This window comes from Eubalaena glacialis, chromosome 14 (genome assembly GCF_028564815.1).
Source record: "Eubalaena glacialis isolate mEubGla1 chromosome 14, mEubGla1.1.hap2.+ XY, whole genome shotgun sequence".
Lineage (NCBI taxonomy): Eukaryota > Metazoa > Chordata > Mammalia > Artiodactyla > Balaenidae > Eubalaena > Eubalaena glacialis.
The window spans coordinates 8024924-8296483 of NC_083729.1; the positions used below are offsets into that span (position 1 = coordinate 8024924).

General features: G+C 39.9%; 3 protein-coding genes and 1 pseudogene across 4 annotated transcripts; 3 read left to right on the plus strand and 1 right to left on the minus strand.

Moving 5' to 3' along the window:
- The first annotated feature begins 54197 nt into the window (after window positions 1-54197).
- On the plus strand, window positions 54198-65702 carry SLC66A3 (solute carrier family 66 member 3). Of its 2 annotated transcripts, none has more exons than XM_061211131.1 (7): window positions 54198-54455; window positions 57012-57094; window positions 57170-57239; window positions 58311-58353; window positions 62052-62172; window positions 62909-62950; window positions 64658-65702. In XM_061211131.1, the coding sequence occupies exons 1-7, from the start codon at window positions 54313-54315 to the stop codon at window positions 64747-64749; spliced, it is 594 nt and encodes a 197-aa protein (XP_061067114.1). In that variant the 5' UTR covers window positions 54198-54312; the 3' UTR covers window positions 64750-65702. The 2 variants fall into 2 exon arrangements, with proteins under 2 accessions (XP_061067114.1, XP_061067113.1); XM_061211130.1 differs by lacking the exon at window positions 58311-58353 and adding an exon at window positions 59730-59787.
- Window positions 65703-68885: 3183 nt separating this feature from the next.
- On the minus strand, window positions 68886-205811 carry ROCK2 (Rho associated coiled-coil containing protein kinase 2). The gene is made up of 33 exons (XM_061210446.1): window positions 205212-205811; window positions 151618-151699; window positions 150491-150591; window positions 135147-135284; window positions 123684-123944; window positions 114954-115098; window positions 112126-112264; window positions 109634-109725; window positions 108648-108807; window positions 107036-107096; window positions 106433-106444; window positions 104222-104301; window positions 104006-104054; window positions 103290-103425; window positions 103112-103203; window positions 102650-102896; window positions 102155-102261; window positions 99313-99472; window positions 96570-96730; window positions 96021-96205; window positions 90618-90687; window positions 89785-89888; window positions 89432-89618; window positions 87354-87447; window positions 87165-87259; window positions 86181-86360; window positions 85500-85668; window positions 83231-83301; window positions 82130-82218; window positions 81615-81693; window positions 80304-80565; window positions 80003-80216; window positions 68886-70068 (listed from the first exon to the last, which is right to left on the minus strand). Exons 1-33 carry the CDS (start codon window positions 205350-205352, stop codon window positions 70065-70067), a joined length of 4167 nt encoding a protein of 1388 aa, XP_061066429.1. The 5' UTR covers window positions 205353-205811; the 3' UTR covers window positions 68886-70064.
- Window positions 70344-74163, plus strand: LOC133105294 (pantothenate kinase 3-like; annotated as a pseudogene).
- On the plus strand, window positions 117362-117940 carry LOC133105107 (large ribosomal subunit protein uL22-like). The gene has a single exon (XM_061211045.1). The coding sequence runs from the start codon at window positions 117377-117379 to the stop codon at window positions 117929-117931; it is 555 nt and encodes a 184-aa protein (XP_061067028.1). The 5' UTR covers window positions 117362-117376; the 3' UTR covers window positions 117932-117940.
- Window positions 205812-271560: the final 65749 nt, after the last annotated feature.

The window sequence follows — 271560 nt, forward strand, 5'->3', positions numbered from 1 at the left end:
GTGGGATCTTCCCAGACCAGGGCTGGAACCCGTGTCCCCTGCATTGGCAGGCAGATTCCCAACCACTACACCACCAGGGAAGTCCCAAAATATCTTAATTCTTTAAATACACACAATATCCTACGGTAGATACACTATTTGCATATCGTAGATGAGGAAACACACCCAGGGAGGTTAAGTAATTTTCCCAAAGTCACTCAGTTAGTAAAATGGCAGAGAAATGATTTGAACCCAGCTCTGTCTTACTCTAAAACTTATATTCTTTCAATTAAGTCGTCTGCCTGTGACAGCTGTAAATAAATGCTTGCAGGGCTGAAGAATCACCGATTTCCCTTTTGGAAAATCACACACCCTTTTACAGCCTTTACCCACAAAATGCATATGTACTGAGCATCTTCCTGTGTGAGGTGCCAGGGCTGCAGGTGCTGCAGGAGCCCCTGACCTCCACACCCTCCATCCAGTCAGGCTGGGGGAAGAGCCCTGACTCAGTCAACGTTGGAATCTTAGAGTTTAACAGGAAAACCATCAAATAAGATCGAGTTAAATTAGCACAAAAGCAAATTAGCAATTACCAAGCTGTCAAGTCACAGCAGAAGCCCAGGAATTTCAACAACTATCAAGACATCATTTAAAAATATTTAATTCCACTTAGATCATTCCAGCTGGGGGATCAGACTACTTCTGCTTGGTTAGAGGTATTCTTTGGGGGAAAGCATTAAAAGTGCCAATAGGTATTTTTTCCCCACATAATGGGCAGACCCATGGAGAGGTGTGTAGACATGGGGCAGTAGATTTTTGTGCAAGTGGATTTTGTAATGTTTGCTGAGTTACCTGGAGAAGCAGTATTGGTCCTTAATGTGTGAGTTTGAGGTTTTTCAGTGTGTGTTTGAGATTTAGATGGAATAACAAGGCATTTTTATCTGGCTATCCAAAAACAAGATGAACGTTAATTAAATAAGATTAAAAAATCCATCACACCTAAACTTTTCAGGTAATTAGCAACTTTTACTGTTTGTAGCATGTAATGCCATAACATCTTAGGATCTTCCCTTTTCACACTGAAATGTCTGAAAAAGGACTCCAAGGACAGGCAGTAACATGCAGTAACAGGCCCTGGTGCTCTGAGGGCGTGTGTGTGTGTGTGTGTGTGTGTGTGTGTGTCCCCATGTCCTTGTTCCCCAACGCCCTGCTCTCATTGGGTGTCAAGGAGACTCTGCTTGTGGTATCGGAGAAACCACTGGCTCAACAGCTGGAGGACCTGAGTTCAAACCATCACCCCGCCACCCACGAGCTACATGTCGTGGAACAAATACCTCCAATTTCCTCTTTTATAAACTGGAGAAGATAAGACCTATTTTGTAGGGTCGTTACGAGCACCCAGACACATAGCATACTTCAAAATGCTTTGCAAATTGTAAAATGCTTAAGAGATGTTGATTGCTAGTATTATTGAACTAATACTTTGTGAGGTACACATTACTGATAATGGCTCATATTCTGCTCTTTGTCACTGTGGGAGATAGAACAAACACGCCTCGGAGACATTGAGGTTTCGTTCCCGACCAGCACAACAAAGCAAATATTGCAATAAAAGGAGTCACATGAATTTTCTGGTTTCCCAGTGCATAGAAAATTTATGTTTACACTATACTGTAGTCTATTAAGTGCGCGATAGCGTTATGTCTGAAATAACAATGTACATCCGGTAATTAAAAACTACTTTATTGCTAAGAAAATTCTAACCAACACCTGAGCCTTCAGCAAGTCGTAATCTTTTTGCTGATGGAGGGTTTGAAATATTTCAAAAATTACCAAAATGTGACAGAGGGGCAGGAAGTGAGCAAATGCTTTTGGAAAAATGGCACCAATAGACTTGCTCGATGCAGGATTGCCACAAACCTTCAATTTGCAAAAAACACAGTATCTTCAAAGTGCAATAAAATGAGGTCTGCCTGTATAGTGTGGTGGTTAAGAGCAGAGGCTTGGAAAAAAGCAGACCTGACCCACATTCTGGATCCGCCTCTGCCCTAAGAGGACCCTGAGACCTTGTGTGAACGGTTTGGTCTTTTCGAGTGTTGGTTTCCTTATCTGTGAATGGGAATAAGAGAAAATCACAGGGTTGTAAGAATGAAATTAAGGGAGACCATGAAGCAAAACACATTAAAGAAGATAATTTACATAAAGTGCATGGAATATGTCATTCACTGTAACTTTTATTCTTAAAATTTAAAATGGAGTCTGAAAACCAAAAGCTGATCTTTCCTGGGTGGAATGGGTAGAGGAGGTATCCATCTGGGGAGAAGAAGTCGAGTAGAGATACAGATTAACTACAGGGCTCAGTCCTATAGGGTTTACCAAGGCAGCGTGAATATAGTAGAATATCAGTTTGCCAAATGAATGGATGAATACGAATTATATACCTAAAAGCCCACGTGGACAGGATGCAAAGCTTTTAGGAGAAGAATTTTTATTTTAATTTTTTACATTTATTTTTATTGAAGTATAGTTGATTTCCAATGTTAATTTCTACTATACAGCAAAGTGATTCAGTTATACATATTTCTATTCTTTTTCATATTCTTTTCCATTATGGTTTATTACAGGATATAGAATATAGTTCCCTGTGCTATAAGAATCGTTAAAATTGAAATCGGTAGAAACACTTTCACAATCAAAAGTACATTTAAAGCAAGGCTCTGACCCCTGCTGGATGAGTCGCAAACACCTTTGTCCCCACGTTAACCCCGCCTCCTGCTCTGAACTGTGTATAGACGTCCAAGGTGCTGGTGGTGGTGTTTTCCCGAAAGGCAGGGTCCGATCACCTGAAGTTCTCTCTCAACAGCTGCTCTCCCCGGTGCTGGTCTCCTGCGACCCGAGCTGAGCTATCCTCCTAGGTTTATCCATCCCATCCCTCCTGCCAGCTCTCTCATCGTGACTCATGCTGGTTTCAAGTGAAAAGCATCTGGAGGCAGCAGAAAGAGGCCTGAGGCTTAGATTCTTAGCTGTACCACTTTGCAGGTGTGGGACTTCAGACAAGTCACCTCTTGTCCTTCTACCTCCATTGCCTCATCTGTAAAATAGGTACTCATCTTTGGCAATTTGAAAGGAAGAAAGAGCCACACAGAGAAAGGCAGCCACATGGTCCTGGCTGAGCAAGGTAAAAAGAAATGGTGTCTCCAGTGTAACTTTGGCCAGGAAGTTTGTTGATCATCACCATTTAATTGAAATACGTCCTCATTTTCCCCCTAAAATCTAAAAAAGTTATCAATAACTGCTTTACCCAGGAAGCTCCGACAGCTTCCATTCAATCAAATAACATGAATGTCTTATTTCACTCATCCTTTTCAAACAGGGAAGATTCCTGTGAACAATCACAGGAAGAAACTTTGTGACAGAGACGTTTTTGTGATTATTCTATCGAATACCTGTCTGTCTCCTCTTCAGGTTCCAGCATAATCTACCTGCGGAGAACAAAGCCAACCGGCATGCTTCTTCCCACGCAGGGACTACACAGGCTCGGTCCCAAAGCTGGATCACCCACAGTCTCTCCAACAAACAAAAGCCTGACATTTGTGCCGGTGCTTTTTTTAAGGTCAAAATACGGGGAAAGATTGAAGAAATTTGCATTTAAAACATACAGATCCCTGATATTTTAGATCAGGATCTCTGCCCCGGACCATGAAAGAACATACAAGTCCTCAGACACACATCTGTACATGGGGTGGGTTCCCTCTACCCTCAAAAGTCCCTGTGGAAAGAGGTTCTGAGGAAGGCAAGCCCATTCATGTCCTGTGCATTGACTAGATTACGACAAAATCTCTTCAAAAATTTATTCATTCAAAAAAAGTGTCGAGTACCTACGATGTGCCAGGCCCTGAGCATGTGCCAACAGCCCAGTGCAGAACACAGGGACAGGGTGCTGCCAGCAGAGATGTGACGGTCCAGCCTGCCAGACTCAGACACAAATCAAATAATTGCACAAATGGTATTATTGCAAACTATGATGAAATCAGTGAACGAAGGGGCCAGGACTCGCATGAGGATGAAGGTGAGGATGGCAAGGGAGGATTCATGGCCACGAGCCCTGGGCCTTGCACATAGTACGTGCTCAATAAACACAACGGACTGAATGTTTGTGTCCCCCTCAAAAAAATTCATGTGTTGAAATCCTAACCCCAGTGTGATGCTATTAGGAGGCGGGGCCTTTGGGAGTTTCCACCCTCATGAATGGGATTAGTGTCCTTATAAAAGGGAACCCAGAGGGCTCTCTCGCCCTCTCTTTCCATCATGTGAGGCCAGGGTGAAAAGACAACCATCTATGAACCAGGAAGCAGGTCCTCACCAGACACCTAATTTGCCAGTACCTTGATCTTGGACCTCCCAGCCTCCAGAACTGTGTGAAAAAAGTGTTTGTTGTTTAAGCTCCAGTCTATGGTACTTTGTTATAGCAGCTCAAACTGACCAAGACAATAAATATTGAATGGATGGATGTTAGATCTGAGTTCTGAAACACAAGTGGGAGTTAACTGGGCTGGGGTATGTGGGGCAGAGAGAAGAGTGGTCCAGGAAGAGGCAAAGGCTTGTGCAAATGTCCTGAGGCAGAAGGGAGAATGACTATTTTGAGCTAAGGAAGAAAGCTCAGTGTGGCTGGTAGGCAGAGAGCAAGTGCAGACGATAGGGGAGATGAGGTGAGGAAGGCATCAGGGCATCAAGCTCTTTTCTCATTTCCAGAACCAAGAATTGACAGTGAACCCGTTCAGTTCCCCTCATTTTGATCAGTTCCTCTAGCACATATTTAATTCTTACAGTACAGGTGCTAGATATGAACAGAGATCAATCAATTTGGGCCTGCCCGCAAGGGTTTTGCGGCCTTTATTCAAAATGCTCAGGAAGTAGGAAATTCCTGTGTAAAGGTACCAGGCAGAATATTTGCACAGATAAATGAGAAAGACTAATACTAATGATAGTTTTGAGCACCACTCTATATACCTGCCATTATTTATACAGCACGTCTCAGCCCTCTTGAGTTTCTCAAGTCAGCATTACCTCAAACCCCCAGAAAGACACAGATTTAAAGTCCAAGGGAAGGGACTTCCCTGGTGGCGCAGTGGTTAAGAATCCGCCTGCCAATGCAGGGGACACGGGTTCGATCCCTAGTCTGGGAAGATCCCACTTGCCGCGGAGCAACTAAACCCGTGTGCCACAACTACTGAGCCTGTGCTCTAGAGCCCGTGAACCATAACTACTGAAGCCCGTGTGCCACAACTACTGAGCCTGTGCTCTAGAGCCCATGAACCGTAACTACTGAAGCCCGTGTGTCACAACTACTGAGCCTGTGCTCTAGAGCCCGCACACCACAACTACTGAAGCCCACGCGGCACAATTACTGAGCTCGCGCTCTAGATCCCGCAAGCCTACTGAGCCTGCGTGCTGCAACCACTGAAGCCTGCATGCCTAGAGCCTGTGCTCCGCAACAAGAGAAGCCACTCCAATGAGAAGCCCGCGCACTGCAACAAAGAGCAGCCCCCGCTCGCCGCAACTAGAGAAAACCCGCGCGCAGCAACAAAGACCCAACGCAGCCAAAAATTTAAAAATTTTTAAAAAATAAAATAAAATCCAAAGGATGAATGTCATTAGGACTTAATCCTGGTCCAACTATTCTAGGTCATGTGCCTCCATTAGCACAGCAACAAATAGAGGGGAGAAATCTGTCCCCGGCTCTAGAGGGGGCAGGTGATGCTGTCACACTCTCAGAAGACACAAGTGGGTAAAGGGTTCTAGAGTCACTGACTGTGAGAGCCAGAAGGGACCCCAGAGATAGCGTTATACAAACCTCTCTTTCTAAAAAGAGAAGACTGAGGCCCAGAGAAGGCAAAACACCCTTCACAAGATCACTCATAGAGCTAGTGAAAAGCAGAATCTAGAATTTAGTATTTGGACTTAAAGTCCAGTGCTATTTTTATATGAATGACCACTCTAGCTCCTGATATGAAGAATATAGGTATGTACATAAATATTATATTGGGTGAGACTATAAGCTATCTGAGCTGACCTCTCTTGCTTTTTTCAGTTGTCATTAGTTACAGAATTCCCCTTATCCTCTCTAAGGCAAAGACATCCACCAGTCTCCAAAGATCCCACCAGAACTTTCACGTTAATCTTATGAACTTACTACCTGCATAAAGATACAAGAAGAGAGATATGGGGAGATTAGAAGAGTTCATTTCCTTCTCTGTTGGTGAGGATGCTGTCAGTTGCAGGGGGAAAAAATGTATTATCTTACCTAATAAAGCTTTCCAAGGCAAGATGGGTCCAGGATTGTTTAATTCAGTGACTCGGTAACATCTTCAAAGACCCCAGTTCTTTGCACCTTCCCCTTTGTTGACCTATCTTTGGGCTAGTTCTGCTCATGGTTGCAAGATGGCTGCAGCTGTCTAGCCATCACATCCAAATCTAACAAGGGCTAGAAGAAGAGTTGTTTCTCAATTTCATACCTAAACCAGTCACAGAAAAGGAGAATGACCGTCCCTGAATCCCATGGGGTGAAGTGGATACCTAGACAAAATCAGCCAAGATGAAGGAGAGATGGATTTTGAATCAGGAGCCAGCTGCCCACTTTCCCCTACTGTGTTCCAAGCACCTCTTTTTGCCTTCTGTACCATTTCATTTTTAGTCACTATAAGCAAGGAGTGTGAATGCCAACAGCACAGCCATTACAGAGGAATTCTGCTGCACCAAGACAATAGGTGTGCCCTGTGGAGTTTATTATATTGGATTTAAATTCCATTTCATTTTGTTTGGTAGAAAAGTCATATTCACAACTCACATTTTCCTCCCCTCCAGTGGACTCCTCTGTTCAGATTCATTCCACCAATAAGCACTCCTAAAAGCCTGTTGAATAATATAAATGAAAATGAGAACAAGAAAGATTTCTGTGCTATTTGTTCTTAATATCCTGGGGCAGGACTTGGATTTACTTATTTGGAACAATATTGTGGCTTATGAAGCCTGTGAAAACTCCCAGTGCTATAAAATCTTCTAATAAACGCAGTTCTTGAAAACAAAATTCTTGCAGGAACAGTTTCTTTGTTATTCTGTAGCTTAAAAAAAAACACTAAAATAAAAATTAATGTGGTATCTAAACTTTGAGCATCAGATGGTTTTAGTATCCATGCTCGGGCATAAGATGCTGTTGCTTCACAGAATTTGCAAATACAGTGACAACTGCCCACGTTGTAAGAGCACTTTGTGTGTGTGTGAAAATATACATTACCCAAGGAGGCTCTGACCTCTTCTCCTGTTTCTCAGTGTTGCTTTTAATTCAGTGGTTCCCCGTCCCCTTCGTGGTGATGTCCACGAAGCGATCACTCCCCCTCCCCTCAACGGCCCACCCCAGCACACATCTTGTTCACAAGAATCAGATGTGGTTTCTCTGAACATTGTATATTTTCTCACACCTCCGTTCCTTTGAAGGAGGTTTTCCCTCTGTCTAAAATACCCTCCCCATCAACACTCCCTCTTGGCCTGGATGATCCTGACTCATCTTTGAAGCCCTCTTTCAAATCTTGCTTCTTACCTGCCAAGAACAGGTCCCTAATTCCCGCCCCCCGCCCCCCGCCATCGACTGTGTGTAGGGGCCCTTGGCAACCCCTCCACGTCCTGGATGACCCCTTATTGCACCTGAAGTCAGGTGAGCTTTGCCTGTGGACGCTGCCCTTGGCCCCATGTTTCAGAGGTGCCGCTCTGACCTTCACCATGGCTCAAGTCAATGCTGTGCCCACCTGGAGCCCGTGCCTCCCCTCTCCCAGACCAAGTGCCAGGTGCCCAGTGTCCCGGAATTCCCACCCAAATGACCCCAAGTCTGCTGCAGGCCCACCCTCCCGAAGGGGGCACTGGGCGTGCACACTGCCAGGCCCAGGGGAAGCTTAGTGGTGGCCCCTGGGAGGCTGTGACAACTGAGGCCTCTCATTCACAGGCTCTGGTCTCTCCAGATGCGGGGAGAGGAGAGAAGGGCAGACATCAGAGGGAGGTGAGGCCTGGGGCCAGCAGTCATAGCACAGCCACTTTTTCTCATGAAACCCGTGAGAATTGCCCAAGAAATATAAAAGCAAACCTTGCCTTCCAGGCACAGGTGTCAGGGAAGGAGACTCGGGTATGTTGTATTGAACAGTTGGTACGAGGCCAGGGACTGTGGGCCTCCACTCATGCTCCGGCCTAGGCGCAGGTCTGGGGACGGTCCAGTCGTGTGCGCGGTGCGCGGTGTCTGGTGTCCCGGAGTGGAGTTAGTGTGGGTCCCCCTCCAGACTTGGGGGGACTGGCCGGGGTAACCATTACCCCGTGGGGGCCGTCAGAGTAGGGACACCAAGCCTCCCCAGGAAGCTTTTCTGGAGAACTTCTTCACGTGTTGACAAGGTATTACAAAGCGTGAGTTCCAACCTGTCTGGTGTTTAACATAAATTGTTCCTGTTTGAATTTTACCTCCTGGGAATACCGATGTTTCTGTTTTTGAGATTATATTCCTTTTTGAGGAAATTTCTTCTGCCATGATAAATTCCACGGAGGCTTTTCTGGCAGTGCTGTGGCTAGGGGCTGAATATTGGCGTGGGGAATGTGCACAGTTGGAGACCTGTCTGGTGGTCACAGTTTTGTAACTTTAAACACTCTGGGCCCATGGATCTCAAACGCCAGTGCACGGAGAGATTGCACAGAAGCACGAGAATCAGTGCGGGGCAGGCACAGGGGCCTGTGCTGGTCAGGATTTTGTGTGTTTTTGTTTTGTTTTGAGTTTCCAAGATGATTCCACGGGTCTTTGTGTGGACACCTTTGCCCTAAACTAGAAATGGACACAGGACCTTTATCACCTGCCAAGCACTGTACCATTTAATTGTACATGTAATTTTGTTTTCAAACTTCCCAGCGGTCCTATGAGACAGGATGTGTATTCTCCTCTCCAACAGATGAACAAACTAAGATGAGAGGGTCGGGTGATTCACTCAAGTTCACAGAACAAGCTAATGGTGAATCCAGGGCTTGATAAAAAGACTTCCGGCTCCAAGCCCAGGGGCCTTCCACGGGAGCGCCAGCAAAATGGCAGGCCTAAGGAATTATTTCAGCTCTCACAGTGTTACCAGAAAGGCTTATGGCTTAGCTTTCTCTTCAAAGAAAGGATAATTTGTCAGGATAATTCCAAGCGGCTGTGCATTTTCAACATTTAAGAGAAAGTCTGGCAATAGCGCTTAGAAATTCAGGTGGCCCCATCAATGATGGAATCGGGGCTGGCAAAGAGAAACCATGGCATTTCTAAAGACGTGGGTTTCTGAAGCAATAATAGACCATTATTGGAGGAAAAAAAGCTCTCATTCCATTAACAACACTGTTTAAAGCAAGAGCATAAAAAAGCTTTCAAAGCTTCAAGAGCAAACACCTGACTTTTCTCTCTTTAAAAAGAAAAGTTCCCAAACAAAAGCTCTGCCCTTAGAATGGTCCCCAAATGATGGGGTTTTTTTTGCCATTAAGTCCGCAGTCATAAACACATCAGCTTGTTTTCCACAGTTCCTTCAGGAAAACGAGTGAGCAAACACCGTCTGTTCAAAGACAACTGGAGAGATGAAATCTGCTATAAGGGATTGCTATCATCCAATCTCAAGTCGCCTCTTCTTTTCAGCAGAAGGAACTCAGGACTCACCCCACTTCCGTCTCATCTCCTGGTCTCCTCTCCTGGGCAGAAGCCTGAAGCCTCTCCTCCCACCCTGAGAGCCCCTGTTCTGCAGTCTAAGCACAGAACACCTCTCTTCCTATTCTCCACAATTTTTCTTGGACCTCTTTTCTTCCTAGATGCCTGGATTTCCTGGTCACACTAATATTTCTGTGGGCCACAGGGAAAGGCTACCATGACTAGGTTTTAGCTCTAAAGCAGCAGTCCCCAACATTTTTGGCACCAGGGACCGGTTTCGTGGGAGACAATTTTTCCACGGACCGGTGGGGACATGGTTTCGGGATGATTCAAACGCATTACATTTATTGTGCATTTTATTATTATTACATGGTAATATACAATGAAATAATTACACAGCTCACCAAAATGCAGAATCAGCGGGAGCCCTGAGCTTGTTTTCCTGCAACTAGATGGTCCCATGTGGGGGGGATGGGGGACAGTGACACCCGAAGTGTGTTGCTTTATGTCCGTCTACCCAGTAATCTCGTTTTGGGTGCCGTCACTGCAGAAAACCCTGCTTCACAAAGATAGGATGTTGGAAACGGAAGCAGGCTTTTCAGTACTTTTGTGGCAATCTCAGGATATTCCGCCTTGACTTTAATCCAGAACACAAGGTGATTTGAAGTTGTCTCAAACATACTTTTGAGGGCACCGTCATTTGCGATCTCAAGCAGTGGATCCTCTTCTAATACAGACAAAGTCAATTCACCTGGCTTATTCACAAATGGGTAGTGGATCCATTCCTTCCCAGTTCGGGGGTCTTTTGTGGTTGGGAATTAATGCTCAAACTCTTTTGAAAGCTGAGATAGGTGATCATGCACCAGCTGGGAGAAAGAAGGCCCTGACTCAGTCTCTCTCAAAATCTCTACTAATGTTTGAAACATGACAAAAATCCCAATGTTCACCCGTGGCTCCCATAATTCCAGTTTGGCTTTGAATGCAGCCACTTTCTCTGCCGACTTGAATACAGTTGTCGTTCTCCCCTGAAGTGACAGACTGAGTTCCTTCAGCAGGTTGAATATGTCACACCAGCGAGCAAGTTCTGTGACCCATTCTGTGTCACTGAAATGTGCTGCCAGTGGTGACTGTTTTTCTAAAAAAATCTCTGGAGCAACTCTCGTAACTCAGAAACTCTGGCCAGTGATCTACCTTTAGAAAGCCATCTCACTTGTGTGTATCAGAGAAGACGTATGTGCTCTGCGTCCATCTCCTCACAGAGCTGCGCAAACAGATGTGAGTTAAGGGCATGTACTTTAATGCGGTTGATAATTTTAATCACATCCTGCAAAAAGTTGTTAAGTTCAGGTGACATTTTTTGGCTAGCCAGCATTTCTCTATAGATGTCACAATGCATAGACTCACATTCAGAAGCGACCTCTTTGACCCGAGTAGTGAAACCAGAAAGCCATCCAGTCATGGCAGCCGCTCCGTCTGTGCATATACCAACACAAAGTGACCAATTCAGTTTTCCTGATATGTAATCATTCAGAGACTTGAATAGTTCTGCAGCTGTGGTGTTGGTTGGCAACAAAAGTGCACATAACATATCCTCATGCACATCCTCCTGAAAAATATATCGAACATAAACAAGCATCGTTGCCTTGTTGTCAACATCAGTAGACTTGCCACCCTGGATTGCGTACCACGGTGCCTCATTAATCCTCTCTAACAATTGTGCCTCAGTATCCCCTGTTATTTCATCAATTCATCTAGTTATGGTGCTAGCCAAAAGAGGAACACATGCCACCTTTTGAACTGCAGTCTCTCCTAAAATTTCACAACAAATGTCCTTAGCAGCAGGCAGGATCAACTCTTCAGCAATAGTAAGGGGCTTCTTAGCTTTAGCAATGCAGTTAGCCACTAAGAATAAGGCTCTCAGTGCAGACACATTTGATGAAGTGGTGGCCTTCAATAATTGCTTCTGTTCTTCGTGTTTACTTTTTTTTCTCCTGACAAACTCCAAAGGCTTGTCTTTTAATGCAGGGTGCTTGGTCTCCATGTGGCGAAGTAGTTTTGAAGATTTCATGGCTTCATTGGCTAGCCAGTCGCCACATATTATACAAAGCGGGCTTGGAGAATGTGAATCACCTGTTGCAATGAACCCATAATTTAAGTAGGACTCTTGGTATTTTCTTTTAAATGCAGCTTTCTTTTGTTGGCAGTCTTAGAGTCTTCTGCTGTCTCATCATTGGGTCTTTCCCCCTTTTCACAGAAGCTCTCCAGCAACGTTCGTTGTTTACTCATTTTGCTAGGGTTAGCTTGTGGGCTTACCAAAACTGTGACTGAGACAAGTGTGCAGTGCGGGAAAGAGGCACGGATGGAAGTGGTGAATAAAATAATGGGCAGGCCACACGGGGACTAAAGTAAGTGTCGGATTCTGACTTAAAGCCTGCCACCAGATGCAGCTGTACAGTTGAAGTACATCAGCTCACTTGCCACTATAAAGCCTGCCACTAGTTGCAGCTTAATTGTCACTTGCCACTCACTGATAGGGTTTTGATATGAGTCTTCAATCAATTGATTTATTATGGTCTCTGTGCAGTCACACCTCTCTGCTAATGATAATCTGTATCTGCAGCCGCTCCCCAGCACTAGCATCACCGCCTCAGCTCCACCTCAGATCATCAGGCATTAGATTCTCATAAGGAGCATGCAACCTAGATCCCTCGCATGTGGAGTTCACAGTAGGGTTCGCGCTCCTATAAGAATCTAATGCCACTGCTGATGTGACAGGAGACGGAGCTCAGGCGGTAATTCGAGGGATGGGGAGCGGCTGTAAATACAGATGAAGCTTTGCTCGCTCACCCATCCCTCACCTCCTACTGTGTGGCCCGGTTCCTAACAGGACACCAACCGGTACCAGTCCGTGGCCTGGGGGTTGGGGACCCCTGCTCTAAATCAAACCCCATTTCTCCCCGCAGAAGCAACCAGTGGTTCCCCTTCTTGGGTGTCCCTCCAGAGAGAATCTTTGCATGGCTAAACATATCCGGTAGATGCATATTTTTTATACACAAATGTTTACAAACTATATAACTAGTCCTACACTATGTTTATATGTATATATTTGAAGGGTATTGATTTATATAGTTTTTTTGTTGGTTCTTTTGGGTTTTTCAGCTAAATAATGAAAACATCTCACAGTAGTGATAGTTTTACCGCTGCTTTTCTAATCTGTATGCTTCATTTTTCTTTCTCATCTAATAGGCATCAGCTATCCAACAATGATAAATAATAGTGTGATAGCACATTTATATAAATTAACTCTCTTAGGCCCCAAAGAAAATCTTAGTGAATCTCTCAGAATGGAAATTGTACAAACAACACCCTCTGATCATAACACAACAAGAGTTGTAACATTAGTAATAAAATAAACAAAAAAGCCCTGCTACCTGGAATTAAAATACATACTATTAAACAATTCTTAGGACAAATGGGAGCTACAAAAGGAGTTTACACAATATCTTGAAAATAATGGAATGAAAACATGATATATCAGAATCAATGGGATACTGCAAAAGCAATTGTCAGAACAAATGTATATATTAAATCATAATAATAATATAAATGGGGAAAATAAAGACAATGAATTAAATACAAATTCAAAAGGCTTGAAAACAGAGTAAACTAAAAGAAAACAGGAGAAATTGCTTAAAGATAAAACATGATTTAAAGAGTTAGAATAAAGCAGTAGTTATAATAATCAAAAATCTGGTATTTTAGGTAAAACATAGACAAGAAAATAGACAAACCACTGGGTAACATAATCAGGAAAGAAAATACAAATACGAAAAATCAGAAGTGACAAGAAGGATATAAACATCACAACAGATACAAAAGGTGAGACGACTTTGCAAAATTCTATGCAAATAAATTTGAAGACTTTTATAAAATGGATAATAGTCTACAAAAATTACAATTTACCAAAATTGATGGGAGTGGAGACAATTCTGAAAACACAAAGTAGTTCATAAGCCCCACACCACCTCCCCTTTCTCTCAAAACAAACCAGGCCCAGATGGTTTCACGGGCAAATTCTACCAAACCTCTTAACGCTCAGATAATCCCAATGTTACTTACATTATTCTAGAATATAGAAAAAGAAGGGATTATTCCAAATGATATAAAATGAGCATAATGTTAAGCCATACACCTGATGCACTTGTTTAAAAAAACCCCACACAGACCCATCTTGCTCATGAACACCAGTGTAAAAATCTTAACTAGAATATTAGCAGACAGAACCCAACAGCTTATTAAAAAATGATACATTGGGGCTTCCCTGGTGGCGCAGTGGTTAAGAATCTGCCTGCCAATGCAGGGGACACGGGTTCGAGCCCTGGTCTGGGAAGATCCCACATGCTGCGGAGCAACTAAGCCCCTGCGCTACAACTACTGAGCCTGCGCGTCTGGAGCCTGTGCTCCGCAACAAGAGAGGCCGCGATAGTGAGAGGCCCGTGCACCACGATGAAGAGTGGCCCCCGCTCGCCGCAACTACAGAAAGCCCTCGCACAGAAACGAAGACCCAACACAGCCAAAAATAAATATAAATAAATTAATTAATTAAAACTGGTGATTTGAAATTTCACTACACTATAACTTAAAAAAAAAAAGATACATTATGATCAAATGCAGTTTATCCCAGAAATGCAAGGTTGATTCAATATTAGGAAATTCATTAATGTAATCCATAATATTAATAGTGCTAAGAAGCAAAATTACTGAAGAGGCAGTTGGCAAAATCCAAAACCCATTCATGTTAAATAATCAGTAAAATACGAAATCAAGAATATTTTTCTTAATATGATTTCATATATACATATATATGGAAAATATATATACATGTAAAGTCTAACATTACGTTAAATGGAAAACACTAGAAGATTTTCGCTAAAGTTAAGAATAAGACAAGGATGCCTTTTACTACCATTACTATTTAACATTGTGTTGGAGTATTAGCCAATGCAATTAGGCAAGAGGAAACAAGAAGAGGCATAAGATTTAGAAAGGAAGAGGTAAAACTCTGTCCACTAATGATTTGTGTGTGCGTGTGTGTGTGTGGAAAAACCCCAAAACACCAATGGGAAAACTACACACAATAAGGATTTAGAAAAAGTAGGTTATAAAATGAATACTGTATAGAAAAATCAGTAACTTCCATATGTTAAAACAAAGTCCACTTTAAATGGTATTCCATTCACATAATAAAAAAGGAAAGAAGATATACTCAAGTGTAAACTTGAACATTTAAAAATAAATGTTCATTGCAGTGTGGGTTCTCTGGAAAGCAGATGCCAAGATATGAGTCAAGAGCAAAAAGCTGAAAGCAGACGAGGCAGGATGGGACAGGGAAAACGCTCAGACCCGGAGTTAGAGTTGTCCTGTGTTGGGCAGAAATGGCCAGGCTCTTATACTGGCCTTGCTCAGCTGATTGCCTCGGGGTGTCCTGAGAACACTGTAATTGGCACAAAAGCTGAGATGGATCCTGTGTGCTATTTTGTGATTTATAATAAGAAATATGTATTTGGTCTCGTCAGTTCCCCTTTCTGGAAGAGCTCCTAAAACCCTTGGAATTTCCTAAGTGATGAGAGCAACAAAGGTGTCTTTTGTTATGTCAACGAAGGCACTTTTGGAAAACACTCAAGGATGGGGCTGGTTGCCAGGAGAACGAATCTGTCATTAGAGGGTCTGGTCTTCCAGTCCTACACCACCTCCCATGAACCCCCCCAGGGAGAGGAAAGGGACTCAAGGTTGAATCAATTGCCAATGGCCAATAATTAAATCAATCATGCCTTTTTAATGAAGGCTCCATAAAATCCCGAAAGAACTGGGTTCAGAGAGCTTCTGGGTTGGTGAATACAGAGATGCAGGAAGAATGGTGCACCTGGAACGGGCATGGAAGCTCTGGGCTCTTTCCCTCACCCCGTGCATCTCTTCTATCTGGCTGTTCCTGCGTTATTTCCTTTTATAATAAACTGGTAATCTAGTAAGTAAAATGTGTCTCTTAGTTCTATGACCTGGTCTAGCAAATTAATCCAACCCTAGGAGAAGGTGGTTGGAACCTCCAATCTATAGCCATTCAAAAGCACAGGTGATAACCTGGACTCTCGCCTGGCATCTGTGTCCATGTTGAAGACGGGGGAGCAGTCTGCAGGACCGAGCCCTCAATCTATGGGATGGGACACTCTCTCCAGGAAGATAGTGTCAGAACTGGGTTGAATTATAGGACACCCAGCTGGTGTCGGAGAATTGCTCACTGGTGTGGGAAGACTCACACACACATTGGAATTGGGTACAGACTCTTACCCTGGGCAAAGCTACCTGCTGGAGGCTGTCGACTAACCACGTGTTCCTAACTGAAGATCTATCTGAGCAGCAGTTTCTCTGTCTTCATAAAGTCCAAAACCTGTATGAGAAAAAGACTAGAAAGTACCCTTGAGAAGACAAAGGGAAACATAAACAAACAGAAGGACAGCCTATGACCTTGACAGGGAAACTCAGCTTCATAAAGATGTTAGTTCTCCCTAAATTAAGTTATAGATGTAAATGCACGAGTTGATTCTGAAGTTCATTTGGAAGAAGAAGTAAGCGAGAGTAGCCAGGAAAATTTTTAAAAAAGAAGAACAACAAAAAAGAGTCACACCTGATCTTGAACAACACAGTTCGAACTGTGTGGGTCCACTTTATACGTGGATTTTTTTCAATATAGTACCCATATTTTCATTAGACAGATCTTTAAATTAAGTGTGGGGAGAAAACTTTGTGCTCGATTAGAGATCGCAATAAGTGGAATCAAAAGAACTGGAGTTTGAATCTTGATTCTATCCAAACTGTTTCAGCTTCCCGCCCTTGGGTGAGTCATTTATCAATCCCTCTGTTTTTGAGGCAGAAGAAGCAGGACTTGGAGTTTTGACTTTGAGAAAAGTCAGTGCCTTTAACCTCCAAGTTGTTCAAGGGTCACTATGTATGTACCAGTTATAATCTCTTCAACCAAAATAGTATGATATTAGTGAATGAAGATGGGCCAATGGAACAGAATAGAAAAATTAAATTATAGATCCAAACATGGTATAAAATAAAAGCAGCATCCCAAGTCAGTGGGGAAAAGATGAACTTTTTAACAAGAGGAATAACTGGGTAAACAAGAAAAAATGATAAAACTGGGTCCCTTTCTCATTAATCAACACCAGGATAGACACCAAATGGAAAAGAGACATAAATGCAAAACATAAAAACTTTCAAGTACTAGAAGAAAATATGGGTAAACTCCTCCCTACTCTGGGAGTGGGAAGAACTTTCTTAGCAATGACTCAAAAGCCAAAAGAAATAAAAGGAAGAAAGGATACGTTTCAGGCCTGCTTTGTTTCTCCTTCATACGCCACGTGGAGAGAAGCCCAAGCACGTTCAACATAAGACCCGTTTGATCATCTTGTGACTTTCTCTGAACAGCTGTTCAGCTCAGAGAGCACTCCCCCCAGCACCCCCTTCCCAAAACGAAAAACAAAGAAGAAACCAGAGCAAAAAAAGCCTAGTCAGATGCAGGCAGGTTTAATTATGTCACCCACTGTGCTCTTCACGCCAGTGGAAGTGTGTGGTGAGGCTGGTTTTTATTCAGAGGCCAGTATCGCTCTCGGCTATTGTCTGCAGCTGGCACGCTCTCTTTTCTAATAAATAGCCCAGCTGCTTTCCTTTCCATTTGTCTCACTCTGACCCGGTGTAAAATTTAAAATGGCAGCAATAATGGGTGATCGTGCCCCTGGAAGTATATAGTTTGGAGACAGCGTGGAGCCGTGGGAAGAATTCCCGCTATCTTATCCAGGAACAGAGGTGCCATGGCCACCTCTCTGCCTCGAGCTGGCCCATGGCCCTGCTGGGTCACTCAGCCCCTCGCGGCCTCACCTGTAGGACTTCTCACCTGTAAGAGGCCCACAGTGACCGGGGCTGGAGTCCCAGAACAGCTGCCAGCAGGGTGACTCGGGATAATGTCTTTGAGGATCCACCTCCCTTCTCCGAGGGACTGAGCTGGAGTGGGCAGGGTCACGCAGCCAGAAGAAGAAAGGGTGTGAAGGTTGGTGAGAGATGGCATCAGAGGTGGCCAGGTGAGAGCTCCAGGGGAACGGATGGGGCAGGCAAGTCCTGGGACGAACATGGAAGACAGAGGAAGGGAGAAGGATTGAAGGGAAAGCCAGAGCAGGTGGGGACGTGAAGGGCAGGAGGGGAAACCAATGCAGGGGGTTAAGTGCCGGGAGCAGCTGCCCAAAGGCAAGAAACAAAGCCCACCCTGCAGACCCCTTCACCGGGCCAGGGCGCCACTCGCCACAGCCTGAGTGACAGGTGGATGGACAAACAAAATGTGATCTATACATACAGTGGGACACTAGTCAGCCTTAAAAAGGAAGGAAATTCTGACCCATGCTACAACATGGACGAACCTTGAGGACACGACGCTAAGTGAAATAAATGAGTCACCAAAAGACAGATATTGCATGATTCCACTTACAAGAGGTCCTCGGAGCAGTCAAATCATAGAGACAGAGAGTCGAATGGTGGTTGCCAGAGGCTGGGAGGAAGGGGAAGGGAGAGTTATTGTTTGCTGGGCACAGAGTTCATGTTGGGATGATAAAGTTTGGGATGTAGATAATGTTGATGGTTGCATAGCACTGTGAATATATTCAATGCCACTGAATTGTGCCCTTGACACATGGTTAAACTGGTAACTATCATGCTATGTGTGTTGTACCACATTCAAAAACAAGAACTAAAACTGACCTAATGAGCCAGGAATGGGCTGGGTTTGGGCACCAGAAATGAGGAGAAGGGTGGGTGTGCTGGGGGAGGGGTGCCGGCGTGGGAAGGTCAAGTCTGGCCTGTCATACAACAGGGCTGGGCCAGGGTCTGGAGGAGACCTGGAGAGGCTGTGCCCTGGGTTTTGCCGTTTCCCAAACCTGGCCTCCAGGGGCCCCTGCCCCTCGGGAGCTTACGGCCACCCTGACCCAGGCATCTTTAGCAGATTAGGCAAATGAGCAGCCCCATCCGGACCCTCTGCCACCAGTGGGTGACAAGTGATTATGATCAAGGAGGAAAGCGTGGTCCCTTTGTCACTTTTGACGTTAGAAGCCCAGAAGGTCTTGGTGACCGTGGAGTTCCCTTCCTGTAGGATGTGACGGGCCATTTATCAGGCCGGCTCTGGGATCTTTTCTAGTCATTCAATTTACAAGGAGCGAGCCCAGCCTGGGGGATTGAAGCAATATAATTTTTTTTTTCAATTTAACGTAATTTAGTCTATCCATTTTATTTTATTGATTTATTTTTTTTAACATCTTTATTGGAGTATAATTGCTTTACAATGGTGTGTTAGCGCTTAATTACTTTGCTTCCTCCTTGACAAGACAGCTGCATCCAATGCAGTTTGTCATTTCATTAGGCAATAAATATTGAAAACAGTCAACAAACCACAGCGGGCAAGCAGAGCTGCAGCGAGGCGGCAGCAGCTCTCGGAGCTGCGAGGGCAGCGGGACCGCCTCGCCCCTCACTCTTCCTCGAAGTCAGATGAAACCACGTGTCTGTGTTGCATTCGCCGCCACCGTCAGCTCCAACCACAGGGACACAATAGCAGGTGAGGTCAACGCTCAACTGTCGGTGCTTTATCACAAAGACACGGAGCCACCGTTCAGAAGCAGAATTGTTTCCCTGCCTCCTGTTTGCAGGCTCGTGGTGATCCTCATCTGGAGGAGAGCATCTCCTGCGACGCGTGGAAGGCAAGATAGAGCTGCGAGGGAGGAAAGAGCATAGGAGATGCCGGACGAGGTGAGGCGGTGGTGCTGGCGGGGGCTGGGAAGGACAGCGTGGTGGGGGGGAGGAGTGTTGGGAGCCGGAAGGTCGGTCCAGACCCGGGGAACAGGGGCCAGGCAAGGAGAACCGTGGCCCGGCCCTGGGACAGGGAGGGGACCCGGGGCCAGACCAGAGGCGCTGCTGGGGGCCTGGTTGCTGAGAGAGGTGGGCTGATTACGCAGGGTCCTGAAGCTCTCCAGAGGACCTGCCTGTGGAGGAAAGCCTGCTGAGCCCCTCTCCAGACAGGTGGTGGGTCAAAGGGATGATCCAAATTCACTCCCCACTCCCAGACCCCTTCCAGCATCACCACCGTTACGATTATCAGTTACCACTCACTGGGCCCCTACCAGGGCTAAGCACTGTGGTGAGGGCTTCACAAGCATCCTCTCTCTCTCTCTCTCTCTCACACACACACACACACACTCTGATACTCAGCTCTGCTCGCCCTCTCCCAGCTGCTTGGGGTGTCTGAGGCAGAAACAGCACCAGACAGGCCCCCATCATGTTCCTGCAGGCTGAGGAAAGTGCGGCCAGCAAGTGATCAGATCTGCCAGTGAACCCCTGTCTGACTGTGGGTTCATCTAGAACGAGAAAGAGAAAGCTGCCATCGACTCTCAGAGCACCCGAACAGGAGGAACAGGAAAAACTCCTGCATGACACCAGCCAACACCTCCTCTGTGGTTGGACGACATATGTTATCACATTTAACTCTAAATGGCCATGTGAGGTAGGCACCTTTATCCCCAGAGAGGTTAAGTCACCTGCCCAAGGTTACTCAGCAAATAAGTGATGCAGTGAGACTTGAACCCAGATCGGTACTTGTTTTCCTTACTGCATGCAGCTGCCTCCCTTAGCAAAGCTGGCAAAGCCAGGAGTTTCTCTATAACCTCTCTTCTTGACCCTTCAACCCACTGAATGACAGACTCTCTTCTAAGCCTTTCATTCCCGGTGCTCTTTCCACTCCTCCACCCAAAATCAGTACACAGATCTGATAGTAGTCATGTACACCTTAGTCTAATTCAAGTCCCAGAGCTACTCTTCCAAGGAGTAATTTGCAGGTCCCACCTCAATTCTAATGGGAATGGGGGTGCAGGGAGGGACACAAACATGTGGTTCTTATCAGGAATAAAACAGGTATAAGTGAGCAGACACAGGAAGACTAAGCACTCTTGAACTCCTACCAGTAGGGAATCAAATATTCATCCTAGATATCCAGTTAGCCATTTCCAGTCTTTATCAAGCCATCGCCCATTTGTCTCAGCAATGACATAAATTAATCACGAGATGGGACAAGTGGTCCCAAAGTCCTTTTAAACCTATTTTTTAACTTTCTCTTTTGCATATATACACATCAAATTTTTACAAAAATGCTTAAGTGGGAACATATTAATCTATGAACCATACTGTTGTTTTACTGGTCTTTTTTTCTTTTTGGCTTATGGCTCCCCTCTCCCCCCACAACTGTATCCTCTTGGTCTCTTTCTCCGGAAAACCCAGACTAATACAGATTTGAGAACCCAGGCTAATACTATACCCACAAAGCCCAAATTAAGAATTTAGCATGTACACATTCATATTTTCCTCCATGCCCATATAATCCTTTACAGACCAACAAATACATGATGTCAGCATCTTTTCTAAAGGTAAATTATGGAATTTCCTAGAAAAAGGCTATAAAAAATTCTATCAATTCTACTTCCTAAATACCCTCATCCTTCCCTTTCTCTCCAATCCCGCTGTGTCTCCCCAGGCGAAAGCCCATCCTAACCCTCTTTCCTGTACCTAAACTGCTTCCTGACAGGCTCCTCTGAATCATCTGCCCAGCTTCTTCTCTTTTTATAATAAAAGGTAGGTTTCCCAAGGACAGGAATAAACAGAAAAAATGGTGAATAAACACCTGGGACTTGGCCTGTCACATAGTAGGTGCTCCCTAAATCTTTGTTGAATTAAAAACCTGACTGGGGAAGAATAAATACTTTATCTGTCAGTGGAGGAGAGTAACAGTTGGGTCTGTCTGGACAATGGAGTCAAGGCCAAGAGGAAATCAGTGCCATCTGGGAGCTGTAGCAGGATTATTCAGTCCTCTCTGCCACTGATCGCTGCACTTGGGGGGTCTGTGAGGGGCCTCCATCACCATTAGGAATGTCTGCAAAGAGGCAAAACTGATCTTAAGCCACTTTAAAGATAGATGTTATTCATAAATTTTATTAGAGGCAGTGTGGACATAAGGTGGAAAGTTCTTGTCAAACTAAACCTATGATTCAGTATCACATCAAGCAAGAATTTGGAAATCAGTGGCCTGGGTGATTACTTGAAAATATTAGAAACAGAAATGATTGATCTATGGCCAAAAATGCATCCAACACAGAACACAGAAGCCAAGTAGAAATCCATCTTTAATCCATAAACATCTTCTCCGTCAATAAGGAAGGAAGGACTGTCCATCATGACTTATTTACAGCCCCTGCTTGTAAAGCTCAGACACTGGCATGCAACTATGCTTAAAAGAGGAATTGACAGTAGTACTGCTTTCTTGGAGGCTAAGAGCCACAAAAAGATAAATCATGAAACAGCCTGAGAAGTAACTAAAATCATCAGGGCATTCAGACTAAGAAAAAGGATTGGGGAACATGGGTAATGCATCTTTTAGATTTGACAGATATGACTCATATGTGAAAAACTTTGAAATAGACTAAAATGATTACTGGGTGTCTTCAAGGGAAAAGTAAGCATTGTCTATCCTGGATTTTCTCATTCTGTGGGGTTTACACCTTTCATTTTATTTAAGCTGTTTTACAGTTCTGTAAGTTATAACTAACACTAGCAATCCAAATGTTTCTTGTCCATAGATATGCCAATTTACTCTATCTAGAAGGACAATGGCTTCCCCCCCTCCCTTTCCTGTAAAAAGGCAAGTTTGAATCTACCTATAAATTCTTTTTTAGCATTACTTGTTTGTGTTTGTCTCTGAATTTTCCTTTGAATTATTGTAACGTCTTGCTGGTTCCCCCATTAATAAATGAATTAAGTAAAATCTTTGACATAGTTTATTTCATATGTCTATGGCAAGTTTATTTCATATGTCTATGGCAGTTATTATCACACCCTCTTTTAAAACACATATCAGGGCTTCTCTGGTGGCGCAGTGGTCGAGAATCTGCCTGCCAATGCAGGGGACACGGGTTCGAGCCCTGGTCTGGGAAGACCCCACATGCCGCAGAGCAACTAGGCCCGTGAGCCACAACTACTGAGCCTGCGCGTCTGGAGCCTGTGCTCCGCAACAAGAGAGGCCGCGATAGTGAGAGGCCCGCGCACCGCGATGAAGAGTGGCCCCCGCTCGCCACAACTAGAGAAAGCCCTCGCACAGAAACTAAGACCCAACACAGCCATAAATAAATAAATAAATAAATAAATAAAAATTAAAAAAAAAAAAACACATATCAGTGCATCCCGATGTTCACTGCAGCACTATTTACAATAGCCAAGAGATGGAAGCAACCTAAGTGCCCATCAACAGATGAACGAATAAAGAAGATGTGATATACGTGTATATATAGATATACATACACACAGTGGACTATTAGCCATAAAAAAAAAGAATGAAATTCTGCCATTTGCAACAACGTGGATGGATTTAGAGAGCATTATGCTTAGTGAAACAAGTCAGACAAAGACAAATACTCTATGTTATCACTTATATGTGGACTCCAAAAAGGAAAACAAATGAATGTATATAACCAAACAGAAACAGACTCACAGATATAGAGAACACACTAGTGGTTACCAGTGGGGGGAGGGAAGCAGGGAGGGGCTGGGGAGGGGTATGGGATTAAGCGATTCAAACCACTATGTGTAAAATAGATAAGCAACAGGATATATTATACACAGTGAAATATAGCTATTGTTTTGTAATATTATAAATTTAAAAGAAGTATAATCTGTAAAAATATTGAATCACTATGTTGTACACCTGAAACTAATATAATACTGTAAATCAACTATACCTCAATAAAAAACAAAAAACAAAAAACACTCATCAGGGAATTTTTGACTACAAGTAATAGAAAACCCTGACTCCACTGGCTTAAGCAGTAAGGGAGATTTATGACCTAACATAACGATAAATACAGGATAGGACAGCTCCAGGGCTGGCTAACCCAGGTTCTCCCCATCTTCCTGCTCTGCTCTCTGCTCTGTGCAGCTCACCACATTGGCTTGGCTCCCTTCAAAGTGACAGATAGCTGATGCAGTGCTGGTACCTCAAGGACACATCATCATGTCCCGCGGAACAGGGCAAGAAGAGCACGTCTTTCTATACATTTCTTTTGATGAGTAAGACTTCCACTGAGGCCCGTGGGAGACAACCTCTCCCATACTTCACTGGGAAGAAGTTCACAATGGGCCCATTCCTAACCCATTGCTGTAAGGAGGTGACAGCAGAGTAACTGGCTTAGTAGGGCATGTGGCCATGTGACAAAGAGAGATTATCTTCGTAAAATCACATATCAGTTGGAAGGAGGAATAGACAGTACAGCTGTTTAGTAAGCATCCACCCACATTGGAAACCACACCTGCTTCTTCTCCGTCCTTTCCGAGGTCCCTCCCATACTTATGATGCAGGATGTGATAACACCCCAACTCTGGTATCAGAGCCAACTACCCTCCGGCCTTCCCACTTGACTCCCCTGGGATTTGAGAGCCCAAGAGATAGAAGGAGCTCTCAGATCACTGGTTCTCTTCACTCTCAGAAAAGCCCAGATAACAGTGGCTCAAGCAAAATACTGTTTTCTTTTCCTCTCCTGAAAAGTCCAGTGGTGGGCAGCCTGAGGCCGGCACAGTGAGTGCCCCAAGGTTATCAATTCCTTAGAGCCCTTCTCTCTTAGGGGCTTATCATCCTTCAACTATCCTCAAGGAGTCCCAGGAGAGGCGGCTGCTGCCACTCAAGCATCTTGTCTGTATTGCAGGTAGAAAAAGGGGGACATGGATCTCAAATGGTGTCAGCCAGCAGAGTCAACCCCCTCTTCACCTGAAGCTTTACCTGAAGCCCCACCCCAAAACTCCCACTACATACCACCTAGACACTGCCATAACTCCGTCACACAGCCACCCCATCTACAAATGAGTCTGGGAAGTACCCTCTCTCTGCTAGACCCAACCCAAAAGAGCTGTAAGCAGCTCTTTTGCCCCTTTCCTGCTTGCCTATTTCTGTTGCCCTTAAACCTTAATTATAAAAATGAAATCACTAGGTAACATTTAACCTAACTCCTGACATCTGCTCTACTAAATGTATGCAATGCCTTGCCTAACCTGTTTGTTCCTTTCCTGGATCAAAAGGAGTAAGAATGAAGAATTAAGTAGTTAAAGAATGATTGCCTCCCGCTACTGGGCATATACCCTGAGAAAACCATAATTCAAAAAGAGTCATGTACCACAATGTTCATTGCAGCTCTATTTACAATAGCCAGGACATGGAAGCAACCTAAGTGTCCATTGATAGATGAATGGATAAAGAAGATGTGGCACATATATACAATGGAATATTACTCAGCCATAAAAGGAAACGAAATTGAGTTATTTGTAGTGAGGTGGATGGACCTAGAGACTGTCATACAGAGTGAAGTAAGTCAGAAAGAGAAAAACAAATACCGTATGCTAACACATATATATGGAATCTAAAAAAAAAAAAAATGGTCATGAAGAACCTAGGGGCAAGACAGGAATAAAGACGCAGACCTACTAGAGAATGGACTTGAGGACACGGGGAGGGGGAAGGGTAAGCTGGAACAATGTGCAAGAGTGGCATGGACATATATACACTACCAAATGTAAAATAGATAGCTGGTGGGAAGCAGTCGCATAGCACAGGGAGATCAGCTCGGTGCTTTGTGACCAGCTAGAAGGGAGGGATAGGGAGGGTAGGAGGGAGGGAGACGCAAGACGGAAGACATATGGGGATATATGTATATGTATAATTGATTCACTTTGTTATAAAGCAGAAACTAACACACCATTGTAAAGCAATTATACTCCAATAAAAATGTTAAGAAAAAAATTAAAAAAGAATGATTGCCTCTCTACCCCTGGCTTCCCCCTTAGCAAATTTGCAAGTGGACCACGCGGGCAAGATAGCATCCAAAGGAAGATCAGGAGAAGTCAGCAGGTCTGCGCACAATGGGAAAATGACAAAGAATCTGACCTCCTACCTTAATGATCAACTGAGATTATTTCCCCTTTAAAAATTGCCATGGCTGAGCAGAATCTTCAGAGTTGGTCTCTGGACACGAGTCCAACTTCACCCCAGATTGCCGGCTTTCTGATGAAAGCAACTTTCCTTTCTACCAAACTTTGCCTCTCAATTATTGGCTTCTGAGGGGTGAGCAGCCAAACCTGAGTTCGGTTACACCTCATCCCCTAAAATAAGACTTCAGGTGTTAAGGAAGAAGGGGAGAGAGCTTTCAAGATGGGCAACTAGGAGTTTCTGCAGCATCCACCAACCTCCTGGCCCAGAGGCCTCCATCCTCCCTGCTCCCTGACACCTGCTCTCTTAGTTTCACATCTTCGTGGTTTCCAAACCCCACATGCCTGTGAGCTGCCACTTCCTTCAGCAACCTCGCTCCACCAAGCACTCAGAGGCTTAGTTGATCCACCACCCTTCCCCCAGGACCCCCTGCCAGGAGACAGGGCCAGACAAGGATCAGGGTTTTTCTACACGAGGAGTTGGGGTCTAGCTCCTGATAACCTGGGAAATGTTCTCCCAGTCCCTCCCTTTGCCTAGCCCTGTCATCTTCTGTTCTCCATTTTTACTGGCATGCAGACTTGCTATTTCCATTAAGACAGTCCGTTCTGGAACCTTCACTGAAAAGGTTCTGAGATGCTAAACTAAAAGCACTCGGTCATTAAAATAGTGCTGCTGATGACAGATGTAGCTGGGGAGTCGCCTGGGGGTGGGGAGAGCAGACAAGTGCAGCACTCACCGTACACAAATCTGGAATTACAGGCAGGGGCTCAGGAACACCCCAGCTCTGTGATGAGAAAGTGTAATAGACTCCATACAACTTGGATGTTGGTCTTACACAGAAGATTAAACCCATGGTACAACCTAATCACCTCCCAAAGGCCCCACCTCCCAATACCATCACACTGGGGCTTAGGATTTCAACATTTGAATCTAAGGGGACATAAACTTTCAGTCTATAAAGTCACTGGGCTTTTGAAGCATTTTTGCTAAGTGCTTACTCTCATGTGTAAGTTGGATCCTCTTTTAATCCCTAAAAATTCTCCCAAGGTATCTGAGATCTGTCACATCATGCCTAGGCAAAAAAACATTGTCTACATTTATTGACTACGATTTTATTTCCTCAAGACCCTTTTAAAAACTTGCTAATGAAGTTGCAAAATGTTCACAATTTCAGTTGGCCTGCTTAAAATCCAGAACTTTGTGCAAGAGAGAGGGCTCATTGTTTAAGAAAAAAGGTACAGATATCAAACTAGATTGTCTCTACCTGGGCAACTCTTGAAATGCATGATGAACAGAGAGGCATTTTGGTATTGGTAAAACCCAAAGGTTCCTCTCTGTTTCCTTTTTTTTCCCAATTGCTCTGTAGAAATTTATGGATTCCACAATCTTAAAAACATACCTTAGTACACAATGGGTCCCCAAAATGGGCTGGGTAGATGTTAGCTATTAGCCCAATGGATCTGCCACATTTGTTTCACTTCTCCTTCATTACCTCTCCGCTTGTCTCTGGATCATTATAACTCACCTTAGTGACACATTGGCACCTCGCTCACCATTTCCCCACCAGTATTTTTTAAAACTGTCCAGGTGCAGAAGAGCCTCTCAGATGGGTAATTAAGGAAATTACAAGCTTGTATTTTTTCAGTAATGGTTTTTCAGATCTGTACACGTGTAAGGCAGCATGATAATAAATTCAATATTCCCAGGGCTTGCTTCCACAATTACCAAAGAAATGAGTGCAGTTTACCATGAGTCCAGCTTTCTTTGGAGCTGGACATATCGGAAAGAGGCAGCTGCTTTTCAAACAGCACAGAATCCCTGGTACAAAAGCACTGGGTATGCCAGAGCAAACCGAATGCTGGCTTTTGAGGGGAGCAAGAGTGAATTCCAAAGGATTAATAATAATGAATTTTAAAGCACATTTCCCCCAGTATAACTACAGTGTGAATCTCTCCCTTAGAAAAAGATTGCAAAATTGCACTTGTAACAGATAAGCTCTGCAGATTCATTTTAATTTTCATAACAGAAATTATGCAGAGAACAAGGTTTCACCATTCCTCCCTGTCTTTCTTCCTTAAAACATCCGTTGTCTATAGTTTGGCCAAAAAAGTAATACTGCAAATTCCAAAAAGTTCAACATTACCATGTCTTTTCCTTGCTTGACTTCTGGAAACTCTGCCAACTTCCCCTCAATTTTTTTTTCAAAATTTTTTTATTGTGGTAAAATACACATAACACAAAATTTACCATCTTAACCATTTTTAATTGTACAGCTCAGCAGTATTAAGTACATTCATGATGTTGTGCAACCATCACCACCATCCATCTCCAGATTTTTGTCTTGTAAAACTGAAACTCTGTCTCCATCTAACAATAACTCTCCATCTCTCACCCTTGTGGTCCCTGGCAACCACCATTCTACTTTCTGTCGCTATGATTTGACTACCCTAAGTACCTCAGATAAATGAAATCATTCATTGTTTGTCTTTTTATGACTGACATTTCATGTAGCATAATGTCCTCAAGGCTCATCCATGTTGTAGCATACAGCAGAATTTCCTTCACTTTTATGGCTGAATAATATCCCATTGTATGTATAGACTGTACTTTGTTTATCTATTCATCTGTCGGTGGATACTTGGATTGCGTCCACGTTTTAGCTATTGTGAATAATGCTGCTATGAGCATGGGTGTAGATCCATATAATGGGAAGTTTTCATCCATAAAAAGCAATAAAGTACTGGGGACTTCCCTGGTGGCACAGTGGTTAAGAATCCACCTGCCAATGCAGGGGACACAGGTTCGAGCCCTGGTCCGGGAAGATCCCACATGCCACAGAGCAACTAAGCCCGTGAGCCACAACTACTGAGCCTCTGCTCTAGAGTCCACGAGCCACAACTACTGAGCCCGTGTGCCACAACTACTGAAGCCTGCGCGCCTAGAGCCCGTGCTCCACAACAGGAGAAGCCACCGCGATGAGAAGCCCGCGCGCAGCAACGAAGACCCAATGCAGCCAAAATAAATAAGTAAATAAATAAATTTATTAAAATAAAAAAATAATGAGGTATTGACATAGGCTGCAACATGGATGAGCCTTGAAAACGTTATGCTAAGGGAGAGAAGCCAGAAACAAAGAGCCACATATTGTATGAATTCCAGTTATAAGAAATGATCAAACTAGGCAATGCATACAGACAGAAAGATTAGGGGGTGCTGGGCGCTGGGGGGAGGGAAGATGGGGAATGACTGCTAATAGGGACAGGGTTCTTTTGGAGGAGAAGAAAATGTCCTGAAAGTAGACAGTGGTGATGGTTGCCCAACTTAATCAATATCCTTAAAACCACTGAACTGTATACTTGAAACAGGTGAATGTTGTGGTATGTACATTATAGCTAAATTTTTTTTAAAAAGGCATCCATTGCTGCCTCCCTCAGCCCCACGCCTGCTCACACAGGCTGGGAAAAGCTGTCCTGGTAAAGGGGAGCCAAGGAGGAGAAGACGGGAAAGTGCTGTGCATCAAACTGCAGGCAGCTCCCTCAAATCAGTGTCTCTGGGAGAAAGGATCAGAACACGGGAGCGGCCCAAGCAGACAGGTACCTGTGGGGCCTGGGAAATGAGAGAGGACAAGTTATCCTGCCATAAGCAGCACCGGCGTCAGCAGAGCTGATGAGCCCACGCCCGGGGAAAACACCAGGACACGCTCCTGAGCCCACGGAGGTGCACGCACACATAAGCAATGAGTGGATTCCTAAAATCTGAAAAATCAATCAGTGCGTCCTGCTTGAAATGTGTTTAGAAGAGCTGACTACTTAAAGGGAATCCTATCGTGGAAGAGATTGGGTTATAAATCAGAGTCAACTATGATCTTTCTGTTGGATAAAAGTAAATTTTTATTATAGGGTTTAAGGTATACCCGGTTCCTCCTGGTTTAGTCATGTAAAGTAATGAACAATTATTAATTGCACACTGACTGCCAGACATCAAGCTTGTTCATTCCGTCACTTCATATCCATCACCCCCATCACCCCAGAGCATACGACGTTTCAGATAAGCCTTGCCCTCCAGAGCTCACCGCTGTACTAACACCAGTCATGCCCTTGTGATGCTGGTAGCCGGACATCTCCCCATCTGGAAGTGTGGGTCCAGACTAGAAGCCCCGGCATCATCTGGACCTTGTTAGAAATGCAGACTCTCAAGCCCCACCAAGATCTGCTGATTCCTATGGACATTAAAGTTTGAGAAGCTTAAACATATATATTCCTGCAATTAAAAAAAAGCCTTAATTTCCGATTTATTCCAATGCATAGCGTTGTATTACCACAAGCAATGCTTCTGGGCAACACAAGGTCTTCACAGACAATAACCTAGCATCCATTCTTTCCACTACAGAGAAAAGCAGTTCTCAAATGAACGGCTGTCCAGATTAATGATTTGTGAAGACAATGCTTATTAAGTACTTGTTAAGTGCCAGGCTCAGGGAGGGGCTTTCCCACACATTACTATCTTAATACCTTCCCCATACAAACCCTCTGTGCAGGCCACTATGGCACCAGATTTTCAGATGGCTGCAAGTCCATGAACAAATAGCAGCACTTATCGGGTCTAATGGTACACTTAGCCACGGAGGAGCCAGGAGAAAAGAAAATTCAACCAACAGGTGATTATCCCTCATAACTGAAATCTTTCTTTCCAAACCCACCTAAGTGGAATTTATCAATCGCATACTGGACACATCAGCTGCCATCTTCTCCCAGAACCTAATTAGGATATACATGTCTGTTACTCCCCATGAGACCAAGAAGTGCATTTTCTTCACTGTCTTCGGGAACAAACGTCACCCCTATTTTCTGACGCACTTAAGTTAACATTTATGAGGGTAATTCTTTCAGGCCCCCCGCACTGACTCCTCAGTCTAAGAGCTGGGCAGAGCTGACCAAAACAATCTAGAAAGAGAAAACTATTCTCACCAGCGGTATCATTAGCAAGCTGACTTTTAGACTGTGTACCTTTTGGTCACTGAATTAGGGAAATTGTCATTGCAAAATAAGGAGACCCCACACAGTTCCAAATCCCTGAGCCTAGGGGGAGGGTGTGCACCCACTTCAGATCCCATCATCAGCCCGACAGAGGGAGGGAGAAGAACGATTTCAGGCAACCGGGTGAGGGCACTTTGCTCGTCTCCACGCGTTCCAGCACCCGAGCCACGGAAGAGTCCTCCGAGGGAAGAGATCCCACCTGCCGTGCCCTCAGCCAAGTCACTCCATCTCGAGGCTCCAAAGTCCCTGGCATCAGCCAGTGCTCGGGGCTCATCGTGACAGCTACCGCATGCCAGCCCGGTGCCAGGCACTGTGCTAAGCTTCCAGAAACCTCCAGAACCACCGTGAGGAACATCAGTGTTTGATGTCAGGGTTCACCAGAATCACCTGGAGGACCTCTTAAAACACTGATTGCTGGGTTCCCCCAGACGTAGATAAGTATGCCCCAAATATTGCGTGGGTAATATCCATCGTCTATCTAAAATTCAAGTCTACCTGGATGTCCTGTAATTTATTTGGCAATCCCACCCACCGGGTTTCTGAAACAGCAGGTCTAGGGTGGGGCTTGATAATTTGCACTTCCAGTAATTTCCTGGGTGAAGATGCTGTGGCTGGCCTGAGGGCCACACTCTGAGAACCACCGAGGAAGGTGACAGTACTATCCCCCTTTTACAGGCGAGTAAATGGGGCGCAAAGAGGTTCAGCAGCTTGTCCAGGACCAAACAGCCGTGACTGGGGCCGACAGCCTGGCTCCTGACCTGCTCCTGAACCACGTGCTGAAGCACCCCAACAAGAAGAGGTGCAGCAGCCTCCCCTGGCGGCTGTCTCCTTACCCGCCTCCCCGCCTAAATCCATCCTCCACACAAAGCCAGAAGGATCCTTTTCAAACTGAAGTTGAATCACATCACTCCTTTGCCCAAAACCCTTCGATGTCTCCCATCATGCTCACAGTAAAATCCACATCCGCGCTGTGGCCCTCAGGCTACTGATCTGTCCCCTGCTTCCTCTCTGATCTTATTTCCTGACCTCCTCCCCTGGTTCGCTCTTCTCCAGGAACACTGGCCTTCTTGCTGGTCTTGGGACACACCGGGCAGACTCCTGCCTCAGCTGCCTCAGGGCCTTTGCACTTGCTGTTTCCTCTGCTTGAACACTCTTTCTCCGTGTATCTCCATCGCTCCCTCATTTCATTCAGGTTTCCGCTTCAATGTCACTTCATCTGAATCTTCCCCAGTCACCCTACCTAAGACAGCACCCACCTCCTTTGCTCTCTATCCCCTGCTCCTGACTTATATTTCTTTGCAGCACTTATCACAAGGCAACATTTTATATGTATTATGTACTTAGCTACATACTTGTTTATTGTTTTCTTGTATGCCTCCATTCACTAAAAAGTAAGCTCCATGAAAGCAAGTCGTTTGTGTTTTTTTAAATCAATTTTTATTGGAGTATAGTTGATTTACAATGTTTTGTTAGTTTCTGCTGTACAGCAAAGTGAATCAGTTATATATATACGTATAGCCACTCGTTTTTAGATTCTTTTCCCATATAGGTCATTAAAGAGTACGGAGTAGAGTTCCCTGCGCTATACCATAGGTCCTTATTAGTTATCTATTTCATATATAGTGGTGTGTGTATGTCAATCCCAATCTCCCAATTTATCCCTCCCCCCACTTTCCCGCTTGGTAACCATAAGTTTGTTTTCTACATCTGTGACTCAATTTCTGTTTTGTAAATAGGTTCATTTGTACCATTTTCTCAGATTCTACATATAAGTGGTATCATAGGTTATTTGTCTTTCTCTGTCTGACTTACTTCACTCAGTATGACAATCTCTAGGTCCAAGTCATTTGTGTTCATCACTGCCTAGAACAGTGTCTGGCATAGAGTGGGTACTTGAGAAAAAATATTAAATGAATAGATTGTGTATGTCCACCCCATTCTCACCCAACTCATTGTTGCCAATGAATGATGCCAACTTGTTATACAAATAGTGTTTTAGACATTTTTATGCAAAATTATCATTCAAAGTGTCTGTCAGAAATGTTTGAAAAATACTGATCATCATGTTAACTTGGCTTTGGGAAATAAACACAGAAGTGAAATATCTAGTGCCATGTAGGGTACATCCCAGCCCCACTTACACAAAGCTGCCTTCTTACTCTGCTACCGCCTGCTCAGAACTTAAAGTGTTAACACACATGGGCTATGCCCTAGCAGCAACTCAACATTCAAGCAGAGGCCTGGAATTAAAACGTCTCCACTTTTCTTTAGTCAAATGGTAGTTCTAATTATAGCATTCAGACTGGCATGCATATTTATTTACTCATCTCTAGCCTTGGCTTATAATTAAGAGTTAGTGCCTTCTACCTTGGAAAATGGATGACAAATTATTACAATGTGTTCTGGGGTTGTGTATGATTAGAGCAGCGGGGTTAAGGAAGCTCGGGGTGTTATCCATTTCTATAATTATGCCATCACATTACATCTAGCGCGTGTGGCCAGGGCCATGGCAGGCACGCAGGGAATGAAGCTGCTAGTCTAGATCCTATGGGAAAAGAAAGCATGTTCATCCATAGAAGCATAGAAAGGCAGGAGCCGGGAGACCCCAGTTCTGGTCCTTGCCCTGCCCTGACTGTCTGGTAACCCCAGAAAAGCCATTTAGCGCCTGGCTGAGGGGCTCATGACACCTCCTTTGTGTGCCCCTGGTGTGCCGCTAATACAGCAAATAGCAGGTGCTCAATAAATATTGGTAAAATGACGGAACTGTGTGAATAAATGAATTAATGAATGAAAAGCACTCAGCCTACTTTGGATTTCATTTCTGACAGCACGTCTCTTACCTACACTGCCCCAAAGTCATAAGATCCCTGTGAGCCCTATTTTTCTGTAGCAGATTCTTGCATATTCAGAGGTGCCGGGGCCTTAGGAATTCAACACATCTTTTTGCAGGGACACAGCGGAACCCATAACATGCCCCTCCTTGGGGCTGGGGGCAGCCTGCATCCCATGATGGTCATCATGGGGGTGTAAAGGCCTGGCCCCCTGCTCCAACTTAGGGAACTTGGAAGGGCTGCAGAGCATCCCCGGGGAGTAGCTGAGATCCCCCGCGCCCACTGTTAGGCATCGCTGCCGACCTTCTCCGTCTGGCCAGCAGGGCGGCCCGCTCTCCTCCCACAGACGATGATCCCAGAACACTACCCTCACTAACCGGCCTGAACTCATTCTCTGTCTCAGGGCGAGCTTCCTGGGGGACCCCCTGCGTGGGGAGATGGCCCCCAACACGCCACACATGGCAGCCAAAGGAGGGTCCCCCCTACGGTCACATAGTGAAAGGACACACTTGCCCCAAGGATGATGCCCTTGCTCAGAAGCTTCCAGAAACCGCCCCTGATTCCTTTTATGAGCAGATGTGGGAACTTCCTCCCGCTGATAGTTCATCCCGCTTTGGTGATCTCCTGGTGTATAAGCCTTGGCTTGGGTGACTTTTAGCTATTTTCAGTTTTTATTCATTCCTCCACTTGAGAGAGATTTGTTGGGCCTCTGCTCTAGGCCAGGCTCATGCTACGTGCCAGGGACACCCAGGAACTCAGGATTGCAGCTCCCTGCCCTCAAGCTGCTCAAACCCAGAGAGAGAGACAAGCAAGTGCCTGCAATACAGCGGGGCGTGAGACAGGGGAAGTCCCAGGCTGCGGGGGAGAGGGGCTGTCCAGAAAGGAGAGGATGGGGCTTCCCTGGTGGCGCAGTGGTTGAGAATCTGCCTGCTAATGCAGGGGACACGGGTTCGAGCCCTGGTCTGGGAAGATCCCACATGCCACAGAGCAACTGGGCCCGTGAGCCACAACTGCTGAGCCTGCGCGTCTGGAGCCTGTGCTCCGCAACAAGAGAGCCCGCGATAGTGAGAGGCCCGCGCACCGCGATGAAGAGTGGCCCCCGCTTGCCACAACTAGAGAAAGCCCTCGCGCGAAACGAAGACCCAACACAGCCAAAAATAAATAAATAAATTAATTAATTAAAAATCCTTCCCTCTACTTTAAAAAAAAAAGAAAGGAGAGGATGGAACCCAGATTGGGGCTGGGGTACCGGACGGTGAGTCCTGTGGGAGGATGCTCTTCTGGGAAGATGACACTGCAGGTGCTCCTGACACATCTTGGGAATGACAAGTGGTTTAGTGTGTCTGGAGCAAAGGGAGGATGATGGAGAAGCAGTAGGGGGTGGAGAGGGAGGGCAGGGGCCAAGTCTCGAAGGGGCTTGAAGTATGCGCAGAGGAGTGACTCTTAGAAGCTGAGTGCGGTGCTCAGGTTGGCGGCAGCTGGAAGGCTCACTGGGCGCAGTGGGCGGGAAGTGGATGAACGGGATGCAGATAGTAATGAACATTATGGGGTCACGCAGAAGAAGATGTGCCTGCGAACTTGGCCCAGCTCTGAGGATGGTCCTCATGCAGCCCTCGTGTCCCTCGCAGGGGGTGAGTTCCTGGGAGGACCACACTGCCTTACGGGGACCCTCCGATGCACCACATTGTTTCACGGTCACCACCCCGCCCCTGAGCCAACTCCCATCTGTGAACAGTAAAGGGAAATTCCATGTCAAAATGTGCCCAGATTGTCAGTCACTCTGCCTTACTTTTGGAATTCAGCTTCAGAGCCTCTAACAGCTGCCTGCATTCCCAGCTAAAATATTAAAAGAAATATTTTTGTTAACAGAATTTCTCTGCTTTACTAGAATCTTGCTGTACATTTGCAATGATTTTCTGGGCTCCTTGGAAGGCTAAGGAACAGCACAGAAAGAGAGGGTAGGGAAGGACCAGGGCAGCACTGCCGATTTACACACCAACAACCAAGCTACCTGTCCGCTCAACTCTGCCATCCTAAAATCACCTTCCCAGTTTAAAAGAAAAAGTGCACATGAGCCCAACACAGACATGACAGTGGGGAAAATCAGCACCAGTGCTTGCCCTGTCTCCACTGAGGACAGAAGTCAGACCCCTTGCTGACCTGGGCCCCCTTTCTGTCCGACCTTAGTTTTTCCACATTGCAGTAGCTGGAGATATAACTTGGAGTTAGAAGGTCCCCAAGATACTATTTAGCCCACCCCTTCACCTCGGCTTACAGATTGGAAAACTAAACCAGAGGGGGCAGTTACTTTGTATATACCAAGAAATAAAAATAAAATAAAATATATTTAAAAGATTGATGGGTCCATACATGAATCTACAATGAACAAATAATTAAATTCCACAGGTTACAAAACCAGCTGTAGGCAGCTCTCCACCATCCTAATCAGGCCACACTGCAGTGTCTGAGGCTTCCAGTGGCTGTAGGATTTGTGGAAGGGTCTGGCATGTGGCCTGGGAAAGAAAGGAGTTAAATAATAACTGTTAGTCCCCACCCCCTTCCCTTTCCCAGTCCTGAGGTTTAACCTGAATCCTACTCGTTCCACGTGGGGGGCTTTTTTTTTTTTTAATAGCTTAGTCCTTAATCTGGCCTACTGATGCAACTTCAACTCTGATTCACACACTCTGTTACCAGACTTCTCACATCGTAGGCATTGCGTTATCATCATTCCAGATAAGAGAGAGATGGTAAAAAAAAAAAATGTTTCTGGTCACATTAACTAATTTCACAGTTTCAGAACTAGACAATTCGTAGCCCAGGAAACTGAAAGAGCTTGAGCCCTCATTACAGATCAAATGCAAGAACACGTAACAAATCAAGAGAGGAAGAAAGGGGGCGGTAGACTGAGGACAGGAAAATGTGATCCAGTTTTCAAGAATGGAGAAACGGTGCAATCTAGAAACAAATTAGCAAGACTGACCAGTTTTGAGCAAAATTCCAGAATGATGTAATTTAAAAAAATTTTTTTCAGTTTTAGTTTTTTTATTGAAGTATAGTTGATATACAATGTTGTGCTAATTTCTGCTATACAGCAAAGTGACTCAGTTATATACATATAAACCTTCCTTTTTAATATTCTTTTCCATTATGGTTTATCCCAGGATATTGAATATAGTTCCCTGTGCTATACAGTAGGACCTTGTTGTTTATCCATTCTAAATGTAATAGTTTGCATCTACTCACCCCAAACTCCCAATCCTTCCCTCTCCCTCCCCCGCCTTGATAACCACAAGTCTGTTCTTTATGTCTCTAAGTCTGTTTCTGTTTTGTAGATAGGTTCATTTGTGCCATATTATAGATTCCACATATAAGTGATATCATATGGTATTTGTCTTTCTCTTTCTGACTTACTTCACTTAGTATGATAATCTCTAGTTGCATCCGTGTTGCTGCAAATGGCATTATTTTGTTCTTTTTTATGGCTGAGTAGTCTTCCATTGTATATATATACCACATCTTCTTTATCCATTCATCTGTCAATGGACATTTAGGTTGCTTCCATGTCTTGGCTATTGTGAATAGTGCTGCTATGAACATAGGGGTGCTTTTATCTTTCTGAATTATAGTTTTGTCTGGATATATGCCCAGGAGTGGGATTGTTGGGTCATATGGTAATTCTACTTTTAGTTTTCTAAGGAATCTCCATACTGTTTTCCACAGTGGCTGCACCAACTTACATTCCCACCAACAGTGTAGGAGGGTTCCCTCTTCTCCACACCCTCTCCAGCGTTTGTTATTTGTAGACTTTTTAATGATGGCCATTCTGACTGGTGTGGGTGGTACCTCATTGTAGTTTTGATTTGCATTCCTCTAATAATTAGTGATGTTCAGCATCTTTTCTTGTGCCTACTGGCTATCTGTATGTCTTCTTTGGAGAAATGTCTGTTAAGGTCTTCTGCCCATTTTTCGATTGGGTTGTTCGTTTTTTTGTTGTTGAGTTGTATGAGCTGTTTGTATATTTTGGAGATTAAGCCCTTGACTGTCGCATCATTTGCAAATATTTCTTCCTGCAGAATGGTGTACTTTTTAAATGATTAGTGGGAAAAAAAGAGCTAATTGCTGGGAGCTGGTGAACAGTCACTGGGAACCAATCTCATTTCACTTTAATGAGGTTGTTAGGATGACAGCCCAGGGGAAGGCAAGGAGCTAAATCATCTTTATTTTAGCAAGAAAAATTGTCCACCTCATTCCACAATTCTTTGTAAAAACAAAAGAAGCAGCAGCAGAATCTAGAGATGAACAATGACAGATGGTAGTTGGTGGCCTCTGTGTGACAATAAGGGAGGCTGGTGTCACCAAACCACACTTCCCAGCCCAAGTTGTCCACATACCTACAGGCCCATGAAGGTGCTGGTAGGGTCTCTGAGCCAGATGTGGTATCTACAAAGCCCTAATGGGAAGCGTGCTTTTACCCACAGGTCAGCCTACATGTTAGCAGGGTGTAACAGAGGGGGGTGTGGTCTAGCTCTGTTCAGGCTGTGTGGGTTTGACTTAGTCATAAAATCTATCTAGATCTTTTTGTCTCCAGCGACACGGAAATCTCCATTATCTGAAAAGCCTATTGCCACAAAACACCTACAAATCCTGGGTAATACATAATAAATATCCTCTTAAACGCATAGCCATGCATGCAATCAAGTAAAAGAAATCCCCAGGAGCCAAAAACAGAGGCGAAGCTGAGAACTCAAGCTCCTGCCCTTTGGGGACATTTGCCAAGTTGGGAAACAAGGAGGCTTGATGTTCACGCTGTTTAGAAACCAGAACAAAACCGTGGACCTGCACGAGGTAGGGACTTGGAAATGAGACTCCTTAGAAATGCAGGATCCTTGGAGGCCATACCCTCAGTGACAAGGTGTAATGAAAAGCTTAACAAAACGAGATGACAAGGAAACTTATGTCTCAACTCCCACTTGCTAAGGGGGAAAGTGAGGCCCCCATGAGAATCCATATCTACTTACCTGCCCTCATTGGGTTTGGGGTTTGAATTGACACTGTTTGGCCTGAAAACCAAAGTCAAGAAAGTATCTATGAGTGGCCTTGTGTTGATGGTTCCCCACGTGCAGAAACAAGAGCAAATTCTCTTTGGAGTGACGTGACCTCAGCCCAAGGTATATAGGATTTCTAAGATAAATCCCAGCCATGTGTCATAAGATTAACCTTTATTGAGTACTTACCTTGTACTTAAATCCTTTACGTGTATTATCCCACTTAATGCTCACAATATCCTTTTGATGGTAGGTATTTTCCTTATTATTGTACCTCTGAAGGACATCCTTCAAATTTTTCAGGGTCCCTGATAGAGATGATGTTGAAGCACTTAGAAGCACCCATGTCATAGGAGGAATGTTTAAAGAGACTGGGGGCTTGGCTTGGAGAAAAGCTGACTCACTGGAGGTCTGAGAGACACCCTCAGTTACTTAGAAGGCCATCTTGGATCTTGTTCTCAGCAGTTCTAGGGGCAGAATGGAGAAGTTCAGACCCTCTCTAAGAAAGCCATTTCTAACGGGAGAGCACCAGGCATGTCATAATGGAGAGCTCTCTGCAATGGATATGGCTCAACAGAGGCACAGGAAGGGTGCTGCAAAAGGGACCACTGGCAGGCTTCCCTGGTGGCGCAGTGGTTGAGAATCTGCCTGCCAATGCAGGGGACACAGGTTCGAGCCCTGGTCTGGGAGGATCCCACATGCCGCGGAGCAACTACGCCCGTGAGCCACAACTACTGAACCCGTGCGTCTGGAGCCTGTGCTCCGCAACAAGAGAGGCCCGCGCACCGCGATGAAGAGTGGCCCCCGCTTGCCGCAACTAGAGAAAGCCCTCGCACAGAAACGAAGACCCAACACAGCCAAAAATAAATAAATTAATTAATTAATTAAAAAAAAAAAAAAAAAGGGACCACTGGCTTGAGAGGGATGCCAGACCCAGGACATCAAGCTCCTCTTCCTCCTTAGAATCCTATGGATCAAACAGGGAAGGGTCATGTGTAGGGATATTCCTTCCTCCTTCCTTCCTTCCACAACTGTTTACTGAGTACCTACTACATGCCAGGCACCATTCTAGCTGGAGATGCATTTATGATGTTTTGTCTCCAGTGAAGGAAACAGACAGTGAACAAAATAATTTGAGATAATAATGCTAAGAAGAAAATAGTGATGAGACAGACTGGCAGAGAGCCGGATGGGAGCTCGTTATTAGGAAGTCATGAAAGGGATGGGGTTTGAGCTGAGACCTGAATGTCAAGTAAGAGCCAACCACAGAGAGAGTCCCAGGGTGCAGGAAGCACGGAGATGTAGGGTCGGGCCAGCCTGGTGCAGCTGGAGCCCGGGTGCAGTCATAAGGGTGTGGGAAGGTTTCGTTCCAGTTTCTGTTGGGACGAATGATCATGTGTTGGCTTCAATGAGACCCAAGGCTTTGATAGCTAAGATCCGTATAATCATTGAGAAAGTGAAAATTCGCCCTGCTGGCAGGCAAACCGAGGTAAACGAGGTTTCCAACAGGACATGCATGAAGCTAACAGAACAACAACAAAGAAACCTAGGCAAGGCCATCCTGCAGCTGCAAAATGACTAACACTCTCCCTAGAATCCCCCAGCACAAGGCCAATCACGAGGCTCTTTTCCAAGATGGCCTTGGGTTCCTGGCTGCAGCAAGCCCCGTAAAGCCAGCATTGGGGCTGCAGGAATGCTCTTGGGGCTACTCTACGCGGAGGCTGCCACGGAATCACGACAATATTAGACAGCACCACTCTTAACAGCTGCCAGGCAGTTTGCTAAGAGCTTTACACATGCTTTGGGACACTGCATGTTGCCGTGACCCTCTGGGGTGACTGCTGTTATTACCACCTTCCTCCGAGGGGGTAAGACCGGGATTGAGACAGGAAAACTCTAAGTAGCAGAAAGGGGATTGAGACAGAGTCTGCCCCATAAAGAAGCTTGTCCGACAGCTATCTGCAAACCAGGGCCTTCACCAGCAGAGCTGCTCTCAGCATTCTGAGTGCTAGCGAGGGCGGGAGCTAGCGCTCGCATCCAGGTCTGACCCCTAAGTGCTTGCTCATAACCACCATTATTTTACCACCTTTCTGCAGGTAAAGTCACTAAGTGGATTTCAGACCCGATGCAAAATGCAGGAGGCATCCCGTTCTAGTGCCCTTGTTCCCGGGAGAATTTACAAGATGCAAATGCAAACACATCCTCTCTCCCGGGAGGCACTAATCACCCATAATTCAGACGCCGTGAGAGTTGATAACCTGCAGCAAAGCACCTTTCTTCCACAAGCAGCTGCAGCATTTTAAGGGGCTTTCCCGGGCCCGGGCTGAGTTTGTGGCGTCTCCCGGGGACCCTTTCTGATTTACAGATTCCCCGCTAATTTGTAGAACCAATGTGTCTGAGGCAGCTGTTGGCCTTTGCAGTAATTAAAACAAGGCTAATATTGGCAAAACAATAAGCAGGAAATCGTGAAAGTTCCATCAGTAAACAAAATATTTTTCCACCCAATTTGGTTGTGCAGCCCGAAAGCTAACTCTTGTATCCCCCAGCATTTACTTCAAATATTCCTTCTTCCTCAAAAATCACTGTCAGATGTTTTCCTTTAACAAGGCTTCCTCTAGAAAAGGAATCTTTTCCTTTTCCTCTAAAAATCTCCTTCCTTTAGAAAAGAACAGAAGATTCCCACTTGGAGAGGGAGTAAAGAGAGGTCAGAGAACACGGGTCCTGGGAGGAACTGATGTGAGATTGACCCCAAGCTGCACAACTTTCTGGCTTCAAGAGCGCAGGCAAGCTCTCGGAGCCTCTGTTTCTTCATCTGTAAGTTGGGGTGAAGACAAATCAGACACCAGCACGAAGTCACCCAGCACAGGGACTACAGGGGAGGAAGACAGATGAAGTGGCTCAGCCAAGGTCACACTGAGGGTGAGGCCGGAGCTAGGATGGAGTCTGCCTGACACAAATCCTGCGCTCTGTACCTGGCCAGGTGCTCTCTTCCACACCCCCTCCCCCAACCTGCCCAACTGCTCCCAGCTCCAGCACAGCCCAGGTCAGAGACCATGTGGGAGCCAAGCCTGGAGCAGGCGTGAGGTCTGCCAGCCCGGGTTCCTGGGGACCCCGACCTGCGTGAGTCAGTGGGGGGCAGGGGGATAAGGCATGAAGACTCAGATGGGGGCTCAGAAGGCCAAAGCCAAGGCGGTCTGGTCCACTATTATAGTGTAGTTTGTCCCCTTGTCTTGGGAAAAAAACCAATCCTATGAGCCACTGACACCACGGCACTTGGGCTGGAAGGCACCTGGGCTAATATTCCGACTGTTAAGTACTGGTGCAGTTGTTAAAATATTGATATCCCCCCATACCAACCGGAAAAGAGCTGACCCTGCTCCTCCACCCCCTCACCTCTGCACACCTGCAAGCGGGAGGCCTCCGGTCCTTGCCGATTGGCCGGGCCAGGGCCCTACCTGTTGTTAAAGCCTCACCCCAGCCCTGAGCCACTGCTCACCGAGGGCTCTGTGCCTGGCACGTCTTCCCTCAGGCCCGCTGCTGGGTTCCATCACGGACACCTTCTCTGGACGTCACACTCATTCTCACAGTGCCTCAAACCTGAAAGACGCCTGGCTTCTTTCGGGAGCCCTGGGAAGACTGTTGGAGAGGTACCTGGTGTTTCTAGGCCCCACAGAGGATGCAAAGCTACAGACTGCCCCCTGCTGCCCCAGACAAATATTGCAGTCATCCCCAGTTCAACTTCTTTCTCCTGAAACTCACTCAGCTGCCTATTAGTGGGAAGCTACAGAATATAGAAAACAATAAAGAAAATAAAGATAATGGCCCAGAATTTTTTTTCCAATGCTCCCAACTTCCAAGAATCCAGAGCCTCCAGAATATCAACCACTGAGTTTCTATTTTGCATGGCCAAAGTAAGACTGTTTACGAGGAATGCTTTTCCTCTGCAAATAACAATTTAAGAAGAGACCAAAAATGGCAGTCAGCAGGGGCTCTGGTCCTGGCACCGCATCTCCTGCCCGTGTAAGCAGTGAGGGTGGTGATTTTTCTGAGCCCCCAGGCTCTGCACCCAAATCCAGCCATGATCAGCCCTCCGCCCAAGGCTGTCATGATGTGTCAGGGAGAAATGCAGGTGGGCACACTCTCAGTCCTGAAGTGCTACACAAGTGCTATTTTTAATGTAATTATCTATCAGGGAATATTTAAATTATCTCCCAGAGCCTAGATTGGTATTGAAAATGTAGAGCGCCTAATTGCTGGAAATTTTCAAGGACGCTCCTGGGGAAAACGGGGCTAGTTAGTGTTAGGCAGCCACGTGGCACAAGCACAGAAGACTTGACACAGCAGGCCTGAGACTGCTGTCCTCAGAAGGGCTGCTCATAAGACTGGCCCTTCGCTGGTGTCTGGGACCCTGGATTTCGGGACGGTTCCCTCCATCCCCTGAAAAGAACGGCTCACTGTGCATAACCAGTTTGGGCCCCAATATGACTTAAGCGGAGCCCTTGCTTTCCTTCCGGGAGTCTGGGATTTTGGTATGTGCTAGGCAGAGGGTGCCTACGTGACCAGCCCCCTGGGAGCTGAGTCTCCAAGGGGCCTCTCTGGTGGACAACATTTCACATGTGTTGTCACAACTCGCTGCTAGGGAATTGAGTTCATCCGTGTGGCTCCACCGGATGAGGGTTCTGGAAGCTTGTGCCTGGTTTCCTCTGGACTTCAAATCACGTGCCTTTTCCCTTTGCTGATTTTGCTTTGTTTCCTTTTGCCATAATAAATCACAGCCGTGAGTATCACTATATGCCGAGCCCTGTGAGTCCTCCTAGCGAATCATCAACCTGGGGTGGTCTTGGAGACACCGACACACCACCCAGCTCCCAGTTCTGGCAAGACCAGTAAAGCTGACACATTCAGGCCTTGCTGGAGAGCAACGCTGCTCTATACACTGAATCTATACACTGAAAGTCATTAAAATGTCTGTGTGCTTTGACCCACAATCCCATTCGGGGAATGTGTCCTGTTGAAACAATTCAACAGAAAGAAACAGAGGCAGGAAGATATTCATCACAGCTAATGCCACACCTGAAAACAAAATAAATGCCCAAGAACAGAAAAAATGGCTAAGTAAATTAAGGTATATCAACTCTAAGAAACGGATTAAAGGGAGAGGTATGAAAAGAGAAACACGAAAAGATGTTTCCAATAGGTTACCTTTTTTTAAAAATTTAAGCTGCATACAAAATGGTGGGGACATTGACAGCAAGCATATAACAAGCAGTAAGATGGAAAGTGAGTTTTCAAAAGTGAAAGTGGTTGGGCTGGGTTGGATGACAAAGGGGTGTCAATTTAGCTGCAGATAAATTACCTTTCATGATGCTGTCCTAGTAAACTAAGAAACTTTCTGGGGACTTGGTAGGAGCAGTTGGAAAGGTGTGAACGGTGGCCCTGAATCCTTTCTTTATTTTCACCGCCTTTTATAAAGCCTTCAAGGTGTGTGTGCACGCAGGGAAAAGGGGATTAGTGTTGAGCCAAAATTTTTATCCGGGAAAGGGAGGTGTAGCGGAGAAGAAGGAGGCCTGAAAGATGCAGACAAACATTTCCTGGCAGCGCCCCTGCCTTCCCCGAGCCCCGCTTCTTCCGGCACCCCATCCCCGCCCTCCCCTCCGCTGACCCTCATTTCTGCTCCCTCCCGACGCTTGCTCAGCTCTTTAAACCTTCTGCAAGGGCTCCCCCCAAGGCTCTCGGGCCCCTCTCCCCTTCCCCGCAGTGGGGAACTACAGTTAAGGACTCTCTAGACGGCCAACACGGAAGGGGCGGAGTCTACACGAAGCGGGCGGGGCTCCTGGAGCAAGCCCCGCCCCCACCTGCCCGGCGCGGCGGGGCCTCCCCCAGCTTTGGGGACCTCGCCAGGTGCTGCTCCCACCTGGCCTAGGCCGCAGTGCCTGTCACTGCACACCTGAGCCCAGGCTGTACAGATCCACCAGCACTGCGGTTAAGGTCCTTCTTGGGGTTGAGATAAACCCGATAAAATACAGCTCCAGCAACCCCCCAAATCCAGGGATTTTTGTCCTCTCTCAGAAAGTCATGTGTAAAGTTATATCCCAAGTCGTGAGGTGTGCAAGGGGCAATGACTTGCTCTGGGACACCTGGCAAGTCACTGGCAGAGCTGGGGCCGGAACCAGTGTCCTGATCCCACGGGGCTGGGGAGGTTGGGTGGAGGGTCGTCCCAGGCTGGGGCTCAGTGAGACCCGCCCAGACTGAATCTGGATGCTTTTCCAGGGCAGTGACTGTGGAAAGAAAATGTGTTCAAGCTGGACTGACAGGTGCAATCTTTTTTCCCATCAACATTTTATTTTGGAAATTTCTAAACACATAAAAAAGTTGAAACACTGGTACAGTGAACATCCATATACCCATCCCCTAGATTTACAATTAACACCTTATTGTATTTGCTTTGTTGATATCGATCCATCCCTCTACCATCGATCAGTCTGAAATAGTTTCTAAATAAATTTTAATCTTTTAAAACCAAGCCCCATGGAAATATTCAGCCTCTCCATGCATCAGGCACTTGGTCACCCTGGATGCCCCTGCTGGCCTTTTTGGTCCTGTTCCTTATCTCTGGAGCATGTGGCCGGGGGACCCGGGCCAAGGTACCTGAGCAAACTGCACAGCTGTTCCAGGCTGTTCCAAGCTACTCTGTACCACAGTCTGCAGTCAGCCTTATGAGTGGTTTTCCACATAGCAGGCACTGTGCTCTCCAAACGCACTCACAGGACCCCTTCCAGAGGTTCCAGGAGGTCAGAGCCGCCACTCCTCAGGCACAGCAGGGACCTGTCCTGGCTGTGCTGAGGTCACAAACACCCAAGAGAGAACCACCACCAGGGAAGACTGTTTCTGGGCCCCAGGGGTTTTCAGTTCATCTTTTTTGGAGAAAACCTTCAAAGCCACCAAATGCCAGCCGTTCTCATCCCAGCTCTGGAGGAAGAACAGAGGGAGGAGGAGAGACAGGGTCCCAGCCCCACAGCCTCTGCTTTTACACTGATGTCCCAGCAGGTCACACCCGCTCAGTTCCTTCCTCATACAAGTGCTGGCGGCTCTTCGTGGCCCGGCGGCTCTCACCCCGTCTCCTCCGCTCCAGCCCTCTACCAAGGCCAGCGTGGGCTCCACCACCTCCTCTCACCTGGACCACGGCCATGTCACCTCACCTGCTTGTCCTTTCCTGATCTTCTTTGCCCTGTGGCTTGAAGGCAGCAATGTCCCCGCTGTGCATGAGCTCTCGACACAGCTCCAAACAGCCCGGGGCCAGGGGTCCCCCTCCAGCCCCAATGCCACTGCTCAAATACCAATGTTCTCTCTTGCATCCAAGCTTTTGCATTTGCCCCAGTTTTTCCACCTGCTAAATCCTTTTCACCCATGAAGACCCAACTCCTTGGCACCTCCTTCATGAGAGCAGAATCCAGAAGAGGTGCCCAGGGCGGGGCACACAGAGGAGGGTTGGTATGTTGGCTGCACCTGTGCCCGCACGCTGGGGCGCTACATGCGCCCTCCATGTAGCAGGGCTCCGTGTGTGTGTGGCCATCCGCCCCAGTGTCTGCTTCCCAGTCATGCAGAGGAGGGAGTACCACGCCCAGCTGGGTCAGCCCACAGAAAAGCTTCATGGAAAGAACCATGACTCTGCCAACACACAGCGGGTAAGAAGGAGCCGAGAGCCCCAGAAGTGTGGGGTGCCCAGGGCAGAAGCCACGGGGGGCGGCGGCTGAGGAGATCCGAGCAAGAGAGGCCTGGGAGCACGGGGCGCACTGGGCTGCATGCGTCAGAGCGGAAGCAGGGCGGAAGGTTCCGAATGGGAGTCCCCACTCGGGGCTCTCCTTGTTTCCTTCTGAGGAGTTAACCTTAAGGCCCAGCTTCAGTTAGTAACGGAGTGACCTTGGGCAGTCACTTATCTTGCTGGTGAGGGCCTCAGTTCCCTCATCTGTAGAATGGGGTTGGAAACGCCTGCCTTGCATGATTGGAGGGGTTAAGCAAGATCAAGGGCAACACTTTGTAAACCCTCCAGGTTGATGCAGAAGAGCAGGTATTAATGGTGCAGCGTCACTAATTGCCCCCTGCCTGGCGTGTACTCGGAACCGCTTCCATGATTCCAAGAGGGAAGCAAAGCGCCACACTCAAGTTCGCAAAGCGCCTCCCGTCCATCTTCTCCTGCGAGCCCCACGGCTTCCACCAGGGGGCGGATCAGGATTATTGTTGCCCCTTCACACACCCCCAAATGGGCCAGGGCTGCCCAAGGTCATGTGTCTGGGCCCAAACCCACATGTCCTGTCTGGAGCCCCATGTCTTTTCTTACTGTCCAGAAGTCAGGGCTTTGGTCCCTCTCCACTCCGCCATGCTGTACTGAGGTCTCCAGCAGGGGGATGGGGGGAGCAGGCGGCAGAGCTGAGGGGCAGCTGAGCTGGGCATGGCACAGACCAGGAACTCTCTCCACCCGACCCTGGGGCTCAGTGTCTTTCTCACACACACACACACACACACACACACACACATAGGGCCCGCCCCTTCCTTCGTACTCTGGGGAGCTGCCGATTCCCAGGGAAACAGTCAACACAGGCAGAAGCTCAAACACAGCAGGGCTCGAATGCTCTCTCCAGCCTGGAGGGTCTGGTCCCATCAGCCACTCTGAGCTCCGGTCCGGGGGGAGGTGAGAACGCCTGCACAGGCTGTCCTGGGGTTAGGAGGGAGGTGAGGCGTGGGAGAGGTCACACACACACACACACACACACACACACCCCTGCACCAATGGGAAGCCACCCCACCCCTGGGCTCCAGGGAACCACATCAGCTGGGTGCCAACAGCCTTCAACCAGGCCGCCAGCCTTTGTCTCCTCCGCTGCCCGGGGTGGCCCCGCGGTGGGCAGGAGCCCTGCTGGCGCCCCCCAGGCCCCCCAGGCCCCGACGGGTGAGAACGGAGTCAGTCAGTGCTTGATGCCAAGGTCCCTGGGAAGGTATTTCCAGGCCTACTTCAGTCAGGGAGCTGCCCTGCTCCAGTCAGCTGTGGCCCTGGGAATGGGGTCAGGTTCATGTGACAGGCTGTGTCCATGTAACCGGGTAGAGGGGAAGAGGCAGCGTTTCTTTCAGATGAGGACACTTATTATGGGCTGCAGAGATATCCCAGTGGGTGTGCACTGAAGAACCCCCCCCCCCACATCCTAGCACTCCCCACCTTCCTGAGGATACAGAGAGGCCCTGAAGATCAGCCATCGTGCTAGTGGGATGTCCCAGCTGGGACATGGGGGCTGGGACCCGCACACCTTCCTACGGGGCCCACACCTGACTCCACCTCGGGCCACTCTCCCCCACTGCTTCAGGAGCAAAGCCAGTGCCCACAAATCCCCAAAACGTTTTGCTAGTTTGCACATGGTAGGGAACTACCATATTTTGAGCAGCAACTGTGTATCTCTCAATAACCTTATGAGGTGGGTATAGTTTCCCCCATTTTAAAATGAAGAAACTGAAGCCAAGGAGAGTCAAGGGCTTGCCCAAGATCATACAGCCTGTGAGGGCCATGCTGGGGGGACAGTAGAGGTGTACGCGACACCCAAGTCCTACAGCCCACGTCCCGTCCCCGGTTTCAGAGACATCCCTCAGGCAGCCAGCACTCCCAGAACAGCAGGGTAGGGCTGGGCCCCAGGCTGAAGCAGCTCTCCTACGGCTGGTCCTGGGGCAACAAGATAAACAGAGTCCAAGACGGGGCGGGGGGGAGAAGGAGCCACAGCCGTGTGGCAGGACTGGGAGCTCCCAGCCGGGACCACCTCGACATGGGAACAGCCTCCTTGCTTCAACCATAAGTGGAACAACTTAACGAAAGTCAAACACCTAGCACACAGCAGGCGCTCAGCAGATTCTAGCCACATTTATAGTTGTCACTGCTGCTGTTGATAAGCCTCTGATGCTTGTAAGAAAGCTCTTTGCTTCAAAATAAACAAATGGGATCTAATCAAACTTATAAGCTTTTGCCCGGCAAAGGAAACCATAAACAAAACAACAAGACAGCCTGCTGATTGGGAGAAAATATTTGCAAATGATGCAACTGACAAGGGCTTAATTTCCAAAATGTACAAACAGCTCATACAACTCAATAGCAAAACAACAAACAACCCAATCGAAAAAATGGACAGAAGACCTAAATAGACATTTCTCCAAAGGAGACATACAGATGGCCAAAAAGCACATGAAAAGATGCTCAACATTTCTAATTATTAGAGAAACGCAAACCAAAACTACAATGAGGTATCACCTCACACCAGTCAGAATGGTCATCATCAAAAAGTCTACAAATGATAAATGCTGGAGAGGGTGTGGAGAAAAGGGAACCCTCCTACACTGCTGGTAGGAATGTAAATTGGTGCAGCCACTGTGGAAAACAGTGTGGAGGTTCCTCAAAAAACTAAAAATAGAGTTGCCATATGATCCAGCAGCCCTACTCCTGGGCATATATCCGGAAAAGATGAAAACTCTAATTCGAAAACATAAATGCACCCCAGTGTTCATAGCAGCACTATTTATAATAGCCAACACAAAGAAGGAACCTAAGTGTCCGTTGGCAGATGAATGGATAAAGGAGATGTCGCATGCATATATATATGACGGAATACTACTTGGCCATAAAAAAGAATGAAATAATGCCATTTGCAGCAACATGGATGGACCTAGACATGATCATACTAAGTGAATTAAGTCAAGACAGAGAAAGACAAATACTATATGACATGACTTATATGTGGAATCTAAAAACTAGTACAAATGAACTTATTTACAAAACAGAGACAGACTCACAGACATAGAAAACAAACTTATGGTTCCCAAAGGGGAAGGCTGGCAGGAGGTTCTGGAAGCTGTGCCTGAGGGACTCTTCCTCACACCTGCACCTCGTCCTTCCAGTGATCCCGCACTCCGTTTAGCGCCTCCAAATATGATTAGCTGCCTAAGGAGGAAGATTCTGTAGTCTGTAGTCGAACCCTCACTGACACACTCTTCTCGGCAGAGACCCCTTCTGGACCCCTCAAAGTTCCAGAACATTCTGTTATCTCCCGGGACTCTGTCTGGGTGGCTCATGGGACTCATTTTGAATTTGCCACAGAGAGTGAGCTCCCAGGCACGCGAATCTGTGGCTCGAAGAAGAGTGATGTTGACTCGTTCGTTCCCAAAGGCTGTGGTGAGGGCGGGGTGGGCTGCTCTCAAGGTTACTTGATTTTATAAGCTGGTGCAACAGGGTCTTCCATGCAGCCAACCGGAAGGAAGCCGCTCCTGCACTGAGTCACTGGGCTGTCTTTGAAGGTGAGCTGCACTTTAAATGGATGTCAGGCCTGCAGACCGGTCCATCTGTACCATTTTTCTAGGTTCCACATATATGCGTTAATATACCATATTTGTTTTTCTCTTTCTGACTTACTTCACTCTTTATGACAGTCTCTAGATCCATCCACGTCTCTACAAATGACCCAATTTCGTTCCTTTTTAGGGCTGAGTAATACAGAGGCACAGATGTAGAGAACAAACGTATGGACACCAAGGTGGGAAAGTGGGGGGAGGTGATGGAGGGATGAATTGGGAGATTGGGATTGACATGTAGACACCGATGTGTATAAAATGGATAACTAATAAGAACCTGCTGTATAAAAAAATAAATAAAATAAAATTCAAATATTCGAAAAAAAAATGGATGTCAGGGAGTGGCATTTTGAAGTCACTGGGTCCGTTACGCACGTAGCGGAAGTTTGGCCAAGGAATCAATGTTTATGACGGAGTCCTACAGGGAGGGCAGTCTCCATCCTCAGTGCTCTAGCCAGTGCTTCTCAGCTCAGTGTGCATTTTATATATATATAAATGTATGTGGGTATGTGGGTATGTACAGAGTGCATATGAACATATATATATATGTCTATTGTGGACTGAATTGTGTTCCCCCAAAACTCACATGTTGAAGCCTTAACCCACAATGTGATAAAATTTGGAGACAAGGCCTTTAAAGAGGTAATTAAGGTTAAGTGAGGTCATAAGTGTGGAGCCCTAATCCAATAGGATGGGTGTCCTTATAAGAAGAGAGAGAGACACCAGGGATGTACACACAGAGGAAAGGCCACATGAGGCCACAGCGAGAAGACAGCCGTCTACAAGCCAAGGAGACAGATCTCATCAGAAACCAATCCTGCTGGCACCTTGATCTGGGACTTCCAGCCTCCAGAACTGTGAGAAAATAAATTCCTGTTGTTTAACTCACCCAGTCTGTGGTATTTTGTTAAGGCAGCCCAAGCAGACAAATATAATACACACACACACACACACACACACACAAAGAGTCTCCTGAGAGGGCAAAAGCAAGGTCATCTCAAGAGCAATAAGCACATCCAGTCCCAGTGAGACAGGGTGGGACCTGGGACCCTTTACTGGAGAGCTTGCACCTGGACAAACGTCTCCTTGAGCAACAAAATACAAAGGCACTATAAGGGACCAAAAATAACTGCATGCTTGTGCAGTTGGGGCAGAGTATGAACAATAAGATACAAAAAGGCCAAAATTCAACTGCCACTTCTGAGGTGCTGGGGGCAAAAGCAGGGTTTCACGCATGACCCCTGCACACGGCACCACCAAGGGGGTGGGCAGACCACCTAAGCCACCCTTCTGGTTCGACCCACCAATCTGCTGGGACCCATGTCCCAGTAAAGCCTCGCCTGAATTTCTCGTCTGGCTTCTTATTGATTTCTATTGCTTCAGGAGTCCCCGAACCCAGATCAGTTACACCAGGACTAGATCTAGTCCCGGAACTCGGGCTCCCTCAACTTTCTGGAGCTCAGAATCCGCACATTCAGAGTCACAGCACTTCATGCACATCCTCTCTTTTGTTTTTAAACTTTTTAATATGGAACATATCAAACCTATGCAGAAGTAGAGAGTCTAGTATAATAATTCCCCATACACCCATCACCAACTTCAAAAATTATCAGCTCACGGCTCTTCTCGTTTCATCTACATCCCCACCCTACCACCCAAAACCCCTATATTTTGAAGCAAGTTCCAGACATATTATTTCACCTGTAAATATTTCAGGATCTCTAGAAGACAAGGACTAGACCCACCGACACACACACTCTTTGTTTTCCTCTGAAAGATTTCTTTCTAATGCATCCCATTCTCCCTTAGCCATGGAGAAAGAACTCAATACCTTCTGGGTTTTCCCAGCGGGTGGGGATGACAGCCAAGTGCGGGCTGGAGGATCAGGGACGGAAGGTGGGGCAGAGAGAGGGAAAGCCTCAAATGCCCTGCTGAGGTTCACAGCACAAAACCAGCAATCATGGTGTCCACTGAAAGAAAAACATACACGGTAAAAGTTGTGAGTTAAGTTTTTTTTTTGCTTGGTTTTTGAAATGATTTTATTTTTTAAAATAGATCTTTATTGGAGTATAATTGCTTCACAATACTGTGTTAGTTTCTGTTGTACAACAAAGTGAATCAGCCATATGCATACATATATCCCCATATCCCCTCCCTCTTGAGCCTCCCTCCCACCCTCCCTATCCCACCCCTCTAGGTGGTCACAAAGCACAGAGCTGATCTCCCTGTGCTATGCGGCTGCTTCCCACTAGCTGTCTATTTTACATTTGGTAGTGTACATATGTCCATGCCACTCTCTCACTTCATCCCAGCTTACCCTTCCCCCTCCCCATGTCCTCAAGTCCATTCTCTATGTCTATGTCTTTATTCCTGCCCTGCCACTAGGTTCATCTCAATATCAAAAAAACAAACAACCCAATCCAAAAATAGGCAGAAGACCTAAATAGGCATTTCACCAGAGATGACATACAGATGGCCAAGAGGCACATGAAAAGATGCTCAACATCACTAATTATTAGAGAAATGCAAATCAAAACTACAAGGAGGTATCACCTCACACCAGTCAGAATGGCCATTATCGAAAAATCTAGAAACAGTAAATGCTGGGGGAGAGTGTGTGGTGAAAAGGGAACCCTCCTGCACTGTTGGTGGGAATGCAAAATGATGCAACCACTATGGAGAACAGTATGGAGGTTCCTTAAAAAACTAAAAATAGAATTACCATATGACACAGCAATCCCACTACTGGGCATATACTCTGAGAAAACCATAATTCAAAAAGAGACGTGAGTTAAGTTTTATTTGGGGACCTTATTAAGGACCATAGCCTGGGAGACAACTTCTCAGATAGCTCTAAGGAACTGCTCAGAAGAGATAAGGGAGAGCCAGGATATATATGAACTTTTTTGCTGGGAAAAACATGTAGTCAAGCATCACAAGATGACTGCTAAGCACAAAGAACAGATGTCTCAAGTTAATGATTTTAGGGCTTTTCTCTGTACAGGAAGATGCAAGAATCTGGGGTCATTAGACGTTTTTCCTTAAACATGCATCTTAACTAGCTAAAAGGTCAGTAAATCTAACGCACAGAATGCTTCCTGGTTTTCTCCATCCTGAATTCCCCTCAGGGCACACTGGTGGTGGGCAAGTGCAGTGGCTAACAGGCTTGATCCTATAGAACTGGAACGGCAGGCAGCATTTTTTTCTTTACAGTGGTTTCTGGCATTGCATTTTTGTGACTTTTCTGTTTCGTTGTAACCTTGACTCAGTACCTATACCATTTTGAGCCTGAAAATGCATCCCCAGCCCCGCTAAGTTACCTTCTTTTGTCAATAGAAATCTATTTTTACCTCCTTAAGAAAAAATTTCACTCTTAAGTGCAAGTCTCTGGAGGGGAGTCTTCGGGGTTAAGGACCAAGCCCTCAGGAAGGATGCCTCCTGCCCTTGGGGAGGACACGTCCCCACTCTCGGCTGGAGGAAAGCGCGGTCCCGCAAGGACTGTTTCTCCGTCTGTAAATCGAGGAGGACGCACAGAAACTAAGTTGGGTCGTTTTAAGTTTTTACCTCTGAAATGCTTAGTGAGAAAAAGAAAGGAAAACACTTTTCAGGAGTGAAAAATCCCAACAAAATGGCCCATTCCCCCGTGAGGGGTGCCCCTTTGCCCTCCTGCGGTTCAATTTCTGCCCATCCAACCCGTGGGAAAGCGGGAGACGTCGCCCGCAGGCTCAGAACTGCACGAGTTGGTTTAACACGGAAAAGTGAATCAGCAGCGGTCAGATCACGCAAAGGCCAGCGTTGACCTGCCTCTCGGGCAAGAGGCGGACCCCGGGGCGGAGGGAGAGGGCCCGGGGAGGGGTCGGGGCGAGGTCGGGGACGGACGACTGGGAGGGAGAGGAGCGGACCCCGACCGTCAGGACCCGTGAGGGGCGGCTCCAGGCGCAGCGCTCCCGGGGATGGGCCGGGCCAGCGGGGAGGGGCGGAGCGACTGCGGGGACGGGGCGGACCTGGGGAGGCGTCGGGGCGAGACAGGCACCGAGCGGACAAAGGGGCGGGAGAGGGGACCCTGGGCGGGGTTCGGGGCGGAGATCGGGGCGGAGGGGCGGACCCCGACTGGGCGGCCCGGGGAGGGGACAAGGGAAGGCGGAAGGACCGGGCAAGCCCGGCGGCCGAGTGCTGAGCGGCCCCCCTTCGCGCGGCGGCCGGATCCGCTGAATCCCGGAGTCCCAGCCCCGCTGGCGCCATGGAGACGCGGCTGCTGTGGTTCTGCAACTGGAGCGTGCTGGGCGTGTGCGCGACGCTCAAGCTGCCGCAGATCTTCGCCGTGCTGGGGGCGCGCAGCGCGCGGGGCATCAGCCTCCCGAGCCTACTTCTGGAGCTGGCTGGGTAAGGCCGGGGCGATCTGGAGCCGACGGGAGCCCGGGAGACCCTCGACTCTAATACAGTAGGGGCGGGGGAAGCGGAGCCGAAAGCGCGGGCCGCCGGGAGTAGCGCCTGCCCGGGCCGCTCACTTCCTCTCCGAATTTGCTGCTTCCCCCAGCCTTGCGCGGTAACGAAAGACGGCGCACGCCCATTTTACAGATGAGGAAACCGACACTCAAGGAAATCATCACTCCAACCATTAGTGACAAAACTAACCATCCAGCTTTGAGCAAGGCCGCTTGCACGTCGAGGCTCTCTCATCTGCATCCTCCCTAAAGCCACCCCCCACCATCCCCCCCTCCGTTCTCGGGTCTCGGTTTCCTCGCTTGTAAAATGAGGGGTTGGACCCTCTGGCTTTTAAAAGTTACACCTTTGGGGGCGGGGGGCGCGGGGTGTCAGAGAATGTAGAGCTTTTTGGAGGGAGAGGAGGACTTGACCGGGACTTGGGCTTTAACTGGCGCTTGAAAAGCGGGAGCCGAGACTCTCCAAGAGCCGGTTTTTCTATCAAAATCGGGAATGGGTGCCCTGATACAGTATTTAAAAACCTGAACGTGACGGATGTTAACTAGACTTACTGTGGTGATCATTTCACAATATGTACAAATATTGAATCATTATGTTGTACACCTGAAACTAATATAATCTTGTATGTCAAATATACCTCAATTTAAAAAAAATTAAAAAGTACGCTTCTAAATAAGCAAAGTAATAATAAAGTAAAGACCTGAACGGTGAAAAGCAGAGTTGTAAGACTTGGTGGGGAAGACGTGAACCCAGCAGTCTAGCTCCTCGCCCTGCAAGGCCGGGCCCCCTCCCCTTTGCTCCTCGACAGCCCGGGGACCCCAGTTACCCTCGGGCGTCTCTGAGGGCCGGTCCTCAGCGGAAGCACTCCTCGGAGGGGCAGTGGACCCCGGTTTCCCGGGCTTGAGGACCCCGGTTTCCCGGGCCAGAAGGAAGGCAGGGGGGAGAGAGGGAGAAACAGGAGACCTCCAGGGCACAAGGGGTGAGGGGCCACCCTTGGACCTGCGGGGTCCCGCCTGGGACAGCCCCATCTGAGGGGCCAACCGTAGGATGTATTTGAGCCACAGGCCCCTTGGGGAAGCACATCCTGCCTCAGAGCGACCCCAGTTCTCTGAGGAAAACAGATAATTACTAGGAGGAGAAGTTCCCCATTCGGGGCAGGGGAGGCCCTGATCTGCACCCCAGGAGGGGAGCCACCTTGGCGTCCTCAGGCAGGAGAGGAGGTAGCCACGTAGAGAAAGGGGCCCTCCAGGCAGGGGGCTTGTGATCAGAAGCCTGGAGGCTGAACTGGAAGCAGTGAGGCCAGAGAAAGAGGCAGAAGACATGACCTTAGGTAACATGTTTAAAGCATCCGTGTGTGCAGATACAGCGCATGTTGTCCCCATTTCACAGATGGGGAAGCCGAGGCCCCAGAGGTTAGTAACAGCCGGGAATTGTGAGCCCAGCACCCTAGCCCTGGAGTCTGCACTCCACTTAGGTCTCCACACTCAGCAGGTGATGCCTGCGGGACCAGGCCTGGCAGCCTCGGGAAGGTGGCTCAGCAGGCAGTGGAGGGGCAAGCGCTGGCTGGGGTCACCCAGAGTGCCGCCTGGGTGAGGGCGTGGGACTTTGTTAACACCACGTCCTGGCTTGGAAGGTGTGAGCCATTAAGTCCACATGGTCTGTGGAGGTTCTGGCTCACCCTGGGGGAGCAGGAGGCCTGAGGGGTCCTCACAGCCTGGGTGCGGGGACGGAGACAGACCCTGAGGGGACAGTGAGGGCATTTCGATTCTGAGGGAGTTGGCTGGCCAGGGTGTGAGCTGGGAAGGCAGGAAGCTGGGGCCTCTTCTTCTGAGAGGAGTGGGACTCTGGGGTCTGTGTCTCCCACCCCTCCAAGCCGAAGCCTCTCCAGAGCTTGAATTTTCTTGAGGAACTAAAGAGTTGTCCCTTCTGTCCCCACCGCCAGCCTGGGCAGCACTCTGGGAGGCCACCAGGCTCATCTAGGGATGTCCTTCGTCTTCAAAACGTGGCCTCCCCAGCTCGCTGCTGGGCCCTACGTGCTCAGTCACTTAGAAGCCCTGCCCAGGAACCCCACCCAGGGATGGCTCTCGGCCCCCCTCAGATATCTTTCTCAGCCTGTGTGGCTTCTTGGGTGCGACCTTCTGAGGGATCTCCCTGGGGCCTCGAAAGAGCCCAGCCTCAGAGACAGAGGCAGGCCCGGGTCCAGAAAGCCCTGTCTCTTCTCATCCTGGTCAGTGGTTCTGTAAAATTCATAAAATTTGTCTGTAACTGACCATCCAAGGGACTTGACAGACACCAGTGCCCAGCTTCGGAAATCGGGGAGATGATTAAAAATTGATATTTCACCCTTCTTATTCTGTACCTCCCTCCTTGACATTTGCAGACTCCCGCCACCAGTTCTAGGGTTTTGCAAACGAACCTGTGCTCCTGGGTGGCGGCCAGGCCTCCCGGCTGTGGGTCAGGTTGGTCCGAGCTCAGATGCACCCTCCCTCTCCCCAGGTTCCTGGTCTTTCTCCGGTACCAGTGTTACTACGAGTACCCACTGCTGACCTACCTGGAGTACCCCATCCTCATCGCACAAGGTAACCGACGCCCCTGTGCCCAGCGTCGGCCCTCGGGGCCCCTCCTCCCTCTCACTCGGAACTTTTCTTTTCCAGATCTCATCCTCCTGCTGTGTGTCTTCCATTTCAAGGGGCATGTGAAACGGGCAGCGCCATACATCGTCCTGTATCCTTTCAGCATCTGAGAATCCGAGATGGAACTGGGGGTGTTCCTTGCTAACAGGATGTTATTAAGCAGGGTCCTTTACCAGATATGTATTCTTTTGGTTAAACTAAAAAAAAAAAAAAAAAAAATCCCTAATGCAAGATTCCATGTGAGCAAATATCTCCACAGCCTAGAGATGCTCTAGAACAGTCCCTGCCCAAGGGCCACCCCTCTGAGACCAGGGAGCCCCATGGTGCCCTGACCCACCAGGTAGACTTAGTACCTCACTGCTGAGCTGCAGAAGCACTCCTGCTAAGAGCGACATTGTCCAAATGTATTCTTTAGGGGAAAGGAGATATTTCTTCCTTCCCCAAAAATGTCCCCATGTAATAACGAGCATGTCTGGCGTGTAACACGCTGCCACTAACACACCTGGTCAGCTTGGCTTCTTACTGCCTGTTGGTGGGTCTGGGCTCCTGATGGCTGGTTCAAAGTGAAAGTCAAGACATTAGGAAGGTCTCCATGGATTCTGGTCAGTCACACAGACCTATCCCTGCTCACATCACTCAGCGTCTTCTGTGAACGAGGGCCAGCCTTCCATCTTCACTCTCCTTGTAAAAACTCTTTTATTCTCTTGTTGAACTTCACTTTCCTTAAAAGGCCAAGAAAGCCTTTTAAATGGCAGTCAGTTAATCCTGCCACATCTGTGAAATGATCTGAGCTGTTTATTTATATGTCTTCAGGGTGGAGGAAAGAGGGAGGGGACAGCCAGGCCCCGTCTGCGCTGAGCATGTGAGGAGGTGGGTGTGGAGTGGTGGGAACTCCCAGTGCCACTGCCATCTGGGTGGCCTTGGGCACTGGCCTCTAAGCTGCAGTTGCCCCATCTGTGAAGAGGGATCATAATGCCTACCTTTTAGGGTTGTTTCCAGAACGAAAATACCAGGAGCACAGGACAAGCTGAGGAGGTGGCAGGGTCGTGGTGGCTCTCGTGCTAAAAGCCTGTCTGCAGAGGGGAGCTGGGTGCGGACTGAGTCCTGACCCTCTGCTGTTCAATGGAGTTGTAAGCCCCCTGACTCAGTTTCCCTCTGCAAGAAAAGAGGGATCGTGTGGCTCTACTGCCCCTCAACACTTCAAGGTCAGCCCCAGCTGGTTAAAGGTTTTTGAAAACAGTACTTTGAAGAAATGAAAAGCATTGTGTGATTTACTTTTTAAATAAAATGCAACAGCTTATCTTTGTGCAAATGGTGAGGCTGTAGATTAGAAAACTTAGGTACTGATGGCAACTCTGTAGTATCAGCAAGATGTTTTATGACCTCCTTCTGCCAGTTGTGACTTACAGAGAGCCGATAAGCAGGGCAGCCATATTAACAATGCATTTTTTTTTAAAGTAATAGTATGTCCCAGATATTACACAGGACATACTTATGCTAAAAAAGTATTTGTTGTTGATCTGCAATTCAAATTTAACTTGGTGTCCTGTATTTTTATTTGCTCAATCTGGCCACCCTACAAATCTCTAGGATCTCAATTGCTGGTACTACTGCTGAAGTTTTATAAAATGTATAGTTGGAAAGAATGGAATGAGGTGCAATGGTACAAAATTGGGCAACATTAGTTTAAGACTTGAATTAGAGAGTGTTCAAAAAGCAAGATTCCATCCACCTAGATTCAGGCTGCCTTTCTGGTGTTGACTAGTGTCTAGTTCTACTGACTTTGAGCACAGGGCATTGTCTGTTTCAATCTCTTCATTTAAATAATGTTATTAATTATAATCACAGCTGCCTGTTGGGTCCCTACGATGTGCCACAAAGCCTTGAGGAGGTAGATAGGGCAAGGAATGTTAAGTCCATTTTGCAGATAAGCAAACCAAGGCCCAGAGAAGGAAAATGGCTTGCCCAAGCTCACAGCAGAGGCTCCTGGCTGTGCCCTCCCTGGCCTGGCCACCACCTCCCTATGTTTGCTTCTGCTTCTCTAGCCGGGCTCTCTTCCTGCAGCATCACTGAGCTTGATGAAAAGCCATTATCATTCCTCCCATCTCCTAGCATTGCTCACCCCAGCCGCGTCATTTTTACACTGGAGTTAGTGGGAAAGAGGAAATCAGTAAACAGCTTCACGTGACACCAGTTTTGCAGAAGACGCCTGCTTTATCATTTGAACCTAAGTGCTTCACTGTTGACATTACGTTGGAGAGGTCTGCATGGTCAGGAGTTAAACCGGCAGTTAAAATCATCTGGGACGTTCCCAGCCCTAGGATCGGTCCAAGAACACAGGGTTCTTTGTAATTTTCTTCCAGAATCTGCGTCTGTGCTTTTGAACTCCTAGAAGGTGTTCACTTGGATCATTTTTGTCTTTTCCGAATCTGACGAGGTCTAGCAGAGCTGTTGTTCCCAGTTCCACTCTTAGCTTAGGTGTGTAACCTCTCTGGCCTCGGTTTGTTTCCACACGCACGGGGTTGGGAGGGGAGTGGAGCTGCCGGCCGAGCCACTGCTGTGTCCCTTAGCACGTGGTAAGCTATGTGTCTGCTTGGTTCATCCTCACCCTGCAGAAGTGGATCATAGATCTGGCCATGGTGAGTAAATCGCCCCTGGAGAAGAAAGTGTGTTCACAGCAGTCTGTCTACCTCTTCTCTCCACGCCACCTGCCCTGCAAAAAACTTTACAGATCAAATGTTCAACCTGCTCATTTTTCAGCTGTACCAAAGGATAGTGGGATGAAAGCCCAGTGCTATCCAAATATTAAAAACATTATTCTCACTTAAATGTGTGGCACAATTTTTTTACTTCCCTTTTTTGGGGCCCTAGAGAACCGGATTGGGATCGGGTAGGTAGTAGTAGAATGAAGAACTGAGCATAAATTAAAAGAGTTTCAGGTTACTATCAGGTTAATAATTACATATGGGCCACGTACTCATTATTTTTCTAACTTTGCCCCCCCCCAAACACTGTTTTTTTTCTTCCTTGGAAAAGGGTAAGCCCTATACTCTTTTTCCTTCCTTGGTTAAGGGCCAGAAATTCCCTGCTGTGAGAATAGGCTTCTGGCAGTGGGTCAGGAAGCATTTGACCACAGATCAAACGGTGGCTGACGTGAACTTTTCCACCCAGTGGGAAAAGAAGGAGCAGAACTAATTGTGGTCACCGCCTGCCACACCCAGACTCCTGAACTTCCACCCATTCTCCCTCCAGCATCTAGTTGGAAAGTGGACTTCGCTCTCAACCTTATGACATACGGAAAGCAGATTAGTAGGGTTACCACGCTGACAACGAAGAATTCTTTAGTATAATTATGTCCCAAATATTCCGTGGGACAAACTTGTGCTAAAAAAGTGTTTGTCGTTGATTTGAAATTCAAATTTAACTGGGTGTCCTGTATGTTTGCTAAATCTGGCCACCCTACAAATAGGGCATCTCTAGGCTCTTTGGAGCTGCCACTGTGGTCACGTGGGTGCAGGTCTGGTTGTTTGGGGGGTGGTGTCCCTTCACCCCCAGGAACATCATCCCGGGAACATGCTGCTACAGGCTCGTCAGGAGTCAGGTCCAGAGGCCGAAGGCTTCGGGTTTTTCTGTTTCTTCTGTTCCCTTCTCAGCAAATGCTCTATTCTGACCACACGGTGATGCTCTAATAGTTCATAAACTGTAGTTTCCGTTTTCCCTTGTCAAGCAGGGACTGTCCACAACACGTGTTTCCTGGGTGCCAACTCGACAGCAGCCACTGGGGCCTCGGCACAGGGTGGCTGGCTTGAGGGTCCTGGAGCCCCAGAGAGGAGAAAGCGCTTGGGTTTCAGAGCTCCCACGGGGCAGCAAACCCTAGGATCCTGTAGGGGAAGGATGCTGTTTGAATTCATGAAAAAGCCAAGTTATAGAAGGTTTACAGTTCTATGGCTTTCAAGAGCGAGTCCCATTTCAGACCGACAGATGGTTTCCACGGAAGTCCTACACTGTGCTTTCGTGGTTAGATAAATTGATAAGTCACCTCCTCTTAGTTCATTCACAAAGATATGATTCAAGTACTTAAAAATGACCGGCGCAACAGCCTGAGCACGCTGCTCCTCTCCCGTCCTGTTCTCTACTAGACTCTGTGTTATGGGAAAACCTAATAATCTGCAGTTGAATGTGTATCGTAAGATTGTGCAGGCCTTGGTTATGCCCCCAAACAAGACCACTTCATGATTCTAAAGATGGCGTTTTCTCCTGGAAACCAGTTGACGGGGTGTTTCAGCTGATGTAAAGCCTGGTGAACGGCAGCCTGGGCCCGGCTTAGGGTGGAGGGTGCTATACTCTTACCTTGCTGGGGACCAGAGGGCAGGAGCCTCACCACGTGGCTCATCAGAACAGCCAGAAACTCAGAGCCAAAGCGCTCCAGCTTGCTGCTTTGAGTTGATGAGTCTGTCAGTGCAACTCAGCATGGTTCCCCCCAGGTTCTAAAAACACCATAATATCTATACATCTATTTGTTATTGGCAGGTGGGGACAGATAAGCCTTTGCAGCCATTGCAGATTCTTTCTTACTCTCAGCTTCCAACTACCTGCTGCCCATCAGTTACTCACTAAGCAGTGGAATTGGTGGGTTATACATAAATGTCCCACTGCTGCGTCCATTCTTTATCAGGAAACTTGGGTTTTGTCCTTGTACAAGTTGGTTATTACTTGACATGAAAATTTGGCTTCAAAAGCGATTTCAGGGGATTCCCTGGTGGTCCAGTGGTTAGGACTCAGTGCTTTTCCGCAAGCCACACGACGCAGCCAGAAAGAAAAAGAATGCTTTAAGTATCTGGTGTATCTAGTTTCTGGTGAAACTAAGGAACTCCTAACTTTCTCCTGTTTTATCTTCAAACAGAATTTATGTACTTTCATCAGTGCAGCCAGTAAGTTTGCACAGCTCCAGTACCTGTGGAAAAGCAGGGACTCAGGAGCCGTGAGTGCTCTCACGTGGAGCCTCGCTTCATATACCTGTGCGGGTAAGAACAAGCCTCTAATTGGTGGGGTGTCCTTGGTCGGCGTGGGGTGTCTACCCAGAGGAGTGCGGTATGTCATAGACCCTTGAGCTTAAATCCTTTGCAAGTAACTATTCAGATAGACCCTCCTGTGTATCCATATTTACAAGGCTGATTTAATGCACACCACTCTCCATTTTCTGCAAGTTGCTAAAAAAAAGTGAAAGCACACTTTTCTCCAAAACTCTGGCCTAATATTAACAGTCCTCTCTTGTTGTTTGAAAAGCATCATGAGTTTGGTTGTATTGAATCCACTAGCTTGTTTTAAAAATGTGAATGTTTATGATGTAACAGATTAAAGAGATGAGAATCATACATTGCCTTTTGCGAATGAATATAATTTGCAGCAGTGGAGTTTTTCTGGAGCCATAGTGTTTGGTCTCAACTTTAGAATTTCCACTGTTCATTTGGATTCTTGCAGGAACTACCTAAAATGAATATATGCTATATTTAGGTAGGAACATTTAAAAAATTCAGAGCTATTACATTAATTAGATTTACTAGTTTTAGATATTTGAATTATACTTCTTCATGTTTTGTCTATATCTTAAAGGACCAGTTTCTCCATCGAGGGTTCTCTTCTACCCAAATCTTTCAAGAACAGTTAGCATATATTCCTGCATTTAAAATGGAAAGATATTAGCTAAATACCAAAATGTCTGAGAAGTTGATATTTATTGCTGAAATTTTGCTTTTACAGCAAGAATAATGACAACTTTAATGACCACCAGTGATCTTACAAGTAAGCAAAATATTTTTCTGCCCCCTTCCTTTTTGAATTTTATGCCATCTGTGCCTCCTTCACTTGTAAATTGTCTTAGGGTTTAACGGAGCCACTTAGCCCCACTGGAGGCCAGCGACAATATATTCCTGGTCCTCATCAGTCACCATGTATAGTATTAAGCATCTACTTGCTGTACCTGGGATAGAATATGCACAAGATAGTAGATTCCTATCTTCGTGAAGCTTCCACACCAGCAGTGGAAATGAACAGTGAAGTCATCACACAATTAACTATTGAAAAATATTGTGAAACATTTTTTGAAAGAGTAGGACAGGATGAGCACCTGACATGGGAACCTGACCTAGTTGGAGGGAGCTGGGGAGATTAATTTGAAGAAGAGAGAGATCGGGAGGAGGGAAGAGACTGTTACAAGGAGCAGCATGTGTGGAGGTCATGAGCAAAGAGGATGGAGAGAGCACCAGTAGGGCTGGCGTGAGAGCACGGGGGCGAGCCTAATGAGAGGGAAGGAGGTGGTAGGGGCCGGATGGTCCAGAGCCTCAGAGAATTGCCCATGAGCAGCAGGAAAGGGAGTGATGTAATCATTCGACTCCATGTCCTTGTTCTGTTCTTTTTAAAGGAATACTGTGATGGAGGAGAAAATAAAATATACCTGGGTTAACCTAAAGAGAATTTCATTAATTCTTTAGGTTGAGTTTTCAACTCCCAAATTAAGCATATAAATTTTTGGAAAAATGATTAAAACAGGTGGTGTCACCCATTCTATGGAGACTAGAAATATGTCCCTGGTGTGTAGACCTTTTAAATAAGCTAATCATTGTCTGAGAAATATCGCTACGGAACAGAATGATGCATTTGCTAGTCCCTTCCCGGAGGCTTTTATCTTTGGTTCAAATGCTTTCCATCAGCTCTGAGAGAAGGAGTAAAAGTGTTCTGGCCAAAGCATAAACTTGGGTCAAGTGGGGAAGGGAAAAGAGAGACCTGAGTCTTCCCTACAGGACTTCAAGAATTCTCTGCTTGGAAAGGAGAGTCAAACCATAATTAAACAACAAAACAAACCTCATGTTAATTGTGATTTGTTCTGTATCTAAGGTGACAGCTGTTCCTGAAAGTGATCAATATATCTGAGAATAATCTTTTAAAAACAGTTTAGCTATCTTAAAAGTGTTTTACAACCCCAAAGATACATTAAATCTCATAAACCTTATTTATCAGGAGAGTGTTTGTCAAGTCACTAAGGTTATTTTTTTCTTTTTAACAAAGAGCCACATTTTCATGGTTACCTCAATATAAAACATGCTTTGACGTTTGGGCTAGTTTTTCACAATTACCTTAACTGAGTGCGGTGTACCACCTTTGCTTAATTAACATGGAATGTTCTGAGACACCACCATCCTCAAGACTTAAAAAATGAGTAACGGGGTTTTAAAAAGTTGTAGTATTTACCAACCAGAGTCAGATTTCTCCAAATTAAGCATTTAGGATGAAATTATTCATGAAATCAGGCCAAGTGACCAAAGGTAGTCATGATAGGAAGATCATTTTTCCAGAAATATTTGGAACCAAATTTGTTCAAAAGTCCACATGATCCATAGTTCTGTTTCATTTGGCGGGGGGCGGGGGGCTGGGCTTCTCCTTAGAGGTGGTGATTTTGTTTTATGTGAAAACAGTATTTTTTAACACATACTTCTTTTTGACTGATTTCAGTTCTTACACGTTTTGTGATCATGCTGGCCTTAAATATATGGGTAGCAGCTACAATACTTCGCTACCGCAAGACCGATGTGAAATCTGAATGATGGATATATTATTCCCACACACAAAATGGATTTTGAATAACTGAACCAAAGGAAAAAAAAGCTCATTGCTAAACCAGGTCTTTTATAAATTTAGCCAACTGTGCCAAAGGTATTTTAGACTTGGAAGAGCCCGCTTAAACGCTTGTTTAAAAACATCGATTTTTACAATCCCTGTCCCCACTTCATTAGGTTAAGGTAGGGCTCAAACATCTGCAGTTCTGATAAGGCTGGTGATTGATGGAAACCTCCCAAGAAGCCCATTTTGAGGAGACAGCGTTGACCCTTATTCTTGAAGTCATGATCAAGTTCCCTCCAAAGAGCTAACTACATCTACTTCTCAGCTTTCACAATCTTTTAAAAAATAAATCCTCTCCGCAACACAGACGAACATGAATGGAGTGGGATTTTGCTCAAGTGGAATTGTAATAAATTACCAGAGTTCACTTTCTGGGACTAATGTTTAATTGTAATATAGACATAACGGGATGGCCTTATTGTATCATATTACCGTGTAATACCTCCTTAGGTTACAGCAAGGATATGAAGGCAAGCAAAAATGTAACTGGCTTGAATTCATATACCAAAGTAATCCTTTAACTTCATACTGTGCCTTCAAGTAATTTGTAACAAAAGGTACCTGCAGTCTCTACTCATGAAGAGGCAATCCCAATATACTTTCTGATTCAAGCACAATGCTGCCGTTTTTAAAAGGATCACACCTACACAATACCATTACTGGAATTTGGTACAAAATACAGCTGACCTCGACCAGGTTTTGCCTATTGAAAGTATATGCAGTGCAGGGTATTGCTGGGGTCTACCAAGTTCTTATGGATTTTATTCTCATTACAGTATCATACTCTGAACATGATGTTAAGATTACTGTACACTGTTTTCCTGTAAAAGCTTATCAACTCTAACATTTTAAGAACTCTCTTTCCCCTAATAATTGAATGGCATTATTCTATTATATGCAGTAAGTAAATGATGCTTACTAGAAAATGTTTGTTTCCTATGTAAAATAAACTTTATTTTGAACTCCTCTGAGTCTTAAAACTCAATTGTTTAAATGTGATTAGTTTTAGGTTATGTAAAGTGCAGTTTTAAAAAATATAAACTGTGGTTAATTCTTTTAGAACTACTGCTTGGGACCAGCAGGAAGAGAAACATGGCATCTAAAAGTAAATAATAAATCACTCTGTAGTTTTAAAAATCACAGTTATCATTTAAAAAAAATCCAAATGAGTCTTTTCTCATATGCAGTTATAATCTGACCATTAGTATAAATTATGTAATTTTTAGTCCAACATATTTTATTTAGATATACTTTATCAATGCTTAAAGCAACTCCTTGAAGAAAATATACTATCCTAGGTGAAGAGTTCTCCATTTCTCCCCTTTGGGAGGGAAAGGAACAAACATTAGAGCTACCCGATACTCTATACACATCATCATACTTAATCCCGCAACAATCCTATAAGTAAACAATCTCCATTTTACAGATGAAAACACTGAAGCCCAGACTGAATAACCTGTGCCAGATCAGATAGTTAGCAAGTATCCTAGAAAAGACCCCAAAAAAGTGCTTTCTAGAAAACCACCTGTCAGCACAGTATTCCTAACAAAACAGGCTCCCTGCCTCTTCTCCTTATCCTCGACACTCAAGTGAGATTCTCAAGTTTGCATGCCCCTTAAAATACTGACATTAAGTCAGACACAAACGCCTAGTTGAAATTCGACTTTGTATTCTCCATGGATTAAACGATAGGGCTGAAGATTCCCAAGTCGGTAACCTTAGTTGAGGCTTCTTTGCTATACCCATCTTTCAGGGTAGGTAATTTTGGGGGATAAATTTTAGAAGGTTGCAGCATTCCAGGACTATTTCACAGGAAAAGTATGAAAATGCTTATGTCTTAATTTCTTTTATTTAATTTTTTAATATAAAAAGCAGGCATAAAATACAATTACATTACTACAAAGATGCAACAAAATTAAAAAATATCAGGGGGGTATGATTTTTGTTCAAGGGACAGCTGATCAAATATTCATGATTATCTAAACCATGCAGTTCATAACTTATTACAATTCCAAACACAACTATTATGGGGAAGGGAATCAAGGAGAGGCCCCCCAAGCATAATATTCAGCACTGTCACACAGCGCTTATCTTCAAAGTGCTTTACAAACCAGCTACGGTATCTTCACAATATAGGGAAACTGACATCTTATCCCAGGGGAGGAGCGGTGAGTCAGTAGCAGTGTCAACAGAGACCGAGAAACTCAGAAGTGACTTGCTTTCATCGGATTTTTAAAACATGTTATTTAAAGTATGTTTCAATAAGGTAATATAGTGTCCAAGTTTCTCTATTTTACCACCCAAATCCTGTAAGAATAGATTAACAGCAGCAGCATAACTTCTTAAATTGTGGTTTGGCAACCTAGAGTATTTCTTCTTGAGGATCTGCACATAAACTGGGATAAAGGAGCTCCTTCAGAGCCAGAATGGTGTAACTCTAGCATAGGTTAGTTTTAAAAACACTAACCTTTATTTTAGATTTATTAGTATACTTATCCTTTAGTTAGCTCCAGAGCATTTTAAACTTTCAGATTTTTTAAAATGTTGCTTCTAGATAGCATTTTTTTAATTAATACTTTTCAAAAATGCACTATACAGTAATCCTCAACAGTAATCCTGGCATCAGTTTTCCTTCTACTTTGTCTCACTATTCCCACAAAAGTAAAAAAATCCAACTAAGAAAATCCCAGTATTCACTACTTCTTAGTTCTCAAAAGGAGGTATTTATGGCTCTAGGAGAAATCAAGGTGTGACGAAATAAGCAACTTTTGGTCTTAAATTTATCTTGGAAGTTTTGGAGCCTCAAGAAAAAGAGAAGCTGGCACAAAATCAGGCTGTGAAACCAAGTCAATGTCATATTTAATGAGTGTTGGGAAGAGAGCATTTGGATGGGTGTATGCACTCATGTATGTACATGAAACCAGCAACAGGGTATAAAGCAAATCCTTACCCAAGGTCAGAATTTTTTATTAAGCACATTTCCATTAGTTGAACAAACAACCTTATAAATCCTTATGTCAAACCATATAATGTGAAGACTCTTCATGGAGAGATTTTTTTCGCCTCTTAGGATATCTTTTTCCCCCCAAAAAAACTTCACATTAATTTTCCTCGTATAGTTGCATCACACCATGATTCTCCATATTCTTTAATATATACAGCATTCAAAATTTAAACTTTTGCCGTTTTTACTCAAATATTTCAATTACTCATGTGTAAACTTCAAATTATTTCACCTTAATAAAGTTTATTAAAAATATATATATATATATATACTCTCCAATTCAGAATAATATGATAGAGCCTCCCATAGTGTAACAAAATCTTTATATAAAATATTAATTCAGTCTCCTTTTAACAAGTCTAATGAATGGAAATATTTATTCTATATAAATTTTATATATTTTTCATTTTTTAATCTTACTTAAAAAAAAAAAAAAAGAAAGAGCTGTGCCCCCAAACCAGAACATACCTGCAAGGGAAATGGCATGCATATCTAGTTTTAGCACAGACAGCATGAAAGAGTGCAGCCTGGATAATGTAATAACAAGATTCAGTTTCAATACATCAGTAGCCAAAGGCCACTCTTCAATTTCCACAATAGTATCTATAATTGGGAATCTAACTCTTTAAACACCCTACACTGACCCCAGAAGGAATCAATGAAAAATGTCTACTTCCTTCATAGAAATATTAGATGATGTATTTCAATATCACACCAAACTCTGTGTATGTGTATGTATATAAAGAAAGACTGATAAAAGACTACATAATTTTTTTTAACTTGATTCTTATTGATGTACACTGTAGCAGTATAAAACATACACTTTTCTGGGATAATGAGAAATAAAGCAGGAATAGTCCTGCATAAACTGTAACTTTAACAGCATTTAAAAAAATAAAAATCAAGTTAAGTGCCTTTGAGGCAACTTCTTCCCAGTCACCAGTTTTCTTAATCCAATACTGAAATATTGCCATACACAGTTGTGTGTTTAAGGGATCACATTTAAATATTTAAAATATATCTACAGTATGTCCTAGTTTTCTTTGTATTTGAGATAATTTTTGAATCTTGAGTGTGAAAATGTAAAAATAGTCACAAATATCTTTATCAGAAATAAAAACATACCTAGGGTAGCCAGGAAATTAAAAGAAAACATTTCATAGTCACACACTAATACTGAGGTCTGTAAAAAGGGTTGGATGAATAATAGACATACATAAAAGATATATTAGTTCCAATACTATCCATTACTGTTTCTATCACCAATACTTAAAAAAAAAAATTCTCTTATACAATCAAAATAGGCTGACATTGTTAACTATTATGTGTAAAAATAGTGCACTATTTTTCTTCTGCAAAGCAAATTTGCATCCTAAGAGCTGGTAAACACTTTTTCTTTTCTTTTTTTTTTTAATACAGAAAAGGGTAGAGATTTTGAAAAAAAATTAAATTAAGGCATTCAAAATGGGTAAAGTTGCCTATTATGAAGCATTAGGAAACTGATATAATTAACGTCAAACTTCCTGTTACAGTAATTGCTTAAACATGAACATGCAGCTTCCATCAGGTACACACAAATGAGTGATATAAACTCCAACATTATGGCTTTATACAAATGCATAGTTGCAACTGCAGTAAGTAATGATATCTGATTAATGTTTATAAAAAAATAAAGTGGGAAGTTAAAAAAACCCTCTTGCAGTATTACAGTACTATATAGATGTGTGTGTGTGTGTGTGTGTGTGTGCGCGCGCACATGTGTATATATACATCCACACACACACACACACATACACAGTATAATGGTCACTTCTTAAAGATGCAGTCTATATCACCGTAGTGGAATCCATTCCCAGATTCTTCTGGCAAATGTGCTGGTGAAATCTCTCTGCTGAAGCTGAAAAGATGATTTCTTTAACTCTTCTCAGTCCTTTTATGCAATGTAGTGTGAGTGATGCTAAGAGAGCTTTATGGAACAAGTTTGGAAGAGTTGCACATGATACTCTTACTCTATTAACCAATCACTGTTCGTTCAACTTGTTGCTCCAAAGGAGCCCAGAAAAATCTATCCAACATTTAGAATTTATATTGCAGGAATAAAGGGAACATATATGTGTGTGTCGGTCTCTCAGGAAAATATAGCTTTTTAATAAATTTTGGGCCATCACATTTCAGTCTTGTTTCAACTGTAAGAATATGATCACCTTGAATAATGACTGCATTCATAGAAGGCAGTTAGCTGGAAAGAAAAGGAAAATAAAGTTAGTTGATACAGTGAAATAATTTAAGAGATTGTTATCAGTGCTTTGAAAAGGCATTCCATTTACATCAAACAATATAGTCTTCCAACTACTATACTTTTAACACCTGAATCATGCATAAAACATATTTACTGTATTACTTTTCTTATTTTTAGGTACATGCAATTATATTCTTCCTCATATTTTCTCACACTGGCCACAAACAGGACACACAAGTTTTAATATGGTTAACTGAATATTAGGGTGAGACAATATGTCACTGAATAATTCAAGTGAATGTCAAGTTTGACTTGGGGTTTAACTGTTAGCTGCCTCATGTAGCTGAAAGAAGAGTGCACTTATGGACCAGGTTCTACTTGACTGTTTGACCCTATGCCACATTTTTTAAATCTATGAGATGGGAACAAACACATTATAGTAAATATATGTAAAAAATACTCTGTAAATCCTGGTTATAAACAGATCCCAATAATGTGTGATTTAAGTATGTATTTTGCAACATGTTGCTTAGGTTAAGATAGACATTACTTCCTTTAAATTCATTCCATATAAAAGGTTTAACTCATGAGTTTCAATTTTCATTCAAATCTCTGTTAGCCACTATTAACCAAACCACATCTTCTAAAAGCACAAGAGCTTTCACAGCATATACCATTAGCATTCCTCAGCAAGAGTAACGTTAAATTTTCAAAAAGTAAACATTTCACATCACAAAAAAAGCCAGATCAGAAACAGCTAGTTCACAGCATTTATTAGACTTACAGAGTTTTTATGGTTTTAATTCTTGCAAGTTAGAAAGAAGGAAAGAGGAGGGAAGGAGAGAGGGGTGGAGGGAGAAAGGAATCCCATGCTATGTTCACAAACTAATACAGTTGTAGGAACTTGAAAACACTGTAAAGTTTACTTCTCTGCATATGGCTTCTTTGGAATGAACAGAAAGTACCAGAATTAGCTCCATTTGTTATTTCTACATGTTTCATTCCTAAGATAAAAAATTACAATTCCAACTGTATTGAAAATATATAGCCAATAAAGAATCTGAACATAGCATTTCACTTTTATACTTAACATGGAAATTTCAGTTAGAAACTTGTCTGAAAACTACTTTTCAAATAAGTACTATCAAAAACAACTTAATAAAATTTCAAACTGGTCAAAAATAATGAAAACCCAAAGTGCAAACCACATGCACTACTTGGAAATACTAGAACAACTCATCTCTCATGTTTCGATTTACCCCATTTACTTCTTCAGAAATCAAAAACATCGTCATCATCACCACCATCAACGTCATCAAATGACCAATCCCAGTCTTTAAATGCCAAATCAAGCAATCTGCAACAGGAGGTTTGCAAATTTATACTCTAACACTCTTTAGAAACGACAGTTTAATATGCCATGATCAAAAAATCACACTTTGTGCTGTAAGCATTTTAACTTTCCCTTCATTGATAACATGTTTAAAATTAAGATGGATGCACACAGGGAAATCTTCTTTCTCTTTACATGCAAATGCATATAATCATGTTGACCACGTATGCTTTCCAAACTACCAGAGAACTGAGGACAGAGATAATGTTTAGGGGTAAGACACAATCTTCTTTCCACTGGGCCCACATGAAGACGTAACCACCCTGATGCCCAGTTTGATTTAAGAACTGAAAGCTCAGTATGTGTCAATGTTCCCTTCACAAAAGTGCCCAGTTAGCTCACATTTTCACAGAATTGTACCATAAGCCCTAGTATGAAAGGTGAGTAATATTAAGAATGTAGCTTTCTCAATTCCAGCAGGACCCTACTTTTTCAACAGGTCACCAAAAGTTAAGCCTTCCATAAAAAAACTACAGATAAAGGGAAAAACACAGGTAGATAAGCAGCATTAGCAACTTATCTTGGCCAAATAAACTGGACTTAGAACAGGGGTATATGTGGTCTTTTCTTTCCAACCCAACCCAACCATCTAATAGTGCAATCATTTTTATTTTTAAAAATAGGAGTAACTTTCTCATTGTTTATAACTGTGACGTTCATGAATACATTTGTGCCAAGGACCCATCTATGGTCACTATGTCAGTGGTTCTTAAAATTTAGTGTGTATGATTTACCCAGTGCTATGTATAATGCATATTCCCAGGCTTCATCTCAAGAGATCCTGATATAGTTAAACTGGGGGTGGGGGGGTGGGGGAAGTATTTGCATTTTAAGATGAATTCTGAGACGAATTCTGATGCAGCTGATTGACTTTGAGAATCATTGACAGAGTAGGTTGACTCAAATTACTCCAATATGTGCTAAATGCAGAATATTTGATTAATAAGCACACAAACTTAGATATAGTTATTTATTCACTTAAAATATATCACAGCCTAGTATATACTCATACTCACTTTTTTAGGCTTACATGTAAAGTAACTTATAGCTATGGTTTCAACTCTACTACTTGGGAGACTGAGATCAGTAAGCCTTCCTGGGTATCCAAGCCCCCGTTTTAGCATACTTTATGAAAAATCTGCATTTCATATCCTTCCAAAACCTTTGAAGAACGTGTGGAGTGTGTGCCCATGTCGCAATCTTCAAATTTTAAAAGTCTCATCACTAGGCTATCAGTGTAATGCACGACGAGACTTCCCTTAAAACCTCTCCCTCCTCCCCTCCCACTCAGTCATCTAATTCTTGTCATTTCAATTTAAGAATCTTTCTTTAGAGTACTGCGGCAGCGGCTCGGGGGCCGGGGCCTTTTGTTTGGGGCGGCGGGGGCCCCGGAGCGGCGAGGCCTGCGGCTTCCCCTGCTCGCTCGGTCCCGGCCGCCCCTCGTGGGGGTGGGGGCCCGACCCCTGGGCCGGGGCCTCGTCTCAGGCGCCCCCGCCCCGCCCGGCCCGAGGGGAGGAAGCGGCCCTGCCACCGCCGGAGTCGCCGCCACAGCCCTCTGCGCTCCGGACCGAGGCCGCCTCTCGCCCCTCGGGCCGACACCATTAAGATAAAGGATGCCAAGAAACCCTCTTTCCCATGGTTTGGCATGGACATCGGGGTAACCCCGGTAAAGCGCTCATATTTTGAACCTATCGATATCACAGCAGAGGAAGAAGAAGAAGTTGAGAGCTTAAAAAGTATCCGGAAATACGTGACTCCTAACGTAGCCTATGGATCCACTGGTATTCGGGATGTACACCTTGAACTGAAAGATTTAACACTTTTTGGCTGGAGAGGGAACTTGCACTTTATCAGATTTCCAACCCAGGAGCTGCCTACTTTTATCCAAAGGGGAAGAGATAAAAACTTCTCAACATTACACACAGTGCTATGTGCTACAGGAGGTGGTGCTGACAAGTCTGAAAACAATTTTCACACAGTTGGAAGCCTCCACCTGCACAAACTGGATGAAGCTGACTGCCTTGTAAAGGGCTTGCTGTACATAGATTCTGTCAGTTTCAATGGACAAGCAGAGTGCTATTATTTCGCTAATGCCTCAGAACCTGAGAGACGCCAAAAGATGCCTTTCAACCTGGCTGATCCCTAGCCACTGCTGGTAGTAAACACTGGTTCTGGAGTATTTTAGCAGTCCATTCCAAAGACAACTATGAACGAGTAACTGGGACAAGCCTTGGAGGGGGTACCTTTCTGGGTTTATGTACTTTATTGACTGGCTGTGAAAGTTTTGAAGAGGCCCTTGAAATGGCATCCAAAGGTGACAGCACAAAGCTGACAAGCTGGTCCGTGATATTTACAGAAGAGATTATGAAAGATTTGGTCTGCCTGGTTGGGCTGTAGCATCTAGTTTTGGGAATATGATTTATAAGGAGAAGCGAGAATATGTTAGTAAACAACATCTAGCAAGAGCTACATTAGTTACTATCACCAATAACATTGGTTCTGTGGCACGAATGTGGGCTGTTAATGAGAAAATAAACAGAGTTGTCTTTGTTGGAAACTTTACGTGTCAATACTCTCTCGATGAAACTTTTGGCATATGCACTGGATTACTGTCAAAAGGTCAACTGAAAGCACTGTTTCTAGAGCATGAGGGGTATTCTGGAGCAGTTGGTACACTTCTTGGGCTGCCAAATTTCAGCTAAGCATCGGGTTTCTCTCTGTTAATAAATGTCATTCGAGAGGAAATGAAGACCAGAGGTGGTATTACTGCATTATTTGTCACTCGGAACCAAAGGATAAAAGAGTAGCACTATTCCTGTTGATTTTTAAGTGTCAGAATGGTTAGCTGCTCTATGTTGCCATATTAAAAAGAGAGCTTCAGTAATGTGAAGTATTTCTAAGTGAAATGCTTTCCCTTCTGTATATAGCCAGTGTTAAATCCTTAAATGCAATACAGCCTCTGATTATTGAGCCTCCTCTGAAAAAGATCTTCTGTTTATTTTATGTAGCCAACATTGCAGTACTGTATGTTCAAACATGAATCTTAAAGTCTCAGAAATGTTTAGCTCATGAAAAGAACTGATTCTGACTATTTGTTACAAGTCTGTTCTATGTGTGCTTTGGTTACTAGTAAGTGGACAGTAACATACCCTGCATCGAAACTTACTGAAATGGCAATCAAAGATGATCATCTTTATGTGATTTTAGAAATGTTAAAGCAATATTAATTATCCATTACTGTTGTTTTCCAAACATATCTTCTCCCAAAAAGCATGTTTATGTGATCTTTCCCCAGAAGTATAACCTTTTTCAAATGCCATAATTTAATTGAAATACTATTGTTAAACATTAGCCTGAATTTTAAAATGAATCCTAGAAAATGCACATAATTGGTGATACTGCATTTTTCGTATTTTAAGTTTATCAGATAGTACATTTTAAAATGTTTTTTAATTGGAGGCTTAATTACTTATTTGAAAGTCCGTTCAGTGAGGTCCCAGGACTATTTGAATGGAGTATGGTTTATGTGTAGGGTTATTGGTAGGGTTCTGTGCTCTTCTCTCTATACCACATTTATCTTAGGCCCAAAGTTAGCCATTTCTGTTTAATTAGGTCTGAACCATCAAAGCTAAAGACTGTCTTCTACTGTGAACAGCAACAAAATCATTTATTCTAAACGGATGTTATGGAAATTTAAAAGACGAGTTGTTTTGAAACTATGGGAATCTGAGGCTGTACTGCAGAATTATAAAAGGAGCAATGTTTCATACCTTCTGGTAATAAAAGCATTAATAGTCCCCCCCCCCAAAAAAAAGAATCTTTCTTTAACTTGGTTTCTTCTCTCCATTTTCACTGTCAATACTTTAGTTCAAGATCTCATTAAGTCAAAACATACTAATCTCTTGTTGAAAGCCTTCTATCAGAACAAAATCAAAACTCCTCTAGCATAGTGAACATGGTCCTTTGCAATCTGGCTCAGAGCTTTCTCTCCAGTGTCATCTTCTACCACTTCCTGTTATTACCCTCTCCCCACCCTAACCCAATACAACATTACAAACACATAGGTAATTCTGACAACTAGTGCCTCTACACATAACATTTTGCCTAAAGCTGTCTTTTACCTTATTTCTTTGCCTGGGAAATTACTTATCCGCCATTTTTTTGAGACCGTTCTTGATGTTTTAATGGCAGAATTCTCTATGCTTTCCTTTGTTCTCCCATAACACTTGTTCATGCCTCCATAATAAACAACATGTTAAGCAGTATTGTAATTATCTGTTTGATTGTCTATGCTCATCCATTAATTGATCAATGGGTATACACTTCAGGCCTGTAAAACTTATTGCCAAAGACTGCTTTAGAAGGGTTTTAGTTTTGAGTTCTACTTAGCAGCACATGACTGGGCTTGTTTCTTTACATCTCACCAATACTAAGTTTCTTAATCCTTACTACTTTGGCAGGTGAGAATAGTTTTACAATATAGTTTTAATTTTAATTTCTTTGCTTAGTAATCAGGTTGATCACTTTTTCATATTCATGGTAATGCCTATATGTTCCTCACTAATTTTTATATTGGGAAGAGTCAATTCCCTTTTTCTAAATGACTTATATAAGAACTCTATGCACAAAGATACTAACCCATCTTTCGCAGATGTATTGTAAAATATGTGGTGTTTTTAAATCTACAAGGCTTTAATTTTTGGTTAGTCAATCTTTTTATTTTCTTTCTTTGCTTTTATTATTAGGAAGTTCTTCTCTAATCCAAGATCAGATACATATTCCCCTATTTTCTTCTACTTCATTTATGGATTTATTTTTGACACTTCAAGTTGTATATAACTTTATTATTTTTTTTCCCAATTAGTCTATTAATGTTCTAATATTTAGAACTGGAAAAAATAAAGACGAGATGATGATAAAATAATAGCTCCCCCCACCCTTAAGTTTTAACTGTATTGGCAATGCTTTATTTCTTAAAACTGAATAAACTAGCATTGGTTGCATTTTTGCTTTATACTTTTCTATGTGGCTTAAATAATTTTAAAAAATCTTTAAAGAAAAAGATAATTAAAGAGAAATGCCCTCAGCAGGGACCAGTATTTTGTGTCTTGCACTGGAACAAATTAAGATCTCTCCAAACTGTCTTCATCAAAAGTAGGCATTTTATTCACAAATTTCTTACTTTTCCAGCATAGTATTTTAATTCAAAATTACGGAGGAAACATTCTTCTAGAATAGCATTTCTATACGTTGCTTTATAAACTGTCAATTAATTCAAGTCTACTTGAGTCACTGTGAGGCAGTGAAGTATTACAGTTGAGAATGCAGGATCTGGAACTAGACTATCTGGATCTAAATTCATGGCTCTGCTACTTATTAGCTGTGTGACCTTGGGCACACAATGTTTCTGTGCCTTAGTTTCCTCATCTGTAAAATATAGACATAAATAGCTAAATCACAGGGTGGTTATGAGAATGAATGAGTTAGTACAGTTAAAGCTCTCAGAAGAGTGCCTAGCATATTATAATATGCCCTCAAAAATTATTTTATATAATAAAATTGTTATTTTATATAATAATAGTAGCTAACATTTATTACTTTAAAGCACTTCACTACAGAAAAAGGGAAGTGCTGCAAAGAGAGGTAAAAGGAGAATCAGAACAAAGAACGTCACAGAAGCCAAAGGAAAAAAATATAATGATGCAGTTGTTAACAAAGGAATAAAAAAAAAAAAGATCAGATGAATATTTATGGGTACTATGTTTTAGTGTGTATAGAAATATATATATTTGATGATGTCTAATGAAGCCAAACATTTGTTTTAAGAAAGACAGCATGTGAGTTAGTTCAACTAAAGCTAGACTGACTAGTGCTAAGACTAATATTAAATAAACACAAATGAAGAGCTAGATATTAAATTACTGGTGATACACACCAGAAATTCTGTTCCTAGGTTTTCTTGGATAATCGTTTAAAGCTCTACCCGTTCGTCCACAGGAGTAAGTTATAAATTAGTAGGGTACTGCAGACCATCCAGTCCAATGCTTGACTCCCCGAGAGCCATGCTACGCGACATCAGACTGCATACACAGGACGGATCAAGGAGCGCTGCTCCCTCACAGTTCTGCCAAGCAGTCATCTAAATCAGGTGCACACCTGTGGCGACAGGACACTCACTATTCTAGAGCAAGACAATTCTTTCAATTTTGCAAATCTGACTGCTTGATAGTTCTTCCCAGCTGACTGAAAACTATGCCCCTCTGCTTGGTTCTTCCAAGGAAAAATCCTTTAAATCTTTATTGTTATTTATGATCTCCCATCCTTTCAAAACACTTCCTCAGAAGACTAAAATATCCTTAGTTCCTTCACTTGCTACATGTGTATGTAACACCTTCAAATGACCCACTACTCCCTCAGTAATTCTCTTCTGTATACCTTCCAATTTGTGTATGCTACTCATAAAATGTGACACCCAAAATGGAATGCAAAAATGTAGGGTTATTCACCTAAGGACAGACACAGATACAATTTTATGAGTTAATGAAGCAATGGAGGCACAGATGTTAAAAGCAATGGAAATAATGTTGCAGAGGCATAATAAAATGCAAAACTGTATTTTAAATTTGCCCATCTTTACATTTAAAATTTTAAAGAGCGTATTAGATTTTAAAATTCCAAAATAAAACCCTGTACATTTTACAGTCAGTTTTGGTATTAGTTTTATCTACATGCATAGTTGTGAGAGAAAGAAATCCCTATTACTTACTGTTGCTATGTAAAATGTATTTAAAAAAAATCAGTGAAGAATGATTCGAAGGGCAGGGCCAGAACTAAAAAAAAAGTAACAAAAATCAAAAGTAAATGTGCTTTCAAATAAATCATAATGCTGAACTGGGGGGCAAGAAAATTATAAGTCAGCGAACATGAAAACTTACGTAATTGAAAACATGCCTCACTTGGTCTGAAAACTGCTTCATAAACTTATGTCTTAACACATGTAGTGAAATCATTAACTTGTCAAATAGCACAAAAGAATAAAATATACTAAAAAAACTATAGCTCTTATAGTCTTGAATCTAACAAATTATCTTCCTTTCTAGAGTCTCAAAAAGAAAAAGAGTAATACCTATTCTACTCTATGAGTATTTTAAAGATCAAATGAAAGAATATATAGAAAGTTAAGAGAATATATTGGGTTGTCCAAAAAGTTCGTTCGGGTTTTTCCATAACATCTTACGGAAAAACCCAAACGAACTTTTTGGCCAACCCAACATATGGAAGCACATTGGAAGCTATAAAGCACTATATATTGTCAGGTATTAAAATAGCTTGGCATTTATGCATTAATGGTTCTACAATATTAATAATAGAAATTTAATTTTTAGATGTTTTGCACAGGGTACATGGAATGACCTTCAGTGTCTCTGAATTCTTTGAGTTTCTTCAGGTCAATTACTATCATATAATCGCTAATTCTACAATATTTAGTTTTATCATATCTCACACAAAAATTCAACATTTTCACTGCTGAAACACCAGTTCTACCTTTGCCATTCTAAATTATTCCCTTGAGATATTAGTTTCAAGAACAGTTTCATACACGATGTTGCGGCTAGAATGAAAATATTTCTGATAATACAGCCAATGCACATCATTATTCATATACTGAAGGTCCTGTGTTAGGGAACAAAAAGGACACTTGAAATCAGATACATGATCTAAGTATATACTTTATCCTTTAGCTAACCAAATCTTCATGTTCATTTCAATGAATAGCAGTATTTATTTATAAATACTGTATTAGCTAGTAAGTCAAGAAATGGTTATTCTGAATCAAAAATTACTATAATGCAGCTATATGAAAATGGCTCCATCAAAATGTTTTTGTGCAATAATAATCTCTATCATTACTCCATATTCCCAACTCCACCTCAATTATAAAAAAATGCCCACTATATTCATTAGTTAATTTTTGCATTTTTAAAGCTGATCTGTATTACTCTTTAAATCTGAGACAAGTTATTATTTTAAACTTATAGATCTGAATTAGGATTTCAGTCCTGCCCCCACAAGTCTCTAACATAAAAGAGGTTTAAGAGGTTTGCAATAATAAAAACAATGTGTGTACCTGACACTTAAAGGTCTGTGTGTGCATCCTGTCTACTAAATCAATAAGTTAAATCAATGTGCTTATAAAATACTAAAATATTATGATTATGTATTGGGTTAGCCAAAAAGTTCATTCTTATGGGAAAACCCGAATGAACTTTTTGGCCAACCCAATACATATACATGACAAAAATGAGCCCTTCATATATTTTTGGTTGAATTTAATATATGTGTGATTTAGTAAGTAAATTTATTACATCCAGCTGAATGAATGAATGAGACATGCACAATGAAATAGTTTCAAACATTTGGTATTCCATAGATCATGAAAATACCAAAGAAAAATTGCAGTTAGGAAAGTCTGTAATTTGAGTATAAATATCAAAATATTTTTTTAAACACTTTAAGTTTCACCACACTTTAATTTAGTACCTTGGTTTGTTTGGGGCAAGCTGTCGACTTGGCCGCCTAATAGACTGGTTTTGTTGTATTTTCATTGAAGTTCTAGGAGACGACCGTGCAAAAGGGTCTGGAGCCGGAGGCTTTTTCGGTATCTTTTTCACTAACCGACTAACCCACTTCTGCTGCTCTTCTGTAGAATTTGCTAATAACAATAGATTCTTTGCCGATGAAATATCATAATACACTATAAAGAAATATTTGAAAAAGATTAGTATGTTTAAAATGATCTGAACATAAATAATATTGATGGAGCAAGTAATTTACTATTTACCTTTGCAAGGTGCTATAATTTCCTCCTTTTTATCCATGTGATCTTTATGACATTTAATGTGACAGCGACGGCACTCTAAAGCAGGAGGAGGTTTAAACATATGCCACAATGGCTTCATACATGCCTCACAATTGGTTGGGAAATGATACAGAGTAGGAATAAATTCATGTCCCTTGTGGCAAATATAATTTGATTTTTCTCCCACCGGCTCCACTGGAAATTCTTGTTCCTTCTTACTTTCCCCTTCATTGGCATACAGAATCTATAAACACCAAAAAGAACAATGAATGATCTTCAAACATAGGTTATTTTTTATGTAATAATGATTCTTATAGTGTAAATAAAATTAGCCTAAACTATTCAATGAGAAGAAAATGCATTTGATGTTCTAATGCTAGTAGGTTCAAATCAAGAGCTCAGATGAGAAAAGTCATTAGCCAGTCACTTTGGTTCACATTTCAAAAGAATCAATCCTGTTCAAAGGATGCCTCCTTATTTTCTCCATGTTATCTTCCTATGTTTCAGCAATTTTATCAGAATAGGCTAGCAAAAGGTAAATCTGCACTTGATTAGTGTTAGAAAGTTTTTCTGGGAGGGAATGTTCAAAACACCTGAAGAGATGTGGCAATTGTATGAATTGAGGTTCTGTGATTCTCAAAAATAGACAACTTGGTGATAACTGCAAATATAGCTTTAATTGAAAAGATTTGTATTTGGAGAGTTGAGGAAGACAGGAAAAGAGGAAAGGATGTATAATATACTCCAAATAAACATTCTAAGCATTCAGAAAGTAAGCAGCCAACTTTCCCACAGTACACCAAGCACAATGGCTTTTACACAGAAGGAACTCAGTAATTGTTGGTTTGACTAATTTTAAAATGGAAGTAATAAAGGGGAGAATTTGTCTTCACCTTAAATTGGAAGTAAAAGGGCTCCTGGGGGCAAAATTTAACTTCACAAGCAACTTTTTTAACTTTCTAGAGAGCTGAGCATAAAACTAAAAACAGGAAAACATTCATGCTCAAAAAATATCATAACCAACCTTGAACAAAAGGATACACAGCAAAGGCTAGAAACATGATATAAACACACTACAGAGTTTAACAAGTAAAATGGAGAGAAGAATTAAGATGTATCTAAATAGCATAAGCATGAAAGTCACAAAGGAACAAACCACCTTTAAATGGGACTAAAATTGAAAGATAATCTGAAAAAGCCCCAAGAATAAAGAAATTTGTTATGTCATGTCATGCTGAGAATGTATAAAGGTGAAAAAACAAAACAAACAAACCACAAAATAAAACGGTTTACCTGGAATATCCTTGGAATTTCTTTAGCATCTGCTCTATACACATCTGTCTGTGTAACTGGTCGGACATGAAATAACTTGCTATAAAAGATTTTTAATAAAGGAGTAAAGTATTACCAACGGATCAAATTATATTAGTTATCCTATACTTATGTCAGAAATTACAACTGACTACTTTGACCCTTGTTAGAAGGTCAGAGAATATCCTGCTCTATAAATTCAATCACTCCTTGCTTTTTGAGAAATTTCCAGTAAGTCAGAAATTTTCTAATTAGTTTCAGAAAACAACATATTAAAGACCCATGAAATAAAGACCTTTTAGCCAACTCTATATCCCAGACTTTCATCTGTATGAAGCAAAATAAGAAAATGTAACAACAGTATGCTAGCAGCTATACTATATGAGTATATACATTGTACTATATGACTAATAAATTACACTAACTTGACGAAAAGGTCACGTTACTCTTAAACTTTAAAAGATAAAGTTCCTAAATATTCTAATAAAAATACTTACTCTATATCTAAAACCATGTAAGGATTAGATTGTTCTTTATCCTGTTCACTGTCATAGAAAAGGATCTTCTTACTGCTTACAATCACATACTGTTAAAAAGAAAGAGGAAAGGAATTAATGATTGAAGTTAATAGATATCTTATTCATTTTTCTTTGAAAATAAATTCTATATTAGCAATAAAAATCATAGAAAATATAAATTAAATACCTAAAAAGTTATCTTAATGTATCCTTAAAAAAGTCTTCCTCAAAATAACAATAAATGTTTGTACACACTTTAAACAAGCAAATTGGGGGGGCGGGGGGGAATAAATTCAAATATTTTTTGGACTGATTTCGCTTCAAGATCCAATAGCATAAGTAATCTTATTGCTATGGTTTGAATGTTTGTATTCCCCCAAATTCATATGTTAAATCCTAACACCTAATGGGATGGTATTAGGAAGAGGGGTCTTTGGAAGTTGATTAGGTCATGACACCAGAGCCCTCATGAATGGGATTAGTGCTGTTATAAAAGGGGTTCCAGAGAAATTCCTACACCTTCCACCATGAGGACAGAGCAAGAAGTCTGCAGCCTGGAAGAGGACCTTCACCAGAACCCAGCCATGCTGGCTGGCACCTTGATCTTGAACTTCCAGCCTTCAGAACCATGAGAAATTAATTTCTGTTGTTGACAAGCTACTCAGTCTGTGGCATTTTGTTATAACAGCCTAAGGCTAATAAGACACTTATCAAAAATGAACATAATATCGATAATCATAGTACCAGAGGAAAAGAAACAAATGGGACTTTCTGTCATATCCAGAGTTGTTTTCCCACTGAAACAACAAAAGCACCAAGGTCAACAGGCTTCTATTTTCCTAACACCAAAAACTATTTTATTATTAACAACATGGTAGTGATGAAAACGTTTTTTTTTCCCACAAAGATACATAAAGTTAAAAAAAAAAAAAAAGATACATAAAGTTATATTATTCCAAATCAGAAAGTGCAAACAAGTTTTATGTGTCTAAAAGTTCTAGTTATATATATCTTACAACTACAAAAGTGAAATGGCTGTAGCTAAACCAAAAGCAAAACAAAAGAACCATTTTCAAATACCTTTTTAACCCATCCAAATTTCTTAGTGTTGTTTCGCACAGGCAATGAAAGCCATCCTTCTAGTCTTGATTCTATAAATAAGCACAAGATATGAGAATAAATATAACAAGTCTCTTAAGAAAATGAGGAATTTAATAAACTTTTAATATGAAAGTCACAAATCAAATATGCTGTTCAGAATTTACCATTATACATCATCTAAAATATAATAATAATGCAGGATCAGTATAAGCAAGTTATACAATGCAGAACAAAATCCAGGTTATATCACACTGGAAATACATATCCTGTAGTTTATAACGTCAAATGCCCTGTTAATTAAATTCATGCATTTGCAAAGTTCCACAGAAAAGTTGCAAAAAAGAAAAGCAGCTCTCTATTCTCACCAGTACACCTGAATTAGAATCCTCTATTTTTCCTTTGGAAGAAGGCCTAATTACAGGTATAGTGCACATCTTCTTTGAAGAGAAAACATTTTAAGTGAGTAATTACGTGTTCAGAGAAAATGGACTTTTAGAATGGCTATAATATAATGAAATAAAACTGTGTAAATTACAGATCAAATATGGCTAATAAGCAGCAATAAACCAAAAGAGTCCTAAATTCCAAAATATTAAAATCAATAAAGTTCTAGTTCAACCAAGGAAACTCTCTGAACCCTTAGAATTTGTTCTAATGGTATCTGATCAGTTTATTTTAGTGAAATAATTAAGTGAAATAAGCATTTTTGGAGGTTATGCTAATAATAAAAGTGCCTATCACTTAACATCTACTATGTGTCTGAACTGTGCTAGACACTTTACATAAATCTTCTTTAACCCTCACAACAACCCCACAGAAGGTCACACGGGGACACGTCTCTGACTCCAAGGCTTATACTCTCTCTCTCACATCAATAACCTTCCAGACTCCATGAACAGAAATGCTGTCATTAAAAACAGCCATATTCTCAACTGTCTGGACATGGTCCTATGCCAATTCAAGGGACTAATCAGATGACCTCTAACAATATGGGTAAGACTGAAATCACTTTATTGCTAAGATCTGAAACAACTTCAGTATAATCACCTATGATTTATACTGATATATACCTGGGAAATGTGACGACAATGTAAATAAATATAGCTAGTTTACTTTGAATTCAACTAATAGATTAAATTTTACTTTACGTTCAACTGCTTATACACTACTTTCCTGTGGCATTTACTTTAAACATTTTTTGTACTCACACTAACTTTGTGCTAAACATAACATTTTAAGGGTTTTCCATCTGGTTTCTTCACTTAAACTATAAATCTTTTCAGCACAAGGATCAGGTCAAATTGTCTTATGCTTTTCTTAAGGCCTAGCACAATGTTGACGCAAGGAAAACCTAAACACATCCTCTAAAACAGTCTACACGTGCTTTTTCTGTACTGTCATTCTTGATATGAAACTTCAGAAAGAATTTCTTCTTGGTTAAAAATGGAAGAAACAGACAGTGAAACCATATGTTCTTAAATGATATAAAGTACTGCTCTATTTCTTGTAAGCTGAAAAAATAAATCTATCAATTGTAATAGCAATGCCATGTGAAAATACTTTAAAAAACAAATTCTTTGTTCATGCAGCAGTTTCTTTTTAACTGAGACTTGTTAACTGAGCAACTTGTTAGAGTTAGTGAATATTAGTTAATGTTACAACAATTTTTCAAAAGGACTAAAATTATGGGTAGTGGAAAAAAAACCCAGAGGCAAAAGACTTTCAGGATATCACCTGTACCATTAGGTTCCGATGAAATAGGTAAGTAAGGCACAGATTCTTCTTCTGAGTCAGAATCAGAGTCAAGAAGCATATGAGAACTGGAAGGCTTAGTGGCAATATTGAGAGAAGTAGAGGAACGTTGGTAGGTGAATGACATGGATTCCATAGTGTGTGACTGAGTGATATGAACTGAACACCCAACATAAAAGGAAGTAAGAATGCAGAAAGAAGTTAAGAAAAAATAAAATGAAAGCCTTAAAAGAGAGCTATGTACAATATATAAAGAGTTAATTTAAATAACTAAATATGTGAAATTTACATTTGTATTTTTTAATTAAAAATTTTGTGAAAAATAAATAAATAAAATAGTTTAAATTGTCATTGGAACCTCCACTCTAAGGAGTAGGTTTTCCCTTAAAGAAATGACAAATATTTTTCCTCAAGAGCAGTCAGTCAATGTCTTAAAACAATCAATTGATTTAACTTAAGACAAAAGTAAACATAAGGGCTGGAAACAAATCTGTACCTGGGAACCCATCATCTGCTTCAGCATCCCCTGGTCCGCTGCCTATACTGGAACTATCCAGACCAATATGCAAGGCCTGGAGCTGGGACCGCAACTGCTCAATGTCACTGTCTTTACTGTCCAGTGTCATCTGTAGTTCAATTCGAATCTGACTCTCTTCAGCTATTTGCTACAAGAAATCAAATTACGTTAAATTAACTGGATGTTATACATCTTATAATTTTGCTTCCTAGTTCAATAATACAGTAGTCTCTCCTAATCCAAGGTTTCACTTTCTGTGGTTTCAGTTATCCAAGGTCAAATGCAGTCTGAAAATATTAAATGGAAAATTCCAGAAATAAACAATTCATAAATTTTAAATTACATGCCATTTCTGAGTAGTGTGATGAAATCTCACATTGCTTGGCTCTGCTTGCCTGGGATGTTAATCATCCCTTTGTCCAGCTTATTCACACTGTATATGCTACCCACCCCCTTATAGTATAGGAAAAAATATAGTACGTATAGAGTTCAGTACTATCTGTGGTTTCAGGTACCCACTGGGGGTCCTGGAACATATCTCCCTTGCATAACGGGTGACTACTGTAATTATTAATAGAAATGCTCCATAAGCTATAAAATATATACAGACATGAAAATAATTCTACTTCTTAAAAAGAAGTCTTCAAAAAGTATTCTTACAGCCTGCATTTCATTCAGTTCTTTCTGATACTTGATCATCTGCTGGGTCAGTTTTTCACGTTCAGATTTAAGCTCCATATGTAGCTTTCTATTCTCCTTTTCTTTTCTCCGCACATCTGTGTCACTACCACGCTTGACAGGTTCTTTCCGATTCATGATCTCGGCCAACTTATTCACAGCCTTAAAAACATAAAGATAAGTATGTAAATAAATAAAATAAATTATGTTGATGATTTCTTGGTCATTCACCAATAGCAAGTTACAAAACCTTCCCTACACACAGGGCCACAAAGAAACACTTTCTATATTAAAAAATACACCCTCTTCATTACTCATCATCCTTTTCCAACCAATACTCTATTACTTTTTCACTCTCATATTTTCTGAGAACTGTAATTTTAAATATGTATAGGTTCACTCTAATGTCACTTTCTACCACTTTGGGTTTTTAGTTCCAAGAGAGACTTCTACAAGGCAGATTTTCTTTTATCCTAGAAGAGAGTTTTGCATTGGCATCACACTAATAAAATACAACATGTGTCCAACCACAGAGCAGAGCATCTCGGACCCCACAAGTATTCATGCTGTATATACAATCATGAGAGCTGAGAAAAGAATAGTTAATAATCATGGTGCCTTTTCAGAGTGACCCTTTTTTAGGCTGTCAGCAAATGGTCATTCTCTACCGTTTCTTAAAAGCAGAAAAATTTATCAGATTACAATAAAAAATTAGGATGGACTGTGATTCCATATGGAAAAATTAAGAGAAACTTTAATAAACACTGAACTCAACAATGTTAATCAAATCTAGCTTCTCCCAACCTGGTAAAAATCAGATAATCCTGACAGTTCACAAATACTGATACAAGCAATGACTGATACAAGCAATGACTGCTACAGCCAATCTGTAATGTTAGAAGTAAAATGTAAAAAAGGTAAACTAAGAAAAATTTCAAAATCATATTTAGAGCATATTATACACACTTGAGTTTTGAGTGTTCTCTCTGTTAACAGCTGCTTCTCAAACTGTGCTTTAATAGCTGCGGCACTTATCTCTTCATCCTTCAACCTTGATAGTTCTGAAACAGAAAAATGTAAAAATTATACTGATAATTCAGCAACTGACAAGCATTAGGCATACTGAAACTAAATGTTATTCTTATTAGTACATACGCTCTTGGGCATCTTTCCATTTGTTATTTAATTCTTCTTTCTCATTTGCAAGATTGGCAACATCACTGGTCAGTGTCCTATTAGTTTCTTCGAGCTAAGAAATGAAAGCAGAAGAAAAATCATATCCTAATTTACAAAACGTTAAGTTTTAAAGCAGTACTTCAAAATGAAAATATCCTAGAATGTTGCTAAAACTCTTGTTTTTCTAAGTACATCTATCTCTACACTTCCTGCCTTTGTCCTACCTTACCAAACTTCACCCTTGATGAAAATTTTGCTAACCATACCGACTTCATATGCACCCAAGGAAGCCAAAAAATTGCCCTCTTTCAAAAATCCTTAGCAGTATTTTAAATGAAAAACAATTTAGTAAACTAAAAAAAGCAAATACTACACTATATTCCATCATGCAGAATAAATTTTAAAATCATAATTTAATTTCTTACTGAACATTGCTTTAAAACAGAAAATAAAATTTTACTAAAGAAGTTGACATTCTTTGGTATTCACTTCAAATCCTATTCCTCTTCTTCCTTCCTGAAGGAAATTTTATTGTGAATTATGTGTTCATCCTTCCCATCCATGATTGTATACTTTTATTACATATATGTGAAATAATATAATGAGGTCTTATGTGATTTTAAACTGTCCATAAACAGCATCATATTGCATTTATTTTTCTGTAATTGCTTTCACTCAACATTATATTAAGAATTAAATTGTTGATATACATAAAGACCTAATTAATTCATTTTAACTGATATAGTAGTTCTATCTTCTACCACATTTCATTTATCCATTCATTCATCTATTAATATAACATTTGAATTTTTTGCTATTACAAACATTTATGCTGCTAGTAGTATCGTGTCTGAATTCCTCTAGCACATTTATCTTATTATGGACTTTCTTTGGATTATATGAATATTTAAAATTTACTGGAAATTGCCATACTATTAACTATACTATAGTGTGCCATATTAAATTTACACTCTGGATAGCAGTAAATAAGAATGCCATTTTCCAGACATCCTTCAAACATTTGAAAGTAGTCAGATACTGAATTTTTGCCAAAATGATGGGTATGGAATGGTATTTCAAAGTTATTTTATCCAGCCTTTTCCTAAAAAATAGTGAGGTTAAACATCCGCTCATATTTTTAGGTTTCCTTTTTTGGCCAATTTTTCCTTTGGATTATTTAACTTTTTCGTATTGAATTGTAGGAGTTCCACTTATATTCTAGATACTAATCCCCTGTTCAATAAATACATTACAAATATCTTTTCCCTGTCATTTATTTGTTATCTTCTGTTATAAGTAAATTTTGGATTCCATTTGAATATTTAAAAAATTTTATTTTTCATATTTAAAGTTCTTAAGATAGCTAGAATTTACCACTGTATATGGTAAATGATAACAAGAAACTAATTTTATTCCTTTCCACATAAAAATGTAGTTATTCCAAAACCATTTATTAAATCTGTATCCTTTCCCATTGGTTTGTATACTGCCACTGACACCGTATGCCAAGCTCCTGTATGTGCATAATGAATCTATTTCTGGCCCCCCTACTCATTTCCACTGAACAGGATTAAATATCCCTGTTCTAGTGCCGAACTTTTAAATTACTGTAGCATTTTAATAGGTCTGGATAATTGATAAGGCAAACTCAACTACTTGATATTTTACTTCTATTTGAAATTTTTCTTGCAATTTTTTCAACCTACATATGACTATCTTCATGATTAAACTAATCTTCATGATTAGTTTTAAGGTTCTTTTAAACTAAGACTGGTTTAACAAGGAAAAAAAGACAAACTGTTTTCTTTTTGGTATTTCCCTTTCAATTTAGTCCTTTAACTCTGAATTTACCAACAGGTGAAGCCATTGGAAGTAGTTTTTTTTTGAGCCTCTCTCTGCCAAACACTGAGAAGCTGATGGTTCACTAGGTCAAATATCTTGTAGCCAGCATATACACTTTTTCATTTAGATCTATGTTACTTTCTTAGTATTTCTAAGGAAGATTTATGATACAGTAATTTAATTAGAACCAAAAAAGAACCAAGCATTTTACTTACAGACGCAATTGTAGCATCTTTTTCAGTGAGTTCCTGTTTGTGTCTAGCCATCATCTCTTTGATCTCCAGCTCTTTCATGATTTTCTCTTTTTCCAAATCAGAATATTGTTCTTCAGCAATTGAGCGAGCCAGTTGCTCAGAATCTGCTTTGGTTAAGGTAATCTCCAGTTGAGCAGCCAAGGAGTCCCTACATTTTAGAGGGATAAAATTTTAATGTTCAATTTTTTACTACAAAGTCAAATTTTTGTCTAATTCACTTCATCAACAAATTTTTATTTGGAGTATATAGCAGGTACTGTTCTAGGAGTAGGGTTCATGGCTATGAACAAAAGAGACAAGGATCTTATCCTTACCTTTCATCCTGTAATTCCTGTTTCTTCTGCTGTAATTCTTTACAAAGTTTGGTCTTTTCTTCACATTCTTCTTTAAGTTCCCTAACCTGTGTTTTATAGAGGGTCTAAATAGCAAAATATAATAGAAATATGTATCATCATCATCATCATCAGGAATATTATTTCTACATTCAAAAGCTATCCAGACAAAAAGTCCAGTTGAGCACATACAAATATGCTCACAAAACAGTAATGTTGAGCCCATGAGCAAATTAATAGTTTAATGAGCTTTTCTATTTTCTGGTAATCAACCAATTAACTAATAAAAATTCAGCTAATAATTTAGAAGCATGATTTTCAACTGGATATCACAGTGAGATTTCTCATTAAATGACACAGATTGATAGGATGAAGAGGCAAAAAAAAATATTACTAATTTAGACAAGAAAATTTTATTGGCTTAAAATCAATGAAACAGAGGTGACAGTTACTATTTCATATTTTAAAACTGATCTCAAAAAGTACAAATGTTAAAATGACAATTTTCTTTCTTTCATTATAAAATATATTCTTCCTCAAAAATCAATGCTTTTAATCAACTTCATAGGGTATGAGTATGTGCCTAGAACCATTTTTTTAGCAATGACAATGGATTTCTGTTAAACTATCTACAGTCTCTTGCCCAGGTGTTCTTTTTGTATGTGTGTGGTACAAAACATTCATCCAAAATTCTGTCTGGGGTTTGCTATAAGAATCTATTCTAAAGACAAGATCAGTCTCCTGGTTTTGCAGCAAAAATTTTTTTAAAATTCTACAAATACAACAATTTTCAAAGTAACACGTCTGGAACTTACTGAGAAATACTGCTCTGCTTCAAGCTGATCTTGGAGCTCTTTCATTTGCCCATCTGCATCTTGACGTTCTCTGTGGGGACATTGAATCAAAGGTTTAAATAAGTTAGACACATATTAAGCCAGCAACTCTTAAAATGTGGTCTAGGAAACCCATGGGAGTACTGAGACCCTTTCAGAGAATTCATGAGGTAAAATTATTTTCATAATACTAAGAATCATTGTTATTTTTAAAGCTTTAATTATCTCAGTGTATATGGGCTTTTCTTGAGGCTGTATGACATATGATGATTTCATCACTCCAACAGCTAATGAAATGTGTGCTTGTATGCTCTTGTGTTTTAAAATTTTCTCAGTTTCAATTTCTAACACAAAAAATAACATTAGATATAACTCACAGGAACAAAAACTCTTTGGGGTCCTCAATAATTTTTAAGAGTATAAAGGGATTCTGAGACCAAATAGTGCTATATTAAACCAATAATACTAAATCACATATTCTCAGGCATGCATTTGTGATCAGCCATTTATGCCAACCAAGTAGCAGAATTAAAAGAGCACCTGAAAATTGATTATCTTAGAATGAGTGAAGAAATGACTGGGAGGGGGCCTGCAAGGAGGTAAAGAGTATAGGTTTTTATATCTAAATGTAAATGGTAACTGCACAGATTTGAACACTTTGTAAAAATTACTGAGTTCTACACTTACCATTTGTTTACTTTTTCTGTACATATTTTAATCTTCAATAAAGAAAAAAATTAAATAAAAAATAAATAAAATAAAAAATGAGCCTAACAATGCATTTAAGAGGTTGGGTTGAAATAAGTTAAAGTCTAGGCTTATTAACAAAATATATGTATTACAGTTATTCCAAGTCAAAGCTAAGGGGAAAAAAAAAAGTTGGAGAACAACACAACATATGATACAATTAAAAAACAAAAAACACAAAATAAAATCTACAAAAAACTCCACCCTATAAATATGGTATACATGTACAGGTACAGGCACAGAAAAGGGTGTGGAAGGATTTTTCAAGTAACAGACTGTTAAGATATATTACCTCTGCAGAGATTAACTATGTCTGCATTCATAAAGGAGACCTTATATTGTTTTCTCTTTATCTTTTAATATAGTTCTGAATATTTTATAGTGAGAAAATATTTTACTACCACTTAGATATTTAAAAAATGTATACAGCTGGACCTCCCCGGCAGTCCAGTGGTTAAGACTCCACGTTCCCACTGCAGGAGACATGGGTTTGATCCCTGGTTGGGGAACTAAGATCCCACATGCTGCAGGGCCAAAAAAATAAAATAAAATAAAATAAAAATGTAGATAGCAAGAAAAAACTCAGAAAGATTAAATGATTTAATCACACCATCTTCAATTTAGTATTACTTAGGACTTTCATCCTTATTTGCATTTAATATAATTTGGTCACTTTGTTTACTTACTTGGCCCTTCAACTTCTGGATAAAAGGGAAATTATCACTCAATGTCACTTAATTGTGTAAATTCTCTATTTTATTATTGATCAGTGTATTATTAAAGAATCATGATTTTTATTTCTCTGAGCGGAAAATGTGAAAGATACTAATTAATAACATATGAAAGAACAAGTTTTAAAAATTTAAAATCATCATCACCAGCTAAGCCCGCTTGCAGCAAACCCCAGTGTAATTTTAATATCATGATCTTCTTGAAGAGCTACCATTCATTATATGTAACTTTTAAAGCTCAACATTCATTAGGTATTTAAGAAAAAATATTTTTCAGAAAGTAACCACATAATATGCACATGGTTACAATTAGATAGTACAGACTAGCACAGAAAAAATTCTAAGTCTCCTATCCATATCCATCCATGGGCTAACCCTATTCCCCTAGAGAAAATTACTTTGTTTCATTTCTGTGTATTGTTCTTTTCGGTGGTTACCGCCACATCTCAGCTTATTTCTTGACATACATTTTAATTATTTACCAATTCCCTGCTGCCAGATGTGAGAATTTAGCTCTTACCATCCCTAATGTAGTTGTATCACTGGTCTAAGTGACATAATCAAACCTCCATTTACTATTGCCATAAGAACATGTCTAAATGTGAGTCTTTTTTCATGTATCTTTGCTGGGTCCTTTCAATTTAAAGACTTCTTTTCCAGCTATAGGAAATTCTTTTCTATTATTTCTTTAATAATTTCCTCCCCTGGGTTTCTCTGGAATTCTTTGGTGCTAGAACTCCTGGAACAGTCTGTCTGTGTCTTAGCTTTTCTCTCATATTTTCTAGTTATTCCTTCTTGTTCTATGTTTTGTGAAATTTCTTTGATTTTTTTCTTCGAACCCTTCTAATAAGTTTACATTGGCAATAATTTTTCATCTTCAAGAGCTCCTTCCTATTCTGGCTGTCCTTTATTATGTCAGGTTCTTGTTTAATGGAAGTAGTATCTCCTAGAATCTTTGATCAGTACTAATTATTACCAGCAGGTTTTTAAAATCTGTGCTTTCTTAAGTTGTCTTCTATTCTTTGATATATGTTTCATCTGGTGGCACTTTTTCTTCTTCTTTATCATAGTTTTTCTCTTTCATACTGCAGGCTTTCCTCAAATGCCTAGTGATGAGTAACCAGGAGGCATCAGAAATTTTAATCTCTGGGTACAGGGGAGGGGTTTTCTAAATAGCAAACTTCAGTTTAAAATGAGAGGCTTAGGAAGTCAGTCATAAACAGGAAGACCACTAAAGGCCAGAATGAGAAAGGCTTTTCTCTGAGCTGCTGACCCCATACTAGCTGTTCTAATTATCCACAGAGGGTATGCCCCATTTCTTCAGAGGGAATGCTCTGTAGGAACCCTAGTGGTGGCAATGCCTGAATACAGACATTTCTGCAAGGGGTAGTGGCAGAGTATGAACAGCAGATTGCTCCATTTATAACGTCACATCTTACTCCAGCCCTCCAAGGTATTTGCTTTGAATAATGAAACATTTTTCTTCTTCACCTATATCCCACTTCATATATACTCCTGGCTCTTGCTTCCGCTGCTCTACTTCATTAGGCAGAAGGTTTCCACCCACCTGCCACTATCTCATTAACTCACTTCCTGTCCTCCAATCCACTGGAATGACATGATGTGGGTTTACACATTTAAAAAATTCCTCTACTAGAGTTTTACTGGAATCTTGGAAGGAAGAAAAGAAGTCTATGTTGGCCATTTACAAGTACAAGCCTACATAGCACTTCATATGTAAATTCTCATTGCATATATATATATTTCACTTTGTATTCCAATTATTTATGTACTTGCCTTACCTCTTCCTAAGGAATAATTTCTGATAAAATGCTAGTAAGCTTAAGGGTAGGAAATACATCTGACTCATCTTTGAATCTCCCATAGTGGTTATCAGTGCCTTACACATGATAGATATGCATTCATTCATGCAACACTTATTGAGGATGTCTTATGTGCAAGAAATTAATCAAGGGTTGGAGATAGCAAAATATAAGTGTGGTTTTTCTTTTTTTTTTGCCATTCAATGAATTTATACTCTGTTAGGTGATTAAGAAAGCAGATGTGGATATCTTTGGCGAGGAGGGGTTAGGAACTGAGGGATTAAGAAACAATAGATCCAAGTGCACTTATGAAGAAAATAATAGGCATATATACTAAGTAGCATAAATTAGGTATAAACACAGAGTAATTAGAACAGGAGAAGAAACACAGTCTAGATATTTAACTAGCTCTTGTATTCATATAAACATTGCTGTTAGAATAAATACTATGGAGAATAGCTGTGCAGTCAAATAGTTTTAAAGACTGTGTTCCCTAGAACTAAGGATCCACAGTTTAGGCTCCTGACCAAAGTCAGGCAAATGAGTTCCATCTCAGGACTTAGAGATCCAGAAAAGCCAAATCAGGGTCGCTCCACATAAATGAAGCTATAAGACATATCTCTAGAGTTTGTCCTTCTTGAAGGACCAAGTTTTCTGTTAAACAAAAAAATGAGAGGGAAGAATAAAGCTAACACACAGGGGAAAAAACAAAGAACAAAAAAATATTGGACAAAGATGCCTGGATACTGTTCAAGTTTCTAGTTCCAATTTTTAAAAGTTAAAATCTCATTAAGTTTAAGAGTCTAGGTTTACCCAGGCAATAGATCAGCAAAAAGAACAAACTCTTTTTGACCATCCTTTCCTAGGAAGTGTCAATATTTGAATATTTGACCATCCTTTCCTAAGTAGTGTCAATCTTACTGACCTGTCACAGGTATATAAAAAGCAGGCAATTAGCAAAAGTGATAGGAACAAAGTAATAGTCCTATAGTAGACATACTAGTAATAGTAACAGTAACAGTTGTAGTAATAATGGTCCCTACCATTTATTATGTGCTAGATGCTGTAAATAAGTCATTGTTATCCTTTACAACAGTGGTCCCCAACCTTTTTGCCACCAGGAACTGGTTTCATGGAAGACAATTTTTCCACGGACCAGGGCAGGGTGGGGGGATGGTTCAGGCGGTAACGCCAGCGACAGGGGGCGATGGGGAGCAGCAGACGAAGCTTCGCTCACTCGCTCCTGCCGCTCCCCTCCTGCTGTGCAGCCCGGTTCCTAACAGGCTGCGGACCAGTACTAGTCCGTGGCCTGGGGGTTGGGGACCCCTGCTTTACAAGATCCCTAACAAGGAAGCTATTACTGCCCCCCTTTTGTAGGTGTGACAAAAGGTTTGGAGAGGTTAAAATATTTTGCCCAAAGGTGATCAGCTAGTAAGTAGTGGAAATGGGATTCACACCTTGATCTGTCTGGCTCCGAAGCTTATTTTCTTTTCACTCTGCCTCCTATCAAATAACTGGAATCCAATATGACCTTTGGTCATGATTGGGAAGAACTAATTATACTACTAATGACTGATTGGGGTAAATTTTAACAGTATATTACTGTATACTTTAAAAGTATTTTACCAATGTTTTCTATTTTCTAAGTAAATTAAATATAGCACTAGAGTGTATCCTAAAAAATGATTTAAAATTTTATATGGTGTTTGCTTAACAGTCAAACATTTCCAAGTCCCAGAAACTAAAGAAACAAACAAAAAGCACTTATGCTTGAGGGACAGTCCTGAGGAAAAATCCTAAGAGCATGGAGTACAAATCCCAGACATTTTCTTCTTCTTCAACACCAACACTCTATATATTATATTATAAGGTGGCAGTAATAAAAAACTGTCGGGGAATCAAATAAAATCTTTTTGAAGGACAACAGTGGCACTTAACACATTACTTAAAACAGAAAGAAAGAGAAAATGTGGTCAAGAAAATAAAAGGGTCAAAAGAAAATCCCCAGATAAATCAAAATTAAGATAATTTACATGTGGATAGTTGTGCATATTAATAAATTTTGTCTCAAACAATTAACTTACTTTCGAAGTTCAGCATTCTGTTTTTCCAAGCTCATTTTCATTTCTAGGAGATGATTATTCTCTTGTTTCAACTGCTTTTCTGACATTTTTAGTGTGTTAACTTGCTGTGTTTGCATCTTCAAGTCATTTTGTGTAAGGCAGCGCTTCTGAGTTTCCTGCTCTATTTTTAATGTCAAGTTTCTAACCTAAAAAATAGTGTTATTGGTATGTAAGTAAATTATTTTGACTTTCTTATCAATGAAGCTGGCAGTAAATATGATGTAAAACAGATTTTTCCCCTTAAACAGTTAATTCACTTCAAAATAAAATATTTCTTGGATTTTCCATAATGACATATTTTTAAAATAAAATATGGTCTTTAAAAATGTTTTAATCATGATTCATTTAGTATATCATCCAAATTTGGTAAAATTTAAAGATTATGGAATATTATTTTACAAGAAAAAATTTTAAATTATAAAACCATCACTGAAACTTTATAAATAAACCTAGTTTACTATTAATTCATTAAATAGTTTACTATTATTTATTAGTAAACTTCACACTTACATCCTCATTTAGCACATCTTTCTGTTTGAGGAGTTCGTTTATTTTCTGCTGTGACTGTTTGAGGTCACAGTCTAATATAGAGCATCTTTTCTCAGCCTCCAGCAACAAGTTCTCTACTTTCTGTTTTAAAGTTCTTTCCTCCAAGAGCTTTTTCTCCATTTCTATTGCCACAAAAATGGACATAATCATGAATCAAACAAAAGAAGCATATCAAATACATGACACAGTGCTAATAAAAATTACAGTACATGATGCTGCCTTAATAATTTTTTAAATTTCCAATTTAATATTTTCATCTCTCCTCTTAATATAATTGAAATGTCAACAATTTCATGCTTGAAAATTAGGTGTTTCATTTGCAGGGTATAAAATTCTACCACACTCCACAATATTACATCCATTTTAATGAAAGCAAAATAATTCTGCCTTTACTTGTGTTTCTAAAAGACATTTACATCTTTTTAAATAAAGATTTATTTTTCTGCTACTCTGTGCTTCTCAGTGTTACTCTTCCTGCCTAAAAACATTAAGCAAGATCCTAATCATTATAGAGGTAGATCCTATGACTTCAATGGCTCTTTCTATATTAGCATATTACTATGCAGAGGATGAAAATTATGTTTTAGGGAGTTGGCAGAGGACAGGACTCTAGAACCAAACTTCCTGAGTTTAAATCCTGGTTCTGACACTTCCTAATTATTTGACTAGCCAACTTAATTAACCTCTCTGAGGCTCAGTTTCCTTATCTCTAGAATGGTGATAATAGCACCTACACCCATAGGGATTTTGCAAAGATTTTGCATTAACATATGTGTAGTACTTAAATACTGCCTGGATATGGCAAGCACTTGATAAGTGCTCACACAGGAGAATTTTCAGTGACCTAAGAAAATGTTCACAATATTTTTTAAAAGGAAAAAAACCAAAACAGTAGAGAAAATTGAGAAAATATACAAAATATCATCCTGATTTAGTAGCATTCTGGTTAATCTTTACTTTTTATTTTCCTATATTTTCTAAATGATTTGCAACAAACTTTTAATTTGTTTTATTAATCAGAAAAGACTTCTAAAGACCTTTTTTCAATCTCAAAGTGAAGAGCAAAGTTTATGTCTAATCAAGTGATTTCATATTAACTGCAGGTTATTACATCTAAAGGATTACTGATGTACTGATTAGAAAATCTGTTCAAATTCAATAGATTCTTCTGCCCCTCATACCTAATGTTCAACCTCTAATGATCATTTATTACAAAGTTATATTGGGTAAAAATTAAACCTTAAGAATTTTCAGTTTTTAATGAACTGTCTTCAAAAGTGTAGAAAAATGAAACCATTTTTTACACACTACTAAAAATAGCTAGCATTTCTAAGCACTTTTCAGGTATCATTATACTTGGTTTTCACAACAACCTAATACAGTAATTGTCCCTTTACAGGAAACAAGGCACAAAAAGGATAAGTAACTAGAGAAAGTCACATAACTAGTAATTCATTGCTAAGCCATATTCTTAAACAAAGAATGCAATGCATTGACATGCATTGGAAAGACCAAAGGCTTTATACCAGATGTGAGTACCATCTATAAAATTTAAGTTTTGTGTATTCATACAAAATATGAAAGTCATCTGTATCTTATGTTACAGCTGTAAAAAGGAATTTTAAAAAATGAGTTATTATTATGCTAAATTGGTTTATTTTCAACACTTCAGAGAATAATCTATAAACAAATGTACTCATTTTAAAAACTAATCACCCTAATGTGGGCACAGAGAATAGAAAGAGGCAAGAGTGAACTCACTGAGATGAGGAAAATAAAGATTCTGTATCTTGTTTTGGGTAGTGATTATATGTGTGTGTTACAAATGTGAAAAATGTTTGCATTTTATTGCATCTAAATTATGACCTCAAAAGAAATTCAACTTTGTCTTTTTAGGCCATGGACAGGGAAACATGGCCCACTAACTTTCTTGTTAGATATTTCTAAATAAAGCACTCATTTCATCTTTTATCATCTAGAATCAATGCCTTAAACTAAACTGTTTAAAAAAAAAATCTCCAATTTTAATTACATTCAATAATTTAAAGGCTATTTTTTGCTAAGTTATTAATAAATGTTATGCTTTAATATGAAGTGAAATTTCTGTTTAAGAGTTTTATAAATCTTTGACAAGAATACTTTATTGATTTCCTTTGGAATTTCAAATCCATCATATATGAACAGTCAGTTTGGAAGACAAGAAATTATCTAAAAGACAATTAATTCCAAGATACGGGCTTGGTTTGTGGAAAAGTTCACTTTGTTATCTTACCCTACACTCATTAGTATTGTGTGACTTTGACCAAATCTAGCTAGTATCTTTATCATGCCAGATTTCAAAATATTCAGTGAACTTATATTCTATAAACTCGCAAGACTTTTGTAACACAAGCTGGTGAAATGTCAAACTAAATATTATAAAAAGAGCATATCCCCCAAATCTGAATAGATGTATCTAGAGCTTCGCACTCTGCATGCCTGTCACTGTTGATAGCACTGAACTATTAATTTCTCTCTGATCTAGAAATTTGGTTGAGTAATTCTGTGTTGGGGGCTTACTACCTTAGAAATGGCTGCTGCCTTCAAGGAAAAACATATATGTAAAGCTTTCCTAATACTTTTTAAAATATTTTTCAAAATCAGAGTTGAATACGGAATCAATTCTGTAAAATGTTGCTGAAAACCCTCTTATGAAAATGCGTACCTTTCATGGCTTCTGATTTAGCTTCTTCAATGGATTCATAAATCTTATTTTTATCTGCCAGCCGTGCTTTTGTAGCCTTATGTTCAGCCTCTTCTTGTTCTAAGCTCTGCTGTATAACTTTTAGTTGGTATGTCATATCTATTTCCATGTTGTTCTTCTCCTATTAAAGATTTTAAATGGCAGCTATCAACAAAAAGGACTGGCTTGCAATTTCAAAAACATAGTCTTTTTTTTTTTAACAGATTTACTAATAATGTTCAACATGTTCTCTCCAATCTTCAAACTTCTTGTAAAAGTAATCGATGTACTCTACCTGTTCACTTCCCTCTGTACCCATCTCCCACATCTCCGCTCTACTGTTTTAAGATCTTCATTGAGATTGCTTGAGCTCAATAAAGTGACAAATGATATCTCAATATCAAATTCAACAGACATTTATAGTCTTTATTCCATTTGAACTCACTGTCGCCCTTGAAACTATTTCCTTGACATACCTGACACTGAACTCACTTGGCTCTCCCCATCCTGCTCTCATCTTTTCTGTTGCATGTGAAGTTTTCTCCCAGCTGCCCCTGAAATGTTGGGTGTTCTCTGGAGTAGTGTTCTTTAGCCATAATGCTTCTCCTCTTCCTATATTATTACTTCTCAAACTTTTAAAACATACCTAATGTTTCCCTTTGCTATATCTAAAAAAAAAAAAAAAGAAATCTCAGGATCCTCTACTATTCACCCTTATTTTCCACATAGGAGACTTGTTTTAAGTTGAGAATCTTTAATAGAAGTCAGTCTATTTTCGATATATCCTCAAAAGATTTTCTAATTCTTTGTTTTCTACAATTTATATTGTAAATATAGGTATTTCTTTTGTTTTTCAAGAATAAAAATGATTTTTTTCAAACTACACAATCCACCAACAGAGTAATTTACTCTGCTCTGAAAAACCAATGCTCTAAGCAATCTCTTTGCAGATGGGCTCTTCCAGTCACATGGTTTGAGTCACTTCTATATCGATGACTCTCAAATATTTCTAGCTGCTACTACCATAGCTTACTTCTTTGTAGACATCCTAATTTGGCTGTCTCACAGGCACCTCAACTTAGGACTAAAATGGATTTATCATTGTCTCCTCTAAAACAGCTATTTTTCCTTTATTCTTTATTAATTAATGGTACCACTATAGACTTTGTCACAAACTAGGAACCCAAAACTCATTCTTGAGTACTATTCACATGCCATATTTAATCAATCACTAAGTGTTCTCAAATATTCCTCCTCCAAATATTTCTCAGATTCATCCTTATTTTCCATCCTTTGAACTACTGTACTAGTTAAGTCTCCATTATCTAGGTTACTGAAAAAGCCTCTGACTAATCTACCTACGTCATCGTGTCCTCCTCAAACCTAGTTTCCACATGGTACATAATGATCTATCTTAAATGTTCCTCTAATAAAATCATCTAACTTAAAAGCCCTTCAGTGGCTAGTCCATTACTTAGAGCAACTAAGTGTTATTAATAGAGTATTCAACATCTTGCATGGCCTGGCTCATGCCTGGCTCTGTAGCCTCACTCAGGCCAGTGAATTCATCACACTTTAACATTAGGTTTTCAGGCCAATTTTAGCCTGACGTCTATTTTTGTAAAATTTCATTAGATCATAGCCATGCCCATTCCTTTTACTGCAGCAGAGACCATATGGCCTGCAAAGTCTAAAGTATTTACTGTCTTTCCCTTAAAAGATTAAAATTTGTTGACCCCTGCTCTTTACTCCAGAAATACTGAATGGTTTGCATTTAAATAAACTGACTATGACTTTTTTATTTTCTATCCTCTGTGCCTTTTGCCCATGCTGTCCTCTCCAACTTTACCCTGTCAACCAATCCTGCCCTGTCAGATTGGGGATTCATTCTGTGCGCCCAATATACCCTGCCCATACCTCTCATTCTACTTACCACACTGCATTAGAATTATCTGTGTACTTAATTATTACTTTAGAAATTACCCATTAGACTGTGAGATTGTTAAGGGGAAGAACTGCATCCTGATATTTCTACCACATATGATACATTAAATACTTAAATGAATGAATAAATAAGTGAATGAAAATAAAATATTAACTGCACAGAGCCTAAAAATTATCCCTGGCTTATAGTACTTTTTGGTAAACTTCTAAATGAAAAGTCACGATAACTTTACGTCGTTTTAAAGACATATTGTAAGATGGGCTTCCCTGGTGGCGCAGTGGTTAAGAATCCACCTGACAATGCAGGGGACACGGGTTCAATCCCTGGTCTAGGAAGATCCCACATGCCGCGGAGCAACTAAGCTCGCGAGCCACAACTACTGAGCCTGCGCTCTACAGCCCATGAGCCAGGACTACTGAAGCCTGTGCGCCTAGAGCCCGTGCTCCGCAACAAGAGAAGCCACTGCAATGAGAAGTCCGCTCACCGCAACGAAGAGTAGCCCCCCGCACACAGCAACAAAGACCCAATGCAGCCAAAAATAAATAAATAAAATAAATAAATTTATTTTTTTAAAAAAAAGATATATTGTAAGTCAAAATTTGCATTTTCCTTGGATGCCCAGGAAGAAGCATCCTCATTACACACCCCAAGAGAGACTCTCCCTTCATAAGCATCTAACATCTAAAGGGCTGCTTGCATAGTGTTATGGTAAGCCTTAAAATACACATCCCTAATCTACATAACCAAGTGTGAATATAGGAAAGTACATGAGCGTTGGAAATATTTCAGTTACTAATTTTCCTTATTTTAGAATAAGTTTTTCAACCCGAAACTGTCTAGTCATTTACTTACACAAACGTAAAACTTAACATGTTTTACCTTTTCCAAATCAGTAAGTCTCTCCTGTAGTTGTCTCTTCTCAATCTCTACTTTTGCTAATAAGATTTTGCCATTCTTTAAATCTTCTTCTAGGCCAGATATTCTACCTAAAATTGAAACATTTTTAAAAACAATAAACTCATATAGTATATATATTAAACTTAGAGTAAAAAATTTGGAATTCACCTCATTCCTTCAAGTTGTTATTTATGAGCAGAATTTTTATAATTGTTGGTATAGGGCTTTAGAGTTAATTCGACTGGAATCCAATCTACCACCTTTAGAAGTGGTTTGTTACTTAAAATACTTCATACTATTTGAAAGTAAATCTTTCATTCATAAAATTTTGTAACAATGTATTTCTAAGATGCTAACCTTACATAACAGAGTAGTATATTCAGACATGTACTATTCTAGCACATTATCCATCCTCTAAGGTTATTTCCAAAACACAAATCATTAAGATGAACTTAAGTGCAATATCTACTTTAATACCTTGTAAATCATTAATAATCTCTGATCCATGGGTTCGGTCCCTCCTTTCAGATTCTAGAACTGACTGAAGATTGATAAATTCCTTTTCAAGTTTTAACTTGGCAGTCTCCAGCAGGCAATTTTTATCTTGTAGATCTCTATTGTTAGATTCCAGCTGTTGAATCTGTTTTGAACTTTCTGCCTGGGTTTTTCTTAGCCGGGCTGCAGTATCAGATTCTGTTCGCAGCAAAGCATTGGTTTCATCCAGCTGTTATTCCATTCAAAACCAAACAAACAACAAACAAACACAGGTATATATGATGAAAATACCTTCAATTTATTACCCCATTACAAACTATTTAAAATAAACAAAAACCTAAAAATATCTTCCTAATGATTTCCTTTTCGTAACACTGCCAATTAAAACAAATGTTAACAGTCATAAATAAAATTCAATATCCTTATAAATTGGGATCAACCTACTTGTCTCTGGAGTTGATTCACTTTCTCAGTGGATATTTGAGAGTTCTGGTTCCTTTTTTTCAAATCTTCAAGTTGATCTTTTAAACTGTTAACTGTGATAAAAAGCATTTTAGTGGTAAGCTTCAACACAATACACACAAACTTTTTCTCTTAGTATTGAATATTCTACACCACAAACCATCATTCTCCAAATTTCGCTTCTTGTCTGCTTCTTGATCAGCTTTCCGCTGATATTCTGCATTTTTGTGCTGAAGAAGCGCCTTTTCTCTTTCTAATTGTCTTAATGCTGATTCCACATTTTTCCTTAAGGTAATCTGAAATAATGCTTGAAGTTATTATCAAAGGAAAGTATGTATAAAAATCAAACGAAAACAAAAAATATTTCAGTTACATCAAGCAAATAAAAAAGACCTTTAAAAAAGCTATTAACTGCCCTTTTGTTAAAACTACAATGTTTTCCATATTTTTTAAACAGCACACTATTCTTAAATAATCAAGACCACAAGTGTTTTGTTTACTATTGAAAGTCAAAATTTCTGTAACATTCCATCACCACTGAACCATCTTTACTTAATACAAACTATGGGTCTGAATAAAAAAAGAAACAATTGTCAATTTCTATTTTTAAGCCATGTAAGTAATATGAGTGCAATTTTCTTTTTACTTGAAATATCTACACATACTAAATTGACTCATTTGCAAAAACATAACAAAATGAAGCCTATTATCATGGTTACCCTATAATCTGAGAGTCCTGTCCACCAATGCTACAAGGTAGATTTTACTATATAACAAGATATGTATTAATATGGCACTAAAAGAACTCTGTAGATAAGTCAGGCATCAAAACTTTTTATGAACAAAAATGTTAATAAAAGCACAGAGCGACTTTACCTCTTCTTCTAGCTCCTTTGCTACTTTCTCTAGGCGAGTATTAACAGATCTAAAGAATTTCAAAGGCAACAGTAAATAATTCTCTCCTAGTTTACAATAAAGACATTTACCATAAATTATAAAATTATCATATAATTACTTTGTAGCTCTTCTTTTTTAGTAAAATGTTTAAACTTACATTTTAAAATATAACACTTAAATATCTACAAAACATACTTGCACTTCTGCTCTAGTTCCTCTTTGGCTTGTATCTCACTGCTAAGGTGTTCTTCTAATGTGTATAGTTTTTTCTGAATCTGTCAGAAAATAAAAAACTATAATTATAAAGTCTGATCATATTTAAAAGATGAGAGGCTTAAAGAAAACAATGATAATCTCTTTCCTTTCAACTTAATATAGGTACAGTTTTTGTACCTTCTTAATGTGATTTTTATTGACAGAGAGAAAAAATCCTCCATCTCTTGCTTTCTATTACAGTACACATGTATGTATGAACACACTATGTAAACATAAGAATAAAAAGCTCCAATCTTGGCAGAATTCTTCTATGACACCAAGTTTCTCATTCATTATGAACAAAGGATATCCTTTGATACCCTCCATCATTCTTTTGTAGATTATTTATTCGAAAATACTGTCACCATTTGTGCTTATAAAGATAAAAGGTCTACATCTGAAACAAATATTTGGAATATTTGACTGAACACGCTCAAAAACATATTACTTTTCTTAAAAATAATAAAAGCTCTTCCCATTTTTCCAAAGAAGACATGCAGATAGCCAAGAGATCTATGAAAAGATGTTCAACATCACTAATTATTAGGGAAATGCAAATGAAAACCATAATGAGATATCACCTCACACCTGTCAGAATGGCTATCATCAAAAAGACAAAAATAACAAATACTGGAGAGCATGTGGAGAAAAGGGAACCCTGGTGCAGTGTTGGTGGGGATGTAAATTGGTACAGCCACTATGGAGAACAGTATGGAGATTCTTCAAAAGATAAGGATAGAACTCCCATACAATCCAGCTATCCCACTTCTGAGTATTTATCTGAAGAATATGAAAACACTAATTCAAAAAGATATATGCACCCAAGTTATGGAAACAACCTGAGTATCCACTGGTGGATGAATGAATAAAGAAGATGTGGTATATATACACAGTGGAAACCACTACTCAGCCATAAAAAAAAAAGTGAAATCTTGCCATTTGCAACATGGATGAACCTTGAGGGTATTAGAAATAAGTCAAAAAGTGAAAGACAAAAACCATATGGTATCACTCATGCGGAAACAAACACACACACACAGAAAAGGAAAGAAAATAAAACAAAAACAAAGCAAACAAAAATAAAACAAACTCAAAGACAGGGAACAGATTGGTCATTACCAGAGGAAAAGGTGGTTAGGGCTGGATGAAATGAGTGAATGGGGTCAAGTGTATGGTGATGGATGATTACTAGACTTTTGATAATGATCACTTTGCAATGAATACAGAAGGAGAATCATAATGTTGTACACCTGAAATTTATGTAATGTTACATACCAATTTTCCCTCAAAAAAAGATATATAAAAGCTCTTCTTTATATCTTCCTACACTGTGCCAGGCACAATACTGTGAAAAGTTGTCAACAATAACTCTTTTGGATAAATGACAACTAATTAATTACAAGTCATCTTGCCATAAGGCCAGATATGTCGGGCTTTAAACAAACTAAAATTACCGAAAGTATTAAATAATTCATTTTGGGAGGCTTACTGCCTTTATAAAGGATTTAACTTTTCAAGTTCCTTTTGTGTTTTAGGTACAGTGGCAGGCACTTTACAAATACTGTCTCATTAATCCTAACAAAACCCCTAAAAAGATGGGTAGTATTATATCTATTCAATAAAGAAACTGAAATCCAAAAAAGGTGAACAGCTGGGCCAAGAGAGCATAGCTAATAAGTGGCAGTGCCCCAAAAGATCCTGATCTATTAGATTCCATGGCCACTGTTCTTTCCACTATTCTTTCTAGTGATTAAGTTCTCCATGATTTCTTAAATATTTCATATACCTTAAGCAAAACTGTATACTTCCCTAGTAAGAAAATACAGGCCAATGAACTAGTCAAGTTTAACAGCTTTTGGCTGCTACTATATTAGTATAATTTGATCACACTAGTTATCACATGCTAATCAAAAGTTCTTGCTGCTACTTATATATCCTTAATAAATAAAAACAAGAAAATTACATAATATATATTTTAAACAACAGATCCATAGGAGCAATAATAAAAAGAATACTTGGTAGAAAAAAGGTTGAGAACTTCTCTCTTGGGTAGGTGTAGTACTCCAAATGCTAGGTGGAATATGATTATAACAAAACATCGCTAGAGTGATGAGATTTTCCTGTTTTTCAACATATTTGACATCAACATACCTCTTGACTCTCCTATTTAAAACAAAACAAAAACATTAAAATGCTTGTTATGCTTTGTAAAATTCCTAAAACACAAATCATACCAAAATTACCCAACTAATTTTTTTTAGCTTTTATAGGTTTTGAAGAGAAAAATGTTTAGCATCCTCATTTATGTGTATGTGTGTTCATGATTTAGCTTTGTATAGAGGTCACAAAATATTGTAACATTTTGATAAAATTATCCTTTATAGGAATTCATTGCTAAATAGTCAAAATTTAAATTATCTACTATTTCTATATCCTTATAGCTTATTATCTGTACTCTTTTATAGTACTAAGATCATAAAATTTTCTAACTGGTAGAAAATACAGCTGTTTGTAAACCTATTCTATCACTTTTGCTACTAAAACTAAGCCTAAAGCCATGTATAAGTCATCTTTTCACTAGCCATTGGATCTCACACAGTGATACTTGTCAAATAAATGAATCACTTCAATGTTATGCTGAACTGGATTGCAAGAAGGAATGCCATCTAAAAGTAGCATCAAGTGAACTTTAAAAATACAGGGATATTACTAAAATATTTGAACACGTATAGAGTAGTAAAAATTTATACATACTTCGTTTTTCCTTGATTGTATTGAATCATTTTCTTTACAAGATGGAGAGTCACTTAATAGCCTAGAAGGAAAGGCAGGAAATAAATTCTTTTGCATGTCATTTTAACTCATTTTCTAATACCAAGTTATTCTCAGCATTAAATTCCAACCACAGATTCTCTTTCTTTTCACTTCAACATATTTAAAATGAAGTAATATTTTCCCCTCTAGAGATGTATAACATTTTCAATCATTTAAAATGATAAATATTTCTTGCCTCTCGCTCTTAAGTGGATGTTCTAGTCTTTAACATCGTTGAGACTGGAGTCACTAAATAGAACTACACTTTTCTCCCTATTCATCTCATTTTGAGTTCCTGTAACTATCTTATTCTTTTTTTCTAGAAATCTTCTAGAAAGAGACAGCTCTCCTCCTTTTCAAAAATAACATCTCTTGATCTCCAGGTCTTAATACACAAATCATCACTTCTATTGAACTGCCAATTTCTCGCTTAGCTGGGTCCTTCCTCACTGTGTATAAACATGCTTGGGCTTCTCCTGGCACTGATATCCTCAGTTTAGTTAGCACTACAGTAGTTTTCAGAACACTGTCCTTAGCAGGGTGAATAACTCATCCTGGTTTGCCTGGGATTTTCTTGGTTTTAGCATGAAAGTCCCACACCACATCCCAGGAAACCCCTCAGTCCTGGGGAAACCATAATGGTTGATCACCCCAACCATTACACACATGGAAATACCAAAAATTTCTCAAATATATGTTTCTCAAACGTCTTTAACACTTCATTCAACTATTTAACAGTTTTCAGTGGCTCTTCACTGCCTGTCAAAGTCAAAAGTCCCTTAGCACAGCACACAACAATCATCTGTTGCATTATGCTTCCCCTAAACTCCAAGTCTAGTCTATTTTCTAATTTTATACCCAATACTCACTCCAGTTGACCAATATGTATTGAATGATCTTGTGCCAGGCTCTGCACTACATGAAGGGATTACAGGCAAGAAAATCACAGTCCCATTAAATCCTCCAAATGGTCATGATACAGTGATATATATATACCCTATGTTTGAACCCTACTGGACTATACTACTCTGCTCCCAAAGTATGCTTACATTCCAAACTTTTGCTTCCACTATTCACCTCCCCACTATACTCACCTAACCTCCTTACATCTCAGCCACTCAAAACCCTTTCTTAACTTTAGACTTGGCTAAGATGCTACCTCTTCCCTGAGGTCTTACCTGACTTCCCCCACCCTCGTCCCAAAGAGACGTGACTTTTATTTTTCTTCTGAACCATCTCATATCTTTTTGGTACCTTTCTTAAGGCAAATATCAAATTTTACCCTTCATTATGACTATATAATTCTCCTATATCCCTTATTAGTTGACAAGCTCCTTCAAAAGTAGGTGTTTGGTCTTACTCTATATCCCCCAAAGAACACAGAACTTTGCCTTACATTCATTTGTAAATTCATATCATATAATATTCTATGAAAAAACTCAGTTTAAAACAAATTAACACTTTATCTTCTATAATTCAGAGTCTCAAAGTAAGACAACTCTTTATAGCCAGATGCTGAAAACAATAAAAATGTAACAAACAAATCACATACAAATTTTCTCTATAGTAGGTAAATCCTATAAAAGGCAGCTGATTTCCCACAAAAGCTTTAGGAATTGGGAAGGTTTCTACATCTCCTTTATCATCTTCAATGTCATCAAAATTGCTGCTGTCTATGTCACTGCTGAGTTCAGGTACCACAGGAGCTGCCGCTATTAAAAGAAAAGAAACAAATTATTTAATAATAATATATCTGATTTAAAATTATATAAATGACCCCTGTTTTGTTTTATATTAGTAATTATATATTATTAATAATATGTGATATAAATAAACATATTACATATTGATATTTGATTCATTAACAATACTATATTATTATGATTTACTATAGAATATTTTAGTAACAGATTTTGTTTTATCATTTCAAAGAATTGAAATTTTAAGTGTTTTATTATTATATTAGATTGGTTTTAAATATAGATAAATCAATCAAACAAGGAAAGCAGGATGATATTATTCTAGGTGCTAAAGTTACAAGCAGCAATAACTTGCATATACGTTCTTTAGTCTTTAGTTTTCTACATTCTTTAAGTAGAAATATTTCTTACTCTTCAAATGAATTAATGTTAAATATACATGAAGTTTAAATGAATTACTATGCTTACTCTAGTATTCACCAGAGTATGGTCTCCATAAGTAACTAATTACTGATTTATTAATTCAAACATCTGAATTAAAGAATTGTATTTCCCCAATTCTGAAAATTACTGAGGTCCATAAAACTTAGCTTGACAAATTAAGAAACCTATGTTTATCATAAAAGCACTGGGAAATAAAGACATATTAGTTTGCTAAGATAGTGAGGTAATATTAATTTAGTTATAAATACTGCTTCAGAACAAACTGAAATAAAACCTCTCAATTTAAAAATTAGTTAGCATTAAGTGTACAGACACGCTTGTTAATTCAGAAGAGGAATGAATTTATGAGATTTAAAATGTGATGAAATGGAAATATTTAAATTTATTGACTTACTCTCTCTTATGTTATCCCAATTCCATTGATCATTCTTAAAGAAAGGATGTTGTTTGATTTCTTCTACCCCATTTCTTCCAAGTCGTACCTCCCTAAACAATGCAGTTAAAAACTGTATTATAAAGAGTAACATTATATAAATACAAAAATATTAACTCTTATCTCAACAAGGATCAAAATAAGGATCAGAAATGAGTTTAAGATATCTTTATTAAAAGCTTCAGCTTAAATGTTGCTCAAAAATAAGCAATCTAATTTTATAGTATATGATTGCTCTAGATAGTAAACGCCATGGAAAGGGAAATATGTTTCCACCTGTTTTGTGTCAAATGAAAGTGTGAGATTTTCAATGAAAAAAATCATCTGCGTGTGCCAAAACCACATGACCAACTTTAGGGGGTAAAATGGATGGAGGTTTAACTTTTGGCATATAAGAGTTTTTTAAAACCTTTCTAATAAATGTTGTTTTAAAAAATCCTCCTCCTTTCTTTTTTTCTTTTTTTTAATTTATTTATTTATTTTATTTATGGCTGTGTTGGGTCTTCGTTTCTCTGCGAGGACTTTCTCTAGTTGTGGCAAGCGGGGGCCACTCTTCATCGCGGTGCGTGGGCCTCTCACTATCGCGGGCTCTCTTGTTGCGGAGCACAGGCTCCAGACGCACAGGCTCAGTAATTGTGGCTCACGGGCCCAGTTGCTCTGTGGCATGTGGGATCTTCCCAGACCAGGGCTCGAACCCGTGTCCCCTGAATTGGCAGGCAGATTCTCAACCACTGCGCCACCAGGGAAGCCCCCTCCTTTCTTAAAAAGAACTCACATATTATGTTTGAAGCTATCCATGTTTACTCTGGATATATCTACATCTATATTAAATATAAATTGTTAAATATAAATATATATTACATTTATATTAAAATTATCATTCTGAATACAAAAAAATGTTACTAATAATTTCATTCTTTGACCTGTTGAGTCTTCAGTGAAGACTATATGGAAATAAAAAACATTTTTTGTATGTCCCTGGAGCTATGTTTAATATAAACAAGAAAACCTGTAAAGTTTAGAAGGAAGTGCTCTTAGCCACATTGATGGCATTAAATTCTTTTCAAACTATCTTTTCTCCACCTACAATCATTCCTTAGACTGCAACCACCCCCCCCATAAATTGCTAAGGTAAATATTTCATGAATGGTACTCCTTTCATTAGCATATGCTGTATCCTGTTTTATATTTTACCCTTCAGCACAAATTATGGTCATTCCCATCAACTCCATCTAGTCCTCAAATCAAACACTATTTTGAGTTTATCACCATGTATTATTCATTAATCATGTAATTAACAATCAAAGTTTTATTTTACAAATGACTGACAAACATATAAAAATGATTAAGCTGTCTAATGAGGAAAAATATAATTTTCTTGCTTTGTATGGAAAAGAAATAATTCATAATACTTAGTTTGGCAAGAATGAGGGAAACAATTATTAATAATGGAAATATACCCTGATGTGACTTCTCTGGGGGTCAAATTTGTAACTCAAGTAGGTCAATTTTAAAATGTATCTCCTAGAATTCCACCTTTAAGATTTTATCCTACAAAAAGTATGCAAAGATAAATGTATAAGGATAGTCACTGCAGTACTGGTTGTAACAGCAACTGGCTAACAGGCAATAATAAGGTGTGCTGAGAAATCATAGCATCTTAGGGCAAGAAATGTTCTTAGTTATCATCTAATCTGATCCCATCATTTTAAGGATGAGTAAAATTATTTCCCCAACAAGTAAAATAATTTTCCTAAAATCATAAAGCTAGTGAGGTAAGTCTGGACTGAGGTGGAAGCACCCACTTATATGTGTTAGTCCTTTAATAGGATGACTCCTATTACAAATATAAAATGGGAAACCAGAAAAGAATAGAGAGGGCAAGGAAGAAACTTCAAATAGCTTTCTAGCTTCTCTTTTTAAGGCAGGTTTTCACAACAATGTTCATCTAGTTTGTTTCAAGAAATATAGAATTTCCAGGATGGACTTGCTCATATTCAAATGCAAATTAAAAAGGGTTGGGAAGGAGGCACTCCCAAATCAAACACAGATAGTTTTTAAGATTATTAACTTTTGAGTATTTATCTGCACAAAAATGTTCTCTTCTCAAAAGTTGTACAATCAAGAGCAGTACGGCTTAATCACCTTAGAGGATAAAATATGAATAATACAGAAGTTTTATTTCTCTCAAATGCATTATTTTACCAAGTTCTATTTTTTTCCTTTTTAGACATGAGGGTTAAGATTAGAGTTAGATTACCATTAGGCTGCACATACAAAATGACAAGGGTAACCCAACACCAGGCTTAGCAGTAGGAAAAGGCTAAACCAGAATTAAATGCAATTTGGATAAAAAGATTGATTTTATATGTAAATAAGAGTTAGGTATGCTTTCATTTCTACAAATCCAAAAGTTAAAAGGATTCTCTATAAAGAAATTCAATGTATATTACCTATCTGTTAAGAAGGCACAGATGAGATTCTTCGCATGTTTAGAAATTTCTGCATCTTCGGGGAAACATAGTGAGTTTTTATGATCCATAATTTTGCTATATGTTCCTACCAGTGAATCTGCATAAAATGGAGTATCCCCTAAAGTTCCAAGAAAAAAGACACAGTGTAACAGAGAATGCAAATTAAACATTTTTCACCTAATATTTAAATATGTTAAGTTTAAATTTGTCACATGCATGGAAGAACGAAAAGGTCTATGGGCCAGGAATCTCAGTCAAAACAAACAGGCGCACACCAAGAATATATTTAAATTATAATCATACCAATGAACCATGAACTTTTAAGAGCAAAATAAAATCAATACTAACTGTAGAATTTGTTGGGTTTTTAAATACATAATGGGGAAAAAAACCAATTTACTGGATAATTTAAAAGATTACTAGGTGGGGTCAGATCAGTTAGTGCTTAAGCTAAATCAACCTTTTATGTTATACAATACAGTAGTCACTAGCTACAATTGGCACTTTAAAGTTTAATTAATTACAATTAAATAAAATGAAAAATTCAGTTCCCTAGTCACACTAGCCATATTTCAAGTGCTCGATATGGCAGGTGCCTACCGTACTAAACAGTGCAGACATAAACCACTTTCATCATGATAGACTGGACAGTGCAACTCTAAGAGTTAGATCAGCCCTATTATTTTACATATGAGGAAGCCAGGCCCAGACAGATGACATGTGATTTGCCTAAGATGACACATAGCTAGAGTTGAAAACGGCAGAAACAGCCTCCTAATGCAGTGTTCCTGCTGACTGATGACTGTGATAAATAGGCATTGAAGCAAGTGTAAAGACAGAAAAAGTTCACGGCATCATCTTGGCCAGTATTCATCTAAAGCCACAAGAGTTAAAGGCCCTGCCAGTATGCCTCAACCACAAGTCACCTTAGTACAAATCAGACTTTCCCAAATCAGCCAAAAAGGAGTGTTCAGGTAGTTAGTTTTTGTTTTCCAAGGGTGGTAGAGGAGAGTTTTGAATTCAAGATTTTTCTAGTGCAACTTTTAACTGCAGTAGACTCCTTTAAATGAAGTCCAGTCAACCAACCTGATGAGCAAGCACCAGAGTAGGCTCAGAATACTGCAAATCAGTGCCATTCAAACTCATTAAATTCAGCTCTCAGGCTGAAAACAGCAGCAGGAATTTAAATAGTCTCTTCAAACCCAGGTGACTTCCTCCAAAGTATATTATTTTTTAAACCCCTGGGAGAGTCTAGGCAAATGATGGAATATATTCTACTTTCAAAAGATTACAAGACACACCTAATGAATCATCAGATAGGGCCTAGAGGTGGGGAGAATAGATAGCTACCTGAGGACACATAGTGTGTACAAAGAGACCCACTACAAAGACAAAGGCCCAAAACAAAGTAGGTCATAGAAGGACATGAGACTATGCATAGCAAGATCAGTGCTACACATACACATATGGTCATCAAGAGAAGGCACTTTAACCACAAAAAAGTTCCATGACTAATTGTTATTTAAATTTGTACTGATTTTTTTTTTAGCAATAAACATACTCAGTTACTATACAGATTTTACAGATTTCCACTACTAATTTCTTTTTTTTTTTTTTTTAATTATTTACTTATTTATTTATGGCTGTGTTGGGTCTTCGTTTCTGTGCGAGGGCTTTCTCTAGTTACGGCAAGTGGGGGCCACTCTTCATCGTGGTGCGCGGGCCTCTCACTATCGCGGCCTCTCTTGTTGCGGAGCACAGGCTCCAGACGCACAGGCTCAGTAATTGTGGCTCATGGGCCTAGTTGCTCCGCGGCATGTGGGATCTTCCCAGACCAGGGCTCGAACCCGTGTCCCCTGCATTGGCAGGCAGATTCTCAACCACTGCGCCACCAGGGAAGCCCTCCACTACTAATTTCTTTTAGTCATCTTCTAGAAAATAAATTCCCCAACTTCTAAAACTATATTTTCAATTCTAAAGTCATTTCATATAATGCTATTAGCCTTAACACATTTGCCTCTTGAAGTAGAATTTTGCTACATCTCCCTCAACCTGAAACCAGGGGAGTCAGCCACTGGCTTCCTTGGCCAGAAGATATTTTTGTGACCCTAGTACTTAGGAATAGGAAATCTTAAAAATGAAATCAATGATGTAAAGAAAAGTTTTGAAACACTTGAGCCTTTCAAATTTTGATCTGGTCAAAGTAAAAGAAATTATTTAATTTGCCTCTGAGTTTTCTGAGATTGAAATATTATTATAAAATATATTTATCTTGATAGTCAAATGGTCAATAACTATATTTATGATTTATTTGACTAGAATTACAAACCAAATATATATACAAGTAATAAATATGAGAAACACAGTGCACAAATTAATTACATAACAATTACATAAACTAAGAGTACTTTCAGTTCCTTATTATTATTAGAACTAATAACAGCCTTATAATTAAAATATTATCAACAAATACTCCTGATTAAGAAAATCTTAGAATGAAGGCCCACTGCAACTATAAACTTGCTTCTTGTTCTAATATTTTCTTAATACAAAAGGTCTATTGGAGGAATATTTCCTAGCAGTAGACTTTCAATTCCTTTCATACTCTACTCAATTACTGTGCCAGAATGAGGCTTGGTTTTAATTTTCCAATCAATAATCTGTCATATCAGACACCACTAATTCAGTTTTCAGAACTACTACTTTTTCCCTAGAACACAAGCAATTCATTTTTTTATAGTCTCACATTCTTGACTTAGAACTAAAGTGTTATGAGATGGGTTTTGAAAAAAGAACAATTTACTTACCCACCAGCATCTCAAAAAGGAAAACACCCACAGACCACCAATCACATTCTCGCCCATAGTAACCATCACCCCCTTGTGATTTCAGGACCTCAGGTGATATATAATCAGGTGTTCCAACTGCTGTATCACAATGCACCATGCCTGTCTGGGTAAAGTGCAGAGAGAAAAAAAAAATGTGTATAAAATGTCTGTAAACACACACACACATAAGCGCAACTAATTCATTTATTATTACATATACAGCGACTACACATGGCTACCAATAGACCTTCATTGCTGACATGGCTTTGGGGAGGACAGGGGATAAATGCATTATGAAATGCATAAAAATGTCTGGATTATGGGAGATCAGGGATAATTTTCCAACTCTAAAATACAGGTGGCTTCATCAATGGAAGAAGAAAAAGGTGGTTAATTCCATGGGAATTCCATGCAAATCAACATCTTTTGTTTCTTTTTCTTACACCATGAAGGAGTTACAAGAGAAGTACAAAATGTGGTCTTAAGGCACCTGACCCGGGGAAAAGAAAAGAATCTTTAGAGAAAGGAAACTTTGATGTTTCCAAAGAAACTGCAGTAATGAAAATTACTAAGGCCCCAGTTTTGGAGGTTGTATTAAAAAATGGTTCTTATTATACCAAGAAAAAAATGGGGGGAAATAGATCAAATGTTTAAATCAAAAGATCTTAATAGTTTGAAAGCTACACCTCCAAGCTGCATGTTTAGAAACGTGGAGCTGTGGTATCAAGATATTTGGCAAAATGATTAAAAACACCTTTTTCTGTGTTTAGTTTCAGTGGGTAGTAAGATAATCCCTATCTTACGTCTTTTTGACAAGGACAAGAACCACTGTAGATATTATCTACGTGTGTGTATTTTGCAGCATGTATGTGTGTGTGTATGTTTGTGTATATGCTGCAAGATTAAATCACGACAGTATATAGTAGTGTGCTGCTAAACAGTACCTGTTCACCTCCAGCTATGTACAAACATGCAAAGATTTTATAGATTAACTTAAATGCCCTTCATTTCCTTTACCTGCCTGGTTAAAAAGTGTGTCACCTACGTTCCTTATAAGGAAGCTATACAACTACCAAAATACTAAGTATTATGACCCCCTTGGAAAAAGGAAGTTCAATGTATTTTATAAACATGATTTATATAAATGCTTTTATTTAAATGCAATAAAATGTATGTTAAACATGAGAGATTAATTTTAGAAGCAATCTTTTCTTTCCTCAAATCAGCAGAAATAACTCAATGATTTTATTTTCCCAAGTATTCAGCAAATAGAGGTCATTTTAGTTTGAATATAAATTAATAAAATAAAAAATTTGGAAATAATTGAGCAAATTATGATGGTAATACTCTGTAAGGGTTATTACTTAGGATAAAAAATGAAGATGACAGTGCCTGACTACAAAAGGCAGGTTATAAAATTAATTTTTATCATTAACTATCCTACATTTTAGACTTCTACTGAAGGAAAAATTCATAGAGACTTACTAGGGTAAGTAAAATCTCTTTATTTCACATGTACCCATATAAATTAGACTTCAAAAAAATGAATCTTGTGAGACTTAAGAGCTAAAACCTGGCCAGACACAAAAGTGCCACTAAAAGAAAAATTATTTAGCATTCAAAGGTTCAGAAGAAGGAGAGCAAAGAATAAGATAAAAAAAAGAACTGGCGGACAAGTTAGACTTCAGAGAGAGGGTTGGTATGGTAGCTTAGACAGAAAAAAGAGCAAAAACAAAGGAACAAGAATACTTTATATAAAACAGGTTCAAGAAATGCAGTGAAGTCCAAATCAGCTAAATGTAAAGTTTCACACTGATGAAGTTGGGAAAGGTAAGATGGAGATCAGTTTGAATAACCGATTACTTGTAGAATAAATACTTTGGTAGGAGTAAAGAATTTTTACTAGGTAAACTGTGTTACTGGTACTCTGTTTTTGAAAAATTAATATTCTAACCACCATCTTTGGCAACCACCTATTGAGAGTTAAAATTTTTTTAACTAAACATTTGGGAAAGATATTTAAAAACTATCTCATGGGGAAGTTCTCAGATTATATAAATATAAAATCTACATTTATGACAAATGTAGGAAATACAGGAAGGTTAAAATACAGAAATAAAGGAAGGCTAAACCACAAACTAAAGAGATTGGTTTACCTACAGGGGGTGAGTGGGAAAAGGGTAGAAAGAAGCAAGTACAGGAATGGGATGGTGGGATAAGGAGGGGGTGATCCTTCTCTGAGCATGCAATTTGTATAGTTCTGACTCTTAAACCAGAGGATATGCTTCACATATCCAAAAAACAAACAAAATCAACCAGATGTGGTACAACTCTAAATGGAATACAAACAGTAAGAAATGGACCTGGCTTTTCCAGTAAGTGGCCTGAGGTAACCTCTAAAAATGGTTCACTATTCACTTGACCCAGAAAACCCCACAAAATCATGCAAGTCGAGAGGTTCAAATCTTCGTGTTCACTTTAAGAACACTCGTGAAACGGTCCAGGCCATTAAGGGTATGCATATCCGAAAAGCCACCAAGTATCTGAAGGATGTCACTTTAAAGAAGCAATGTGTGCCATTCCGTCGTTACAATGGTGGAGTTGGTAGGTGTGCCCAGGCCAAACAGTGGGGCTGGACGCAGGGTCGGTGGCCCAAAAAGAGTGCTAAATTTTTACTGTACATGCTCAAAAATGCAGAGAGTAATGCGGAACTTAAGGGCTTAGATGTAGATTCTCTGGTCATTGAGCATATCCAGGTGAATAAAGCCCCCAAGATGCAGCGCAGGACTTACAGAGCTCATGGTTGGATCAACCCGTACATGAGCTCTCCCTGCCACATTGAGATGATCCTTACTGAAAAAGAACAGACTGTTCCTAAACCAGAAGAGGAGGTTGCCCAGAAGAAAAAGATATCCCAGAAGAAATTGAAGAAACAAAAACTTATGGCCTGGGAATAAATGCTGCAAAAAATAGATGCAAATAAAAGTGAAAAAAAAAAAAAAAAAGAAATGGACCTGTTTCATAAATTAATAACATAACCACACCAAAGAGGGTAGAGAGGAAAAGAACTGACCTAGGTTACTTTGGAAAACAGTTGTAGTGTAGATAATGAGAACCAGTTTTCTCACTATCCAAAGAAGTAATCACGAAACAGAAAGGAGGAAGACTAGAATGAACCCTGTGGTGCAGGACTAGAATCAGAAGTATCATATGAACTCATAATTTTTAATACACTTTATATACAGACAGATAGGTACAGAATTAAATATGAACATGTGTGTGCATGTGAGTTAGTAGACACAGTATATACAATATACACACATCCACTGACAGAGCCTAGAAATAATGACACTCCAGGAGCAATGAGTACATTCAGCACCCAAACACTGATTTTTAAATACCATTCTTAAATAAAAGGAATTAGAGCTTCTTGGAGAAGTGTTTGATTCCAGGCCTGGGACAGAGAAAATATAAGATAAGTGTTCAACAGATGGAAGGGAGGGAGGGAGGGAGGGAGGAAAAAAGAAACAAAGAAAAGAAATGCTCCCTAAAGGGTACATTTGGGGAAAGACATAGAAGCCAATTTAAAAAGCCTTCACAAGGTAAGCAAACTCTGGACTGAGTTTCAATGTGTGAGTACGAATTTGCCAAGCAGAGTATATTCAACAGCATATATGAAGGCCAGGAATCCTAACATACCATGGTATAAAAAGAACTGTATGTAATTTAAGACCTCTGAACCACAAGGTACAAGAGGTCAAATGATACAGAACGAGGGTGAAAAAGTAGGCAGGGATCATATCACCATAAGAGGCTTCAGATGACTACCTAAGGAATTTGAACTTTATTCAGTAGGTGACAGAAATCTACTAAAGGGTTTCAAGCTGGAGAGCAACATAAACAGGTATGCATTTTCAAAAGCTTCTTCAAAAGTACTTTATCTTAAATGGATCAGATAATGTGTGTTTGCTAAATACATGAGTGTTTTATAACTGACAAAATATCGTAAGTCGAGAGATTTACTGAAAACACAAAATCGGTCAATCACAAATCTTGGAGTTAGTCTAAGAAACTATTCAAAATGCCTGCCGTCCGGACTTCCCTAGTGGCGCAGTGGTTAAGAATCTGCCTGCCAATGCAGGAGACATGGGTTCGAGCCGCGGTCTGGGAAGATTCCACATGCTGCGGAGCAACTAAGCCTGTGCGCCACAACTACTGAGCCTGCGCTCTAGAGCCCACGAGCCACAAGTATTGAGCCCTTGTGCCACAACTACTGAAGCCTGCGCGCCTAGAGCCCGTGCTCTGCAACAAGAGAAGCCACCGCAATGCGAAGCCCGCGCACCACAAAGAAGAGTAGCCCCTGCTCGCTGCAACTAGAGAAAACCCCCGCAGCAACAAAGACCCAACGCAGCTAAAAATAAATTAGTTTTTTTTTAAGTTATAAAAAGAAAAAAAAAAAAATGCCTCCTGTGAGGGTGGAAAAGAAAAACTGTAAGTGAAATTCTTAATTATCAGAAGCACTGAAAGCTTCAGCATTACTACTACATAGTCCGGAGCGTATTCAGTCCATTTTAACAATTAAAAATGAGCACTTGGGGCTTCCCTGGTGGCGCAGTGGTTAAGAATCTGCCTGCCAATGCAGGGGACACGGGTTCGAGCCCTGGTCTGGGAAGATCCCACATGCCGCGGAGCAACTGGGCCCGTGAGCCACACCTACTGAGCCTGCGCGTCTGGAGCCTGTGCTTCACAACAAGAGAGGCCGCGACAGTGAGAGGCCCGCGCACCGCGATGAAGAGTGGCCCCCGCTCGCCGCAACTACAGAAAGCCCTCGCACAGAAACAAAGACCCAACACAGCCAAAAATAAATAAATAAATAAATAAATTTATTTAAAAAAATGAGCACTTGCACCAGGGGCTACTTTCTCAGAGAGGCGTGTCCCCTCCTTGCCTTGTAAGACTGCTGGCTGGTGGAAGGTCCTGCTTCTTGTGCTCTATCTAGAAGACAGCCCAGTTGCTTCAGAACTCCATTTCCATTTGCACTTTGCAGCACACATAGGCGCAAAGCTGCCTGTTATTCCAATCATCTTCCTGGATACCAATTATAATTTCCTTTGGGCTCTGGTTACAAAGCTGCATAGCTTTTGAATGGTCTGTCCCTATTGCTCCCATAAACCTGTCCTTTTAAATGTATAATTTTGCAGAAAACAGGGCTTTTCAGAAACATGAGTAGAAATGCCTGTATCTTAAAAATTGAGGTCACTTGTAGAAGGGTTAAGAACACTAACATTTTACCTGTTAGCTTTTAAAAATTTATAGCTTCAATCTAATCCAATGGTATACACTAGAATATTAATGGATAAAATCTTATACTATTTTCAGTAATTTAAAATATTAATGTAAAATTGTGCCTTAAAAGGAGGTAAAGGTTGCTATGAAATGCATAATGACAGACATAGAGGGAAGTCAACTTGTCTGATCAATGCAGGTAATTTTAAATAGCAGTACTCCTTGACTGTCACTGAGATAATCTAGATGTAAATATACTAACTGTGACTTTCACTCACACCCAGATATTTATTTCAGGGAGAAAAAGAATAACAACACCCAGAAAATTATGTAATCTGCAATCTATCAATGACAGAATTTAATGAAACAGCATTACTCTTATTAGTGATAGTAACAATTTTAGTCCTTATATAAGGTTATAATTTTATAGTTATATTCTATTTTGCCTTTATCCATGGAATAATGTTTTACGTGAAGCCAGAAGAGCTAAAAAATAATTCGAGCATCTCTGTCTTTATTACAGATAAAGGGTTGGCAAACTTTTTCTATAAAGAGCCAGATAGTAAATATTTTAGGCTTTATGAGACACATAGGGTCTCTATCGCATATCTTCTTTTAAAAACAATTTTTTAAAAATGGAAAAAACATTTTTAGCACAGAAACTATACAAAACCAAGCCACAGGCCAGATTTGGCCCTGTGCTCTAGTTTGCCAATCCCTTCTATAGATATATAGATGATTAAGAATGAAACTATGAACATTTCTAATGGCTCTAAGACCATAATAATAATCAAAGGCAAACAAAGTGATGAAGCTGAAACTTGCAATAACACTATTCACATTAACAACTAACATAACAAAATTATAAATTCTACGTACTATAGTTTTAATTAAAAATTCCTTTGTTCTTCAACATGACATAATTACTCTCAATATTACTGGAGGAATGGGGGTTTGGCGTAAAACAAACAACATTCTAAAAGTTCAATATTAACAAATATATTTGACTACATCATAATTAAGGATTTCTGTTCAAACAAAGATACAGATGAGTAGCACACTGGAAGATGATTATCAGTGATATCTGTTGAACCAGTATCTAGATTATATAAGGAATCCCTGCACATCAACAAACCACCAATTTTTAAAGGGTCAAAAGATACACAACACAGGTTAATTCACAAAGGAGACTGAGAAGTATATGGAGAAAGGTTTGACATCAACTGTTAAGATTAATAAAAAGTTTAAAAGATACTACTTTACACACCAATGGAATTTGGTAAGATTTAGAGAGTGAATAAAAGGAAAGGTGAGTGAGGATAGGGGAGACAGGATCTCTCACGCACTATTAGCAAGAGGTGATAACATTTACAGCCATTCTGGAGACCAGGTAATACTTCATGTATCCTCTGAGATCGTAGTCTCACTTCTAGGGTTTATATTTAGAGGAAACCCTTGTCAGAATAGACAGACACGAGACATGTATGAAAATGTTCAACATGGTACTGTTGGTAACAGGGAGCTGGATGTGACTTAGGAATCCAACACGAGGGGGAATAATAAGTAAAATTAAGAGATACTATGGAATACTAAAAAGCAGTGAGCTACTTTACATATATCAGGAATAGACATAAAACAATGTTGCGTGAAAAAAGTTAACAACAAAATGACAACAATCCGTTATACTCTTTATACATATGTACACTATACTAATAGCCTCTAAGAGCTTATAAACACATTACAATGGCTGTGTATTAGGGGAAAAGAGAATAAGACAAAAACTGAAAGGGGGAAAACAATTAAAAAAAAAACAAAACAAGATGGGGCCTTTGTGTATACTACTAATGACAATAAGCTGTGAGCCAAGAAGCATAATTAACGGAACTATATGTACCTGAATTAAAAATAGTAAACAAAATTATATATACCATATTTTTATTTTGCCTTATAAAGAGACAATTTAAGATATTTAAATAGCTGAATTTAGTATTCACTTACATGCTTATAAAATTATCTTGTAAACAACATATTCTGTCCTGTTCCTCTACTCTCACCCTCTACACCTTCTTTCCTTAACCACCTTTACCTATCCTAAAAACATGTGGTGAGATTTCTCTGCACCCTCCCAAAAGTTTTCAGTTTAATGAAAATCAGAATACACTCATAGATGTGCAGCACATAAACATCATTCATTATGTATAACAGACATTAAAAAGTTTAGCGTTCTATTAGAAAATTATTTCTACTTTATTTTCATTAAATATGATTTTCACTGTTAATCACTTCATACTGTAGAATGATAAATACCACAAGAGGGAGCTTTGGGTACAATCAAATACTCTACCTACTAAACATTAATGCATGCAGAACACAAACATAGTAATACTCTATGAAGAAGACCAAAGAACCAAAGGGACGTTACGTTTTAGCTGGGCAGACAGGGCGTACAATCCTAGATAGATAAAAGTGGCCTGTGAAGTACAGCACAAATTCTAAATAAGTAACGTTATGGAAATTATGACAGAGAGTGATCAGTCAGGTTAGGGTTATCAGGCAGCACTTTCTATATGAGGTAAAAGTCTGAGCTGAGCTTGGAAGACTATGGATCACTGATGATGGTAGGACAATCAATAAAAGTGAATATCACACAGGAGGCATAAATAAGTTAAGAAGTAAAGAGAAAAGAAAATCAGCTTAATTCAAAATAAACATATTGACAAGATAATTAACAAGAATACATAGGAAATAAAACATGATCCCTCCCCATCAGGAATTACTGCCAGGAATTACAGTACACTTACAGAGAAAAAGACAAGGGATATAAATTTTGCAACAAAAATAAATCAATACCATAGTTAGCTATGAAGTTAATGCTACTGAATCAATTAATCATAATATGAATTGTTCAACAGGTAAAGCACAACAATAAACTTGCCCCCAAGTTTATTCTATGTGGTTGATACAGATGGGGTTGGTAGGAGTTGGTAAATTTCTACCTTACCTCTTTTTTTAAAGGAAAAATACAGAAATAATGATGATGATAGAAATACCCATGTACCTTAATTTATATTTTGTGTCCTACTTCTTCACCTAGATCATTATATACATGAACTAGTTTTGATTGGTAGCAAATGTTTGTCAAGATTCTATGAGGAAGATCACTACTTATCTGATAACTAGTTATTTGAGTTCTTATTTCTCTTGGATTCACCAAATCTACAAACAAAGTACTCTACAACTATATGAATGATTAGTAAGTAAATGTTTTGATTTGGATATTTTATTACCTTGTCTGAGTCATTACACAGTTAGCAAAACCAAATTTATCTTCGTTTAAAACTATGAAGTCCAGATTTCAAGTGTTTCTTTATTTTTGTCTCTCAAAAAACTAGCATTTTTTTTTTTTACTTGCTTGTTACTTACTTCATCCATCTTCATACATGTGCCAAAATCTGCTAATTTTAGATGTCCATGTTTATCCAAAAGCATGTTGTCAGGCTTCACATCTCTGTGAATTAAACCCATGGAGTGTATGGCATCCAAAGCAAGAACAACTTCAGCAGTATAAAATTTGGCCCATTTTTCAGGTACATCATAGTTACTCATAAGGTTTACAAGGTCTCCACCAGGCATGTACTCCATTACCATGTACAGATACTTATCATCTTGAAAGGCACAAAAGAGCTGGAAAACAAAACAAGAAGGAAAAAAAAATTTTTTTAATTTAAAAAAAGAAAAGAAATGAAAGAACGAAAGAGAGAAAGAAAGAAAACCAAAACCATTAAGAGAACAAAACCCCAAAACTATTACTGCTATTGAAAAAGATAAATTATTGTATAACCAAAACAGAGTTAAACTTTAGGAAATCTGTGATTTTAGATTTGGACATCTTTAATGGAAAAAACGTTATCAAATAAAACTTTTATATGGGTATCTTCTTCATGCTTACTAACAAAATATGCATAAATGTATCATTTTCCCTCTTAGAGAATACAGGAATCTACTTAAATAGAAATATTTTAAAAGAGAAACAGATTAAGAATGAGGAACATAAAAGGTGAAAGAACGACAAAAGAATAGATAATAAAAAAATGCCCAGCTTTCTGAAAACAAATTACTGCACATAACTCACAAAGAAGAGAGCTGAGGAAGCAGGAGAGGTTTAGAAAAACCTAAAATACCAGATTCAATAGATATAAGAAGAGGGAGTAAGTCCCATACCACTGGGAAGAGTAATTCGTAGCCACATTTGGAACTGGGCCTTCTCCTCTCTTCCCTTCCCCATCATCTTGCTCATAATCAACAGCAAGTGGCAGTGATACCTGTACTCAGACTAAAGCAGTGGCACTGGGACCAGAGAAATAGGACACCAAGCTAGGTTGCTACTGATCCCCTGGAGAGACAAGAGAAACCACAAATGCAGAAGGAAAGGTATCTGTACATTCCACCCAAGGACATGTCCCACCCCTCCTGAAAGCAACCAATGTAAACAGAAAAGATTTCCACAAATAGGAAAAAGAACAAAACCAAGAATCAACATTTCAGAAAAAATCAGTATCATGAAATAGAGGCAAAGCAAGTCAAGAAACAGAAAGTTAACAGTCAAGGAAATGCTTAAAATAGGACAAACTAAGAACAGCTTTAAAAATGTAAAAATCAATACCCTCAAAAGAGTAACAAGTCACATCAATTAAACAATAGGATGATATGGGGAAAAAATCTGAAGCTTTGGAATTAAATATACAACTGATGATAAGTGAAAAACAAATTACAGAGCTTGAAAATTGAGCAAAAGTAACTTTCTCTGAAGACACTGAAGGATTCAGAGATGAAAAACAGAGCAATGTTAGCAAAGCTCCGACATCTAAAAGCAGTCTGGAAGAGAGAAAATAGACCAGAAGAAACAGAAAAAAAAAGAAATAGCAAACAAAAACTTCTAGAAATGAATAAAGTCAAAAATCTAAGATTGAAAGATCTCAAATGAAACAAGAGAGAAACTAAGACAGTCAGTGCTAAACTCTCAGAAATCCAACAGAAAAATTCTAAGAGTTTCCAAAGACAAAAAGTACCTTATGTACAAAAACATAAATCATATTGTCAACAAACATCTCAGCCAACACAGAATACAAAAAACAGAGCTGTATCTTCGAAACTTTGAAGGAAAATAATTTTGATCCTAGAATACGGCAGTTTAAAAAAAATCAATAAGATGGCAAAATAAATATGTATTACATCATTCATATTCTTAGAAATCTGATAACAAACCACTTCTGAAAGAACTGTTCAAGGATATAGTTTGACACAATGAATAAATCCAAGTAAGAGAATTACGTGAGACCTAAGAAAAAGGGACAAATAAAGAATCCAGAAAAGCTTATTACTGACATAAAATTAAATATTTATTTGAGAGAGTCAAGCCAAAATCAGAATAATTTTAAAATGGAAGGTAGTGAGATGCAGGGAAGAAAGGGATGAAAAAGCATAAGGCTGGTTACCAAATTGAGAAAGTGTGTGTGTGTGTGTGTGTGTGTGTGCGCGTGATGCTGTTAACTCTAAATGATAAAAGGAAAGATGTATATAAATGGAGAGACACTCATGTTCCTGGATAGAAAGACAATAGTATAAAGATGGCAATTCTCTCCAAATTGATCCACAGAATCAATGCAAACTCTAAATCCCAGCAAGTTTTTTTTCCAGAAATTAACAAATTGATAATAAAATTTCTATGGAAATGCAAATAACCCAGAGGAGCCAAAACTATCTTACAACAGAATAAAGCAGGAGCACTTATACTTTCCAGTTTCAAAACTCAAAACAAAACTAATGTTTTCAGGACAGTATTGGTATGGTATAAGGACAGACATACAGATCAATGGAACAGAAGTGACAGCCTAGAAATAACCCTTATATTTATAGGTCAAGAGATTTTTTTTTTTTAACAAAGGTGCCAGAGTAATATAGTGGCGAAAGAACAGTCTTTTCAATAAATGGTGCTTGAACAATTGGATATTCAAAGACAAAAATATGAACATTTTTAGACCCCTACTTCACATCATACTCAAAAATTAACTCAAAACAGATCACAGGACTAAATTTAAGAGTTAAAACTAGAAAAATCTTATGAAAAAACAAAGGAGAAAAATATTTTATCACCTTGGATTAGGCAAAGATTTCTTCTAACACCAAAAACACAATTGACAAAATGAAAAACTGACACATAAGATTTGATCAAAATAAAAATTTTCTGGCTTCAAAAAATCCTATTAAAAAATGAAAAGACAAATCACAGGTTGGAAAAAATACTAACAAGTGATATATATGATAAAGTATCTAGACTACATAAAGGACTCCTACAACTCAACAATAAGACAAGTAACATAATTTTTTAAAGGGCAAAAATGTGAATAGACATTTCACCAAAGAAGATATATGAGTGGTCAATAAGCACATGAAAAGATGTTAGTCATTGGGGAAATTCTAATTAAAACCACAATGAGATCCCACTTTATACCCACCAGAATGGCCATAATAAAAACAACAGAAAACATCAACTGTTGGCAAGAATATGGAGAAACTGGAACCTCATCTATGCTGGTAAGAACGTAAAATGGCACAGCCACTTTGGGAAACAGTTTGGCAATTTCTTAAAAAGTTAAACATAAATTTCCCACATAACTAAGAATTCCACTCTCAGGTACCTACCCAAGAGAAATGAAGTATGTCCACAAAAGACTTGTATGCAAATGTTCATAGCAGCATTATTCACTATTTATAATAGCCCCAAAGTGGAAACAATTCAAATGTCCATCAAATGGTAAATGGACAAACATAATGGGGTGTATCCACATACTCTTTCCACCTCAACTGGGTATACTGCAATACAATTCTGATGCCAAGCACCTAGAGTTAGCAACACATACCACAAGCTAAGAGGCCAGTCTTTCACAAGCCCCTCACTTCAGACATCAGCTGTCCTTCTGTACTTTGGAAGTCCCCAAGCCACCAGCATTTCTGATTAACTAACTACAAATTCTGGAGTTCCCATGACCCACTCAGGTTCGATAATTCACTGGGCTGACTCAAAGAATTCAGGAGAGCACCATACATATGATCGAAGTCTTACTGTAAAGGATACACATAAGATGAGGTCTGGGAGGGAACAGAGCTCCTGCAACTTCTCCTTGTGGAATCAGGGTGAATCACCATCCCAGTACACCAATGTCTTCACCAACCAGGAAGCTCCATTGAGTGTCAATGTCCACAGCTTTTATTAGGGTCTCATTATATAGGCATGATTAATTAAATCATTGGCCACGTGATTAAACTCAATTTCCAACCCCCTTCCAGTACCCCGAAGGATGGAAGGCTGAAAGTCCCAATCCTCTAATCACGTGCTCATTCTTTCTAATGATCAGTCCTCATCTCATCCAAAAGTTATCAAAAGGCCACCAGAAGTTGTCTCATTAGCATAACAAAGACACTCTTAACACTCAGGAAATCCAAGAGCTTTTGAAGCTCTTGTGCTAAGAACTGAGGACAAACACCAAATACATTCTTGATTAAACCACATAGCATAGCTTGGCTATGCTATTCAGCATTAAAAAGAAATGAAATACAAGACATTCTACAATGTGCATGAACTTCAAAAATAGTACACTAAGGGAAAGAGACAACATGTTGTATGATTCTATTTTTCTGAAATGTCCAGAAAAGGCAAATTATGGAGACAGAAAGCACACTTGTGGTTACCTGGGGCTGGAGGGGAATGGGAAATGACTGTAAGTAGGTATAAGTGATCATCTGGGGATGATGAAATGTTCTAAAAATCAGGTTTTAGTGATGGGTTCACAACTCCATAAATTTCCTAAAAATCATTTAATTGTACAAGTTGATCGCAAAACAATTTAATTATTCATAAGAGACGAAAACTGGAAACAACCCAAATGTCTATGAACAGATGAACAGATAAACAAACTGTTATATATCCACACAATGGAATACTATTCCACAATAAAAAGAAATGAACTATTGATATATCGCATCACGGATAAATCTCAAAACAATTTTGTTGAAGAAAGCCAGATGCGATGGGATTAAAGTTTGATTGAACACTGCAGAAAAAAAGATCAGTGAACTTAAAGACATAGCAGGGGTCCCCCCGCCCCCCCACCCCGGGCCACTGACTGGTACCAGTCCACGGCCTGTTAGGAACCAGGCCGAACAGCAGGACGTGAGCGGCGGGCCGGTGAGTGAGCGAAGCTTCACCTGCCGCTCCCTGTCACTGGCAGCACCGCCTGAACCATCCCCACCACCCACACCCCGTCCGTGGAAAAACTATTTTCCATGAAACCGGTCCCTGGTGCCTAAAAGGTTGGGGACTGTTGAGACATAGCATAAAAACTATACAAAATGAAGCACACCTGAAAAACAAAAACAAAAACAAAAACAAAGACTGGGGAAAGAAAAAAAACAGTATCAGTTACCTGTGGGACAACATCAAGCAAATTACATATGCGTAACTGTAGTCTGAGAAAGGGGTTGAGGGGTAAATGGATGGAAAGTGAGACAGGAAAAATATTTGAGAAAATAGTGGTCACAATTTTCTCAAACTTGGTAAAATCTGTAAACCCATAGGTCTAAGAAGCCAGTCGGGGTTCATATCCAAAATAAAAACAATTCCTACAAATCTTTTTTTTCAATTGACAGACAACCTAATGGGAAAATGAGCAAGAGACTTAAACAGGCATTTCACAAAAGAGAATATTCAACTATGAAAAGGTAATAAATCTCACCAATAAACTGGAGTAACCTGGATAAGAGATATTCAATGGTTTCACTTATATAAAGTTCAATAAACAGGAAAAATATAGTTTCTGAGTGCTTGTTTAGGTGGTATACTGGAAAGAAAACAATGAAACAATTACTAATAAAGCCAGAAGAACGTTTATTTTGGGGGGAACACATGGAGGTAGTGATTGGGAAAGAGCACAAGGGGACTTAACCGAGTACATACTGGCAATGTTTATTTTTGACCTGAGTTGTGAATACATGGGTGTTTGCTTTGCAATAAATCATTCTGCTGCTTTTTTATGTACTTTTCTATGCATGTTACAAATAAAACCATTTTAAAAAAATAAGCAGAACTCAAAGAGAAACTTATAACTTCAAATGAGTTTATAGGTATCTCTCCTTATCCTCTCATTATCCAATATTCAAACAGAGATATCTGTATTGGAAAATAAGGACTGACAATAAAAGTCAGGAAGGTAAAGAAACTAGAAAAGAACAATATAAACCCAAGGAAAACAGTAGCTAGAAAAAAAAATTTTTTTAAGCAGGAAATAACTAAAAAGAAGGCCAAAAAGTATATTTTGTAAATAAAACGAAAAACACGTTAAGACCAAAATGTTTACAAATATGCCATTCAACAGAAAAGTGAAAGAGAAGACAGAGTCACAGAAAATATAAACAGACTCAAGAAATTAAAAAACCTGAATCAGTCAACAATCATATGAAAAATTAAAAGGTTGGTAGACGATCCAGTTGGGAAGGAGGGAGGGAGAAATTTAAACACAGAAATGGCATAAATTAATTTTAGGATAGCAGCTATCTCTCAGAAGAAAGGCAGGGAAAAAAGATTGGGCCGGAGAACAAAAAGTATTTCAATCACTTTGCTGTACAGCAGAAACTAACACAACATTGTAAATCAACTATATTTCAATAAAATAAATATTTTTAAAAAGTATTTCAACAGTTCTTGTAATGTTCAGTACTTCAAAATTAAAAGATTAAAATTAAGTATGGTAAAATTTGCTAAATGTGTGTAAAATTTGCTAAATGTGTGTAAGACTGAAACCAAAGAAAGTTTCAAGATGCCGTATTTGTTAGACAAGCAAGAAAAGCTATTTACCAATGGTGAATACTTAAATTGTGTTTGGTTTTGCATCAGCTGAAGAAATGTGTCTAGAGAAAATCAACTTTAAGACTAAATCTTTCAGCAACAACAGTTGCTCAAAGAGTTGAGAACACTGGGAGCAATATTAATCATCAATTTAAAAACAAGACAAATGATTTCAAGTGTTTTTCCTTGACTCTTGATGAGTCAACAGATATTATTAATACTATTCAGTAGTTACTATTTATTGGAGGAGTGCCAAGTTTGAAGTTGAATACAGAATTAGCCTCTATGAACAGTCCGCATAGATCAACTACAGACAAAAATACCTTAAAAGAAGTTGAGCAAACGTTAATTCAGTACAACCTGAAGTAATACCTGGTAAGGTGTGTTACAACAGATGCTGGTAAAAATATATGTGGAACAGAAAAAGGCTTAGTTGGACAAATTTACAAAGCTTGTGAAAATGTATGCTGTTCAAAGTCTATGGTTATTTTTCGTAATATTGATCAATAGGTACAGTGTGGAAAATATATTTGAATCTCATGTGTTAATAAATAAGTAGTATTGATGGTGTTATTTGCTCTTGTTGACTTAACCATCACCATCAGTTCTGTGAATTTTTGCCAGAAATAGAAGCTGAATATCCTGACTAACCCTGCTACACAGCAGTTCAATGGCTTAGCAGTGGTAAAGTTTTACTGCAATTATTTGAGCTCAGAGGTGAGACTGAAATTTGTCTGATCAAGAACCACCCTCAACCACTATGACTGAACTGAACAGCTTTGGAAATTAGCTTTAGCTGCAACTTGATAATGTTTCTTAATACCTAAATGACCTAAAATGGCAAGGCAAAACAGTGCTATATGCAAAACTTATTCTATGACACAATCATTCTTATGACAACTAACATCAAGCTACTGTATATACTTTCCCATGCTATCAAAATCAAAACAATACATGAGATCTCCATTCCTACACAAATTTGCAGTGGATATACTTTCTGATCTCAGACTACAGTCTCACAGTTCCAGCAGCATTTTTTGGACATGAATGTAAGTGCAAAGGAAATATCCATTAAAAAATCCATTTGAACTTTGCAACTGAGAAGCTTCTACCCAATCTTCAATTGGAATTGATTAACCTGCAATGTAATGACAGTGCTAAAAGGTAAACATCAAGAGAAGAATTTAACAGAATTCTATAAACGCCTTCCAAGTGATACATACGCTCAATCAAAACTACGTACTCAAGGTCAACACCAAGAGTCACAAATGATAGAGTAGTATGTACCCTTGATATGATGTGATGAAAATGGCACTTTACCTCTGTAGTTTTTCTCTCAAAAACCCATAACCCTGGTCTAAATAATGAGGAAAACATCGAATTCCAGTAACAGAGCATACACATCCTACAATAAAACTGAGAAGTATTCTCAAAGCTATGAAGGTCATCCAAAACAAGAAAAGTCAGAAACTGTCACAGCCTAGAGGAGCCTAAGAAGATATGATAACTAAATGTAACATGCTACCTTGGTTGATCCTGGAACAGAAAAAGCACATTTGGCAAAAACTAGGAAAAATCCGAATAAATTATGGACTTTAGTTACTAACAATGTATCAATATTGGTTCATTCATTGTAACAAGGTACCTTACTAAAGCAAGATGTTAATAATAGGGGAAACGGTACAGGGGGTATATGGGAGTTCTCTACCATCTGCTCAATTTTTCTGTAAATTTTTAAAACTGTCTAAAAATAAAGCTTACTGATAAAAAATAAATCATATGCTGGTAGATGATAGTATTTAGCAGTAACTAGCTGTGTGAAAATATATTTTCTGATAAGATAAATATGTAAAATCTTTTTATACATCAGTATTAATAGAACATCTACAATCGATTTTGATAGGAAACACTAATTGTGAACCCCAATTTTGCAAACTGTTATTGCCTCAGAAAATAATTTCACTCTTCTCCCTAATAGACCTGTATTTTTTCAATTGTATTATTATATTTTGAATTTCATCAATAAAAAATTTGTACAAATTTGTTTGCTTGTTATGTAAGTACCTACATAATATCTTTGATTTTGCCTCTTGGGCCACAAAGCCTAACATATTTACTATCTAGCTCTTTACAAAAAAAAGTTTGCCAATTTCTGGTGTGACTGAAACAAGACTGGCCATGACTGCTGTTGAAGCTGAGTGAACAATACATGGGGATTCAATATACTTTCTTTCTTCTTTGGGATATGTTTGAAATGTATCATGATAAATTTTAAAAATTAAAAAATATATCATTAAATACACTGAAATTTTTCCCTGAAAGATTTGCAAGCAAGTTCAAACAAGCCTCATGGAATGAATAGTTTCTACTTTATATAAACTGTACCAAAGCTCAGAAGAAAGTGGTGTGCTTTTCAACTGTGTCTGTTAGGGTGATCTCACTATGATATGAAAACCAACCAGAAGAGCCTATGTTAAAAATAAATTAAATTAAATTAAAGATCATATGTCACTTATGCAAATAGATGGATAATTACTTAAAATGTAAGTAAGTCCAATTTGGTATTCTATTGAAAATATCATACTACAGCAAATAGCACTTACTTTAGATTTTACACTACCCTGAAATTTATTTTTTGTGTGTACTATAATAACAGCTTAAGCAAGAAAACCATCTCAAAAGATGCTGAAGGAAACATTTCAAATACTTTAACATTACTCCTGATAAAAAATATTTGATAAGCTAAGAACAGATGGGCAGGCCAAATCCTTTACTGTCTTAACCAGAAAGCTTCAGCAAACATCAGATTTAACAGTTAACCATCAGAGCTCTACCCACTGAAGTTTAAAATAAAAAAGATAAGGATGAAAAATTTCTACTATTCAATGCTACACTGAAAGACTGAGCCAATTCTATTTTTTTTTGTATGTTGAATATCTACATATTTTAAAAATTATTTCCTTATACATAAGTTTCTTCTGATCCTATTTTGGGGGAAAAAGTAATATGGCTTTACTGAAGATCAATCTCTATACAAAGAGATATACTATTATTGTTATGGGAAGACCTAATAGTTCAAAATAATAAAAACAACCCACCCCCCCCAAAAAAGCCTACCAATTAAAGCAATGCAAGTCAAAATTTTAACTGTATTTTTTAACAGAATGAAAGGCTGATTCTAACTTTATAGAGAAAAATTTTAAGAACTGCCAAAAAACTATTATAAAAGGAGAATAATGAGAGGAGATATGCCCTACCAGATACCAAAATAAATGAAAAACTACAGAAATTAAAACAATGATTTTAGTGTATAAACCAATAACAAATCAAAGTAATGGCAAACAGTCAAAAGAGAAATTCATGTGTATACATGAATACACATGAATGATATACAGGACCTTTCATTTACTTCATGGGGAAAACATGGGCTTTTCCACAAATGGCACTGGGGAAATTGGCTACCCATCTGGGAAAAACAAATCCTACTTCATAATAAAAATAATAAATTCCTAGTGACTTAGAAATAGAACCCCCCCAAAAAAAATAAAAATATAAAAAGTTAAAGAAAGTATAAGAGAATATTTTTATAATCTTGGGGATTATAAACTCCTCATCTTAGGATGGGGAAGGTGTTGCCAGCAAAAATTAAAATACGCAATCTACAGATTAGACTACATCTAAATTTAAAAATTCAATAAACAACAGACAATAGTCCAAGAGAATATATTTCCAACATATATAACAAAGGATTAATATCCATAATGTATTAACATTCTAACAAACCAATTTTAAAAAAGCAAAACAACACATTAGAAAATGGGATAAGCAGTGGAGAAGGAATACAAATTACTAATAAGCATACGAAATATGCTGAACCTCATAATAAAAAAATGCAACTTAACACAATAACATCTTATTTCTCAAGGATGCAACTAATAAAAATTTAAAATAATTACAATATGCAGCATTTGCTAAAAATTTAGTGAAATAAAACATCTATTGGACAATTAGAGTGTAATATAAACTTGTAAAAAACCTTTCTTTACAAGGCAATTTGGCAATATCAAACAAAATGCCCAATGTGCACACCATATGTCCTAGCAATTCCAATGCTAGGAATCTATTCCAAAGAAATATTCACACATGTACAAAAGATGGACTTACAAGCAAGGTTAACTCCATGTGAAGGACAGAAAATGTACAAGACAGGTCTGGAACACTCTGTTATGTACCAAGACGGCAAGCTAGCTATCGAAGACTAACTAAGGCTCTGTCAAAAGGACTCAGAGCCAACCTGAACATGATCACTGCCAAAGGTGTCACAATTTGAGTATGAATAAGATAAAGGACTGAAACACATCAAATAGGTTTTAAGTCCATGAGTTTAAACTGATACTTCTCCCAAATTGGTCACCTTTGAGGATAAAAGTAAACTAATCCCTTATTTTGAAAACTGGTAAATACAGGGAAAGAATAAAGTATTTATCCTGTCCTTCCTCTGTGACCTGTACTACTGGGTAACCAAGTAAATTCCTTACCTCACAGTCAAATAAAAGGCTGAATTAGGAATCCCAAGAATGTCTTACATTATAGGTAATAAGAGAATTTTCAAAAATTTTAATGTAGAATTTTTCCCCCTCTTCAAGATAAGCTGATTATTGTTCCTATTCTGTAAATCATGAGAAAGAGTAGGTGGGGAACAATGGCATATTGGTAATCGATCCAATTCTTTATAAAGGAATTAAAAGAGAGAAAGTTGCAAGTAATACTTGCTTTTATACAACAATTAAGTATTACATGTCATGTCTATATAACACACTATTTAGGAAGATTAAACAAGTGTAATGAATCAGATCTTATTAAAAAATAACTGCACTGTCATTATGTGAATGAGATATAGGACTTTCAGCATGCAAAATCAATTCTTAAAAATAATAAGCACTTATAAAAAGGGGAAATAAACTTATAAAAGTTAGTATGCTTACCTGAACCACCCAGGGACTGTTGGCAAAGGCCATAATATCTCTTTCCTCCCAGAAAAAAGCAGAATCTGACCTTTTTATCATTTCAAACTTACTAAGAAGCTTCATAGCATAAACTTTCTGTGATGCCTTATGACGAACCTGTTGATTTTTTAAAACACAAGAATTAATTCTTTAATTTTATGAGAAAATGGTGAACAACAGATCATACTATAATGCTGTTCTTAAAGACTTTAGTTACAAACAAAATGATCCTTAGCTAATAAAAAGTAAAAACATAACATTTTTAATGAAAGAGAGGAGAAAATTCCCCACAGCCTAAATATTTCATGAAATATACAATACCTTTAAATGCTAGATTCAATATATAACTACCTCATTTCATCTAAATAAAACTGAATTCATGAAGCTTCATTCCCTGTTAATTAAGCTAACCAATTTTAAGAATAAGATGTTGTTAAATGAGAAACTTGTAAGATATGTACATGTATCCATCACGATCTGACCATAAGAACCTAGTAAATTTAGATATCAAGGGTTATTTGTGATTTTGTTAAGTCATCCTTATTTCTTCCTAGGTATCCTATTTAAAAGCTTATTTTTTTTAAGGGAAAAACTACCAATAATATGGTTATTTGATCAATTCTTATCTTCTTCATTAGACTGCTAATTCCGTAAGGGCAAGGACAGTGTCCATTTTTGACCATCATTTAAATCCTAGAATATAACATAGCAAACTCTACCACAGAGCCAATAAATATTTAATGAATGATTATAAAAGTTAACATCTACTGGATAATTAATAATAAATAATAACTGCTAACATTTATACTTGGATATCTAGTAGGATGACCAAAACTGAACTCCAAATCTTCACCCCTGAGTTTATTTCTCCTATAGTCTTCCCTATTTTAGTAAATGGCATCTTCATTCTTCTAACTGCTCTGGCTATAAACCTCTGGCTCCTCTTTTTCTCATATAGCTCATAAAAACTCATCAGCCCATCACGTCAGTCCTACCTTCAAACAGTTTCAGAACCCAACCATTTCTAACTACCTTCACTGATACCACCCTGGTCTGACATTTTTTACAGGCATACCTTGTTTTATTGCACTTTGACTTACTGTACTTTGTAGATATTACATTTTTTACAAATTGAAGGTTTGTGGCAACACTGTGTCGAGCAAGTCTGTTGGTGCCATTTTTCCAATAGCATTTGCTTACTTCATGTCTCTGTGTCACATTTTGGTAATTCTCACAATATTTCAGACTTTTTCATTGTCATTATTATATTTGTTATGGTGATCTGTGATCAGTAACTGTTCTGGGGTGCCCCAAACCATGCTCATATAAGACAGCAAACTTAATCAATAAATGTTTTATGCGCTCTGACTGCTCCATTGACCTGCTGTTCCCCTGTCTCTTTCCCTCATCTTGGGCCTCCTTATTCTCTGAGACACAACAGTATCGAAATTAGGCCAATTAATGATCCTGCAATGGCCTGTAGGTGTTCAGATGAAAGGAAGAGTCGCACATCTCTCATTTTAAAGCAAAAGCTAGAAATGATTAGACTTAGTAAGAAAGGCATGATGAAAGCCAAGAGAAGTTGAAAGCTAGGCCTCTTGTGCCAGTTAGCCAAGTTGTGAATGCAAAGAAAAAGTTCTTGAAGGAAATTAAAAGTGCTACCCCAGTGAACACACAAATGATAAGAATGCAAAACAGCCTTATTGCTGATATGGAGAAAGTTTAGGTGGTCTGAATAGAAGATCAAACCAGCCACAACATTCCCATAAGCCAAAGCGTAATCCAGAGCAAGGCTCTAACTCTCTTCAATTCTATGAAGGCTGAGAAAGGTGAGGAAGCTGCAGAAGAGAAGTCTGAAGCTAGCAGAAGTTGGTTGCCAGTGAACTTTCCCCATAATGTCAAAGAGCAAGGTGAATCAGCAAGCGCTAATGTAGGAGATGCAGCAAGTTATCCAAAAGATCTAGCTGAGATAATTAATGAAGGTGGCTACGCTAAACAACAGATCTTCCCTGTACATGAAATAGCCTTATACTGGAAGAAGAAGCCATCTAGGACTTTCATAGTTAGAAGGGAGAAGTCAGTATCTGTCTTCAAAGCTTCAAAGTACACGCTGACTCTCATGTTAGGAGCTAATGCAGCTGGTGGCTTTTAAGTTGAAGCCAATGTTCCTTTACCATTCCGAAAATCCTAGGGCCTGTAAGAATTATGCCAATCTACTGTCTATGCCTTATAAATGGAACAATGAAGTCTAGATGACAGCACATCTGTTAACAACATAGTTTACTAAATATTTTAAGCCCACTGGTGAGACCTATGCTCAGAAAAAAGATTCCTTTCAAATTATTGTTTCTCAGTAACAATGCACCTGGTCACCCAAGAGCTCTGATGGAGATGTACGATGATATTAATGTTGTTTTCATGCTTGCTAACACAACATCCATTCTGCTGCCCATGAATTAAAGAGTCATTTCGACTTTCAAGACTTATTATTTAAGAAATACATTTTGTAAGGCTATAGCTGCCATAGACAGCAATTCCCCTGATGGATCTGGGCATAGTCAACTAAAAACTTTCTGGAAAGCATTCACCACTCTAGATGCCAGAAGGACATTCGTGACTCAACGGAAGAGGTCAAAATATCAACATTAACAGGAGTTTGGAAGAAGTTGATTCCAACCCTCATGGACGATTTTGAGGGGTTCAAGACTACAGTGAAGGAAGTTACTGCAGATGTGGGGGAAATAGACTCATTGTTCTCTACCCCACAACTCGATTTGTTTTCTTCTGAGAAGATATCATAACTTGCAATTTTTTGATGCTGTTTCATTGTACTGTCTGAGTCCCATATTAGAATGTAAGCTCAACAAAGGTAGGGATTATCCAAAGAGGAAATAGCAAAGGTATACCAGAGAGCAACTGCAATGGGGTTGATAACAAAATAGAGTCACCACATGTTAAGCAGCATTGCAGGCACATTCGATTTCCAGCCAAAAAAAAGAGTGGAGAAACCTTGATGATTTCCTGGACATCGAGGTGAGACATCTTAGGAGAAAGAACCATGCTCTAAAGCAAGGCCTACTCTAGCACTACCTAACAAAGCCTTATAATACCAAACCCTAAAAGATCAAAAGGGGAGTAGAGTTTGGAGTCCTTAAAAGGACTTGGGAAACAACTTGGTCTTTAAACACATCTACATTTACAAAGTAAAAAACTAAGGCTCCAAAAGTTAAGGGTTATCAGCAAGTAACTAGACAGCTTATTAAAATGAAAATCAACACTTGTCAAAGAAAAATAACAAAATTCAGTCTCTATCACATATCAAAAAGGACCTGTACATAATTTAAAAATTACCTGACAGGCAAAGAGGAAAATGTGACTCATCATCAAGAAAAAAGCAGTCAATAGCAAACATCCCCAAAAGATGTTGGATTTAGCTAACAAATACTTTAAATATTTCTTATAAATATGTCCAAAGACCTAAAAGACAGTATGTTAAAGAAAAAAAGGAAAAAATAGTTTCAATGAATGAACAGAAGTAAATACCAACAGAGAAATGGAAACTAAAAAAAGAACCAATTGGAAATTCTATAACTGAAAAATAACTAAAATGGAAAATTCTTTGGAAGGGCTTAACAGAGAATGGAGATAGAAGGACATTCAGTGAACCTGAACACAAATCAATCTAGAGAATAAAGAGAAAAATGCATAAATGAAAATGAATAGAGACTTGAGGGCCTACAAGACAATTTTAAACAGTCTGAAATATGGGTAAATATAAACGGACTAAACACACAATTCACAGGCAGAGATTATGAGAATTAAAAAGCAAAACCTAACCTCATATATTTTAAATATAAGATCAAACAGGTTAAAAATAAAAAGATAGGAAAAGATACACCATGCAAACAGCAAGGATAAGAAAGTAGACAGAGCAATATTAATAACAAAGTAGACTTCAAGGCAAAGAGAAAAAAAGGATAATTCAGATAAAAGGAGTAATAATTCATCAGGAAGGCATTAAAAATTCTAAATATGTTTGTATCTAATACATAAGCTTAAAAATTCATGAAGCAAAAATTGACAGAACTAAAGAAAGAAACAGGCAAATCCTAATTTCAGCTGGAAATTTTAACATCCCTTCTCAGTACTTTATATAACAAATAAATAAAACATCAATATGGATAGAAAGAAAATACAGCCCAGGATGAAAACTGCCTAATCAAATTATAATTAGAAAGGTTATTATATCAATGGGTTATATCACTTATTATTTTGAAATACTTTGAAATTTAAAGTATTTTAAAATATTTTGAAATTTAAAGTGTTTTGATATACTGTAACTTTACATGAAAAGAATCCTATATGCCAAGGGCCAAATAAGTTATGATGAGGGTCACAGATTATATCCATCTTCTATATTAAATTACTAAACTGGAAAAACAATTCCTTTGATTTGTATGGTGTTATGCCATTTATAGAATGCTAAAGATAAATATATGGGAAAGCAATACGAAAACATGGGTGGGAGGGTGGGGGATTAGAGGATGAAGGATCCTAGTCTTAAAAGTAGAAATCCCTTCCACAGCAGATAGACCAGATTCTTACTTAGCAAATTATCTCAAAGCAAATGCTCAGTCCAGCAATGCTTTTAATAAAATGCTGTGGGTTTTTTTAAAGTTTAAAACATTACTAAAAAGAGACAGCTAAGGTACCCTCTCTTCTGTATTTATGCCATTCTTCAAATGTTCACTTATTCTAAGAATAAATCGGATTTGAATGTTATCTTAACTTCATTAGAAAAAGCAATCATATAACAGTAAGAGCCAATTAATTTATACCATAATATTATTTATGCTTGACTCAGACCATGACAAGAGTTTTAAGAATTCTGCTATAAAGAACAGCTATGAACAGAAACTAAAAGATATTTGTCAGCTAGTAGGAAATAGTTAAACATTTATTTATGTTTAATCTTTTATATATGAATTAACTAAACAAAAACAAACCTAGAGAAAAGAGCCGTTCATTCAAATAAACAACAACACAGGCATAAGACGATTTTCTGAACATGAGAAAAATGCCTGTTCTTGGTGCTTTATTCTTGGTGATTCTTTATGCAAAACTGTTTCCCTTTCTGTGCTTCCAAAATGCTTACAATAATCTAATATCAAAATTAGTTGTGTACATGTCTGCTTCATAAGCTCCTTTAAGAACAGAATACAAACTTTCATTTGTGAGGCTGCCTAGTGGTTGGCACAATGCTGAATTATCCAATTTAACAAATTCAGCAAAATTACAGCTATGAGATCTATAAAACTTTTAATAGATAAAGACAATTTTGGTTAGATGTTCTAGTTAATGAGGCCTGAATTTCATTTAAACTACTGTAATAGAACACTTTACAGGCTCATAACACAAGAGTCAGGAACCACCAGCTTGTAGTCTTTGACTTTATCTACAGAACAAACATTAAGAGGCAATAGTTGTATTCATGCCAAACGTCTGCCTCATACCTTAAAATACATTAGTACTAGTATTACAAAGTACTACAGTAAAGCACTGTTATTTCAGGAAAGCTGGTTTCCACTGACCTTCCTTGTGAGGATATCTCCTTCTGAATGATTCTATTATAATCTTCCTCAGCATCTCTGTACGTTCCCCTTTGTTCTCTAGCTCTTTCTCCTTTATTCAATATGGATGGATAAATAGATATAGTAGCGATTCATTACAACAATGCAGAGAGTACTGCTTAAAAGCATGGATGTAGATGTCAACAAACCTGGGCAAAAGTCCTAACTATTTATGAATTATGTGGCCAATTCACTTAATCTCTCTAAATTTCAGTGAATTCATCTACTTAAGAATCTCACAGAATTGTTGAAAAGATAAAACAAGATAATGAATATAAATACTCAGCACACAGAATATAGTCAATGAAAATGTTAGCTAATTCCACCATAGACAAATGGAACTCAGTTCATTCTGTTATGAAACCTTACATGTGTCTCCCCTATGTCACTAGTCCATGATTACCTAAAGGACAAAAACATTGCTTCTCTTCCAGTGTCTCTATCTGTTAAGAGAAAAAAATGCTATATTCCTAGTTTCTAATTTTAAAAGTGGATGAATGCAAAAGTACCAGCTAATTGACTATATGTGGGGAAAAAAAAGATAATAAGGGTCAAAACAGTTAACAGTTTTATCTCAGCTGATGGAATTCTGAGGGATTTTTATTTTCTTAGATTTGTTTGTGTTTTTTATAGCTAATATGTACTTCTTTAAAAAAATTTTTTTTAAAGTAGATGAAACATTCCTAAGTGTAGCTAGAGACATGTTTGAAAAAGTCCTAAAATGGACCTAGATCTCCTAGAACACTTGTGGACAAAAACTTTTGAAAATCATTCTAACCAAAATGCCCCATTTCAGGCTTTAAAATTTTTATTTTATTTTTTATTTTTTTTTACTATTTTTAAAAAATTATTTATTTATTTATTTATTTATGGCTGTGTTGGGTCTTCGTTTCTGTGCGAGGGCTTTCTCCAGTTGTGGCAAGTGGGGGCCACTCTTCATCACGGTGCGCGGGCCTCTCATTATCGCGGCCTCTCTTGTTGCGGAGCACAGACTCCAGACGCGCAGGCTCAGTAATTGTGGCTCACGGGTCTAGTTGCTCCGCGGCATGTGGGATCTTCCCAGACCAGGACTCGAACCCGTGTCCCCTGCATTGGCAGGCAGATTCTCAACCACTGCGCCACCAGGGAAGCCCTAAAATTTATTTTTGATATCAAAAATTACAATAGATTATTTTTACAAAAAGAACCAATGCATCTATTTGACAGATCTGGAACAGTTATTGTGTGCTGCTGGGGTTTCCACTAAAGACACAAGAAAAGCATGTCCTCCTGCTTTCTGCCAGGTCTGGTTGTGGCAGCTAAGATTGAATGGGGGAATACAGGAATTACCAAAACATGGAGGAAGGGAGATAATTTTTACAAATCAGAAATAACCCTGTAACCAGCGAGGAGCCTGTTTTATTCCAAAAAGGACTAAAAAACCTGAGTTTACATGACAAGTGTTAGAGAATCATTTCCCATACACTCTTTCCTTCTGGTTGGTTCCACTTTAAAACCTTAGTTTAAAACCATTTTAATTAAGAGCAAGCCAGTAGGAGATTAAAAAAAAAAAAACAACAAAGAACAAGATCCTCATCTCATATCAGCCTTGAGTGCTATCACTGAGAATCTGTATCCCCTTAGCATTCTGGATCCCCAGGGAGCACCTGAGCCCAGGGATCAGGAATAATGACAGTCAATTCACATCAATGAAAATTTTCTACATTTCAGGTTCTGTGTTGTACAGGATATAAAAAGACAAGAAAAATCCAATCACAGATATGATCTAGCTGCACAAACACGTCCTTTACCAATGTTCAAGACTGAATTAACAAATGGCTCCATGGTGAGGGTTCCCCCTTTCTCCCTGTTGCTCTACAGATATTCCTACTAAACTGTGTACTTGACTAAAGAAGATCATCTTCCCAGATATAGGTGAACTATTTTCAGACACACAGCTATGAGTTCCTGATGGGAATGCCAAAAGTACTGAAAAGACACAGTTCCTGCCCTCAAAAAATTTACAATATAAAAAGATTCAAAGAAGTATACATATAAACCACAGCACAAGGCATAATATGGGAAATTAAATAAAGCGATCATAATTAAAAGATGCAGACGAGAGAGGGCACACTCAAAGGGTAGAAAGGAAAGCAAAAGGAATCAGGAAACTTCTCTTTTAAAATAAGTACTGAGAGTGAGTGAAACATTTTTGGAGGAACAGACAAGTAAACAAGAGAATGCGCTGAAATAAGTAGCCTGCTCAGAAAGGATAGCATGATGGAAAATAAGGGTTAAAAAGATTAATTGGTGGTATCTTAAATAAGAGGGCCTAGAAGGCCCGGATGAAGACTTCATGCTTCATTTAGCAGGCAAGGGAGCCATAAAATGCAAAGGAGAGATACAATGAATGTATTTCAGAAGGGTCAATTTGGCAGCAGTTTATATTAGATACATCTATACTTCCCATCTTCATGTATCTCATTATAGAGAAGTGGGGAAATAAAGAAAACAAAATGAAACAAAGCATGTATGTTAGAAAAGCCCCATAGTTGATTCTATTATACCCTTATTGGCGTAGGAGTGGTATGTGAAAATACAAGGCTATGAAGTATAGGGAAAAAAGTTTGCCAAATAGTAATGTGGGTTCAGCTGAACTTGGAGAGCATGAATCTGCAGAAGATTTAATAAATCCAGTCTTGGTATTTTCTCCATCAGCACTCCCAATCCAAAATCAATAGTACAATGGTGAAACTGTTAGCAGAAGTAGAAAACAAAGCAGGACACAAAGTAGGCCCTCATACCTGACTGGGAATGAAAGGGTATCTTGGAGAAAGGCGGTGGCAGTGAATACCCCCCAAAAAGTGGAGAGACTAGAGAAATATTATGAGCAGGACTTACTGAAAAATTAAATATAAGAAATGAGGGGAAGAGAAATCAATAATGACTCCCAATTTTTTGGCTTGAGCATCAACTGGGTTGATGCTAGAGTCATTTATTTATTAAGATGGGAAAATAAGAGAAGGAACAGATTTGTGGAGGAAGAGCAAAGTTAGAGAGGGAATCAAGCATTCTAATTTCACATGTTTTAGATGTCTGTGATACATCTTAATGGAGTTGTCAAATAAGCTACCATGAATATGAGTTTGGAGAGCAAAGTAGAAAGTTCTGAGCAGTAGCTATAAATTTGAGCCTTGACATCACATGGATTGTATTTAAAGTTAGAGGACTGCATGAACTTGCCTTGGGAGAAAATGCAGATCAAAAAAAATAAGAGCCTAGCCTTTGGGAACTACAATACTTACAAGTCAGGTGGAGAATGAACCACTAAGGAAACTGAGAAGGAAGAGCCAGTAATGTAGAAAAAATGGTGTTTCAAGAAAGGAGAACTGAATACTTGTAAGAGGTTGATTAAGATGATAGTGAAACACCATGTAGCCAATAAAATTACATACAAAGTCTATATTGGCACAGAAAACTGGTTATGGCCATAGAGCAAAGAGAATGGACTCTGGAGTCCTCTGCCTAAGTTCAAATCTCAGTTCAACCATTTAGCAGCTGTGTGAACTCTCGCAAGTCATTTATCTTATCTACCTGAATTTCCCCATCTGTAAAATGGGAATAACAGTAGTTATACCATCTAGAAAGACTGTTGTAAAGACTGGTTACTATATACCAATTGCTTAGCAGCCTGCCTGGCATGTTGTAACTGTTATACAAGTGTGTGTTACTATTTACTGTTGCATAAAAAAACACAGGTTGTAAAACCATGTACATAATATGGTCCCTTAATATACATATATTACACATATCTTTAGAAACAGAAAAGTTGGAAAGCTATATATCAAAGTAATGAAAGTAGTTATCTCTCAGCAGTGGGACTGCAGGTGATTTTAAAAAGTATAATGTTGGCTTATTTTATTATTCTACTATGAACATATTTGATGTATAAATAAAATAATTTTTAATTTCAAGGGAGAATAATTAGCATTGATGCAATTTTTATAACTCAATACGGAAAGGTTTCAACTTTCTTAGAATGAAAATAATTAGAATAAAATATAAATATCCACTGAAAATAATTTGACACTAGTTTTGCAACAGTCCCCAAATATTTCTAATCATCAAAGCACTAAAAGATTACCAACAGGCTGGTTACCTTTATGTTTGAAAATGGGAATCGAGAGAAGACATGATAGAGATTTTCATATTTTACCTAATTCTAAGTAACTTAGACCTTTGAGAATGAGAATACATTCATATATTAATCTGTGTAGCTTTAAATAAAACCACCAAGAAAAAATTTGATGTCACATTTTCTTAAGGAGAATGAGTAGACAATATCGCAAAACCAATTAAAGGTTTCCAAACTCCAAAATAAGAAGATATAACTTCAAAATAAAAATATTTCCACTGCTACCACGAAAACTTGTTTTTATACATCTCCCCCGAGTAAAGAATCATATATAAGTAATTCCTAACATATACGCATTACATTTAAGAAGATTAATTTATAACTCTACTTTTAGAACCCAGACCACAATTTCTTTCTGAAACTATAACAGTTTCAAACAAAAGCTCCATGAATGTAAAGGTGCCTTGTCTGAGTAGTTTACCTGTTTAATGTGTTGACGATACTTATATGTTTATGATGATACTTGACATTTAATAAACATTTGCTAATCAACTAACCAAAGGAATATCTGAAGAACAATGTATATTCTACTAATAGAGAGGAAGACTGTATTTTTACCTTAAGAAGACATTTGCAAGGCTAGAATTTATAACTTTCTTTTTCAAAGAAAAGAGAATTAGTGTCCAAGAAAAGTTAATAAACATAAACAAAAAAAGTAAGCATGCATACCATGGTCAAAAGGTTATCTCACTGAAAAGTTCATCCTAACATACATACATACATACCTACTGTAGTGGGGTGAATCATGTGTCCCCCTCACCCACAATTCACATTTTGAAGCTCTAACCTCTAGTACCTCAGAATGTGACTGTATTTGGAGACAGGGCCTTTAAAGACATGATTAAGTTAAAAAGAGGCAGTTAGGGATGGTGCTAATCCAACCTGACTGGAGTCATTATGAGAAGAGGTGATGAAGGACATACAGAGCGACACACCAGGGATGTGCATGCACAGAGGAAAGACCATGTGAGGACACAGTGAGAAGGTGGCCATCTGCAAGCCATGGAGAGAGACCTTGGAAGAAACTAAACATGCTAACACCTTGATCTTGAACTTCTAGCCTCCAGAACTGTAAGGAAATAAATTTCTGTTGTTTAAGCACAGTCTGTGGTATTTTGCTATGGCAGCCCTAGCAAATTAACATACATAAATATATATGAAAGTAAGAACAAGACTTCTGATTATTTATTCCAAATTAAAACTCATTTAATGCCATAAATCCACAGAAACTGACAATAGTGACAACAGCTAGTACTTACTTGATACCTACAATGTGCCACGCCCATGATAAGTACCACACATGTATAACATAATTTAGTCCTCACAAAACCTCTTATAAAAGTTCTATTATTAGTGCCACTCCAAGATAAAGAAATGAAACCTTTGATGACAGGACATCTGCATACCACAGAACAGAAACAAAAGTAGATGGCTTTGACTGTTTTTCCACAGTACCAGAGTACTTTATGCAAAAATATCTATTAAAAGTTGAACATTACTACCTTAACTATAAAAACATGTTTTGTTAAGCCAATATGTGAAATTAGTAAATGAGTCTTTAAAAGGACCTTAACTGCTTTTCCAGCAGGCTCCAATTTTAGCCTACAATTTATTACCTATTCACTATGTGTCAGATACCATTCTAGATATTTTCCATGTATTAGCTCATTTCACACTCATAGCAACCTATGAATAATGAACCTTCACTTTACAAATGAGGACACTAAGTCACAAAGAAGTTAGGTAGTTGAGAGGTCTAGCTCCAGAGTACATGCTCTTTTTTTTTTTAAAGCCAGTTTTACATTTATTTATAAATTCATTTCAAAATCCTTGATTCACCTTTTTTTTTTTTGGCCACACCTCGCAGCATGTGGGATGTTAGTTCCCCGACCAGGGATGGAACCTGCAGCCCTGCAGTGGAGGCGCAGAGTCCTAATCACTGGACCACCATGGAAGTCACCAGAGTACATGCTCTTAATCAATATACTATACTGACTCGTATTATGTTCCATCAAAATGAGATGTGATAAAATATTCCAAAAGAGTAGAATCCAAAAACAAGAGGGATATTAGATAAAACCATCCATTGTTGTGGACCTTTCATGATATAAAAACATAAATGTACATCTCCTCTGTAGATAGGGGAAAAAAAGACAAAAGACAACAAGCTGAACAAATTTTGCCCTCCTGGGATTATAGAACTTTTCAATCCATGAGAAATGCCTTTTCTGATGAGGAAATCTACACCCAAATAAATTAAATGACTTGTCACTTTCCTGACTCATGACATTTTCACATGTATTCCCTCTGTATTTTAACTCCCACTCCATCCCCACTTCTTCATGTGGCCAACTCCTTTAACTTAACTCAAGTGTCACTTTCTCACAGCAAGACCTTTCCTAACTGCCCAGTCTGAGTAAGGCACATTCCTCCATTATTCTCTCTCAGAGCATCCAGATCTTTTCCTTCATAGCATTTATTGTAATCTGAAAAAACTTTACTTGTTTAAAGTAAAATTCTTCCTCTCCTCCACAAAACTACCACTTTCAGCAAGATAGAGGCTATATTACTGTATCTTTAGAGGCTAGCACAGCTCCTGGAACATAACAGATCCTGATTAACTATTTCATTGATGGATATAGATAAATGCGCTGTTTTATGTCTGACAATTAATTGCTAACATTTACTAAACACTTACTATTGAATATATTCCAGGAACTGTTCCAAATGCTTTATATATATTGTCACATTTAATTCTTCCAGTAATCTCATGAGGTATAAACACTATTGTTATCTTCATTAACAGATAAGAAACTAAGCACAGAGAGATTAAGTAACTTGTCTGAAGTCACAGCTAGACAGCGAAAGAGTCAGAATTCAACCGTAGGTAGTCTGGACCCTAGCTCTTATACTGTGGTATAGTTGCTGTGACATACCGAAGTTACTTTTACAATGAGAATTTTCTACGTGGAAATTGATTGGTAGGTCCTCTGTGACAACGTATTTTTACTTGACCAGAAAAAGCATTTCACAAGGGAAGACACATTTGTACCTACTACTGTAACACTTTCTTCAGGTGACTAGAAAAAATAATCATAAAGATGTGCCAAATATGGAACATTCCCTACGTATCTGCCTAACTAACTTATCTTCCACATACGAATCAACTTCAAAAGGCTATGGGAGAAGCACTTGGGCTTTCCCTTTTCAATCTCATTCTTCTTTTTAAGAGTCCCTGCCTAAGGTAACAACCAAGAACTAAAGCCAAAACAAACATGTACAAGCTCTCAGGTCAGGTCATCGAATTAGTGGAACGTTAAAATATTTTTCATTTTTAAAAACATATGACTTTGTTTCTGCATATCCTGTGGCCAAAATGAAATAAAGGATGGAAATTAACAACAAAAATAAAAGCCTCTGTTTCTATGTTTTCCTTTCCTTTAACATATTGAACTTTAATGATCAAATTAATCTAACACAGAACAATGACTACCCTGACACAAAAACATGACAAGTCAAGGTCTGTCATATTTCCCTCCAAAAATACAACTTCAAATTCTAGTGTTTATTCCCTAACCACAATGAAATAAGTATGAAGAAACAATGTGCCTGTTTCAAATACATGTATTGTATTTGAAACATGCACACAATAGTATGACTCCTATATCAAATACTAAATAATAATAATGGTTAACAGTCAGAGAACACTACAATCAGGCTTATTTATTTTGTTAATTCATTTAGTTTCCTATAACAACCCCCATAACATAGTTGTTATTATCTGTATTCTACAGGTTGGAACTCAGAGAGATTGAGAAATCTGCCTGAACTCACCATGATCTTTTGAGTTTGACCATGGCAGAGCTAGGATTCAACTACTTTATAATTTCCCTATCTTACAGAAACTTTCATATCAACTGTCATGTAATCTAATCTCCCACCCTACCCACTAGAGCATTCTACCAGCTGAAGCTTCAGCACTTTCACTGACTGAGAACAAAAGTAAAACAAAAACAAAACCTCATTACTTTCGAAGGCAGCCCATTCTTCAAATCTACTCCCAATCAACGTCTCAATTCCTTCAACCATACCTCAGATGGCATTATTTCAAGTGCTTGAGCATTATTCGTCCCTTTTAAAACAGGGCAACAGGGCATCTAGAGTGGATTAAATATGCCAGGTATGGCCCAGTCATCTCAAATTAGAGAAAAACCTATCTCTATTATCTTAGAAATTTATTACAGCAGTCCAAACTTTACTATTTTGGGTAGCCACATCACCAATGACTTTTGCCTGGTTTACATTCAGGAAAACTGTTCTTTAATTCATAATCACTGTTAAGCAATCTATTCCTTGAGTTCTTCACACCCAAGTACAGGTCATTATCCTGGTTAAATTTCACTTCTTCTATTTGGCTAATGACCTCCCCATTTGATGATTTCTGGGTTTTGGCTCATCTTCATACTTCAGTTTTAACTCATTTGCAAAGTTATTCAACATGCCACCATTGCCTCCATACAAGTCATTAATAAAATGTTTAATAGGAGAGGAAAGAATCCTAAAACCTGACCTTGGGGATCTCTGTCCAAGGAACCATTCATGCCTTCATCGGGCTCCTTAGAATACAGCTATTAACGTAGTTATAAAGCTCCCTATCCATATGCTTATTCATTGACACTTCTCCGTATCATCCTAAGTATGTCAGACTTTTTCAAATATCTTACGGATATATATTATACCTATTGCACTATCCTGATCTACAAGTTCAATAAACCTATCAAAGAAAGAAAGAATGAAAGAGAAAAAGACAAAAGGTTAGTCTGTCATGACTTGTTCCTAGAGAAACCCATGCTGGCACATAGTCAGTTTTTCTTGGTGCTCCATCAAAAAGAGTAAAGCACTATTAAGTTAAAAACAGAATTTGACTCCACAGTTTAACTGTAAAAAGAAAAAAAAAAAAAAAGAAGAGTTTCATATTCAGGCGATGAAAATAGGAATATTACATTCTAGTTCTTCATATAATAATAATATAAATAAAATATTTGAAATATTTGCAAACATTTAGAAGTATTTCCAGTGCTACCACTTTGGCCTACAAAGGTAAATTTTATATTTACTTTCAGTTATTAAAATGCCTTTGTTGGGTTTCTCGTATATCTAAATAAATCTCAGTTAATTAAGCAGAGATGTTATTAATCTGAACATACTAAATAAAAACACAGTAGTTCTGGAAGAATATTAACTGCTAGGCAGATCATGAGTGAAGCCAAGTTGGCCTTATTCTAAATCCCAGTGTTTCAGAGCTGGAAAAGACCTGGTATTTACAGCACAATTATCTCTTTTTATAGATGAAGATACTGAGGCTCTCAGAGATGGAATGACTTGACCAAGCTCATAAAACTAATTTTCTGGCATGGTTGGACACAGAAATTAGATTTACTAAAGGGCCACTGATAATGTTTCACAAAACCATGTCATTAAAAGAAATAATAAAAAGAACAAAACAAATTCTTTCTTACCAACTGGACTTCACCAAAAGCACCTCTTCCAATAACTTTTACAACATCGTAGTCTTCTGCCTTCATCTGTAGACCTCTGATCTTTTTCACAATTTTCTCATCTACAGTAAAAAGATCACCATAATATCAATCACATTTATAAGCAACCTTTTAAAATAATCACCATATTTGTAAACAAATTTTTATTTCAAGAAACTGGGCTTTGTTTCCAGCTAAATCTGTCAGTTTTTAAATGTTGCTATTTAAAACTCTAAGACACATACACTTTACATCAAAGGACAAAAACTCTCTGGTTTAACACATATAAACACATTAATGACTACCAAAAAGTAGCAGTTAAACTATTCTGTTTCTGACTCTGTTGCTTGGCAAGTTATATGACAGCTGAAACTGTGATGATCCAGGCAATCCTGGAGTACACTCTGAATCATTGCAGAAAGCTGCTATGAAAGTACGCAAGGCTAATCTCAATCATGAATGCTGGTAGCTTACTTCTTTGAAAAACAGTAATCACATATTGTAGATTTGATAACTATAGATAAGATTTTTTAATTAGGAAAACAGCCTAGTCTCTGATTAATTCCAAATTAAAGAGCATACTGTGTTCACATAAAGTGTATACAATTATTTTGAGAATTTCTTATTCTCAGAATTCAACTTCATTTACAACTTCATTGCAACATCAATACTGGCATATATTAATAGTTACTACGTTTATGGCAATATCTGTTATCACATTATCTTTCATTAACTAGACTGAAATGTCTACATTTATACAAACATAAAGCTCATTAAGTCTTCTGGGTAATGTAAAGCTAAGTCTTAGAGTTGTTAACATTAATTGAAAACTTCTCTTGGAACTGCCATAAATGACCTGTCCTGAAATTCTAAGCAATCTTAATTTAATCAAAACCTTGAACTTTACCTACTTTACATACTTTAATTGATTTGGCAATTCTGCTTTGAAATAAAGAATATTAGTATTTAAATAAATCAAATGGCAAACTAAAAAAAATTTAAATTTAATAAGTTAAGTTATAAGTTTGTGGACTGTAATAATATTAATTAAACATAAATCTCTTATCAAAAGTAGAGTCATATCAAATATGAAGTTTACACATACTTACATCTATTTAAGAAATTATCTATATTTTTGTTTTTCCTCAAAGCAGGGAAATCCAAATCAAGGACCAAGGAATTTAAGCCATCCTGTTTAACAAAAAAATAAAAAGAGAAAAAAGAAAGTTGTTACAATTTTCAAGCATTCAAGATAAAAAGCCTTTAAATTTTATTGTTTTGCTCTCACTGAGTTAATGTTAATCCACCTTGATTTGAAATTGCCCCCAGTGGCACCATATCCAATAGCTTTAAATAGTTTCCTAACTTCTGCCAGAGAATATTAGGGTTGACCCTATCATGTTTTCCATTGTAGTTTTAGCCAAGAGAAAAATGTCATTTTAAAATATGCATCCACTATTATTTTTGCTAGTCAGATGTCTTTTCTCTCTTCCAATGTCCAGTAAAATTTTACCTAGCTTTTTACTTTAAGAAATACACCCAGACTAAGTTCCCATTCATTCAACAAGCATTAATTTTGTGCCTAGTGTATAAAAAGAATAGAAAATCTAAAAACAAGTGAGACACTAACTATCTTTACCCTCAGGAAATTCAGGCTCAAAACTAAATTTCCCCTAAAAACATGAAAACAGGATGATGCACTGTTCAGGTTTCTATTTTCTTCTGTAAGTTTCCTGTATTTTCCAGACTTTCTACAACAAGCATGCATTAAATTTATAATCAAAATATGAAAAAGTACATACATATAAGTTGGTGGGAGTGAAAAAAACTAGTAAGAAACAAACCAAGTCTCAAATTACTCAATGGATATGCTTGTGAAGAAAACAGTATTTTTAAAACACTAGTGCATATATTGTTTCATCCCCAAGTAACTGAGGAGGGCAGAAGGACATATTCTCATTTAAAAAATAAACAAACTAAAGTTCAGAGAGATTAAGTGACTTTGGCATGCCCAAGGTCTTGCTATTAGAAAACGATGTAGCAAAATACTACCTAAATCTTAGAGGTTCAATATACTTAACTCATCTCCCTCATCTTAACCACCAGTGGAAGCTTGGAAGGGGAAAGAAGGAACCTGGAGGAATGCAGAAAACAAAACAGTAATAAAGAGAACTTTTGAGGATCTGGGTAGGGAGAAAATGTGGGGAAAATTACATGCAAAACTTAGAAAGGTAACTTGAGTTTTTAATTTGCTAATTCTAGAAGAACTGAAAGTTATCACAGAGAAATGGAGTTACACAAAGATTAAATAACAGGAAAAAACTGGAATCAGTTTGTAAGTATTTTCCCATAATATACCCCACTAGTGTAGAGTCAGAGAGCTTTTTCAGCAGTTGCAACATTTGAACAGTTGCTCAACTCAGCAATAATACTATTTTGTTTTTTTTAAACCATTTCTTAAAGATCACATACTATTTCATTTGTGCATTAAGTTTTTTTGGTAATATTTATTTTTGAATAATACTAAAAAATACCTTAATTTGCTAATAATTTACATCAGAAGATAATGTAGGGGTAATACATATTTATATATTTACATTTATACTTAAGGTTCTATGTTTATAAATTTTTACATTTGAAACTTATTCTATTTAGTACCACTTTTTAAGAAACAAATTCTGAATTTTTAAAAGATACTAGAATTTTCAGTACACAAAATTGATACTGAGTTACAGTTGCTGGATTACCTCAAGACTTGAATGAAAGCCTATGTCTATGACCATCCTCATTAAGCAGTTTCATATAAACCTTAGGAGGTAAGATTTTTTTTCAGTGTCTTATGATTTCAACTGTGATTCTTTTCAGAGAAAGTGATACTAAAGCTAAGATAAAGAAACTTTTAAAAGAATAAAACTTATATTAAAGAAAAGCCTACAACCAAAACTTCAAAGCAATGAAGAAAATTAACACTATTTGTCCCTTTCCCTACTTTCAAATGCACAGAAATGACAGGAGAACATTTAAAAGTCATAGCCCCACTGAAAGGAAAAAAACACCACCACCACAAAACATTCAAGAACGAGAAAGAAAAATGCTAAGCAATGTAGGAGCTAAAGTAGGAGCTAAAGTCACAAAGATCTACTGGATTTCAGGGCAGAAAGCAGTAAGACCAATAATTGAGAATTAAAAGAACCTAAATGTGGTAATGGGCGAAAACCAGACTGATTACTGGGAAAACGGTAGCTGGAGTGAAAATCCCAGCTCCCAAAAAGACACTAAAAAAAAAATCTTATTGCCCAAGTTTCATATGAAACTGCATAAAGAGGTAGATCAGACACAGCTTTCAAGAAAATCTTAAGCTAAGCCCCCAGAGCTTGCCCAGTTACCAGATCTCCCGCATCTCTAATATCACTGGTTTAAAATATGTGAATCAGCTGTAGTACTGGAACTGACTTGGGTTGCCTGTATGTAAAAAGTTAGCACCAGAGGACAGCAGAGAGAAAAGTGATTTATCCTACTCTCTTTCTGAATAAACAGGTACAAGCCAACACCCAATTTTTCCCATTACAATCATCATGGTGGAAAAAAGTATGTATAGAATGGCCTATTTTCCTAACTTTTCCTAACACAGAGCCTTTTATACTTTAGTTGCCATGAAGGAATGAAGTATTGGACTTGATTTTACTCTCACTATAAACTGCTTCTAAATATCTAATTGTTTTTAAATCTCCAAATAAAATGCATCCACCGAGGAAAAAAAGAAAAAGAAAAAGAAAAAAAAGGAAGGAGGTTGGAAAGACTTCACCAACTTGGAATGTCTAAAGTGATAAGCAAAATGATGGAGACATCCTTCTAGGAATTTCAATTGTTAAATGCAGCAAATTATCTTTTAGCTGAAAGTTTCATAATGTTATGAGTTGTGAGTATATGGGTGGTATTTAAAGCCATAAAACTGGATAAGATCACTAAAGGAGTGAGTGTAGACAAATAAAAAAGGACCAAGGACTGAGTCCTGGGATACACCACTTATTAAGAGACTGTGGAGTACAGGAGACTGAGAAGCAAGCAGTAAAGGAGGGAGAAAATCAAGACTGCTGTGGTATCTTGGAAGCCAGATGAAGCATGTAGCAAAGAGGGAGAGAGTGATCCACAAAATCAATATGACTGGTAAGTCAAGTAAATCAAGACTGAGACATTAGACACTTTGAGGTCATCAGTGACTTCTATAAAAGCTATTTAGATCATAAATTTGTTATTTCCAAACCACCGTTCACCACTTTCTTAGCACTTGTTTTTCTATAATTGCTGCATGTTTAAAAAACAAAACAAAAACCTCCTTTAAGATGTTACTGGGAATTCCCTGGTGGTCCAGTGGTTAGGACTCCGCACTTTCACTGATGAGGGCGCAGGTTCAATCCCTGGTTGGGGAACTGAGATCCCACAAGCCGCAGTGCGCGGCCAAATTAAAAAAAAAAAATGTTACTGTGAGTTCACATTCATAGACCCTAAATAATACCAAGCATTCAACTTGACCATAAGTTATGTGATACCTTACAGTCTATCTACCAAAAACTATAACTAAATTACACAGGTCAATACAGTATTTATTATTAATAATAGGAACTTTTCTTGACTACTTTGTACCATGTGCTGAGCACAGCTCAAGCAATCAACATTTTAATCCTCACAACAATGTATAAACTAGGTACTCTTATTATACTCACATTTAGTAGGCACAGAAACTGAAGTTTAGAGAGGTTAAAAAACCTGCCCCAGCCAATACATTTTATAAGTGACAATATTAGAATTTTATGATACATTTATACTTTATTACTGAAATTAAAGTTAATAAAGTTATTCCTCTAACAGAGTACTGAACAATATCCACATTTTAAAGTTAAGACAACAAAATAGGAAACATATTTCTGTGTATCTGCTGTACAGATAAGTGACCAGGAAGTGTCATGTAAATGAATTTGTAATATTTACATTTTCGCCTTCTGTTATTACAACTCCAAATACAAACACAAAAGTAAAAACAGTGGGGCCAAACAAATCCATCGCTAGCGTATAAAATATAGATTTTAAAGCCCCCTATATGCATGCAGAAAACGTTCTGAATCTTATGGATACGCCATATTATTTTTTATAGTACACTTTCTATTTCACCTAGAAAAATCTAAGTAATATTAACTAATCTGCTATCATTTATCAACATCAGATGAATAAAATACGTAATGCTTATTTTACAATATAGCTTTGTAAGTACATTAGTTTAAGGTCTGTCAACCAAATTAATGACAAACTAAATTTATCCTGTCCCCTATCAAAAAAGAATATTTGAAGGAAAAAAAAGTTATCTAGGAAAATAAGAAATTAAAGAGTACTGGGTGAAAGTGTCCTGTACATATTTTGTGTGATACAAGTTAACTTCACCATAAGCTTAAGTAGCTAATTTAACAAAGCGTAAGAACTGTTTTCTGGTTTGCTTTTATGAATCTTTACCTATAGCTATAGTAAAATCAGCTCTTAAAGCTCTCTACAAAACAATATAGGTTGTACATTAATGAAGTAATAGGTGTCTAAGAGAGTAAAATTCATATTTAGAACAGTTAAGGGAATATTATAACAAAAACTTGCTTAAAACCTGAACTCTGAATTGTGGGGAAGGGGAACCTCTGAACAAAGAATACAGTTCCCACTGATCTTAAGCCTTTCATGCTATATATCAATACATATAGTATATATACTTTGTGTGTGTGTGTGTGTGTGTGTGTGTGTGTTATACATCATTAAAATTGTTTTGAATGTACTGGACAACAATCAATTAACTGACAAGATAAAAACATCACAGGGGCAAATAAACAGTAAAACATTTAAAAACCTGTATGCCATCACTATTCTCAGGCATTTTCACATACCTTATCTAATATACTGTCTACTTCATCAGGGAGGAAGTATGAGACAAAAATTAGTTAAAAACTCCCCAAGTTTGCTAAATTTCAACGAAGGTTTTCTATTATAGAGACTTATCCTCCAAACACTTTTAAATCCTTATTTGTGTTTGAAGTGCTGGGAGGGAAGGGGTCTTGTGGAGTCATACAACCTTATATTCTGTATCCCATCTTCCAAGTAAAGAAAAATACGTTTCTTGTAATTTTTAAAACCAATCCAGCAATTGTAAAGGAGAAGTGGAACTGCACTGCTGAGTGAATCTGAGATGGAATTAAAAGAATTTCAAACACAAAACTGTCCTTCCCTATTATTAGACATGTCACTATTATTTGATATGTCACTACAGTTCTCACTAATATTTTTTAAAACTACAGAGATTTAACTCTTTCATTTTATATCCCACATAAAAACAATCACTGAAAATATTTCAGTATCACATCCATTATACTCACAAACATAATATCCTCAGTTTTCCAGTCAAATATTAATCAAGTCTAAACAATGAACTTCTTAAGGCACAACCAAGTACTTTACAAACCAAGTTCACAGGAAAATTAAAGGGCAAAAATATATACCCACAAATCACACTAGGAAATCAACATTCATTAAGCACCTACTTTGTGCCAGAGAGAGTAGAATCACTTTCTCATTTAATTCTCATAAAAACCCCCACTGGAAAAGGAATGTATTAGGAAATGGAAAAGTGTTTTGGGACAGAGCCATTTTGGTACATAACAAAAGCAAAAGTTGTAATCAGAAGTAGCTCTTTCTGCTACCCATACAACTACCACTAGGAACAGTGAAGAACATTTCAGCAAAACAAAAATAGTTGTTGGTGGTTGTTTTTAAAGAACATTCTCTTTTCTCCCTCTGACTACTTATGTAGCTGTACAGACTCAATGGCCCACCTATCTATCTATCTATTTATGGCTGCGTTGGGTCTTCGTTGCTGCGCGCGGGCTTTCTCTAGTTGCGCCGAGCGGGGGCTACTCTTCGTTGCGGTGCGCGGGCTTCTCACTGCGGTGGTTTCTCTTGTTGTGGAGCACGGGCTCTAGGCGCACAAGCTTCTGTAGTTGTGGCACACGAGCTCAGTAGTTGTGGCTCGCGGGCTCTAGAGCGCAGGCTCAGTAGTTGTGGCACATGCGCTTAGTTGCTCCGCGGCATGTGGGATCTTCCCGGACCAGGGCTCGAACCTGTGTCCCCTGCACTGGCAGGCGGATTCTTAACGACTGCACTACAAGGGAAGTCCCTGGCCCACCTACTTTTAGTGAAAAAGCAAAATATTCTTCTCAGTAGAACTACAGAAGCAAGGTGTACCTCTTCCTTACCCAGGAAGCAGTATTTCTTCTACACATCTGAGGGAATTTTTTTTTTTAAGTAACACTTCTAAAAATTAGAAAAAATTTTAAAACCTTTTAGATTCAATATCTGTCCCATCTCTCTTTTGTCCACTGTATGTGCACTTCCCTACAAATAGAAGACGTGAGCAAGTCTTGGTAAGGGAATCTAATGCACTATATTTTGGTCTGTTTTACATTTTGGTAGTCTATAAATTTTTATTTGGCAGAGAAAAGGTCTCATTGCTAAAACAATTTGAAAACTAATAGTTTAGGCAAACCTAAAGTTTCTAAAGGCTGATTACCATCATTTCATACACAATTCCTCTGCTTATTGATCAATTTCTGGCAATAACAGTACTTCAAGTAGGAACAATTTCTTGTCAATTTAGAGACACGTTAGTATCACTGGTTTAAAAGAAAATTACTTAAAAACACTGAACATAAAATCATCCTTAATTGGAACTCACAAATAGCCATAATTTATCCTACACTCAAAGGGAGTAGTTAGCGAAACAAACACATATGTGAACTTTATTCTGAGAACCATCTTCTATGGCTGATAGCTCTATCGACTTCTACCCTGGGACTCAGTACCATATTTCCAAGTGCCCAACAAATATCCAACGGACCTCAGAAATCTCCCAAGTTGGGTAAATGTACTCAATGGGAATGTATAAGATGATCCACTGAGGTGCAAGAAGAAAATATTACAATTTTACACATTTAAGCTTAAAAAATTGTAAGTTTAACATAGAGGTTTTCAGCAACATCTCACTCTTGTTAGCTTTCATTGAATTGTGACATACTACAGCTTACATGTACCCAGATTTTTAAAACTTTACTAGTAGAAAGATTACCAAGCAGATTAAAAAGCATTCCATTTTGGGGTGCAGACATATGCCAAGGCTTACCAAACTGTACAATTTCATTATGTACAATTTATTTTATGTCAATTACACCTCAATAAAGCTATTTTTAAAGTGAATGTAATGTATATAATCACAGATTTAAGATAATACCAAAATGCAATTAGTACAAACAGAAAGAAAACGGCAGTATTAACTCTTAACCTACTCTTTATATAAGCTCTTATTGCCCAAACTATGGGGCTAAAAACAATGGCAAGCTAATCACACCACTGCCCCCCAAATTAAAAATTACCTAAAGCCTATTTGAAATATGGAATTACATCCATAATCATTAATGATGTACTGCTATAATCTGAATTTCTATAACACAAATTATCCCACATGTAACTGGAAAGTGAGGGAATAATTCAATTAAGTAAAATATGTGATTTTTTCCAGCTTGTTAATGTTTTTAAATGATGGGCAAGCTTTCTCAAGTCAAAGAGAAAGCCTTAGCAATATAGGATGACATTAAGAAAAAAGCCAAATATCACGCAGAAATGCCTTACTAAAGTACAAATAGTAGCTTCAAAAACCCCTACACTGTTCATGACATTAAGCTATCTAGTAAGGTTACAAGTGCAGATGAAAAAGCTGAGAAGATATTTTTCCTTTGTTAAAAACAAACAGAAACCTGATAAAGAAGGCTATAGAAATAAAGGCCTTCATAGGCCTAAATCTCAAAGAAAAAAGCTCAAGCCTCAGGGTTTAAGGCTACAGATATTCAAATGTCTGTGATGCTGGGTACAAATGCCAGCAGAGATTTAACTTTGTTGCTATTTTTATTTGAATTATTGTTTTTGTTAGTGTTATGGTTAAAATTTGTATAGGTTTTGCACAGTCTGTTCCTACTCTATTATTCTCATAAGCCGTGTTATTTATGGTGCATGATTTTTGCAGAACACAAAGCTTTCCAGAAATTCATATTTCATGTTAATGACTGAAGCCATCACAATTTAAAACCTAAACAGGAACATGAAAAAAAATCTCTATAATTATTTGCATAATATTTAATGCCTGTGTGCTACCCAGAATTTTACAAATTTTCATTGAGCTTAATGATAAATGTTTGAAAGCCTTGTGTTTTAGTTTTGTTTCTTTTTTTAAATTATTTTTATTTTTAATTTATTTTTTATTAAAATAAAAAAATAAAACTTGTTTCTTTAACATCAAAAAAAGGTTTCTTTTTTTGTTTTTTTGTTTTTAATTCAGACATCATTGGGAAACACTGGATTTTTCTAATGGCTGAAATGTTATGAAAAACAATATGGTAAAAAACTAAAATACATTTTCTTGAGACCAAGTATCTTTGGAACGCACACAGAAAAAAAAAATTGAAAAGTTGATGTAATAAGCAACAAAATAAATTACTCCATAAGAGAGGGTTACTACACAATTGGAAGAAAGTACACACTTTTTCTAACCTGATCAGTTAAAATACGGTTGGATACTGTTGTAATGAAAATATACTGTATTCTCAATAGTAAATTACTTCTTTAATAAAACTATATTTGGGGCTTCCCTGGTGGCGCAGTGGTTGAGAGTCTGCCTGCCAATGCAGGGGACACGGGTTCGAGCCCTGGTCTGGGAAGATCCTACATGCCGCGGAGCAACTAGGCCCGTGAGCCACAATTACTGAGCCTGCGCGTCTGGAGCCTGTGCTCCGCAACAAGAGAGGCCGCGATGGTGAGGGCCCCGCGCACCGCGATGAAAAGTGGCCCCCACTTGCCGCAGCTAGAGAAAGCCCTCGCACAGAAACGAAGACCCAACACAGCCAAAAATAAATAAATTAATTAAAAAAAATTTTTTTTTTAAAAACTATATTTGAAGGAAAAACCTCTGTAACAGTAACCATTGAGAGAACTGATACTTCAGCTGAAATACAAAACTGCCTCTAGAACTACATTACATATAGTATATACATGCAATTCATTCACTGAACAGCTTTTACAACTAAGAAATTAAATCCGTAAGAGGACAAAGTGCTATGTCATCAACACTGTAAAATTTATAAAAATAAGACTGTTAAAGTGTAACAGAATTTTTCAATTCTTTGTAGTGAGATGAAGAACGACCATAAAAAATTTTAATTTCACATAAAAGTTTTCTAGCTATCTTGTCACAATGAACTTTTAAAAGTTATTGAACTTAGAGATGAATTACCATTTTCCTTCTATTCTATAAAAAGGCAAGTGTTCCAAATCTGATCTTGCCTATGATAACGAGGACTTATTATAGTATGCTGGCGAACATTTGGAGGAAAAATTAATAGATTTTGTCTCAGTAAAGGTAATATGTTAACAAGTGAGAAAAGAAAAGAAAAACTTTCTTTTTAGAAGAAATTCTTGCTATGGAAGGAATATTTTTGAAAAGGGTGTGTCTGGAAATGTTTCCATCCATATGTGAATTTTGTAGATAATAAGATGCTTGGCCTATTAAAATTGTTTTTTAACTTTCACATCCATGTTTTTAAAATTTGAAAACATAATTTTCTGACCCAGTTAAAGATGTTCAGCCATATGTTAAAATATAAAAATAAATTATTTCTGATTTGCTTTCAAAAACTGGCCTCATCAGAGAAAACAGCAATTTACTAACCGAATTTCAACAACCACACAAAAAAGTTGTATAACTAGTGGACGGAACTGGAAAATGAGTGTTGTGATTAATAACTGCAGCCACTGATATACTGTGCTTCTTCCACTTGTATCCATATATCTTTGTGAAATTAAAAAAAAAAAAAATCCTGATAGTCCTTAAAACGCAGTAGCAAAATAAACTGAACTTCAAACCTGATTTTCAATTCACTGTAACAACATGAAGCCAAAACTTTTAAAAGCAATTAAGCATATTTAATTTAATGAGAAAAGTTTTTCTGGTGTCATAAATATCTCAAAAATATGTTTATAGATTTAGCTTATACTTTTGAACTCCTGTTTTATGTGTATTTTATAACGTACACAGTATTTTAATAGATGTACACAAATTATAAATAAGACATGTCTATTTGAAGATATTTCAAAACTCTTTTACTGATGGAATACAAGAGTAATAGTTTGGAGATCACAAATTCCTTAAATGTACTGAATTTTTTATTATCCTTAAAGGTAAACATTTTTATTTTTCATATTTAAAGTAGCAAATATATGCCCCAAGACTGTTGGGTAAATAAATATTCAGCCAGCATCTTGGCATCAACATATCCAAAACAATTCATATTTTCTCATTCAAATCTTACCTACTCTCTATCTAATAAGCAGTGACATTTTATGTAAGTCAGATTCAGAAATCCTTTTCTTTGTCCTTTACATCAAGTCATTCCCTCTGTACTGCTGATACTTCCTCTAAGGTCTCACAGGTGCTTCCTTCTCTACTCCATTCCCCATTATGCTTTGCTCAGATTCTGATTATTTATTACCTACTAACTTGTTTCCTTGCCTTTAATCACCCACTGCTCCAGCCCATCTCCAGCCTACTATTAAGTAGTCAATCTTCTTGAAATTTAAATCTGTACATTTCATGCCCTCCTTAAAATTATTTGACAGCTTACAAATGCTTAGAAAAGAAAACCCTTAACTAGCATTCAAACTTCTGTGCCAACTGGCCCCACCAACCTTCTGCAATCTTACTTCCCATTGTTCTACTATTCTTCACTCATATTTGCTCTAGATCTGTACTGTCCAATACAGAAGCCACTGGCTACGGGGTGGCCATTGAGCACTTGAAATGCGATAGCCCAACTTGAGATATGCTGTAACTATAAAATACACACTGGATTTCAAAGACTTAGTACCAAAATAAGAATGTAAAATATCTCATTAATATTTTTTAATATTTTTTACATGTTAAAATAATATTTGGGTTATACTGGGTTAAATACATTATTAAAATTAATTTCACCTTTCTATTTTTTAAAATATGACTACCAGAAAAATTTTAATTTTATATTTGACTCACATTATATCTCTATTTGAGAGCATTGCCTAGACCAACAAAACTTTAACCTTTCACACTGATCTTTCTACCCTCATAACTTTGCTTATATCAGTCTTTCACCACAGAACATTCAACACTTACTAATCATTTGTCAAGGGGCAACCATGTACCACGACTGAATGCTAAGCATAAGAAAATGTTCTTCATGATCATCTCTACTTGCCAAATCTTATCTCTGCTTCAAGACCAGCTCAAATGCAGTTTATTTCCATGAAGCCCTCCTTGATATGCCAGGATAAAAATTTCCCATCTTTTGAAATTTGACATATTACATGTTCTTCAATGAACATGTCACTTTCTACTTACAACAGTTATTCCTACACAGTGCTTATCACATCTATTAGCTGTAAATTCCTTAAGTACAGAATTCTTCAAATTCAATTTGATTCCTCTAATGGTTCTGTCATAAAACCTTACACAGATAAGAGTCTGCCCTCAAACACTGGTGATACAATTATCTAAGATTAAATAAGTTACACTTAGTAAAGCAAGAAAGTAGGTATTTATGTTAGTATTATTCACATAGATATGCAATTCAATTATTATCTTGAACTTCTTTATGACCATTCCTTTCACCTTCCTGCTCTAGCTGAAACCTTACTTTTCCCCTTGATGACACTACCTACCTTACATTACAACCCTCTCAAATGGTAGATCTTGCAGGTGGGGTAAATGTTCTCTTTGCTTCTAGTGGTCAATCTTAGATCACTCTTCCTCTTTCTGCAAACTGTGAGCTTTGAAACACATCATCAGCCACCCACCACGTCCCTTCTTATGCACCCGCCACCCACCGTCACTGACCCTCAGTCTCTGAAGATTTTAGTTCCTTGCTAACTGACACACTCTCTAACACTAATCCTGTCATAATTCTTGGTGATGTCATTATACTCCTAGATATCCTAATACTCTGGACAATCCACTTGTGTGGTGTCCTTAACCTTATCATTACCAATAATTGCAACACCTCATAATCTCAATTTTAAATATCCTACTCATTGACCACCACCTCCTATCTTTCTAGCTCACTCTAATACTTCAACTCCAACAATCTTTTGACTCAAAAGGGACCTTCAATCCAGATCCTATCATTTTCCACTGTCCTTCATCCTCTCCACTCTTATGTTTACTCTTTACATAATTCGTATTCCAGTCAATCATCATAATCACTGCCCTGTGCTTACCCTCGTGCTCCTCTTAATCATACTCTCCTGGAAGAACTACATCACTGGTGAAATCCAACTCTCTCTACTCAGTACTTGCGCCTCCAGAACTAAATGTGACTTAAAAAACACACAACCATGCACAAGTGGCCCTCTGCTGACTGACAATCCTAGACTATCTCCCTGGTCCATTCTCTCTCCCACTCTCCTGCATGATTTCACACTTTCTCCTCTCTTCTCAAACCTCAAAAATCTCCTCTCCCAACCTCATTCTCAGCTAAGGTCTTGGCTTCTTACATCAACTGAGAACTTACACAAGCTCTCATCACCAAATCTGTTCATATTCCCGCATTTGTACCCATATATTCTTTCTTTTCTGCCATTATATTATATATTAATTACATTACATTATATTCATAGTTACAGCCAACCCCTCACCCATACACTACATCTCCCATCCCCTCCTACCTCCTAACAGACAACACTGTAACTACTCCCCTCTGCCCCCACCACAGCCAACCTATCATCTCTTCATCTTTTATTCTCTATTTGATTACTGCCACTGGCATATTATTTCTTCTGCTCTTAAGAAAATAAAATCCCTTGACTCTATTTCCCATACAGTTATCATTCTATTTCTCCCTTTGCCTTTATAGAGAAATTCCTTGAAAGAGAAATCTACGCTATCACCCCCGATCTTTTCTCTTCCTATTCTCTTTAGAACTCGCTCCAATCAATCCCCCCCAACCACCACCACCACCGCCCACCACCACCGCCACCACCCTATCTAAAAAGTTTTTCTCAAGCTTATCAATGACCTCCACATTTCAAATCCAATTATCATTTCTCAATCCACATTTTACTTGACCTATAAGCTTATTTGAACAATCCTTCATTATCTACTTCTTAAAAATCTTTCTTCATTAACTTTGATGAAAATGCATTCACATGGTTTTCCATGTATCTCTCTGGTTGCCCTTTCTCAGTCTCTTTTGCTGATTTTCTCCTCAGTCCTTGGGCCTCTTCTCTTTTAAATACACTCACTCCATAGGAGATCTCATCTCATCTTTAAGTACCGATGGCTTTCAAATTCATTATCGCTATTCAAGATACTTAAAATTCTGAATTCTAGACCCATATCTCCACTTCAGGATGTCTAATAAATATCTTAAATGACAATATCCAAAATTGTACCCCTACCTCTTTCCACTGCAACCACTTCCTCTTTTAGTCTTCCACATCTCAGTCAACGGCAATTCCATCCTTCCAAATACTCAGGTCAACAACTCTGGCGTCAAGCTTGACTTCTTTCTGTCAAGAGCCTAAGTCCAAACACCTACAAATCCTGCCAGCATTGCCTTCAAAATGAATTCATAATTCCACCAGTTTTCACTACCCCTACTACCATCACACTAGTTCAAGACACCACCCTATGAATTATTGCAAAAGCCTACTTATCAGGTCTCCCTGCTTCCAGCTTTGCCCTTCCTTTCTCCTTCATATTATTTTCAAGGAACACAGAGATGATCCCATCACTCCTCTACTCAAAACCTCCAATGCCTTCCATTTCATTGAGAGTAAAGCGCAGATTCCCTGCTATGACCTATGAGGCTCTTCATGATCATACTTCACCCACTTAATTGGTTAACTCTCAAGCCTCATCCCCTATTAGTTTCATTCTCACTCATTCTACTCCAGCCACACTGGCCTTCTAAAGGTTTTTAAAATCACAACAGGGGCCCTACACAAGGAATAAGTGGAACAGAGTAGGAAGGTAGTTCGGCAGCTGCCAGGGCCTTCACAAGACGGTACATCTGAGCAACATCACATTTCGGTGGGGTGGTGAGCTGGCTGCATATGAAAGAACTGAGCAAATTAGTAACTATATGATAATAGGAACCAGCTCTTAATTTTGGGAGAAGAGGTACAAATGTGGGGGAAAAAAGAGCTAGAATGAATACAGGGTGTTGGGCTGAACTGGAGGTATAAGTGTAAATTTGTGATTTCCAATATATAAAGACATATAAAAATATATATGTAGATATCTATGTGGGTGTACACACAGACACCCCCATGTTTCCTTGACCTGTCCACTGCAAGGGTCTGAGTGCAGAGACAGTTCACCAGCCATGAGCTTACCTGCCACCCAGACCATGGTTTTGAAATACTCTTCTCCACTAAAAAAAATTAGGGCTCCTTGGAGAAATAGCTGATTCCAGAACTAGAACAGGAAAATTTTAAGATGACCTTGTGCCAAAAGGAGGTGCACAGATGATAAAACTGCATAGAACTATACATATGCATTGTATCAATGTCAATATCCTCATTTTGTTAATGTACTATAGTTATGTAAGATATAAACATTGGAGGAAATTAGGTGAAGGGTACACAGGACCATTCTGGACTATTTTTGCAACTTCCTGTGAATTTATAATTACTTCAAGATACAAGTTTTTTAAAAAAGTAAAGGGAATTCCCTGGCTGTCCAGTGGTTAGGACTTTGCACTTCCGCTGCAGTGGGCATGGGTTCGATCTCTGGTCAGGGAACTAAGATCCCACATGCTGCAGCCAAAAAATCTTTTTTAAAAAGTTAAAAAGAGATATTAATTAATTCTCTTTCTTACAGTAAAATGCCAACTAATAAAAGTCAAAGGAACACTTGAATCAGAATATCACCCTTTGGCAACCACCATAGCAAAAATTAATTTAGGTGAAAAACATCAATGGATGCTAAAACTAGTGGATTGAAGTGGGAATAGAAACATGATTTTACATAGTCTCAAAGTATCTCCCCACAAAATACTTATTAATTATGGGGTGGGAGGCGCTAGAAACTTGAAAGACATCATCTTTAATCAAGTGATCTAAAGTTAACACTACCTAATAGGATAAACTGTATGCCACCAAAAAGGATTCATTAAGAAGAAAACAACATAACTTCTGTGAAACTGCAGCCAGAAATACATATCTTGAGTCTAGTCATCAGGAAACATTAGACAACCCAAATTGCGAGATAGTCTACAAAATGAGTGGCTTGTAATCTTCAGTATGTGAACAAATGAAAATCAAGAGAGATTGAGGAACTGTTCCAAATTGAAGGAGATTAAAGAGACATGAGAGCTGGATGCAATTCATGGTCCTGGATTAGATCCTTTTTGTCTCAAGGACATTATTTGGGCAATTAACAAAACTTGAATGAGGTCTCTAGCAAAGTGTACACAGAAGTGTTTTTTAACTTTGCTGTAGTTTGAAATTGTTACCAAATTTAAAGTGTTTTTTTAAAAAACCACACCAAGGCATGTTCCTGACTCATGGCCTTTGGATTTGCTATTTCCTTCTGTCTGGAATGCTCACATCCACGTTTCTGCATGCCCAGCTCTCTTACTTCCACCAGGTTTTTACTTAAAAGGCACCTTCTAAACTATCAACACCCTATATAGTCATATCTTCCTCCTTTTTTTACTCTTTTCTCTTTACCATAAATCACTATCTTACATACAATTATCTTAATTATTTATTATTATCTGGCTGCCCATTAAAATCTAAACTGATGGCAAGGAATTTTTATCTATTTTGTTCACTGTTACATTCCCAGGGCCTAATCCAGGCCTAAACCAGGACTTGGCACATGGTAGTTGCAAATAAATATTTAGTAAATGACTGAAGGTACACAAAGTCCTTGGAACACACAGGACTTAAGATACAATTACAAAATAAGTTCCCTTTCACAATCATAGCAAAGGAATACTAAAACAGGTAAAAAGAACTCTACTGTTAAATTTGATAGTTCTGGGATATCATTTTGACAAATATGTCTATAGCACAGATGAATGAGATAATGTCCCTGCTCTAAAGAGCTTAGTAAGCAAACCTATTTCCATCAGAAACAAAGCTGTAGTACTGCAGTCAGCTAATACAGCAAGAAAATATCTACCAACAGCATGTACAACATACAGTATAAACAATCCAAATGCTGACAGACAAGAGTTAGCTGTATCAGACTTGATTGAAAAATACAGATACAAGTTTTCTCTTGGGAAAAAGAATGATGGTAAACTCATATTCATATTAAGTCAATGGTGTGAACCACAGGACATACGTAAGTAGAGGTCTCTGATATTTTATTACCATATTTCCTTGAAAAACTATTGATACCAAGACTATAATTAAGCTAACCACAATGATCTCAAGTAGTTTACAGTATAATAAAACATACTGAATTGTTTGCATTTAAGAAAAAAGTATAAGTCCAAAAATCTGCAAAATGATCTAACAGTTTCTATATATAATATAAAGTGGTCAAATCAGTAGCATCTCACTTTATAAATGCTATTGTCTCCTATGGCACTAGGTAATACAGCTGATCTTCCTTTCTTGAATAATTGTCACCAAAATGACAGGCAATAATATCTTAATACAAACATATCTGAATCTAACCCAATACTTCTAAAAATGAAACACATACACACAAAACTGTATGTATGTGCGCATGTACATATATATGTATTAATAAACATGGTTTGATAATCATTAATTAGCTATACACATGACCCCCATCCATCTTACAAACTAACAGTGAATGAAATCCAAATGTATAAATACAATTCTAATTTCAAATAGAAATAGTATTACAAATTAGGGTTCTATACCCAGAAACCTTATTTCACTCACTCTCCTCAACAACTGCCAAAAAGTAGTAACAACAAAAAATAAAAGAACATAAAACACAAAAAGGTAGTTTAACATTCCTAAGTGTGAAACCAATCATTTAATATAAAAGCTGTGTCAACATTTTTTGAGGGGTTTTATGAATGGGCTGAACTAATTAAGTAAAATAAAAGTCAAACTAAGATGGCCTAAAGATACTTTCTTTTCCTGGTAAACTTCCCTGTAACAAGTATTGGCATGTTTTATTTCTCCTTCTAACTTAGTCCACACTATGGTAATCTGATCCCAAAATCTGGGGAATTTTTTAAGGGATGTAGTGTAACTATATTTGCGTTACCTGTGTTACCACTGACTGCAACCCTCAGGAAATCCTAAATATGAGTTTGGCCATTACTGTAAAGTCTTACTTACAATAAAATAAGTTTTCTTTTAAAAGGTTAAAGTTGGAGTTGGGATCAAAAGTCAAGCAAATTTTAAGTGGGAGATTCCTGTACTTAGTCATATGGTTCAGACTTCAGACTTCATAACTGCCAACATTATTGTAGTATATGTAACACTGAGAGAATTCTGAGGGCACAAAAGTCTCTGACTCCTAGATAAATTCTCAATATAAAAGGCAAATAACCAGATTTATATAAAGGTCATCATACTGCAAGCATGAATACCATACAATATTCCGTTTTGTAATTATTCTTGAGAACACAAAATGTTTTATATTTCAGCATGTTCAACATTACAACTTACTATAAATCCATGCTTTATAGCCAAATTTATAAAAATATATGACGCAAGAATCATAGGTTGTATATAAGAGACACAGTGAGCACAACTGCTATTGACAATTATTTTAAGTTACACTAAATTACTTAATTTACTAGAATCTTGACCCATATAAATGATACACACTAATTCTCATCTATCCTCATTTTAGTGATAAACACAGCAAGGAAGATTCTGCCTCTGTGAAAGAGATCTATCTGTTGGAAGAGTCCAAATCTATTCAGGACAATGAATCTAATCTGTCCCAAATCTAAACCTATATCCTAGATTTTACCAATAATACATTTAGTTCCCTAATTTACTCCTCTCTCAACTGGCTCTGAATTCAGCCTAAGAATAACTGCTACATATCAAACCCCTAAAATTCCAATATCTGGTACACTGAACTGAGACTCTTAAAAAAGAAACATGTAATTCATGGACAATGTAACAGGGAGATTTCTACCTCCACCAACTACCGACTTAATGCTGCAAGCCAATCCTACCACTGAGACTAAAATTGGAAAGAAGGGAAGGAGGCACAAGGAGGTGAGCCTAAATCATCTAAGCAGATGTTCATATACAATGTCCAGCAGTCAGTCAAGCATTAGGAATCATACCAGAGATAAAACTATCATTAAAACCTAGAAAAAATTTTTTAAAAAATCAGACCCACAAAAGAGCCAGAAATTTAACACAAACTTCAAAATCACCACTACTAATATGTTCATGATAGTAAGATGGAGAATTTCAGCAGAGAACCTGAAATTTTATTAAATAATCAAATGAAAATTCTAAAACTTAAAAACAGATGAAATTAAGAATTCAATAGACAGATTAGACACAACTATGCCCTTTAGTGAATTGCCTAAAACCTTTAAAACATTTTTCTACTGATATTTGAGGTTGTATGGTGAATTTACACAAGCTCTTTATATTAAGAATATTATTGCATTATCTACCTTCTGGGGCATATGGTTTTTCCCAGTTTGTTATCTTTTAACTTTCTTTCTCTTTTAGTTGTGTTCACTTTCAGCAAATAAAAACTACAATTTTGTCTTCATGATTGCTTTCATATCAGTTATGTTTAGATCAGATAGGCATTTCATATAGCTTCATGCTGTTTATGGTTTTATATTTTACCTTTATCCCCAACCCGTCTGACTATTTGGAATTTATTTTGGTGCACGTTATAACGAGAGAAAATAACCTCATTTTTTCCCTCAAATATTTAACCAACTTTTTAAGGAAAGCTTCTCATTATAATCATAAACTTATATTTTGTTCTTATTGTAAAACTGTGTAACACTAATTGAAATGTGGGAAATAACAAAAAATAAATTCTAGCCTTTTCCTAGAGCCTGCATAAATATATAAACATGCATTTTAAGAATATCATTTGGTACTTAGATGTAAGTAATTAAAATGACTTAAAAGTCCTTTAGTATGGGTAATGGATAAATAATTTATAACACATCCAATGGAATACTACAGAGCTATTAAGAAGAATGAAGTAATAGGACAGAATAAACTGATGAGGATGATTATAAAATTTTTATGACCTTTTTGTTTAAAATTTTGCTAGTTCTTTAATGTTTTATTTTCTCGATATAAGGGACACTTTTTCTCTTTTCTCATAAGCTATTTATAACTTACAGCAATTCAATAAATTATACCATTGTAAACAGAAATAAAACATTAATTTTTCTCCCCCCGCAAAAAAAAAAAGAATGAAGTAGATTTAAATGTGAAAAGAGTATATTGCTTAATGAATAAAACATATTATGATATTTTTAAATGGATAAGAAAAAACTATTCAGTCAGTAATATGCATTTCTGGGCTTCCGTGGTGGCGCAGTGGTTGAGAATCTGCCTGCTAATGCAGGGGACACGGGTTCGAGCCCTGGTCTGGGAAGATCCCACATGCCGCGGAGCAACTAGGCCCGTGAGCCACAACTACTGAGCCTGCGCGTCTGGAGCCCGTGCTCCGCAACAAGAGAGGCCGCGATAGTGAGAGGCCCGCGCACCGCGATGAAGAGCGGCCCCCACTTGCCGCAACTGGAGAAAGCCCTAGCACAGAAATGAAGACCCAACATAGCAATCAATCAATCAGTCAATAAATAAATCTTTAAAAAAATAAAAAAATAAAAAATAATATGCATTTCAGAGTAACAATAATGCTCTCCTCATAGTCCAACGTAGCAATTAAAAACATTACCACAATGTGTTTTGATTTGCTGCTCTTTTTTTTAACCAATTTTAATTTTGACTGACCTATATGCTTTGTCTACATGTTCTATAAAGGAACTGATTCAGACTTTGCATATCCGGCTTTTTAGTCACTATTATACACTGAAACACAGGACTGTTAAGTACATTTAAAATATCATATGAATGGTTTAGGACTACATTTGCTGGCACCAATATAATTTTCAACATATAACGTGCTATATTCCATAAATAAGGTCTCATATCCTCCACATTTTACAGGACATCAAATCCAGTAAGTTTAGAAAACAAAATATTAACTATACAATTATTAATTTTGCTTTTCATGCTGCCATGTATTAGAACACTGTTGAAATCAACTTTTAAAAGTTACAAAAGCCATATCATAATTAAATTGGGCCAGTGTCCCAGCACCCATGATTCACCGTTTCATGTTTGCCACTGAAGACGTTCTTCAAATAGCTAAACCATATTGTGGCATGTGATAAAGCCAGGCAAATAAGATGCTTAAATATGGATGTCCTTGAAAAAATATTCATCTCGTTAAATGGCATATCCAAAAACTATCCCTAAGAGCTACAAATAAAGGGGGAAAAAAGTATATTACAAATGAGACTATAGTCCTTAAATGCAAGGAATATGTCCTAAAAACTGAATTATCCTTTTATTAAAATTTCATGCATATTCCCATCCACAGGCAAAACCTATGAAAACGGATAATCCAATTATCTAAATTCAATTCATCAAACATTAATGAGTAACTATATGCCATGTACAATTGCTATAAATTGGAAATGCAAATATAAGTAAAATAACTTTATTTATATCCTGTCTCATTGCCAAAAAGATCTAAGGTAATTAAGGCATAGTCCTTAAACTCAAGTGGCTTATACGCTACTAAAAGACAAAAACTTAAAGCAAATAATTACTATAAAAGGTAAAAATTTTCTTAAAAGGATTATATTCAAGTTACAGACATACTCCTGTAATCAGTGTTACAAAAGCACCATTACACAGAACACTATGTCCAAATTATATTCAATATTGTGGTGTGCTTGTTTTAAAGTTTAAGAAAGAATTAACTATATCTAGGGAAATCCTTATGCCACCATGTTAAGAACAAAATGACAATGAGGTACATTCTCAACAGTTTAAAAAAATTTTTAAGATTTAATTAGCAAAACAGAAAGATAGCAGAGGAAAAAAAAAACCCCAAAACACAGTAAGAGTAATTATGTCTGGGGTGGTTATAAATTTTTATTTTTTACTCTTTACATTTCCAAATTTCTATAATAACCACATATTACTCCTAGAATCAGGAATGTAATAAACACCTAAAAAAATATCCATAATTTTTTTCTGGCAAGGCATTTAACAAAGAACAAAGTCCTATCTGCTAACTAGGCAACACTATATAATGACTTCTGAAAACGTCCTCAAAATATAGTGAGAAAACTTTCATCAAAATGTAGGAAGGCTTACATGTAGAGACGAATGATCTCACCTTTCTAAACAACCTCTGCTAAAAATCAGAACCAATAATTACATTATTAAATGACCTATATCTAAAGTAATAAGAATCGCACTAGGTCACAATCTGATTTTTGGCATTTCAGATACTCAATAGATGCTCTATTTCTGTGCTGTCCAATATGGTAGCCCCTAGCCACATGTGACCACTGAGCACTTGAAATAAGGCTAGTGCAACTGAGGAACTGAACTTATTTTAATTAATTTAATTAACTAAGCCACATGTGGCTAGGGGCTACCATATTGGGCAGAGGCATATTTGGATACAATTCTAAGGCAGCTCTCTTAAAAATAACTACTCAATACAACTACCCTCAACTGGTAGCACTCAAACACGAAAAGTTAGAAAAGTAGATAAGTACTGTAAACGCAAAAGAAGAAAAAACAAAACTATATATATCCAGTATCAGAGGTTGGCGGAAGGAGAGGCAATGGAGGCAATGGCATTTACACATTTGTATATATAATATTATCAATTTTAAACAACTTTCCTTGTTAAATTTACATCCATACTTCATCAACTACTAAAGAGAAAAATTATACCAGATTTATAAAGTAATAAAAGTAGCGTTAAGAATTTCTACAGCATAGTGAACATCTGACCAGCTGGGAATGGCAAATTCTTCCATACTTTTTAATTTCCTGTACTCCAAAAAAGGAAAGACTCAACAAACTAAAAGGTTATACAAACAAGGGCTTATTCTCAATAGTTCTGGCATCTGTCTCTTCCACCAGTGAATTTCTCTTTCAGGTATGCAATCAGCCTTTATTTCACTTAAGAGATAACAAGTAAATTGAGTTCTAGAACACCCAGGCTTTAAAAATATTTTTCATAACAGATTACAAAAATTAAATTTCTTTAAGAAGTAAATGTTTTATGTGATCATGTATTTTAAGTAATTCTTGGCACTCTTACGCTCCTAGGATGTGATGTGTTTGTCCTGTGACTGCTATCATTACTGAACAATAAGACTAGGCTAAAACAAGAGAATGAAAACCAAAAATGCATCAAAATTTCTCAACAAATTAAGAATCTACAAATAAACTATAAGAGTCAAGTTATATTCCTCAGATCTTAAGTACAGTAAATTAAGGCTAACCATGCCTAAAACTAAATCTTTAATTGATAAAGAACACTAGAATAGTTAAATGACTTAAGGCAAAGGCTAGGGTGAGACCTTCAGAATAATCATCATCTATGATGTAAACCTTAAGGTTGAATTACCACTAGTCTAGGGTTTATGGCAGTTTTCAACTCTGCAGATTCAGGGGAGTTTACCTTCTCATTCTTCATTAATAACCAAAGAAATAGTGGCCTAAAACAATTAGTCACTTGCGCAGGGTACCCCCTAAGTAAAGGGATTAATTTACCAACCAGAAGTTGTCTCAAAAACAAAGATTTAAAACAAAGGTGTTAGAAAAGGCATGGCTTACTGAAAAAAGTGTGATTTTGGAGTCAGAAAGACTTGAAATGGAATATGAACTCTGCAACTACTACCAAGTTACATAACTTCTCTGAACCTCAATAGCATCAGTAAACAAAGATAATATTACAACACTGAAGGATTGTTGCAAAAAAGACATGAAGGGAATGAAATGATGTCTGTAAAACATAAGACACATACATAAAGGAACTCTAACAGAGAGTAACTAGTAATTTTTTAAAATTATTATTAAAAAACCAAACAAACTGCCCTTCGCTACACATTTCTAAGCACCTTATTTCCTTGGCAATATTAAGGAAATGATGGGAATTTATCAGTTCAAATTAGGTTCAGCTGCAAGTGATAGAAAACTTCCCTCAGTGCCTTCTTGTCTGCCTCAAAACAGTTAAGGGTCAATGATCATCAAGGAACCCAGGTTTCTCAGCTTTGTTACCTCAACCTCAACACACTGCTTCCACATCATGACGTGGGATAGCAAGCGCCAACATGAGCCGTTAAAAACAAATGACAAGAAAAGGATACATAAGCTCCCTGTAAGGATTCTTCCACGATGCTACTCACAAACCCCTTATGTTCACATTTTGTAAGCCTCAACTTGTGTGGCCAATCACACACTGCAACAAAAACTGCTAAAAAATATATATATATTTTTTGACATACAGGTATTTTAACACATATATGTTAACATGTACATTTATGTGTGTATAGTTGTGTGTACACATATACAGTCTTTATTACATTCAGTTCAAACCAAGTAAATCTTGGGGTTTTTCCCAGTACAGAAGTAGAATATAATAGATATTTAGGCCAATAGGAGTCTCTGCTATAATTTATCTACTTTCTCAATATTCTTTACCACTACACCAACTCCCTTCAGTAGCACTCTCTCATGGTGCAGTTATAATTAACTGGATTAGATCTCATCTTAAATAATTAACATTTAAAGAAAAACACCAACATTAGATCCTTTGATGAGATAATAAGGATAACAGTTCTGCCATGTGCCAGCACTGTGATAAACACTTTACATAAATTATGGCATATAATAAAATTTATTTCATACAGGTCTTACCATAGTCTGATAATGGATTTTTATTTCACATTTAGGGGATTAAGTTAAAATATCTACAAACTTCACTTTTAGCCAAGATGGAGTAATAGGGACCGGAATTACCCACTTACCCACCCCCAACCTAAACAACCAAGAAAAATAGTGAAACAACAGTTTTCAAGACACGGGATAAAAATTAAGGACAGTGATCCCTGAGAGGAAAGAAATAGTGAGCCCTAAGACGGTTGCAGCTTACCACCTAAAGACAGTTTCCAGATGCCCAATTCCTGGAGAGAGAACCTAGGCTGAGGCTAGTGGTCACCCTGGATTGAGGAGATGAGAGCTAGAACCCAGGGAGGCCAAGGCAGCTTAAAGGGCAGATTACCAGAGAGGAGAGAGATGACAGAGCGTAGAAAATAGTTCCTGTCATACTAGCCATAGTGTAAAACCTTGCAATTCACGGGGCTTGAGGTAGATTACTCAAGAGTTTTTGCCTCAGTAGCATGGAAAAATTACCCCTACATTAACCACTGTTCTTTACCTGCACAACAAAGCAAGACACAAAAGAATCGAGAAACACAACCACATCCTAGAACAAAGTTCAAGACCATTTATAATAATACAGAAATATTAGCACGCAAAAAAGGTAAAATCAGTAATACCTAACAATGAAAAGTTACCATGTAAAAGCCAAGGAGCAGGAAAACTCCACACATAATAAGTACAAAAAAATCAATTGCTTAACTAAACTTACTGCAGTAGTCATTTCACAATATATTGATATGTAGGTCAAACCATTATGCTGTATACCTTAAACTTAAACAGTGATGTATGTCAATTATATCAATAAAACTCAAAAAACAGATGTCAAAAAAATCAGTTAATACTGATCTTATCTACAAACAGAAATAGAGTTACAGATGTAGAAAACAAACTTATGGTTACCAGGGGATTGGGGGGGAGGGATAAATTGGGAGACTGGGATTGACATATACACACTACTATATATAAAATAGATAACTAATAAGGACCTACTGTATAGCACAGGGAACTCTACTCAGTACTCTGTAATGACCTATATGGGAAAAGAATCTCAAAAAGAGTGGATATGTGTATATGTATAACTGATTCACTTTGCTGTACACCTGAAACTAACACAACATCGTAAATTAACTACACACCAATAAAAACTTTAAAAAACTGATCAGGAAATGACACAGATGATACAAATAATAAACAAGAGCATCAGAACAGTTAGATGACTGTATTCATTGTGTTCAAAAAGCTACAGGATATAAAAAAGGAATAAAGTACTAATAGATGCTACAACATGAATGAAACCTTGAAAACATTATTAGTGAAATAAGCCAAACACAAAAAAACAAATATTGTATGATTCCACTTACATGAGGTATCTGGAGTGGGCAGATTCAGAGACAGAAAATATAACAGAGGTTACCTGGGGCTGGTGGTAAGGAGGGATGGGGAGTCATTATTGCCTAATGGTTACAGGTTTCTGTTTCAAGTGATGAAAAAGTTTTGGAAATACACTGTGATAATGGTTGTACAATACTGTGAATGTACTTAGTGCCACTGAATTGTATATACACTTGAAAATGGTTAGAATTGCAAACTTCATGTTATATCCATTTTACCAGAATATATAAAAAAGAGGTTTGGGAAAGACTGAAAATGTTAAGTAGAGGCATGTAATATATAAAAAGGACACAAATCAAAAATCTAGAGGTAAAAACTATCATGTGTGAAATGAAAAATACATTGAATAGGACTAACAGGAGATTCCAAATTGCAGAAGAAATGACAAGGGAACCTGAAGACACAGCAACAGAAATTAACCAAAATGAAACGCAGAAGGGAAAGAAAGACCAAAAAAAAGAATAGACTATCAATAAGTTGTGGGTCAACATGAAGTAACCTTAAAATACAGGTAATTGGAATTGCCAGAGAGGGAAAAAGAAGAGAAGGGGAAAAAATATGTGAAGAAATTCTTGAAAGCCCTGAAATTCTCTATATTTGATGAAAACCAAAAACTGTACAGGATCAAGAAGCTCAGCCAAGACAAAAACAAGAAACATAAAGAAAACTACAGCAAGCATATCATAATCAGATCGACTAAAACTCTTTTGAGAGAGTGGGAAAAAAAAAAACCCAATACATTATGAACAGAGGAATGATGCAAGTCAGAAGACAGCAGAACAACATTCCTAAAGTGCCAAAACAAAAAACTATCAACTTAGAATACTATTTACAGCAAAAATATCTTCCAAAAATTAAGATGTCACTAAATAAAAATACAATTTATCAAAATTCATGGGTGGCAGCAAAAGCAGTATTTAAAGAGAAACATACTAGTAAATGCAAATTTAGGTAAAGAAAAGAACTAACTTCAGTAACTTAAGCTTCCTTATGAAAACTAGAGGAAGAAGAACAAAGTAAGCCTACAAGCAGAAGAAAATAAATAAAAATTAGAGAAGAACCTCACATTCATTAAGATAGCTACAATCCAAAAACCGCAAAACAACAAGTGCTGGCAAGGATGTGGAGAAACTGGAACCCTCGTTCACTGTTGGTGGGAATGTAAAATGGTGTGGTCACTTTGGAAAACAGTATGGTGGTTTCTCAAAAAATTAAAAATAGAATCATCATATAATCCAGCAATTCCACTTCTGGGTATATACTGAAAAGAACTGAAAGCAGGGTCTCCAAGAGATATCTCTACAACCCTGTTCACAGCAGCATTATTCACAATAACCAGAAGGTGGAAGCAACCCAAGTGTCCATCTACAAATGAATGGATGAACAAAGTGTGGTCTATACATACAATGGAATATTATTCAGCCTTGAAAAAGAAGGAAATTCTAACATATGCTACAACATGAATGAACCTTGAGAGCATTATGCTGAGTGAAATAAACCAGTCACAAAAAGTACAATTCTACTTAGATAAGGTACCTAGAGTAGCCAAATTTATAGAGACAGAAAGTAGAAGGGTGGTTGCCAGGGCTAAGGGGAGAAAATAGAGAGCTGTTTTTTAAAGGGTAGGCAGTTTCAGTTTTCCAAGATGAAAAAAGTTCTGGATCTTCGTTGCAAACCAATGCAAATGTGCTTATTAGCACTACTGAAATGTACACTTAGAAATTGTTAAAATGGTAGATTGTATGTTATGCATTTTTTACAATAATAAACAAACAAACCTGGCATTTGTTGAAGGCTCACAAAATGTCTGTCACTATCTGCTTTTGATTACTTCATTTAAACTTAACAACTTTATAAAAGACGTGCTATTCTTTTTTTTTTAAGAATTTCACTTTTTATTTATTTATTTTTGGCTGCGTTGGGTCTTCGTTTCTGCGCGAGGGCTTTCTCTAGTTGCGGCAAGCGGGGGCCACTCGTCATCGCGGTGCGCGGGCCTCTCACTATTGCGGCCTCTCTTGTTGCGGAGCACAGGCTCCAGACGCGCAGGCTCAGTAGTTGTGGAACACGGGCTTAGTTGCTCCGCGGCATGTGGGATCCTCCCAGACCAGGGCTCGAACCGTGTGCCCTGCATTGGCAGGCAGACTCTCAACCACTGTGCCACCAGGGAAGCCCCTAAAAGACGTGTTATTCTTATCCCTCATTTTACTGAGACAAAACTAAGTTTGAAGGTTAAGTAACTCATAAGGAGACACAGTAAAGACAAAAAATAGACCCAAATATGACTCCAGAGCCTGAGTCCTTAAATAGTGATACTATGTTATACTGCCTCTGCTAAATGGCTATCACTTTTATGAAGGAAGTGTTATCAAAAGAAATGTTCATAATAAATATGGGGGGAGAGTTCCCAGCTAAAGCAATTTATGTGTTTTGATGATACAGCATGATACTCTTAAATTTAAAATTACATATACAATGGAACAAGTACATGTTTATATTCCAAACAATATCATTTCACTATATGTTTGTTGCTATGCAACAATACCTCCATAATACGTATGACCAATATTTTTTAGTCATCTATATGAAAGGGGACTCTTTTTGGTGGTCCTATAAAGTTTTACACAAACATACATATACAAGGGTCTGACTAGGTCTTTTGATTTGTTTTAATCCAATGTCACTGTTTTTTAACAATTTTCAACAATCCTTTCTTCAAAATTTTTAATTTTCTAAATTTACAGAGTACCGATTTTTAAATGCAAAATAGTCACACATTTGTTCTCAATAGACAGTTTTACTCAAATATCTTAATACAGTATAATGAAAATGACACAGGTGGAAAAAAATTATCCCACTCAAAAAGGTTAAAACGTGTTTTCTTTTTTATTTAAAAAAAAATCTGTGCCAATTATTTAATTTTCCTCACTGAAAACACACTTTATCTTGGAAGAAAAAAAAAGATTTTAACCAAACTTCACAGAACCAAAGCTTGTGGCCTGGATAAGAGCTTATTTTTCATTCAGAGATATAATGAAATACGTCCATCCAAAGGCCTACACATGTTCCCCACTACCAATTAAGGCAGAAGAAGATTATCCTCCCCATTCCTCCCAGTCTATTACAATCCTACTGTGTGAGATGCCGTGTAGCCCAAGCAAAGTATCTGGAGCCATACTGCAGAATCCCAGCTCCCCTACTTAAAAGCAATGTGGCCTTAGACAAGTTATTTAACCCCTCCTTCCTTCAGTGTCCTGTTCACCAAGATCGAGTAGGTAACAGTATCTTTTTCACAGAGCTGTAGGGGGGACCAAATGAGTTAATACACATAAAACTGCCACAGATAACATGTATGTAAGTGTTTGTTATTCTTACTATGACCATTGTTATCACTGTTATCATTACCATCTTGCAACATGCAAATCAAGTCCCTCTTCCTTCATAATGCTTTTCTACTATTTCCAAAGTCTGGTGACTGCTACCTTTTCTTAATTTATGGTGTTCACTGTTGCTGATCAAATAGCAAGGCACTATTTGACATTACTGCATTTACTGCTCTTCAGTTCACCATTTAACTTTCCATGTGACAATAAGCTTTACCTTCCCAAATAAACTATAACTTCTTAGGAAGTACCTGGACTATGTCTCAAACATTATCTTATATGAGGTAGAAAAATATATATTTTTAATTGCTAATTTTATCATTATAGGATACCACAGTTGTGAAGAGTTCCTTTCCTCTTTCCTGAGTCATGCATTCCATTTCCTCCCTAACTTGGTCAAATGGTCAGTGAACAATATCTACACTAACACTAGTAAGTTGTAAAAATACTGTAATTTCTTAATCATTATCACCTCTCACCAAGTTTGCTATCCAAACATAAATAAAAGATAGAAGCTTCCATCACCTCCTTTATTTTAAAAGACATCATTACCATTTTCATGTGTATCCCAGCCAGACCTATAAGAGAAAATTTAAGGGTATCTCAATTGAAATACACCACTTAGCTACCCTGAAGTCTGACAGCAAACCAGTATGAGAGAGAGCAACAGTAGTCCTCCTTACAGTAATTCTTTGCAATTTGGGAGATAATGCTACTCATCACCAGCAATGAAAATAAGGTCGGTGCCAACAAGAGAAAACTAGACAGATGAAAGTCCAGGATTCTGGTTGCAGCTTCATCATCGTAAGATTTATTAATCTGCAGAATTCCACACATATCCATATTCAAGTGTTCCACAAAAACTCTTAAAAGATGTATAAATAAAAAGTGATCATTAGATAATTTACTGTTCTGGAACTGTCCATCATATTGTAGCCCTCCAGTAAGTGTAGATCATACAGAATTAAATGCTCTCTCCACTTACAGACATAAAAAACAAAACAAAACAAACAAAAAAACCCAAACTAAAACAAACAAAACTCACTACTCCCTTTTGGAAAAGATCAACCCAAACCTAAGGGGATTTTAGGGTGAATAAGTTAACAATCACTGATTTTTAAAATATTCTGAAATTTGAAATCCTTTTAATGTTAAAACATTTAATTTTTTTTTTTTAAGACTTTATTTATTTATTTATTTATGGCTGTGTTGAGTCTTTTGTTTCTGTGCGAGGGCTTTCTCTAGTTGCGGCGAGCAGGGGCCACTCTTCATCGCAGTGCGCCGGCCTCTCACTGTCGCGGCCTCTCTTGTTGTGGAGCACAGGCTCCAGACGCGCAGGCTCAGTAGTTGTGGCTCACGGGCTTAGTTGCTCCGCAGCATGTGGGATCCTCCCAGACCAGGGCTCGAACCCGTGTCCCCTGCATTGGCAGGCAGATTCTCAACCGCTGCGCCACCAGGGAAGCCCAAAACATTTAATATTATTTTTCTAAGATATCTATCCAGCTCGTCTAAAAATAACAGCCACCAATTTCTTATAAAGAGCTTGAAGTTTTACTTAAGAACACTATCTTGGAACTCTAAAGACAGACTCTTTTCCAGTTCTACTATTTATTAGCTGCATTTCTTTGAACAAATTACTTAGACCTCTCCGAACCTCAGTTTCCTCATCATTCAGATAAATATGAAGAATAACATCTGCCCACATATTTCACAGATTGTTATATCAAATGAGACATCATACAAAGGTGCTCAGTAAAATAGTAAATCTAAAAACTACTAAATCTTTTAGCTACAGAATAAGTAAAACCTTTACTGAAAGAATTGGTGAGATTATACTAATAGATAATATGCTACTCAGGCTTTTTGACTTTAATGTGACTTTAATACAGACAGGTAACAGATTTTTTCCTTATGTTTGCAAAAAGCAGGCAACTAACTCTGTTCTACCTAGAAGGGGTCATAATTTTTTAAAAATATTTGAAACCATATCTGAATTTATACATATTTCGAAAGACAATATTTTTAAAGAACATGTCATTTTGATGCTACTGGAAAAATGAAACAGAACTCTAACAAATTAATAAAGCACTTCAGAACAGTGCCTGGTACACAGCAAAAACTACATGTCTTGCATAGCAAAAACTACATGTCTTGCTAATATTATTATTACTATTATTATTCATTATAATTATCATTATTATTATTATTGCTACTGACAGTAACTTCAATGATACATGATTTTTAAAAGCCTCTATTCAACATGCTAAGTTTCAAGTACTTATCATTAAGAACTCACTTATCTATTTTCTAGAGTTTAAAGAAAGTTTTATGTCCAGCATTTATATCACCGTTTTCCATTAGCCATATTTTATACACACTTCTCACGACAGAAATGCTCACAAGAAGTATGAGTTCACATTAGCAACCTCTACCTGGAACACTTCTCTAAGGAAATCCTCTTTTGAGTTCTATAAACCAACTGTCCATTATAATTAACATTACTAGGTCACTTTCTGAAAAATATCACTGTAAATATAAATTTGTCCTCTCCATACAGATCAGAGTTCAAACCAAACTAAGTACAATGCGGCGGAAGTATTCAATATTTCCACATGCTGCATATCAGTAATATTTGTGGAGTTAGCATTTTTATTCTAAGCAAAGGGATCTGCATATTTAGGGGGAAAAAAAACCTTGGAGATGGGAAGGAAGCAGTTTCAAATGAAGTTATTTAATATGGGTAGAATTGGGGAGGAAGGGAAGGAGTGACATGAAATAGGGTTGGAGAAGTCAGCAGAAGTCAGATCATTAACAATCTTGTAAGAAATAATGAGCATTTTGGTTCTGAAGAACCTAGGGGCAGGAGAGGAATAAAGATGCAGACGTAGAGAATGGACTTAAGGACATGGGGAGGGGGAAGGGTAAGCTGGGATGAAGTGAGAGAGTGGCATGGACATATATATACTACCAAATGTAAAATAGATAGCTAGTGGGAAGCGGCCACATAGCACAGGGAGGGTGCTTTGTGACCACCTAGAGGGGTGGGAAAGGGAGGGTGGGAGGGAGACACAAGAGGAAGGGGATATAGGGACATATGTATACTTATAGCTGATTCACTTTGTTATACAGCAGAAACTAACACAACATTGTAAAGCAATTATACTCCAATAAAGATGTTAAAAAAAAAAATTAAGAATGAGCATTTTGAACTTTTCCCTGAATGAATGGGAAGTTAGCCATTTAAGTACTTTAAATTTGAGAATAACATGATTAGATTTGCATCTTGTAATAAGTAGTTTGGCTGGAGAATAGAAAAAGAAGGCTAGAAATGCTGGAGGAAAGAACACCAAGGGAGAAAATACCATAACAATTTAGAAAAAACATGACCACTTGAAATAAGAAAGTAGCAGTGAGAAGTGAATGATTTTTAGGAGATAACACTGACAGGATCTGGCGACTGACTGAATGTGAGATTAAGGATGCAGTTACCCAGATTTCTGGCTTGATCCAAGCTAGGACAGTGGAAAGAATCACTGATTCCTGATTAGAGGAAATGAAGATACAAGAGCAGAGAGAAAAAGAATATAGCTGGAGATATGTTGATCTTGAAGTGTCTATGGTATACAAGTGGAGATGCCTAAGTAGGTGGCTGGAAGTGTGAGTCTGAATCTCAGAGGCAAATTTTCATATGGAAAAAGGGAAGTCAGCACCATACAAAAGATAAAGAAAGTCCTAAAACTGATACAAGCTTAAGAAGAAGACAAAGAATGCATTAAAAGGGGGGAGGGGTTCCCACTCAGAGAGAAAAAAGAGGCAGCAAAGGAGCCTAAGAAACAACTAGAGATGCTCTGAGTAACTGTTACAGAAGCCAAGAGAAGACAGTAATTCTAGAAATGTTAAGTACTTCTGAATATTCAATAAAATGATAGCTTTAGCAACAAGGAAGTCAGCATGACCTTGAAGCAAGCAGTGTTAGCTGAGTGATGAGAGAAGATAGACTGCAGTGCATTGAGTGAACAGAAAAAAAGTCTGGGGCTTTGTTTTGCTGGAGAGGGGGCAGAAGGCAGAGAGAATTAAGATTTCTTTCTAGAAGTAATTTGTTTATTTGCTTTGTTTTAGGTTAGATATTAGAACAAGTTTAGCAAGATGAGAAAGAATCAGAATTAAGAGAAAGATTAAAAGACAAACTAGAGTTAATCAGCAGGAAGGACAGAATGAGATCCAAAGCACAGCTGGAGAATCAGGCTGAGACAGAATGATGGACATCTCATCCTCTGAAACAGAAGGAAAAGGGAGAACAAATGGTACAGAGGAGATAAACTGATGAGTCAAGTAGCAGGAAATTTAAGGGATCTCCTTCTGATGGCTTCTATTTTCTCATGAAGTAGGGAGACCATCTGTGGAGAATACTTTGTTTCTTAAGTTTAAAGAAAGAAAGAAAAAAAAAGTTTAAAATAGCCCCTGTGGAGAATGAAAAGAATTGCTCTGCAGCCCTGACAGCTCTTGCAGGGACTGGAGACCATGAACTCCTAGTACCACTAATTGGGGCAATTTGTGATTTTTCTCCATCAGTACTCAACAAACACCTTTTGTGTAAGCCACAGAGACAAAACGACCCAAAATCTAGGTTTTACCAGATGCATATGATAGAAATTCAACAGAGCAAGGAAACTGAAAATTCTAGCAAGAGTTTTGAAGTGACAGACAATGGATTTTTGCCTGCTTATAAAGGAAGCATTTGGTGGAGAGAGGTGTCAAGGAACTGCAGATCGTAGAAGCACTGATGAGTGGGTTTAGTAAAAGCGTAAGGGATCAGTGTCAGGAGCAAGAAGTTTAAATTAATGATCTCAAAGGAGAAGCTGATTTCAGGTAATGGTGAGGTCCAGAGTAGCTTCATGGGAATAAGCAAGTGAATTAAGTGAAGATAAAGACCACTAGAGATGAAGAAACCGTGTGAAGCCAGGGCCCTGGGTACTCTGTTCACATAATCACTGATTTCATCTGGAATGGTGGCACAACCTTGCAGAAAAAGGAAGTCTGTAAGCCAGAAGCCTATGTCTTCAGTAAGCAAGAGAAGATGTATACCCGCAACTACACAAGACTCAGCAACAAGAATTTTACCAGGAAGGTTTTATAGGCACTGCAGCGGAACGAAGGAAACCCCCTCCTACCCTTTCCTACACTGAGATATGTAGAGACTAAAAGCAGGTACAAGTTCCAGAAAAGAGGGCCTTCTCTCCAGAGAAAGATAGGTGTTATTTAAACAAATATAAAAGTAACATTCAAGAAAGAATTTGAAGATGCAAGTGATTATGTTAACCTTAGAAGAAGGGTGGGAAAGTTTTTAAAAAGCAGGGGAAGAACAGGCAGGGGAACAAGAGTGAGAAGAGATGTGTGTGTATAAGGTCTTATATCTTCAGGCAGGAAAGGCAACAATGAAATGAGATCTGGTGGGGTCACTTCATGGGAAGGTAGCTAAGAGAACAGGTTTCAAGAGTTCTCTGGAAGAAAAGACATCAGGCCTCTCAGGAGTCTGCCAGTGCCTGTAACAACTGCAATTAGAAAAGTCTGTTTCTAGTGTGTGAGAAGACTCAGACTTCTTTTGGAAGGAGCCAAATGAAATTTGGATGAATTGTATTGGCTTAAGGCTACATGCTAAGACCATCAGGCAAAAGCCTCATTGGTTAGGCTTGGTCTGTTAAGAACTGAGAAAAGCGTACCATCTATCTCAGATTATATAAATCAACATTTGTCCCTGACCACAGATAACCCCCCGTTTGGAGCTTTGCTATGTTTAGTGCTAGGTGCTATGTCACAACACCTAGTAGAGTGTGATAAATAAAAACATCTCATTAACCAAATAAGACATCCCTCCTTTAGATCTGATTCCTGGTTTGTAAAATGAAGGGGTTGAACTAGAACCACTACCATTAAGTTAAGAGCCAACCCTCTCCCTCCCCCACAAAAGGAGGCAGCAAACCTTACATATAAACTACCAGTTGGGAGTCAGACTAACCATTTGATGAAGCTTCCTAAACACATACTAAGTGCTATAGGCTCTGTGCTAGATACTGAAAAGAGACATAAAAATGAATACTATATAACTATATAAGGTGATGGATGTTAGCTAAACTTACTGTGTAATCAGTTTGCAACATATGTAAGTCAAGACATTATGTGTACATCTGAAATTTATGCAGTGCTGTATGTCAATAATATGTCAATAAAAATGAAAGGAAAAGAAATTATCTTTAAAGCATTTATGCCCCATTACCATAAAAACTAGATTTTAGCCCTCATATTGCCAATAAACTGAGATATAAAAGTTAACAAAGAAGGGGCTTCCCTGGTGGCGCAGTGGTTAAGAATCCGCCTGCCAACGCAGGGGACACAGGTTCCAGCCCTGGTCCAGGAAGATGCCACATGCCGCGGAGCAACTAAGCCCGTGCGCCACAACTACTGAGCCTGCACTCTAGAGCCCGTGAGCCACAACTACTGATCCTGTGCTCCAGAGCCCCGCAAGCCACAACTACTGAAGCCCATGCCCCTAGAGCCCGTGCTCCGCAGCAAGAGAAGCCACCGCAATGAGAAGCCCGCACACCGCAACAAAGAGTAGCCCCCGCTTGCCACAACTAGAGAAAGCCTGCACGCAGCAACGAAGACCCAACGCAGCCAAAAATAAATAAATTTATTTATTTATTAAAAATAAAAGAATACTACATGTACTACACCGTCACAACCCTGGAGGAGCTCCTGGTCTGGCATATCATAAGTAAATAATCATAATACAATATGATTAAAATCATTTACAACAGAGATATATACAAAGTATTACGTGCGCAAAGAGGAAGAAAGTCATTGCCTGCGGTTAGAGGAGGGGTAAGTAGGGATTAGAGAAGACCTCACGGAGAAAATAAATTTAATGTGGATCTTAAAGGAGAATTAAAACCCAGAAATGATTAACAGCGGGTACTCAATCTCATTAGTAATCAAATACTGAAATACATATAAAAACAAAAGGTCATAATGGCTTTTTTCGCCTACCAGATTGGCAAATAACATAAAAGGCTGATGTTATTCAGCCTAACAAAGATATGGGAGTACGTGTGTGTATTCTCATCACTATTGGGAGTGCTCAATTTGCTACAGCCTTTAAAAAAGGCAATAGAGATTATTTTGGAATTTTAAACGTGCACACACTTTAACAATTCCATCTCTAGAAATCTACAAAAATATTCACATACATGCACAAAAATATTTATAATGATGTTCACTGCAGCAATGTTTATAATGGAAGAAAATAACCTAAATGTCTATCAATATTGGAATAGTAAAATAAATTATATCAAATCCAGATAATGGAATACTCTACACCATTTAAAAAGAACCAGGTGAATTATAAATTCTGACTGGACGACCTCCAAAATAAATGAAGAAAAAGCAAATACAGAACAACACATATGCTAGAGTTGCATTTTGGTTTTTAAAAAACAACAAATATTTGTATTTTTTTTTAAGTACTTGTAAGCTTTATTTTTTACTTTTTAATTTTTTTAAAGGTTTTTGGAGTGGACCATTTTTAAAGTCTTTGTTGAATTTACTACAATATTACTTCTGGGTTTTTTTTTTATGTTTTGGTTTTTTGGCCGTGAGGCATGTGGGATCTTAGCTCCCTGACCAAGGATCGAACCCGCACCCCTTGCATTGGAGGGCTAAGTCTTAACCAATGGACCGCCAGGGAAGTCCCTGTATGTTTTTTTTAATGCAAGGGGGGAAAATGAAACACCAATATGCTGTTATATTATGCACAGAGAAAGGGAAAGTGATACGCTGATGCGTTAAAAAGTGGTTGTCTCAGAAGACTGAGATCAAAAAGAGAGGGCTAAGAAGAGAACTTACATTTACTTCTATAATTTTTAATTTTTTAGATAGACATGTATTACTTTTGTAGTTAAAAAATGAAGTTTATTTTGTTTTTTTGTAAATTGACAAAAGCAGAGGAGGAGAGAGAGCATTCCAGGTAGAGACAAAAGCTAAGAGTATAAAAAAACATGATATATTCAATTATTGGTGAAAAGATGATTGGTCCTGTTCACTCTCTTCCTTTTCACATCTCTGAAGATAAGCCTCTATCCCCCAAAGCCCATCATCTGTGAGCCATGTCCTGCTATTATGGAGACAGATACATAGGCACCTAAGCATAGAGACCAACCACAAAACAGAGAACAGTCTATGCTGAAGACTCTCTATTCTAAGAAAAAACACTGAAATTAAAAAAATAAATAAAAGTAGATAAAATTCATTTCCTAACTCATAAATGCCACAACAGGGAAAGTGTTTAATGTATCACCATAACAGTGGCTACCACCAGAACTCTCCCCATATTCATTTCAATTATGCCTGGATAGGGACTTCCTTGGCAGTCCAGTGGTTAAGTCTCCGAGCTTCCAATTCAGGGGGTGCGGGTTTGATCCCTGGGAACTAATAAGATCTCAGATGCCACGCGGCGAAGCCAAAAGATTTTTTAAAAAAAAGAAAAAAAAATTATGTCTGGATACCAATTCAGTTTTTCTAGCCTGCAGAAATACAAATTCCAAATTCATGAGGTTGTTAAACGGTTGACAATGGACTTATATAATAAGACCCACCTCTGTTACCAGATCCTAAATCCTCAAATCAGCTCTGAAATTACATGAGCCAAGAAAATCAGTTACTGATTGCAGTGGCCATCAATACAGAATGATCATATACTATTATGCTACCTGTGTATATTTTTCTAGATGATAAATTTATAATTACCCTGGTATACCTAAAGACCAGAATCTATATCAGAGGTAATACAGCATAACATCTGCAATTTACATCTTTCAAACTATACTTCATCGTTGTTCCTAAACTTACCTGTGTTAAGAAACGTAGGCCAGGGGACTTCCCTGGTGGCACAGTGGTTAAGAATCCGCCTGCCAATGCAGGGGACATTGGTTCGAGCCCTGGTCCAGGAAGATCCCACATGACGCAGAGCAACTAAGCCCGTGCGCCACAACTACTCAGCCTGCGCTCTAGAGCCCACGAGCCACAACTACTGAAGCCCGTGCGCCTAGAGCCGGTGCTCAGCAACAAGAGAAGCCACCGCAATGAGAAGCCCACGCACCACGACGAAGAGTAGCTCCCGCTCGCTGCAACTAGAGAAAGCCCACGCGCAGCAATTAAGACCCAACGCAACCAAAATTTAATTAATTAATTAATTTTTTTTAAAAAAGAAATGTAGGCCAAAATTTGCTAAATTCAAGCCACAGTTAAGAACTGTTGGTGCAACCCAAATGCTCCTGTAAACCTTATATAAAGCATAATTAATATTCTTGCAAGTGAATAATGCAATGGTTTAAAAATTCTGTCATGACTCTTCCTCATATATTTATGTCAGGATTTCTGAAATCTTAAACATTACATAAGAACACCAGACTCTGTTTTGATAATTCAATATCATACCTACTGAAAAACAATAAACATCAGTTGGGAAAAAGTGACATTTGCAGTGCAATAAAGTAATCCAAAGAATGCATATAAGCAAATACTCACCCAATGAAATGAATTATCCTCAGTAAATTAAAAAATAAAAATGCCAACCACTTTTCATTCATTAATTTAATACTTTAGAGAACTGAGTATGTGCAAATTAATGTGCTACCTTTTTGGAAAAATCAGGCTAACATCAGGAGACTGATTCTGTATGCACATACCTTTTTGAAGACAGAGACATATAAAACATAGGCTGTGTTACACATAGTTCTGCAACTGCCTGTAAAACAGCTAAAGTTCTGTTCAGTTTACAGAAACTAGCACATATAGTTAGTTTCGCACTGAATTTAATCTTCACCTCTCCTTGAGGTGGACAGATAGAGTCTTGTAAATTATCACTCATGGACAGAAAAATAATTAATGCAACACCTAATTAATTAACACCAGTCTTCTGACTCTAAATCCAGCATTCTCTCCATTATACTACTCTGCTTCTCTTCTAAAAATACGCTTGAAAAGAATCCAGCCATTTCATTTTTTTCCATCTTTACTACCTTAGACCAAAAAAAAAATTCCTAAGGAAAAAATTCATCTGTATTTTCATATATGAATACAGCTTAAACAGTATTCATTTTATGGACTTATTACAATGGAATTTTACTTACAGAAAATAATTTGAAATAAGCAAGTCATTGTTCAGATTTTTTAAACTTTTATTTCACAAATTTGTTTTAACTTGGACCAAACTGAAAAATTCTGTTTACAAGTGAGGACAAAAAGCACAGTAAAACACTATGCCAGGGACTTACATTCTCCATATCATCTTGAAAGACAAAACTTCCTTATGCTAAAATTTACAGCAATCCCCTCTCTACAACTCCCTCCCCCCAAAATCAGTAATTAACTTCTTAAAAATGTAAGTGTTTTACTTGATGACTTCCCTCTGAAGGAAATTTCATAAGCCAATTTTGTACTAGAGTTTCCTTTTATTAGTTCTAAATTTAGTTTTATTTGTATCATCCATCATTTTCCTATTATGGAAATGTCTTAAATGTGGAAAACAAATCTGTTTTCAGTAATGCCTTCAAAATTTGTAATTTTACAGCTTCCCCTTTTATACAAAAATATATGCTTGCAGCAGAAACAGTTTATCAGAACTACCAGTAAAATCCTTTAGTTCAGTTTTCTCATTCTTTTATAATGTAATATCTTGCTTTTGTGACTAAATTTTTCACTAGCCTCAATATAAGATTAACAAAACACATTCATACTCTAATTTTAAATTTTGCAATATATTCCACTTAAGTTACAGTCAGAAATAATGCCTTAAAATTCTTTTAGCATGGATATGGCATAAGGAATCATGAAGTCTCAAATTAAATTGCATTTTGTCAAATATTTAGAAATGCTGACTAAAGCAATAAAATACTGAGGTATATGGAATAGGGATTCTAATCACTAGCTGTAAAATGTTTCTAAATCAGAAAAACACTTCCAATGAAATGTTAGTAAATCACATGTAACAAACTTTTAAAGACAATAGCAGAAGTATATTAAGGCAGTAAAAGAAGGGTCACCCAATTTCAGATGTTTCACATTTGTAGTTATCTTTCTATTTAGCAATCATTTGGAAAGGATGGATATGTCTTAAAAGATAAACTGTCACAAAATTTTAGGGCTTTAAAGATACTCTTACTTATGTATCACCCTAGTCTCATAAATATTAGTTAATTGTGCCTTGGCCACAATTATGCAGTTTTATTAGCCACAAGATAAAATCTACAAAAAGTGAGTTGCTGAAGATTTCAAATACTAAAAAAAAGACAAAAGTCACAACTGCTATTCCTCTAAGAGCTTAACTATTTTGACAAGAATCAATAAATGCAAATTTTAATTTTCAAATTTATGAAATATGCACATACCCCTTAACCACCAAAATTAAAATGGCCTAAGAACAGGAAATCTGATATACAAATACTTTAGTGAATGAAAAATATGGATATCTTCCACTGCCTATGAATCATCTGGATATCTCTAATTTTAAATGAAGTGAAGAGAAATAATTGCAAACAATGTACACTTTTAAAAAATCTAAACACTAACATGTTAATAAGATGACTATTAATGTAACCAATGACTTGAAGGCTGCTTTGAAAATAAAATTTCAAAATAGTTTAATATAAGGGTTTTGAATATTTTACAATATTTTTTTGCTTGCTTGTAAAGAGACCACAAAATAATTTTTGAATGATTTTATTATTTTTTTCAACACAGATAACAATCACAGACATAAACCATCCTGCTTTAGGTGCTAGTCTCTGAAGGACCATACATTTCTAGTGAAATTCTTCTTCCTAAATTAAATCAACTGTCAGGGAATAAAAAGACTGTCACTATTTTCCCATCGTCATTTGTTAAATGTAAAACATCAGAAGTATATATTTCGAGGACAGTAAGTCTCTGTAGACTATATTTCCCACTGAAGGGTAAGATGTAATGATAACATTTCTACATTGAAATTTGTATTGTGTATATTTTACCACAATAAAATTTTTTTCATTTCTATTTGGTGTATCTTGTCTGATTCTCCCTTCATAAAACCTCAGCAAGTTAAATTTTCTTCTAAAATGAGAAAAAGAAAAGCCTTGGTCTGATTCCTATGGAGCTCTAAAAAAAGATATACAATGTGATGACACTTGATATTTCAGAAAATCTGGCATCCCTCCATATGCCAGCGTTTCCCACATATACAATTCTGTGTGCCAGAGATCTCAACCATTTGATTTTGGCTTTTTTCAATCAGTATAAGAAGCAACACACAGTGTTTCTCAAACTCTGACCTGCAGATTACCTAAATCAGAATCAACTGAGATGGGACTTCCCTGGTGGCGCAGAGCTTAAGAATCCACCTGACAATGCAGCGGACACGGGTTCGAGCCCTGGTCTAGGAAGATCCCACATGCCGCGGAGCAACTAAGCCCGTGCGCCACAGCTACTGAGCCTGCGCTCTAGAGCCCTGGAGCCACAACTACTGAGCCCGCTTGCCTAGAGCCCATGCTCCACAACAAGAGAAGCCACCACAATGAGAAGCCCGCGCACCACAACGAAGAGTAGCCTCCGCTCGCCACAACTAAAGAAAGCCCATGCACAGCAACAAAGACCCAACACAGCCAAAAACAATTAATTAATTAATTTTTTTTAAAAAAAGAATCAACTGACATGCTTGTTTAAATGCAAATTCCTGGCCCCACTACAGACAATCTAAATCACAAGATCTGACACCATTTCCACCAAGCACCCTAGCTGTGATTCTGGCTTTCATCAGGTAATTCTGACTTTCTGGCTTCATTCAAGCCTCTCTGAGCCACAAATATAAAAGAAGAAAAAAAAAAATCCTCCTTTTCTCAGATACGTTTTGGACCCAATGGCCCCTCTGCCAATCTTTGAATACTGCAGCTCTCAGCTCAGTGGTTCCCACATTTTCCTGAACTTGAGAATCAGATGTGGAACTTTTAAATCTCCCGATCCCCAGGTCACACCACATACCAATTATATTGGAATGGGTGAGGGTGGATTCCAGGCATCAATACTTCTAAAAATCTCTAGTTGAGTCCTATGTATAACGAGGTTTGAAAACTACTGCCTTAGCCATTGGCTTTAGCAGATATAGATTAGAAAAATCTTAACTAAAAGGACCTCTAAGAGCTAAGACATAAACTGTATTGGTATTAAATTAAGTTTTTAAATTTCCAGATACATGAATATATTTTCCCTTTTTATTTTAATCCAGTAGGGAAATTTTTTCAATGCATTTATTAAATTAAAGCTTAAGATTACCTTTTTGAAAGAATGTAAAACAAAAAAAAATTGTTTCACGTTGAATGCAACTAATGTAGGATCATACCACGCATTTAAAGTTCAGAGAAAAAATTCGTCATTATTTCATTTGCATACTAATTTCAGTGATTATATTTTGGGAAATATAATCATGGAAAAGCCAGTACAAAAATTCAAAGTCTGTGTTTTAGATATTTAAAAGCAACTCCAAATATTCTGGTGACTCCAAATGTTTCTAAATTTAGAATAGATGGAATATTGTTATTAACATTAATACTACATTTTGCATTATCTCTTTTCCCAATTTCTGACTTGGCATATCATTTCCCTGAAAGAAAATCGCAATCTTGATATCTTTTCCTCTATTCTTTACTAATTCCCATAGATGCTGGTTATATGACCTGTTAGCAGCACTTGATGAAATCTAATGGTCCATGAAGAAAAATTTTTTTTTAATTTTGATTCTTTTAACAAAGGGACACTAGTCAACCATAATACACCATTATTAACCATTCAACTTCAACCTGAACTTTATCCACTCTGTAACACAATAAAATATGGCCCTATTTATTCAATGCACAAAAGTCTAAAGTGCCACAAACTCTAACTCTATAATAAGTTATCCCCAAAAGGTAAAGCATTTTTCAAAATCATACTAATGTTCAGACATATAATACTTTAAATACTTTTACAGGGTTTCAACATACAAAAACACATTTCACTACACCTTGCAGGCCTCAAAGTGCATGACAACTGTGCTGGTGCACTTTCCTTGTAGAAAAATAAATATCACTATGACCAAAAATTTTTTTAATTCATCTTTAATATATTAAAGCATCTTGAATATTAAAAGAATTATTTCCTAAATTTTCCGTTCAATGCTCAAAAAAAGTCCCACGTGTGGTTATCTTTAATGAAAACTAAAAAAAAAAAAAAAAAAATACAATCATCTAAACTAAAGCTAAAGGGAAAACTTCAATTTCAATAAGCACACTTTTATGACTTCTAAAGGAATCATACTGAAATACAAGGTGAAACAGTAGGGTCATATCCTGATACAGAATGCACAAATAAGGCAGTTACTGTTATATCTGAAAAGAATACTATTTTGGTTACGTTCCAAAACTTTGCACATAATGTAATCCCCAAAATCAATATCCAATGCCACCTACAAACAAGAAGAACATTTTTTTCGTTGTTAAATTCAGGTGGGTACTCAAAGAATAAACCAAAAGACGAGCGTAATATACAGCGTTTTAAATACCAATAGTTATCCACCCTCAAAGGAACCAAGTTACTAAATTGATACGAAGAATTGTTGCCTGATCTTCATGTAAAACAGAAAAGTATAAAGATGAATGTTGAGTCAACAAGAGAGAAATAAGCTTACTTCAAGATGCTCAAAATAATGAAAAAAGAAAAGATGAGCACAAAGCAGAATGGAGAAACATTTAAAGGCCATATGTGTCAGAAGTACTTCAACTTTAGCTTAGGAATAACCCAACTAGTAGAGACTCTACTGCCATTACTGCGGGCCTACACAGCTCACCAAGGCTCATACATTACTTGGAAGAAAAAGGTACCATAACAAGGTTTTAAAAAAAAAAAAAGGCCTAGTATTAATTAGGAGGCACTAGTGGAGACACTAGCGGAGGCACTAGTCAGTAGGATAATTCCACCTACAAAGGGCTGTGATCTGTATTTATTCACATTCTATTTTTAAACATCGGAATTCGCCCGTAGCATACAAAATTTAAAAACTTTTATATACCACATTCATGGTATATTAGTAAAATACCAAAAGAACAAGCAAAATTGACAAGCACATGAAATAGTGTTCAGTCTCATGTGTCATTAGCAACATGCACTACAATGGCTATAATCACAAAGACAGACCACACCAAGTGTTCTCTGAGGATGTAGAGAAATTGGAACCCTCATACACTGCTGGTGGGAATGTAAAATGGTGCAGCCACTTTGGAAAACATTTTGTTCACTTCTTAAAAGTTAAGCATAAGCTTACCATATGACCCAGCAATCCCACTCCTTGCAATCTAGCCAAGAGAAATAAAAACATTAAGGTAATTTCATAAACAAAATGTGGTATATCTATACAATGGAATATTATTCAGCAATTTAAAAGAACAAGATATTGATATATGCTAAAACGTAGATGAACCTCAAAAACATTATGCCAGGTGAAAGAAGCCAGAACAAATGAATGCATACCGTGTCATTCTACTTGTATGGAATTTCCAGAAAAGAAAAATTTATAGAAACAGAACAGAATCAGTGGTTGGCTGGGGCTGGGGCTAGTAATCAGAATGCCTGATAATATCTGAAAAGTTTTCAAAACAGTCATTCATAGTGACTTGTAATAACACTCTTGAATCCTGATCAAAATCTCTCATGCCCTTTGGCTTTGTTTTTAATTTTGTTAAACGAATATTGCCCTACCATTAATCACAGCCAACATGCCACTTTAAGGAATTTCACCCTGCGAACACACCACCAGCATTTCATTTGCCCTTACTCGTGAAACACTGTTTCAACACAGGCATCACCTAGGTACGTAAGAAGGAACTGGATATGTTTAACCAGAAGAAAAGTTAGGGGGTAGAGAGAACAGAAGACACATGATAAATGATAAAGGTTGTTCAGTCCACACGAGCTGTTTTTACTTCACCTAAAACACTGAATAAAAGTAGCTTAAGTACTTTCCAAGACAAACTGCTTCAGCACAATCCAGAAAATATTCAAATCACAATTCACTTTCCTGCTTGACTTCCAATTAATTCTACCACCCAAACCTTCCAATTAATTCTACCACCCATATCCTCTCTGCATATACACGTGTTTACTTATCTTCCTTCCCATAGGTAGATAAGAAATAAGTGACAAGGACATATACCAAAATTTTTACTTCGGGAATACTTTAGTATCTCTTCAAGCAGGGATATATTTCTACAGTTTATCACTCCTGTTACTTAAAAAAGAATTATTTGTTAGTTATTCAACAAATATTTACAAGACGTATCAAGAGGAAGTCAAAAAAGACCCAGGTCCTAAAAGAGCTTGTATTCTGTCCATTAAATAAACTCAAAAGCCAAGAAGTACATAAGACAAAACTTGGTATCTTAAGCATTCCTCATCACAAACATCCAGGTAATTAAGATAATGCCAACGCTGCTCTGCTCCATTTCTATCTAAATAAAGTAATAGGAGGCTCTGCTATTCATTTCCATGGCATAAAAAATAACCCCAACAATGAAATGTTAAAAATTAGTTCCAGGTCTATAATCTCTTGAAAATGAAGAAAATTTCTATCAGTTGCTTTATAACTTAAATAGTCTGAAACTCTTTTAGAGAATAAAAGAAATTAGACACTGAGTACTAAGTGATCAGTTAACTATAACCAAAAAAAAAATTATAGAGCACTTCAGGTATCAGACCTGAAAAACCCACACCTTACCAAAATGAAGCAACAAACCATATAATCATTCTTGGACTTAGAAACATTCCCCAAAAGATTATCAATGATGAACCAAAAGTGAACCTCAATATTTCCTTTTTCTCTGTCTCTGTCGGTCTCTGTCTCTCTCTGTCTCTCTCTCACACACACACACACACACATACACACACAGAAATGCTAAACCCAAATGCTTTCTAAAAAGATAAGTGAGGGTCATCTGGGACACTGACATGCAGAATTTACAAATATATGTCTGTAATTTAATCATACTTTAAAGGAAAAAAAAAAGTACAGATGATACAGATGAGAGGAAAGGAGAATGACTCCAATCAAGGATAAAGTGAGAAGAGACAGTTTTAGTAGAGTCCCAAATGCCACCACGATTTCACATCAATTTAAATATTAGGGACTTCCCTGGTGGCGCAATGGATGAGACTCCGTGCTCCCAATGCAGGGGGCCCAGGTTCGATCCCTGGTCAGGGAACGAGATCCCAAATGCACGTTGCAACTAAGAGTTCGCATGCCACATCTAAGGGACTGGCGAGCCACAACTAGGGAGCCCGCCTGCCAGTGCTACTAAGACGTGGTGCAACCAAATAAATAAATAAATATTTAAAATAAATAAATATTAAGCTCTATAAAATAAGCTTAAGCTACCAATGAAAATGTTATTTTGTGGTTTTCTTCCCCCCAAAGGCTATATTGTAATAAGCTGCTCTCAGTCATCCACATTCCCTTTACCAGTAACCCTTATCACTAACAGCTCATATTTATATATTTTTGGAATATATATATATATATATATAAAAGCACAGAATAGGATTTTAAGTATAGTTGTAAAGTTGTAATTTCCATGAAGAAACTCAAGAAGCTCAAGTGGAGACCAAACCTATAATCGTTACCCTCTCTATTCCCCCAAGCACCACTCTCCAAACAAAGTTATATGACAATACAGAAATATAAACAGAGGCTCCCAATTAATATTTTGGGAACTCTAGTGCTGATACTTAGACAAATCTCCTGATGAAATCTTTGTACCCCTACTTCATAGTTTCCATCAGAATTCCAAGTGAAATAAAAGTAACATTAAAAATAAAACCATTAGAGTACTAAAAGAAAATTCAGGTCTATGATATCATAATCTTGATAATGGAGAATGTCCTAAGCATGACATCTAAGCCAGAAATCACTCTACAGTGAGAAGACTAATAAATTTGACTACATAAAAGCTTCTATTATTCATTAAGTGTTAAAAACAACAATGACAAAGCACATATACAGTGTAATTTTACTTCTTTTACATTTTAATTTCTTCAGACAGATATTTACACCAAAATGTTAAACAGTGGTTATCTCTATGTGAGGAGACTATGTAGAAGGGTCACTTGCATTTATACCTTTCTTTATTCTCTAAATTTTCTACAATAAGAACATATTATTTTTATAATTTAAAAAATAACAAATCTTTCTTCACTTCAAACAATAAAATCTATGTTTCCCTGTCTCAACCATGGTTGCCTGCCCATTTCCTTCAGGTAAAATGATATAAATTAAAAATTAAAAAATTAAAAAAGAATTAAGACTTGATGTAGTTACTAAGGTGATAAAAAAGCAAATAAAAAGTGCACCTATCAGTTAATTGATTTTCGACAAAGGTGCCAAGCAAGGCAATCCAACGAGAAAAGAAAAATATTTTTTTGAAAACTGGTGCTGGTGACTATAGTTAATGATACTGTATAGTAGACCCTAAAGTTGCTAAGAGAGTAGATCTTAAATATTCTCAACACAACAACAACAGCATGGTAATTATGAGAGGTAAAGGGTGTGTTAACTAACCTTACTGTGGTGAACAGTTGGCAATACATGTGTATCAACTGTCAATGTTAAATGTCAATAATATCTCAATAAACCTAGGAAAAAATGGTGTTCAATAGTCTAAATAACTGGATTTGGGGAATATGAGGGAAAGAAATGAACCCTGACCCCAAACTCACACCACACACTAAAACTGGCTTAACACATATCCTAGACCTAAAAGTAAAACTATAAAGCTTCTAAAAGAAAGGAAAGGAAAATTTCTTGTGACATGGGGATAGGCAACAGTCTCTTAGGTAGAAAAAGCAATAACCATGAAAAAATGTGATTAAAGAAATAGACACGCCACATATTTGACAAAGAACTGGTATCTAGGATATATAAAGAGCTTGTACAGCTCAAAAAGAAAGAACACAATTTTTTCAAATGGGCAAAAGATCTGAACAGATGCTTCACAAAAGAAGATATACAAATGGCCAGTTAAGTGCATAAAAAAGTACCTCATTCGTCATCAGAGAAATGCAAACTAAAGCCACAATGAAATACTACTACCCGCCCACAGAATGGCTAAAATTTAAGACGCAGTGTTGGAGAGGAACTGGAACTCTCCTAGGTTGCCATGTTAATGTAAAATGTTATAACCATTTTGGGAAGAGGTCTGACATTTTTCTAAAAAAACTAAACATACACCTACCCTAAGACCTAGTAATTCCACTACTAGGTAGGTATTTAACTCAAGAGAAATGAAAATATGTCCTCACAAAGGCTTACTACAAGATTGTTCACAGCAAAGTTTATTAAGAGCCGAAGTATATATACAAAATAGCCAAAACCTGAAAACAGCCCAGGCATCCATTAACAGAAGATGCCTAATGAATTGTGGTTTATACGCATAATGGAACACTAGTTAGCAATAAAAAAGGAACTGCTGATACACAAAATAACATGAATTAGTCTCAAAAACTATGCTGAACTAAAGAAGCCAGATATAAAAGAGTACATACTATATAGGATTCCATTTATATGAAGTTCTAGAAAAGGTGAAAGTAATCTTTAGTTACACCCCCCAAAAAAAATCAGAAGAGCGACTGACTCCAAGAGAATGGGGTGTAGAATTAGCTGAAAAGGCATATGAGGGAGATTTCTAGGTTGATTAAGAGTGTCCTATATCTCAATAAGGATTTGCATTACACGGGTGTGTGCATTTGTCAGAACTCATCAATGTGATACTTAAGATTTGTGTATCATTGTATGTAAATTTAATCTTTAAAGAAAAAAACTCTACTTAATGAAATGCATGCTTAAGTGTTTAATGGAGAAGTGTACCACATCTGCAACTTACTTTAAATGAATCAAAAACAAAAGATGTATTGACAGATGAATGAAGAGATGGCTAGATATAATAAAGCAAATATAGCAAGCTATTAATTAGGTGATGAGTATATGGATGTTTATTATCAATTCTTTCAATTTCACTATACTTTGAAATTTTCCATAGTAAAACGCTGGGGGAAAACTTAAACCCTACCTTGTTAAGTTGAACATAGAATATATTAAAACCCAACAATTCCACTCCTCGATATATATCCTAGCCTATAGAAACTTCACATGGGCTCCAAGAATGATCACAACACTTTCCATGATAGCAAAAAAATGAAAAATAATCTAAATATCCATCAAGTAGATTGAAGCAATATATTATGGTTTATGGTATGAGTGAAAATTAATAAACCACAATGTGAGTAATTTTGAGTGAAAAAGCAAGTCACAAAAGAATATATACAGATGTTAACCCTTTATAAAGTTAAAAGAAAAACTAAACAATATTGTTTAGGAATACATACTAATGTGGTAATCTATGAAATAAAGCAAGGAAATGATTAAAAAAAAAAAAAAAAAAGGTCCAGGTAGCAGATGAGAGAGGATGAAGGAAGACTAAATTCAGCAGCAGCAGAATACAGGTAACTTCAATAGGTTAGTGTTCTATTCATTAACTTGAGCAGTGATTTCAGGAATGCTTGCTTTTTATGCTTCATAATTCATATCTGCATGCTATATTCTCTTAGTATGTTTAGAATACTTCAGAATTTGAAATGGGAAAAGAGAGCTATCTGATCAGGACTCAACCAAAACAACGACAACAACAACAACTTAGGCTTCAAGATAATTATCCACTATTTCTTTACAACTATTTAAGGTGTATATAAGTCAATATTTCCTTACTTAGTCTATGTTGGCCTTACCGTGGGGCAAGATGTTTCCAAATTCAGAGTTTTTTGGATTTTCGAATAGTAATAAAGTACATATACTATATACAGTATATTCCCGAAAACCCTCTGGAGAGTCTGAGGTAGCACCCCGAAATCAAACACTAATATTTCTCCAGGGAAAGCTATTACTATTTACACCAAGAGAGATGACTCGCCTAAAATACTGTAACATCAGATCAGGTCAGATGTTACATCAAATAAGTTTTACCAAAAACTAGGTTTTCAGAGCTCTTTATGTATCAGAACTGTGGGGGAGGGACTGTGGACCTGTACTTTCAAAGGGGTTCAACTTCACCTAACTAGTAAATTCTATACATTACTTTTTTCAACTTCTCTAGCTAATTCATTTTCTTTAAAGATTTCCTGACCATCAAAATGCAAGTTTCAAAGTAATATAATCCCATTTATGCTATAAATGCCCAACATTTATTTCACAAAAGAACAACACATATAAAACCTTCTTTATTCAATTTTTATTCTATTTCACTTTTGTATCTTTATCATATTCACACTTGTTATATAGTGGGGGAAAAATGCACATACAATTTTATTTTAAATAAGCAAATAACCATCACCAAGCTGAAAATCTTAGCACTGTGATAAGAAATATTTTCACATAGTTTACAGGTATAATAAAATCAAAGTGTTTTGTATTCTAAGTGGCTGAAAATCATAAGTAAATTTTTAATCACCTTTCCCCATCAACACCAGCCTTATGGAACAGTTTACCCAAGCCTGAATCCCACAAGTTATAACAATCATTTACTCTCCTAAAAAAATAAATCAAAACACAAAAGCACAGACCTTTAGAAAGACATCTCTCCATCATAACACTAAAGGACAATTCTTTTTACCATAACATTTGGGTAAGCAGTATCAGAAGCTTAGTCTTGACAACAAAGCATGGGTATTTACCCCAAAGTCTCAAACACTGCAAAAGCACACTACTGACAATCCTTCCCTCCAAAAAAAAAAAAAAAAGTATTACAGAAGCAAATCTCTCTCAAAACTCTATTTTTAAATAATACCAAGCAACTCACAATCTGCAACCACAAAGGGATATATTCTCTTCAGATTAATCTTAAGGACCCATATAAAGCCTCCATAAAACGAGCTGATGCAGAGAAAAAAAGACAATTTAGTCTCTATACGGACAGTCTTGGAATCCAGTTCTAGGTATGCCTGATGATTGCTAGCACTTTTCTGATGGCAAATTCAAAAGATAATGCTACTCATTCAGAATTTTATAGCAAGAAATAGTTGCCAATAAAACCTTTTCCTTTTCAAAGGAAATATAAAGCACTTACCTAAAAATATGCTAAATGCACACAGAAGTGAGCTAAATTTAACGAGCACTACTATGTACCAAGCATTGAGCTAAGCACTTTACATGTTATATAATATTTTTTCCAACAAAAAGTTTTACCTTCTAGGCCTAGCCTACAGTACCCATATAGTAACTATTATACAGTAATTTCTGGTATACTTCATCTTCTTACTTTTGTCATCTTAGGCAGTATACAATTTTAAATGGTACTTTCTAAGCTCCTGAATAAGTAACTAAGATTAGTGACTGTGTTTTTATCAGATTATATTACTTTAAATTTTCTCTGTTAAAGGAAAAATATTTTCTATAATAAAACCAAAAGAAATGCCATTCGCAGTAAAACAATGATCAATTGTGACATGAAGGCTAAAGGGTAAGGTTTCAAATCTTTAAAGTGATCTGCACCATTATTTCAGGAAATATGTTTTTATAACACTCTTTTAAAAATTAATTCTTGGAATTTCTGTCTGGAAAGATGAAAAAGCCCTGGAGATGGCTAGCGGTGATACTTGCACAATAATGTGAATGTAATCAATGCCACTGAACTGTACACTTAAAAATGGTTAAAACAGTAAATTTTATGTTATGTACACGTTACCACAATTTTAAAAATTAATTCGTTCTACTACTTGATACAGTGAAATACACATGATTTTAAAGCTAACTTACTATAACATGGTTTAGAAAAAATCTTCAGTTCATCATTTTGCAATAGAAAACACCAGCAACCTCAAAGAGTAAAGGACAATTTTTGGCCTGATAAGATTTACTGCAACTCAGAACCATAACAGTTAATCAGCTAAAAACAGCAAAAACAAAATCCGTCCAGTCAGCAGCATCTGATGGCATACCAGTAGTATGTTACCTTAATAAAGGTGTAAAGTGTCTTGGCGGTATTAGGCACTCAATAAATGAATGGACCAGATTGTTTACTGAGCATGTGTAATGTTTCCTTTTTTAAAAACAGCCTTCATTTTAATAATTTAGAAAACACTTTAATAAAAAAGAATGTATGCTCATTACCATGTATAAATAGCTTAGGCTCAAGCTCATAATAACCCTAATAATTATGATGAACATCAGTAAAGACCCAAGAGATGAAAGTGAAGTGTAAAAAATTTCTATCTGAGGTTGAATATGAACTTGATGAATACTTGAGATTTGCTGTACTATTTTTAACTGAACTCTCTGGCCTTAGGTCAAAGTTTTGCTAGCAAAATACCAAAGCGAAAATGCTGGGAGTGAAGCCCAGAGTCTCTGCTTTGGCCTTGGAAAAGCTATGCCCTTCATGCAACCAATCCTATCCCCAACTGAAGACTTCTAAACACTATTCATAGTGCCATGCTCCCATGAAAACATATGAACAACCCACTAATATGAAAATCGGGAAAAGGAAATGTCAAACGCGTCTTACAGAGTACAGAACATCACTACATTCTGTGCATTGTACAGAAAGACACTCTTTAGTCAGTTCCTGCACTTCAGCCAAACGGTACTGAGTCACTCTGCAAATGATTCCAGAAACCTCAAAGGATAACCAACAGCTTCTGAAGGAAAGTCAGTCAGTCACTGGAAAGGGAGGAGACAGTTTTTCTCATCATACAGTCAATAGATTTCTCCTGTCAGGGAGTAGAGCTGAACAGGAGTTCTGGAAGGGAGTATCTGAAGGATCCAAGGGTCATCTACCTGAATTCTAGCTGTCCAGGGTTAATTTAACATCCAGCGCATCTTTTTCGCTTTCTTCTCCTCTCCAGGGTAAAAACCCACACCCCCTTTTCCCATAAATGCATCTCTACTGCCTACTAATCAAAGAGTCTGTGAAATACAACAGTCTATCCTAACAAAAACAAGAAATAAACAAGCATTCTACAGTGCGTTTCTGATCTGTAAATCATGTCCCTTTCTTAAACAAAGCCAACTAGCAGACGTTACGTGGCTATCAATTTGGATTTCAAAGGCCATCTCAGGAAAGAGATACAATGAAAAGGAGAGATTGATTCCATTCTACAATTCAGATGGATTCTTTAGCTCTGGTGCAATAATCTCGTAAATTAAATTTACATAAATTAAAATGCACTAAATTGCAACTAGCAACGTTCAAACACAACTGAAAACAGGAAAACCTTAGCTGTGTGTTTCAAGATTTCAGACTGAACTCTTTGTCCTGTACCCCAGGTGGGTACTGCCCATAGCGACAGCCCCAGGTTTCTCGCTTCCTCGGACTCACGTCCCCACGCAGCATGACGCTCTGCAAACGGGCTAGCCTGGTGCCTGAAGGACAGCGTACCTTCCACCCTACCTCCCCAAACCCCCAGGGCAGGCGGGAAGGAGAAGAGGGGTGCTTCCTCCCAGAGCTCCAAGAAAGGGCCAGCCGGGGATGACACCGGCTCCAGGAGACAGAAGGGAAGAATCAAAGGTGGGTCTCTACTCCCGGAACTTAGTCGCAGAAATGTTTGGTCTCCGACCCGGGCCCCGGCTGCCGGAAGCTGGGCGGGGTGGGGCGAGACCTCCCCCCACCGACGGGTGGGCACGGAGGGGTGGGCAGTCGGGGGAATCGGCGGTGTGAGCGGTTAGCAGAGAGGGCTCCCGGGCCCCGGCCACCTACCAGCAAGCTCTCCACGTTGATGGGCGACCGAGGGTCTCGGATGAGCGCCTCCAGCTTCCTCTGGCGGCTCACGCCCGCGCCGTCCCCCGACACGGCCTCGGGGGCGCCGGGCATCTTTCCCGTCGGCGGGGGCCGGCTCATGCCGCCGCCACCGCCGGGCCCGCACCCCGCTCCCCGCGCTCCGGCCCGGCCGCCTCGGGGCCTAGCGCCGCCCTCGAACCGCCGGCTCCGGCCGGGGCTCCGCCCGGGCCCACCGCCCGCCTCGAGCTCCGGTTTCGGGTCTCAGCGCCCCGGGACCTGGGGGTGTCGGAGAGGCCGGCCAGGCCCGGCCGAGAACGGCGAGGAACAGACGGCGTCCCCGCCCCTCAGTCAGATTCGCGCCGCCCGGTCCGTTCCTCCGCCGCGAGCTCCCTCAGGACCCCGAGGGCGGGAGCGGGGAAGTGGCGCCGCCACCGCCGGGCCGGGACTGTCCCGCCCTCTGGGGCTCGGGGAAGCTGAAGCCCAGGCTCCGACAACTACGGCCGCCCCCAGCCCGCTCCCATGACCGCCGTCGGCAGCCTCAGTCCCACAAGCCCGCGCCCCTCACACACTCCCGCGCGGCGCCTGTCTACGGCCGCGCGCAGCCGCTACCCACAAGCCCCTCGGCCCGCGGCTGCCGGCGCGCCCCCGCTCGCCCCGCCCCGCCCCCGCGCGCGCGCGCGCGCGCCACCCCCCCCGCCCGCCGGCCTCCGCCTCCTCTCGCCCCTTTCCTCGTTTTTTATCGTTTCCTCCTGTCTGCTTGGCTTCGCATTTCTCCTTTTTGAGTCTCTTTTCTTCTCCGCTTCCTCCTCCCCCTTTTTGAGTTCTCAGAGGGTAAATGGCTGGGCGCGCGGTCACCGCCTCACTTGACCCGCGAGCTCCAGCTGGGGGAGGGGAGGGCACGCCGGGGGCTCCGGTCGGCCCGCGGCTCCGCTCCCGCCTGACTCTGCCCGGGCGGACGACCCCGCGGACTCGGAGGCCCACCCCCACCGCCCCGACCCGGCCCAGCCCGGCCCGGCCGCACCCGGCGCGGGGCCGGGGGGGTGGGGGGTGGCGGGCGGCTTGTAGTGGGGGGATGGGTCGGTCCGCGCCCCCCCGCCTCCGCCCGGCCCCAGCTGACTCAGCGCGCAGCTATGCGGGCCTTGCATCACCCGCGCCAAAATAATAGCGACCGCCACTCGCTGCCTTCGCCTGCAGAGCTCTGCGCTTGCAGGGGGCCTGTCTGGGCCACGAAGATTTTAGTGGAAAGGCCGGGAGGGTGTGCCTTGGGAATCGGAAACTGGAAGAGGACGGGCGGTTGGAATCCAAGTCCTGGGGCAAGAGGGCCTGGAAGAGCTGCTTCTGTCCCCAGGGCAGGAGTCCTGGACTCCCGGAAGACTTTCTGCGCATCCCTAACAGTCGCCTTCCCAGCTGGGCTTCAACACCAACCCTGAAGAGAACAAGAGGGCGATAGAAAAATGCTTTTCCTCCGCAGACCTTCTCGAGGTCTTTGCCTTTTGGGGGGGCGGAAGAGGGGCGGTCATAGGGGCCGCTCGTCCACATTCCTGCCTCTCGCGGCCCTTGCCATTGGTCAGATCCACCCAGGGCGCAATCTGAAAAGTATGTGCCAAGAGCTGTAAAACTGTTCATTGAGCCCCTTTGACCCAGTAAACCCATTTAAGGAAGTACATTTCTAAGGAAATGATCCAAAGGGGGGGTGGGGGGAGAACTTGCATAAAGATGTTTATAGCAGGGCTATTCAGAATGTTCATAATGACCAAAACCTGGGAATGGACCCAATTGTCCAACAATTGGGGAATAATCCAAACAAGTTCTGTCACATTAACAGAAGGAATCCTGGCAGGTATGCAGGATTCAAGTCCACGTCAAATTTTGGCAAGTACATGAAAAGATGTATTGGAAATAAGGTTGAATAAACAACGAGGACAAAAATTAGTTTGTACACACTACTCAAAACTATGTAAAATGAGTAGCTGTAAGAACAAGAGGTGAATACAGTTGTTTTTAAGTGAATGGGATTTTTATTTTTCCTTGATGATGCTTAAGAGAACATTTCAATGTCAAAAACTGAAAAACTGTCATAAGATAGATGGGCCACTCCAAAAATCTACACTGATAATCCATTAAGTAGTAAAAATCTTAAGAACCTTTTTCACCGGCATGTCAGAGAGAAGCCCATAAAAGGGCAACATAGTTCCAAAGGCCTAACCTTATAAAAGTAACATTTCAATTCAGTGAGTTTTCCAGGAGTCTCATCATTCGTTTGGTGTTAAAGCCACCCTCACTTGGACTAGGCAGGAAGGGGTCCTGGAGGATCCAATACAGCTTTTTCCTCTCAGATAGTAACACTGACTTCTGGTCAAAGGTCAGTCCTTTAAGTGTGTATGTTGAGTGACTCATTCATACCTCCACAGACCACACCAAGAGGACAGAGTGAGCTAGACACTACACCTGCTTCTGCACTGAAGTAAAATAATGAGATAATCCATGATTACCAATCCTTTTACCTGATGACAATATAATATGCAAAGCAAAAGGAACACCATGTGCAGTTTTCAAATTAATTTTTCAACAACTGTCTGGCCATATATTTTTATGGAGCTTGGTGGACTAAGAGAAAGCCATGATCCCACATACTGGACATGAAAACCTTACTTAAAAAGAAAAAGGTAATGATCAACAAGACACAGATAATGGGCACCTTCTGCATATGGCCATTTACATAGGCTAGAAAAAGCCACAGTGGAGAAGATTTTTATCCAAGACCTACACCATTGTCTACATGGAAGAAAAGAAGACTAATCTCTTGATATGAGTTAAACCTTTATTTCTTTTGGTCAGTACGACAATTCTTGTTTTACCTAAAGAGAGCACAAATACATTCTTGTAAAAGTTCACACAAACCAGAAATATATAAACATAGCTTGAAAAATCACTCTCCCAAATCTCCCCACACACACATTCTCTTATCATTCAAGGCCTTTATCCATTCTCATACATATGTATTTGTATACACCCATATGTGTATCTTTTTCCCACATATATAGTGTTATACCATATCACAGTGTTTTGCAACAGATTTTTTTCCCTTTAATCATATGTCTTAGAGACATCTCCACGTCTGTACACAGAGATCGACCTCTTTCTTTTTAACTGCTGTGCTATGTTCCATAGTGTGGATGTATCATACTTTCATTTATCCTCTTTAGAGGGCATAGTGGTTAAGAACAGGCTCTAGAAACATTGCCTGGGCTAAAATCCTGCCACTACCACACACTAGCTGTGTGTGTCTCAGTTTCCTCATCATGTTTGTTACAAAGCACTTAGAAGAATGCTAGCCCCCAATAAATGTTAGATATTATTAGTGCTTTCTCACTATCACAAACATTATTGCAGTGGACATCCTTCCATTTTTGCCTTCATGTGGACATATTTAAGTAGTATAGATTCCTAAAAGTGAAATTGTTGTAATAAAGGGTAAGCATACTTTAAATAGTGACAAATACTGCCAAAACGTCCTTTAAAAAGACTACACCAGTTTACATTCTCACTATCAATGGAAGAAACTGCCAATTTCCCTTTACCTTTGCCAATATTAAATATTATAAATCTTTTTAGTTTTTGCCAATTTTATGGGCAAACAAAATGGGATCCTGTTTTAATTTGTATTCCCTTAATTACTACTGAAGATGAGCATTTTGTGTTTCCATTTCTTCTGAAATTACCTGCTTATATGTTTTGTCCTTTGGATTTGTCTTTTTCTTACTGATTTATAGGAGGTTTTATGCATTACAGATATTCCTTCTGTTAGAATGTTAAAATACGTGTTACGGTTTGCAATTATTTTCTTCCAGTCTGTCATTCAGTTTTGGTTTTGGTATCTTTTGTCACACAAAATTTTTACCTTTTATGAAGTCAAATCTACCAATATTTTCCTCTACAGCTCCTGGGTTTTGTATCTGGATTGGGAAAGATTTTAAACCCAGCTTTTAGGGCACACAGAGGACCGAAACTGCATTAAGCTATGAGGAAATGGCAGTTTCCTAATAATACCAAAATCATCGCATCCCAAATGACCCATAGAAAGAGGATCTCCCTGGGCTTGCTTTTCTTAGAAGGATTTTGACTGCTCTGTGACTCTGTGCCAGGTTGACTGATTCCTTTTTAACGCTCTCTCTGATGTGTCCTGAGCACAGGTGGGACAAAAACTTTGTTCCAGGGACTTCCCTGGGGGCGCAGTGGTTAAGAATCCGCCTGCCAATGCAGGGGACACGGGTTTGATCCCAGGTCCGGGAAGATCCCATATGCCGCGGAGCAACAAAGCCCGTGGGCCACAACTACTGAGCCTGCGCTCTAGAGCCCGCGAGCCACAACTACTGAGCCCACGCTCCACAACTAGTGAATAAAGTACGAGGTAAATAAATGAAAAAGTAAGCAGTGACTAGAGAGTAGAGGCATGAGTGGTTAGAAAGAGAGCAGAGGAGGTAAGTTGAAGCCAGATCAGGGAAGACCTAGAGTCTGTCCTAACATGCTGTGTGATGTCACATAAGCCACTGCCGTCCTCTAGGACTTGCTGAAATTGAAGATACTGGCAGAAGCCACCATCCTTTGGATCTGTGACCTCTATGATGGGCATTAGGGGACTTTTCAATTATGGGCATGATGAGGGAGGGACTTGGGACTCAGCAGCAGTATGAGAAAGCAAAGTGGAAAGAGGCCAATTTGGGAGATGTGCCATAATCCACAGGCCACCGTTTGTAATTAATTGGTTTATGATCATGAGTAATTAAAAACTTACAAAGCATACAGAGAAGAAAACTGTAAAGTGTTCGGTCATTAGAATACAAGGATAACACTTAGTTTTCCTAAAAGCCCACCTTATTGTGAAATAAGGAACCACTTTAAACTTCCTGGCCTTTAGAATGGCACTTTGATGGCTAACTTGCCCTTGTAATATTCCATTTGCTGCCTTGGTCTCTAAATGAAGTTGGGCCCTTCATGAAGTGAACACAGAGGAGGTGAGCCCACCCGAGTCAGAGCTGTGTGGCCAGAAGTGCAAGCTGGTCAAGGCCATATCTTCAGACAGGCAGTGAGTGGCGGGAACTTACAGTAGAGTTGCAGAAACCTCATTCCAGGCCAAGCTCTGTCCCTTTCTAGCTGTGTGACCTCAGGCAAATTAACTTACCTCTCTGAACTTCAGTTTCTCTCCTGTGAGGAACAAATAAGGGCTCCCACAGCATTCAGCATCCTGAACCGGCAGTCCAGAAAGGCTGATTCCTTCCCACCTGTCAGAACTGACAGGATACCAGGCATTGTTTCTTTCATCAATTGATTTATTCATTCAATGAAGATATCTACGTGCCTGTCACACAGTAGTAAACAGCAGAGACATAATCCCTGTGGGCCCTTATTAGGCTTATGATATAACAGAGGGGACAGATATGACACAAATAGCCATACAAATGAATAGGTAATTGCAAATTTGGTAAGCGCTACAAAGGAAAACTGTAAGATGTGAAAAGAATTATAAGAGGGGGGCCTAGTCCAGATGGGGTCAGAGAAGTTTCGTGAGAAAGTAATAATTCTCTGGGAGTTCCCTGGTGGTCCAGTGGTTAGGATTCGGCACCTTCACTGCGGAGGCCCGGGTTCAATCCCTGGTCAGGGAACTGAGATCCTGCAAGCTGCGAGGTGCAGCCAAAAAGAAAGAAAGAAAGTAATAATTCTGATGAAATCTAAAAGGATGAATAAGAGCTGGGAAAAACTGGGCCGAGGAGAAGAGGGTGCCCCAGGCTGAGGTCAAGGAGAAAAGTCTCTTTTTATTTAACAAATAAAGGCATTTCATTACAAGCCCGTAGTTATGCCACCTGCAGTGTGGTTTGTTAAGAGTGACACCAGGAAAGTCACAGGCCCACAATGGGTAGAGAGGAAGCCCTTGTTTTTACAGAACCTTGAAATTTAGCCCACTGAGGTCTAAAGAGTTTTCTTCTACGTATCCACACACTTGTTGTTTGCAGGGTTCTTTGTGGCCATTTTTCTAAATACTTTTGGTAGTAACTCTTGGAAGCAGGTGAATCTAAAAGCTCCTGGTCAGGTAGATGCTTGTTTTGATCACCGCTGGAGGGGGGCCTAATTGTCTCCCTTATCTGAAGCAGCAGAACCCAATGGGAGAAGCGGATGATGGACACATGAGTCCTGGGTTCAGGGTTTGGGGCCACCATCTATGGGTTATGTGACCTTAGGCAAGTAACTCAGCCTTGCCGAACTCCGCTTCCTCATCTGTAAAAGCTACTCCACAGAGTTGATTCCAGTGTTAAAATAATATATGCGAGGATGCTCTACAAATATGATCCTGGCTCGCATCCGAAGTCTATTCTCTTATATCCTGTGATATTCCCAGCTTTCACTCTGGGCGTAGAAGAGGAGAGAAAGGGAGGAATCAAAAATGACCTCCAGATTTCACTAGGCATCCCCAAGGAAGTAACCAAGATTGACTATTGCATCTAAATGCTGTGAATTTATCTTAAGGTACATAAAAAATAGATAAATTTGCAAAAAAAGAAGCAGCAAGTAATAGAATCGTCCTTTGTGATTCTTTTGCACTTTTCCAGAAAAAAAAAAAAAAAAGAAATATATTGTGGCAACCACCAGAAGCTGAATGCCAGTGACCACAGTCTTCAAATCTTTCCATCTCTTGTTGACATTCTCACTGACAGTGTTTAAACAGGGCTGGGCTGTTTACACACGTTCATTGCTCACTGTAGCCCAGCAGGACCTATAAGGGAAAGCCGTTCAAACCTTGACATATATCACCTGGTCACCTCAACCAAGAGGTGTGAGCCACAAGTCTGAAGGAGGGGGCAAGCTCTACTTTCATCTGCTTTACCACAACCCTCAAAGAAGGGGCGCTGAGATTTCACAGCCAGAGCTGAGAGCTGGGAAGAGCTCAGCAGAGTAGAGATGCTCTGGAAGCAAGACATGGGTGTCGTAAGTTTGTGTTGTCAGAAGTGGTGTGAATTCCCAGAGCACCAGAAGCATCTGCCCTCAAATATAATCCACATTCTCATTCCAAGACAACATGAAAGTGACTTAGGGATGGGTGCACCAACACCCCCTCCCCCTGCCTCAAAGAATGAGAGCAGGCTTAAGGCTTAGTCTGGGGCAGCATCCTTTAGCACAATTCCTAGTGGTACTTAGTGGAGCTCTTTATTCATCAACCACATGGGTAGAATGCCTACCATACATATGAAGGGGAACTTGGAGATAAGTAAGGCAAAGTCATTGACCTCATGATTTGGGGAGGGAAATGAGACATACACGTAAGGCTTGTCAAGGAGTATGCACTCAGCTTATTACCTGAACAAAGTGTTGACTGAATGAATGAACATAAGGCCATAAATGCAAGCAAGCCCATGGTACAGAAGAAAGCACAGGATTTGGAGTCTGAAGACAGAGGTGACATTCCAGCTCACCCACTTTCCAGCTAGGTATTAAGCTGGATACCTCTGCTTGTTCACCCTCCTTTATGCCCCAGGGACTGACCTCTATGGACCACCTCCCCTGGGCTCCCCTGTTGTCTGTCTTCTGGCTGGGCTCAGCCAAAGGGCATCCCTGGAATGATATTGGGAAGGAGAACAGGGTTTCTTCCCTTCCTCGCTGCCTCGTCCTCTAGTAGCAGCCCTGTACCTGACACCTGCAGCCCCACCACTCACTACATTCCCTTCTCACTGGGATCCAGGAACAGTGGGTCCTCCCCCTGCCCTTGTGGCCCTAGCTTCTCATTGTTGCTGATGCCTGGAAGCCTCGATATGCCTTGCCTTCCTTTAATCCTGTCTACAACTCTGGAAAGAGTTCCTTCCTGGAAACCACCTGAAACAATTCTGTTTCCTGTTGAGACCCAACTCATTCAGTAAATTAGAACATGACATGGAACTTCTTAGAGTGTTAGGTTCTTCCCTTTTGAAATGAAATTAATAATAATACTTAGTATCTAGCACCATGCTTGAACATGGGCCCTCAATAAATGTTGACTGCTTGAATAAATGAATGGATGGATGGATGGGTGGGTGGATGGCTGGCTGGCTGACTGAACGGATGAATACCTACGAGAATTAATGACAAGATGTTAATGTATTAGGTATGAAAATATTTATTATAATTCTTATTAAATGGCGAATGAATGTAATAGATAACATTAACTCTCTTGATATCATACAATGAGCATGGGTCAAGAATCAGAAAAACTGAGCCGGTTTTTCCATTTGTTAATTGTGTGATCGCAGGCAAATTATTTTCCCATGCTGTGCCTCTATCTCCTCTTCTATAAAACAAAAGAGTTGAGTTAATAACCTCTAAGGGGCCATCCAGCTTGGACATCCTATCAGGACTAAGCGTTCCAGAGAAACATACAACAATTTGAATTGGAGAAATTAGGGAAGCGCTCAGGGCAGAGGCAGAGATCTGAACAATATAGTAAGAACTAGAACAGTAGAAGGACATTCCAGTGAGCAGAGACTGGAGGGGATGAAGGGGAGAGAGGTCAGTCAGTTCTGGTGGCCAAGAATAAACATCCGGCTGGAACAGAAGTCTCTCGTGGGATCTTAGGGGGCCTTGAACATCAGGCTGAGGAACTGACACTGCAAAAGGAAGGGGTCTGACTTCCTCAAGGCCCCGGAAGCCAGTGGAGAACTAGGATTCTAGTTTCCTCCACTCAACCCTCTCAACTGCCATCAGGGTCCCTGTCTTCATCTCCTGATGGCAGCTGCCTTCTCCCTTTTGTGATTCCTTTCTTTGAGGAAAATTTTATTGGGTGAGGAAACCATTTGGTAAGGGATATTTCTGGCACTGTTCAAATCTTGGCAAAAGGCTTGTTCCTGTCATCATCCTGCTTGCATTTTAAAATCTGTTAGTTTGCAGGAAAGTCAAAGGCAAGATAATCAAAAGAAAGTGATTTTTTTTAATTACTGCAAAAGTATCAATCCAGACAAAAAGTTTATTGGTTCTTGAGCAAGAATATTACCTTGAAGGACCCTAGACACCAAGTCAAAGCACTTGGAAAAAATTATGAAAATTAACAATAAGAATAATAATCCCAAACTACTGTAAGATACATGGGGTTATTTGACAATGTGGCTAACCCTGGGAGTTTAGGCATGGCCCTTCATTCTTGGGCCTCAGTCCCCCCATATGCCAAGTAGACCCAATGGTGGGCTCTAAAAGCCTCTCCTGCCCGGGCGGGGCCTGAGCTCCCAGCTCTCTTTCCCCTCTGCTGAGAACAGCATTCCTGGGAGGGCACAACGGAACTTGCACCACTTTGGTTTCTGCTTGCCTGACCTCTGACCCCTGTGTGGCCCCTCAGAGCTGCGGAACTGAGGCAGCTGCCCAGCTCTGTACCCTCTGTGGCTTTGGCCAGAGATCAAGAGGAGTCAGCGCCAGCCTGCAGTCAGGCTGGGCCTCTGTGAAGGGGTCATCTAGACATCAGCCTCACTGCGACTGCTGGGGACAGGACTCGTCACCTCTAGTGAATGCTCCCCAGGGTGGCCCCCTGACCACTGCCCACACCATGTGGCTCACAGGGTGGTCATTGCAAAATGTTCCTCTGTGGTTGATGTTAGTCCCAGCTCAAAAACTTTGGCAAGGTCTTCCCTGGTGGCACAGTGGTTAAGAGTCCTCCTGCCAATGCAGGGGAGACGGGTTCGAGCCCTGGTCCGGGAAGATCCCACATGCTGCAGAGCAACTAAGCCCGTGAGCTACAACTACTGAGCCTGTGCTCTAGAGCCCGCGAGCCACAACTAGTGAGCCCACGAGCCACAACTACGGAAACCCGCGTGCCTGGAGCCCGTGCTCTGCAACAAGAGAAGCCACCGCAATGAGAAGCCCACGCACCGCAATGAAGAGCAGCCCCCGCTCGCCGCAACTACAGAAAGCCCGCGCGCAGCAACGAAGACCCAACGCAGCCATAAATAAATAAATAAATAAATTTATTTTTTAAAAAAACCAAAAACGTTGGCAACAGCCCCTTATCGAGCTGCAGCAGCGTATCCCCAAGAGGCACCCATCCTGTAAGGTGTTCCTCAGAACCCCAGGCCACGTCACTTGAGTTTGGAGAACGCAGCCTGCTGTGTCTCGCTCTCCCTTGCAGGGTCCCAGGGCTCCAAGTCCCCAAGGAGAGAGACCTGTTCAGGCCCATCGAACCCAGTCTGGTCCCTGGTAACTCTCAGCCTCACTTCCCACAGCTCCTCTGTCCGCCCTAAAGTCCAGTGCAAGTGAGTTATTAATTGATAGTTGATCATTTTTTTGAGTGTGAATGTTGTAAAAATATAAACTTGGAGAAAGAAAAGGAGAAAAAAGCAGGATCTTAAGCAGGAATTACCTGAAGGAGCCTAGGTTTCCGTTCAAAAGCCCTTGAAAAGTTCAATTAGACTAATTATTCTCTCATTTTTTTTGTCCATAAACTATGAGTTCTCCACCCCCTCCACCCCCCACTGGCCTTTGTTCACGCTGTTCCCTCAGTCTAGAAAACCCCTCCCCTTTGTTTACCTATGAAAAGCCTTTCATCTTTCAAAGCTTTATTCAAATGCCTCTTCCGAACACCCTCCCCAAATTCCGTACTAAGAATTTATTACTCATTACTATGTGTAATTTATTACTCATTACTCACAGGACTTTTCATGAATTTCACTTGAAGTACTTTCTTGATAGCCATGCATAAGAGCTGTCATTTATTGGTACCCCTCTGTGCCAGTATTAAATTTTGTAACCAGTATTGCCAGTTGTGTGCAAGAGGCATACTGGTTAAAAAAAATTAAAATAGCCCCTGTTCTCCATGATTCTGGGTCCCCTCCTTTTAGATTATTTCCTGGGAATCTTCTCCGCAGACATGGTTCCATCTGAGTCTGTCTTGGCTACATCGGTGGAATTTAGGCATCAGCTTCCCTCATATAAAAATCATCTGTTGAAATCAGAAAGAAAACGGTTCTGAGCTCTAAAAGGAAAGAAAATGAGGTCTTAATTAGCAATATTTCCCAGATTAGGAGGTTTAATTCTTTGGCATTCCAACGGTCAGAAAGGAAATTGAGAGCAATGAAATGGGCACAACAGGTCCCGTGGGAATAGGCAGAGCAGATGTCATAAAGCACCAGCATTAAATGTTAGGCTTTTGCTCAAGTCTTTTTCGTCTGGAATCAACCCTAACAAGCCAGTGACATCTTAGAAACAGCAGATGAAAGTTTGGGGGTGGTGATGTAGAGACACTGCGAGATGCGAGAGCTGAGTGGGTGACATATATAAAATCTGTGCAAAAGGAAAACAGATTTGGGGCCACTGGGTGGAGGGGCAAATAGTCCTCTGAATGTCATAATCTCAACCTCTCTGGACATCACTACACAATAGCCCAAAACTGATCATCACAGAAGTGCCTGAATTATCAAAAAAAAAAAAAGTTAGATGACCTGCTGTATCCTCTCTTAGAAGACGGTGAAATGTATATAAGCTCTTTGGGGAAAAAAAATCATTGTAAAATTATAAGTGTTTGTTCAAAAAGTTAAGATTTTCCCCAAGAGATCCTTACAGTTTATTCCTCTTGTTCCCGGGGCTGTGTTTAAATATCACTTTCTTGAACCTTGATTTAAATTGCAGCCCCACTCACCCCTGGCATGCCTAAGCTCCATTTCTTCATACCACTTGTCACTTAATGTAATATGTAACTTAGTGTTTGGTTATGAGCCTTCTCTCCTATCCCAAAGGAATGTAAACTCCACGAGGGTAAGGGTTTGTCTGTTTTGCTCACTGCCGTGTCATGGATGAACTATGTGTCTGGCACCTAGTAGGCGTTCATTCTTTACTGAATGAAAGCATGAATGAATAGACTTAGTTATTTGGAAAACACATTTAAATTTTTAAAAGTCATTCTGTGGAAATACTGGCTAAATGCAGAAAAACTATTTGAGAATTTTTAAACATAGGCACGTTAATTTGTTGGCAAATACTTAAGGTCATACTCTATGCAGACATTATGCAATGGGGATCTGCTTATTGTGTTCACATTCACAATTTTGAGTGCCCCAAAACTCCAAGTATTCCACATGCAGAGTCACTGACACACCTGAGAGACACATGAGTGCACACACACACACACACACACACACGCAACATTCTGGTTCCTCCAGTAGCCTACCTTAGGTTTTTATCAGCTCTCTTACGTAAAGGTTTGACAAGTCTGGTCTATGTCTCCTTCAGAAAATTCTTAGAAATAATAAGTGATGATATTGATTAGAAATGCTAGTGTTTCCCGTGAGTGAGTCTAGAATCAATATTTAATCACCATTTATTGTGATGTTGGCGGCAGAGACTGTACCCTGGAAAGTGTACTGGACGTAGAGCCAGAAAACTTGAGTGCGAGCCCTGGATCTGTTGCTGAAATGCTGAATGATCTTGGCAAGTTATTTAACCGTAAATACCTCACTCAGAGGTTTTTTCTGTACAGGACTTGGTAAGCTATAAAGTGCCATACAATTTTAAGAAATAATCATTATTTTGGTAAGAAGTAAAAAGTGCATTACCTGTCACCAGAAATAGAGGTGACATCAGATCCTGATGACTAATGACCCTTGAAATGCATAGGTATCAATCTCGATATCTTGCCCACCTTCACTGCTATGCAATTTGTTGTGTGACCTTTACATGTAGGGCCTCAATTTCATCATATACAAAAAAGGATTCCACCCAGTTCCAGCATGCTGGGTTGATTTCTCTGATTCTGATCGCAACTGACAGGGTCTGTAGGTCTGCAGCAGCAAACTGGGATGGGTTCCAATCGTTCATGCAGTCTAACCTGGTAGTTTTCTAAATTCAACACTATAAACTTCATTCATTCATTCGCTCATTCATTCCTTCAACAAATACTTGCTGAATGTCAATTATGTGGCAGAGGCTGTATTAGATGCTGGAGACAAGAAATGGCAGAGGACACAGTGCCAGCACCATCCGTGATCCGAGTTGAGTTGGAGAACCAGTTTGATAAACATATTGTGTTGTTCACATTAGGACCCACAAGGAGACAGCAGCAGGGTGCAGGGGACCACAGAGCAAGGCCTGACTTACTCTGGAAGAGACAGAGACAGCTTCACATGGAGATGGATTTCAGTGGGACGTCAGAGGACAAGTAGGAGGTAGCCAGGCAGGGGCTGAAGAAAGGCGTGTCATTAAAGGAAGGAAAGAATGTGGAAAGGTCCAAGGACATTTCACTTGGGCGGTTTAATAGCACTTATTGTGCACCTCTTGTGTGCTAAGCACTGTAGAGGAAAGCAGATAGGATAGAGCTGACGAGGATTAGATTGTCAAACACTTGAATGCCATGCTCAGGACAGACGTACAGCATTGTTGAATGCAGACAGAGAGATTACAGAACGTGATCTCTTTGTGTAAAATTATTTACCTTCATCATTCAAACATTCAACAGATATTAAGTGCTAATTATAATATATGAAACACTAGGGATCCCTATCTGAGAAGAACATGTCCATAAAGTGTGACAAGTGCACTGATTACAGGAACACCGAGCAGGAGGACTGAATCTAATCTGGGAGGGGGGATGGCTGAAGGAGGACTTCCCAGGGGAGGTGACGTTTTAAGCTGAACCTCTAAGGGTGAAGAGAAACTATCTAGGTGGCTGGAGAGGGAAGTGGTCCAAGAAGAAGCAGAAGCGTGTGTGAAGGCCTGGAGACCCAAGGAAGGAGCTGGGAGACGTCAGTGAGCCGGCAGTAGAGTGCGCAGGAGGGATGTGGCCTGGGGTCTGTGCTGCAGAGTTTGGGCTCCACCCCAAGGGAAGCCATTGGTGGATTTTAAGCAGACAGTGACATGATAAGATTTGTATTTTGGCTATGTATGTCTATATCCATGTAATTGACATTTCCCACTTCACCAGCTTGGTATGCAAAAATGTCACCCTTCCTGAATATTCAAATCTTAATGGCCAGGGGCCCCCAGCTCACCCAGATTAGAAGAAAGATTCTATCTTTGAGATTCTCTCCCCCAAATATTTTTTTAATTGATATAAAGTTGACATATAACACTGTGTAGGTTTAAGGTACAACATGTTGATTTGATATACTTGTTATTGAAATATGATTACCTCCCTAGAGTTAGCTAACACCTTAGTTACATCACATAATTATCCTTTCTTTTTTGTGGTAAGAACGTTTAAGATCTAGTCTTTTAGTAACTTTCAAGTATATAATACAGTATAGGTAACAATAATCACCATGCTGTGCATTGGGTCCCCAGAACTTATTCATCTTCTAACTCCAAGTTTCTATCCTTTGACCAACATCTCCCCGATTCCCCCACCCCCCAGCCCCGGTTTCTATGAGTTCAGCTTTTTTAGATTCCACATATAAGTGACCCAAATATCTCTCAAGACCTGTCCCTGGTCTGTGAATCAGTCTTCACAGGCATGTCCTTGCTGCCACCTCCCAAAGAACATGAACTTGGCTGTGTCCTTTGAAGCTGCTCCCCTCGGTGGAAGGCCAGCTTCTGCCCACTGCCTCCAGGGTGGTCTTGTTGCAGTCATTTAACATGGGGGTCCGTGTCTTTCCAGAACAGTGGCCTTCTGGGCAGCCAGGGTCCCTCTGCAGCCACGTGTGCGTCTTCTGCACCCTACTTGTTGCCTCTGTGGTGGCCGGTACAGGCCTTCTGTTTCACCTCAGTGTCTCCTCAGGAGAAAAGGGGGAACTCTCCAGCCCATGTCACTTCCAGAAGAGGCCTCCTGCAGCAACTAGGGGACAATTGTGACAGCTCTTGTGGATCAGCCCCTTCTATGCACATAAGCAGAAGCCCACTTATCAGAAGGCATGACTGAGGACTGGTGGGGTCATGTCAAGAGTGGCTCTGAGGTCAGCTACCTGCTCCGCCCAGAAACATCATCTTCTCTGACCTCCATCCTCCTCCTGTCCAAAGGGTCATTCCTAATTCCTTTCACTGCTGTCCAGGGGGGCACAGCTCTTCTGGAGGATGGAGACCACGGTCCATGCCACTCACTCACCAGGCACGTTTTGGGAGGCTGGCCACCTGCAGGTCAAGGCAGCTCACCCCCACCACAGGGACCCCTTCGAGCACCCTAGGGCAGGTCCTGGGCCTGTCTCCTCCTCCCTCACCCTAAGACCAGCCTTATTTCCTGCCCAGGATGATCCACTTTTCAGAATGAGTGACAGTGGAAACGTCACATCCTTCAGGGATGTGGTGCCATAACCTCAACAGAGAGTGACATCAGCATATTTTGTAATATATGTTAAAAGGTTATATATGCATAGAGAAATGTCTGGAGGGCTGTTTCCCCAAATTTTAATAGCAGTACCTCTGGGTTTTAGTGATTCTTACAATCGTCATTTTACTTTAGTATCATATTTGAATTTTTTTTTCACAGTGACTATACATCATATTGTATTTTCAGGAAAAGAATTTAGGCTTTGGAATCAGATAGCCTTGGCCTATGGCAAATCAGATCATCAGTTTCCTCATTTATGAAATGAGGAAAGTAATAATATTTCAGAAGATTGTTGAGAAAAAGTCAGTATTATTTCTATTATTTTCTTTTTTTAAAATAGATTTTACTTACTTATTTATTTATTTATTTATTGGCTATGTTGGGTCTTCATTGCTGCGCGCGGGCTTTCTCTATTTGCAGCGAGCGGGGGCTACTCTTCGTTGCAGTACACGGACTTCTCATTGCAGTGGCTTCTCTTGTTGCAGAACACGGGCTCTAGGCGCGCGGGCTTCAGTAGTTGTGGCTCGCGGGCTCTAGAGCACAGGCTCAGTAGTTGTGGTGCACAGGCTTAGTTGCTCCACGGCACGTGGGATCCTCCCGGACCAGGGCTCGAACCTGTGTCCCCTGCATTGGCAAGTGGATTCTTAACCACTGCAGCACCAGGGAAGCCCCTCTAATATTTTCATTACTTGTAACTGACCTGGATAATTTTACACAAATACATAGATATGATTACATTATATACCCAGGTGAACTTTCTTGGAGTCCTTTTTTTTCCTTTTCCTCTGTTTTGACTCCTCCCTCCCGCTCTGGTCAGCGCTACTGCTGTCACAGCTCCTGTTACAGCTCCTTGTCAAACCCAGGCCAACGGCCCATCACGCACAAACCATGTTGACAACCTAGAAAGTGCCTTCCATATCTTCCTCTATGATAATACAATAATAAAAGCATATTGATATATACACTTAAGTGAATACACATAATCATATAAAAGGTTTTTTGGTCATTTGTAAAAAGAGATCATATTACACACAATTTTATGCATCCTACTTTTCTCGCTCAACAATATGTTCTGGAAATCCATCCTAAGCATCTGGAGAAGGTCTCATTTTAATAGCTGCATGATTTTTTGTGATTTGGAAGCAACATACTTTATTCATCTGTTCCCATGTTTATTGATATTCACTTTGTTTCGGCTGCAACCCATATACACACACACACACATACACACACACACACTACCCCTTTGTTACATAATCAATTTTATTTCTTTGCAGTAGATTTTCAGGAATAGGATTTCTGGGTGAAACAGATATAGCATAGCCAGTCAACAATGTTTCAAATGTATGCCTGTTACATAGTAATTGCTCAATAAAATGAAACCTGCGTTTATTCTTATTATTAGGCGAGAAGTTATATTTTGGAGAAGTTGAGTCATTTATTAGATTCCCCATTTAGATAAATGACATACACTTTAAAGACATGGGTTATCTGTAATAACCAAACTAACAACCGTCCTCTCTTTGTTTATACGAAGTCCAAAGGAAACTGGGACTTCACTGAAAAACTAAAATAGACATGAAAGTTGACCTCCTTGTTTCCTCTTTGCCATTTCAAATCCATTTCCTCAGTGAGGCAGGAACTCAGAGGCCAAGGGCGCTCCCATAATTGGAGATTCTTGTTTTGTATTTTTGAAAATTGTTATCAGCTTATTTGTATATCTGATTTGAAAAACAAAAAGAGGGCTCATTAAAGCATTTTCCCTGTTGTGAATAAGGAACCAATTTGTAGCCTTTGAGTGAGACTGATGAATAAGTTCCTGTGTCTGCAGCCTCAGCCCTGCCCTCCCCCGGCAGAAGCTCACAGAGGAAAATCAGGCAATTTCTAGTTTGAAAGTTCTCGTTATATTCAGCTGCTCTCAACGAAAATTGAGACAGCACCTTGTGAAGAGAGGGCAGTTGTGCAAAATGCAGACTTGGTGGATTCCGGACATGAGCGCAACTAAGCCGTTTGACCAAAAACGTCAGCACAGGACAAATTTCAAACTCCAGACTGAAATGGAATCTTGCAAGTTGGCCGAGGGCCAGGGGCTGGGCCCTGGACACAGCCTGAGCCCAGAATGTGAGAGAGATTCTGGGAGAGAAAAGGCACTCACAGAGTTTTAATGAAACAGGAAATAGGTACCTCCGTTTGCCTACGGCTTTGTTCCCTTTTTGTCTGGACACCAGAAAGCCAAGGGAAGCTGGGAGGCCTGTGTGGGCATCCTCGGATTCTAAGCCGTCAAAGCGGGCTGGGCCTCCCGTGTCCCAAGTCCACACCCATAAAAACGAGCTTCAGGCTCACAAGTCTCTCCCAGTCATTGTTTCTGCTCTTCTTACCCTGTCTTTCCCAGTCTTGTCTACATTTCAGTGAGTGACCGACTTCTGACTTTCTGGCTTTTGGAAAACATTTTTGGCTTCACTCTAACCCCTTGGACAGAATTCTGCTCTTCTGCTTCAACTCTCATGACACCCTAATTCAGCTTTGGTTTATACGCTATAGATTTTCCCACTGTGATCCAACTCCAGTCCTAAAGCTCTGTGCACCCTCCCAGGCCCACGCTATCCCCTGGGAAGGAGGGTTTGGAGTTATAGTGATGGGGTCACAGACCCAGTTCAGAACGAGAAGGAAGAAAAGCTGATTCACACTTAAATGCTTTCCTAGCCTGTTCTACATCCATGATGCCTTGGTTTTTAAAAAGCTCTAAGGCCTGGTCCTTACTTATGGAGCACCAACTGCACGCAAGGCCAGGCCTGAAATCAATGTTCTTTGGGGATAAGAATAGCTAGGCTATGAAGCATTACGCTGAGTCCCTGTCTGCAAGAAGCCCAACGTCTGGATTTAGAGACCCACGTGCTCGGTGGATAAATGTCTCAGTTCAGAGTTTGCTGAGTTACCAGTCAATTGAAGGCGGAGGAGGTAGTGGTGTGGGAATTCAGAGGATGGGACGCACTCGGGGGCTGGAGTGGAGTGGACGAGGACCAGGGCCGCCCCTTGACAGATGGAGAAGAGAAGGGAGACAGCAGTTACTAAGCACCTACTATGTGTCAGAGTTAGTGTAAGAGCTTGGGTGGTTATCTCTGGTAATTCCCAAGATAGGGGTTGGAAGAGAAGAGGGCATATCCAGCAGGGAAATGGTGCAATTAACATTAATGCACATTTATAACATTAATGACAGCCTGGTCTGAGCTTTGGCGGAATCTATTCAGGTTGGATGTTTTTCTAGACTAGCTGTGCTTCTCTGCCAGTGCAGAAACAGCCACGATCTACATGTCTTAAATAGTTAAGGAGCAAGGTTAATTGGCTTACGCCATGGTCGTGATGAATTCTTTGAGCGCCTGCAAGGCTGTGGGGACTGTGTAAATTATGAGATGGGCAGAGACGATTGTGGATCCAGGAACTGGCTGGAAGAACTTGGCCTCACTTCTCAGCCAGATGCTCAATGATTTCAAGATGAGAAAGATTATGGGAACTTTTGTGGCCTTATTGAAGAGCCCCACCCCTAATATCATTTCTCATATCTCGAAAGAAGAGTGGTGAAAAATGACAAAGGAATGAATTAAAAAATCAGACAATGTATGTTTAAGTTTTTAATACCTGTATTTATTCTGATAGTTTGTTCAACAAGTGTTTTCTTGAATGCCTCTGTAGCACTAGGACAATCATGGTGCACAAAATAAAGTTCTGGTTCGTGTGTTTACAGTCTAGCTGGAAAGGTAGATGTTAAAAAAGGCAACACACAAAGAAGTATGTCATTACAGAGTTATTATGTACAAGATCCGGGAGCTGTGGGAGAGAAGAAACATGGACGGCGTCTCAGAGGAGCTGACATCTGAGAAGAAACCTAAGCAATGAGAGGACCCAAATGGGTAGAGAGTGGGGCTAAAGGCGCTTGGGCTGGCCGTGTAGCCCATCTGAACTCATGAAATGGAGATAACAATGATGCGTCAGCCCAGGTTGTCATGGAGACTATTTAATGTCTATAAGTCACCTGACCTGGTGCCTGATGCATATTGGTGGCACTGAACATGTATTTACTGAATCTGATCCAAAAGTCCCTCCTAGCCCTAGCATCCCAGGGTTCCAAGTTTCTCTCTGACTTTGACCCCAGGGAGCCTCACTCTTGCTGTCGGGGCCTGATGTGGCCTCTGGCTACCTGCACAAGCAGGGACGAGCTGGGAGCAGGACCCTTCAGGGACCCACAACAGTGAATTTCCTGCGATGGTCCTTGGTGTCCGGAGTCAGCTTCCCCATTCGGCAGTGAGGGCACGCACTGCTCCTCCCTGGGAAGAAAGCTGCCCGCTCTTTCCCACTTGGCCATGCTAATGACAATAACCACAGTCCTGAACTCGAGACAGTAGATATTTGGAAATCCTTGAATAGAGTCGACCTTCTCTTTACAGCTACAAAGTACGTACCCATCATCGTATATCAACTGACCATCACGTGTAACTTTATGAGCCAGGCAGGCAGATACCAAACCGTGCTATTTTGCAGACAAAATGGAGACTCTGGGAGGGAAAGTGATGTGCTGAGGGTCATGCAGATAATTAGTGGCCTGGGCCTGGGTCTCCTGTCGCTGGTCTGGTTCTCCCTCCACCGTGGCCCCCTGTGTTGTCTGCCCAGAGCAGGCCCCAGGGAGAGGACAGGGGCAGACAGGTGGGTGCTTGTGCTCTGCCCCTTGTTCACTTTCAGGTGCAGACACCTGTTGCGTGTTGTCCTCTGCCAGGCCCTGCTCTAGGCCCCGTGGATGCATTGGCCTCTTCGACGGTGGTGTTTTAAGGCCTGGGGTGGCAGGGAGATGTCACAGAGGAACGATGGTATTTCCACCCACTGCTGGAGACTAAGCCTGCATCTGAGCATTCCCTGGTCTGAAGGCTGTGCCAGCCCTGTGGTAACGCAGTTAACCTTTGAAACCGAATCTGATCCGCTGCCGTCCTGTGGTGTCTGGGCCTCCGTCTGCCAAGGGGACAGCCAACAAGGGGCTCAACGTCCTCCTTCATTAGCCCGACATTCCAGAACAAGAGGCAGAATTCCGGCTGTCCCCACTTGTGGTGAAGCTGTCCCTCCAGTTTTCCCTGCTGTCATCCTTGGGGGTCATTTCTCACTCACCTCCTCCATTCCTGGCTGGGCGCAGAGTGTCTGTCACCTCCAGGAAGGATGCTCCCTAAAATGCCCAGCCTCCCCCCCGGGGAGACCGTCTCAGGGAACCCACAGCTGGATCCGGCAGGTGGGCCCCAGTGCCGGCCCCTATAATGACGGGCTTCGGAAAGCTTCCAGTCTCCCGGTCAAGCTAGGGGTCTTGGGGCCTTTTGCGTGCTGTTCTCTGTGTTTGGAATGCCCTTCCTCCTCTGGCCAGTCCTCCCCCAATGCAACCTTGTGATCCCAGCTGGGCTGCCCCTCCCCGGCACCTTTCCCTAACCTCTGTGAGCACTTTGCACTGACTTCTAGAGCCCCAGAGACTTTTGTAATTAGCTCTTCTTTGTTTAGATGCCCTTTGGACTATGTCTCATTCTCCATTGCATCTGTAGCGCCGAGCCCAGTGCTTGGCACATGGTAGGTCCTCACCGTACTTAATGAATGAAGGAGAGTCATCTAACCTTCCACACCCCAGCCACGTTCGCACCAAGAACTCTGCAGACCCTGCTGGTCTTTCACTGGGGGGTCTTCCTTGATGACGCATTTGACACTTCAACTGAAATAAGCTATGCATTTTTAGGTTTCTACTGCTTGCTTCCTGTCTGTCTCTCACCCTGCTGGTCAACACCATGATGTGTGAAGGGACGTTTGGAAGTACATTCCATGGGTGCGTATGTCAAGATAGGGGTAAGGTGGCAGCAGGAGTCCCAGCTGCTGGGGGGGTCCACCCATGAGGGTTTGCAGACAGCCACCTACTGCCTTCCTGTCCTTTGGGGATTTCAAAGATGAATAAATTAGTCCTTGCCCTCCAAGAGCTTAGCCTGAGGATCTGGGGATGCAGGACAGAACTAACAAAGGGCAGTTCAAGAATGAATACCATTAATAGCATACACTATTTGTTAAGCACCTACTATGTGTGGGACGCTTAATACTCACCATCTTTCTTTTCTATAATGACCTTGCAATTTGTGAACTAGTGCCATTTTATCGGCTACAGAATTGAAATAGGTGAGCTGCCTTATGTATCAGAGAGTAGAACTTCTGGGACCAGGATGTGAAACCAGACCTTGCCAAGGAATGACCACAGCTTATTCCTTACGAAGATACCACTTTGGGCGCCTCGTCTGAAGAGTGCCTGCGTGCTTTCCTTCCGGCCCTGGCCGTCTGGAGCCCTCCTCGTCCCTGGGCTCTCACAAAGCAGAGCCGAGGCGCAGGGCCCCCCCAGCAACGCCGAGAACACCTGTGTCTAATTTAGTCGGTGACTCAGAAGTCCCATTCCCGAAATAGGCAGCACAGGCACACGCCAGCTGTGTGTCCCTTTCTTCAGCCTCTTAACAATAAACCCAAACTTCTGACCCTGTGTTCTGTGATTTAAAAGAAGCAAAGCAGTGGCGTACGCTGTTCGGAACCTGAGCCTCGTACCCAAATGAGGTCAGCGGGGACAAATCAACACGCCAATTGTTAAGTGAGAAGCTAAAAAAAAATACAACTCATTGAGACTTAGTGGCAGGGCTGTGTGCGTGTGTGTGTGTGTGTGTGTGTGTGTGTGTGTGTTTAGTTTGTCCATATCAGGGGAAGAAGTTATTTACAGAGGTTTCACCTTTACTTTCTCAAACCTAAAGAGATCATCACATCGAGATGCCAGTCAGTCGGGGGGACTTGACAACCCCCCAGCCGAGGGTGCGGCCCCCGCAAGGAGGGACCTCCTTTTACAACTTGGTGTCCCCAGTACGGGCCTTGGCAGCTGTAGAACCAAAAAAGTTCTATTTTCCCGTTGAGTAATAAGTCTACAGTTAGCAGCAGGACTTTATCCTCTTTTTTTAAAGTAAGAATAAAGACAAATTTTATTCAGTTTCTACTGTATCTTGAATCATTAATTTTTACACTAATGAGACTCGATCTCGCAGGACTTTATTCTTGATATGCTCGGACGGAGACTCTGCTTGTAAACGAGTCTGTTTAAAACTAATAACAGCCACTCCCCCGACGGATCTTCAGGCGATCGGACATCCTTGGAGTCCGTTCAGGATGACACGCCACAGCCAGACTCCACCGTCTTAAAGGAGAGAAAACATGACACGGGGCGGGGGGAACAAGCTGGCCTGGGGCCCCCCGCCCTTGCTCTCGGGGCTCCCCCTGGGAACCGAGGGCAGTGGGTCTCCTCATCCGGGCTGGCGCGTGGCCCCCGTCTCCTGCTGCAGCTCCTGTCTCTGCCATGAAGCGCTTCCTGTAGCGGACACAGCGCAGTGCTCACAGAGGTCTCTCTGTGGCATTTCTGGAATGTCCTTCTTCCCCACTTCTGCTGTTCTTTTTTCTTAGCATGAAGGCAGGGGAATAAAGAGGCCCATTTATACTGGTCTGGGCTTCTGCGGAGCACATCTCATTGCGGAGTGTTTAAGACAGTTAGTGTTTCAGAGACAACCTGGGCACAGCCGGGCACCTCTCCAAAGGGGTGGCCGTGGAGTTGGCACCTCCGCCCTTGACTCGGGCGGGGCTGGGCGCTGCCTCCAGGCCGGGGGGGCGCGTGGGGCTGAAGGCGCACAAGGCACTGAGATGCTCACGCCTGGCTCTGGCGGGTGGAGGGGGCAGGATCAGCGCCGGGCTGGCCATGGCGAGTACCCTCAGGAGAATGTCACCAGCCTCCACCCAGCCCCTTAGACTCGGCCGAGTCCTTGCACGTATGACCCATGTTTTCACAAAAACTCAAAAGAGGCGGGTGTTGCCATCCATATTTTAAAACAGAGCAATAGCCACAACCCATCCATTCTGTATAAAGTCACGGGCTGTTCCGGACAACTTTGGGGTGCCTGCCCCGCCACCAAACCCCCTTTACTTTGAGAACTAACCCTGCCTACAGCAGGCTTAGGCAGTGACCTCGCCTCACCAAGCTTTAGTTAATTGCACTAGAGATGGACCAATGACCCAAGCCGGGCCAGAAGGATATTCTCTCTCCAAGCTTTGATTGCTGACTCGGAAATGCTCCTCAGCCTCTGCTGGGCCCTAGAATGGGAGGCCCGGCAACGGAGGCCCGAGGCAGCCGTGCTGGCCGTATGCAAAGATGATCAGAGGATGTTTGTCACACAGCACATGATGGAACTGTCCCCCAGTGACGGCTAGCACGCGAGACACAATTCCGACAGCTTCCCTGTTTCTGATTCCGGTCACTCTTGAGACCCTTTTGTTCCCTGAAGTATCCCTCTGTCTTCTTGTAACAGAATGTTCTATTAGGGCTTAAATTTATGTAACAGAATGACCTATTAGAATTAAAAAAAATTTTTTTAGTGGAAAAATCTCCCAGCTGCTATCGGGGGAGACAAAGACAAAAGGTCAGTGCGGGGCAGGTCCTGAGCGGCCTCACTTGTTCAGTGAACCACAGGCGAGCTCTGACTTAGCAAGGCCAGCCCCGCCAGGTGGCCTGCAGGGCACCGGCAGGGGCAGGCCCGTCCCAGGAGTGACCCAGGAAACTTTGGTGAGGGAAAGAGCCCTTTCCACCTGGTACTTGGAGACAGGAAGGGCTATTGGGGTAAACTAGGATGTCCCAGCCAAAGCCAATGTCAGAAAAGCACAGTGAGAGGTCCTCTGACCCCCCAGGTTGACTTCTGTTCCAGATTCCTCTGGTAGATGCTCCGTAATATTTATTGAATGCACGATTATTGCCCAAGCTTTGAATTATTAGGAAAAGAACATTTAAGGAAATGAGAAAATTTGGTAAGGTAGGAACCTGGGCCTGCTGAAAGCTAAACTCACTTTCTGATTATGAGGATCCTGGCCACACACTTCCCTGGAGAACTGTTCATCCCCCTCCTTTGCTGCCGGGCTACAGATGCCGATGACCCGTCTAACTGCGCTCAGTGGACAAAGCCACCCAGAAAGGGCTTATGCAGGCTTGGGCGTCATCTCAGGGGTGGGGCGTTTGATGTGTGGCAATGCTCCCCACCCCCATCACTTTTATTATTAGTTTGCCTGTTAAGCAGACAGAATCCATCAAAGATTAGCACTCTGCCGGAGCTTCTGGGTCGAGTGATAAAACACAAATATTTCCCTTTCCAAGACGCTCTGAACTCTCTGTAGTATTTCTATGGCTGTCACTCTCCTAGTCACAAAAATAAACCCAGGCTAAAGTAAGCTTCTCTTCCTCCCTTTGCTTTTCCAAGCCTTGCAGCATCCGAAATAACTGTGTTTGTTGTAGCAGCACGTGGTGACATTGTCTGCTGTGATAAATGATCCCTTCCCCAAATCATCACTGCACCTCATGGGAACTTTCTTCTCAGTGCTCTGAAGAGGGAGAGTGTGGGTGGGCCAGTGGGTCCTGGGCATGGGTGCTGTGTGGCCCAAGGCTGGCTCTTCCTCCTTAAAAGGGGAATGAGAACAGGTTTTAGCATCAGATTGAGCCTCCGTGTCTTAGTTCTTTTGGGCTGCTGTAACAAAAATCTCATAGACTCAGAGGCTCAAACAACAAACATTTATTTGTTACCGTTCTGGAAGCTGAGAAGTCCAAAATCAAGGCAGTTGCACATTTGCTTCCTGGTTCTTAGAAGGCCATCTTCTCGCTGTGTCCTCACATGACAGAAGGGCAAGAGAGCTGTCTGGGGTCTCTTTATAGGGGCACTAATCCCATTCCTGAGGGCTCCACCCTCATGACCTAATCACCTCCCAAAGGCCCCACCTCCCAATACCATCACACTGAGGGTTGGATTTTCAACATATGAATTTTGGGGGGACACAAACATTGTCTGTAGCCACCCCCCCCCATTAAGGCACTCATTAACTGCACAACCCTGGACAAGTTATTTTATCTCTCTGAGCCCCAGGTTTCTAACTTTATTTGGTTGAGAAGAAGAACAAATGAGATAATCCATAAATGGTGCCTGGCTCAGATCGGACCTTTATAAATGATAATCCATTATTATTAGCCTCCTTATGCAGGCAGGGAAAGATGTGGTTCTTGCCTGCTCTTCTAGACGGCTCCCTTTCACCCACAAGTGCCTGTTCCACTGTCTCTCCTGGCCGAGCACTGAGCAGAAAGTTCAGAGGGGTAGGTCATCCATCCCACATCCTGCCCTGTGCCTACTTCCAGAGCTGGGCACACTGAGTCCCTCATTCCTTTGCTCACTCTCTTGTCCCATAAACATGAAATGGGTGTAAACTGTGTGCAAGAGACCGCGCTAGGCCACAGGGGATACAAAGACGAGTAAGACATGGTCCCCCCTCTCAGGTACACAGATCTTCACAGGACGTGTGTGACCCTAACACAGTTGTGTACAACGTGAGCACAAAATGCCCATGCACTGGAGGGAGAGAGGTCTGACATCCACAAGAAGCCTCTGGAAAGGCTTCGTGGGAGGAAAACCTGGCTGTCAAGCTCCCCAGAGGCTGTGGGGTTTCCTCACTCACAACCAGGTTGCAAACATTTATAGCTCATTTAACTGTGCCAAGGGCTCTCATGAAGCTGGACCACGGAGGCCAGGGAAGAGTGATATTCTGGGCAGGAAGAACTCCATCTCAAAGGTAGCGAGGGGTCCCGAGGCTATGAGTGTTCAAGGAATGGCCAGTAATCCAATGTAGCAAGAGTAACACAGAGTGTTTACTGGGAAGAGTATGTGGTAAAGTGGGAAAAAGCAGCTCACGAAGGGCCTTGGGGTCCTGGATCGTCTCCAGACACAGGCTGGCAGTCCAGCTGGTCAGAGGCCATTAGAACAATGGCTCACAGACTTGTGAATTTCACACATCACAAAAAAATTATTTAAAAAAAATTGGGAGGTGGCTAACGTGGGGTTGACAACATTTTGTTTTGCCTTGAAAGGGCAATAAAATAATTTTCAGTGCCATCATTTCATAAAATAAAAGGTATTTTTAAAACCAAAAATGTGAATAAATTTAGTTTCTTGAAGAACTCACTGCATCAGCCTTATTCTTCTGATCGTGCTTCAGACTAAAAAACATTTTTATGTCCTGACCCTGGCTCCTAGACTACCATTTGGGAAGCAAGGATTAGAGGACCAGATAAACTGTCAAGTTGTCAGGGGAGACACAAAATTTAAATCCTTTAAGGCTCGGCCGCACCTTGGGTGGTGGGAAGACCACCTCTGTGCTCGTTTGTTCAGCTCTGATCTGTGCTAGCTCTGTACTTCCAGCCAGATTCAAAGGAGCTTCCCAGGATCAATGATGCAAAGTGACACACTTAGGAATAAACCCTATCAGGGAAGCAGGGTGACTGGTCACCTGAGAGGAACCCAGTGACATCCTGGGGGCCTTGACCTCCCCATATGTGTGCATGGGACCACGTGCTCTCTAAGGGGTTCCCTGGCTCTGACATCAGCAGTCCTAAAATCAGCAGTCCTAAAAGCTGATTACTCTAAAGCGGTCCCAAGTTTGGGTCTAATTTCCTGGCAGCTAAAACGCAGGGAGGAACGTATTGAGTTACCTAGTTTTCTTTTTCTGACCAAAGAATGCATACATATTGATTTGCAATAGCCCGACATTTTCCGGGAATGACGCTCCGGCCAAAACTTTCTCTGAGTGTCCCTGTAAAAGAGAGACTGGGTTTTGGAATGGACCGTGGCTTCCTCCTCAGTGTTACATAAGACCCATGGGTGTTGTTCAAACAGATGATGCTTGTAGGGCATTTCCAAGAAGGCAGAGATCACTGGGAACATCTTAACTCATGGAAGGCACTTCTGCCTTTGCTGTCCCTGTGCTCTTAGGAAAAGCACAGGACGCACCTGATGAAACGTTGCCTCACCTACATCTCAGAACCAAAGCAGAGTCCCCAGCATGGCTTTACTGCAAGGACCCTTCGAGGTTCTGGCTGTGTTCCATTTCTTGACCTGAGCAATGGATATTGACTAAGCTATACGTTTACTTTGTGCCCTTTTCTGTGTGTACATCACAGTAAAAATATAAAAAGAAAACCTTGATGGATTTTTTTAAATGTACAGTTTAACTCACAGTTAATTTGGGATGGTTAGTTTTTGTTCAGTTCATTTTTTAGCTTAGTGTTTTAAAAATGAAATAATATATTTTTCTAATCATTGTAACAAACATGTTTTCAGGAAAGTCTCTTTTGCATCTTAGGAGGCCCCATGCCATACTCAGTAGGATCTGTTGCATACAAGACCGCTGTTGGGTTTGTCATTCTAGCATTTAAAATTTAAACTATGTTTGTTTACACAAAATAACCCCTGAAGTAAATTACTGATGTTCCTTCAGAACCAATGGGGACGTCAGCTCTTGTGTGAGCGAACAGAAAAGCAGTTGATCACTATTCTTTGAAAAGAGTGCTCTGTTGTCTGCATGCCATAGCCCCCTGTTGGCCTATTCATGATTAAAAACTTTTGAAATTTCTGTAGTAAAATAATGTGATTATATCTTTGGTAAGCCTTCCGAAAATTATTTGACCAGGTAACCCTTTTGTAATGTAGAATATATATTTAAAATCTCATGGAATTACTGTCCTGTGGAACACACTTTGGAAAACATTGAATTAGTTCATTCTTCTAATTTTACAGTTAGAGAAACTGAGGCCAGAGAGAAGTGACTCACCCAGGGTCACACGGTGAGTTCTAGTTAGAGCCCCTGTGTGCTAGGATGCTTTGAAATGAGGGGGTACTCAGCCAGCAGTCACACTCACCTATTCTTGTGGGTTTAAATTTAAAAATAGAGAGAATAATATAACAACATTCAGGTACCCACCATGCAGCTTAAAGAATAAAATATTGCAATCACCTCATACCAGTCAGAATGGCCATCACTAAAAAGTCTACAAATAATAAATGCTGGAGAGGGTGTGGAGAAAAAGGAACCCTTCTACACTGTCGGTGGGAACGTAAATTGGTATAGCCACTATGGAGAACAGTATGGAGGTTCCTTAACAAACTAAAAATAGAACTACCATATGGTCCAGCAATCTCACTCCTGGGCATACTCCAGAGAAAACTCTAATTCGAAAAGATACACGCACCCCAATGTTCATAGCAACACTATTTACGATAGCCAAGATATGGAAGCAACCTACTCTGTCCATTGACAGATGAATGGATAAAGAAGATGTGGTACATATATACAGTGGAATATTACTCAGCCATTAAAAAGAATGAAATAATGCCATTTGCAGCAACATGGATGGACCTAGAGATTGCCACATTAAGTGAAGTAAGTCAGACAGAGAAAGACAAACATAATGTGATATCACTTATATGTGGAGTCTTAAAAATGATACAAATGAACTTATTTACAAAACAGAAATAGACTCACAGACATAGAAAAAAAACTTATGATTACCAAAGGGAATAGTGGGGGGAGATAAATTAGAAGTTTGGGATTAACATATACATATTACTCTATATAAAATAGGTAAACAACAAAGACTTACTGTATAGTTCAGGGAACTATATTCAATATCTTGTAATAATCTATAATGGAAAAGAATCTGAAAAAGTATATATATTAATATTATACATATAATATGAATAGCTGAATCACTTTGCTGTAAACCTGAAACTAACACAATGTTGTAAATTAACTCTACTTCAGTTTAAAAAATGGTTAAAAAATATATTGCAAAGATAATCCAAGCCTTCTGAGTACTCCTCCCTCTCAAATTCTGCTTCCTTCCTCATAGAGGTAACCACTGTCTTGAATATTGTGTTTATTACTCCTAGTCATATTTTTATACTTATATCACTGTGTTAGTTTGCTGGGACTTCCATAACAAAGCACTACAGATCAGGCAGCTTAAACCACAGACACTTATTCTCTCACAGTTCTGGAGGCTAGAAGTCCCCAAGATTGAGATGTCGGCAGGGTTGGTTCTTCTGAGGTCTCTCTCCTTGGTTTGTAGCTGGCCATCTCCTCCCTCTGTCCTCTTTTTTCCTGTGTATGCACATCCCTGGTGTCTCTTTGTTTGTTCAAATTTTCCCTTCTTATAAGGACATCAGTCAGGTCAATGGTCTTCCTTCTGTGCTTGTCTATGTTCTAACGTCCTCTTCTTATAAGGATACCAGTCATACTGGACTAGGACCACCCTCATGACCTCATTTTAACTTAATTACCTCTTTAAGGACTATGTCCTCATACAGTCACATTCTGAGGTGCTGGGGGTTAGGACTTTAACATATGAACTTTGAGGGGCACAAATTAACCCACTACAACCACCCACACACAAATCTATCTCCTATGGATAGATTTTTGGGCATTATAAATGATACTGCAATGAATATTCTCATATAAAACTCTGTGTCACATTTACTAACTAGATTTGTGTGCATGCCTAGGAGTGGAATACTGAGTTATTTGGGTTATTTATTGACTAGACCATCCTTTTCTTTTTGATCCACGGTGTCATGTATCATGTTGTCAAATATACATGAGTCTATGTCTGAGTTCATCAGCTTGTGGGTCTATTGCTCTCTCTGGACCAATTCATAAAGGAGAGGGCCTCTGCTATGCGTTGAATTATGTGCCCTCCCCCCAATTCATATGCTGAAGTCCTAACCCCCTAGTACTTCAGAATGTGAATCAATTTGGACATAGGGCCATTGCAGATGTAATTAACAAAGATGAGGTCATAGTGGGGTAGGGTGGCCCCTAACCCAATATGCCTGGTCTCCCTATGAAAGGGGGAAATTTGGACACAGACACACGAGGCGGATGCCATATGGAGACGAAGATGGCCATCTACAAGCCAAGGAGGGAGGCCTGAAATAGCTGCTCCCTTGCAGCTCTAAAAAGGAACAGTGATTTTGGACTTCCAGCCTCCAGAGCTGTGAGACAATACATTTCTATTGTTTAAGCCACACAGTGTGTGGTACTTTGTCATGGCAGCTGTAAGAAACTAAGACAGCCTCCATTTTGCTTTTTACTTTTGACCTTTCATCCCCATCTCTCTTCACTGCTTGAAAAGCTAGAAATAACATAGGATGTTAGTAAGGACTTGTGGGCGTATTCAGGACTGCCATTGCTGGAAAGAACTGCCAACCACACCCTGTACCTCCTGCGCCACCATTATGAGAAAGTACAGAGCAGTGATATGGACCAGGACTCCCGGGATGTGCGTTGAGCCCTCAATCAGCCACAGATGGCCTATGTGTTTTTGACAAGTTGCTGACCCTCTCTGGGCTTTGTTTTCCTCACCTGTAAAATAAGGCTATTAAATGGTAGTTGCCAGGGGCTGAGGGGAAGGAGGGAATGGAGAGTTATTGTTTAATGAGTACAGAGTTTTATTTATTTATTTAATAAATTTATTTATTTATTTTTGGCTGCATTGGGTCTTTGTTGCTGCGCGCGGGCTTTCTCTAGTTGCGGCGAGCGGGGGTTACTCTTTGTTGCTGTGCGCAGGCTTCTCATTGCGGTGGCTTCTCTTGTTGCGGAGCACGGGCTCTAGGCATGCGGGCTTCAGCAGTTGTGGCGCGCGGGCTCTAGAGCGCCGGCTCAGTAGTTGTGGCGCACGGGCTTAGTTGCTCCGCGGCATGTGGGATCCTCCCTGACCAGGGCTGGAACCCGTGTCCCCTGCATTGGCAGGCGGATTCTTAACCACTGTGCCACCAGGGAAGTCCATGAGTATAAGAGTTTTAGTTTTACAAGATGAAAAGAGTTCTGGAGATGGATGGTGGTGATGACTGCACAACATTATAGATGTATGTAATACCACTGAACTGTATACTTAAAAATGGTTAAGATGGTAAATTTTATGTTATATAAATTTTACTGCAAGAAAAAGAAATTGGGGGAAAAATAAGGCTGTTAGTCTTGGGATCTTCCAGCTGTTCTGTTTATGGCACAGCGTTTTAGGGCATCAGGAATAAAAATATTCTGCTGCCTCCCACTCTCCGCAAACTTGGGTGGCAAAGATGATTTCAGTTCTCCTAATTATCTGGGCCGTGGATGGTTCTGTCTCATCCTCAGGATGAGTTTTTTTTTTAATCTGAGCCTCCGCTGGTTTCACAGATGGTTATCTGTGAAAATCTGTCTATTGTAAGACTCTGTGTGTGTGTGTGTGTGTGTGTGTGTGTGTGTGTGTGTGTTGGAATTGCTTATAGTAATTGCTTATCCGATTTCATAAGGATGCTGTCTGGCCAGTGTCAGGATGACTGAGTCCCAACAGAGCTTGGCCAGATTTGAACCAGAGCTCCAAATAACGTATATAAATCTTCCCTATCCCTGGACCCTGGGTAATGGAAATCATCAGACACCGAGCAACTGGTGTGCTGCAAAGGTTTCGGAACTGAACGTTGGCTCTCTGGTTCTCTGCCTGGCATCTGGCCTTCGTTAGGTTATAAAAAACAGTTTATGGCCCTTCTGGTTAGAACAATAACTTTTACAATAGTCATGGTGGCTGAGTGGTTATCAGGGAAAGAAAGCCAGCCAAATAATTATCACTGCATCCTGGCTCTTTGTCATGGGTGGTGTCAGCCATATGTGTTAGCCTTTTAATCTTGCATCAGCCCTGTAAAGCAGGTGTTGTGATTGCTGTTTTCAGCTTTAGCTCAGAGAGGCTTAGAGACTTCACCAAGTTCACATAGCCAGCAGAGCCTGGGTTCGAATCCAGGTTTTCTGATTCCCAGGCCAGCATTCTGTTCTCTTTTCTCTTTTTCAATGCTGCCTAGCCAATTTGTGATGACAGCTTTACTTGCTAAAATTTTATTTCTTAGTTCAGCTAAACCCTGAGCTCCGACGCCTCTGTAGGCTAATGTCTCTCACTCGGTAAGACAGTGTTTCTGCGCTGGAATTACTAGACCACATTCTGTGAGGACAGGGCCTGCCTATGTAGGCGCTTCATAAATATGGGTTCAGAGGGGGAGCAGGTGGGCCCCCAACACGGTATACTGCGCTAGAATCTGGCTTCCTGTAGCTTTCTCTGATTGGTTCCTAGTGTGCCCTCTGCAGCGAGGGTCCCTTTGGTGGACACCATGATGTGCCACCTAGACCCCCTGCACCGGAGGACTCGCTACCCCAGCGGCTGGGAGTGCTGTCTTCAAAAAACCTCGGCTATCAGCCCCTTCAGGGTCTGCTTCAGCGGCAGAGAGAGCTGGCTAGTCCAAGGTTATACACTTTCCGTGGTGGCTGCATCCAACGGGGACAGTAAAAAGGCCTGGTCAGCTCAGTCCCAAGGGAGACAAATGTGAAAGTCATCCTGGCTCCCGTATTCCCTGTGGAGGTGACAAGGCAACTGTCAGGCTGCATCTTCTCCCCCTGCCCAGCCCTGCTTCCTTCCTCTCCCCTCCTCAGGGGATGGCTCCATGACACTCCTCCACAAACATCCTGTGTACACACTCTTCTGCGTCTGCTTTCCAGGGGACCCACCCTGTACCAGCACCCACCTCCCCCTTCTTCTACAGGATAGCCCTTCAGAGACTGGAAGAGTGGCCCGGCACCCTGGAGGCTCCTCTTCTCCGAGCTACACAACCGCACAAACTTTGGCGAGGCCCTGGTTTCTGAGTGTGCCCGATCTTGGGCACTCTCTCAGGTTCTTCCGAATTCACTCTCTGGGGCAGGCGGGGAGGCTGGTTTTCTGGGGCAATCCCACAACACTGGGACTTTCTCACTGACTGTGGAGGCTGTCACTGGACTGCTTCCAGCACAGAGGGAAGCATCACTCCCTACCTCCACAGGAGCGAAATTTAGTTAGAAAACCTAACAGGTAGGTTAGGCAAAAACTTGGCAGGTAGTACGGGGTTGCATTTCATCTTTCCAAGTCTCTTCTGCCCCAAGAGGGGAGCGAGCTCATCAGGCATCTGGGAAAGGCAATAACTAAGTGGACGCAATCGCTGAGGCTCTTGAAAACTGGTGTCTACCTGCCTTTGCAGAATCTTGATGTTGAGGGGCATCCGAGATGAAAACAAAGTTTATGACCCTTTTGCTCAGCAGGTGGGAGTGACTTTATTATTTTTAAAGCCTGAGGTGTGGACCCTGGGTGCCTGGATTCCTTCAGGGTATCACTGCATGTGCCCTGCCCTCCACGTGGTGCCTCCCTGCTGAAAGGAAGTACATCATTTAGGATTCTCTGGTTGCAAGGAACAGAAATAATGACCTGGTTTAGCAACAGTAACAACCGAAGCCAGAAGGGGAAATTTATTTTAATGTGTTTCACCAAACCTAAGGTCAGAAGTGCTGCCAGGACCCAGAAAGGGATCCGATGCATGATCTGGGACCTCTGTCCCTGAATTCTGCGTCCGTGCATCAGTGTGCGCACATGCGTGTGTGTGTGTGTACGCATGCGTGCTTCTGCACGTGTGTGAATGTGCGCACATCCTGGATTAGGTGCCTCATCAGAGCAAATTGCCAATTGTCCACTCCAGGGTTTATATTTAACCACATCAAAATACGAAGATCCCAATCCTAAATTCCAGGGAAATACAATTTTATTGGTAGGTTTTGGTCAGACATTAACTTCTGATGCAATTCAGCAAGGATACTAGGGAGGAACATGTAGTGCAAACCTGCTGCAGGAACCCAACCCTGTGGATGTGATCGACAGACCAAAAAGTGGGCGCTCCCAGCCAGCCTTGGAGATCATGCTGTGACTGCTTTTAGCTAGGCAGCTCACTTTGCTATCTGACCTGGGTAATGATGGTTAGGCTGCTGGCTAAAGTCATTAAACCCCACTACTCCCCCTGCATTGCATCCAAGGCAACCAAGCAAACCTTTCCTGAGCTCACCTTGGTGCAGAACCCTGGAAGGCCCAGTCTTGCCTTCAATGAGCACGCAGCCTAACTGAGGACTAAGGAGAGGTGAAAATACAACCAACTGTGAAGGATGGTGAGAATCTCTGTGTTCAATAAGAAACACTATCAGTTGTTGAATGACTGTTATATACCAGGTGTTTTATATATATTATCTCTAAACTTCACAACCAATTTGTCAGGAGATAGTATTATATGCCCATTTTAGAAAACAGGAAACTGACGCTCCAGGAAGTTAATTAACGCATCCAGAATCACATTGGTAGTAAGTAGTAGAATTTAGGATTTTTTTTTTTTTTTTTGTCTTTTCAGGTTCTTTCTTTCTTTTTTTTTTTTAAAATACAATTTAGGATTTGATTCCAAATCTGGTTAGTTCTAAAGCCAGTAGTCTTCCCAGAACAATGTATCATCGTCTAAATAACTAATGGATCACACAAGTAAAACCTTACTAATTCATACATTGTATGATTCAGGAATGCCATCAGGGGCTGTGTGATGCCAGAACCATTCAAAGAAACACTGGAACATTCTGTCAGTCATCGGCAGCCCAGACTTTAGTCTAGGCTGATTCCCTGTAATTTATGGGATGGGAAGACTTCACTAAATTAATTCACTATGCCTGTTTTTTGCTTATTAATTGCTTTGACAATCATCCAGATGCTTGTGTTGACTTGGTCCAGGCGTGTGGTGCAAACCATGAGTGACACAGGGAAGGAGGAGGGCCTGGATGCTTTGCTTTCAGGGTCTCCGATTGAGGCAGGGATGGGGGGTGGGCCCAGCCAGGGGTCGGTGTGTTGCCTGTGCAAGACAGGGTGGGGGAGTGGAAATGGCACTAGGTTTCGAGCCCAAATAGCTGGCTTTCACTCTAGTACTGACTCTTAACAATGCTGGGACCCAGGCAGAGTCACTCCTCATCCCTGAGCTCCAGCTTTCTCATCTTTAAAATGGTCTTATTAAACCCAACTTGCCTCCCCCTCTGCATGGCAATAATTATGGTTATTAGTGTGTGGCAATCATAGTTACCCTGCAACAATAACGGTTAAATTTTACTGACACTTCCGTTTATTTCCTTACAACCCTAAGAGGCTGATCCTATTATTAGCCCCATTTTACAGATGCGGCCATTGAGAGCTCAAAGGATGAAATAATATGCCCCAAACCAAGTCTGCCTGGACCCAGAGCCTGGCCTGGATAGTCTATCACTTGTCAGATTGTCATGATTGCCCTGCAAGGCCCTAATCCAGGAAGCCCAAGGTGTGACCTATGCAGGGTGGGAGCTGGGGAGGGGCAGATACTCTGAGCTTGACTGCCTCACCTTCATCATCACCAAGGAAATGAGCTCTCCCTTGCTGTTGCCATGGAAACCATCTAAGCTCCTTCTTTCTCTCACCTTCACCATGGAGACAGCCCAGTGGAAAGCAGCTCTTGGAGTGGGAGGAAGGTCCCGCAGAGGGAGAGGGGAGAGCATGCCTGCAGACACTTCTGTGTTGTTTGTGAGGCAGCATATCCAGTAGGAACCCAGAGCCGGGAATTCCCACTCCGTTGAGGAATGTGGAGTCATTCCTGGAGCTGTGTAGAAATACAATGTCAAAGCCAGGATGTCCCTGGGGAAACATAGGTTACAAGAATTGTTTTCTGAATTCATTTCTAGAGGCTGCCTTTCCTTTAGTCAACCATTGTCCAGTTTAAAGGAAATTCCCAAATTTTCATGTCTCACAAATGCCGAAAACCTGCCCGGCCAGGTCTTCTCTTTGTCTAATTTTACTTCCAGCCTGCTGGGTGACATTGGGTAACTCAACTATTTCTCCCTGGTACCTGTCAAATAAAGCAGATGGGCTAGCTCAGTGGCTCTCAGACATCCAGATTTCCAAACCAGTACAAGTTCTTTAAAACACATGAGGCTCCAACCTAGGTTGCCAGACTTTTATTTTGTAAGCTAAGGACATAAACATTTAAAAACTGTGTTATCTCCAGAGGAAGGACGGTGCGATGGTGAAGTGCGTGCAATGAAACCAGACCACCAAGCTCAGGTCCTGACTCCATGACATCCTCCCCCAGGACGCGTGCCAACTTGACCTCCACGTCTCAGTTTCTTTGGAAGTAAAATTGGATTAATAATAGCATCTATCTGCTCAATGTTGCTAATTATTAGAGAAATGCAGATCAAAACCACAATGAGGTATCACCTCACACAGGTCAGAATGGCCATCACTAAAAACTCTACAAATAACAAATGCTGGAGAGAATGTGGAGAAAAGGGAACCCTCCTACACTGTTGGTGGGAATGTAAGTTGGTGCAGCCACTGTGGAAAACAGTATGGAGGTTCCTCAGAAACTAAAAATAGAACTACCATATGATCCAGCAATCCCACTTCTTGCATATATCCAGACAAAAGTCTAATTCAAAAGGATACACGCACCCCCTATGTTCATAGCAGCACTATTTACAATAGCAAAAACATGGAAACAACCTAAATGTCCATCAACAGAAGAATAGTTAAAGAGGATGTGGTACATATATACAATGGGATACTACTCAGCCATAAAAAAGAACAAAATTATGATATTTGCAGCAACATGGATGGACTTAGAGATTATCATACTAAGTGAAGTAAGTCAGAAAGCAAAAGACAAATACCATATGATATCACTTATATGTGGAATCTGAAATATGACACAAATGAACTTATTTATGTAGCAGAAACAGACTCACAGACATAGGGAACAGACTTGTGGTTGCCAAGGGGGAGGGAGCTGGGATGGAGTGGGAAGTTGGAGTTAGCAGATGTAAGCTACTACATGTAGAATGGATAAACAACAAGGTCCTAATATATAGCACAGAGAACCGTATTCAATACCCCATGATAAACCATACTGGAAAAGAATATTTTTAAAAGTGTATATATGTGTATAACTGAATCACTTTGTTGTACAGCAGAAATTAACACAACATTGTAAGTCAACTCTACTTCAATTAAAAAAAATTTGATCACAGGAAATCAAGGGCAATGAAGAATAAAGGATGGAAAAATACTTTGAAACGCTTTATTTAACGATATATTTTTTAGTAATAGTAAAAAGTGATTTAAAATTCTATAAAAATGTTTATTGAATCAAAAAATATATAATAGCATCTGTCTCTTCAGCCCCTGTGGTGACGAAATGAGACAAACTGCGCAGAGCTTTTAGCACAAGGCCTAGCACAATGGCAAAACTCAAGAAATGCTAGCAAATATTATCACAATCACCATCATTTCATACAGGAAATTTTAACAACAAATAAAGCAAAAAAAAAGAAAAAAAAAAGGACTCAATCTAAGGCAAAAGGACAGTGTTTAAACTGGGTATATTTAGCTTTTGGGGGACTTCCTTGTTGGTTCAGTGGTTAGGACTGCGCCCTTCCATTGCAGGGGGCATGGGTTCCATCCCTGGTTGGGGAACTGAGACCCCACAAGCCACGTGGCCAAAACAAAAATTTAGCTTTTGGAAAAAAGTCACTCTATTGTCCTCACTGACTCTCCATTCCCTCAGAGTGGAACAGAAAATCAATGGATTCCGTGACATTTAGGTTCCTTCTGCGCTAAGAGGCAACGCTTTTAATTCTCCAACAGCCCTGATTAGCCAAAGGACAGTCCAGGGGCCCAGAGCCAAAGATGAGTGACCAATCAGGTGCCCTTAGTGGCCATCCTGAACCTGAGGCAGGCCCGGCTCTAAGCAGCAAAGACGTCTCTGTGCCTGACGGTTTCAGGAAATGAGGAAGCACTGACACCCGATCCGATCCTTCACCAGCCTCCTCCCTGTCTCTGTGACGTCAGGGTTAGGCCACACCGGCAATGAACTGAAGGCCTAGGGTCCTGGTCTGGGATGCAGAGACTCGAACTGCCCCCTGTTTCGTCCTCCGCTAAAGCTGTTCGGCCCAGTTCCTGCGCTGCCACCCCAGGCGCACCCCGTCTCCCCGCCCTCGGCTGCTGCAGGGACGTGCAGAGCCCTCCAAGCAGAGGCTGATTTCCAGAGGCCTCATCTTCCGATTTAGTCTCCCTCCGCCTCTCCCCACTGGGACTCGGGTGGTAGAAGCAGTCAGAGGAACAACAAACAGACGAGGCGAGGAGCCTGAAGAGCTCGGAATCCAGAGAAGAGCCGTCAGAATCAGGAGAAGCGACTTTGTCTCTGGGCCTTCGTTCATCTTTGCTGTAAAACAGGGGCAATCTTGTCCACCCTACAGATGGGATGAAATAATGCGTCAGCTCAGAATCCTAATATTAATTCAGGCGTGGGTCCAGGTTTTGTGGGGCCTGAAGCTTATGCAGTTCGGAGGGGCCTCTTCAAGAAGAAGAATAAAAATTTACAAATACGAAATTGAATATGAAAGGAAATGTTTACTTAGGAGAAAGATGTCACAACAAATGACAATTTTTTAGAAACCGCAAATACTACAAACATCACAAAATCCAGAAAAATAACCTATTTTATTAATTAACATATGCTTCTATAATACTTTTTCCTACATTTTTTGGGCTGTGTACACTGGTAGCCTCTTTATAGCACAATGATTTTGTAACATTTTCTATAGAGAGATTATAAAGTTGATTCAGTCTGTTCTCTCGCACAGTTGATCCAAGTTTGTTTTTTATTATTGATAGTTTCTAGTAGATGTCAAGAAGGAAAAAATTTTCTGTTTGCAATCTTATGCATTCATGATTGCAAGAATTTTCCTTGGACTTATTCTGACTTGCTGTTTCTCCACAGCGCCATATTTTTGCAGCCAGCATGTGTTCATTTCACAGTATGGCTTTTAGTCCTGCAACTTTCTGTTACGATGCTTGGTGGGTCCACACAGCAGGTCCTCAGAGGATGCCTAGAAGCCATTCCTCCCCCAGGATGGCTGGCAATAACTTAATGGGAGTGATTTTGAAACATGTTAATATATCCACTAACCCAAACAAAATGTGTCTCTAGGCCCACTCCTAACATTTATGTAGCCCAGGACAAGCCTACACAGAGAGGTCCACATTCTTATGTTTAAAATAAATACTTGAAAATAAATACTTGAAAGTTATCAACAAAGCCAACAAAGTGTTAAATAACTTATCTTCCATCCTCCTACCTTGGTAACCTGCAAGGCCGGGTTCAAATTTAGAATTCTCAGAATCCTCGGAGTGCCATATTAGAATGTGTTGTGTGGGGAAAGCTGCTCCTTGCTCCGGCTCACCGCTTGTCTCCTTCCCCTCCAGGAGAGAGCGCTGATTTTGTACCTACACAAGCACATGGACACTGGCTGTCAGCTGTGGGAAGCTGACCTCACGAACTGCATCCTCGGGCATAGTTGCTCTGGCTTCCAGTTGGGTTTGGCCAACGGGAGGCACCTACAGGAAATGGGAGGGTGTGGGAGGACAGGGCCATGGGGTATTCATTTCTTGGGCTTGGCGATGCTCCTGCCTTGTGGCCTTCTCCTGCGGCACAGCTCTCACTGAATTCCAGTAACGGCTCCCTCTCTTTGCCTCTCCAGGCTCATGGGTGGCAGGGGCTTTCCTGCTCTTGCTGGCCCCGGGATGCTTTACTTTCCCATCCTGGTTTCGCTGACCCTGCTTATACCTTTGTAAATAGTCCCTTTATTACACTCCCATGAATCACCTCTTTGAAGAATGCCATCTGTTTCCTGCTGGAAGCCTGGATGATATAGCTGTTATTACTATCCCTTTTAGTTTAAGAAACATGTCTGATATCCTGTGTAATCCTACGGAGTCAGCAATCCTTTCCGAGCCTCAGTTTCTCCACCTGTTAAATGAGGATATAATACCCCAGCCTTTCCTACTTCAGAAAGATATTGTAAGAATTAAATGAGTCAATATAGGTGAAAATATTCTGGGGAATAGAAAGTACAATAGTAACTCTATTATTAGAATTATTAAAGGTAATAATAGTAATAAAGTTGCTCCTGCCCAGAGATCTCCTCTGATCCCTCTCCTCTCCAGCATGGGAGCAGTGACTGAGTCTTCAGTCTTTGGCAAAGCTGGTGTCCTTTGTTGCAAAGTTCTGTGCTGCTGAAAGATGAAACTCCGACCAAGATACACAATTCTCAGAGCTGCTGCCACCACATTTTGACAGATGACCACAGTGGGCCCAAGGCTGTGCTGCAGCCCCTTGGAGTTCCCTCTCCTGAGCAGACCCTGCCCTGCCCTTGCGGCCTCTGGGCTGTGTTTGCAGAGGGCAGAGCCCAGGGCCCTGGGTGAAGCCACATGAGCACCAGGGTCCCTCCCATGGGAGCAGAGGGTAGGTGGGGTCTGACTCAGTGACAGCTGGTATGGACTCAGGCTACTCTAAGCTCCGGGCAGAAAGAAAATAGCTAGTGGAGTATGTGTGGCCAGGTGGGCTGGGGTTGCCCCCAAGCTGAGAGTGAGGACAGCGGCCCTACTGGGCACGGTGTTCGTTTTCTGTGCCCATTCAGAACAGGAGCATGCCTCTGAGGGCTTCTCCTGCCGCTCCGGTCCAGCCTCTTCATCTATCACGTATTTCCACTGTCCCTTTTTTCCAGCGCGTTCTCTCCACCAGGCTGACAAGGGAGGGACACCAGGATTAGCAAGGTTAATCAGTGGCCTCTGTGTGCCCCAGAGATCTCTGCCCCACGTTGTTTGAAATCAGAAGTCAATACCCTGGAGCTACAGAAAAAACAATGGTGATTCAGTGGTCTGTTTCCTTTCCAAAGCTGACCCCAAAGTCTCACCCACGATATCACTAGCACAGCGGGGTTACGTGGGTTTCTATGGTCTAGCCTAGGAATCTAAACCCTCATTAATTACATGGTACCCATGGGAAAGTCTGTTCTGATCTCAAACTCTGCAGTTCAGTGGACCTCTTGGACATAGACCAACCTTACGTGGGGAAATGGCTGAATTAACTATAGTCAGACATGTCAAATCCGACAGTGAGGCTGGCCTTGGAAAGCTGTGTGGGCTTTGGAGAAGGGGAGAGCAAGGGAGAGAAATACAGGTGACACAACAGTGTGACAACGCTGGGAAAAGGCAGGGGGCTGCAGCACGCATGGTGATATTCTGCGGCAGTCGCCAGACAGCTCAGAAAGGGAGGGTCCCCAGAGTTCATCTCTGTCAAGAGAGTCCTCATTAGCACCCCTTTTCTGTCTGGCTCTGTTGAAGGGAAAACAATGTCTGTGGCCCACTCCCTCTGGGACTTCGCCTCAGGAGAAGCTGTGGGAGCACAAGTGTGAGACGGAGGTCTTCCAGAGGCTTCCAGATTTAAACCAATCCCATGGAGACAAGACAGATTGCCTATAAAGAGTTGTATTATAGCCAAGTGCCAGGGTATATATTCATCTGTGCCTGAGATTCTTACCCCTTTTGAAAGAAAAAGCCACATATCTGGCCAAAAGACAAAGCGGAAAAAACGTACTGTTGAACAAACACTCACGATGGTCGCTCAGAATGTTTGAAATGATGAACTGTGTGGAAAAAAGAAAAAAAAGCGTGGGGCAAATTGTCAGCAGGCTATATTTGGGGGTCCAAATCCAGGGGCCCTGCCAACTGATTTCACAGCCCTAGTGTTTTTCCATGCCTATTTATAACCGTCCACACATTCACACACAAAAAACGCAGTGGACATCCGACTTAGTTTTTAAATGACTCAAATATTCTAAATGTATCAGGTTACAGCACGTGAGAGCTTTTAATGCGGCTGCGATTAGCCTTACTTACTGGGAAAGGGATTAATCAATGTGCAGAAAACAACGTAACAGGATCCTTTGGGAATTTGAAAGTATGAAAACAACTTTTTAGAAACGTGTAAATAACTCACTTCAACAAAACTTTATTGGGCAACAACCATCTGAACGGGCTAACTTGAGACCTAAGTATGAGGAACACACAATCTCTGGTCCCAAGGACTTTTCTTGGGGGTACAGATAATGGAATAAAATGCACCAAAAGGACGATCAGTGCCTTAACAGCACAGCTGACGAATTTATTAGGCACACAGAAGAGGGAGTGAACCTAATGGGCATTGGATTGTCTCCCAGCACCCATTCCTCCTGCTCCCTTTGCGGAGACACGTGGTTCCGGGGAAGTAGATGCTCCCGCCCAGCCTCAGACGTTGAACACATGACGACCTTGTCCAATCAGTGCACTCCGTTTTCCTGGGCACAGTGACTGGCTCAGGGGTGACCATGTGCTCTAAGCTGGACCAATCAGAGTGAAGATCAAGCTTTCAGCTAGAAATGCTGCAAAGAAGACTCTTTTTGTTGGTTGTGAAGGAAAAAGCCCCAGGAGCTGCTGAAAGCTATTTAGTACCTATGAGGTGAGTCAGCTTTCAGATGAGGTTGAAGGCAGACGGTGAATGAAGAGACAGAAATAAACGAGTCCCTGAATCACCATAATATTCCTTACCTAACACCATTTTTATTTTTGATGTTTCAGTCACATGAGACAATAAATTCCTCTTCTTGCTGACATCAGTTTGAGTTGGGTTTTTTTGAACTTGCAACCAAAATCCATCCTTACCAATACAGGATAAAATAAGGTGTACTTCCTGGAGGAGGTGGCTGATAACCTAAAACTTGAGGATGAGTGGGATTTGGATCAGTGATATGGGAGAGGACAACGATGATTCTGGTAGCTGAACAGTTGCATGCTGCTGATGTGGGATGAGGCGTATTCCTACTAAACCGACCCTGGAAAGATTGGGCTGGGTCAGATCATGCAAATAGTGAAGGACACGCTAAGAAATTTGGTCCTAATTTTGTAGGCAGTGTTTGTGTGGGTGTCATGGGAGGTTGTCCCCTCCTTCCTCAAAGCTCTTCCCAGGTACCAGGAGTTCATTTAATCATTAGCATTTGCTGTTGAAATGATCATGGGTCAAACTTTACAGCAAATGGAAGACAAAGCCAAAATGTTCCAGTGAAAAAGCAGGGACTGACTGTATTAGTTTCCTAGGGCTGTCATAACAAGTTACCACAAACTGAGTGGCTTAAAACAATAAAAATTTAATTCTCACACAGTCTGGAAGCTGGAAGTCCTAAATCAAGGTGTCAACAGGGTCATACTCCCTCAGAAGGCTCTACGGGAGGATCCTTCCTTGCCTCTTCCAACTTTGGGGGGCCCCAGGCGTTCCTTGGTTGTGGCAGCATCACTCTAATCTCTGCCTCTGTCTTCATGTGGCTTTCTGCCCTCCATCTCTCTGTGTCCTCTCCTCTCCCTCAAAGGACACCAGTCATTGGATTTGGGGCCCGCCCTAAATCCAGGATAATTTCATCTCGAGATACCTAACTAATTATATATGCAAAGACTCTATTTTCAAATAAGTTCACATTCTGAGGGTCCAGATGGCATGAAGTTTGAGGGGAGACACTAGTCAACCCACTACACTGACCAAAACCCAAAGCCAACTTATGCCAGTTAAACCATGAGGCCCCCTCCTGATGGCAGCACTGGGGCCTTTGTGGGCATTGCTGGGCCCTCAGTTCTCCCGTGAGCCCCCTGTGCCCACCTTAAAAATTAGAATAACTAATTTCTTGAGAACTTGCAATATAAGAAATACTGCACTAGGGAATTCCCTGGCGGTCCAGTGATTAGGACTCGGTGCTTTCACTGCCAGGGGCCCGGGTTCAATCCCTGGTCAGAGAACTAAGAACCCACAATCCCACAAGCCGTGCGTCACAGCCAAAAAAGAAATACTGCACTAAAAGCCTCCTCTTCAAGTGTAGGTACTCCCCTTGGCATCTGACAGGGCAAGGCTTTTTAAGGAAGGAAAATAGCAGGAAAGAAGGAAGGACATGGCAGGGAGACCTTATAATCCCCCTGTACAGATTCAGCTCAAAAAACAAAGTGACTTGCTCAAGTGGAAGGCACAGTGCCGGGATGTAAGGACACTCCTTCTAATTCCAAACTGATGTTGTTAACCACTCTCATACTGCTTTCTTGGCTCAGAAGGACAAAAATAAAAGATAGCATGAAAGTCTAATGAATTACCTTGACTCTTGGCTCTATCCTGATGGCCAAGTTAAGGGAGAAGAAGAGAAGGTCACTGCACAGCATATCTGAAACCCTGAGCTCCACCTCGGAATTTACAATTTGTACTTTCAAGTGCCTTTAATGGCATAGTGTTGGAAAGGCATAAATAAACAGGAGGTTAATCTGATGCTTTCAGGACATTTTGTTCCTGGGCTGAGCAGCGGCCTGACAGTGGAGGGGACAGGTGAAGAGGGAAGCCTTTCAGGGGACATCATCCAATTTATATACATGAAAAAATTAGTGACTCAATTTTGACAGGGGCCCAGGAGACAGACTTTGGATTGAGTCATCATAGATTATTCTCTGAATCCAACAGGCCAAAGTGATTTCATGGCTCAGAAGGCTAAAACAATTGGGACAGGATTTCTCAGGGTTTTGGAAACAAACCAGAATATGTTACCCTTCTCTTGTGCAAAACTACAGTGCATTCATGCCTGGTATTCTGTGTGCATTTCTGGCGGTTTGATCTCAAGAAAACTACTGTAATTCCTCATTTGTTTCACTGATGGGCGATACAGTCTACATATAAGTGAATCTTTCAGGTAATTGAAGATTCATCAATGGAGAGCTGAAAAGCACTGAAATTCTGACCATTTGGGGAGGACCTTTTCCGAAGGGTAGTACACATCTTTGCACTTTCTGAGACTAGAAAATGAAAGGATGAATCAGGGTCAGTAGTAGGAGCATCATTTACCCTCCTGGACTGTCCACAGCGATGCTGCCAGTGGCAGGACAGCTCAGTGGTGAGTCTGGGCCTCGAGTCAAATTGACCCAACTTTGAATTCCCAGTTGTGCGATCTTATAGAAGTGAACTACCCTCTCAGACTCGGTTTCCTCAAACATAAAAGGAAAATAGGGAATTCCCTGGCAGTCCAGTGGTTAGGACCCCATGCTTTCACTGCCGAGGGCCTGGGTTCAATCCCTGGTCTGAGAACTAAGATCCTGCAAGGTGCATAGCACCACCAAAAAAAAAAAAAAAAAGAAAAGAAAATAATTCTTACCTCCTGGGGTTGTTGTGAGGATTAAAAGAGATCATGTACATACATAATATACAGAGCGCTTTTAGTAGCACATCTGACAAACAGAATGTGCATGTATCATTATCAACGATGCAGCAAAAAGCCAGCTATTATTATTGCCCCTGTACTAACCACCCCCAAAGACTGTTATTTTCATTGGAGAGCACAGAGTTCACTGAGTTTTATGTCTGTGTTTTTTATGTTCTCTTTTTGAAGCGGGGAGGTGGTCTGGTCGTGTCCTTGCTGCCCATCTCTTCCTGCTGGGGGCACCTGTCACAAGTAGCCTCCCTCATACTTTCTCATTCCATTCACTCACCTAACATCCACTGGTGAAAAAATACAAAGTAGAAAATAAAGGCCAAAAAAGAGTTCCAGATACAGAGTTTTGAAAACTGAGAGGAGAGGGGGATGAATAAATGAATGAATGAATGAGTGAGAGAGTGTGTCATGGATGAAGGAATTGACAAGAAGGTCAAAAGAGCAAGAGGAGATTCCATCAACCTGATAGGCCTCTCCCAGAGTGCACGCCTAATTTTCCATTGTCATCAGACATCTGCAAACAGCATCATAGAGTTTGCCTTTAACATGAGTGAAAGGTCTGGAAGAATCTCTCAAGTCCTTAAGACCCCACCCTTCAAGATGCAGTTATTTAAACTTTGGTGCCTCAGACTCAACAGATCCAAAATACTAAGTGTTGGGAATTTCCTGGCAGTCCAGCTATTAGCACTCGGCACTTCCACTGCCATGGCCCCAGGTTCAATCCCTGGTCAGGGAACTAAGATCCCACAAGCTGCGTGGTGCAGCCATAAAACAAAAACAAACAAAAAAACAACCACCAAAACCCAAAATACTAGGCATGTGACGTTCACAGCCAAAGCTGTCTCTCCTCCCTTCATGCCTGTTCCATCTGCTGACAATACATCCAGGGATGCTGCTGAACATCCGGGAGATGTTAGGACTCTGCCCCCTTGCTTGCCTCTCACCTCCAGTTACTGCAAAGAGATTCTCCTCTGTGATAACTCCTCTGCCCCTTTCCATTTCCCCTCCTCACCTCTGGTCGGAATTCCTTTGATTCCTTACTTAAATATTTGCTTGTGCCTTCTAGCGAATGCAATGCCATGGATGCATTTAGGGAGGAGGAATTCAAGGAGATGGGACTACGGCATCAAAGCTGCAAAGCTCGGGAAAAGAATGCGGTCTGGGAAAAGTTGGTACACTTGGCAATAAGAGGTTCCTTTTTTTGGTTGTGATTTACTTGGGTTGTTTTAGTCCAAAGTGCAATTCTAATCAGCATTATACTGAAATATCGATGTACACAACGACAGAGACTTGCCATTAGCATGAGTGTCAGATCTGAAAGGACTGAATGATTCTCCATTCCATAACCTTTATTCTGCAGCTTTGAAAATTGGGCCCAAAGAAGTAAGTGGCTTGCCCAAGTGACTGACAGAGTCTCAGAGTCCCTAGATTCAGAGCCTAATGTTTTTTCCACTAGATCACTGGTTCTCAGCCTGGATTCACATTAGAATCACTTAGAGAGCTTTTTTAAAAAATACCTATGTCTGAGCTGAGCTTTCCTCTGGGATTCTGACGTAACTGTCCTGAGATGGAGCTCAAACCACTGGACAAGAGCTAGATTCATTCTATTCCTAGCTGAGCCTTTTACCCTCTCTCTGATTCAGTCCCTTCATGTGAAATAAAGAAAAAAAAAAAGACTATTTCAATTCAAATGAAAAGCGGAATATAGCTAGTGAGTCAGAAAACATTCGAACCAAAATCACATGAGAGATAAATTTGTCCAGTGGTTTCTTAAAAATTTAACTGTGGATGCCTTTCTCCAAATGAATTCTTAAGGAGCGGCCCACTACTAAAACAGTTAAGGCTGGAGCTTGTTAAGTTGCTATGGGCATGAGGGCCCGAGACCAGGCAGTGGGGACAGCGGGGAGAGGCAGGGAGGCCCCCGCGGCAGTGATGAGCGAGGTGTTGACTGTGGTCTTCAGCACCAGCACCTGCGTTTCCCTGCTCACCTGTCAGGGAAAGTAGAAGAAACTCAGGGAGGAGGAGAACTGATTCAATGGACCAGGGAACGCAACTGGGAGGGGCCTGGGAAGTGTGTTTCTCCCATTCTAAGATGTTGGAGGTTGTAAAATGTACTGTTGATTGAATAACAGCTTTGTGGGGATAAAAGAACCGCTATTTGCTGATGTCCACAATTTAAGAAAAATTAATGGATAGTAGCATCCTTTTATCCGTACAATTGATTACATAACTTTCTTTTTTAGTGAACAGCTAAAATTTTTATTTAAGCATATCCCGACTCTGAAAATTCTTGTGAATTCCCTTCTGCTGTTGACAGGCAGGCATAGCGCCCAGGTGATGTGTGATTGTCATACGTGAACTTGTAACCTTGGTCTCGTGAGCACCTTCACAATTGACCAGCATATTGGGATTCTAGACTGGCATTTCCTATTTGGTTAAACTCCTAGTTTCATTGTTTTTTTTTCCCTCTTAATTGAATTACCTATTACTGGAAATAAACCGATTTTCTTGGAAATCAGCCAGGAGCTTTTGATGAATGGCTGTTCTGGAGCCTGAGGAAAAATTACTTTTTAGTTAAGAACTGACTGCATTAATCTTGCTTAACTTAGAAGAATCTAAGATATATTCTGAGAGATTTGGTGATTTCAATGGCATTTTAATGTATTGGTATATGAGAGGCAGTCTTTGGCATATAAATAATTTTTGTCTCAAGGCTGCAGTGCAGTGTAAGATTATGAAGACAAATTTAGATGAGAGTTACTGAGATCCGCATTTAAGATTCAGCAATGCACGATGGCACCAGCACAAAGAATTCAACTGTGGGGAAGATGGGGTGAGCACACACCTTCTGGGAAGAACTCAACCTGCGCGTGGGCAGGCAATGACCGTCAGACCACTCGTCATGACCTGGACCCAGAGATGCTCCAAGGGTTGTCTTTTAATTTTTGATGTTAGCTGTAGGATGCATCTTTCAGAACTGTTAATCATGTAAGAAAATATTAGGTAAATATGGAACTTGAAGAGGGGAGTCCAGGGAAGGAGCTCGGATTTTCTGTATATTAGGCAGGTGGAGACACAGAGTCATTACAATTTACATACGTCCTTAGTTTGTAGCCCCAGCTTGCTGGGATCTGAGGCCATATCAGATACAGTGACATATGGATAGGGAAGTGAGGGATAAACAATTTTTAAGAATTCATTTGTTATGGACTGTGTTTTTGGTTTTAAGACCTTGAGTGAGAAGCCCGGGAATTCACAAAATTGCAAAGGAAATGGTGAAGGCACCCATCGAAGACACAAAGACTTGCCTTTGGAAGATGGCATAATCCATCACTCTAGAGCAAAAATCTCCTCCAGCCCCTGCACGTGGAGGAGAGATAACACCCTTCCCAGACCTCATACAGAACTCCAGACCATGATTAACTGCTCCCTCTTTTCTTTCCAACTATAATGGTCCTTGTTGGGGGGCGGGGGAAGAGAGAGAATATGACTTGCTTCCATTTTCAAGGTTTGCCCTGACAGATTGTAGTCCGAGAACAAGCTGAGGCTTTATAATCCACAAAAAGGACTAGCTTGATGAAAGTGAGGTTGCTGTTGTGAAATTAGAAGCAACAGTTGAGACTTCATTTTGACCTAGTGATACCACCATAAATAAACTATTAATAGAATCATTTCAATTTTGTTTAGTAATTTTAGATCGCTGACAGGAAGGTCACATTGTTTTGCTCTCCAGGTGCCTGAAGCAAAGTTTTGGGGTTTTCTCAATAAACCCATAACGGTTTCTGTATGAAGAGAGCTGGCAGAATTTCAATAGAGTGTTGGGCATTCTTAACCATCATTTGGAGGCATCACCTTGGCCATGTTTGTGGACAAGGTTGTAAGGGGCATCCAAATCTATGCATGAAGAGGAAGTGGTCCCAGAGTCAGATGGGCTGTATGAACCCAGTTGGACCACTTGATATTTTGAGGCTAAAGAATCTTTCAATTTCTCAGACTCTGGCAGGAGTAAGAGAATGTCCTGAATATTTATAAAATTCAATGACCTCTTTCATCCTTTAATTTCTGGACCTCAGTTTTCCAAGTCTTTCCAGAATGGAGAAGTGCCATCAGCTCCCCCTGCAGGTCTGAGTCTTTCCTGCCAGGGAATTCCTGGAGGCCCGCTGTGAAAATGGATTCAGGAGAGAGAATCAATCATGTTTCACAGATGGAACACTTCAACTGGTTGGAATTGACCCATCTTTCTGCTGGGAGCTGCACATCCTGGGAAACCACCTGGGTCTGAGCCTATAAGAACATATATATGCCACAGGAGCACACAGACTCAAACAGGAATTCCAGGGCCCAGGTAGTGAGTTCCCTGCGCAAAATGCATTTTTTTTTTTTAATTCAAACAGAAAGTCACAAAAATTATAATCATCCTCATCAGTTCTCTCAGTCCCATGTAATTAATTTTTTTTTTACATCTTGATCTTTTGTTAGCACTTTTATGAGTGCATCGGTTTTTCATTAGAGTTCTGAAAATGCTTATTCATTCAGTTCAGCAGTACAATCAGTTACCAGAAACCTGTACTTGTCAGAGTCTTTTCCATGAATTCCTTGAAGATGAAACCCTTTTATAGGAACATATTTGCAAAAGCATCAGAGTACACCCAGAACTGTCTGTAAATGACAAAAGACTTAGAAATGACCACGGTTAAAGATTTGATGAAAGTTCATAATAATGCAATTGACAAGGAAATTTAGTTATTTCTAAGATATACATTTTAAAGTAATAACTAGAATTATGACTTATAACATTATACCAGAACATATAAGATTTTTAGAGATTTCATGTAATGTCTGAAACATTTATATTAACATATTTCCATACAAATAACCCAATGAAACTTAAGTATTAGTTGTTTTGTTTGTTTTTTTATACTGCAGGTTTTTATTAGTCATCAGTTTTATACACATCAGTGTATACATGTCAATCCCAATCGCCCAATTCAGCACACCACCATCCCCATCCCACGGTAGTTTTCCCCCCTTGGTGTCCATATGTCTATTCTCTACATCTGTGTCTCAACTTCTGCCCTGCAAACCGGCTCATCTGTACCATTTTTCTAGGTTCCACATACATGCATTAATATACAATATTTGTTTTTCTCTTTCTGACTTACTTCACTCTGTATGACGGTCTCTAGATCCATCCACGTCTCAACAAATGACTCAATTTCATTCCTTTTTATGGCTGAGTAATATTCCATTGTATATATGTACCACATCTTCTTTATCCATTCGTCTGTCGATGGGCATTTAGGTTGCTTCCATGACCTGGCTATTGTAAATAGTGCTGCAATGAACATTGGGGTGCATGTGTCTTTTTGAATTACGGTTTTCTCTGGGTATATGCTCAGTAGTGGGATTGCTGTATCATATGGTAAATCTATTTTTAGTTTTTTAAGGAACCTCCATACTGTTCTCCATAGTGGCTGTATCAATTTACATTCCCACCAACAGTGCAGGAGGGTTCCCTTTTCTCCACACCCTCTCCAGCATTTGTTGTTTGTAGATTTTCTGATGATGCCCATTCTAACTGGTGTGAGGTGATACCTCATTGTAGTTTTGATTTGCATTTCTCTAATAATTAGTGATGTTGAGCATCTTTTCATGTGCTTCTTGGCCATCTGTATGTCTTCTTTGGAGAAATGTCTATTTAGGTCTTCTGCCCATTTTTGGATTGGGTTGTTTGTTTCTTTAATATTGAGCTGAATGAGCTGTTTATATATTTTGGAGATTAATCCTTTGTCCGTTGATTCGTTTGCAAATATTTTCTCCCATTCTGAGGGTTGTCTTTTCGTCTTGTTTACAAAATGCATTTTTAAATATTCTCTTATCTCTTTCCTTTGTAAGCACCGTGACCCTTTGGTAGATTCATCACAGCTAAAATTGCCACTGTGAGAACCTTGGGCTAAGAAGTGACACATGTACCCATGGTGTGTTAAGTCCACAAGTTTTTTCTCAAGAAGTTTTGGACTGTCCCAAATTTTAAATGCTAATTTGCTGATCCATTCATTCATTCAATAACTATTGTGACAGGCATTCTTACATGTGACCGATATGTGACAGATCTTGTTTTAGGCACCTGGATAAAGTGAGGACCAAGACAGACTAATCCTGGCCTCATGGAGCTTAAGTACCAGTGTGGAAGACACAATAAACAAGGACATGAACAAATGTATAATTTCATGTGGAGATAGTGCTATAAAGAAAATAAAACAGGATAAAGGGCTGGAGTGACTGGCGGGGTTTACTCTTTTCTAGAGAGTGGTCAAGCTCAGTTCAATCAGAACCCAGATAAAGTGGGTCAAGATGTGGGTGAAGACCTTGCAGGGGCGGAAACAGCAAGTACAAATGCCCAGGGGCAGGAATGAGCTTGGTGTGTGCCAGGAACAGCAGGAAGGCCTAGAATAGAGAGAGTTAAGGGGACAGTAATAGGAGATGGGGCCTAAGAAGTAGGGGAGTGGGCAGGATTCATTATGTAGGATCTTATAGACTATGGTGAGGGGTTGGGATTTATTGAGAGATGAGAAGCCATTGGAGCCCTGGGAGTAGTGGAGCAATGCGATCTGATGTTTGAAAACTTCACGCTGGCTACTGTGTGGAGGAAAGACTCAAGGAGAACACGTGTGGAGCCAGAGAATCTAGTCAGGTGGCCACTGTAGAAGCTTAATAAGAGGTGTTGGAGGCTCACTGTTAGTCATCGTAGTGGGAAGAAATGGATACATTCTGGATGTATTTTGAGGGTAGAGCCTTAGGACTTGCTGGTGAACTGGGTGTGGGAAGTGAGAGAAAGATATTAAGTATACTCCTGGGGTTTTGGTCTGGGCAGCTGGGCAATTAGCTGAGCTTGGTAGACTGGGGGAGGCACCCACTGGAGGTGGTGGGTGGAATCAGGAGTTCCGCTTGGACAAGTTAAGTTGAAGAAACTTCTTAGTCATCCATCTGGAGATGTCGAGGTGGCAGCTGGATACACGAGTCTGGAACACATGCTCAACGCAGGAATAACTGGGAGAAGCTATTTCTGGAAAGAGGAGCTCCGTTCTGCAAGATGTCGTGACACTGGGTTGGGAGGCTGCTCCTCTCCTGGGTCTCGGTTTTCTTATTTGTGAAATGGTGGGCTCGGCCGGTCTCTAAGGGTCCTTTCCGATAGGCAAGTGTAAAATAGAACATTAGCTTTAAATTCAGGGAGCAGCAGCGTGGGCTAGGCTGCTGCAGTTGGGACATAAAACCAAAAAGAGGTATAAGACCCACAGCTTATCTCAGGAACTGGAATTGGAAATGCGTCTTTGCAAAGCAACCATAGCCGCTGCTTGTTTCGAAAGTGGGGGAAGGAAACACTTCAGCAGCAGAGGGTGAACTTGCTCAAAGCAAAGCAGTGAAACATCCGGTATAAACAGGATCTGTGGGGAAGGGCAGTGGAGTGGTGCTGCCGTCAGAGTCCCCTCCCCTTATCACCATGACCAGTACCAGTGGACACCTGTGTCTGCTAGGAGCACTGCAGTTCAAGAAAGAAAATGTCAAGAGGATTTCTGGTTTTGGTTTTTGCTTTATTTTTTCCCCATACTGTCCTAAATTGCCTGGATACAATTTCAGTTTAATTTTTGTCTATTTTTTCTGAAGGAGTCCTTAGTGTCATACAGCTTTACAAAGTGCTGTCACATCTCTTACCCCCTCGCTTGAGCAGCAAAACAGTCCTGTGGGCTAGGAAGGTTATTATCTAATCTTGTTTCAGAGATGAAGAAACTGAAGGTCAGAGAGGTTAAGTAACATGTTCAAGACTGCAAAGACAATAGAGGGATGAACTTATTTTTGAACTCAGGCTTTACAAATCCCTAATTCTTTCCTCTTATCATTATTCCATTTGACTTTCCAAACTGAGAGCCTTGATAAAGATTGCTTGACCAAATTCCTGATACTGCTATGGCACAATTATTTAGTGCTTTCCTTTTTAGATTGGAATGAAATTTTAAATGAACTTGGTTTAGGTTTTCATGCTGCTTTATTAAGTTCTCCTTACACTGCTAATGTATCAAGACCTGTGACACAATTCTGAAATAGTTTTTTCTTAAGTACTTCAAATAGAACCATTAGGCAGTGCAGCAAGTTTAGAAGTATTGGGCTTTCTCTTCCATAATGATATTCAGCAGAAGGGAGGGAAGACCACAGCAATAGTAAGAGGGAAGATTTAAATATAAGTTCATGCATTTCAGTGCGTATGAGTTGTAGAATGAGACAGTCAGGTGATTCTGATCCAGAAGAACTCTACAATGTGTTGCGATTACTGTTGCTGCATAACAAATTATCCCCCAAATAAGATTAAAATAACCATTTACTACTCTCACCAATTCTGTGGTCAGGCATTTCAACAAGGTAGTGGGATGGCTCTGGAGCCTCATGACGTCTGGAAAGGTGACTCAGCAGCTACGGGATGGACGCTAACATGTCTGGTGGTCGATCTAGCTGTTGGGTGGAACCTCAGATGGGGCTGTTGATTGGAGAATCCACGTGTGGCCTTTCCATGTGACTTGGGCTTCCTCACGGCGTGGAAACTTCTTACATGGAAACTCTGCTCCAAAAGTGAGTTTCTCAGAGAACAAGGAAGAAGCTGCATTGCCTTTTTAATTCAGCCTCAGAAGTCATGCGTCATCACTTTTTTACATCTTGTTGGTTACAAGCAAATCACAAGCCTGCCTAGATTCAAGGGCAGGGGATATAGACCCTGTCTCTTGATGGAGGGGTGGCAAGGTCACATTGTAGGAGAACGCGTAGGATGGAAGATATTGTTGCAGCCACCTTTGGAAAAAAATTACCTGCCATTCTAGTGAGGATGTGTTGTCTTTGGGTTTCACCAACAATAGTGAAGGGACAGACTTATCAACCAAACATCATTAAAGTATGGTTGGGTGTATGGCTTATGGCCAATTACAGTTGATCAAGTTTGAATCGGTTCTCTCAACCAGCCAACCAACCAACCCAGGAACCAACCTGTCTAAAGCAACACCTAATAAGTGGCAGACACTGAGCTAAGAGCCAAGGAAACAACAGTGAATCAAAAATGTGTCCATCCTCAAGGAGCTCCTGGATCTTAAAATTTATGTATGTAAAGCTAGCTGGGGTAGAATTTTCAAATACAGATGCCTGTCTCCCTTCCTCCATCCTAATTCAGTTTGTCAGTTCCATTGAGAGCCCAGGAATCCGCACTGTAACAAGCCCCTTGGGTGGTTCTGGGATAACAGAGGAGGGCACTTTGAGACTCATGGGTCCAGCAGAGCAAGCAGTTTTGTTCAGAGAGTGAGCTTCAAAATCATCCTTTTTGCCTGCTCTGTGAAAACTCCTCTGGGCCCTTTAAAAATATTTAAATATATTTTACCAGCTGGCACAATATTAAGCTTTGTCAGTAGAGGGCGCTAGAGAGAGGTTGCAGGAGGAAAAAGGTTTTGCTTTCCGGTTCTGGTGTGCTTGCTGGGCAGGCTCCTGCAGTTTGCAGCTTCTCTAGCACAAGGCTCCTGCAGCATGTGCAGCTTCCCCAAAGTCTGGCTCCTACAGGGCACAGTGGCCAGCAGCACCTAGTAGCCAGCAGTTTTCCCGGGCAGCCCCTCTTGGGCAGTTTTGTAGCAGAGAGCCTCTAGTGAGACACCTCCTGTGAACAGCTTTCCCCAGTAACTATGAGGGTGATTTCTGACAAATTCCAGAGTGCAGATTTCCAGTGAGTTCCACAGCACCACAGTGACTTCTGTGCTATCCAGTGGGCCAAGGCTGGCCCTACCCCTCTAATATGATCTGGATCTCAGCCCTGGGGGTGGATGGGGTCTGTACCTCGGACTCTTGTCTCAGTCCTAGGTGGAATGACTGCTCCTTGTATCTGCTATTCCTGTATTCTTTAGCATTTTCTTTACTTCTTTTTAGCCAATCCTTTGTTACTCCAATCTCCTGTTATAGTTAATAATTCTTTATATTAAACTCTGCTTTTTCAAATTATTATGTTGTTCTTCATACAGTTGTCCAACAAATAGTCACTCCCTTTCCATCAATCTCTATGGGGGAAGTGTATTTTCCTGCCCCATTGATGTTGGGCTTGGTTGGCCATATGACCTGCTTTGGCCAATAGATATGGGCAGAAACCTTGGGTTTAAGAGGCATCGCATGTTTCTACCTGCACCAGGTGGCCAGCACCGTCCCTCCAGCCTGGGTTCCTAAACGAGACTGTCCAATCCACAGACCTGTGAGCTTGAGGATCAATTATTAACATTTTAAGCCACTGAGATTGGGGGTGGGTGGGTAGGGAAATTGTTACACAGCATTATTGTGGCAATAATAAACTATTTCAGGGGTAGCTGTTGCAAATACGAGGTAGGACATGTGGGAGAATTCATTCATTTGTGCCCTCAAAATTCTGCCTCGTGTATTTGATGATTTCTTTTCATATTTATAATGGCACAAAGTGAAAATAATGGACACCACATTTTATCTAAAATGTTTTGCAGTTCTATATAGAGGTGTTTACATTTCACTTTATCATTTTCAACTCATCTACTAAAAATGTTGAGTAAAGAATGCTATCAATGCTTTCACTTTGCAAGTCATGGTTTTACGTAGTGTATACCCCATAATCTGCACAGGAAAGGGAGAGTCGGAAAACTTGAATCCTCTCTTTCAGATCTTTCCACTATGTGTACTGGTCATAGCGATTTCTAGAAGAAAGGTCTTGATACTACTGCCAAATTGTAGCTTCATAAACGTATGCCGAGTGAGCTGTTTTCCCCGGGGACGACTCATCCATTTGACGTCATCCTACACAGTGAGCTGCTAAAGATACCACGGTCTCAGGGCTGATGCCAAGCGGCTATGAGAATTCTACACAGGTGATAGCTTGCTCTGAGTCCCAAATTGGAAACATGAGCTTTGCCCACGTAAGAGGTTCCAACTAACTTGACAAATGAATCCTCCAATGCTCCTAATGATCACTTGTTTAAAAAAGCTCAAGTGATTTTTTCATTGTCTCAACTGCTGTGGAAGGTTGCCTATTACCAGAAGAAAAAAGAAGACAAAAATCAAGTGGGATATTTCCTAAGGCAGGGTAGAAAGAACAACATATCAAAAAGGACAGGAAGTTCCACTGCTGAAAAAATAAAATAGATGGAGATTCCTGATCAAGGAGCCACATTTTTAGGAAAGTGAGCTGTACTGTTTTATTTTTAAAATGAGATGCCATAAATGACACACACTTTACAGCAGGCATTCTGTGTACTAACCTCTCCCCTGGTTTCATTTATTTTTTCTACCCTTATTTGCCCTTTGCCCCAATTTCCTTAACTCTTTTTTTTAAAATCCTGTATTGCATGTTTTTATAAGATGTTGGAACGTTAATACAATGTAAGGTGCTAATAAGTAAAAATGTCATATTTCAAAGTATTAATAACTTTATAAATTTCTTGTGACAGATTATTTTAGGTGAGTCTGCTTAAAATAGCTCAAATCAAATTCCCTAATTGAATATAAAATAAATATTCCAGATTTCTGAAATCAAGAGCTAAGCAGTTACCTCAGAATACATATGCATTTACATGTATTCAGATATATATTGATTTCAGATCTCATATATATATATATAAGTATATACATATATATGTGTATATATATATATATATATATACATATATATATAGAATGAGACTTTAACACAAACTTTCAGCTACAGTTCCAGGGGTTCACTGCCCAGCTAAAATAGCCTTATTAGTGAATTATGACACCAAACTCAAAAACCAGCCCTACTGCTTTAGTCAGATTGCTTCTTTTCACCTGGTATCATTATACTGTATGTTTTCATACCCATATGTACTGGTCAAGGGAAAAAAGAATTAATCAATAGTCGAAGAAATGGAACCAGGTAGTAGTATGGTTGTCACAATATGGTCGCAAGTTAACACTTGCCCCAACTTCTAAAGAGCTGTCCAAAAATTAAGACATTTTCTCACGGCTACAGCATGAACGAAAAGAATGTTAGAGCCTCAAAACACATAGCCTAGCAAGGGGGTCACCTCTGTCTCTAAAGGGAGTCTGGGACTGTGAATCCTGCTGTCTCGGGTCCAACTCCTGGTTCTCATATTAACTAGCAGTGTAGCCCTAGGCAGGGAGGAGCCCTGCCCAGTGTAGCCCTGGGCAACTTACCCTCTCAAGCCCCAGCTCTCTCATTTCTAAAATGAGGGTAATGATACCTATCTGACAAGATAATGTGACGATTCAACTATTTATATCTCTTACGCCAGTGACTGGCATGTGACAAGGGCTCAATAAAAGTAGTCATTATTATGCCTAGATAATAATTAAAACAGTCATGAAATGTAAAATGATTCATAAAAGCACAACAGATCTAGATGTAGCTGAAATTGCTACAATTCACTGCCCAAACAAGATTCAACTTTTACCTGCAACCCAATTTTCCTTCTGCACCAAATTAAATACTGCAGTGCGACAGAGAAGAATGATTCTTTGCAAGGATTGTAAATATATTCTCAAAGTGAAAAATGAAATGAGAGCCTGTCTATAGACAACTGAGTAGGCTTGTGATGACGTTTCTAGTGAAGCTGTCTTTAGAGGATCTGAAAGAATTTTGCAGAGTACTGGACATGATGCTCAGCTACTTCGAAAGCTGACAAGTCCTAAGCAATATATTGCCTTGTTATAAATAACAAGTCAGTGTCACAATCTTGTCTCGTGTTCACCAGATTATATGATTGACTAAGTTGCCATATGTTAAGTGGAAACAAATTTTTAAAGGCTTTTAACTATGCAACATTTCCATCTTTCTTCTAAGTCTGATATTTTCCACCCTGAATACGTTTCTAAATTAATTTTTATTGGCGTATAGTTGACTTACAATGTTGTGTTAGTTTCTGCTGTACAGCAAAGTGAATCAGTTATACATATACATATATCCATGGTGTCCATGATATCCATATATCAATTTACATTCCCACCAACAGTGTAGGAGGGTTCCCTTTTATCCACACCCTCTCCAGCATTTATTGTTTGTAGATTTTTTGATGATGGCCATTCTGACCAGTACAAATACATTTTTAACTCTCCTAACATTACCACCTAAGTCAACCAGAGGTTGTTTAAGAAATAGACAAATGTAAAAACTATCTTACAAAATGGGAAAGCAGTTCAATGCATGGATTCCAAACTCCATGAATGTCAGCATGAGCCTGTCTCCCGGGATTGGGTTCTCTCCTCCCATGTGGTCTGTGGCCGACTCATTTGCCTTTATCCCCTGCTTGGGCTTGGGTAGAATCCAGGTGCAAATCCTGCCATTTAGGAAGAGTATTTGAAGCTTTATTTATTTAGGTCTTCTTTGATTTTTTCCATCAGCATTTTGTAATTTTCTGCATACAGATCCTGTATATATTTTAAGTGTATAACCCAAGTATTTAATTTTCTTTGGAGTAAATCATAAATTGTAGAAAGGCTAAGAATTTTTAAAAATCAAGTAAGTTATTAATAACAACAAAATGCACAGATCTTAAATGTGCAGTTCAATGAGTTTTAGCAGTTGTATACAGTTGCTAAATTTAGCAACTGTATACACCGTCACCACTAATACAACATAGAGGACATTTCTGTCACCACAAAAAATTTCCAACATTCCTTGTACCTCTTTCCCATCAGTTACCGATCCCAAATTCTCATACTTACCCCACAATGGCTTCTCATTTTTTCCCTAGGGCTAAAGTTTAATACATGGAATTTTATATCATCTTAGGTTAGATTGTCCCACATAATGGTGACTGTCTGATATCTGCAACCACTTATATTGGAAGAATGAGATATTGATGTCAATTAAGATATTTATGGCCTTGTTCAAAAAAAAATTTTTTTTTTTAATTTATTTTATTTTATTTATTTTTGGCTGTGTTGGGTCTTCGTTGCGATGCGCAGGCTTCTCACTGTGGTGGCTTCTCTTGTTGAGGAGCACAGGCTCTAGGCGTGTGGTCTTCAGTAGTTGTGGCTCGCAGGCTTAGTTGGTCCGCAACATGTGGGATCTTCCCAGACCAGGGCTCGAACCCGTGTCCCCTGCATTGGCAGGCAGATTCTTAACCACTGCGCCACCAGGGAAGCCCCCAAAAATATTTCTTAATGAAGATTTAAAAACATTTTCTTGTAAGAGTGTAATTAAAGTGATAAAAATTTTTTCCATTTCGAACCTTGAGTTTGAAAGTTCATTATTCTGATAGAAAATTTTGTTTTGGCTGTTTCAACTATATGTGTAAAGATAGATGGATAGAAATAAAACTAGGAAGAAATGTGGATGATTCTTACATGTCTCTGCATTTTCCAAATTTTTTTGCTGCAAGCATACACTGCTCTTAGAATAACATCCATGTAAAATGTATTTTTTTAATAATCATGTTGAATCCCTTTATATTTACTTTGGTTAAAGTGTCAGAGAAATGTTTTTATTTCAGAGGGAGGCCCCAAGGTCTTCAACTGTGGCACTTGTCCTGTTTCTTCTCACACAAACGTTAATTGGCTCCTTGGTGCTTTTATACGGACTGCGACACATTCTGGGAAAGATAAAAGATACCATTATCGATAAGAGAAAGTATTAACCAGGTTTGTTTTACTTACAGGAATAGGCAAAGTTCTGTTTCTCAAAGTTTTAATTTACATTCTTTCCAGCTCATAATACATAGGGATCCTATAATTTCTTTTCCCCTCTTTTCTGAAGAAAAATGAGTAGAGATTTAAAAAACAATGTGAGTTTAGTGAAATGGTCATGGCACATGTGCTGGGCTGGATTTACCTGGCTGTGAATACTCAAAAATCCTGAGGCCTCACAGCTGCTAATCAATCATGCTTCAAGCAAGCTAGGTGTTGAGTTTATATTTCATTTATATGCATTCCATATTTGTTGATACTATAAAATTCATGCTAAAACGCTTTATTGATAACTATGCCACGAGATAAATCAGCTTAACTGCTTTAAGAGCTTTATTCTTATTAGAACGACTATAATTAATCTTTGACAATAAAACATTTCTTTTTTTGTTTGTTTGTTTTTTGTTTTTATTTTTGGTTGTATTGGGTCTTCATTGCGGTGCGCGGGCTTCTCATTGCGGTGGCTTCTCTCGTTGTGGAGCACGGGCTTTAGGCGCGAGGGCCTCAGTAGTTGTGGCGCACGGGCTCAGTTGCTCCATAGCGTGTGGGATCTTCCCGGTCCAGGGCTTGAACCCGTGTCCCCTGCATTGGCAGGTGGATTCTTAACCACTGAGCCACTAGGGAAGCCCCCTAAAATATTTCTTGATTAAACAATTTAAATAAAGAAATATAATTGGTTAAGCTTAGTTACAGTCTATTAACCTTTTTTTGGGGGGGTGCTATAATAAAGGTTTATAGCAGCGTTGTTCACTAGAACTTTCTGTGTGACAGAAATGATCTCTGTGCTGCCTAATGTGCAAGATACCAGCTACACGTGACCACTGAGCCCTTGAGATGTGGTTGGTGTGACTCAAGAATTGATTCCATTTTATTTGATTTTAAACTAATTACAATTTAGATTTAAATAGCCCCATGTGGCCGGTGGCTACTGTTTGGATGGTGAAGGTTTTTTTGCTTTTTTTTTTTGGCTGTGTTGGGTCTTCGTTGCTGCATGCAGCCTTTCTCTAGTTGCAGCGAGCGGGGGCTACTCTGTTGTGGTGCGTGGGTTTCTCATTGCGGTGGCTTCTCTTGTTGCGGAGCACGGGCTCTAGGTGCGCGGGCTTCAGTAGTTGTGGCTCATGGGCTCAGTAGTTGTGGCGCACGGGCTTAGTTGCTCCGCGGTATGTGGGATCTTCCCAGCCCAGGGCTGGAACCCGTGACCCCTGCATTGGCAGGAGGATTCTTAACCACTGCGCCACCAGGGAAGCCCCTGGATGGTGAAGTTTTAAAGAGTGAGGTTCAAACCAAGATAAAAGTCAGCTCCTGCTGCATACAGTTGTTTGTCCTGTATGAATCGGGAAATTCTGTCTCTATCACTGAAATTCATAACTTTGTGAGAAACAAGAGGTCTGCTGAGACCAAAGAACCAAAATGACGACTGTTTTCATCTTAATGTGATTTATGGACACATCAGACCAACCAAGAACAGATTCCTTTCCTGATATAAAAGGAAGAGATCAAATCAGTATAATTCATACTGCTTTAACTCCCATGTATTTGTAAGTTATTATTAGCTTAATATGGCCTGAACATGATCACTAGGATGAGTATTCATGTGTTCTGGTGTCAGATGTTCATTTCCTTGTAAATAATTATTTTAAAAACATGAAGTATGTCTTCTCCTTACATTACTGAGAAAGGATGTTTTCCTCTTGAGAATTACCCAGAGTCCAAAGTTGCACCATCTCTTCTTCTTTTTTTTTTTTATAGATTTATTTATTTTTGGCTGCTTTGGGTCTTTGCTGCTGCGTGTGGGCTTTCTCTAGTTGCGGCGAGCGGGGGCTACTCTTCATTGCGGTGCGCAGGCTTCTCATTGCGGTGGCTTCTCTTGTTGCGGAGCACAGGCTCTAGGCACGTGGGCTCAGTAGTTGTGGCTCGTGGGCTCAGTAGTTGTGGCTCATGGGCTCCGTAGTTGTACTTGCGGGCTCTGGAGCACAGGCTCAGTAGTAGTGGTGCACAGGCTCAGTTGCTCCACGGCATGTGGGATCTTCCCGGACCAGGGCTCAAACCTGTGTCCCCTGCATTGGCAGGCGGATTCTTACCCACTGCGCTACCAGGGAAGTCCTGCACCATCTCTTCTTAATGGGAAGTTTCCTTTCATCATTTTCTTCATGAAATTTGACCACTCTGTCCCGTGTTTTCTGTCTTATTCTCCATTCCAGGCTGGAAACAGCTTTGTGGAAAGGCTGGCTTTGCATCATTATCAAGAGGACAGTGTTATAAGCCCCAAGCAGCCTTGTGGCCCTTGGATATGAAACCCTACCCCACCACGCCCTCCGGCCCTGTTGCTTCACGTCCGGGCTGGCAGACCCGACTTCACCCAGGACCCCACGACCCTGCCACCTCCGTACCTCCACCATCTCTCATGAGTCACTGGCAGTGAGATGAAGAATGACATTCTCAGGTCCTTACTCGTCCTTCCACTCATGGGCTCCCCATTTAGACCTAAGAACATCCGCGATCAGCTCACCTTCTTGACAACAGGTCTAGGTCTACTCTGAATGGTTCTCCTTCCCCAAAGGAGCACGTTTTTCTGTGGAGATTTCTGAAGACAGTCCACTGATGACTTTGCATCCAGCCGGGTCCTCCCAGACCTTGTGGACCAAGACAACTGAACCAGTGCCACACCTCCATGGCTTTCCCTGCTCCGGAGAATGGCTGGCCAGGAGGGCCGCGTGCACACACTTCAAACGGGACTGAGAAAGCCCTGGGAGTGAGCAGAAGCCTCCACACTGCGGAGCTGCTGCCTCTCCACGGCAGGACCGCGAGGACAGCCACGGGAGGCTCAGCGCATGAAGACGTGCCCTCGGGGACAGAACAGTCACAGCCGACTGTATTAATTAACCGCAACTGCCTCCAAACTCTCCAGCTCTTGGGCTTCCCGGAGCTGATACACGGGTAAGGACAGCTAGGATCTGGACACTTAGTCCTGAAGACAACAGCACTGTGGCAACCTTAGCAAATTAACAGCACAAGTGTTATAATTTCTCACTTTCTTAACGGAAGATAAAATCTGTGACTCCACATCTATTTCTCTGGGAGTTGGAACTCATTTGGCTGCAGCTGGACCTTTCGTTGCAACAACGATCTGATCATGGAAGGCTGGAATGCTCTGGATTCCTTGATCCATCACTCTGCTAGCACACGGGTCAGACAAGTGTCCATTAAAAGCAGCAATGTGCCCCCTACCATGTCAGAAGCCCCTCTGATGGACGGATGAAAATTCAAAGTATAAATATCTGTTTAGTTACAGCCTCAAAGCAGAATTTGGATCAGCCTCATTTCTATTAGATTTTTTAAATGTATCAAATACTTGTATAGTATTTACCGTGTGCCGGCCCTGTACATTAAAAATACTTCAAAAGTAAGTACTTAGAAACATTAACTCATTTAATCCTCATATAACAAGCCTAAGCATTTGATTGCTTTTTTGGATACATAGTAGATACATCTCCTTTTCATCTCCCCAGTCCAGTTCCCATCGGATACTAGGACCAAACCAGGAACCCAAACTAAACAAACATCTGTGTTCCAATGCAATTCCAAGCCACTTTTGGAAATTTAATCAAAGTTGTTAAAAGCAAAACACCCTAGTCCATAACTTCAATATAACCTATACATTTTCTAAAATGGCTGAAGCTGAAAATAAAAATAATCTTGTTTCAATCTAAATGTCCATCAACAGATGAATGGATAAAGAAAATGTGGTACGTATATACAATGTAATACTACTCAGTCATAAAAAAGAATGAAATAATACCATTAGCAGCAACATGGATGGACCTAGAGATTATCATATTAAGTAAGTCAGAGAAAGACAAATACCACATGATATCACATATGTGGAATCTAAAATATGACACAGATGAACTTATCTATGAAACAGAAACAGACTCACAGACATAGAGAACAGACTTGTGGCTGCCAAGGGGGCAGGGGTTGGGGTAGGGATGGATTAGGAGTTTGGAATGAGCAGTTGCAAATTATTATATATAGAATGGATAAACAACAAGGTCCTACTATATAGCACAGGGAACTATATTCAATATCCTGTGATAAGCCTAATGGAAAAGAATATGAAAAAGAATGTATATACATGTATAACCGAATCACTTTGCTATACAGCAGAAATTAACACAACGTTGTAAATCAACTACACTTCAATAAAATAAATTTTAAAAAAATCTTTTTTCCTTGCCAGTAGTCACTTCTCTCCTCAAGCCCCCTCCACAACAAGAGGGAGAAACCTGATATTTACTGAACACTTATTTTAAGCTGGATACCACGTTTGCCTCTCTCAGACTGACCGCTTTAATGGGTAATCACCCTGAGCTCAGAGAGGTTAAGTAAAGGACTTATAGGCTTATGCTGTTAAGTGGAAGATCCAGGATTCAAGCCCCCTTCGTCCCCCTTTTTGAAGGTGGGGACCTTGCCTGTTTGTCTTTGCATATCCAGCACTGACACAATGTACAACGTACATTTGTGGAATGAATGAAGGAATGAAGGAACACATTCCAATCTTCCTGACTCTAGGTGGTTTTCCCTAGGATTACTGTGCAGTCGTCTTTCTAAAATACAAATCTGACCTTACCACTGACTGGTAAAGAGCGGCAACCTTTTATCCTACAGGAACTGGAGAGGCCTGAAAGCTCTATCACAATGTTTTTCAAACTGTGGCTTGTGACTGATGAAGTCTTTAAAAAGTGAAATGGAATCCATGGAAGAGTGTATCGCAAGGGAGTGAGGAAAGTATTGTTTGGGAAACATCTGTGTGTGTGCTGGACATTTAAAAAGTCATCCTCGCTGCCCTTTGACCTCTCTCTGCCTTTGCACATATTGTTTCTTCATCTGGAATGTTCTTCCCTTGCTCTGCCTGGGGACCTCTAGCTATGCTTCAAGTCCCAGTTTAAATGCATCAGCCACTCCATTCTCAGCCATTTAATTCTCGTCCCTTCCTCTGTTTCCTGGGTGGTAGTTACTTGTTTGCTGGTCTCTCCTAGTGCTGTGGGTAAAGGCAAGGACCATGTCATGTTTCGAGTTTTTTTTTTTTTTTTTTAATTAAAAAAATTTTTTGGCTGCACTGTGCAGCATGCAGGATCTTAATTCCCCGACCAGAGATTGAACCCACACACCCTGCAGTGGAAGCTCGGAGTCTTAACCACTGGACTGCCAGGAAAGTCCCCTGTGTTTGTTTTTATCTTTCGAATGCCTGTAACAGAGCTTGTCTCAGAAAGGACTCTGTTACGTTCACTCTTTTATAAACCTTTGCTTGCAGTTAATCCTTATTGAACATCAAGTTATTTCTTAATATGCCTTATAATTTCCCATTATTGTCATACTCAGCTTTTTACAAAAATTTATTTATTATTTATTTATTTGTTTCGGCTGTGCTGGGTTTCGTTGTGGCATGTGGGCTCTTTGTTGCAGTGCACGGGCTTCTCTAGTTTCGGCGTACGGGCTCTCTGGTTGTGGTGCAAGGGATCTAGAGCATGCGGGCTCAGTAGTTGTGGCGTGCGGGCTTAGTTGTAGTATGTGGGATCTTAGTTTCCTGACCAGGGATCAAACCCAGGCCCCCTGCATTGGCAGCGCGGAGTCTTAACCGCTGGACCACCAGGGAAATCCCATATTCAGCTTTTAACAGCAATATAATTCCTCTATAACTAAAGCTTAAAAATAATGAAAAGTTTGAAGACAACTCACATCCATTGTGATTCTTAGATTTGTCTTGAACGAGGTGAGTACCACGTAACACGCTGGTGATGTTATCTGCTCTTTTTTCCCCCTACTCCCAACATTGATGTGACCCCATTTAAAGTAAGAATGCCATCGGGGCAGATTTCAGAAGATCCATACATTTCTTAGCGTAAAGAAACCGTGATCAAAAAGAGGCTGATTGACTCTGGAGGAATAAAGCAGAACAAAAAGATTAGTAAAACTTACACTTCGGAATTCAAATAGAATTTCTCTCTTTATAAATAAGTTGATTATGGGAAACGAAAGACACTTAAAGGAAACAAGCCTCATAGGACTCTGGTTAAATCTGAAAATAATTTCCCCCCATCAATTTCACATATGTTCTTTATTTTTCCATTACAACAGCTGCCTTTGGGGCAGCTAGAATAAATTCTAGAAGAAATGTGCGAAGGAGCTCGGTTACCAATCTGATGTAGGGTGGATGGTTTACTTTTCTTTCTGCTTACACGGCAACCTATGCTTCAAGACTGAAATGCTGCAAAAATGCTGGGCAGTGCTTTCCAGCCCAGCCACATAACCACTCCATTCATGAGTGGAGAGGTTCTGTGTTGGCACATGCTCAGCTTACAGACCTGTGGGCTGCGTTCCTGGGCCCACATTTCAGAGCAGTGTAAACAGTTGAAGTGGCCACCTTTGTAGATACCA

What these genes read in the sequence shown, in the direction of transcription:
- LOC133105107 (XM_061211045.1), top strand. Translation starts at nt 117,377, where the DNA reads ATGGTTCACTATTCACTTGACCCAGAAAACCCCACAAAATCATGCAAG.
- SLC66A3 (XM_061211130.1), top strand. Translation starts at nt 54,313, where the DNA reads ATGGAGACGCGGCTGCTGTGGTTCTGCAACTGGAGCGTGCTGGGCGTG. An exon ending in CGCTTCATATACCTGTGCGG is followed by an intron (nt 62,173 to 62,908) that starts GTAAGAACAAGC and finishes TTGCTTTTACAG; the next exon opens with CAAGAATAATGACAACTTTA. An exon ending in GACCACCAGTGATCTTACAA is followed by an intron (nt 62,951 to 64,657) that starts GTAAGCAAAATA and finishes GACTGATTTCAG; the next exon opens with TTCTTACACGTTTTGTGATC.
- ROCK2 (XM_061210446.1), bottom strand. Translation starts at nt 205,352, where the DNA reads ATGAGCCGGCCCCCGCCGACGGGAAAGATGCCCGGCGCCCCCGAGGCC. An exon ending in AAGATGTGCTAAATGAGGAT is followed by an intron (nt 96,206 to 96,569) that starts GTAAGTGTGAAG and finishes ACTATTTTTTAG; the next exon opens with GTTAGAAACTTGACATTAAA. An exon ending in TACATGGTTTTAGATATAGA is followed by an intron (nt 81,694 to 82,129) that starts GTAAGTATTTTT and finishes AATCTTTTATAG; the next exon opens with CAAGTTATTTCATGTCCGAC.